Source organism: Acipenser ruthenus, chromosome 3, assembly GCF_902713425.1.
Source record: "Acipenser ruthenus chromosome 3, fAciRut3.2 maternal haplotype, whole genome shotgun sequence".
NCBI classification, from domain to species: domain Eukaryota; kingdom Metazoa; phylum Chordata; class Actinopteri; order Acipenseriformes; family Acipenseridae; genus Acipenser; species Acipenser ruthenus.
In genome coordinates this window covers 43,312,374-43,586,301 of record NC_081191.1, presented here as the reverse complement: position 1 = coordinate 43,586,301, position 273,928 = coordinate 43,312,374, and the positions used below count along the sequence as shown (strand labels likewise).

Here is a 273,928-nt window from a genome sequence, read left to right as displayed (position 1 = left end):
TCTCAAAACTCATTTTTAAAACGAATTCATGTGCGAGTTAATATCCTGATGTTAGCCACCAGGGGGTGCTGTCTCTCTTCAAGTCTCTGTTTCCCTGTTTGATGGAACACAGCAAAGATATTCAGGTTAAATAATATCAAACAACAACGATCTACGAGGCTGTGATGTAAAAAATCTTACATTTGTAATGCTAGAATAACATCGATTTTGAATTAATAAGGGATCAATCAAATGATACTACAGGGCAGATTAATCAAAGGGAAATCAAATTGTTTTAGGTTACAAAACGAGTTACAGATAACTGAGGAGCACTAAAGAGTGAAATCACCTTGGAAGGTTAGAGGAGCAAGCCCCTTGTGTTAAAATCCATACTGGTTTTGTCGAGTCACCTTCAGGCTCAGTCTCTGAATCAGCCGTTTCCCGTCCTCGGTACAGCATCGTGCTGACTCATAACTTCACACTGCCAGCTCCAAGTAGTGCCTGTGTCATCACTGTGTCTCCTGACCCGCAGAAACAATGAGCAGCAGCATTGTGGAGTCGGCAGGACAGTGCTAGGCGTGTGCATTGACGATACAAAATAACCAGATTCTAAGTGTTGCAGTTTATTGGAAACATAAGGTGCAAAAATATTGTTTCCTCAAATATGTTTAAAAAAGAATAGAAGAAAAAAATATCTACAGTATATATTTTTCTAAATCCAATTTATACTGTATTTTATTGAAATAAATGTATTTCCAATATACATATACTTTTATAAATATTTTGTTATGTTTATATCTTAAACATATATATATATATATATATATATATATATATATATATATATATATATATATATATATATATATATACAGCTCTAGAGACCACTGCAAAATTATCAGTTTCTCTGGTTTTACTATTTATAGGTATGTGTTTGGGTAAAATGAACATTTTTGTTTTATTCTATAAACTACTGACAACATTTCTCCCAAATTCCAAATAAAAATATTGTCATTTAGAGCATTTATTTGCAGAAAATGACAACTGGTCAAAATAACAAAAAAGATGCAGTGTTGTCAGACCTCGAATAATGCAAAGAAAATAAGTTTATATTCATTTTTAAACAACACAATACTAATGTTTTAACTTAGGAAGAGTTCAGAAATCAATATTTGGTGGAATAACCCTGATTTTCAAGCACAGCTTTCATTCGTCTTGGCATGCTCTCCACCAGTCTTTCACATTGATGTTGGGTGACTTTATGCCACTCCTGGCGCAAAAATTCAAGCAGCTCCGCTTTGTTTAATGGCTTGTGACCATCCATCTTCCTCTTGATCACATTCCAGAGGTTTTCAATGGGGTTCAGGTCTGGAGATTGGGCTGGCCATGACAGGGTCTTGATGTGGTGGTCCTCCATCCACACCTTGATTGACCTGGCTGTGTGGCATGGAGCATTGTCCTGCTGGAAAAACCAATCCTTAGAGTTGGGGAACATTGTCAGAGCAGAAGGAAGCAAGTTTTCTTCCAGGACAACCTTGTACTTGGCTTGATTCATGCCAAAGCTGCCCGATTCCAGCCTTGCTGAAGCACCCCCAGATCATCACCGATCCTCCACCACATTTCACAGTGGGTGCGAGACACTGTGGCTTGTAGGCCTCTCCAGGTCTCCGTCTAACCATCAGACGACCAGGTGTTGGGCAAAGCTGAAAATTGGACTCATCTGGGGGTGCTTCAGCAAGGCTGGAATCGGGCAGATTTGTCTTTGTGAAGGACGCATGAATCAAGCCAAGTACAAGGTTGTCCTGGAAGAAAACTTCCTTCTGCTCTGACAATGTTCCCCAACTCTGAGGATTGGTTTTTCCAGCAGGACAATGCTCCATGCCACACAGCCAGGTCAATCAAGGTGTGGATGGAGAACCACCAGATCAAGACCCTGTCATGGCCAGCCCAATCTCCAGACCTGAACCCCATTGAAAACCTCTGGAATGTGATCAAGAGGAAGATGGATGATCACATGCCATCAAACAAAGCCGAGCTGCTTGAATTTTTGCGCCAGGAGTGGCATAAAGTCACCCAACATCAATGTGAAAGACTGGTGGAGAGCATGCCAAGACGCATGAAAGCTGTGCTTGAAAATCAGGATTATTCCACCAAATATTGATTTCTGAACTCTTCCTAAGTTAAAACATTAGTATTGTGTTGTTTAAAAATGAATATGAACTTATTTTCTTAGCATTATTCGAGGTCTGACAACACTGCATCTTTTTTGTTATTTTGACCAGTTGTCATTTTCTGCAAATAAATGCTCTAAATGACAATATTTTTATTTGGAATTTGGGAGAAATGTTGTCAGTAGTTTATAGAATAAAACAAAAATGTTCATTTTACCCAAACACATATCTATAAATAGTAAAACCAGAGAAACTGATAATTTTGCAGTGGTCTCTTAATTTTTTCCAGAGCTGTATATATACTGTATCCATCTATCTATCTATCTATCTATATATAAACTCACATTTTAAAATATATTTAATTCCACTAAATATATTTTAAATATATATTATCTGTATGAAAAAGGGGAGAGGTTGGGAATGAACCAGTGACCTTGCACACTGCAAGCTAAAGAGACCCGGTTAATTCAGGTTTTACTGTACAACATTATTATATACAGTATGTATTTACGAGCTTCTGGAAAGAAAGAAAAAGAAAGAAAGCAAGTCACTAGAAGGAAGCAGTGGAGTGAAAGGAATGGAAACCTGCAATGACAGATTTGGGACTGGTACAGTATCTAGACCAGTCATGTCCTTGGGATCCAGTCTTACAGCCTGCCTCAGTGCTGCTGCTGCTTCTGCAAACAGAGCAGACAGTTAAACCACTTCCACTGCAGGGTGAAGAGGAGAATCTGGCTGCGAGGTTGAAGAGACAGGTTTGGAATGCTGTGATGTTACATCTCTTTATTGGGGACATTTTCATGGCATGGTATAGGATTTTGACCTCGTAAATGAGAGAACTGGTTCAGTTGTGAACCAGAGGGAGAAGTGCTTCCTAACCAAGAACAAATCTGAAATGCTGCAACATCAACACATAACTGCTTGCAATAATAATAATAATAATAATAATAATAATAATAATAATAATAATCACTGTAGAAAGAGACGTTTTTTAGAACAGGCAATGAGAGTACAAACTTCTTAAGTTAAATGAGTGCAGGGGCATATAATACAGAGGGTTCTCATAATCACAAAACAACTGCACAATGTAAGAAATATTTGCATAAATGAAGAGTTTATTGGATTACAGCCAGATGCAATCTGACACATATATAGGAGGGTAGGAGTGTATGAGATTTGATGCTCAGCACATTATCGTCCCCCTTTAAAAAGGACCCTAAAAATTACTGGAGAAATGAAAGTAATCAACAAATCAACCTGGTGGTCATTCATATTCAAAAGAAGACTGCAGGTTGAAGTAATACAGATATCAAAGGGGCTAATTCACTAGCTCCTCATGTATTTGTATTTATTTATTTATTTATTTAACCAGGAGATGTACCCATGGAGACCAAGGCCTTGTTTACAAGGCGGTTCTGGAAAACAATAAAAGGACAATTGCAAAGTACAAACACAATAATAAAAAACATGTGTGGTTGTAACAGAGATCGAATGAGTCTTAGTGTTAGATCTCCCTCTCGACCTGTGAGGGCACGGTGCACGAGGGACAGAGTACCCTTAATGAAATGGCACGACAATTTATTCCGTAGGGTAGATGGAAGTCGGTCAGTTCGGAAAGGGGCGGAGCTATGGCACCCGAGCTCAGTGACCCAGACGGTAAGCGGCGTGGCATCCGAGGACTGGAGGAGCGGATGCGCTCGTTAACCTCGGGGTCAGGGGTGAGGGTATAAATAGGGGGCATGGCTTGCGTGATCTGTTCCTTTGCATATGGTTAAATTAAATAACCGAGAAGGAGCCCGTCTTGTGAAAATAAACCGTGAGTGTTTCGTGTCTGTGTCTTAACACTGTGTGTCTTGTGTGTTGTTTCACTAAAGATTACTGAGCACGATCCGGAGCTGCAGCCACAGGCCAGCGAGAAACCCGGACTTCACCACTCACCTTTTTCCACTACAGGAACTGTCTTTTGTTTGCACCATTAGCACTTGAATCACGCACTGTCTTTGTGTTTGTGTTTTGTGTGGGTGTCTGAACGGGACTTTTGGGGGGTTACGGGTCAAACCCGTGGATTACAAATAGAAGTGATACACGCCGCTGTATCACTTCCATCACTATTATTATTTGCAGGTTTGCCTTAAGGCTCTGGACATTTATTAAATTAAATAAACACCCTTGCACCTGTACCAACGTTGTCTGTGTGATTATTCTGCACTGCACTCACCTGCACGTCATTACCACTTTGCCACAGTGGTTCAAACTTAATCAGCAGCATACAGAGATCAAATAATAGAATAAATAATACAAAAATGGAATAAATAAGACCTATCTATTTGTTTATGTAGACTGAATGAGAAGCATTGGCAGGAGTTTCTAAACAATTCACAAATACATCCTTTAAAACCAGAGAAAAAAAGATTTTCAAATTCCATCTTCATACTTTGAAACAGTTCCATGACTTTGGTAGTTGATATACAAAAGATAGCTCTCCCAAACGTATTCAAACCCTTTTATCTGATATCAATATCTGATTGATCTCTGGTTTTAACAGAACCTAATGACATCTGTACAGTAGATTTGTCAAATTCCAAACCAGCGCTAACAAAATGCTTGTTAAAACAATCAGTTATATCTTTACTGTCAGTATAAGTGCAATCATTAACTGTCACCTGTTGGGGCAAAACTGATGAGACATCGGCACCTTGAATGCTTTTCACAAGTTTCCAGGGTGTATGTGGGTCATTCGCATTATTAATTGTAAGCAACAGGTAATTGTCATTCTTCTTTTTATTTATATATATATATGCTCTGAGCACACTCTTAAACTCAGGGGAAACGTTTAAGGAGGACAGAGATGTTTTAAACTCCTGTAGTGGTTTTGTTCGTGCACGGGGCATGCTATATGTCCAGACAACTGTTTAATAATCAAGAAAATCACACAGGCTCATTTAATTTGAAGTTTTAATAAATCAGAGCAGTAGTAGTGCTCTTTCGGTTTATTAAATGCTTATGTTAAAAATTGGATTGGTTGTTTGCGCAGACCACCGTAAATTATTATTATTATTATTATTTGTTTATTTAGCAGACGCCTTTATCCAAGGCGACTTACAGAGACTAGGGTGTGTGAACTATGCATCAACTGCAGAGTCACTTACAATTACGTCTCACCCGAAAGACGGAGCACAAGGAGGTTAAATGACTTGCTCAGGGTCACACAATGAGTCAGTGGCTGAGGTGAGATTTGAACCAGGGACCTCCTGGTTACAAGGCTGTTTCTTTAACCACTGGACCACACTGCCTCCGTAAATCCCAAGTAATAAGCAGTCTGGGCGATCCAGTGCCTTTACAAGTTTAATAGCAGTACTTCAATACAGTAAGACAAATTTGGTTATCATATGCTTAGCCCTTAGGCTAGCCATGCAAAAAGCTAAAGCGCCCACTGCTAAATCCTACAACATACAGTATATCACTCTCCAAAGTGAAAATATAATTCCTATACCTTACAGCAATTCATCAATATAAATGATATATAAATTCAAAATTGTTCTTACCTTCCACTATATGGAAATGTAGTTGTAGAATACAACATAAAAATAAGAGCTGTCTTCAAAGGCAGACTTCTGAATACAACCAAACAGCAATCAGTTTTTCAGAGACCCTCAGAGCATGGACCACGTCAGCTTGCAAGATCAAGTTCAATGGTATCGAATGGGGTCTTACTCTGGGTTTATATAGGATTATCCCTCCATTGAATACATCAAGAGTCCCAATTAAATCTGATCATCAATCTACCTTGACAGTTCTTATCTTTGAGTTAATGATATATTCTAGTATTCTAGAAGAATCCGGTCAACTCCTTTCTAAAACTAATAAAATAGATGCTGTTTGTATATATATATATATATATATATATATATATATATATATATATATATATATATATATATATATATATATATATATATATATCAGAACATCAACTTTTTGTTTGATTATATTAACCTGGGTCTACAATATATGTCCCTCTTAGCAGCATATTATGTTACCTTTTCAGATTAGTTTACTTTCATATACAGGTGTGTGTTAACAGAATATTGGACAAAGACTATAGGGGTTTATCATATGCCTTTGAATAAAACCACTAAACATATAGTGGCAAATCCAGTTATTTTCATTTAAATTCAGGCTATAATGAACATGTTAAATATAGTAGCCTCATTAACTGTACCATGCTTGAACTAAGCCTGACTTCTCTCTGTTTATAAACATTCCTCTGCACAAGCAGGTTTCAGACACCCTCTTTACTTGCCAAGGCTAGTGTTTTAATTAATATGAAACTTTACTGTAAGCACTTTTCCATATTCACCGCACAAAGTAATTTTTGGCTCAAAAACATCATCCCAATTAAAGTCACTACCTTTTGTGATAAGAACTGATACTGTAGACAACTTTTCTAATTTAAATGAAATGCTTGCTTTGGCTGCCAAGTTTTCATTAATTTCTATAAGATAATGAAGAGATCAGACATTACCCCATATACTCCCTTATTTTGGTACCAAAAGGTATTTTGTTCATTAATATTAACGAGATCGCTCATTATAGAAAGGACCTTGGCTTTTAAGTTGCTGATCACCAAAAATTCCCGCTTTGTCTTATATTCAAACTTAACAGTTCCTCTGTTTTTTATTGCAGTAAAACCATTATATAAACTAAACATTTATATTCTTGATATTGTAATGTCTAAAAGACTTTTTGTTTAGTTGAAGACAGAAACTGAACTAATTCTTAAATTGATTAAATTAAATGCTCGCTCCTGCTTTTACAGTCTGTTTGTATTGCAGTAGAGCCTCAAACAAGCAAAAACACTTGTTAGTTTAAATATTCTGTTTCCATTTACTTAAAACATATTATTTCTCTTCAGAGAGTTTTGTCACTCTATTATTAGATCAGAATACTTTTCTTTATTTAAAACCTCTATGCTTAGTAACAACACAATCAAATAAAATCAAATAGGTATAACGTAGCTTTTTTAGTTTTAAACATTTGTTCTGTCTAGAAAGGGTTATTTTTTCTTTTTGTTAAGTTTCAATAACTCACCTCTGTGTTTACTTCCCCCGGATGCCTGCTTCTGCCAAGGTTACAGGCTTCTGCACCAGCAGCTCTTAAATAAGGGAAAGCTTAGATCATTTCACAGGTGTTTCTTGGTCAGCGTGACCTCAAGCCAGTGCGCTCTCTTTACACAGAATTACATAGACTCTATAATACTTATTTTTTACTGTTATACTGGACTTTTCAAAATAATATATATATATATATATATATATATATATATATATATATATATATATATATATATATATATATATATGATTTTATAACATGTATTTCTAATTCAGATACTTCAGTATAGCAGTCTCTCCTAGAAATTGTAATTTTATTTTACTCCTATTGGTATACACAGAAGGCAAGAGGTTCATTTTAATTAGGGAACTGCTTGGCAGCAGATGCAACCCTGAATATTAAAACTTAGGACTGCTCAAACATTTACTTAATGTTATTATATTGGGTTTCTTATTTATTTAAATATTTTTGTTTTTTCTTACTATAATCGAACCACATACCTAGTTCGATTGCTTCTGGCATATTAACTCTGTTCCATAGTGTTTGCCATTCTGCTCTCGCTGGATCAGAATGTTTCAAGGCTCTGAGTCTAATTAAAAAATATGCTTTTGCCTGATAAGGGAGGTTTGGAACTTTCTGCAGGTCGGCCTGACCTTTTGATACCAGGAGCTCTCTTTTTCAGACCTTACACAGACTTATTCAAAAGGATACAAAAAACAGAATCCTACAACATTACTATTAGCAATGTATCTCATTCTATAACATCCAATCCATATCTAATAAGTCAGCATGTTCCCAGTAAGATTCAAATTCTCCTCCTGGCTCAGCTCGAAGTGGCTCTGCAAACACCACAACAGGCCTGTGCATCCAGCGTTTTACATCACAGGTGTGGGTGACCAGGGTCTTTATTTGATACCTGCAAGACACTTGTACACGTTTGGCAGGAACACCCTCCTCACATTCAAGTCCATGGCACTGGATGACCACTGTCACAACCCACACATTCAATTCTCTTTACATCCTGTGACATTCAAGTGTGAAAATGACATCCCTTCAGGAATATTATATTCAAACAGAATGCGGCAGTGTCTGACTAAGTGACTACAGGCTGGGTAGGGTTTGGACCTGGTTGTTATGGTGGCCCATAACAACCTACTATCAGCATGGGTTGTGTATGCAGCAAGTATAAATGCAAACCAATGATTTCATAGCCCTTTGCAAAGTGTTCCTTTAAATGGTATTTTACATATATTGCTACTCCACCAGCCTTGGAAGCTCAAAAAAGCATCAGCCATTTTGAACTTGCAATTCCCAATCTGGGATAGATTTCTTCAACCATTTTTTAGTCACAACTGCAATATCAGGATCAAGATGGTTCAGCCACTATTGAAACAGATCAAATTTGTTTGCACACTTACAGATGTGGCAGAAACAAACAAAGGAAAAAGGTAGTTGAGGCCAGAGGCATCTTGAATTCTATTATAAAACAGGTATTTTAAATACTCTATCCTGATTGGTCAACACAGGTCACATGGAGGTGATGCTGTTACTATATCACAATGGGTCAGCACTTCTTTTCAAAAAGGTGCAAATCACTAATAGATATCCATATGCCACTAGAATTTAGAAAAAGGGAACCATATTCAAATGTATCTCAATAAACATGACTGACCAGATTAATGTGAATTTTGACCTTTTGGGTAATCAGACTCTAGGAGAGATTTTCGACTCGTATGAATCAGACACCAATGACACTAATTCAAGTGTTGAAATACAAAACCTAAAATAACTAGGCATCTTGAACTTACTGAAGTACATCTTCTGGACATCGAAAAAGGAAAAGAAGGAAAAAAATAATCAAAGGAACACTGCCTTAGCATCCGTTGTCATATTTGACTGTTTAAAACAAAAATTGATAGAGTAAGTATTTCCTCTGCCTGACCTAAATAATATGCTATGGGAATTTTATACTAGTATCCATAGCTTAGAGGGACAGGGGTATTCAGTTTCAAGCTAGCCATAGACCGCAAAGTCAGTTTGATAAGTGACCCGGTATTCCAGAGTGCAAACAATGTGTTTATTTCCAATGTAAAGCTGTACTGCAAATCCGGTATGGATACCACCTGCCACTACCCCCGGATCACAGAAGACGATTAAAAAAAAATTGAAAAACATCCCCAGCACTGTCACCCGGCACTGCCGCAGGTATGGCGAGGAAGGTGTGGTTTGACGTGCAGCTGAACATGGCCAGATCTGGCAAACAGGAGCTGCAAGATTTAAAGGCAGAGCTGAACATGGCCAGACCTGTCAAAGAGGCACTGTATGATTTAAAGAGAGCTGAGCAATTTTAAAAAATTGCATCGACTAATGAACAAAGCAACCAGATTTGTATTAGAATCCCACCCTCAAACCTATCACTGCCAGTTACTGGCTTCTTTAAATTGGATGTCACTTAATTTTAGAAGGCAATTACACTTGGTACTATTCAGCTAAACGAAGAACAATGACTATTACATTTATCTTAATGAGGAGATTCCAAGAATTATTGAAGTGTAAATGTTTTTGATTTGATTGGAAAAATGTTTTTTTTTTGTTCCATATTTATTTTAGTTAATTTTTATAATTTTTGCTGACTGTCGACGGGCCACTCGGTTGTCCCTTGCGGGCCGGAAGTTGCCCGCAAGCCTCCTGTTGAAGAGCCCTGTCCTAGACGTTAAGAACAAAATTACTTGGATTCCACCATGATGCCAAAAATAAGTAAACTTGTGTGTTACAGCCTAATGCTCACCTCCATGAATTTTAGCCTAGGCTAATTATCACCTCTAAGCTAATTCTCACTAAGGCACAATAAGGCACTCTAGAGTCTGACTCCAGACGGCTGAAGCCACTCTACTTCACCTCGTAGCATAACGCACTTAGGTTGTGGTGATATTAGAGTACAACACACACCCTGTCGTGCTTCTTTGCTTACTTGATAATCGGTTAATTATGGGTTGGTACTGTTTGAGGACATTCTGTACAATCTTCAACTCTTGACCTTGCATCAGCTGTGCAAACAGTAGAAACAGTAAAATAGGATCTTTAGATCTGCAGCAATGAAGCATCATGGAGCAAATTATGGTCAGAAACTTAAGAAATGACACAGAAAACCATGCTTTCAGAATGAAGAAGACTATTCTTTCACCTGTGCCATCCCGTATTGGATAATATGGTTGGGGGAACTTGATCACCGTTTTTCTGTCTCCAACCTTTAACCATTGAATGCAGTTTGTGCTTTAAATCTAGCAAGCTTCATTTCCTTTCTAGAGACAGGAAATGTATGATGTTGAAGTTGACGTGGATGTGGAATTGAGGCAAGCAAAACGTCTTGTAGAAAGAAAACACGGCCAAACCATTCAAATAAATTCATTTCTGAAATTTGCTAATTTTTTTGGAGCCCTTCAAAGATGTTTTCACTGCAGTGCACCAGCTTGCCCATATTGACTTGCAATACCAGCAACATCAGCATCATTAAAGCATCTGCGAAACTCTATAGGTGATGCAAGACTTGGAGACTTGGGAGTTCTTGGGAAGCAAGCCGTGTGATCAGAAGAGTTGGACATGAATAAAGTAGTGGACATATTTGCTTCTCTACATAGCAGTCACTGTATCACACTATTTTAAGACCCTTTGGAGCAGAAAGCAAGTAGCATAGAGTGAATGTCCCAGTAGCCCTTTTGAACTCTTTCAATCACAGAAAATAGTTTTGTTTATAATAGCCAACTTCTCCAATCACTGTCAGCTTCTCCAATCACTGTCAGCTTCTCCAGTCAGTCAGCTTCTCCAATCACCGTCAGCTTTTCTACAGTCAGTGTCTCCCATCTCTGTAAGTTGCCTTGGATAAAGGCGTCTGCTAAATAAACAAATAATAATAATAATAATAATAATAATAATAATAATAATAATAATAATAATAATAATAATAATAATAATAATAATAATAATAATTACAAGCAGCTCGTGTGAGCATGGATGCCGGGCTTGGAAGTAAGAGCAGTGGTAGGGGTTTTTACTTTGTGTGTAAAACAGGGTGAGCTGTGTGTGAAGTTTTTAAACTGCAGCATATACAGCAATTGTAGCTCATGTGTTGCCACTGCAGTTACATTGTTAGCCCGGCACTGACTGTAGTAAGAGGGGTAGGGGGAGATCTAGAATGGCTCCTATGTGATAGTTTAGCCTGTAAAATATCAAGTTCCTTTCTTTGATAGCTGTGAGAATGGGATTATTTAGCCAATAGAATACGTGCCCGATGCTCAATATCTGAAGTCCATTGGAGATGAGATTGAGGACTCGCTAGGTTTTGTTCCTAGTTTAGTTGGAGCTCCGATTTATTTTGATTTGAATACATTTTGATGATCTCCAATTCACCAGTGTAACTAATTTGGATTGTTTTATTCTGTTTAGGTGCCCTTCAGTGCTTTACAACCTGTGATTCTGATGGTGTCTGTAATTTGTGTATCCGATGTTAACTAACATGCCTCTGTTTTTACGAAGCCCTGGAAAATTATCAATTTGATATAATCTCTGGTTAATGGAAAAAGCATATTTTATCTTATAAATAAAAACATTGAACTCCATTTTGTTTGTCATCTGCTTTCCCAATAAAAGAACCTGTGCTGTTAAACTAGGGGAACATTGGGAAACATTACATTTCAGTTGCTCTCTTTTTTTATAGAGCTGGCGTAGTCGGATTACTGCACGGCGTGGTGGTGGTTTAGCCTGAGCGTAGTTGCCCCCACTGTAGCTGTGCACACCCCTATACTTGTCTGACTCCACTCCCCCCGTTACACAAGATTAAGTTCGAATTTACTTGAATATTACTTGTATCTGTTATTCTGCCATCATCAAACTAATTGGTACTTGAAAAGAAAAGCAAGATGTTACACATCTACTCACATGTCCCGCTGGCGCCATTCTGAGAGTTTTGCACTTATTGAAAAGCAAACTCTAAACATCCACACAATGAGCTATTTCTTGAAAAAAAGGTGTGCTTGTCAAAAAAGCTTGTTTATTATATTCAAAATTGTAAAGCAAACAGTTTCAGACATTCTGAAAAAACAAAATGCCTACTATAGCAAAGTGGGTAAACTGTGAATGCCAGCAGAAAGTGCTTGAATCCCAAATGCAGGTACAATCTTTCTATGGCAATGGTTTAAACACAGTCAGGTCAAATTTTTGTTGAAGCAATGTTGTGTTTTAAAGTTTGCTGAGGCATTATTGTGTTAATTATACTGTGTATGTACAGTTGTTTTTTTTTTAAAAGCGTTTAGATAGTTTTGTAATTTTACCTTTTTTAGGTACAGTATTAGATTTTTTACAGTAACTCTGTAATCCGAAGTGTCGGTGGATTGGACAGGTTTTACTGTAGTAAGCAGAACACACAAGATACTTTTCAATACAGTCCAGTGCACAGAACAGCCAGTGCCCTTATTCTTCTGTCCTTTTTCTGCTGCCACTGAATGAAAACGTAGCCACTCACCAGCTGGCAGGTAGTGTGAGCCAAGTGCACTGGGTAATATAGTGTTGAAATACAAAACTAAAAACCAACAACAATACAACAGTGCAGGGCTTGCCTGCTAGTAAAAAAACAGCCATAAAACAGCCAGTTCTTAGTCCTCTTCTTGCATTTCTCATGCATTTCACCAGACCTTAAATATAACTAAACCGAGCACACACCATAAAACATACCAACATTCGTTTATTTAGCTTAGCCTAGAACAAAGAAGAATTCGGGATAGAATTAGACATAGACCTAGAACAGAGATGAGGAGACACTTAGACATGATGCGTTGGTGTATAATAAATGCTGAACTGCTGAGCCAGGTTGATTATAACAGTGTTTTATTGAGCGGGATAGGGGATGCAAGGTAGCAGCAATACAGTGGGCTCTATAGTGTATATGAGCTGAGGGTCACCGTGCAGGGACAAAAATAGCCTCCTCACCCTCCAGAAAGTCTACATGGTCAGCTCCTGAAAAGAAGGGGGGAGAGAGAGAGTTAGAGGGAACAAGGATTATTGAGAACCTTGACTTTTTTCATAACAAGACGTCCAGTAATTGTGTTGTGCTGCGGGCCAGCTTTGTTTACAGATAACTTTGATTTAAGAAAAGACCACTTATTTTGCTACAGCACTATAAGGTCATTTCTTGTGTCACAGGGCATATACTGTATGAAGGTCCTATTATGTTAAATCTTTGGTAATTACAACAAACATCACATTTCTTAAAAACAAAAAGGACAAGCTCACAAAACACTATGGGCCAGATTAGTCTTGTTATTCACTTTTGCAGTTAGTGCTTGGAGTAAGTAACTTTAAGAATCTAGCCCAATAGAATATTGTTCAGCTCCATTAGTCCATCATTCTGTAAACTGATTAACAGTAGCTGGACCAGTGAAAATAAGATGTTTGAAGCCCAGTTTAAATTTAACACCTTTGTAAAATAAAACTTCCATACTAAAATAAATATTTGGTTATCAAGTCGTACCATAATGGCATTGACGATATCATTTTTGTTGTGTCTCAGCGCTCTGACTGCCTTTGCTCGGGAGACATTAGCCTGAGCCATCACCAGCTCAATATCACGAATCTCCAGACCCGTCTCGTCAACCTGAGAGATAGAAACAGAGGGAGTGAAGGAGCAGGAGAGGAGATAAGAGGAGCGGGACAACGGGAGAAAGAAGGTGAGGGGAGAAGAGAGGGAGAGGGAGGAGGGAGGAGGGATGGAGGGAAGGGAGGGGGAGGGGGGAGAGAGAGAGTGAGAGGGTGAGGGAGAGAGAGGGGGAGAAGGAGGGAGAAGCAGAGAGATTCCAGTTAGAACGCTGTTCTCACACAGAGCTGAGAATCCCACTTTACTGGTTCAGGTGATCTTTGGTTACCTCCTCCTCCTCCTCCTCGCTCTCCTCCTTGATGGTCAGAGTGGGCGTGGTCTCGGTGATTAGGGGCGAGTGCTCCATTGGGACCTTGAACTTCTCAGCAGCTGCCTTGTGCACCTGTTGCGATAGGTCCTCGATCTGCAGAGACACACAGCACAACACACTCAGAAAGACAAAATACACACACACACAAACACATAGGCAGTCTCAAATACCCAGTCACAATGAGACATTCAAACATACAGTCACACCCAAACACACATACAGTCATACCCATGCACACAGACACATTACCATGTATACAGTCACACAAAGACACACATATGTACATACACACAGCTACAACCAAGAACACATAGATAAACACATGCACATAGTCACACACAGACACATGTATACACATACACACACAGTCACATAGGCACAATCAGACACCCACAGGCAGCTGTGAGCGCTCAGGACCCCTCACCTTGGCCTCTCCAAAGACGATGTAGATGTCAGAGGCAGGGCTTTTGAAGACGTCGGGCTTGCTGATGACGAACAGGATGTTTTTGGATTTGCGAATGGTAATGCGGGTCACACCGTGAACCTGCCGCAGGCCTAGCTTGGACATGGCCTGAGGAATAAACAAGAGCAGAGTTGAAACACCGCCTTGAAACCAGCAGTCTGGCACAGCTGTCCTGACACTGCTACTCACTCCTCTGTGCTCACTGGCACAGCTGTCCTGACACTGCTACCCACTCCTCTGTGCCCCCTGGCACAGCTGTCCTGACACTGCTACCCACTCCTCTGTGCCCCCTGGCAGAGCTGTTCTGACACTGCTACTCACTCCTCTGTGCTCACTGTCACAGCTGTCCTGACACTGCTACCCACTCCTCTGTGCCCCCTGGCAGAGCTGTTCTGACACTGCTACCCACTCCTCTCTGCTCACTCTTAGGATCTTTGCTCAGATCACTGTTTTTGATATAGGGCTGCTATACATAAATACATTGGTATTCATTCAGTCATTCAATTCATACAATCAATATTTTGACAAACACACAGTCGGCAGTTTGAATATATGCACAAACTTCCCCATACTCAGCAGCAATTATAAGACAGTAATTTATTCACAGACTTTGCATTATGATATAACACCCTTTGTCTGTATATTTGTGTCTCTAAGTATTTACATCAGCATTCATAAAACTTGTTCTGTATTTCTACTGATGCCTTGAAAGACAATCCCATCTAGAGCTGTTAGAAAAATCTATTGCGCCATGCATGACTGTCACCAGTGCCATTGACACTCAGCATTAACAAGAACTGAATTCACCAAATTGAAATTCATAAAAGAAAACAAATACAAAATGTGCCATGTTCTCTTCATAAGCATTCCCTATAAAAACGGTATCACTGTAAATTTGCACTTGCTTTTCCTCTGGTTATACTAAGCATTTGCCATGTTTTTAAATATGATTTACCATACCTCTATGGCCTTTACAGTGTGTACCTGTGCTTTACCATGCTTTCACTATCCTTTATTGCACTTTGCTATGCTTTTATTAGGGTATAAGGGCTGTGCCGGATATCTGGGTCTGGTGGTAGTCCATGCCTCACCTTGCGCGCCTTCTTCTCACTGCGGCTCTGCTTGGCTTTATTGAAGGACTCGTCTCCTGTCCCCACGGAGTGTGAGAGCTGGGACTGGAAGGAGAGTGGGCACGTCAGGGACTGTCAGGCGACATGCATGCAAAGTCTGGCAACATTGTATAAGGGCATACACATGTGCAACACATGTGAATGCTTCTGCTTGTACTGTCTGACTTGTACAATGGATGGATGGTGTAAGCAATCCACTCCAAACTCCACTCTTTCAGTTCTGGAATTTGAAGGCTGTGCATCTTTTTTAATAATGCCCTCTCTTTGTGTATGCCCTCTTTGTGTATGCCCTCTCTTTGTGTATATAAAAAAGTGATATAACATGATAAAATGTGTAATTTCAAACAAACAATCTAATGAATAAACAAACAATGAATAAACAAATACATCACAGAGAAGGAGACATAGAGTCACATTGAACTAGCAAAACCTCTATTTCGTCCTGTAAGAAATGAATGGTGACAGTGTTGTTTCTGTCTACAAGCAGCAGGCAGGCTACACACAACAACAGCCAGTCAGTGACTGTGTGCTGTCCATGGTGCTGCTAATTCGGTACAGTGCCATTCTGTACCGTTTGCATACAACGTTTCTGTCATTACACTGTTCATGGTACTGAACTATCTGAAAGCTATAACCCTGTGTTGCACTGCATCACATTGTCTGCTCTAGGTGCTCCAGTATTTGTATAGTGTTTATTTTAATAAGATGCAATAACATTGGATGTTTCTATTTCAAGACATTAGCATTTGATGCATTTGTCCAGACACTGAATCTGGATTAATGAAATTATTTTTATATGATTTAATTGTTGTGGTTGGACTACGTTTGATACATTTTAGCCATGTGGTTAAATGACTTGGACCATGCTGTAAAGGGAAGTGTGTGTAGACTATAACACAATGAGTATTCAGTACCCCAGCACTCACCTGGGACTGTGTGGGGTGAGGAGCTTGTATCTCAGGTTCTTCTAGATCAGGCACAGATCCATCACTGTCTGAATCATTGCAGGACCCTGCTGCTGGGTGAAAGAATCAATCCACCACATTTATATGGCATGCCAGTCACAGTTGTCTGCTTAGATAATTCTTTCAATGTAGCTATTCTGTGTAAAGCACATTTGCCTTATTCTCGCATTCATTGTTTCGAATACCCCAGTTGGCTGTGTGTGCTTTTCAAAAATGTATTAAAAAGCTAAAGTTTACCTGCCCAAGGATAAACAAAGCAGCTCAGCAGTACTAAAAAGACATTTAGATGTACAATTAGACCATTTTTTTTTTATAAATGTTTTTTTTATGTTCTGAAATGTTTTTTTTATGCTCTATCCTGTAGACACATTGAGAGAGGATTCACCTTTGTGATTGAAGGTGACCTCACACTGGGCCTGTCTGGCAGAGCCTCTGTCACTCTTGTGCTGTTCCACACTGGCAGGCAGTTTATGCGGCAGGACCTGGGGGCTGTCCCTGCAGGGGAACTGGAGGTCTGCCTCGCTGGACGAGCTCGACTCAGTCTGGGTGGATCCAAGGCGCTTCTCCATGCGGCACTCCAGAGATATCTTCGATTGGGTGAGGCCACATGGCTCCTCTGTGCAATATTCTGTTTGGTCCAAGCTTTCCACCTTTGCGCTGGCTGAGAAGAAACATGTTTACAGGATAGAAACGAGACTCACATATCAGGCTCTGACACTGATGTAGTCAATCACAAACCACAAACCACAAACATTTTACTTCAGAATAAAAATCTAGGTGTAAATTGACTGTGAATTACATTTTGAGTGTGCTGTCATCAAAAATAATAAATGCATTAATTATGACATGAAATAGCATGCTTACATATGCATTTTGTCTTACCTATTCCTATTGAGATTTAATGAAAACATTTGAATATTAGAGAGAAAGATGTACATTTACATTGCTAAAAAAAATCTTAAACAGGAAACTGTTTATATAATGCTCTTAATTATTATTAATTATTACCAGTCTATCAAAAAAATTCCAAGGCTTTGCAAAAGCTAGAGATGTTGATCTGTTTTCATCTAAAATGTGGTCCACTCTAGAATGTGAAAATACTGATTTTATCCATAACTTTACATCCGGTAGATACATTTATGTAAATAATGAATTCATTGTACTACTTTCCTGTCCATCCCCCAATATTACCTCTAATATTTACCCATAAAACAGGGAAATTATTTGCATAAATTTTCACCAAATCGTGTATTTTTATGTATGTAAACACTTTCTAGACACCTTACATTGCATTAATGTAAAAAAACGAATTAATGTAAAAGCACTGTGCGCCAGACAGACAGACAGATACCTTTTGACTTGCTTTGTGAATTCACTGATTCCAGGAGATGATGCGCCAGATCTTCAGCCAGATGTGTCTCTTGGATGGGATCTAAAGAGGACTCCTCTGGTTCTGACCCTGAGTCCACGGATGGATGTGATTGGCTAGGCGAAGCTGGCAGGGTATCAGGAGATGAAGGCGTGTGGGAAGGAGCAGTGTGGGGGAGTGCAGCGGGAGAGCACTGAGATTCCTGTATTGGGATGCAGAGACCTGCTGGGAAATGAGGAGGCGATGCTCTAGGTAATTCGTCTGATCCTTCATCAGCACCTCGGCTCTCCTCTATGCGGCTAACATTGTCCCAGATGCTGTGGATCTGGTGTGCAGAGCTGAAGGTAACCTGCTTCTCTGCTGTTGCAGTGGCACTACCTGCATAGCATGAACTCTGGATCTCTTCCTCTAGATGAGGGATTTCTTGAACATCTCCTTCGTCCAGATTCCACTTTACTTCTCTGTTGCCATGTGCCTGTTTTTTAGAAATGTCAGCTCTGAATAAGCTGTCAGGTTTATCATGCTGACCAAGCTCTGAAGTTCCCTTGTCTGGAGATTCTTCATTGTAAGATGTCTCTTCTAAAGTCTTTGGAATCTTTTGTACCCCACCCTGCTGCTCAGTAACATGCCCCCCATCAACTGGTCCAGCCTCGCCATGTCTCTCACTAGAGAAGTGGTCATTCTGGTCTTCACTGGTTGACAACTGACTAACTACTGAGTGGTTTCTTCCTGCAGATTCAGATGGTTCCCTGTCTAGAGCAACTTTTCTATCTGTTGCTACTTCCTCTGACTCTTGTAGAACCATAGAGTCCTCTTGATCCTGATCTTTTTTCTCCAGATGAGTTTCTGCTTCCAAAATGCTGCTTGAAGTGCTGGAAACGGTGTCCATGGAATCGCTTTGATGACCTGGGTCTTCCTCACTCTGACATTTCATTGCTTCACTTGTGTTTCCATTATCATCTTTCTTGAGGGAAGCATCACTCTTTCCTTGCTCTGTATTAGGCTCCTCTTCAAAGCAAGTTTCACTCTCTGTTTTCTTGAACACAGTGTTATCCTTTGATTGTTCAAAATCTTTGTAAGAAGTTTCACTCTTTCCTTGCTCAATATCTTCATTCTCAAGGGGAGAATCACATTTAGTTTGTTCATTGTCTTGTTTCTCATTGGGAATGTCACTATTAGGTTTTTCATTATTGGCACTCTTTGCTTGGTCTTTTTCCTGCTCCTCAAAACCAGAGTCACTCTTTGCTTGTTTATTGGTTACCGTCTCAAGGTAAGTTTCACTTTTTGCATTTTCTGGATCTTGTTTTGCTAAGGGATTTTCATTCTCTGGTTTCTCTTTTTCCTCTTGTTCAAAGGCAGGACCACTCTTTGTTTCTTTAGTATCTTCTCTCTTCTGATTAGAGTCTCCTTTTGCTGGTCCACAATCTTGTTTATCAAGAGGAGTTTCTTTCTTTGGTTTTTCTGTATCCTTTCTCACAAAGTCAGAACTGCTCTTTGTTTGTTCGATGTCTTGTTCCAGAAGGAGGGCAACACTGTTTACTTGTTTAGTATCCTTTTTCTCAAAGCCAGGGTCACTCTTTTGCTTTTCAGGTACTTTAGGTTGGGAATAATCAGCCTTGCTGCTCTCCCCTGTGCCTCTGCTTTCCGAAACTGGCGTTTTTACAGCAGATTCATCAGTTTTATTATCACATGGGTTTTGCCTGGGTTTGAAGGAGCCAAAAGAACCCCCAACCAAAGTGAAGGATGCTTCTGATTTTTTGTATTTAATGGATTCTTCATTGTTTAGTTCAAGAACTGTTGGATCATCTTTACTGCCATAAGCTTCTATTGGTGCCTCAGTTAGGTCAGGTTGATCAACCACAGCTTCCTTAAGGAAGCTTCTTCCAGCTGATTGCTTGGCAGCTGGTATTTGCTCTTGATGTGCATCTGTTGTGATATTATGTCCAGTTGCTTGTGCGTCGGAAAGGTCCAACTCAAAACAACTTTCCTTTGGAGGGGATTCAGAAGGGTCCGTTTTGTTTTCTTCCAGTTCCTGGGCTGTTTCTAAAGCCTGTGATGGCTGTGTTTCAGGACTAATTTCACCATCCCTGCCTGCAACTTCAAGAGGTTCTTGTACCAGATCAAGAACCTTCAACCCGGGTCCCTCCTGGCTAAGTGGTGGCTGGTTCTCCTGCCCTGAAGTGGGAGATGCTTGGTCTTCAGTTTCTTTGTTTTTATCCCTTGAAAGAATATTGAATCCTGTGCTTTCAGGACCAACTAAAGCTTTGCTCTGTGCACAGCTGTATTCTGAACTGATATCTTTGCATTTCTCCTCTTCAGCCTTCTTAACTTCTGTCTTTTGGAGTCCCTTGTTGCGAGGTATACCTTGAGTGCCCTGAACATGGTCTTCTTCATCCTCTACAAAATGTGAGCTTTCGTCTTCCTCTCCCCCTGCTTCAGATATCTCCTCGATAGGTTTCCAGTTAGACAGAACAGACTGAATGACACCTGTTTCAGAATCTGAGTTATCGGGTACCACCTCTTCTTTATGAAGTTCATTATAATCAACACTACGGTGAATGTTTCCTTCCTGTGTGGCAGCATCAATGGAACCAAAGTTTGCAGACTCTATAGGCTCTGTACATGTCTGATGGGTCATCTCACATGTCAAAAAGCTTTCTGTTTCGTACTCACAACTCTGTTCATCGGGGAGTGGGATTGCAGACTCCCATGAGCCCAGAGAAGCACCCTTTCCTGAGAGATTGGTTTCAGAGTTTTCTTTCTTTGGTGAAATTGCTAACATGCTATAGGCAGCATAGGCGACATAGTGGTGGTCCAAACTTGTTTCATCAGCACAAGGCTGGTTTTCAGCCAGGTTGTCCTGGTTCAGTGAAGCTTCTGGGGTCAGGTTATCGGATGCTATGACAGTCAGGTTATCAGTAATATTTGAAGGGATTTCTGACACTGCAGTGACAGGTATGTTGCTTGGTCTCTGATCATCTTTGGGGTGTGATAACAGAGGTACTCCTTTATTAAGGTCATTTGTAGCAGTTTCATCCAGGCTTATTTTCAATTCAGTGCCCTCTGTGTTGTTGGCATTTTGCTGATCAGGATTTTTGACTTCTACAGTGCTTACGTCCTCAATGGCAATCTCTTCGCAACAGGCTGTAACTTCATTTTCTAACACCTGGCATTCTGTTCCAGAAACAGGAGGTTCCCCGCCTTCCTCTAGAGCTTGGGCCAACTCTTCTGAAGGCAACTTCATTTCACTGTGCTCTGGTAAAATGGATTGATGCATTTCAACCTGAAAAGGGTTTTTGGTCACCTGAACGCAAGCTGCATCTGCTAACCTCTCCGAAGCATCAGTGTTGGAGACTTCTGTACATTTTTCTCCAGTCTCCATCTCCAAAGATGATGCTTGTGCTTCTTCCTGCCTGTCACCTGTGCCATCTTCTTGATCTTCATTGTTCTTGATAGGCTCCACTGTCGCAGAACCAGGCTCTATCTCCTGGCCTGTTTCTTCTATTTTCTTGAGAGCTAAGGCATCATCAGGGACCAAACTAGGAGCTGTGCAGGTCTTTTTCTGTTCATCTCTAGTGTCCGAGAAGCCAGTGGAGATCTCCATCTCACTCTCGCTCTCACTTCCAGCCCTCAAGTTTAAGGAGTCCTCTTTGGGTTCCTTTGAATCTGCAGGGTCGTTGGGGCCGGGGAAATTTTCTGCCATCACTGCATGCCTTTCAGTGCTGTACAGCCTCTCATCCTCTTCCTCATTGTAGGATGCAGAATCTGACGATTCCTCTGTGTCATCCTGGTACACAAAGGACTCGTCCACACCCTCGTTGATGGAGGTCTCAGACAGTGAGTTCATGAATGACGCTGATGTGTCTTCCTCATTGATGTCCTCATTGCATTTCTTCTCATCTTCCCCTTCATCCTCACCCTCATCTACATCACCCTCTTCTTCTCCTGCGGCGTAAGCATCCATGTCATTCCCTGGCTCTCCTGACGTGGGGAACAGTGTGATCTCCATGGAATCTACCTGAAAGACCAAGTTGGCATGGAAGGGCAGCAATGAGGCAGGGATCATATAATCACTTCCAATGATCTCCTCTACACAGGAGCCAGGGAATTCTGAGGCAGAGGACAATGTCTCCCCATAGGGGCTGTTGTTTTCTGTATCAGAAATCTCAGAAGAGCAGGTGGCTGGGGTCAAGCTTCCAGCATCAATGGTGGCTAATCGATGACTGAAGGGGCAAGGTGAGGACAACTCTGGAGAAATGTCTTCTTCTGTACTAAGAGGTGCATTAAGGGCAGCGAAATGCTCAGCAACACAAGCCTCCAAGTCCAGGTCTTGGTCTTCATCCGCAGTGAGTTCCTCTGGCTCCAGTTCCTCTGGAGGCTCTAGAGAATCTTCTGATTCATCTTCAGAGGAACTCTTGCTGCTATTGCTCCTCTGGGGAGAATTGCTGTCTCTTTCTGTCACCCAGCTAGGACGGCAGGTTTCCCTTTTTATTTTGTCCACCTCCTGGCCACTTTTGTGTATGGCCACAACTTCCTTCGTGAAGCCAATGTTCTCCACCAGCTGTGGCTCATCGGGTTTGAAGTGACCAGGGGGCTCCTTGTCCATGTTGGGTCTCTCTTCATCACCAATCTCAGAGAGAGATTCAACGTAACAAGTAGGGGCCTCCTGCAGCTCTCCCTCAGCAATGAGGTTTGGAGAGCTGGAAGGGGAGGTGGAGTTGCAAGATGAAGTCCGGCTGCTGCCCTCGGCTGTGATGTAGGACCCCGAGGGGGAGGTGGGTGGAGAGCAGAGACCCTCGCTTTCAGAGAGGTCTGGGAGCTCCTCTGTAGGGGAGCTGGGGATGGGGGAACAGTAGCTGTGGTTCTTAAGGTGCGAGGAGTAGACCATCTTGATGGGGGTGGACGGGGCGGTGAAGTAGAGGTCAGGCTCTAGGCTTTGGGTAACATCCACCCGCTGTGGTTCAGCTTCCTGGGACCCGCTTGTGCAGCAAGGTTCTGAAAACAACAAGGAAGGCACTTCACCCTGAGTTTGTGGTGATTCTGATCGAGCAGTCTCCCCTTCACCCTCTGGAAGGGAAGCAGTAATGCCCAGGCTATCTATCTCTGCAGAGTCTGGGGCTTTAGATTCCTGAACCAGGCCAGGCAACTCCTGTGGGATCTCCTTTACCAGTCCCCTATCGTGTTCTGGGAGACTCTTCTCTGAAGCATAGTCACGCTCTTGGCCTGTGTCGAGCTGTGTGTCTTCTTCCTCTTCCTCTTTATTTTGGCTCTCACCTGCCTCGTTGCTTGTTGCTGTGGCCCCCAGAGAGCACTCATCGGCTGCAGACCCTTTGTCTTTAGTCGGTTTTGCTTTTTCTCCCAAACCGCCAGTCTGGCCATCCACTTGTGCTTCCACGTTTCTCAGCAGGGCTTCCTGTCCCATCACCACCCTGGTGTCTAGAGTCTCTGGTTCCTTGTAGTCACTTTCCACCTCTGTGCCAATGAGTACTTTGATGCGCTCCATCTTGACCGGCTGGTACCCACGCTTGTAGGGTCCCCGTGTGTACTTGTTCACTGAGCATGCTGCTCCAGGGCTGGGCTTCACATCAGTGCCACAGTCGTTGCTCGCTCCTTCTGGCTGGGGCCGGTCCCCTGACCTACTCTGCTGTCTCTTGGGGAGCCTTGGGCCAAAGGGGGAGCTACATTCAGGGCTGTCTAACGGGGAGAGCTGGGGAGGGGTGAGAGGTGAGGGGATTGAAGCACAATCGCTGGGGGTTGAAGCAGAGGAAACAGAGGTGTGGCGGGACTTGTCTACAAGGATAAAAACAGAGAAAAGTAAAAGAGATATGACAAAAAGAAACACAAGAAAGAAATAGGCTTTAAAACAGTAATTCTCTCTCTGCCAACTATTGGATGATACTGCCACCAGTCTCTAAGTTTTAACTAAATCACACTTTCCCTGTCCCAGTCCATCAGCTCTAATTACAGGTGCATTACTCTGAATCTGAATTACAGATATTGTTTTGTTTCCATCATTATTTTCATAATGAGGGTGTAACAGGGCGAGCAGCCCTGTACGGATTTATTTATTTTTAGAACGGGGTTTCCCCCTCTGCCCCTGTGCAGATTATTGTTTTGTTTTATGATTTATTATTGTGTTATATTTATGACAGTGAGGTGCCGTGTGTTCTGTATTTAGTTATGTATTTATATGACGGCGAAGCGCCATATGTTTTGTTTGTGTTTTGTATTTATTATTGTATTTATGTATTGACGGCATAGCCGAATGTTTGTTTGTTTTGTATTAAGTAGCGTGGATGGGAAGCCCCATCCACACAGTAATTAGAAAACCTGTGCAGAATGTGACCGGGGGATTATTAAATAATTAGGTAGTTAATCCCTCGGTCACTAATATAAAAGCCTGCAGCTCTCGGCACTCGGGGTGGTGGGTGTTCAAGCGGAGGAACGAGAGCGGCGAGAGAGAAAACAAAACGAAACGAAACAAAACAAAATGAAACGAAACGAAATGAAACTTAAAACTCCAGGATCAGTGAAGGCTACTGCCCAGTCTGACCTGAATTATTTATTGTTTATTTTGTGTTCGAGATTTGTTCTGTTTAACCTTTTTATTTCGACTGTGAGCAAGTGTTTTTGTTTAAATATTTATTTTATTTTTGTTGTATAAAAAAATAAAAACGGCACAAGCTCCTTTAACTGCAGTACTCCCTGGTGTCAGTTTCCCCTCCCTGCTTCTGTCTGACATTACTGCCTAGCCACCCTGCCACAGAGGGGAATTACATAACAGAAAGAAAAACAACTCTCTGCGTGTTGGCATCCAGAAACCACTTCTCCCTCTCTCCCTGCTGCGTCATTAACCAATCTGTGTAATAATGTCAAATAAATGTCAGTCCATTACATATTCAAGGACTTGAGACTAGGACTGAGCATCACAGGGAACTGGCAAAAAGAAACAAACTAAAACATTATTTGTATTATTATTATCTTGTCTTGGAGTTCATTATAAGCTGGTAAAAGATACTAAGGAGTTTTGGAAGATGTCTTAAATCATGACACAGGAAGGTCAAGAGATTTAGTGTCCTCCCTAACCCACGAGAGCACCAGAGCCAATGCAATGCTCCCTTTGGAATTTCCCACCCTTCGGAATCACACTTCCAGGGTGAGGACCTACGCTGTATGACTCACCCTGCACACCACGTGGCTGTGCTTTTACCAGGTGAGCCACTTGGGGACCCCCCAGTATTTTTTTTATCATGTATGAGAAATCAAATCAACTACATTTTTGTGATTAATAACAACAACAACAACAACAACAATAATAATAATAGTGTGTTAGAGTAAAATAACTACTTTAAAAAACTATACCAGATGGCTGGGCAAAGTAGCAGGCAATAATTGAAATTGGAGGTTAGTCTGCAGTCCTCAATCTGTCGTTTCACCTCCTGTCCTCTCTCTCGCTCTCAGTTTAGGAGCCCCTTAAGGGGTTACTGCACCAAATTATTTTCAATGAACGATTTGATTCTGTCATTGGCAGTTAATAACTTTGCCTTTAGTAATCAGTCAGAAAAACGGAGTCTGTTATAACCTACCTAAGACCTCATCACATAACTTCATTGATGTGGGTCGGGTATTACTGCTTAATTACTAGTTGCTCCACAGTGGTTCATACAAACCATGCTGTAGGAGGAACCCAGGCCACAGACATGACATTACGACATGGAGCAGTGCTGTGTTTCACTGCACAAACCCATACGTTATTCAGCCTGACAAAATCATGAAGCAAATCCTTAAAACTGTTTTGTAAAATTAATTTTACTGTACATCATCTCATCTCGTAACATTTTGTGCTCAGTAGTTTGCTACTGTGGGAATTAAAAATATCTCACTCAATGTTCTTCCGCATTACAAACTAAAAATAACAACAAAATCAGATTAATTTCTTTATGAACTGAATAAAGCAACAAATGTAGAGCTGTTCTGCTTTCTACTGTCTAAATGACTGTATGGTAAACTTGTATTAGGGTTTCCGCAGTATACTGTACAACCCAGAAAATCTATTTGAATTACATTTGAAGCTACATCTAAAAATGGGAAGGGAGTGAAATGAAAATTATGATGCACCTTCAGGATGGGAGATTAGAGACTTCCACTTAAAAAAACAGTTATTAAATATTCATAATATGTATTCTTACAGAATACATTTCAACTGATGAGTGTGACGAATGATTGTTACTTCTGCTGTATAATTAATCACACCATCACTAATGTAGACACAAATGATTGTTCATATATTCCTTGTTGCATAACAAGCATTATTTGCATTTCATTTTTAAAATGTATTCAGATTCATTAAATATGCTATTAATCTTTTTATTGAATAATACCAAATTTAAAAAAAGAAGAGAAACACAATGTGGCTGATTTTCAGACCTTTTTTAAAAGTAAAAAAAACAACCTTTCAGGTTAAAAAATAAGAAATAAATAAGCAAAGTAAAAGGCTATGGAAATCACCTCCTGTGTCAAAAGGATAGAACAAGAAAAATGTGTAAGAAAAGAGGTAGGTGTTGATGATAAACAAGATAAAATGTATACACATTTTGCAGATTCAGCAAGTAAGGAACTTATCTTTGTTGGTATTTGTGAATTCATAATTTTGCATACAATTAAAAAACAAATACTAAAAATGCTTTGTAATATTGACAGATGATTCCTGTGATATTACCACCGTGCAGTGCATGGCAGGCACCAGGCCTGTAAAGCACAAACCCCCTGTAAGTCCTTGATTTACAATGTTTAGGCATCAGAAAACATTTTATATTGACATATACTATACATCTTGGGGCAGATTTGTCACAGTCTTTACACCAAAGTTCAATCTGCTCAGTTTTAAACTTTACCAAACAAGCCTTGAAAATGGCAAGGAGATTCTCTTTAGTGGTCAATAACACGTCTCCAATGGCCAGTAGCAGGCTTTCGGCTCAGGACAAAGCAGGCCTTGCCAGATGGTGAAGTGCTCTTTCTTTGGGTCCTATTCCTTAAACAACTTGTAAGGTTAATTTAAGTATTCAAGGGTGTGTTGACATTGTTTCTAACTAGTTTTGTAACATAGGGAGTATTTACATCTATCTGATAGAGTTAGAGCAGTTAAATAGACAACACATTCTCTGTTCTTAACAAAATGTACTGTGGTATGCAGTATAGAAAGAGTATTCAAGCAGGCCTGGTAAACAGACAGAGGCATGGTGATGTGCAGAGATGTAAATGCATATTTCAGTCATGCGAAACGCACGGTAAACTGCATGTCCCATGAAAAATACAATCAGACTAGCTACCCCCTGGAAATGTTGAGGTTTTTTTTTCATGAATATTTATGGACAATCCATCAGCATTTCTCAGGGGACAGAATCAGTGATAACCGGCTTGAGATGGAAGCTGGCAGGCAAGCAGACAGGCCCTAAACAAGCAAGTCCCACTCCATCCTCCAGTGCAACACTGTACACTCAACATCATATTTATAAACCCTTTACTACAATGCTCAGTTTGTACCCTTTTTTGTCAAACAAAAAACTGCTAATGCAACAGAGCAAGCAATAACCAAGTAAGGTGGTTAATCCTGGGTTATTTATTTAAAATCAATATTTTGTTTTCTTTATGGAAAAAAAACTGTTGTGAATATGAATTCGTCATGAAAGGGGATAAGGAGAAACTGCAAAACATTTTTTAGGAGAAGAAACACAGTATATTGCTACCTGCCACCTCATTGGAAGTACGGATTAGAGGCCTCAATACATCTGCTAGTACTACTATACTGTTATGTCTGTGCATTTGCTACATTAATGCTTCAATGCTTCTGTGACTTGTCATGCCAAGAAAGACCATTTGAATTTGTATTTTAATGAACACATAGAGTGGTACAGGGAACAAGCCCACAGAAACACTAAGGGGGTGGGGGTGGGGCTAAGCAGAGAGAGCTGCACAATACACTGCCTACTCCAGCCGCTGCAGAGAAAACTGGTTTGTGGCGTGTTCTTATTTCTACAGCTCACTTTTCTGTATTTGAAATTTATCAGGGCGCAGCTACACCGGCACTGATATAGAACGTCCACCCATTTTACCCATACATAGTCCATATTCTCTAAATTCACAGTATTTCCAAATTACATGTACTATATATACTGAGGGGGGAAGGGTGGGTTTGAGGAAAGAGTGGAGAGAAGAGTAAGGAGAGGTGAGAGAGAGCAGACAGAGGAAAGACAAAAGAGATCAGAGGAAAAAGAAGAACAATAGGATAGAGGAGAGACAGGGAGATGAGAGAGGAGAGAAGAGATAGGAGAGTAGATCAGGGTCGGCAGCTTTTAAAGAGAAAGCAGAGAGGAGAGATGGGGAGGAGGGGGCAGGGAGGGAGCAGTGTGCCAGGAACAGTTAGTGGGGGGGTAGGGGCTGGGGGCACATAGAGTAGAGAGTAGAAAGGGAGAGAAGGAGGGAGGGGGGAAGATTTAGAAGACTGAAAACAGAGCAGAGGAGGGAGCGGGTTAGTGAGTGGGGGGGTATAGGAGAAGAGAAGAGGAGAGCGAGAGTGGGGAGGCAGTGAGGGGGTGTCAAGGAGCATAGGGGAGCAGGGGAGGGAAGGTGAGAACGACAGCAATAGGAGGTGGTAGAGTGAAAGAGGAAATGGAAAAGGGGAAGAGAGAGAGAGTGACAAGGAGAGTGACCTAGAAAAAGAGGAGAGAGAGAGGAGAAAATGAGGGATGCATGCCTAACTTCATTAACTTTCTGTTAATGCTGCACTGTGGAAGGTGATGCAGAAGAATTAAACACAGCTCAGGCCTTCTAGCTTGTTAAAGTATTTAGGGATGTAATACAAATTGTGCTTTACACATCACTAACGTAATTCTTTCCTTTGAAATAATGTTGCATGTGTTAGGGAGAATTTCATTGTTCCATTGGTTATCTCCTTGGAGTGGGGGATGGGTAGCTTTAACCGCAGTTGGGGCACGAGGGACCAGTGTTGGAGCTGCCCTCAGCATGATGACAGCAGCTGCCATTAAGCATGGTGCATCACATCACAGAAGACATTGCTTAGCAATTAGCAGTGGGTGCGTGCAATACAAAATGCAACTGCAGAACAAAAACAATACAGCAACAGAATCACAGTACATTGATATTTCATCATTCCTGCTTCACAATTCTGAAATACAGTAACTACCAGCCCCGTTGAGCATAGCTAAGTCTGAGAGCGAATGGGAGTGCAGGGTCTGAGAAAATCTAGCTGCGATTCATGTCCAGTTACTTCCATGCTAATGCAAACTTGTGTTCAAGTTCCAGTTTTAATTTAAAACAATCATCTGACACCTTTGGAAAGTTGTATTGAATGCTGTCTAGGTCTTATATTTTGTTTTGTTTTGGCGTTAACAAATATGGTCAAAAACTCTGTAATTGTTTGAATGTTGCCAAAAAACAGTGAAATAATACAGATGCTGTATTTGTTGATTGAATGCTTGAATGCTTTCTTTCTTCTTCTGTTTTCCTTTCTGAGTGCATGACGCTGTTTGGCAGTCTTTGCTGCTGTTAAGACTGGCCAGTGAAAGGGTCCATTATATTATTCACCCAAGCCAAGATCTATTCAGTGTACACTGCTGCAGCCTGTCAACGTTGCTGTATAAATGTGACTCTTGCCTGGACCAGCTGTTTCAAGTCAAGTCTGTACAAGATGGATACTACCTCGACACCACAATATGGGTTCTCATGCAGTGTCTACAGACACATACATGCACAGTCCATTTTATATAGAAATAAACAAGCTACATTTTAAACTACTGAAACTCAGAAAGTTTTTTTTTTTTTCATAACAATTATAATTCAAAGTGTTTAACACAACACTGGTTTAAATGTCTAAACCAGCACATTTCAAATGTCTGTGATAGGAGGGGTTGTTTTTATTGTAGTGATTATATAATACGTGAAGCCATAGCAGAGAAAGCTGTTTTCTTGCTTCAGGCACCACACATAAACTCTCACTCTCCTCCCTTGTTTGAGGAGTTCATTTTCAAGCAGCAGCAACTGGAATTCAAACTATCGACTGCTCAACAGGCTTGGCTGGTCTGTAAGCTGCCCAGAGTTGTGTTTTTCTCCGACGCTGTAGCTCTGGGTTGGCTGCATGGCGAGCCTGCAGAGTGAAAAGAAGCGGTCGGCTGACGGCACATGCTTTGGAGAACAGCGTGTGTTCGTCTTTGCCTCTCCTGAGTCAGCACAGGGGTGGTAGCAGTGAGCTGAACCTAAAATACAATTGGACTTTTCAAATTGGGAGAAAAACGGGGTAAAAAAAAAAATATATCAAAAGCAACGTCATTGGTACATCCGTCCTCTCAACCAACAGAGAACCCAAAAGGGAGAATTTCAAACATTATTTAGAGAGATACGGGTATGTGACAGTAAGAGATATTTGAGGTGTTTTAGAATGAGAGGTGAAAGGTTGGATGACCTGTTCAGATGCAGTTTGCACGACTCACGTCGCAAGACTGTAGATGATGTAATTCTGACTTGTCGCACAGTCAGTGGCTTTCGACTCCGACCAGAAAGTTTTGATTTCTTGTTTTTTTGCCACACCTCGTCCGTGAAATATACTAACAATTACCGTGCCAAAATCGTAGCCTTAGTTATACATAAATACTTAATTGACTATGAATTACATAACTTTCAATGACAATAAAAACATATCGTTAGTCCAAAGTAAAAATGAACAATTATTTGTTACGTAAAGAAAAGTATTCAGTGTGTCTTTATAAATATATCATGTGACCTTGTTTGGATTTATCACAGCTTCTAGACAACATTCCCTAGCATGTTCAAGCTTTTTGCACAAGTCGATTGGAAATCTTTTGCCACTTCCTCAACACATCAGTACTTGAAAACGGTCTTATTTTCACCAACCAATTCAATTCAGCAAATTGGATTTGAAACTCCTTGAAGTTTCCGGGGGATAATGATATTCAAGGGGGGTAGTACTAGAATTAACAGAGATTGTAAATACTTCTGGTCACCACTGTATGCCAACAAGGGTGCCAATATCCCTAGTTACTGGACTGACAGAACAGCAGAGACCCATACGCACAGCCTCTTCACAGTGTTCACCACCCTGACAGAATAGCAGAGACACATACACACAGCCTCTTCACAGTCTTCACCACCCTGACAGCAGGTCTCAAGAATCCAATAAAGACTCATAAGGAACCATATGGAAAAGAAGTGGAGAAGACATAAAACATAAGAAACATTAGGAGAGGAGGCAATTGGTCCTTTTCCTAGAAGCTGACCTCCATCCACAGTGCATTGCTGAGGGATATGTCTCAGCAGACCTGGCCATGTATTAAATGTGTGACGTGGCACTCACTAAGCCCCTACGTTGAAACACCATGTCTGAATGTTCTAGGCTAGGGGACCCAACAAATACAGTATTTTACATCGTAATGAGGACTCACAATAGGTGGGGATGTTGAAATAATACTCCCAGAATGACTCAAAGCATCACAGATAGAAGAGAGATCTGAACAACAAAGATACATGTCCTCTGTGCACCACTGCACTGGCTGACTCAGCTCTGTGCCCAGTGTGCAATAATATGCTCCTTGTGTGTTTTTGTTTTCCACTGCCTCGTGAAGCAAGCTGATAACAGAAACATTACCACCCTTCCAATGGGCTTTAACTTCCTGTTTCATGGAAGGATGAGGCTGAAGTTCAGGCAGGTTAATGACCGGTAGGAGCGAATAACTTTGCTATAGTTTTTTTTTTATAACTAAATAACCAAGTTAATCTATCAGCAACATGAATGAATTGTGATGCCATTGGTGGGGGTGTAAGAGATTGCTGCTAATGATAAGATGAGATTGCCTGGTCGTTAATACAGCTAAGGGGCTGGGAGGCAGTGTGGTCTACTGCTTTGAGCTGAGGGACTGGGAGGCAGGATGGCCTAGAGGTTCGAATTGAGGCTTTACAAATGTTTGACATTTTAAAACTCTGCGCTCTGTCACTAATGCAATATTTGATCCCTGAGGGGCATGTCAGGCTATTATGGGAATATAGTTTTTTCTTTTGAAATAAATCACTGCAAATAACTGGTTTTACTGGCTTGTGTCACTGAGGAGATTTACCTACAGTACATGAGCTGGTTGGTAATATCTCAGGAACTTCTGACTCACTGTATTGTCCAATGTGGATCATCATATAGGAGATAGCATCATATAGGGGCAGCAGTGTGGAGTAGTGGTTAGGGCTCTGGACTCTTGACCAGAGGGTCGTGGGTTCAATCCCCAGTGGGGGACGCTGCTGTATCCTTGAGCAAGGTACTTTACCTAGATTGCTCCAGTAAAAACCCAACTGTATAAATGGGTAATTGTATGGAAAAATAATGTGATATCTTGTAACAATTGTAAGTCGCCCTGGATAAGGGCATCTGCTAAGAAATAAATAATAATACATACATTCATGATGTACTATTGTTTTTGCACACGTGCCAAGATTTGAAGTGTGAGGGGATTAGACCTGGGCCTCTCCCCATGTAGTCTTGGAGAAGCTGCTTCACAATGTCATTTTTAAAAACAATCAAATATTTACATGTAACATACTACCCTGGCCTGGCCATGCTAAATCAGAGGCATGACTTACAATGACCATTTTACTGCAACACCAGTAAACACGAACCCCTTCCCCAGCCACCACCACCACAACCAGATTGCATGAAGCACTGGTTCTCAACCTCCCAAAAGATAAATAAAACAAACAGCAGAACAATGATACTCAGTATGTTAGAAGGTGACGCACATCAATACAGTTCTGCAGTAAATGCTGTGTCATGCCCCCTGGAACTCACAGACAGCATGTCTACACTTGCTACTCTGGTTTCATATTGCATTTTAAAGGAAAAAAAATCAATAACTGCAGCTCTGTACAGCACATCTATTCATGCTTTCCTGGCCCTCTTCTAGTCCCCCTCCCTTCCAAACCCCCGGACTGCCAGCCCAGACTCTTCCTTACCCTGCCTCCGTCTGAATTCTCTCCCTCTCCCTGGTTCAAGGCACCTCTATGGCCTCTCAGCTTGATAGCCAGGCAGGCAGCAGCCAAGTCTCCACCCCCCTCTCCCCCACTCACCTGGTCCAGGGATGCATCCTGTCTCAGCTTCCTCCTCCTGCTTTGATAGCCCTGGTGTGGGTGCTGTGCTCCGGGCTGCCTCACCTGGCATGGTTCAATGGATGAACAAAAAATAAAAAGAGCTCTATAAAAAATAGAGCCGCAGCAGCAGCACTGGGAACTGGTCCTTCTTCACTGCCTGCTTCCAGACATTTATAATGCCCTCGCCAGGTCTCTGTGTCTGTCTTGCTCTAGCTGCCACTCAGTTGTTGCTGCGTTGCTGTCTGTGTGTGGAATCTGAGAGGGAGCTGCAGTTTTCTTTCTAATTTCAGCACAGCTTAGCTCTCTCTCGCTCACTCTCTCTCTCTGAGCATCTCCCAAGCTGTGCAGGAGAGGCTGGAGGCTGGATCATGATCTATGATGTCAGCAGATTTTTATCTACTGGATGAAGCAGGGTGTATGCTAAGCACTGCAGAGAGAGAGAGAGAGAGAGAGAGAGAGAGAGAGAGAGAGAGATGAGATCAAAATAGAAAGCAAAACAAAACCTAGCTCCAGTGTCTTACATTTCTTGTCTACACTATACTGCAGAGGTCTGCTGTGTCTCCTTTGCCTCTGGTTATCCAGCTCCATTAACCCTTCTCTCTCCTAGCAACCAGGAACCGACGGCCCTCTTAGGAATCAGACGAGCTGCTTGCAGTGCTCTGCCTCAGAAGCTGCCTTGTTTGTAGTTAGAGATTTATTTGCACCCCCCTCCCCCAAGCACATGTCCAAGTTCATCACTCCCTGCCTCCCTGCACTTGAGCAGTGTCCATGAATGGCCCCAGGTTTTTTAACAAATAGGGGCAATTAGAGGAGGAGGGCAATTAGTCAGTCAATGAGCTGAGATGGCCCAAAAAAATATATATAGAAACTGTGATTTTGAATGCTTTTGTGTAAAAAAAGAAATAAAACAACACGTTGTGTGCAATAGCGATCATTTTAGGAGACAAATACATTTCTGAAAAGCTAACTTTTTTCCTTCAGTGGTGGTATCTATTCTCACCAGCCTGAGGGTGTTTTGTTTGCCCATCTGTCAGTCAGCCCCGGGAAAGTGTTCCCAATTCATTCTCCTGATGCAGACTCACTAGTAATCTGCTACTTCTGTGACCCAGACCCAAATCTGCGTTCTTAAGTGCTGTCCTTGCATGTACCACAGCTCTTTGCTTTAAATAGATTGGATTGTATAGTGTATGTAACTCTCATCCCTCACTATCTACAGGGCAGGACTAGAGCACCAGGTTCCCTGATGCTCAAAAGCTATTTTATGTCCTTTAATTAAAGTGGCCTTCGGGTTATACTTCTGTTTAAATGTCACTTACCAGAGGGACACCAGATGGACACTTGCAATGACCAAAGTTAACCTTCTGAAACATATAAGACATTCAATTATAGGACTATATTATATATTTAGAGACCCTGCTACCGACATATAGAAACTCACCACCCAAACAGCAGCTTCCCTGCCACGATCAACTGGCAAACCCGTACAAACTGAAGTAACAAGCATGTTAGTAGATCCTCATGACTTACATCAACTGTAAGTTTGACATACAGACAGACAAACAAGGTTCTTACATATACCCTCAGATTCTGAGACTCTCAATAATGTCCAATAATGTATTGAATATATTTCTCTGGCTATAGTCTATGTAAATATGTGCTTGTACAGACAAAAGGAGAGAGCCTCCATATATATATATTCTGACTAACTCAATGGCTTGTGCTACCAAATAGTGCCCTAGGCAAGTTTCATCAGAATTGGACAAAGGGTTCCCTACAGGTGTGACATACAGCCAGACTGAGACATCTTCCTTAATCCACTGTTTTTGATACACTTTATAAGCGTCTTTCTTATTCTTATAGTTTCTGTTAAGTCCTCCCCCGAAGGATAAGAGTATTGAGCCCCACTGGCTGAGACATGTGTTAATCAAAATCAAACCCCACCCCTTTCTTCTGCTGAGGAAGGATTTCTGAATGATGCCTTCATTGACTCTCAGTGTGAATTCTGGCAGCTCTGTCAGAAATGCCTACTTAGTACACATGGGATTAAACATAATATTACCATCCCAAATAAGTCTATTGTGGTATTTTCAATCACACATAAACTGCCTGGCCACTGACTCCACAAGGTGCTTTAGGGTGTCACAAGGACAGTTAATCCGTTCAGTCAATAATATTTCAGGCAGAGGATCTTGATGACAATGTGTCATACAAGTTCATTCCAAACATGCTCAATTAAATTGAGATCCAGGGATTGTGTGATTCAGTACTAGCAGTATTTTCACACCACCAGGGCAATGACAAATCCAATCAGGGCAGGTCGGGCACTGTATATGCAGCAATGTCTCAATCACTAGAACCAGATTTGCAGTAATGAAGGAGCTGAGTATTGAAGAGCTAGCCCTTATCTCTCAGTCAGCACCTCTCAGTAGTTTTCTTAAATGGCCTGGTTACAGGAAATGTAGCTAATGAAAAAATTCCAGTGAATCATACCTGATGTGTATTGCCATCACTTCATAGTCTCTTTCATTTTCCTATGTGAAAGACAAGTACATTTTGGTAATTGTGTATAACTTTTTTTTAATTGCAAATGAGTGGGGAAAACAAATATTGAACACTCCTTGCATCATTCTCTACTTCTGTGTTCATTTTGTAGTCCAGGCTACTTGATTTCCACCTGAAAATTACCCATTTCAGAGACATTGGAAGCAAGCGAGTCGTAGGAAAAGCAGAAATTGGGTTACTGAAAAAGAGGAGACAAAGTTCAGAGGAGTAGCAATGGCGATTGGGAGACTGAAGATCAATAGGCGACAGGATTCAAGCCTTGAGCACCTGATCACATGACTCACCCTGCACTCCAGTTGATTGTCACTTTACCAGGTTTTTTTAAAATTTAGTCGTCGCCAATTTTTTACCCCGGTTTTCTCCCCAATTTAGCGTGCCCAATCATTATTTGTATCCTCGGCCCACCGCTCGCAACCCCCCCGCCGACTCGGGAAACGGCGGCTGGAGCACGCGTCCTCCGAAACGTGCTCCTGCCAAGCCGTCATTTTTCGCACTGCGGATCCACAGCAATGCTACCAGACCTATAGTGCCGGAGGACAACACAGAACTGGCAGCTCCACTGCAGAACCACAGGCGCCCTATCGGGCGCAGGGGTCGCTGATGCGCGGTGAGCCGTGGATTCCCCTGCCGACCTAAGCCCTCCCTACCCGGGCAGCGCTCGGCCAATTGTGCGCCACCCCCTAGGAACTCCCGATCACGATCAGCTGTGACATAGCCTGGATTCGAACCTGCGATCTCCAGGCTATAGGGCACATCCTGCGCTCCGCGTGGCGCGCCTTTACTGGATGCGCCACTCTGGAGCCCCTCCTTTACCAAGTTTTAACATTTGAAGCGTCACAAAACAGCAGGGTTCTGACTCAGGCACATCTACAGAGAGGTACACATACTCTTGAATTATAGCTATATGTATTACAGGATTAGGGTTAAAACATTTGATTGTGTATCGATGTACAGACAAAAACAGAGGATCTTCAAAAGCTAGTGCATTTGTCTCATTCTTGGTATAACTCTACAAGGTTTACTTTCTGATAAAATAGTCCATCATTGTTTTATTTTATTAAAGCAAACAAAGTTAACCAAACAGTATTTTAGTTTTAATATGGTTAAAATGGAGATGTCTGTGTGCATTAAAAAAAAAAAATTAATTATGCAGTTTTGTTTTTAAATGTTTAAATGGAGAAACTTACCACAAATCAAACCAAATTTATTCAGTTGACATAAACTAGTTTCATCAGTGCAGTGTGTCCTCTCAACAAAAGAGAATAGGTTTTCTAAACTGTGAAAACAATTAGTTAATTGTGTAAATGTGTCATGTCTAAATTGTACATAGCGTTACGGGTAACATCTTAGCTATGAATAATATGCTGCAAACTTAGAGGAACTGCCTGAATACCTTTTGAATCAATCGAGTCAAATCCATGAACTGTATCTATTTGTTAATAATTTAATTATTACACTTTTTACTTGTCTTATTACCTACTGCCCCCCCCCCCCCCCCCCCCGTGCCCAATAATAGCACAGATTAGAACCCAGGCCACAATCTCCTTGGTAACTAGTATTTTTATGAAGATGTCAGCCCCCCATCACATCAACCTGGAACTCCTGCCTAATTAATCTCTATTGTCTTCTGCAGACCACGCCATCGCTGTTGGGCCATCACTCTCCTGCCTAAAACACACTGCCTCTAAAGTCAGTGCACCAGCTCAGGAGCTACTAATGCTACCAGTTAAGCAGCTTTCAAGCAGGAGGGAGGTATATTAAGCCAATGTCTACATAAACAACCACAACAGCAAGGTGTGGCTTAACTCCTTGATGGCTGGAGCAGCACACGACCGCCTAAATTGGGATACACAGAATGCCAATTCTGGCCTGCAGTTAAAAAACAAAGCTGGCAAAAATGTTAATGTTTCTGAAGGGCAGCTTGTCACTCTCACCTATGCTCCATCGCATCACTGATTTAAACATTATCTCTCACATTTTACTATCGCATTTTTTTTAACCACTTGGCCAATGTCAAATCACCATTACAATAAACATTCAATACTGTGGCAGCAGCAGCGGCAGCTTAGGCACACAGACATTTTTTATTTTATTTTTTATTATATGAAACCCACGATCAATCTTGACCGAGAGAATCATAGAATACAGTTTTGTATGATTTCCATTACATGAGAGTAGGTGTTAAAACTTCATGCTGATATTAGACTCAACTCCAACTAAGACATAGCTTCTTTTACTGTAAACTAATGTGATCCATCTGCATTTCCTTCCATCTGATGATGTAGATATCCTTCTGCCTGATGTTGATGGCTGAAGTGTAATGCTGGCTCCAGGGATCCGCCTATTTTGCCTCCCTGACGCATCAGCACACACAATGCCTGCAGTGCTGGCAAAACTACAGTGCAGCCTCCGTATATATGTATATATGTTTTAATAATTCCAAATGATTTATGAGAAATTAGACGTTCAAAGTGCAGTGGTAGGTGGTTTACAAAACACGCAAGCTCGCCTCAATGGGATGCTATATAGATAGCAACATCAAGCAGGATGACCAAAAAAAAAAAAGAACAAACATTTAACAGGATATTTAATTCAGCCAGGAATACATCATTAATGATTATTTTAGCTGTGTTCAATTGAAGCAATGCTGGCACAAATCTTGTAACCTAAGGATGTGCTCAAACACAATTTAAACGAAAGCAGAACTGAGAACTATATGAACATTGCAGCTTGCCTGTAATTTATATCCCAAACATAAACCAGCCTAGTGGTGTACAGGCACATGCCTGATAAATGGTCACTACTGACTCGTGGCAATGCAAACTTAATGCAATTATTAAAATGCCTGCTACAGGTCAGAACCATCACACCATGCGGATTGCTGGCTGCAGGAGTGAGGAAATGGGGGTCCCAAACTCCTCTAAGCCCTACAGAGCTATAGAGAAAAACAGCAACTGTTGTAAGTACTGTATAGCCACTCCAACATACAGGGCCATTGAAAAGTAGTATTCGATATGGGACTAATGGTGAGCTCAAAACATTTTTGATGATATCACAAAACACTTGGGTTTGCCATTAGTCTGATAATGATGACTTGCTATCCCACAGATGGGGGGGGGGGGGGGTGTTGCAAATTAACAACAACATCTATTTGCCAAGTTAGCCATTGGAAGAACTGCATTAAAAAATATATATATAATTTAGGATTCATCAGTAACACACACATCCCTGTCCGAGGATATAAACAGTACTGTAGGTCAGCATCACTTACACAGCACGTACAGAAGTATAATATTATAATAAGATTTTTATATAACACATGTTGAAGGATCTAGTGAAGGATCTTTTGGAATCTATTTGCATCCATCAAGATGTGTTGCCAAGCAGATGCAGAGCTTGATCTAAGGTTTGATCAAATTCAGGTTAAACATTCTGTCTTCTCCTTACATTTAACTTGTTATATAAACAGAATACTGTATGGACGTCCATGGAGGGCTGTGGTTACTTCACTCATGAGGAGGACTGAAAAAAACAACCAACGACCCCTTTGGGAATCGTGTTTCATTCACTGATCCTCATTCATGGAATAACTACACAAGTGCATACATTTTTATGGTGTATTCTCAATGTATACTTCAATAGTTCAACCAATCAGTCGTCAATCAGTACTGTGAAATTATTGTCCATAAACAGCATATGAGATTATCACCTCCATTTGGAGCTTCAGGACTTTACCCCCAAAACAAATAGTCTTCACAATCCTTTATTCCAAGCTTTTCCAGTTGCCAAGGTAACAAAGAAAGCAGGTGGTTGTCTGGGTGACAGGAGAGGATTCTGGAACCTTAACAAGTGAATGCATGGTTACTTGGTGATGTAGTCTATAATTGTGAAACTGGAATATAAAAATACAATTCCTTTCTAGAATTTTTTTTTTTTTTTTTAAATAAGGTTTCAGTATACAGGTATTTTTTATTTATTTTGCCATGTCCTCAGCTACTGCTTTCCCCATCTTGTCCTTTAGGTACGCCACCTTCTGCCAATCGGATTTCAGCTCCAGCCACTCGTAGTACGGTACCTGCAGGGGGACAGGCAGAAAGACAAAATACAATTATTTAAAACATTCCAGCTCATCATTTTCACAGAGAGTATAAAGGGAGCAAAGGGTGGGTATTATTCAAGGGATGTTACACTCCTCAGTCATGTGATCAATTCACAGGAAAATTTGGAAGATTGCAGTTCTGCACTGCAAAGATTCAGAGCATTCAGACTGTGAGGGTGCATAACTTACCCTTGGTAACTTACAGCATATTCAATAACTAACTAACTTTGTTTTGTTAAGCGTTAGGCACTGCACCAGCAAATTGTATGCTTTTTTCTTTTTCTTTTGAAAATGTCAGTGAGTTTCTCTGAAAAACAACAGTTTGTATAGCACTGTATACAGTATTTATGGAGAGCCGTCTCTTAGAATATGCATTCTAGAGAGACCACACCTGTACAGTGTGCAGGCAGTTCTACTGCAGTACCTGCAGTGTGTAGGAATTAAATATTTATACTGGGTAATTAGCCAGATTTGAGACGACAGCATTAAAACTACAAAACAAAAAGAAAAATCGCATTAAGTTCTTTTCTCACATAGCTCCCTGTGGCAGATGTTTTCAGAGCCGCCATTCAAACTCAAAAGGTTTATCAGATAGCAGTGGTGTCACTGTGATCAAATATTATGCATGCCACATATTGTATGCTAATGGATAAACTATTCTTTTTTTATTACAATTTTCTGGTCACTTCGAGGCAATTTCTAATCATGACATTACAGACAAGAGCTAACCTACCCCCTTTTTTTTTTTTTTTAAACAGCGGTTTTCACTGATGCAAACCATTCAATCAGTAATTCACAGTTCTGATTACAACTTTTTTGTTTTGAGTATGGCTCACCGAGGGTATAATACAGTAAAGTATAATACAGTATTAAACCTTTTGCTGTTTTACTTATATTCATGCACTGGCCCCCATTAAAAAGTAACTGATAGTGAAGTGAACCGTTGGGAATTTCAACCCACATTGCTCTTCCAGGATAATAGGCTGCTCTCTGCTTCCCTTACTGCTGTTCGGTCCTACAGCATGACCCATTCTAGATGCCTCTCTCCACACACAGCAAGGTAAATGGATTGACCTAAATAGCACACCCTGATTTAACGGCGCACGTCTTTCATTCGCCTTCTTATTAGAACATTAAGATGCTTTGTGGTTTGCTGCAGAGCTTGTGAATTACTGCTGCACCGGAAGGGAGTATGTGTATGTGAGTTTAAGCTCCTTTGCTGTTTAGATCTCTAAACTCAACAATGTACTGGATTTTAACAGGCGGACCCAGGCTCCAGCTTTTGTCAAAGTTTTTTGTGTTCTTTTCTGTGCTTAACTGTTTTGGCCATTTTGTTTTCTGTGCTACAGTATACATGCACAAGCAAGTAAGCATTTGTTTTATAAAAGGTGGATTTTTGGCATAGCCATAATGTATGTTTATACATTTTCAGTGGCTACCTCTGATCAAGTTGAGAGTATCTTTCTCCCATTCTTTTCTGTGTCAGGTCTGTAATACATGAAGTTAGGCAGCACCAGAGTCACATGCGCCCATCTCCATCCAATTATACAAGTTCTTACAGTGCGTCACTGAACAATACAAGCAGAATGAACACACAGATGGCAGCAGTGGCAAAACAAATTACTCAGCAATCAATTGAAAGCCTTGTTAACAATGTGCAGGGAATTTTATCAGAGGGGAATTTACTGTGTTTTTTTGTTCTTGTTGGATAGACTCCGTGATAAAGCAGGTTGTGCTAGGACTATTACTTATTTCCACTGGATTCAACCAGCTAAAATTATACACAATGCTTAGGAGTTGTGTGCTGCTGCAAAAAAAGATGCATATCTCAACAGCTTCAATAAACAATACAGAATTAAACTAAACTGACAGTATAGAGGACAAGCTGACAGATACTTCTTGCTCAGCTGTTATTACTGAGATAGTGTTATAAAAGTTAGGCAGGATATACCAATGGTGCTGGAATGTTGTTATTCCAGCAGACTGCGGTGTGGGACCCCCGAGGACCCTTGAGATTTACGTCAAGGGAGGGACATGTTTTGTTTTTGTTTTTTAAATTGGTGCCAGGTCAAACATCAGCAATTTGAGAACACTTCAAAATGTATTTCAAAATGTCTAATGAAATACATATTCCTGGAGGGGAAATGAGTAATAAATAAATGTGAGAAAGGTTATTGCATAGAACTAGAGGCAGCCCATTAGTAATATGTTTACTTGAAAAACTGGCTTTTGAAAAAAGGTAAAAAAAAAAAAAAAAAAACAGAACACATCTGTTTTTTTTTGTACCTGTCAATAGAGCATATGCTATTTTGTGAATCTCTAAAAAGTCCTTATTACATTTTATAATACTTTTTATTTATCCTAATGTCTTTCTCTAATAGGGATGGCCATGTGTAATAGTTTATTCAAATAATCTCTTAGTAAATTGTTAATCGTTTAGAAAATGACTAGGTCGTATGATCTACCTTGTATTGCAACAAATGTAAATGGTCTGAACAGACCCATTAACCACACTGAAGACCGAACACACCTACGCGACGTGGTGCGGCACCGCTGGGCATTTTTGCAGTGCGATACCGCTCAAGATACTGATAATCGGGATTGCTGTTTAAATGGGATACAACTCTGGGAGATGGTTCTTCCCAATGCTATTTATGTTGTTTTGGGACGTCACTTCGTTTAATTGGGATACAGTATTTTCAAATGATGAACGGAGATCGCTTTTCAGAGCAAGCCAGGTTTGCATAGCACAGTGCAGTGAGTACGTGATTACACTGTGACTTGTGTACTGCGTAAACCACGTAAAAAGATATGACCTCATTTTTTTTAGCTTTCTGTTTTTTGTATGAAATAAGCAAATCAAAAAAATAAGATGTGTACCATAACATTAAGAGTTTGTACTGCGGTTACCAGACGCCCCAGGAAAAGTGGGATTGACCCAGTTTTCAGCGTTCATTTTTTGTCCCAGACCGAAACAATAACATTGTTAGATCGTCTCGGTTTTGCTATTTTATTCACATTTTTTAGAAGTACAAAACTGTAGCTGTGTGCTCACAAGTTAAGAGCAGAGTAATATAATATATTATGTATTTATAAAATAAACAATCTTGTGGATTACTTGTTTTATAATTCTGATTATGTGTTTAGTAATTCATATTCTATTTAATTTCCTGGACCATGTCAAGTTTTGAAAAAGTCTATCTTGGTTGTGCCTCCATGTTTAAATGGTAAAAGCTGATCTTTTTCAAACGTGGCTTTTTTGTACATTTAACATGTTTTGGTCAGAATTGTTGTGATCTGCAATAAATACACCTTTAACTTTCAAATCATGATTGTGTTATTATATACAGTTATTTTAAATGCTTCAATGGTTTGAAGACCTTCATTTTTTTTGTTGAGTCCAGGACACTCAATGGGAAAACGTTTTTGACAGTTCTTATCTCTTGGGAGACTAATGCAAACCGCGACTCAGAAATCCACATGACACAGTAAGATGGTGATTTTTCAACCACCCTGACATTCCAGAAACTTCCCTTTGTTAAAATAAAATATTAGAACTATGAAAAACCCAACCAGACCTCTGTGCCTGCCCAAGACAGAGAGGTTGGCATACTGCTTGCCATATTTCTCCGATACCTCAGAATAAAAAGTGGCAATGGTTGTGATTGGTTTGGATGCACTACTGCATGCCATTGAGAGCTCTGCACTAAAACCACTCATCTCCTGGCAGCACACTAGAAGCCTCCCTGTGCCTCTGCCTCTAGAGATGATGTGGTGCTGCACCAATAAATCACACTGGCCGGAGGGTCTGTGTGCCAGGGAGCACGGTAGCAGCGGATAAACAAAGTACATTAGCAGCATATCAATCTCCCTGGCATGACTGTAAAAATTAAAATACAGCTACAAGTATCATGAAAAACTAGCTCTCCAAGACCTACATCAGCTGTATGCACATGGGAAAAGGGGCATGTAATATACATAGGTACGTACAGCCCGGCACCTCTGTACAGTACAGTATATCTGATATTCTCAATAACTTGTCCTGTGAAGACTTTGCTGGGGAGATAAATGGCTTTTCTAGTGCTGTAAACCTGAGTTTCAGCTTTATTATATCATTTCTCGGCACTGCAAGCGCCAGGCTGCAAATTAGCTTGCAAGCAGATTAGCATGTTTACAGCTTAATGGATTTGGGAATAATAGCAACTTGCATCAGTCTAGATCAGTGGTCTCCAACCCGTGGGTGATGTTGCCCGCAGCATATACATTATATATACTATATATTTAAAAAGACTTGAATCACTAAAGCACAACCTTCCAGAGAATACAATTTTATTTTGCATGGATGTAAAATCCTTGTACCCAAGTGTCCCTCGTAAAGAAACTTTACAAGCTTGTCAAAAAGCAATAGATAATAGACTAGATAAATCAATACCAACAGCAGAGGTGCTGAACACGATCAACATAGTTTTAGAAAACAGTTATTTTACATTTGCTGATAAGAATCACAAACAAAACAATGGTACTGCAATAGGATCTAAATCAGGAATGCATTTTGCCAGTACATACATGGGAAAATGGGAAGAACAATTACTTAGAAAATCGGAACGAGAACCTTTAGAATACCTTCGGTTTGTAGATTATATTTTTGGGGTTTGGACACATGGAGAAGAATCTTTTCCAGTCTCATAAAAGGGCAAATGAAATACACAGTAATTATTAAAGTGGACCTTCGATGGACAAGAAAAGAAATATAATTTTTTTGATACCATAGTAAAACTTGAAGAAGGTTCAATTGAAACTGACCTCTTCTGTAAACCTACTGACATGCACCAGTATTTACACATGTTCTCTGCACATCCGATACACACTAAAAGGGCAATCCCAAAGGGTCTAGGAATAAGAATACGAAGAATATGCTCAAAAGAAAGTGACTATGTAAAACAAAGAAATGTATTAAAAACAAATCTTAAAAAAAGAGGATACAAAGAAAGAATTATAGAGCCGATGTTAAGAAAAGTGAATAAACTAAAAAGAGATGATCTACTAGATTATAAAAATAGAGATAAAAAGGTCAAAAGAGTCACATTAGTTAGTTTGGTAACACTTGCGGATTCTACATAATTCAGAAAAATTTAAGTATTTAAGGCCCCAGTTGTAGCATTCAAAACAGAAGCTAATTTAGGTGATATTTTAGTTCACAGTATACTTAAATGAATAATTGACAGAATAGGTTCTACAAATACTTGCACTAGTACATTTAAAGTGTGTAAATACATGGACAAATGTAAAAATATAAATTAAACATAAGAACAACACATATCCACTAAAAACTAATACCTACTGTAAAAATAGCAACGTTGTTTATGGAATAGCCTGTGAAATGTGATTAAATAAAATATATCTTGGAGAGACTGGAACAACTTTATATAAAAGAATTCAGAACCACCTTTCATTAATTAGAAATAAGAAAATGAATGTATAGTAGTATGTATAACAGTACAGCACTTCACCAGTCAAGGACATGACATAAATTATGTAAAAAGTTTGTAGTATTAGAACAGCTAAAATTAGACAATGTGACCTATAGAAGAATAAAAGAAAGTAAATGGATAAGTAGACTGAACACAACAAGCTTGAATAGCCAGGGGCCAGTGTACTGAAGGGATCCAATCATGGATCCAGGCTCCAATCTTGCTCCTGTGACGTATGGGTTGTACTAAAAGGATCAGCACTGAGCTCAGGGTTAGTTTGAGCTTGAATTTCAATCTCCCTCTCCTCTGCACTGCTTCCCTCTATCTCTGACTTCTCTTCCCTTCACCCGGACTTAGCCTCTGCCACCCTATCTAGTGCGCTATCCTCTTCCCTCAACTCCCTAGCCCCCTTATGTCCTTATTCTCCTTCACATAGGCCTTCTCAACCATGGCTCACTCTTTCCCTTAAATCAGACCGACGTTCATTGCGCCGGGCTGAGCGACTCTGGAAGTCCTATCCCTCACCTTTGAACCTCCAAACCTATCATTCTCTCCTTTCTAATTTCCTCTCTGCTTTGGAACTAGCCAAACATGACTACTTCCAAACTCTCATCACTGCTTTGGCTCCCCATCCCCGTCAGCTTTTCTTAACCCTCAATAAACGACTCCGTCCCCCTCCTTCACCCCAATCTTCAGTCCTCCCAACCCTCACTGCTAGTGATTTCTCTCACTATTTCACAACCAAAATCAGTACTATTCGTCTACACCTCCGGACTCTCCCCCAGACTAGCCCCCATCCCCAGCTCTCCATTCTACCTCCATCTGCTCCTAATGCCCCCTTTACTGACTTCCCCCCCACATCTTATTCTGAGCTCTCCTCCATCATTTCCAAGGCCCACCCAACCACTTCCCCCCTGCATCCCATCCCTGCTTCCCTCAGATCCCCTTTACTGCCTCTTATCCTCCCCTATCTAGTCTCCCTCTTTAACGCCTCCCTGTCCACCGGTATCTGCCCTGTCGCTTTTAAATCAGCTACCATCATTCCTCTGTTAAAAAAACCCACTCTCGACCCTGCCTGCCCTGCTAACTACCGCCCAATCTCTCTCCTTCCATATTTTTCAAAACTCCCTGAGCGTCTAGTTCACGTACGCCTATCACAATACATATCCGCCAACTCCCTCTACCCCCGATTCCAATCTGGTTTCCGTCCTTCCCATTCCATGGAGACTGCCCTCCTCACTGTCCAGAATCATCTGGCCAACTCTTCCCACGCTGGCCTCTCCAATTCTCATTCTCCTTGATCTTTCTTCTGCCTTTGACACAGCCGATCATCCCATCCTCCTCTCCACCCTCTCCAACCTCTGCATTTCTGGAACACCCCTTAGCTGGCTGCACTCATACCTATCCTCCCGCACCTCTGCTGTTGCTTTCAACAGCCTCACCTCTCCCCCCTCCCCTCTGACTGTTGGTGTTCCCCAGGGCTCTGTCCTCGGACCCTTGTTATTCTCTCTGTACACCTCACCCCTTGAAGCTCTAATCTCTTCATTTAACTTCCCCCACCATTTCTTTGCTGACGACACCCAGATTTTCTTTTCCTTCCCTTCCTTCACCCCTGACCTTTCCACCCATATAACTGCTTGCCCGACTGCTATCCAATCTTGGATAGCACGCCAATACCTCCTCATCAACCCATCAAAAACTGAAATCCTTTTCTTCCCCTCCCACCCCCACCATTTCATTTCCTCCCCTGTCCCTCATTCCGGGTAACTCTGCTCGCAACCTCGGCATCACCTTTGACGCTACCCTTTCCCTTGCTGATCATATCTCGGCCACTACACACACCTGCCGATTCCACCTATTTAACATCCTCAAAATACACCCCTCCACTCTTTCTTTGCCACTAAACTCCTGGTTCATGCTCTCATCTTCACCTGCCTCGATTACTGCAACTCCCTCCTCCTTGGCCTTCCCTCCTCTCCTCCAGCTACACTGGCTCCCTGTTTACTATCGCTGCTTATTTAAATTCCTTACTCTAGTCTATAAATCCCTCCATGGTCTCGCCCCACCCTACCTGGCTGCACTTATCACTTACTATGTTCCCTCCCGTCCCTTACGCTCTCAAACTCTGTTGTCCCTCTCGGTCCCACCCTCGCCCTGTGACCAATCCCGTTTCCGTTCCTTTTCCCTCCTGGCTCCCCTTCATTGGAATAAACTCCCACTCAATATAAAACAGTCACCTACACTACGCAGGTTTCGCTTCTCCCTTAAAACACATCTTTTCACTAAATAAATGAAATATGTATCAAATTTTGTGTTATTTGTTCACTCAGGGTCCCTTTTATCAAATATTAGGTTTTGGTTGAAGATCTGATAACATTCAGTGTCAAGAATATGCAAAAATGCAGAAAATCAGACAGGGGGCAAAAACTTTTTCATGGCACTGTATATATATTAATCTCACATATCACACGGAGCTGTTTTTCATTTGCCATTTTTTAAACTGTCCCACAACTTCTGTTGAGGCAGTAAATAAGTGCAAGATATTTTTAGTGAATACGGACATCTGATTTTTATATCCAAATGCATGCCAAAATATTTGTTCAAATATTCGGATATTTGTCCCAGAACTATATATATAGTGGCAGAGCAGGGGGAGGAAGTGTGACATGAAATGTGTGTTTGTGGCTATCTATGCACACTCGTTATTATTATCATTATTATGATCTAGTCCCCAACTATTACCAGTAAAGACTGAAAATTAGCATTACCCTTCTCTTGGAAGATTACTGAACATATGGCTATAACAAAGCCCTTGTTCCACATGTACAGCTATGTCAACTTCATTAAGAGAAGTGCCCTAATCTAAATACAGCAATACACCATCATATATCAAACATGCCTGATCAACACATAATAAACCACGGCTATCGCCAGTAGAATAACAATCACAATAATAGGCAGGTCAATATTACAGTGAGGGTCTCATCCTCACAGGGAGGTGTATGCTGAACACATCAAGAAAACTGCAGACAACTTTGAGAAACGATTCGAGGCCTTTAGACTCATCGAGCCAATGCCATTTTCCTTCAAAATCCATTCCTGGACACTGATACAAGTGAAACTGCAGCCAAGAAACACTGCAGTGACAAGGCTGCACTAGAGACGGAAATAACCACTCTTCAATGTGGTGGAACACTGCAGTGACAATGGTGCCCAATGATTTGGTATTGAAGGTCTGATCACAAGGCATTTTGGACACTTGCTAAGAAATGGAAGTACCCGCTTTTGAAAGAAGTTGATCTTCGCATGAGTGCTTGTTTTGGATGAACTTACTTGTGCGAGACTTCGTTTTCTGCCATGAAAATCCTCAAGTCAAGGTATAAGTCACGCTTGACTGATTCTCATCTCAACGACTGCATGAAGCTGGCCGTAACACAGTAGAAACCAGACATTGTGAAGCTTGCAGAAGCTATGCAGTGCCAGATATCACATTGAACATATTACTGAACGTGTAAATAACACAAGCTTTATATTTGGATTAAATCTATCGTCTTTTTTTTTGTTCTGTATCAACAGTTTTTCCTGTTTCAAATATAAAAGTTGTACTTTGAGCTGGAGCAAAAGCTTTGTAAACTGGCCTATAATCAAGATTCTAACTACCTTTAGTGTGAGTTACAGAAACTGTTTGATTGTTTTTTGTTTTTTTTGTCATATACAGATGTGCTCAAATTTGTTGGTACCCTTACAGCTCATTGAAATAATGCTTCATTCCTCCTGAAAAGTGATGAAATTAAAAGCTATTTTATCATGTATACTTGCATGCCTTTGGTATGTCATAGAATAAAGCAAAGAAGCTGTGAAAAGAGATGAATTCTTGCTTATTCTACAAAGATATTCTAAAATGGCCTGGACACATTTGTTGGTACCCCTTAGAAAAGATAATAAATAATTGGATTATAGTGATATTTCAAACTAATTTGTTTCTTTAATTAGTATCACACATGTCTCCAATCTTGTAATCAGTCATTCAGCCTATTTAAATGGAGAAAAGTAGTCACTGTGCTGTTTGGTATCATTGTGTGCACCACACTGAACATGGACCAGAGAAAGCAAAGGAGAGAGTTGTCAGAAGAGATCAGAAAGAAAATAATAGACAAGCATGGTAAAGGTAAAGGCTACAAGACCATCTCCAAGCAGCTTGATGTTCCTGTGACAACAGTTGCAAATATTATTAAGAAGTTTAAGGTCCATGGAACTGTAGCCAACCTCCCTGGGCGCAGCCGCAAGAGGAAAATCGACCCCAGAGTGAACAGAAGGATAGTGCAAATGGTAGAAAAAGAACCAAGGATAACTGCCAAAGAGATACAAGCTGAACTCCAAGGTGAAGGTACGTCAGTTTCTGATCGCACCATCCGTCGCTTTTTGAGCGAAAGTGGGCTCCATGGAAGAAGACCCAGGAGGACTCCACTTTTGAAAGAAAAACATAAAAAAGCCAGACTGGAATTTGCTAAAATGCATATTGACAAGCCACAATCCTTCTGGGAGAATGTCCTTTGGACAGATGAGTCAAAACTGGAGCTTTTTGGGAAGTCACATCAGCTCTATGTTCACAGACGAAAAAATGAAGCTTTCAAAGAAAAGAACACCATACCAACAGTGAAACATGGAGGAGGCTCAGTTATGTTTTGGGGCTGCTTTGCTGCGCCTGGCACAGGGTGCCTTGAATCTGTGCAGGGCACAATGAAATCTCAAGACTATCAAGGCATTCTGGAGCGAAATGTACTGCCCACTGTCAGAAAGCTCTGTCTCAGTCGCAGGTCATGGGTCCTCCAACAGGATAATGACCCAAAACACACAGCTAAAATCACCCAAGAATGGATAAGAACAAAACATTGGACTATTCTGAAGTAGAAGTGGCCTTTTATGAGTCCTGATCTGAATCCTATCGAACATCTATGGAAAGAGCTGAAACTTGCAGTCTGGGGAAGGCACCCATCAAACCTGAGACAGCTGGAGCAGTTTGCTCAGGAAGAGTGGGCCAAACTACCTGTTAACAGGTGCAGAAGTCTCAATGAGAGCTACAGAAAACGTTTGATTGCAGTGATTGCCTCTAAAGGTTGTGCAACAAAATATTAGGTTAGCGGTCCCATCATTTTTGTCCATGCCATTTTCATTTGTTTTCTTATTTACAATATTATGTTGAATAAAAAATCCAAAGCAAAGTCTGATTTCTATTAAATATGGAATAAACAATGGTGGATGCCAATTACTTTTGTCAGTTTCAAGTTATTTCAGAGAAAATTGTGCATTCTTTGTTTTTTGTGGAGGGGTACCAACAAATTTGAGCACGTCTGTATATATTATAATCCTGCTTCTAACAATTTGCAAACATTTGGAAAACAGGATATTGGTCAAATGTTTCTTTAGGCTGAGAGACAGCAATTTTGTTACCTATATTGAGCTTGCCACAAATACATATTTATTCAGGCTGAAGTATGAATAAATATAGTTGTTTCACAGAAAAAGAAAACTGTGAATGAAATCAATTTTACTATTTACACATTTCTCAGTTGTGACTGAGATACACAAATGGCTTAACAGGTATCAACTGAATTCTTAAAGGAGAGTAGAAAAAGTCAGGCTAAAACACCGAAAATCATAAGCCCTATCTATATGCAATAAAACACCTGTTTTTATTCATCAGCCAGACAGAGAGAGAGACACACCCTGCCTGGACAGCACTGCAGAACCATGGTTTGTGATGTATCATCAGACACTCACATGACTAGCTGGGATGCTGCTAAATGGAGAAACATATCCCTGACACACCCACGACAAACAAGCAACAGCTAATTTGATATCTAGCTCCTGAGTGCTCAGTGCCACTGCTTTGACATAAAATGTTGAAGATACAAACTCCAGTCGCTAAAAATGCACTTACATCCACAGTGAGAAAGCCGGCCAGCTGTAGGTGACGTCTCTGCATCACAAACCTCCCCAGGAGGTCCTTGCTTCTGGAGTTGTAATGTGGGAACTCACAGGCCAGGAGGGCTATCCTGCAAACAGGAAGGGGAGAGGGAGGGAGACACTTTAGCGGGGCAGAGTGTAGGCATGTATTCAGACTAGGGTATCCCTTATAAAAGATTACTACAGCAATTAAAAAGACCCCAGTGTTGTCTCTCATAAGATACTAAAATCTGAATAGAACAAAAAAACAAAACAAAAAAAAAAAAAACTAATAAATAATTTGTTTTAAAAATATATTTTTATGTTTATTTTATCTTACAACGCTACTGTTCTTTTTGGAGTTCTGTTTTGAACTGTCACAATACAGTCAGATCCCACAAGGAGTCTTTCATTGAGTGCTAACCTCTTGGCCCCTGGGGGCAGTGGTGTGGCGCCCCCTGCCTGTGGGAGGTGTGGAGCAGCCAGATCCTTCAGTGGGACAGGTTTGCTCTCCGAGTTCAGAACCAACTCACCATCTTAAAAGGGAAAAACAGAGCAATTCATTAGGGAGCAGATACGGGCCTGTTCTTGAAAAGAAAGCTACTTTAACTGATAAATGATATAACCCCTTCAACGTAATTTGCAGTGTTGGGAGATGCTCGGTGCTCACCGATGGTCCAGCCATACACTGTGCTGAGAGCCGAGTGGTACAAGCCTTGCTGCTCCCCCACCAGCCCCCTCAGCGCTTCCCTCAGTCCGCTCTGCAGCGCCGAAGCCTTCCTCTCCCCGGGGTACATACAGGCCTCCGCAGGTAGGGCCGGCCCCCTGTACTCAGGGCACTCCAGTGTCGCCGTGGTGTTTATGTGGAGCAGCTTCAGCATGTAGTTCTCATCACGTGACGAGGAGCCACCTGAGCCTGCAACAGCAAGTACAAACAAACAAGCACTCATTTACACATCAGTGATGATAGGAACTTAGTCTTGAGTATTTATTGTACTGCAGGGATGGAAATGAGTTTCACTACGAGCTTGACTAGCCGTAGTGTACAGGTAACAAGCTGAAACTAAAACCAAGAATGGATCAAACTTCTATACAATGGGAGTCTTATTTCTACCCTGTACTTAAAAATAGTTATCTTACTATCAGCGATAGTCGTGTTTTTCATCTAAAGTTAAAAAAGGAGCAGCACCACTTTTACCAAAACGTGTTGTTTCTTTCTCTTCCTGTAGACAACAATGTGTCCATAAATTCTGGGAAGTGTCACGTAACTAAACTGGATATCGGAAAATGAGAGTACCCAGAGCTAGTAGTACTGTATTGTCTGCGTGCCTGTAATTTATATTGCCACGGAGTATGCCCCCCAGTACCTGACAGAGGCCTATGTATATTAAAATGTGTGTCGGCAGTGGTTTATTAGAATATGCAATTCTTCAGTCTGCAGTTGCTAAGTAATCAAGTGTGCCATTTCAATCATGAAATGCATCTTCATAACAAATTCTCAGGCTTTTTAGAAACTGATAATATGCTGCCCCCTACATGCTAAATAGCATACTGCACAGTTGGGGTTTTAGATTATGCCACTACCAGGGTGTTTTATTTAAAAGTTTACCCAATAATAAATTAGAACAATGAAATTAGAAACTTGGACGCTTAAGTATAATTAAGAAATTAAGAAAAATACACCTTTATGTAAATATAAAAACACATCTACAGTAGGTATTGAAAATGGCATTTATACATGGCTGACATTGTTGTATTAAGTTCAAGTACACAGCTCGCAGTTGCTGCTGAGGTTTTGCACAGAACCAGTCTCCCTCCATTTCTGCACTAACTTATGAACGGACGGCTTTGACGGTGGCTCCCCATATTCCTCAACAGGATTGTGGCAGGGCAGTAGCCCTGCTGCTGTAAATAGTGTGTGAGGGAATGTAAGGTTGGCAGGAATGGGGTTCAATCTGTCCCTGCCAGCAATCACAGGTGTGACCATTCCCCAGTTAGGTAATTGGTGCTAATTGGGGAGTGGCCGCGTATAAAAGGAGCCAGAAAGCCTTTTTGTTGAAGGGAGTATTTGAATGTTTCACTGTGTGTGTTGCATTTTGTGTTGGTCAGTGAAGTGAATGCCCAGCCTGACATTAGTGTTTGTGGTCAGTATTGTTTTGTTTAACTTTTTATTTTGGCCCTTGTGCCTGCTTATTTGTTCCAGTGTTTCATTTGTTGATTTAATAAATATGCGCAACAGTGCTTTATGCAGCTTTCCCTGACTCTGTCTCATTCCTGGCGCTATCCTTTCACAAGGATATTTTTCTTTAAATAATTCTCTGCACATTTTGTATGATTTTCAACCAAAAACAAACACTGATGTTTAACACCATACCTATTCACTTATTAAAAAAAATAAAAGTGTTCTTTGAATAAAACCTGTATTCATTCTTCTACAGCTCCCACTCAACTGATGCGATTCACTTTATTAAAGCTCCCACACGACAGCCAAGGTCACAACTAACACTGACTATTGTTAGATTCCCCTCTGTTCATACACATCTTGAAAAGGAAGAGGCAATTGAATATTATTCTATTCTAATTTCATTATTCTAATTTACTACTGGGTAAACTTTTCAATAAAACACCCTGTGTATAATAAATGACTACTGGCTTCACACCAGACTGAATTTACATGTGGACAATGTTCTGTGACACCAGTCAACTGAGTAACTGACTTTATATCAAGCACTAGGAATTGCATAATGGGAAAGATTGACTGAGAATTGCACAAGTTAAATTCCTCAACTCTACTGCAGAAATAATTACAATTTATACCACTTCTCATCTATAAAAAAACAAATAAACATGTGACCTGAAAAATTCAGTTTCAAACTAGACAATTAAAAGACCCAAATGTTTTTCAAACAGTTTCTTTTTGCCTGTGAGAACAAGGCATAAGCATATCAGAATTCCATGTTTAAAAATGACAGAACATGCTTTCAATTAGATAACAAACATGCCACAAATCACCCTATTGGGGCCCTTAAAAAAAGTTTACCACTGTAAATGTGCACAGTAATTTAGCAGTTTTGCATTTTATGACGTTTACCATGGTTTGCGTGGTATGTTTTTAATATGCATACCTCTCTGTGCTTTACAAAGCTTTCACTGTGCTTTATTACACTTGCTATGTACACTTTTCTAAGGGTTCTCACGCACCTGTCAGCTTCTTGTAGAAGTCTGGCTCCAGCACGCTCTGCAGGTAAGAGGGCCTGGCCTGCTGCAGGACACACAGGGACCACACCACGTCTGTGTGCATGTAGGGGTCCAGCTGCCCCAGAGCACTGTCTAGCTTCTCATGGACCTGCAAGGGAACAGAGGAGCAGAGGTCACCCCACGTCAGTGCAGTGTTCCCCCAGCCTTTCGGCACAGAGCATCCCTTATGCCAGGGTAGCGTAATGTCCAAAATCTTCAGGGCACAGACTCCAGCCGTTCCGGAAATATAAAGGGGGAGATGGGGAGGGGGTGCGCAATGATAAAAAAAAAACATGAATGTACTTGCTGTAACTTGAGATGACGAGAATGGAACTATCATGGCTATTTAACCCAACAAAATAATTATACATTTATAATTAAAGTGTATAAGCTAGGTTTAACATTTCTATTTCAATTTGATAAGAGAATCGATTAGGTGTGCAAAAAATAACTAACTGAAAAACTCTGCGGTTTATAGATTTGAAACTTGTTACAATTATACAACAAACATAATTCTTTTAAAACTTATGTGACTGTGCCCCGTAAGCACTTTTACTATTGTCCCTATGCTATTAGTACTGTATGTTTTGTTTTAACATAAACACATTACTCTGAATGCGAACAACCTTTATCTGTTGTCAGGGGGAAATCTAAATATGACGTCAAACAAAGTGCTAGTAACATTATTATTATTTTTTTTTTTTTTTAATAATTTAGTCATTGCCAATTATTTTTTATTATTTTCTCCCCAATTTGAAATGCCCAATTATTTTATTATTATGCTCAGCTCACCGCTACCACCCCTGCGCTGACTCGGGAGGGGCGAAGATGAACACACGCTGTCCTCCGAAGCATGGACCGTCAGCCGCCCGCTTCTTTACACACTGCAAACTCACCGTGCAGCCGCCTCAGAGCTACAGAGTCGGAGGACAACGCAGCTCTGGGCAGCTTACAGGCAAGCCCGCAGGCGCCCGGCCAGACTACAGGGGTCGCTGGTGCGCGGTGAGCCGAGGACACCCTGGCCGACCTAACCCTCCCTCCCCCCGGGCAACGCTCGGCCAATTGAGCGCCGCCCCCTGGAAGCTCCCGTCCACGGTCAGCTGTGGAATAGCCTGGACTCGAATTCGCGACGTCCAGGCTATAGAGCGCATCCTGCACTCTAGCGAGTGCTTTTACTGGATGCGCCACTCGGGAGCCCAACATTATTTTTAAGTTTGAAACGGAGAAGAGGGGTACAAACAGGAGTCTAAGGCCCTGTCCACACTACATAACCGCTCTCGAGAACCGTACTCAAAAATGTTTCAATTAATCCAGCTCAAAGCATCCACACTAAAGTACTGTTTCATGTTTAGTCGGGCTTAATGCGTACAAACATTATTAAAATAGTTCAGTTATAGTTCCTAGCAGCTAGCTGTTAACATTGTGAGAATTATATATTTAAAATGTTGTATTTATCATTGAGCACCTAAATGTTATTGATGGAATGGCTGTATTGAATGCAGTATGTAACGTATTTAATTAAATATGTACATACACCCACCATCTTAATAGTTTTATGAATCTGGGTCAAAGTCCCTTAATGTGCTGAAAACAAATTGCTGTAGCCCCCTTCTCAAGCAGTTTTAAATGCTGCAGCCCCTACCTTGCTGTAGAAGGCATCCCCCTTGATGGGCTGGTAGTTAAGGCGAGCGAAGGCCAGGACCAGGTTGCACATCTGGGGGATGCTGTATTTCTCACTGTGCACAAGGACATGCTGTCAGAGAAAGTGAGAGTGAGTGAGAGAGAGTTTAAGTCAGGAGAGGGGGAACAGAATGAACCAGGGCACCCCAGATCCTCACCTGGGCGAAAGCTTCGAAAAGTGGCAGGTTGAGCCACTTGAGGTAGGCGAAGGACTTGGCGCAGCGTGTGATGTCGCTGGCACCCAGCTCGGGCACACGGGGGAGCAGGTCACTGGCAATGCGCTGGAACACCTGGGTCTGGTGAAAATTCAGCTTGCCTGGGGACAGAGAGAGAGAGAGAGAGAGAGAGAGAGAGAGAGAGAGAGAGAGAAAGAAAGAAAGAAAGAAAGAAAGAAAGAAAGAAAGAAAGAAAGAGAGAGAGAGAGAGAGAGAGAGAGAGAGAGAGAGAGAGAGAGAGAGAAAGAAAGAGAGAGAGAGAGAGAGAGAGAGAGAGAGAGCACAGCATCAGATAATAGTCTGACAACCAACTTAATTAAACCAAGGGTTTGCAATCCCAGGATTTAGGAATTAAAAAAAGCCTGGCAGGTCACTTTTTCATAGGCATCCGGAACTGTGTGTCGGAGGGGAATGTAATGAATTATATATTAGAAAAACAGGTTTTCTGACCATCAACCCGTACAGATGGATCACGCTGATTTTATAGTCTCAAAACAATGTTATATACAATAAAATGATAACCTGGCAGAGGCAGCATGATCAACGTATTTATTTAAAGGGATACTGTAGTTAATAGCATAATATTATGCTATTATAGAGTAGTACTCTTTGAAAAAAAAAAAAAGCATGCTTGTGATGATGACAATGTTACAGACCATGTTGGAACACTATTATCATACATGAAAGGACTTCTCTATTCATTAAAATACATAAAACAGCAGCCGTTTCTATTTCACACAAACTACAGAAAAGTCAAAGATACCCTGTCCTCCCATGTGATGACTCACCGTACGCGAAGGCGAGGTCGACGAGCAGCCCGCTCTGCAGTTCTATCCCATGCTTCTGCACCAGGTGGTAGGACAGCGCCCGCAGCAGGGGCACCGAGCGCCGGCTCTGAGCTGCCAGGGCCAGGGCCACCCGCCGAGTATCCTCCGGAGAGAACCGCTCCGCCAGCTCCAGAGCCTGGAGAGGGGGAGAGAGAGAGAGAGAGAGAGAGAGAGAGAGAGAGAGAGAGATAGAGAGAGAAGGGACAGCGAGAGCAGGAGAGGGAGGCAGTGTGTGAACAGAGAGAGAGGGGAGAGGGGAAAGAAAGGGAGACAGGTTCAGTTTGTGAGCAGGGAGAAAGAGAGAGGGTTAGCAGAAAGAAAGGGGAGAGAGAATAGAAAGACGGAGAGAGGGTCAATGGGTGAGCAGAGAGAGGGGATCTAACAGAGAAAAAAAGTGTAGTCAACAACAGAGGAGGAGTTTGGATTTCTAAGAACTACAGTAATGTTTTCAGTTAATACCGCTATATTGCTCCTGTTTTCACAGTATGCTCAAGCCAGTGTGAAAGCAGAAAGGATAAGCAAGTTAACATGGGACAGCAATAACTATCACATGTAGTTTTGTTTGACACATTAAGTGAATAATGTGCTCCTGTTCCTCTCCCCTTCCTTCATCTATCCTCTACCCAATACCTTAAATCCATCTCCAACATTTCTTACATCCTCCTCTTGCCCCTCTCCTCCTCGCCCCCCTCCCTAATATCACAATCCCTCCCCTCTCCCATTCCTTAACTCACCCTACTCCTCCTATTTTCCCTTCCCTCCGTGTCATTACCTTGTCTTCCAGACGGTCCATGAGTGCCCCAGACAGGTGCCCTAGCTTGCCCATGAGCAGAGCCACGTTGCGGGGCTCGCTGATCTCAGTCCAGCGCAGCTCCAGCTGCTTCACCACGTCACTCAGCAGCACCCTCTGTTGCTCATCGCGGGCCTGGCCGGCACAGGAGTCCGCCAGCGAGACCAGGTGCCGGTAGCTGAGCCGTCGCAGCCGCCAGTGAGCCTCATTCTGGACACAGCGCACGGCTGGCTCCCCTGGGGACACCCCAAGTTGGGACAGGCTCCTCAGTAGATTAACCAGAGTGCCGTTCCACACCAAGGAGATCTGACAGCACAACACGCAGCAGAACAACATTGTCAACCGGCCACAGAGCTTACAATCTCATCAGCTAACAGTGTTTACTGGTAAATGTATTCATCACAAGGGGAACTAACGAAGCACCCAATATCAAGATATGTGTCTTCAGCTTTGAAAGAGTCTAATCTACTGGATATCCACCCCTCCCCTTTTTAATAAATAGGCTACATAAAACAGCAGCAATTGCATTCTAAATATGTACTGTGTTCTTTTCTTTATAGTTAAAGCATGATTTATAATAAGTTAATATGTACAGTTGCCCGTGTCTTGTAGTAAAAGATTGATACTCTGAGTTTCGCTTCACAGTCCTCTTGCCTATCCAAAGTGAAGACATGAGTAAAACCATAAGACAGGGTCAACTGTACAACTATACAGCACAGTATAAAAAAAGACATCCCATGTACCTGCGTGTCGACAGTCTGCAGCAGCTGCTGGAACCTACGATCCTGCAGTATCTCCGCAGTGTTGGTCTTGCTCTCAGGGGTGGTGGAGAGACGTGCAAGCTGTATCAGGACTGTGGCGGCCTGGTTCCCAGTGCCCCCTCTCTCTGCCCACACCTGCAGCAGCTCCTCGACACTGCCAGCCCCATCAATCAAATCGTCTAGCTCTGTGCGCTCGGGCTTCCGCAGGAACCCTTCCTCCTGGGCCTGGGCCTGGATCTGGGCGAGCCTCTGCCCCTCACTACGCCCCCCACTGGTGGAAGTGTGCAGCCGCAGTGTCACGGCAGCCAGAGGAGGGGCAGAAGTGGTAAGGGGGAGCCTGCAGGCGGCAGGAAGGGCAGACACCCCCAGGGAGTTGGACCCCAGGAGACGAATGCAGCGTACCAACAACCGAGTGGACATGAGTATTCAAACTAGTGCTTTCTAAAACAATGCCTCCTCATCTCAGTGTACCTGGCGGGGGAGAGAGGGAGAGCGTTACTAGGAAAAAAGGAAAATACCTCAAATAGCCACAGGTAGCTGTGCAATTTTAGCACCTCACCTTATTGTCAGGTAACACAATATCGCTGAAGGTTGCATGCATGACCAGAATACTAAGATTCATTATTTTGTATAGTTTTTTTTTGTTTTTTTTTTTTCTTTTTAGGGGTATTTTACTACCAGTAAGAAACACCAAAAAAGCCAACAACTACCTTGTCACAATGTTGGAAGTTCACTTCCCTTGCGTTACAGGTAAAAAGCAAATTGCAAACACACAAGGGCAGTCTAGTAAACAGTTTAACCTGTCACAGTTTAAACATTGTGTGAAGATACATATCATTTTTTTTTTATTATTATGTCACAAGCATTGGAGTGGAATGCTCCACTGTGCATTAACTTTATCAATTTCCAGAAGGCTAGAAAATTTAATGGTAGCCTTTTTTATTACCAATAAAACCTCTACTGTCAGTTAGAAATATCCTAAAAGACTACTGCCAGTAGTTTACCATATGGGCTGCAAGAAAATGTATAATTATATTTTATCGGTTTAAGAATTTGTTTTGTGCAGCTACTGGCAGCAGTGGAATTAGCTGCCTTAGTGGGAGTAACAATCTTACTGGGCCACTAACATCTGCCTTATTTAATGAAAGACCTGTACCAGCACATTCATCAGACACACCTTTTAGTAAAGTGTGTAGATTTTCAATTTAGGAAAACAAATAAAATGATGATATGCAGGGGTGGAAATAAGACACATACTGCATAGCAATTTCCCCCAATTCTACACAGAGCTTGATTATCAACAGTGTATAGGTAACAATTTGACGTGTGTCTCATTAAACTGATAGTAAAACGAGGAATGGATCAAACTACTATGCAATGGGGGTTATATTTTCATCCCTGTGATATCACACCCAACCTCTGCCACTTTTAACGTTATGTCCCGAGTGTAAATTAACGGTTCTTACACTGCAGCACGGTCCAGTTAAAGGTGTAATAACAGTATTCTTACTTCTCACAAGTCCTTTATAATTGTACTCGTTTTTGTTTTCCACACTTCATTTGTACTTGACTCGGGTGGATAATTATCCTGCCACAACTCTACAAATCAATTCCCTGTGTGTTACACTAGGGAAGGAGGTAAAAGCATATGGTTTACACACACAGGCAGTCAGTCTACTAGTTGCAGTATTAAAAGTTGTACCTATTAACACAGTGCGAACACACAACATTGCCATGTTATTATGTTTTGAACACAATCACAACTTTCATTTTTATAACTACAAATTAAAACTTTTTGGTGACCTTGATAACCACGCTTAAACGTTAAACAGCATCTAAGCATTAAATTTGACTTTTTGCTTCCTGACTAATGATCTGCACTGACCTTGCCAGTAATAAGCGGTGTATATATCACAACAAAACTGCTAGATAAAAGCGGCTGTAATATAACACAACGTTCTCTTTAATCACCAATGCTGTACTTGTTGTGTGTAGTATTCTGGAACGTGTTTTATGTTTTAATCAACAGAACTCACCTTTTCACACTGTCAAAGATAGACAGACGACACCCACATGAGACCACAGTGTCGCGGGTTGATGACATCTAGCGTGACGGCAACGCCACACAGCCCCAATCACGTGATAGGGGTGTTTGTTACCACGGAAGTACCATTGAAACGAAAAAGAAAGCGAGCAGCTGATTAGCCCCATTTTAGATATATATATATATCCTTTGATGTGAAACTAACAAGAAAGGCATTTGCCATTAAGGGTGGATCATTGTTTTTGTGTTAGAGGTACCAACACATTGTTAAACATATTAAACTAGCTACTTCACAGAGAAACTGGATTGAACCAGATGCTTGGAAGCTAGGGTTAGGACAATGGACAATTAACCAAGTGATAAGAGATTTGTGTCTTTGTCTGATTGGTTTAAAGAAAAATCATGATGTCACTGAAAGACTGCATTTAAACTGAGAATATTGAAATGTTCTTGGTATTGCTCTGATCCGTGCTTGGAGAGAGGATACCTGCAAACTGTTGTCACCATGTAACCTTTAAGATGTCTGGTTGTAACTTTGCAACTCAGAACTTTTACCTTCAATAAACTACACTTATCTGGACTCGAAAAGAAGAAACCCACAACTTCTCTTTCGCTGCTTCTTTTTTTGCTTATCACAACAATTTGAACTAAGAAAACTGAACAAGTGTTAATGTTAGAAAAAAAGCTTGTCTGTGTGCCTTTGTCATTAGTGCACATGCACTCTTGGAAGCCGGTCAGACTATTACGAGTGGAAGTCTGTAACCTTGAAAGAAGCAGGCATCTGGGGGAACTAAACACGGAGGCTAGGTATTGCAAATTAGCAAAAACAAAAAGGGTAACCCTTTTTAGACAGAACGATATTTGAAACTAAAAATAAGCATAGAGGTTTTAAATAAAAAAAGTATTCTGACCTAATAGAGTGATAAAACTCTCTGAAGAGAAATAATATGTTTTAAGTATTTTGATCTAATAAGAAACATAATATTTAAACTAACAAGTGTTTTTGCTTGTTTAAGGCTCTACTGTAATACAAATAGACTGTAAAAGCAGGAGTGAGCATTTCATTTAAGAATTAGTTCAGTTTGTCTTCAATTAAACAAAAAGTATTTAGACATTACAATATCTATTAAATTAAAGAATATAGATGTTTAGTTTAGTTTAGGTTTAGGTTTTACTGCAATAAAAAACAGGAACTGTTAGGTTGGAATATTAGACAAATAAAGTGTAAACTGAATTCAATAATTTTAGTACACAATAAATCTACATAAAAATAGCCTTGCCCTTATTGCAAGCAGAGCGGTGCTAGATATGGAAGGTTCTTTTTGGCAGTCAAAGTGAGATTTACTTGTAGTCCGCAGTTTTGAATCCAAGGTCTTTCTATGATAAGAAAACCTGGCAGTCGTACTGAACATTTCATAAATTAGGGGAGTTGTATCCAGTATCAGTTCTTATCAAATAAGTAGAGACTTTCTTTGGGAGACTTTCATGCAGTGAATTTCAAGAAGTGCTTACAATGGTGTTTCATATTAATCAAAACAATAGTCTTGGCAAGAAAACAGGGTGTCTGAATCCTGCTTGTGCAGGCAGCTTTTAGAAACAGAGAGAGGTCAGGCATGGTCCAAGAATGGCAGTTATAGTTGTTATACTTAACATGTTTATTATAGCTTAAATTTAAATGAAAATAACTGAACTGACCACTGTATGCTTATTCAAAGGCAGTCTTTGTCCCATACTTTGTTAACACAAAAAAAGGTAACATAATATGCGGCTAAGAGGGACATATATATTTGACCCAGCTTAATATAATCAAATAGAGCTGGTGTTACATATTAAAAACATCTCTCATATATACACATATACTTTTATATTGTATTATATTACAGCAAGGATTCTGTGAACTTTGTTCCACCTGACTTTTTAGAAAAAGGAGGAGTTGGAAAAAGAGAGCAATGAAATCATGTTCCAATATTTTTATATTATTGTTATATCCAATCAGTTTTAAAAAGGAGTTGACCAGATCCTTCTAGAATGTATCATTAACTTAAAGATAAAAAATGTCAAGGCCGAGTGATGATTAGATTTACTTGGGACTTCTGATGTATTCAATGGAGGGAAAATCCTATATAAGCCCGGAGCAAGACCCCATTCGATATCGGTCAACTTGCTAACTACAAGTTGTATGGTTCATGCTCTGAGGATCTCTGAAAAACTGATTTTTTGGTCGAAGTCAAGTCTCTGCCTTTTGAAGACAGTTCTCATTTATATCCTACACTACACTAACATATACTGGAAGGTAAGCCTTATATTGATGCATTGCTATAGGGTATATAAATTATGTTTTAGTCTTAAGAGAGTGACATATTCAATGTTCTAGAACGTAGCGGTGGGCGCTTTAGCTTTTTGCATTTTATAGCCTAAGAGCTAAATATATGATAACCATATTTGTATTACTGTATTGAAGTATGAATGCTGTTAAACCTGTAAAGGCACTGGAAACACCCAGGCTACCTGTCAGCTGGGATTGGAAGTAGTCTGTAACTACTCAATCCATTTTTAAGCATTTTAATAAACTGAAGGAGTACTGAGGAGTACTACTCTGGTTCATTAAAACCTCAAATTAAATGAGTCTGTGTGATTTTCTTTATTATTAAAAAGTCATCTGGATATGTTGCAACCCCAGTGCACGAACGATCCACTTACAGGAGTCTGAAACATCTTTATGTCTTCCTGAACGTCTCCCCTGAGTTTAAGTGTGCTTAGAGTATATATATATATATATATATATATATATATATATATATATATATATATATATATATATATATATTGTGAGACAGCAGGGAGGGGGTTAAAACCTCCCTGCACAGAAATCATGTGAAAATGCACACTGGTTTTAGTTTAATTGTATTTGTTTATTGTTTAATTTAAATTGGTTAATTGTTTTATTGTTTAATTATCCCCTGCACCTGGTGGTTGTTATTAAATTGACTGGTGACTGGGCAGGCCACTGCAGTAAGCGGAATTCACTGTCATGTTTGTGGAACCATTCCTGGACAATCCTAGCCTTGTGGCACGGGGCATTGTCCTGCTGAAAAAATCCATTAGCAGATGGATACACTGCCGCCATGAAGGGATACATCTGATTGGCAATGATGCTCAGATATCCTGTGGCATTCAAACATTGCTCCACTTTTATCAAGGGGCCCAATGTGTGCCATGAAAACACACCCCACACCATCACACCACCACCACCAGCCTGCAATGTTGGCACGCGGCATGATGGACGCATGTACTCATGTGGTTTTCTCCATACCCTAGTCCTCCCATCAGTGTGAAACAGCAGGAACCGGGATTCATCAGACCAGGCAATGTTTTTCCAATCCTCCAGTGTCCAGTGTTTTCGTTCCTTAGCCCACTGCAACCGCAGTTTCTTGTGTTTTGCTGAAAGAAGTGGAACTCTGTTAGGTCGTCGGCTGCCATACCCCATACGTGTCAAGGTACAACGAGTTGTGCATTCTTTTATGGGTCTTTCGGCACCAATGTTGTACTTGACTGTCAGTTGACTAACTATTGCCCGTCTGTTGCTCTGCACAATTTGTGTCAGCCTCCTTTGGCCTCTTTCGTCAATGAGCCGTTTTTGACCACTGGCCTGCCATTGGCTGGATGTCCTTTGGGTGGTGGACCATCCTTGATTCACACGGGAATCTGTTGAGTGTGAAAAACCCAGCAGCATTGCAGTTCTTGACACACTCAAATCGGCGTGCCTGGTACCTACTACCATACCCCGTTCAAAGGCACTTACTGTAAATCTTTTGTCTTCCCCATTTACCCTCTGAATGGCACACATACACAATCCATGTCTCCATGAAGGAGGACACAATCCTCCTTCATCTACACTGATTGAAGTGGATTTAACAGGTAACATCAATAAGGGATCATAGCTTTCACCTGGATTCACCTCGTCAGTCTATTTCATGGAAAGAGCAGGTGTTCCTAATATTTTGTACACTCAGTATATATATATATATATATATATATATATATATATATATATATATATATATATATATACAGTGCCTTGCGAAAGTATTCGGCCCCCTTGAACTTTGCGACCTTTTGCCACATTTCAGGCTTCAAACATAAAGATATGAAACTGTAATTTTTTGTGAAGAATCAACAACAAGTGGGACACAATCATGAAGTGGAACGAAATTTATTGGATATTTCAAACTTTTTTAACAAATAAAAAACTGAAAAATTGGGCGTGCAAAATTATTCAGCCCCCTTAAGTTAATACTTTGTAGCGCCACCTTTTGCTGCGATTACAGCTGTAAGTCGCTTGGGGTATGTCTCTATCAGTTTTGCACATCGAGAGACTGACATTTTTGCCCATTCCTCCTTGCAAAACAGCTCGAGCTCAGTGAGGTTGGATGGAGAGCATTTGTGAACAGCAGTTTTCAGTTCTTTCCACAGATTCTCGATTGGATTCAGGTCTGGACTTTGACTTGGCCATTCTAACACCTAGATATGTTTATTTGTGAACCATTCCATTGTAGATTTTGCTTTATGTTTTGGATCATTGTCTTGTTGGAAGACAAATCTCCGTCCCAGTCTCAGGTCTTTTGCAGACTCCATCAGGTTTTCTTCCAGAATGGTCCTGTATTTGGCTCCATCCATCTTCCCATCAATTTTAACCATCTTCCCTGTCCCTGCTGAAGAAAAGCAGGCCCAAACCATGATGCTGCCACCACCATGTTTGACAGTGGGGATGGTGTGTTCAGGGTGATGAGCTGTGTTGCTTTTACGCCAAACATAACGTTTTGCATTGTTGCCAAAAAGTTCGATTTTGGTTTCATCTGACCAGAGCACCTTCTTCCACATGTTTGGTGTGTCTCCCAGGTGGCTTGTGGCAAACTGTAAACGACACTTTTTATGGATATCTTTAAGAAATGGCTTTCTTCTTGCCACTCTTCCATAAAGGCCAGATTTGTGCAGTATACGACTGATTGTTGTCCTATGGAGTCTCCCACCTCAGCTGTAGATCTCTGCAGTTCATCCAGAGTGATCATGGGCCTCTTGGCTGCATCTCTGATCAGTCTTCTCCTTGTATGAGCTGAAAGTTTAGAGGGACGGCCAGGTCTTGGTAGATTTGCAGTGGTCTGATACTCCTTCCATTTCAATATTATCGCTTGCACAGTGCTCCTTGGGATGTTTAAAGCTTGGGAAATCTTTTTGTATCCAAATCCGGCTTTAAACTTCTCCACAACAGTATCTCGGACCTGCCTGGTGTGTTCCTTGTTCTTCATGATGCTCTCTGCGCTTTAAACGGACCTCTGAGACTATCACAGTGCAGGTGCATTTATACGGAGACTTGATTACACACAGGTGGATTCTATTTATCATCATTAGTCATTTAGGTCAACATTGGATCATTCAGAGATCCTCACTGAACTTCTGGAGAGAGTTTGCTGCACTGAAAGTAAAGGGGCTGAATAATTTTGCACGCCCAATTTTTCAGTTTTTTATTTGTTAAAAAAGTTTGAAATATCCAATAAATTTCGTTCCACTTCATGATTGTGTCCCACTTGTTGTTGATTCTTCACAAAAAATTACAGTTTCATATCTTTATGTTTGAAGCCTGAAATGTGGCAAAAGGTCGCAAAGTTCAAGGGGGCCGAATACTTTCGCAAGGCACTGTATATATATATTGTGAAATAGCGGGTTATGAGAAACAGCAGGGAGGGGGTTAAAACCTCCCTGCGCGAGAAACATGTGCGGAATACACATTTTGTTTAATTGTTTTATTATTTTGCTAATTGTTTATTGTTTAATTATCACCCGCACCTGGGTATGATTGTAAATTAAAACCAGGTGCAGGGTATTTAAGAGTGGCAGCTAAACTGCTCTGGGCTGCTGAGTAGAAGGAAGCAGAAGAGAGGTGCTCTGCTTCCGAGCAGTCGGAATTGTAAGTGCTGTGTTAAACCTGTGTGGTTTTGGTTTTTGCTAGCAGGTAAACGGCTTAGCCGTCCTGCAAGGTAGTGAGGGAAAAACCTGTTTAGTTAGCGCTCCAGTGGGAGTTAGGTGTTTATTTTGTGTTTTGTTTATTTTTGTTGTGTTTATTAAAAATTAGCGCGTCAGCGCTTTAAAACTCCATTTCCTGTGTGCTGGGTCGTAATTTTAAAGGGGCAACGAACCCGAGTGAGTGCCGGGCCGTTACATATGGTGTCAGAGTGTGTGGGCGCCCCTACGACCTGAAAAGAAATGGAGAGTATTGAGGAGTTGATTGCGAGAATCAACCGCAATACTGCTGCGCAGATAGAGCAGACAGCGACATGGGAGAGACAGATGAGCGAGATGGGGTTGGCACCGCCGAACAGACAGGAGCGGGAGCCAACCGAGTTGGAGCTGTTGCTCCAGAAATGGGAGCAGGCTAGCGTGGCTCCGCAGTCTCCCGAGCCAGAGAGGGAGGAGCTGCTATCGCCGCTTCCAGAGCCCAGAGGGGAGGAGCCGCCGCTTCCGGAGCCCAAAGGGGAGGCGAAGAGCATATCCCCACCACAGCCCTGACCACCACCCCTACAGTCCAGTCCGGCATCGCTGCGTCCGGTCCCTCGGCCCTTGCTCCTGGACACCCTGTCGGTTAGCCTGGACCTCCCGTCACTAGACCTAGAGCCCAGGAGTCGGCAGAATCGGGCACAGTTCTCCACCTGGTCCCCTGCTCCGCTCCTCCCGGACACTAAGACGTCGCTGCGCCGCTCCCAGATGTCGCTTACGCTCCCCCTGGTCACTACGTCGCTCCCCCTTGCTGACCGGACGTCGCTGCACTGGGTCCCAGCTGCAGACCTCTGCCCGCTGCTGCAGCCTCCAGTGCCTCGGTTGTCTTTCCGGTCGCCCCTGACAAACCGGTGGGGTCCCTCGTCGCCGGTGCGCGGTCCCTACCTGGCTGACCCGGGACATGGACCGATCCACCCTCAAGCCTGCCCGTGGAAGAGGGCAAGAAAGGACATTTATGGACTTGAGGGTGGGTGGTTGTGTTTTAGGGGAGGAGGTGGCCGTCTCGTGGCCTGTGTCTTGTAAAGACAAGGGAGGGGATGTGTGAAATAGCGGGTTATGAGAAACAGCAGGGAGGGGGTTAAAACCTCCCTGCGCGAGAAACATGTGCGGAATACACATTTTGTTTAATTGTTTTATTATTTTGCTAATTGTTTATTGTTTAATTATCACCCGCACCTGGGTACGATTGTAAATTAAAACCAGGTGCAGGGTATTTAAGAGTGGCAGCTAAACTGCTCTGGGCTGCTGAGTAGAAGGAAGCAGAAGAGAGGTGCTCTGCTTCCGAGCAGTCGGAATTGTAAGTGCTGTGTTAAACCTGTGTGGTTTTGGTTTTTGTTAGCAGGTAAACGGCTTAGCCGTCCTGCAAGGTAGTGAGGGAAAAACCTGTTTAGTTAGCGCTCCAGTGGGAGTTAGGTGTTTATTTTATGTTTTGTTTATTTTTGTTGTGTTTATTAAAAATTAGCGCATCAGCGCTTTAAAACTCAATTTCCTGTGTGCTGGGTCGTAATTTTAAAGGGGCAACGAACCCGAGTGAGTGCCGGGCCGTTACAATTATATATATATATATATATATATATATATATATATATATATATATATATATATATATATTATATATATATATATATAGTACTGTGCAAAAGTTTTAGGCAGGTGTGAAAAAATGCTGTAAAGTAAGAATGCTTTCAAAAATAGACATGTTAATAGTTTATATTTATCAATTAACAAAATGCAAAGTGAGTGAACAGAAGAAAAATCTACATCAAATCAATATTTGGTGTGACCACCCTTTGCCTTCAAAACAGCATCAATTCTTCTAGGTACACTTGCACACAGTTTTTGAAGGAACTCGGCAGGTAGGTTGGCCCAAACATCTTGGAGAACTAACCAATACCATAGCTGAGACAGCATCCTATGAAGGACTGAGATACAAAACAGAATGCAGGTGTTTGAAGAGGTATGGAATCCCTTTTTAGTCAGGGTGCACAGGGTACAGAAACCACACCTAGAAGCGGTATAGGTTAGATTACTAGGTACTTATTTTCTTGTACCACTCCAACCAGTTCAACTTCAAGATAGGACTCACTACTGGTAAACTTAAGAGACAGATGTAATGATACCATTGCTGTGGGGGCTGGGAGGCTGAAGGTGTTTTATTTTTTCTTTTATTGCTGTGGGGGGAGCATAAATGTGGAAAATGTACAGTACTGTATGTTTGCAAATGTTTCATTTGATGTATATGTGTACAACAATGAAAAGGATGATTACAAAAAAAAACAACAAATAAGTTACACTCATAATATTAAATCCATAAAGGTAATACAGTATGTTTCTGTAAGTTGTGTCTACATTGAACATCCTCTGTCCCAGCTAGCGTCATGAATGAGGAAAGAGACAGTAATTGGACCAGTTTACGTGCTGGCTTGGTCAACATCGTTCTTATTCTTAAAATAAATTATACAAAATCTGCAATGCAGGTATTTTAAAGCACAACACTGGTTTATAACAAACTCGAAAATGTCGTTCCACTAAGCCTCATTTTATGGTAATAATGTGTGTATGGTTAGGGTCGTCGTTTTCACTGAACATTTGATAAAGTGGGTAGGTGCCTTAACGCTTATCGAATTGTTCTACTGCCAGCTTCCGATATCACAATTAAAGTATCAATATATATATCAATAGAGGTACAACATCGTTTTTTAAAAATCGTTTTAGAGTAGCTGCTAGGGACATTAGACTACTCTTATTTCAGATCATAAAAATACAAAATGAAAAATATGTCATGTATTGTATGGGCTTTACAATAAGAGGTAAGAATGCAGTCTAAAGGCTGCTGCCCACCAGATGCGATGCGGTAAGCGGAACTGTGCAGCAATGTGTCGTAATGAATAGAACCTATACTTTTGATAAGTATCTTTCACACCACAGGCGTAGCGGGAGCGGCGTGTGGAGCGATGCGAAACAAATAGGATTGAATACTATTTTTTGCTATTTGACGCGCTATTAGTCAACTAGGGCATTGAGCAATCAGAGAACAGCTTCAATGCACGTGGTCCAGCAGGGTGAAGCAGTATCCAAAATCACAGAGGGAACAATAATACTTGCCTCGGAAAAATACCCAGAGCTTTATGACAAAGGGCATCACAATTATAAAGATACAGATTATAAAGATAATATATGGGAATCCAATTCGAAGGAACTGGATAAGCCTGGTGTGTATGATTTATTGCCATACACTAATTGAGACACTAATAACACCGTGTAACAATTTTTTTTTTTTTTTTTTTGTTCCTGGGTAGTAAGTGTTATTTCCTAATTGCTTATGCCTCAAAAATATAGAAAATGGCTATTATTCCCCACAAACTTTGCTTTTGTGACCAGGACAGTGATATTTTGAAATTTACCTATTTTCCAGAACATTCCAGATAGATTCAGTGCTGAGTAAACTTGGAGTAACTTCTAGAACTTTCTAGAACTTTCCAGTAATATAAATAGTAGTATAAATACAGGGGCCTTAAGCCCACCAGTTCAGTTTAGTTCCAGCTGCCTAAGTGGATACATATCTGCATTTTTCTGAGATGGCATCAAGAGGCTGCAAGCATCCGGCAGACGCATTTTGCTATGTCTGCAGCCAATTTATCAAGACAAGAGCGAAAAAGTACTCCGTGGAAGCATCTGCTAAGATGTGTGAGGCCTACAAGGCATATTTCGGCATGCCTGTCGGGGATCAAGACAAACCCTGGGCACCTCATTTCACCTGCGAGCACTGCAAAAAAACTCTGGAAGGTAAGATGGACAATTGTTGCTTGGAATTTTATGTTATAAAATTTGTTAAAATTTTTAAAATTGTAAAAGTTTTTAATTTTAAAATGTTTTACAATTTTCAGTGTTATTGAAAAAATATATCATATATGAAAAATGTTGCGAGAATCTCTTACACATTAGTCATGGGTGAAATAAATGTATTTTTGTAGGATGTGTGATAGGGTACACCTCGTCCCTGTATTATTATTTGTATATTTCATATTATTATTATTATATTTGTATTTGACGGTAGGAAAGCCGTGTTTTTTTTATTGTTCGTTTTGTTTATTAATTTAAAAAACCTGTGTGAATGTGGCTGGAGCCTCAATAAGGTAATTGTTTTATTGATAATTAATTAAGGCTCCAGCCACAGCTTAAAAGAACGAGCTCCAGGGTAATGGGGAGAGATTTTCCTTTGAGTTAGAGACGGGAGGACGGTTTAGAACGAGATCATACATCCGAAGCAACTGCTACCGCTGTACCACTCGGTATTTGTTTCTTTATGTATTTTTGGCCATCGAGCCCTTTTGTTTGTTATAGTGTTTTGTTTATTGTTTGATTTATTATTAAAACCCGAGTGCAAACGCGTCTCGTTTCCCCTACCTTTGTTTTTGTATTGCTTCTTCCTGGTCCGGGACGTCAACTGCAACCGCTCTGTCACATATGGTGGCAGCGGTGGGATAAACGCCTCCAGGAGCCGGACCAGGAATACAAAGGGCGTTTTTTTTATTATTTTTTTCGAAATTTTTTTTTTTTGTGGAAAAGTAAATAAAAAAAAAAAAAAAAAAATGGAAGGCTGGAACTGGAGAGACGGCTGCAGTGAGCTGGAGGATCTCCTCGGCAGGTTGGAGGACCAAGGTTGGTGCCTTGCCTGCGGGGTGTATGGGCACACGGTGGCTGTCTGCCCCTTCCAGGAAGAGGAGGAGGAACCGGCCCAAAGGAGGAAGGTGAGCAGAAGGAGGCAGAGAGGGGGAAAAGTAAGGAGGAAGCAGAGGGAGCCAAGGTGGTGCACCATGTGCATTGCTTATGGGCATGAGGACGAGGACTGCCCAGAGCAGGAGCCAGGGGAGGAGGAGCCCGAACGTCCTGCGCCTGAGTGGGAGGAGCCCGAACGTCCTGCGCCTGAGTGGGAGGAGCCCGAACGTCCTGCGCCTGAGTGGGAGGAGCCCGAACGTCCTGCGCCTGAGTGGGAGGAGCCCGAACGTCCACGTCCCAAGAGGGAGGAGTCGGTGCGTCCACGTCCCAAGAGGGAGGAGTCGGTGCGTCCACGGCCCAAAAGGGAGGAGTCGGTGCGTCCACGGCCCGAGAGGGAGGAGTCGGTGCGTCCACGGCCCGAGAGGGAGGAGTCGGTGCGTCCACGGCCCGAGAGGGAGGAGTCGGTGCGTCCTGTGTCCGGAGGGGAGGAGCTGAAGGCCCAAACCCCTATTTTTTTTTGGGAGGGACGAGGGCGTGAAGCTCAGGCTCCACAGCAGCCGCTGTTTTTGCTGCTGAAGGGAGCCCAGCGGAGACGCCCGCCACCAGCCCTAACCCCGCTGGCGAAGGAGCCAGCAGTGCCACCGGAGGGAGAGGAGCAGGAGCTGCCTCTGCCTCCACCACCACCACCACCCGAGGGAGAGGAGCAGGAGCTGCCTCTGCCTCCACCACCCGAGGGAGAGGAGCAGGAGCTGCCTCTGCCTCCACCGCCACCACCGGAGGGAGAGGAGCAGGAGCTGCCTCTGCCTCCACCACCCGAGGGAGAGGAGCAGGAGCTGCCTCTGCCTCCACCGCCACCACCCGAGGGAGAGGAGCAGGAGCTGCCTCTGCCTCCACCGCCACCACCCGAGGGAGAGGAGCAGGAGCTGCCTCTGCCTCCACCACCACCACCCGAGGGAGAGGAGCAGGAGCTGCCTCTGCCTCCACCGCCACCACCTGAGGGAGAGGAGCAGGAGCTGCCTCTGCCTCCACCGTCACCACCCGAGGGAGAGGAGCAGGAGCTGCCTCTGCCTCCACCACCCGAGGGAGAGGAGCAGGAGCTGCCTCTGCCTCCACCACCCGAGGGAGAGGAGCAGGAGCTGCCTCTGCCTCCACCACCACCACCCGAGGGAGAGGAGCAGGAGCTGCCTCTGCCTCCCGAGGGTCCGCTGCTGCTGCCTTCGCCTGGGGTCGCCAGGGATCCTGCTTCGCCGGGGGTCGCCAGGGATCCTGCTTCGCCTGGGGTCGCCAGGGATCCTGCTTCGCCTGGGGTCGTTGAGGGTCCTGCTTCGCCTGGGGTTGCTATACTGTGGCCGGAGCCCCACGGAGGGGAGCTGCCGGCCATGAAGAAGGGGGGGGAGGTCAGGAGACCAGTTCCCCTCGCAGCAGTTTCGCTGCCGGAGATCGTGTGGTCGGAGCCCCACGGAGGGGAAATGCCGGCCATGAAGAAGGGGGGGGAGGTCAGGAGACCAGCTTCCCCAGCCGCACGTTTGCGGCAGGATAGTGTGTGGCGGGAGCCCTGGAAGAGGGAGCTGCCGGCCACGAAGAGTTGGGGGGTGCCGGACCTCCCACCATGGCCACCCCCATGGACACTGTGCTTCCCCCTCTTCCGGGACGTTGAGACTGAGGGGGGAGGTGGCCATTGAGGCCATGTGTGCTACGCACAAGGGGGGGCGTGTGTGATAGGGTACACCTCGTCCCTGTATTATTATTTGTATATTTCATATTATTATTATTATATTTGTATTTGACGGTAGGAAAGCCGTGTTTTTTTTATTGTTCGTTTTGTTTATTAATTTAAAAAACCTGTGTGAATGTGGCTGGAGCCTCAATAAGGTAATTGTTTTATTGATAATTAATTAAGGCTCCAGCCACAGCTTAAAAGAACGAGCTCCAGGGTAATGGGGAGAGATTTTCCTTTGAGTTAGAGACGGGAGGACGGTTTAGAACGAGATCATACATCCGAAGCAACTGCTACCGCTGTACCACTCGGTATTTGTTTCTTTATGTATTTTTGGCCATCGAGCCCTTTTGTTTGTTATAGTGTTTTGTTTATTGTTTGATTTATTATTAAAACCCGAGCGCAAACGCGTCTCGTTTCCCCTACCTTTGTTTTTGTATTGCTTCTTCCTGGTCCGGGACGTCAACTGCAACCGCTCTGTCACAGATGGTACAGAGGGGAAAAGAGAGCCATGAAGTTCGCTATCCCAAGAATTTGGCGGGAACCCACTGACCACTCAAGCAACTGCTACTTCTGCATGGTGGACCCTTCCAAACGTCGGACTGGCAAGAATGCACCTGCTATCACGTATCCGGACCTTCCTTCATCCATCGCCCCGGTGCCACACTGCCATGAGCTCCACGTACCCACTCCTCCGGAGAGAGAGCAGCTGTCTTTAGAAGAGAGCAGCAAGTCAGAGAGCGAGGAAGACGTTGTAGATCCAGATGACAATTTCAGAGGTGGAGCTGAGGAGAGAAACCCATACTACCCCAACCAAAAAGACCTCAACGACTTGATTAGAGATCTTGGTCTCACCAAGTCCAATGCCGAGCTTTTGACGTCTAGGCTCAAGCAGTGGAACTTGTTGGATGAAAGTGTGCAAGTCGCTCACTAGTAAGGAGAAAGCGGCTTGGAACAGCTTTGTCGCAGTGGTTCGGGGCTTCCTGGGCAATCACAAGGCCGAAATCTATGTGGAGCTGGTTGAGACTCTGGTGAAGAACTACGGCACAAAGTCCATATCCTTGATGCTCATCTTGATAAATTCAAGGAGAACATGGGAGCGTAATCGGAGGAGCAAGGCGAGCGCTTCCACCAGGATATACTGGACTTTGAACGCCGCTACCAAGGACAGTATAACGAGAACATGAAGGGAGACTACATTTGGGGGCTGATTCGTGAAAGTGATTTACAGTATAATCGTAAATCTCGAAAAACTACTCACATCTAAATCTTTTGTAGTCATTTTTGTATTACTTTAGTATAAATACATGTTAATTTGGATTCATATGTTGTTTTTTTCTGACTTTATGTGAACAAAAAGACACAAATTCGCCCGTTTTCTCATTGGAAATAGGTAAATTTCAAAATATCACTGTCCTGGTCACAAAAGCAAAGTTTGTGGGGAATAACAGACATTTTCTATACTTTTGAGGCATAAGCAATTAGGAAATAACACTTACTACCCAGGAACAAAAATTGTGTTACATAGTGTAATTTCCACATTATGTTGACGAATATGTACCAGTCTTGATCATAGTTTTGTCAATAGCAATTTTGAACAGTTGTATAGATCTGGCAGTTTTCTAGTTCAGGATTATTTTCAAAACTCTCCTGCTCACCTACAATGCCCTTCATCACACAGGTCCCGAGTACCTCCTCAACCTGCTGACCCGCTATGTCCCTGCTCGCAAGCTGAGGTCCCCCGACTCTGGACTGCTTGTTATCCCCAAGCAAAAGTGCACCACACTTGGAGAACGCTCGTTTAGCTTCATGGCTCTGACTCTTTGGAACTCTCTCCCAGCTTTGGCTCGTGATGCCGAGTCTGTCTGACTTTCAGTTCTGCGTTTTCTTGATTTTATTTGCTTCTTTCTTTGTTCCTTTCTTTCTTTATCTCTCTACCTCTACCTCTTTTCTCCTTGCTATATTATTTCCATCAATTGCAATGTGCATTTAAAGTGTAAGTAGCAGGGCTCCAATAAACATAGCGTTATACATCCCCATGTGTTGCTACAACTGTTTAAATAATGTACCTATAATTTCTTTTCATTGTTAACATCCTGACAATTTTTTACACTTATAACTTTGAAGTCTATTTCAAAGCTTTTTTCAAAATGGTGACTCTAGTACACTGGGGTTTGAGATCTGTCCTCTAAATCACTGCAGGAAGAGAGATAAAATAAAATTAAAAAAACATAACAACAAGTGCTCTGGCTTTTCAGTTCCATACCACATCATGGATCGTTACTGCTGTGTTACCTGTTTGACAATGTGGTCAATAATCCTTACACTATCAGCGCACTAAAGCGGCCATTTTGAAAAGAGCTTTGAAACAGACTTTAAAGTTATAGTGTAAAAAGTTGTCAAGATGTTAATGAAAAGAAAATACGGGTACATTATTTAAACAGTTGTAGCAAAACATGGGGACGTGTAACACTATATTTTTCGAAACTTTTTTAAGCTCTTTTAATTTTACGGATAATTGCTGGATAGTTGCTTGTAATTGTTAGTACCCCCAACCCCCCCAAAAAAACAAAGAATAAATTTATTTATATATATACAGTACTGTGCAAAAGTTTTAGGCAGGTGTGAAAAAATGCTGTAAAGTAAGAATGCTTTAAAAAATAGACATGTTAATAGATTATATTTATCAATTAACTAAATGCAAAGTGAGTGAACAGAAGAAAAATCTAAATCAAATCCATATTTGGTGTGACCACCCTTTGCCTTCAAAACAGCATCAATTCTTCTAGGTACACTTGCATAAAGTCAGGGATTTTGTAGGCATATAGTCAGGTGTATGATTAAACAATTACACCAAACAGGTGCTAATGATCAACAATTCAATATGTAGGTTGAAACACAATCATTAACTGAAACAGAAACAGCTGTGTAGGAGGAATAAAACTGGGTGAGGAACAGCCAAACTCAGCTAACAAGGTGAGGTTGCTGAAGACAGTTTACTGTCAAAAGTCATACACCATGGCAAGACTGAGCACAGCAACAAGACACAAGGTAGTTATACTGCATCAGCAAGGTCTCTCCCAGGCAGAAATTTCAAGGCAGACAGGGGTTTCCAGATGTGCTGTCCGAGCTCTTTTGAAGAAGCACAAAGAAACGGGCAACGTTGAGAACCATAGACGCAGTGGTCGGCCAAGGAAACTTACTGCAGCAGATGAAAGACACATCATGCTTACTTCCCTTCGCAATCGGAAGATGTCCAGCAGTGCCATCAGCTCAGAATTGGCAGAAAACAGTGGGACCCTGGTACACCCATCTACTGTCCGGAGAAGTCTGGTCAGAAGTGGCCTTCATGGAAGACTTGCGGCCAAAAAACCATACCTCCGACGTGGAAACAAGGCCAAGCGACTCAACTATGCACGAAAACACAGGAACTGGGGTGCAGAAAAATGGCAGCAGGTGCTCTGGACTGATGAGTCAAAATTTGAAATATTTGGCTGTAGCAGAAGGCAGTTTGTTCGCCGAAGGGGTGGACAGCGGTACACGAATGAGTGTCTGCAGGCAACAGTGAAGCATGGTGGAGGTTCCTTGCAAGTTTGGGGCTGCATTTCTGCAAATGGAGTTGGGGATTTGGTCAGAATTAATGGTCTCCTCAATGCTGACAGATACAGGCAGATACTTATCCATCATGCAATACCATCAGGGAGGCATCTGATTGGCCCCAAATTTATTCTGCAGCATGACAACGACCCCAAACATACAGCGAAAGTCATTAAGAACTATCTTCAGCGTAAAGAAGAACAAGGAGTCCTGGAAGTGATGGTATGGCCCCCACAGAGCCCTGATCTCAACATCATCGAGTCTGTCTGGGATTACATGAAGAGAGAGAAGCAACTGAGGCTGCCTAAATCCACAGAAGAACTGTGGTTAGTTCTCCAAGATGTTTGGGCCAACCTACCTGCCGAGTTCCTTCAAAAACTGTGTGCAAGTGTACCTAGAAGAATTGATGCTGTTTTGAAGGCAAAGGGTGGTCACACCAAATATTGATTTGATGTAGATTTTTCTTCTGTTCACTCACTTTGCATTTTGTTAATTGATAAATATAAACTATTAACATGTCTATTTTTGAAAGCATTCTTACTTTACAGCATTTTTCACACTTGCCTAAAACTTTTGCACAGTACTGTATATGTTTTTTTTTTGCACAAGATCAGTTTATTAACAGGTACTAAGGTAAAATGAACATCTATCAAGTCATAGTCTACCAAACAGGTCAAAAGTCCCAGTTTCTTGAGAGATTTCCAAACCTATTATGAAAGAAGAAACCCTGTTATTAGACACACAGTCCCATTCTCATACATTTCCTTTATGACTGGCTGTTGTACTGTAATTAGCGCCTGTTTTTAGTAGCAATAAAATGTAATGCTTATATTGTTTATATGTTATAGGGTCATTACTGCATTCTGTGTCGAAAGCAAAGTTTTCAGCTTAAGAGGGCTAAGTGCTGGAGGGCAAAAACAGACAACCTACTGACCCTATAAACATGTTATACATCCTCTATTTGTATTGTTATCGTTTTCTTTTCTTTTATAAAAAATACATACTTAATGTTTAAAAGACATTTGAAAAAACCCTCTATTTAACCTTCTATTAGAGTGTGATCATTTTATCATAAATGTGTCAAATCATTGTGTAAAGTTTGTTTCTATATGATTTGTTATGCTGTTTTTAATATGAATGTCAATCCATTCAAGACAATGCTGAGCCTAAAATAAAGTGCATTTTATATGTTTACATAACATAAAAGCAGACAAACGTTTAATCTTCGGCCTTTATCAGCTTAAGTTTTAACTTCCGACTGAGTTTTTCTGAAGTTGTGGATAAATATTTTTAAATAATAAATATACAAAAAACAAAAAACTAAAATGTACCTGCTGGGGAATTTAGTTCTCTGTTTAATGAGTCCCATTGTTTTTCTCTGTGCCTATTACAAAGACAATAAAAAATATGAATTGATCTGATTATAATGATGTCTCCATAAGGGGTGATTTTGACCCTTCAGATAAAGGAAACATTACCTGTACGCTGTATTGAAAGCATGCGATGGACTGGCGTCCCGTCCAGGGTGTAGTCTCACCTTGCACCCTGTGTATGCCGGGTGAGGCTCCGGCTCACCGCGACCCTGTAAAGGAGTAAGCGGTTAATGATAATGGATGGATGGATGGATGTATTGAAAGCAAGAAATAAAGATTAAACAAAAGATATGTGATTCAGAATTTCTCATGGTGAGAAGTACTGTACATTAAAAGTGTGGCATATACAATACTAAAGAAGAGAGAATCATATTTCTAAAGCTTTTGAAATGATAGTTATTTTAATAAATATTGAAGAGATTTTTTTAGCTTAAGTTAGTAAATGTGCAGTTATTGTGATGTATTTTTTATGTTAGCGGTAGCTATAATATTGAATTTAGAAACAGAGATTTGGATGAATGTCACTGACATTCATGTTTACACATTATTGAGTGTATAATAATTTTAGTTTGGTAAAATTCACAGCATGAGCTAACCAGTGTTTGTAGCTGCAAGTGCACTTTAAACTGCAGTTCTGTGTATGGGTTTGTTATTTCGGCTGCTGACCAGCCTTGACCGGCCGCCACTACGCCACATTCTGCTTTATTCATCCTCTCTACCTTTTTTCTGGTGTTAAGAAGAACCTTATATACAAGGTAATGTTGGATTTACCATCATTCTATTCATTATTGACATTTCTTGTTTTCCTCTAAAACCATCAACAGAGATGGGCCCAGAATCACTTTTCTTTAACAAATACATTTGGAAAATGTTTTAAAAATATAGTAGCTGATATTATATAAAAGTGTATTTTTCCTACCTGGATCTGACTAAAGACAAAAGTATATACATTATATTTTTCCAACCAAATTCTGTAGACCCCCAAAGTGGTGTTTAGACACAATACCAGCTGGAACATTTCAAGTCACTAGGGTTACACTCCTGGTATGTCTCTTAAATTGAAATTGCACAGACTGAGCAGTGAGAGAGACTAGATTGTGTAACTTTAACAAACATGGACAACATTGACTCTACAATGGATTTTTACTTGAAGTAAAAAGAAGATTTACTGTATAAAACACGCAAAGTGTGGTATCATGGTTTTGAGGACTGTAAGCTGCTTGTACTGCAAATGCTGTCATGTATTTAAGCGATAATTTGTTTTTGAATGTAGTGTACGAGGAGGTAAACAGTCCGAATTCTAATTTGGAGTGTTTACCTTCGAGTTCACGGTACTTAAATCATCGCTATTGTACTCCATTACTTTATAAAAAAAGAGACTTTAAAACGTGTTCTGTTTACTTCCTTTTGCTTTTTTCCCCCCAATACCCGAATAAATCAAGACAAGATATTATAACTTACTCTTAATTTGCCGAAATTCATTTACTAGGTCCTCCATGTCAAGAGATGGATTTTCTGAAACAAAAAAAATGTATTATGTTAAATAACATGTGAGCAACTTAATTTGATCCTTATAATTAGTAATCATACTTCAATAACACTGGGTACAGAGCGTGAATGTACCGTCTCTGAACTTCAGTAGTTCTGTAAAGTAGCAAGAAGCACAAATTGGAATGTTTTCTGGCTGTCTCCTCATCACAGCTCCGCTGACCCCTTCCAGCAGCGTCTTCAGGCTATAGGGAATGACCAGCTTTGCGTGACAACTTGACATCTTGAAATACCTTCAGCGTTCAGCTATGTTTAATAAAAAAAAAAGAAAAAAGAAAGTGAATTAAGTGGGATCATCATTACATTAGTTAACTGTGTTATTCACACAAAAAACATAACATAACCATGAAAACGTAACAATACTTTCACAAAAAGGCTTAGTATTCCTAGTGTTTCCGTGTAAAACTCCTATTGTAAAACTGTAGGTCAAATTTTCACAGAATTTCTGGTCTTTAATTAACTACTATTTTCTGAAAGGAGAAAATTCTGTAGTGTTACAAAATATTGAAGTATATTAAAATAGAGACATCTTATTCAGCATTTGTTTTATAACTAAATAATTATTAAGCCTATTACGTGGTTACCTTTCCTAATGTATTTACTTTTTTGCTGCGAGAGGAGCTGTGGCTTTCTCCGGGAAACGAGACGCTCCATCTTCACTTCAGCCCCGCATAAAAACTGCTAATTAAAATGATAGGTGTCAGAATTATTGGTATCCCTAAAGATTCTTATAAATAAAATCAAACAAAATTAAATCTGCATTAACATTCTACTTCTTTAAGTTCATCTCAGTCTTAAGGAACTGTATTGTGGCCTTCCATGACTTCCTGTTTCACTGGGGTATAAAAATGAGGTAACACACATATGAAATCCATTTGTCATCCATCACCATGGGGAAAGGCAAAGAACTCACAATTGAAAAGAGACAAATGGTTGTTAAATCAGGCAATGAGTACAAAACAATAGCTAAAAAACTAAATATACTACTTACCACTATTAGGGCAATAATTAAGAAGTTCAAAACCACTGGAACAGTGGTAAACTTGACTGGTAGAGGATGCAAGTGTATCTTGCCCCCACGCACAGTGAGGCAGATGGTTCGGGAGGCAAAGGGAAATCCAAGGGCCACAGTTGGAGAATTACAGAACTTGGTTGCATCTTGGGGTCACCAAGTCTCCAAATCGACAATTGGACACCACCTCCATGCCAATAGGCTATTTGGAAGGGTTGCCAGAAAAAAAGCCTTTATTGAGAGCAACCAACAAACGTAAGCGCCTGGAGTTTGCTAAACAGCATTGGCACTCTGATTGGAACTGGGTGCTATGGTCAGATGAGACGAAAATAGAGCTCTTTGGCCACGCACACCAGCGGTGGGTTTGGCGTCAAAAGAAGGATGCGTGTACAGAAAAGAACCTCATACCTACTGTAAAATATGGTGGTGGATCTTTGATGTTATGGGGCTGTTTTGCTTCCACTGGTCCTGGGGCCCTTGTTAAGGTCAACGGCATCATGAACTCTACCCAGTACCAGGACATTTTAGCCAAAAACCTGGTTGCCTCTGCCAGGAGGCTGGAACTTGGCCGCAAGTGGATCTTCCAGCAAGACAATGACCCCAAGCACACATCAAAATCCACAAATAAATGGTTAATTGACCACAAAATCAACATTTTGCAATGGCCATCTCAGTCTCCGGACTTGAACCCCATTGAAAACCTGTGGTTTCAATTGAAGAGGGCAGTCCATAAGCGCAGACCAAAGGATATCAAGGATCTGGAAAGATTTTGTATGGAGGAATGGTCTAAGATCCCTCCCAATGTGTTCTCCAATCTCATTAAACATTATAGAAAAAGACTCAGTGCCGTTATCCTTGCAAGGGGAGGGTGCACAAAGTACTGAAAACAAGGGTGCCAATAATTGTGACACTTTATTTTTTTTGGAAATAAATTTATAATTTGAGAAATGTGTAATTTTAGTTGATTCCATTGAATCATTAATAAAGTCAAATATATTCCACATGTTGGAAAATTACAATATAGCTCAGTACTGATATTATTTATTTTATACAGTCTTTTTTGCTCATCTTTATCAAGGATGCCAATAACACACACACACACACACACACACACACACACACACACACACAGTGCCATGAAAAAGTATTTGCCCCGTCTGATTTTCTGAATTTTTGCACATTTTTCACATTGTATTTGGTCAGGTTTTTTTGTGGGTTGTAGTCATATATAGAGGGAGTCCGAGAGAAAAAATGACACCAAAGTTTGGTGCTTCTTTCATTTGTTTGGTGTGCAAGGTAATCAAACATGCAATCTTCAGGTGTGAAAAAGTTATTTCCCCCTCTAGTTAACTCAACCCAATTAAAGGGATAATTAGGGTCCGCTGTTTGAGTAATCTGGTTAACAACCAGGCCTGATTTGGCCAGCCCTGCCCAATATAAATCCGACTAACTTTGGCCCTTACCATCAGAGTGAAGTTGTCAGCACACAGGTTCTAGAGCAGGGGTGCCCAATCCTGGTCCTGGAGGGCCGATGTCCTCCTGGCTTTTGTTCCAACTGCCCCCTAAATTACTTAATTGGACCAATCAAGCACTTATTAGACGCTTAATTGGTCCAATTAAGCAATTTAGTGTACAGAACAAAAACCAGGAGGGACACTGGCCCTCCAGGACCAGGATTGGGCACCCCTGTCCTAGAGGCACATCATGCCACGAACAAAATAAATTCCCGATGCTGATGCCTATCAGTCTGGAAAGGGTTACAAAGTGATTTCTAAGGCTCTGGGGCTCCATTGAACCACAGTCAGAGCCATATTGTCCAAATGGAGAAAGTTTGGGACAGTAGTGAATCTTCCCAGGAGTGGCCGTCCTGCCAAAATCTCTCCAAGAGCAAGGCGTAAAATCGTCCAGGAAGTCACAAAGAACCCTAGAACAACATCCAGGGATCTGCAGGCCTCTCTTGCCTCGGCTAAGGTCAGTGTTCATGACTCCACCATCAGAAAGACGCTGGGCAAAAATGGGATTCATGGCAGAGTAGCAAGGCGGAAACCATTGCTCACTAAGAAGAACATGAATGCTCGTCTCAAGTTTGCTAAAAAGCACCTGGATGATCCTCAAGAGTTCTGGAACAATGTTCTTTGGACAGATGAGTCAAAAGTGGAACTTTTTGGCCGACATGGGCCCCGTTATGTCTGGCGAAAAACAAACACTGCATACCACAGTAAGAACCTCATACCAACGTTCAAGCATGGTGGTGGTAGTGTCATGGTTTGGGGATGCTTTGCTGCATGAGGACCTGGACGCCTTGCCATTATTGAAGAACCATGAACTCTGCTCTGTATCAGAGAATTCTACAGGAGAATGTCAGGCCATCCGTCCGTGAGCTGAAGCTGAAGCGCAGCTGGGTCATGCAGCAAGACAATGATCCGAAACACACAAGCAAGTCTACATCAGAATGGTTGAAGAACAAGAAATTTAAAGTTTTGGAATGGCCTAGTCAAAGTCCAGACCTAAACCCCATTGAGATGTTGTGGCAGGACCTGAAACGAACAATTCATGCTCGAAAACCCACAAATGTCACTGAGTTGAAGCAGTGCTGCATGGAGGAGTGGGCCAAAATTCCTCCATGGCGCTGTGAGAGACTAATCAATAACTACAGGAAGCGTTTGGTTGCAGTTATTGCTGCTAAAGGTGGCGTAAACAGTTATTGAGTCTAAGGGGGCGATTACTTTTTCACACAGGGGCACTGGGTGTTGCATAACTTTCTTTAATAAATAAATTAAATATGTATCAAATTTTTGTGTTATTTGTTCACTCAGGGTCCCTTTTATCTAATATTAGGTTTTGGTTGAAGATCTGATAACATTCAGTGTCAAAAATATGCACAAATGCAGAAAATCAGACAGGGGCAAATACTTTTTCACGGCACTGTATATATATATATATATATATATATATATATATATATATATATATATAAAGTAGTAATGTGATATATCTGTGCATCTATCTACATTTTTGTAATCATTAAAATGTCACAATCAATATTATTATCGGAAACCAAATTTCTAAATATTTTGATGAATATAGGCCATTATACTGTACTTCCAATGGTGCCGTAAACAACAACTCAATACAGTACTAAGAAATATTCTATTTACGTGGAGCCGTTTTTTAAGTACCTTGTACACAAAAACTGTCCTCGTTTGTGAATGGTTTATCTTTAACTACGTTAAAGAATAAAAGTAAATCGGTAACTTTTTAAATAAAATTAGAAATGTGAAACTATGCAACTTACTAAAAAGAACTGTAGCAAGCCTGAGATCCTTAAAGGGTCTTTTTTTTCCTTCGTTGCCCTGCCAGTTAAACTCCAAGGAGCTGCAGAATACATTTTGCATCAACCTGCTCACGGTTGTTTAAATGTGTGTCTTTGCCAACTAAAGACTGCTGTAGAATTTATTACATTATTTACAAATTACATTTTTTTAATTGAACTGCATGTGTTTGAATAAAATGTCAAAACTACACTACCCTTATTTATATGTTAAAGTATAATTAAGAAAAATATTTAAGAACTTTATTATTCTTTGGGTATTGTTGTAGATGGTGTTTACATTCAGTTTATTTTACTCCGACTTTTTACTACCAATGAGTATGATATGTGTATGGCAAGTGCAGCTGCTCGAGCAAATTCTCTTAATTGAAAATGGGGTTATTTTTTAAAATTAATTTAACAGGGCTACTGTTAAATAAATAGCTTTCAATAGGTGTGTAGCCGATTGTGAAAATAGAGAATTCATGGTTGCCAGAAGAGTATTTGTTCATTTTTACAGATCACAAAATATGCACGAAAATAGCTGCAGGTTGCAAAATTGCAAACACATAGCGTCTATTAGAAGAACTCAATGTCCTCTTCAAAGACCTAAACTCTTCCCAATTTCAGAGGGCATGCATCTTGTTTAACAGGTGAGTAATCAAAATACAAAACTCAATATTTAACTGTAATTTGCATCCTATGTTGCATAATTATAGACCACTTCAATTATTTTTAAAACAATATTCTAGATGGGGTTTTAATCATAAAAGTACTCAAATAATTGTGTGTGGGATTTGCTGAATTATATACTTAACCTGAAGTTTATGGATATTGAAAACAATTGGCCACTAGAGTTCTGATCAAAAAACATTTACCAGATTTCTGCAGATGGCCTCCTCCGGCAGTTTCAGCTCCAAAGAGTCAACTACCGCCATTGATGACAATGGGAGTTGCACATCAAATGGCAGCTCCATCTCCTGCTCTAGTACTGCAACAGCTTGGAGCAGTCGGTTGAGGAGTCGCATGTTGTTTGCTACCTGGCGTTTTAATTCCTCCAGGCATAAAAACACTCTTCTCTCAAACCCTAAAAAAAACATGAAATGTAGCTATTCAATAACTTAGGGCAGTGGTTCTCAACTCCGGGACCCACTTTGTCTTCTTGTTTTTTGTTCCAACTGATCTCTCTATTACTTAATTGAACCCTTAATTTAACTAATAATTTGCTTAAACTTATAGTAAACATATTTGCTTTTAAAGAGGAACAGAGCTTGTTTACAATCTGCCCAGCCTTGCTGAAAACCTGCTTGCTAGGGACTAACATTGCTGGGATGCTTAAGATGTTTCTGGCCAAGCGGGCTACTCTGGAGCCCAATTTTGTTGTTTTTCCACTGTTCATTTAAATAAATAAAATGTACCCAAACACATTATATGTACTGGAAAGAACCCAGCTGGTTGGCACCTAAGCACTATTAAACATTCAAGGTGAAGAACATTTGGAGCATTGTATTAGGGATTCAATGAATTAAAAAAACAAAACAAAACATTTTTTTAAAGGTTTTATTGCAAAAGATATATGTACAGCTAGAACAGTCAAAAACTAAACAAAAAAACCCCTGAATACTTTTAAAAACACAAAAGTCAGATGCATCCGTTTGCGCCGCTAGTGTTTTTCTACTGATCTTCCCTGTGTGTTATCAGTTTAATGGGGCTCCAGCTCTCTGTTAATAAGCGGCACATGTAATGACATGATCAGAATCTTCAGTCTGAATCCCCATCATCCTCTCTCACTGCTCCCACTGCTGCAGCCAGGTCGTCCTCGCTGCCCTTCAACCTGTCTCCTGGAAACGAAACAGAAACCAAGCAGACGATGAAAACTCTGCCCACCAGCACCCATTCTGGAGTATAATAAGCCAATGGGGCAGTTCAAAACTACTGGTAACAACGCCCTCCTAAAAACTAAATATCTCATCATTAAAAGGAAGTTATGCACCTTTAAAAGCTTCAAATAAAATGACTATAAAAAGTCCAAGGTGTGAGTTGTCAGAATTTTGGGAATAACTGAAGGGCAAATAGCACAGCAAGTAAGAAAAAGTAGACCACCGTGACCTACATCGACACTGCTCTCAAAAACTTCAATTGAAGAATGCCCTAACCAAGTTTAACAATTGGATAAACAGTGAAGCGGTTCACCAGAGGGGGATAAAAAGTTGGGTCTTTAAAAGCTTGCAGAAGGGTCGTTCCTACAGAGTAAACTCCTAAGATTATAAGTGTTGATTGATTGAATCCTGTCTCTTCTAGTAAAAATCCCACAGTAATGTAAAAATAAAGCCTTGTGGGGCTCCCAAGTGGCGCAACCAGTAAAAGCACTCGCTAGAGTGCAGGATGCGCTCTATAGCCTGGATGTCGCGAGTTCGAGTCCAGGCTATTCCACAGCCGACTGTGGACGGGAGCTTCCAGGGGGCGGCGCTCAATTGGCCGAGCGTCGCCCGGGGGGAGGGAGGGTTAGGTCGGCCAGGGTGTCCTCGGCTCACCGCGCACCAGTGACCCCTGTAGTCTGGCCGGGCGCCTGCGGGCTTGCCTGTAAGCTGCCCAGAGCTGCGTTGTCCTCTGACGCTGTAGCTCTGAGGCGGCTGCACGGCGAGTTTGCAGTGTGTAAAGAAGCGGGCAGCTGACGGCACACGCTTCGGAGGACGGCATGTGTTCATCTTTGCCCCTCCCGAGTCAGCGCAGGGGTGGTAGCGGTGAGCTGAGCCTAAAAAATAATTGGGCATTTCAAATTGGGGAGAAAATAATAAAAAACTAATTGGCAACGACTAAATTACCAGCAAAAAAAAATAAAATAAAAATAAAGCCTTGTAACACTGACTCAAGTGTACTGGGTGAACCAGTGCTTTGTTTTCAAAGTTAGGTGGTCATTACACAGCTCAGCCGACACTGAAAACACATTTAGGAGGCAGACTGAACAGTGCCAGCATGGATACCAATAACAGTGCTTGCGAGGCATGCATGTTAAACTCTACAGTGCTTTGCCGTAAAGAGCAATGTGTAATGTACTAAAATAAAACTAAGTGACAAGAAAGCAAATCAGTAACGTATTGTGGTGGCTAGCGCTGGGTTTAGTTTAAATGTGACTTGCTAAACATTTAGTAGTTGTAAACAACAGTGAAGAGGTTGACAGGACAAAGCTGCTGCCACTCACGGATCAGTTCTGCGATGGCTCTCTGTGTCCTTTTCTCAAGCTTTTCCAGCTTCTTAGCCACGTCTCGCTTCAAATCCCTGAGCAGCAAAAAAGGAAATGTTGGAACACCATACAGGACGGTTGAGGGGAGGGGGTCCTTATATACCACATTCTACTGCTTTACAGAGTATTGCTATTTTATTGGCTTTAACTTTGAAAACCGAGATAGAAATAAATATTAAAAAACTTTCATCCTAGGATTTCTTATATGACAGCAAAGTAATTTCTGATTAAAATACTTCAGATATCCTCCCACTCCCCTGCACATACTGTACAGTGCACATGCACACATGCATGCACACACACACCACAGAGCACAGAAACACATTCAAAACATTTAGTACCGGTACTTACCAGTCAGGCTTCCTGGGTGCAAGGTTAGCCAAGTCCTACGGTAGACAATACAGATTACAGGTTACCTACTACAATTGTAGCCTAAATGAATAGTGCTGCCATACTGAGGCATCCAATCAATGGCTGCTGGTGGCCAAAATTTTTGGGTGTTCACACCTGAGATGCAGGCGAGGGGAAGAGCAGTAGTAGCAGCTGCCACCGCCGCCACGGGAGAAAAAGGGACAGACGGCGCAAAATAAAGTCAGATTAAAACCGAAAAGAACGAAGTTGAACAAATAAGAGTATTCATAAACTTTAATTTAAAGTTAGATGAAGTTAGAGAAAGATAATTAGACTTGTGAATTTTATTTTAATATTTAAACAGTTTAAATGTTTCCTGTCTCCGCAAAGTAACACACCATGCACGACTGAGAAGAGACAAAGTCGTGCTGCTCATATTTATAGCCTTTGTTGTCTTGGTACATGCGCGCTGATCTTCTGATCACCGTGTTCGCTAACCGGCTGCGCTCCATCCAGGCATTTTTAAGCCAATCGTAGCCAGTCCTGGCTGACGGCCGGCTGCTACTGCGCATGTGCACAGTGGATTTGGGTGCTCACATTTCTGAACGAGCACAGCCCGGCTTCAGCCCATTAAACAGATGGGATGAATGGCATTGTTGATGTGCCAGTGTCACATGAGCGGGAAGGGAAATGAAACACACATCACCCAGAAGAAGGAAAGTGCAATTCATTAATAAAAGAGGCTGGGGGTTAGGCAATCAAGCGAACACTGTTATCCGGCCACCCCTGGATCCAATACAAAAACACTATTACAATGAAATGTTATTTGTTTGTTCAATTCCTTTCTTATCTCAGTATGTTATTGTTCTTACACGTGCATATTGTCATATTGTATATAATACATTTGAAATTGAAATTTTGGGAGTTTCTGATGCTCTGCAATTAATTGATTATAATATTCATTAACAGGTTCCTGCTCTGACCAGGTGCCATAAAAAACACTTGGAAGGGTTTGATACCTTCACACTCCGTATGACTTGTACTGAACTAAAGAGGTGGGTGATCAAAATATAAAAGCATAGTATTCGTTTGATGACGATATATATCACAATATTCAAATTTCAAATCAGAAATCAAGACACAGATGGTTAGATGCCATAAACAACTGTGAACGACATGGAATTCTTCTTTAAAAAATTTCACAAATTCACACTTACACCACCACAAAATGCTGTGTAATACTAAAACCAAAAGAGTACAACAGACCCTCAGCCTGTTACAGGTGTGCATTTCAGCAGGTGCACCTACCACTTCCTCGATCAATGGCTCCGGATTGGCTGCTTCCAGTTGGTCCCTCACCTTCTCCTCCACTGGAAAACAAGCACAACGGTTCCTTCAGGACAGTGGTCAGTTAGCAAACTAGCTCGCAAGCTGCACTTTCACAGCTTCCTCGCATCTCTCTAACCAATTTGTTTATCTGCACAGGTTGACAACTGCAGAAACTTTAAGTGTCTTGTAACCATGCTTTGGCTGATGCTGCTCAGTGATTTTGTGACTATAAAAATGCAGAGTAAAATTGACATGTGTAAGAAATTAGCAGTGGTTGTAAGGTGGGTGGTATACAGGGGCAAATCCAGACTTTCATGAAGGGGGTAACATGCCGCTAAAGTAAACAATATTTTGACATTTATTGTATAGATTATTCTTTATTTTGTACAGTTTACGCTGTGGGTGCATTCTGTATATAGCTAGCTGTATATATCATCATGGATTGGTTTTCTCATAAATCGTCAAAGAGCCGTCGAGGACGTTTTCTTATGAATCTTTCAACAACCTCATTAACATCAATATCCATGTGATAATGTGTGTTCATTAGAATTAGAGCAGCCAACCCATCTTCCCCCATCGTAGACCTTAGCACTGTTTTGCTACGTCGAAGTAGAGGTCTGCTCGGGCCTAAATTTAAAACCTGATCCGAACCCGACCAAACAAAATGCGAACCCGAGCCCGAGACCCTTGAAATATTTGCATACCCGACCTGACCATCTCCACAAATATATTCCTAACATACACTATTGCAACTAAGTACCTTCAGTTTAGAGTATTCCTGGTTTCCAGTTAAAACGTAAATAAAGAAAAAATCACTCTCAATTATTCATATCTCATGTTCTTCCTTTCCAAGTAATCCAACACTGCATGATTTGAAAGAAGACAACAACACGCTTCTTCAAAACTTTGTTACCATAAATAGCCACAGAAGATGCTCTTGCAAATTTGCATGCTCATTTTGGACACGACTATATCATATCAAACTGCTAAATTAACATTCCACAACAAATATTACACCACAACTATGGCTTTTAAAACAGGTACAGGACGAATACAAAACTTTTCATTGTACTGCTGCAGAGATGAATTTCCCGTCTTTTTGCTGTCCTAGTTCAGTAATATTTTGCAAGATTTGCATTGCCCAAAGCCACATGGACTTTTATTATTGCAGAATACAACAATATATATATATATTTACTCTATCAGCCTATATACAGGTGAACCCGCTTTATATCATGATTGCTGTGCAGGCATAATTCGTGATATAAAACAGTTCATGATATAAACCGAGTTTCACGTTTGCTTATGACAGCACATTACGAGTGCGAGAAAGAAAGAAAACTAACAGTGAATTAAAGAGCAGTGTTTTAATACTTTAGTAGTTCTTTACATTTAAATAAATGCATATAGTTTAAGACAAAATAAATAAGTTTTGTATCATTAACTCGAACAAAACAGTTATCTAAAAAAGGCATGAATTGGCGACTGATGAGAGCTATCAATTAGGCGTGCACTTGGTGGTTTTTTGTTGGGGTTTTTTTGTACATTTGTAGAAGACTGACTATGTTAATTTGGTGATGTTGGTGCTTTGCAACTGGACTGTCCCGTTAAGGCCGCCCACACAGCATTTGTTGACAAAATGTCAGTTTATCAGCCAAGATGATTATTGATTGTTAGTTGCGTTGGAAATTAATTATATGCTGTGGTTACTTAGTAAAGCCCGGCCACGCAGCATCTGACAGGCTGCACAAAATGAATAAGCAGGTTTGTGAGATGATATTAAGAGAGGTAATTTCTCAAAGGACCTATAGTGCATGGCCAGTGGTTTTTCAAAAATTGTGAAGCAGGAAGTGAGTTTTAGGATACACTAGGAAGAAAAAAATACTCTGAGTAAATACTTTCTGAGAAAAAGAACATTCTGTTTCAGCACTGGTAACTGGGATTATACGGATCTCCAGCATCTTGTACAAGTTTGGAAATAATTCTTTATCACAGTGTCTTAAGGATCAAGCAAACTGCTTGGCATTTGGTGCGACATATCAACATTTCTGATCCACCTGTATCTCCACATTTCTAGCTCTATTGCGAGACTCTCATATCGTGGCATGTCATTGTCATTGGGAGCCTCACCTCTAATGACTCATCCATTCCTCACATAACTAAGAAATACACTGGTCTTTTTTCTGCTATAAATGTTGGAGCACTGTGTATTGTGTCGTCGTTCAATTATTAAGAATAACTCATCCACCAATACGATCTACATTTTAGCAGAATTTGTGTTAGACATGACAAGCCTTGAATTACATTGAAATGTGATTTATGATTGCATATTTAATATTTAATAAATATTAAATTTTATTAGATGTAATAAAAGTACAATGCACATAATGAACTGGAATGAAGCCTACCTTTTTTAAACAAAAGCCGACATCGACCCCTGTCTTTTGCGATCCTTGCTGTAGTCTGTCTGGATCTGAAATTTTATGGCAGTGACCGGGGCAGCATTAGTGGGAAGTCCTTGCGGAGAGATGCTGACACAGAAATAAAACTGTAAAAAAATCACCACTAGATGTCATGATTCCAGTCACTGAAATAACCCTGTTCATAATAATTTTAATTTAGTGGTATAAAAAGTCGGTCCAGTAACTATTTATTTTAATTTTGTCTTATACAAAAGTTTTGTTTTTTAACAAAGGGGGGGACGGGGGACGGGGGTGCCCGGACCCTCAGGGAACCCTCCCTGGATCCGCCCATGAGTATATATGGAGTATATAGTGAGCTACTCATTTCTGAAATACAGCCACAGTTTCAAAAGTTATGTAGAGTTTATACTGTTTAATACTGTGCTATACAAACACAAGTGTTCAAGCCCTCAAAAGCCTCTTCAAGTGTAAGTGGAAATTAAAAGAAATAGCTGTTTACATTTGCACATTAATAAGGTACATTTTGTGTCTCTGGCACATACAGTGGCTTTGAACCCTGAAAACCTAGAGCAAAGGGAATATCAGTTGTGTGCCTCTATCTCTCAAAACAATCTTCCAAAACTATTGATGTGGATTCCACTCCCAACTGATAAAGTGTGAATGATCCCTTGATGGTCTCATTAACAGGAATGTGTGTGTTCACACATTAGACTAACCTTGCAGCTGTGTGAATGGTGCTAGTTACAGTAGGTCACAAAGGCAAAGAACAACTCAAAAGAATCTGAAATTCTAACAAGGCATTCCTCCTGCTGGTTTGATGTGGGGGGACGCAGCACCCACCTGAGGCCAGCTTTGCTTTGGGCACCTGTCTCTCCCAGAGCTCCTCATCCTCTGGGGTGTAGTTCCGCAGCTTCAGCTCCCTGAAAAACAAAGAGATTGTTTGTACAAGACAGCCAACGCACCATTGCTACGAGACTAGAGTCTTTCCAGTCCAGCTCTTTGTTCTAACCATGCCTTTATCAATAAACCGGAGGCCAGTTCTTAAAGTGCTTCGTCATTTAATTTACCTAACAAACCTGTGGTTGACTGGCCCCCCGAAATCTGAGTTACCACTGCAATATCTGGCCAAGAAAATTCTCTTTGGAATTGAGCATGCATTGTCTTTTGCAGGGGCACATACATGCTGCAAGGACACTTTTTATTAAGCCAGATAGTTAAGGTTGCAATACCCCTCAATGGAATCTGCATGACTGAAAAAAACACAACACAGTGCACCCATATATTTGGAAGATAGAACAGATCCAAGTCTACACGCAGAAACCTAGCTGAAAACAAACAAATTAGCTGATCCTTTCCTGCATTGCCCATTTCTGATGTCTGCTAGCATAGTTATCGCTCTTTAAACAAGCCAGGCTCTTGATATAAACACAGCACATCTGGAATGTGTTCCCATGTCACTGTGTACAAAACTGAGAGACTTCAGCTGTGTGCCAGAGTGGCTTGGTGGTTAGAGTACTGGGCTGCAGAGTGGAAGGCAATGGTTACAGTATGCGCCTGTAGACCCCTAGTGTGTAGTTATCATGATGTAACCAAGAGGTACTGAGGCATGGCTTTTTTTTTTTTTATAGCTGTACTTCTTAAAATCACACTCCACCAGCAGAGGGCAGCAGCACATAGACAATAAGAAAAACAAAGACAACCCTGATTCAAGAGAGTCTTTTGTTTGTTTTTGTAAATAAAGGACACCCGTCAATAACGATGAGGATGCATCACACATTATACTACAGGCGCTGCCCATAGATTATATACCTAAAACATATTCCTGCTAATGGACACAATTCTTGTACTTCCAGCAGTTCAATCAGTGGGTGTTTCGGGGAAACTACAATATTTAAGACAGCGTTTCATAATGTTTATTTAAAAAAAAGCATTTGGCTGAAGCTATCAGCTAAACCCATTAAAAAAAATCAAGTAGTGTCAGAAAATAAGCTTTGCATGTTTAGCTAAATGTAAACAATGCATTTAATACTTAATTTATTATAATGGAGAACTCAATTTAACCCTCACCAAATAACATTCAATGTTTTCATACAGTAACTGTACTAATGTGATTCATACAATTTATGCCTGACATAATAAATGTATACTATTCGAAACTTAGGCTACTTGGAGGAATCCTTAAACACATGAAACTGGACATTAGCTGATCCATGATCTCATGTTCTTTTAATAATATTAATCTTAATGCTATCCATTTCTACAGTGCAAAACGGAAACACATTTAATAATAATAATTAATAATAATAACAATAATAACATTGTGTATTGTTACCTCCTTGACTTTTTGCTTTGTGTGCTTGAGATTTCATGTGTTCCAACACTCTGCTTCCGAAGGTAATCAATCGAGTGCTGACAGAACATACAAAGCATATCCCGTCTTCATAGAAATCGGCTGGAAATTGTTGAGCATGATCCTGTGCACTAATTTTGGTTGAATCTTATTTTTTCCTGGCATCATTAGTGCTTTGCTTCATGTTTTTTGTCTGATTTTAGTATTTCAAATCAAAGTACTGCATGCTGATAGTGTGTCCGGAAATGCAACTGTCATTGCAACGAACTCAGCCAATGCCATGGACAGTGTCATACAGCAATATGAATCCGGATGTAGTTCATTTTCATGAATCTTCACTGTTTAAGGTCTATGTAGTGGATGACTATGCTAATACTTTTGTTACTGTTGTAGTGTGACACTAAGCAATACTTTATTTCACGCATCATTTCAATACATTGAAGTAATACTCGACCCGGCGATGTCCAGGCTATAGGGCGCATCCTGCACGCCGCACGGAGCGCCTTTACTGGATGCGCCGCTCGGAAGCCCCCTGATGGGAGTAATATTAATCCTAATATATATATTTTTGAAAGCCGAAGTACATTTCAGTTCAGTTGTAACCATAAATGTGAACTGCTCTTTATTGTATTTTCAGTCAGCACGACACGCCGTCAAACCAAAAACACTATCAGCTGAGCTTACAGCAGTCAAAGACGGAACACACAGAAACCCTGAACATAACAGCTTTAACTGGCTGGAGTACAGAGCAAGCTTAATAAAGTCATAACAGAGATCCCGTCAGGTACATAAACAGCTTCTTCTTCAGTAACCTACGCTCCTTTTGATGTGATACAACAAGGACTATTTAGATTTATATTCAAAATGTTTTAAATAGTTTGACTGAATGTACGCTTTGAAGAACACAGACTGCATGCATATGAAAAATACTGCAGTATAATTGATGCATAGATATATACTATGTATCTACAAAATACATCGGTGTATCTATTACGTTAAGTAATTTATGTAACAATGTTTTATATACATTATAATTTTTTCCAACTACTGGCCATTCTCTTATAAAATGCGTTTATGTTCCTTTTGTTTTTTCACTCCTTATGACTTCTGCAAAGTCGCATGTATTGTAATGATTACAATTTACTATTTGCTATATCCAGTACATTAAGTTATACTACAAACATCTAAAAAGCCTGTTTGACACATTTAATAAATTAATTACCAAGACATATAATTAAACAGTAGTCAAAACAACTGATTTGCAGGACAAGACAAGAGAAATGAATATAACAAGTAATAGAAGGCGCTACTTTTTTTTTTATTAAGTAATAAGTAAGGATATTAGTTTTTTTTTTTCTGAAGAAATGGATAACGAGTAATAAGTAACATGCCTAACACTGGAGACTGTAAATAAACACAGTGTAAACCAATAATAGTGAGAGCAGCCCCCCATTTTGACTAACTGAGTTTATCGGAGACAGAAGCAACTCACCTGTGCTTCACCTCCTCAATCTCTTCTAGAGAACGCTTATTCTCGGGCTCGCCATCCTCTGGGTCTCTGTTCTGTAAAACAACAAGCAGCAGCTTTTAATAAACCTGGAAAATCACTTTAACATAGCTTGAAAGATCAGTTGCCTTCAAAACAAATGCATTAAATTGCATAAATGTTTACAGGTACCTCCAACAGTGGTTATAGAACACGTCTTCGAGTAGAGAATTCTGGACAGTACAAAAAGGCTACCTCGCCCACACACACACACACACACACACACACACACACACACACACACACACACACACACACACACACACACAAAAAACATGCACTTCAAGAATGTCCGACCTCCTGACACGGAGGACTGTGGCTAATGGAGTGTATCTCATTCTAATCTTGCTGTTCGAGGGCCTGAGAAGATCATCCACTCCAAGGCAGGACGCATCTCTTAGGAGACCAGAATCATTAATAAAACCCAGAGAGCAGCCAGGGTCTAAACACACCATCCATCTCTCTATTTTTACACCAGGAATTCAAAACATTTATAGTCAAAACAGATTGTCTCTGTTTTTAATGTTGCTATGCAATAGGAGTCTTAATTATATCCCTAAACATGGTAAGTACTGGACTGCATACTTGTTATTTTCAAAACACCAGCTTACAGTATGTCTGCCGTAAGCTAATGTCAACAAATAAAAAGAAACATAGATCTGTGCATAGTCAGCGGGTGGGTTCTTTGGTATGTTTGAGGGAACAGTTTGTAATACAAATCTCTAAATGTGCCTGTTTTGTTCCCCCACCATTACAAAGGCACATGAATATTTTCAAGCCATTCAGGAGGTGAAAGCCAGTCAGGCTTTCATAGGAACAAACAAAAAACCAAACATATAAAACGAGTAGTTGTGTTTGAAAAGTATTACAATTATTATTTGTATGTATTAAAAGCCTAAAATATTAAAATAAAAAGAAAGGAAACCCTATCCTCCACACAGCACACACTGAACCCGATACCTGCAGAGGAACAATATCTCCATGATCGCTCTCCCTGACAATGGGGCTCGCCAGCCAGTGTCACAGACAAGGCAAGCCAATCCTCACCTTAATCAGGCACTCCCAGTGCTTAACGTGAACCTGTTCACCCCCAGCAGGGAGACATACACTCAGACATTTACTGCCACCGTCTTTCCAGGCAGCAGAGGGCTCTATGCACAAAGTTTGTATGTTTTGAAAGGATGTTTTGTTTTGTCTGTTTTTATGAATAAAATCAAGTTTCTGAAACTATTCTGGACTATTGGCAGTTTCATTAACAGCCCCAAGAACTTTTCAAGCTGTCTTTTATACATAAAAACTGACTTTGAAAAATAATGTAATACATATAATAGAGTTTGATTTTCAAAATATTCTGCTTAAATGCAGAAAAAATAAACCGCTGTGGCGACAACACTCTATTTTCACAGTTAGGCCAATCAATTATACTATTAGGTGGCCATTCTGTAAAACTTTCACTGTGAGAAAGGTGAAGATAAATAACTAAGCCAGAGAAGACACAGCAGGGCTGACAGAGGTGTAGCACCTCCTTGGATTCCTGGCTGACAGTCTTTCTCCGTCACCCTCCTTCTCTGCTCTAATCTACTGTGAGCCCAGGGGAAGGGCATGCCCAGAACAGGCAGATATAAAGAATGTTTTTATAGGGTCAAAGAGAAATTAAAAACAAGCTTGTCTGGTTGTGACTGTGGCTGGGCGCTGCCGCTGCCTGTGTGGAAAGGCTGTGTTAAGCTGCGCTTCCAGCTCTGCACGTCACTCACTAAAAAACAAATCCACTCTGATCAAAGGTCCCGCTGGACAATCATACACGGATACCACAGCTAAACCATTCACTGAAATTAGCAAAGTCCGGACCCATTACTTCACAGTTGCGGTACCATGAATTTAGTAATCCTTTGTGCAGTTAATGGTGCACTTGCCCTTTTATAAAAAAACGTCCCCACCTTTAACAGCTGTGTTCTCACTCCTCACCAAATCAATGTGTAAAGCGGTCTTACTAACCACCCACACATTGCTGTCTTGCATAAAGCAAAGGGTGATATTACCTCTACTCATCTTTTGCTACAGTAGTGCTATGTATGGTTCCAGAATAAACAGGTGTTGTTTGTACACGTTACCTCAATAATCTCTGTGAGATGACAGAGGGACATGTGACACAACACATTTATAATAAAATTAGACCCAGTAAATGGCAGACTTTACTGTACAAGGAAATCAGCTAAAATTGCATATTATGACCACATGACTGATTTGGGCTTATTGTATGTTTTAAAAAAATAAAAATAAATAAATAAATAAATAAATAAATAAATAAAAACTACAGTGAAATTACTTCATACTGTGAGATATGACAGGACAGTTGTGTAAAACACATTTATAATAAAATGAGATCAGGTTAATGGATGCAGGGCTAGTTTGAGTTTCAAGTCATGAACATGAGACCTCTACACACTTAACACCCAGTGCCAGAAACATCTCAGGACTACTCTGAGCTGTGTGTTTCTTATACATTACCCCAAAGATTATAGCCTAGTAAATGTTAAACTCAACAAACCTTCCCTTGCACATTAGCCAGCAGCCTCAGTTTAATCTTATCCCTGGGAAGAATTTAAAGAATACAATCCCCCTTAATGCCCCATCACACTCAATGTAAGAAGAGGTTTTCAGGTTCTATTCTTGTCCAAGGACAAGGTTTGACTTGAATATTTGGACAGAGAACTGCTTCCAACGTACTTGGTGGTCAGTAAGACAGGTGCTTCATAAATATATTTTAGCAACGTCTATAATGAAAGCTGACCCTTCCTGTACACGTGTGCCTCGTGTCCCGCAGGTGACTGTACATCTGAATGGGAGTGTTATTTTGTCAATGTTGGATGAACTGTAAAAGTTCAGCCTGTTTTACATTTTACTAGGCTTTCTTGAAATTCAAGTCAAGTGACATGAATACAAATATTTACTGTACAAGATTTGTTTTTGTTTTTTTTCAAGTGGACAACGTGCAGCGCAAACCCACAGTTAAACCAGGAGATGCACCGATCATCAGACACTGCGTTTCACTGTCATAATCACCTATTATTATTATCTGCTCTTCAAAAGCTCCATCTCAAACCTGTGATGTTATACTTTAAAGTTGAACATGGGGTCAGAGTTTTCAATTCCAACCCACGCTCTATACAAACTGCCATCCCATCAATCAAGCAAATTCGGCATTAGTCAGAGCACACGGTCACGGTTGTTACGGTTCATGGTGAGAAGTGGGAAGTTATTTCTTATTCTTTATTTATGTATTTTTTATTCTTGCAAACTTTTAGTTTTGTTAATGCTGCATAATAATAGATTTTCTGTTTATGCATAACCACCGTTTGTATGCTTGGGTCTTTCCAATTCTTTTTGACCTGTGTTTCAGGTACCGGTGTCACAGTAAATTGCTAGACCATCAAAAATGTATATATAGCCTTTACTGAGCATGCACGAATTTCAGAAATTAAAGGGAGGGTTAGTTGGAAATTCAATTAATGTTACAGGACCTAAAACGCCATTAGTTTTAATCTGTGAACTTTAAATCGCTAAACCTGTATAACGGTCTATGGCTCATCGGCGTCTTTGTTTTAAATTTCTAACCATAAAATTGTAAAATATAGCAAATTGTTTTAAACTTAAAAAATGTTGTCATAGTGTTTATTAAAGTCTACATTTTACGTGACTTTTTTTTGCTTATGTACGCTACATCGTTTTAATAATAACACTTTTTAATAGGACATACGGTTAAATTAATTAATAGATTGTATTTTTTGTTATTATCTATTACCCAAAGATATTTTTGGATAGATGTTGATGAGATCTACAAGAATCAACAAAATATTTTGGTATCCGCGGATGTTGGATTTTTGAAGTTGCATTTGTCATGCATTCGACCATTGCTTATGGCCACTTTGGTGAGGCTAAAGTACCACATAGTCCTAACCGAACTGGCGTTATTATTCAATTTTGCATTGTCTGGGGTTAGATCTAGAGTAAAAAGTGACAGGGTGTGCTTCCAGTGGCACTAGCTTGGAGCTGAGGGGTTATGAACTTGCATGTGGATACGCATGTCTTCTGCCATCTTGACAATGCAGCGTGGTTGCCATGTGGTTTTGAACACTGCTCCGTGCGGAGCTCCAGTGTCCTGGCGCCATGCATACTGGCAACTGGCACATCCTGAAGAAATAGGCCTATTGTGGCAAGGTAGAGATTCCCTGCCACGGAAGACTTAAACTCCAAAGACTTTCAGGTGTGCCTGCCCAGGAGGCTTAATTACCCCCTAGGTAGGCACCACACCCAATAAAGAAGAGTTCTCTTTTGTTGGAGAGAAACCACTAGGAAAGAGAACAAACAGAGAGAGAGAGAGACAGACACACATACTAGACTGGATAGAACGCTGCCAAGTTGCTGCCATTTTTGAGTTGGTTTTTGGCCCTTGAGCCATTGTTTATTTTGTGTTTTGTTGAAATAACAATAATTTAACCGTATTTGATCATTTTGTTTCATATCTTTCGGAATATTAATAGGAATTATAAACAAACCGTTTAAGTCAGTTTAACCCTTAACGATCCATTTATTCAGCGCGTCTCAGGCGTCAGGTCCAATTTATTTTCACACGTGCAGTTTATTTTAGACGCGCTGTTTAAAAGTATTTTTATTTCACAGTAAAACAGGTTTAAAAGGCACTGCATATCAACAGGACACTCAGTACTGTATCTCCAGCCCCGCCCCACCCCTTGTTTGCTGTATTTTTCACATACCTCTTCATAATCGTGCATACTGATAAATCATCTCCTGATCACAAACTCCTCAATAATGCGATCCAAGTCATTATTTTATTACTATAACATCTCAAAAAGCTCTGCAAATGTCTGTGATATTCTTTGAGCACTGGATACAGAAGCAGCTATCTTGTTTGTTTATGGCTGTGTTATCTCTGTGGTGCCGGGGCTATCTGTATTGTTCAGATCTGGCGCTTTTTTTTTCGGTTTCTCTCGGTGCCTATCGGTCTCACTCAGCCATTGAATGGTTTTATCGGCTTTTTCCGGAGAAAAAACGACTAGAGACCTGTGATGTCGGACATAGAACCGCAAAGGTTTAAGGTGACAGATTTCTCTACCAAGTGGTGATAGTGAGCTGAAGATGACCAAAAGCTGCTATGGCTGAGGTTCTCTGGAGAAGGTGATCCAGTGAATATATGCCTGTACCATTGTAAAGCATCTCATAGTTCCAAAGTGGTGTGCTGATCCCACTAAAAGCCACAAGACACAGGGATCGGTTAAAGGCATCAAAGTTATTACTCTGAAAACAGGCGGAAGACCTCCCAATGTTTACACTAATTCCAGGAAACAAGGAAAAGGGTTTGATGGCGAAGCCTGACCCTAAATGTGGTTGGACTTTGACGAAAGACTGTGTACAAGTCTTCTACGAAGAGCAAGAAGTGAGTCGCGTATGTCCAGGGGCAAAACAGGTGGTAACCGTGCATATCAATGGAGAGAAAGTGAAGAAGCCGAAGCACAATGCTTGTCGACCTTCGCCATGCCCATCGTACCTTCTAAGAGCGATACCCCGACAAGAAGATTGGGTTCTTATCATTTACTGCTCTGTGGTCTAAGTGGTGCATACTGCCTACAGCTTCTGGGACTCACTCCATGTGCGTCTGTACATACCATCAGAACATTGATGCTAAAGGCGTGTGGAAAAGTTGATGCTAAAGGCGTGTGGTGCACAGGAGGACTACAAAAGCTCCAGGAAGAAGCTTGTATGACAGGTGCTTGTGAAGCATGTCCTGGTCGTCAACCCCTAGAAGAATACTTTGATGGTCTGGAAAGTCTGGATACAGTTGACAATGTTGTATTCCTTCAGTGGGTGTACATTGATCGCTCCAACCTGCTGACTTTGACAGAGAAGGTCGAGGATTTCAAAAGAATCCTGGTTCAGAAACTTCATCGCCATGAGTGAAAGCAACTGCCTGAGGTGCCTGAAAGAAGATATGAAAGAGGACCATGCCACCTGTCTGCTTGATTTTGCAGAAAATTATGGTTTTGTGATCCAAGACGCTGCCCAAGGATTTCATTGGGACAAAAATTTGCCAAAAACCCCAAATCCGCAGATACCAAAATGTTTTGCTTCTTGTAGATCTCATCAACATACTAACATTTTAGGACCTGCATCCCGTACAGCGTAAAGGGTTGGACTGAAGTTCGAATAAAACTTGTCAATTACCCCTTGTCTGGCAACTTGCCAAAAGTGAGTTAGGTGCTCCTGGTATTTTTTTCTCGAAAGCCCTATTCATTACGAGTCGAACGAGGTGCTACACATAATGGTAGTGTCTAAGTTGAGCCCAGGGTGATTTTTCTTGTAGGGGTCACTTTTTCTCTCTAGGTTGACCTTTGCCAAGTCACAGCTCAAAGTGGAAATAAAAATGATTTGCCTTTCTGAACTCAGCGGGGCCAAAAAACCCAAGGTGAATTTCTCTAGCAAAAGAGACAGCCAGGCAACAAAATGGCCCTTTTCTGGTTGAGTTGGCGTGGAATGACCCAATTGTATTCATGTTAAAATGTGTTACCTTTTTATTAAAATTGAACAGTAATTTGTATGACCCCTTTCTCAATACAGTTGAGTGGAAATTCTCTCTATTTAAAAAAAAAATATAGTTGTAATATAGTCTATAACAGGGGTAGTCAATAGGCGGACCTCGGACCAAATCCAGACCACTAGAACATTTTGAATGGACCGCCAAGTCATATGCCAATCTGTGTTTTTACTTGCATTCACATTGGAAATGCTGTGAATGCTTGAGACAACATAGTTCTTATGAGTGTGGTGCGCTAGGGTACAGTAGGTGTGTTGCTGTGATAATAAGTAGCAGATACAGTGAACGGCATGAATGAAACTAAAATGTACAACAGTATTAGAAGCTAAAATTAAGTGAAACTGCGTGTGTTGGCTGACGTCGCCTGTTTTGCAGCATCAATCTTTCCCATCTCTAAAACTGTAATAATTTATTTTTTATTAATCACACAATTCAGATACAAATGTCATACCTAATGGTTCGAGTTCAGAAGAAAAAGTCGCACTTCACAAAGACCAAGAAAAAAAAATCAATGAGTACGAGTACTACAAAGCCCATTTTCGTGAAGTAGGTTTTCCAAGCCAATTAGAAATATTACCAGTAAAACATAACATAATGTCTTTTAAAAACATGTAAAAGTCAATGTGTATTTGTGTTATTCGAACTGCTGCGGAAAGCACACAGTATTTAAGCGATATGTTTGTGTGTATTCGTTCTCCAAGATGAACATTATTCATATTATTAATATTGGCGTTCTGTTTTGACTGATACATATCTTTGCGTCTCTGTATTGCTCTTACTGAGCTCACCTGTAACTCAAGCCCCTTGAGGACCTACCACTTGTTACTGTATCAGCCGATTACAAATGTACTGAATGTAAAATGTTATACTTTTTATTATTTCTAAGGTTTTTATATTTGTATTTGAATTCACTTGAAAAAGAAAGCAGTCATTTTTCAATTCATTTTTTTTCTCTTGTGCTTCACTTGTGTTTCTTGCTACAATATGCTTTGTTTTTGCAGTGGTGAAACACAATGTTTTGGGTCTGCTAACACAGAACCATATAATAATACAGTAGTTATTAGGGTTGTGTCCGAAGGTTCGTTCGCTAGCCAGGGATTCGAAGATTGTTTTAAACCTCCGAAGGTTTGTCAGACAGGTTCACGCACTGTATTATTATTATTTATTATTTTAATTTTTTTTCCTGTTTACAGAAACTGTGTGACAATGTTTGAATACTATACAAATCACACATTAAATGTCACTCACATGCAAAATTGGATCTTTTTATTTGTATAATGCATATTAAGTAAACAAAAGTTATTAAAATCTGCTACCAATATAGCAATATAGCAACTCTACATGGCGCTGCTGCCGTGTATGGAGCAGGGTATAGTATCCGAAGCAGTGGGCTTGTACCTCTAGTGACTGTATTGCTTCAGTAAAATATGTACTGAATACCTAGTGTACAAGACAGTGTAAGAGAAGTGCTATGGTAGAATTTGTTTGAAACATACAAAATATAAACTAAAACTAATAATTTTAATTTCGAAAACTGAGCATCGTCCGCCCCTCTCCGCTCCAGCTTGTGTTATCCAGAGGCAAACCTTTAATTTCTTCATTTGCCGTCTCGACAGCAAAGCATTTTAGTGTAAGGCGTAAGCTGTATTGAAAGAAATGTCTCGAAACCCCTCTGCTGTTTGGGATTTTTTTGTTAAATGCCCAGACCAAAAAAAATTGAATGCAAACTGTGCAAGTGACTCGTATCATGGAGGCATAACCAATCTGTGGGGTCACTTGACAAGCGTAAGTTCATATTATTATTAGTATTATTAATATTTCTAGTAGTAGTAAAATGTAACTGATAACCTGCTTGTGACTGTTAAATAAAGCTTTGTCCGCAGCAGTTGGTGCAATGCAAGCTTACTGTATATATCGCAAACAGGCTCAATTCCATGTAAATAAACAGTGTATTTATATTTTTATTTAAATTATAAAAACATGATTGCTGTTCTATATAACATTTTTAAACTACATATGCATGTTTTATTCCATTTATATGGATTACCTGTAAAATAGGATTTTCAATCAAATATAAACAAGTAGCTATGGTGACGTCACCAATAAATTATGCAAATGAGTACCATCAAGGTTCGAACCTTCCTTCGGTAATGTGTTCCGAACCTTCGAAGTTCAAAATGTACCCTCCATTGCAGCCCTTGTAGTTATACTTCTATAGTTTTAGCAAGGAAAGAACTCATGCAGAAACAAGTCAGCAAAAAAGACACACTAGTGAAAAAGACGTTTTGGTTTCCAAAAACCTCCTAAAAACCAAATGAAGAACTCGAAAACCAACAACATGTGTAATAACTATATTTGTGTAGTTATGCGTTTGTTTGTGGGTATGGGGATAGGGGTCAGAGTTAAAATGTGCTCCGGACCTTCACCTTGCTGTAACTAAGAATTTTGGACCTTAACATGAAATAATTGACTACCCCTAGTCTATAGCAATACTGAAAGAGTATTAACCCCTTGTCTGCCCTTTTGATGTTCTGTGCTACAAGAATGTTGTGATTTTGGGAGTCAGCTGTTTTACATCAAAATTACCATATGTTCCATTTAAGATACCCCAGGCAAACTAAACTTTTTTTTTTTTTTTTGTCACAGTGTGAACTTTTCATTGGTGACAAGTTTTTGTGGATTTTTAGTAATGTGACCACAAAAATACAGCTATTATTGAATGCAAAATGCAAATTTTTCATAAAATGTATTATACCTACATCATTCTTAGTCCCTAAAATTCTTATCTTTGATGTAAAATTTGAGACTTTTAAGCTGCTTGATTTGCCTCTGTGTAAATTGTTTTATTCGTTTTGGGTATCGGGTATGACTTCCCTGGGTACTAACACAATCCTGGCAGCGTAGACGCATACACCTGATCAGCCTCTGGATAGACTGCTGTGGGATGTTCCGCCGCTCTTCCTGTGAAGCTGCAGCCAGCTGGCGAAGGTTGGCTGATCGTGGTTGTCTCCCATGGATGTCACTGGCGATTTGGTCCCACAGATGTTCTACTGGACTCCGGTCAAGAGAAAATGCTGGCCACGGCAAGACATCGACATTGTTTTCTTGAAGTCGTGCAATTGTAATCCTAGCACTGTTGCCTCAAGGACTTTGTCAATGTATCGCTGAGCAGTAAGGTTGCCCTCAATCTGCATCAAAGGCGTTCTTGTGTTAAAGGAGATTCCTCCCCACATCATCACACTTCCACCGCCCCACCGCTTGGCTTGAACAACGCAACAGTCTCTCTGCCGCCACCTCAGATGTTCTCTGGCCCACAGAAGACTACGATTCTGTATATCAGCTGTCAACATGTTACCCCTGAACGCCCTCCGAGCATGCAAATCATTTTCATGTAGACAGTGGGCTACAGTCATTCTGCTGATGCACAGGTTATTTCTTCCTGGAATTTCTAGTGCTATAACCACTGCAGTCTGAAAATGATTACACAGATGGATCAGGATGGGACGGCCCTTGGGCCACTGTGGTGACCATTTGCCTTCCAGGACGTGGCCTGTCCCTCACAGAGCTGGTTTCCTGGTTTCTCTGGACTAGTCTGCTGATTGTTGAAGCAGAACATCTCATTCTCCGGACAACTTCTCTCACAGACAGGCCGCCTTCAATCATGCCGATAGCAACCAGGCGATCTTCATTACTCAAGCAGGGCACGGTCATATCTTTCACTGTTCTTGCATTAATTAAAATCACGTCTGGCTATTTATACAGATTCTTAATCAACTCAATTACCAAACACTGAGCACCTGCCGTTTTTATGAAATCACGACTTGAGCTCAGTATTTTGTTATCCCAAGGAACAATACTACTCAAACAATCAACAAACCTATCTGCTCACTGTTTAAAATGTAAATAGCATTATGTATGTGCGCAATGAGCTATTGATGTGCATCAGTATATATATTTTCTGAATCTGAACAAAATAAGGATTTCAGAAATGGGTACCATAACATCTCCAGTCAATGGTTTGTTACCAATAATCCTTCTGCAATCTGAGGTAATGTTATTGTATGTAGCGAAAATCACTTGTTTGTCACAATATTTGGACCTCTGAATCCGACAGCTTTAGTTTCACTGCTGAAAAAACAATGTTTCTGAATTTCTTGGTGTCCTGAGTGCACCTTTACACACATTTCCAGACATTTACATGCCCTAGACTGACACCAGGCCACTTTTCTACTTTGAACTATGCAACCTATAGCACCCACCCTGATTTCATGTGCCCAGTACGCCGCCCAGGCAAAAGTATATATTTTATGAATCTGCACAAAATAATGATTTATGAAATAGGTAACATAACATCCTTCTGGAGCCCGAGGTTGCCCAATGTTGCTGCATGAATAAAAACAAGTGTTTTTTTACTAACTTTGGCTACATTGGTTTCTTTTGAAGGTTTATTTAGTCCTTCCAGTACTTATGTACTGTGTGGCACTTTTCAAAACACTCCAAACAGAGGCCTGGCTGAGAGGGACAGCATGGACAGTAGTACCGTGTATCCCTCCGTATGCCCTTGCGGGAACATACCCAGCACCATTTTTAAGGATAGGCTTTTTTCCTGGACTGTGGCAGTGTTTGAATAAAATGCTGTTCACTAAGCTTTGTCACAGTTTCTGATCTTTCAGTCTCTGGTACTCCCTGTGTATTGAACAAAAGGCTAGAGATCACAGAGGTCTGGAATGGAAGAAATGTTAACTGAAGCTCTGGTGCTGTACTTGGGCACACTACGTAGGCATTGCACAATGAGATCTGGACCATGTACATGCCAGGCTTCTTATACCACACCATGGTCTTCCTTGCAGAATTGTACAGCTCCAGCATCTGGTCTGACCTATCCATGCCTCCCATGAATTGTTGTATTATTTATTTATTTTTAAATGGACAAGGACACAATACAATGAAACCAATAATTACAATCAATTATTCTTTTTTTTTTTTTTTTGAAGGGAGAAAAAAAAAGATATCCTGAAAGATTTAGAGGAATGGGGGAGAGGAGAAAAATAAAAATCAGTAATTACTAATCTAAATCGAATTTCTTTTTTTTTTTCAAATGTAGAAAAATCAGATACATTTTGAATATAATTGTCAATTATATGTGAATTATTATAAGCAAAAATACAAATGGGGGATGGTAGACAAATAAAATTAGATCAAATATAAAATTATAAAAAAAATTAAAATAGGTATATAAAAAAAGAAGTATATTTTACATAAGTGGATCAACTGAAAATGAGCTGAACTTGTTTCTCTCCAACTCAACCACAGGAACTGTAACAAAAGAAAACATGTGGTTCCTTTGAGCCTCTGATCGCTGACCTCAAACATCACTGGAGAAAAAAAATAATGGCCCCACATCAGAGAGTATCTTTGCTCACATGTTTCAAGCGCCTCACCACACACACGTGAGAAGTTTCAAGAAGTAGGAGGGTCTTTCTGTATCCTCACATCAACACAAGAGAACGCAGTACAGTGCAGAGAAATGCAGGTGCGTCACTTCAAAGCTAATTCCACAAAACAATCAATCCTCACTGCAGAGAAACATAAATTACATACAGTTTGTTTTTAATGTGCTTTAGATGCATCATAGCGCTGGCCAGCGCTAGCATTCAAGCAAGCTGTAAATTAGGTCTATCAAAGGTATTTTATCACTGTAACATAATGAAATGAATACCACCGACCACATCTTATCTGCAAGAACTTCTAGATGATAGATCCCGAGTGAAAAAACGGCAATCCAGCGTTTCCATTTTTTTTAAAAACGTTTTTAATTAGTACGTTGTTTTTAAAATTGTATATATGTAACTTTTTGCTAAAAACACATTTAATTAAATATTCAAATACAGCCATTTGTTAGAGAATGACAACAAAATGTAAACGGTGCGATTCATCTCCTGACAATAACAAATAAATTAAAACATGAATTTACTTTACACCTAGATAGACAAGATGACATGTCACATTTTTAAACAAACAAAAAACACTGTCTGTACTTTGTTTTTGTATCTGAAAAACAACTAAAGGCATTTAGGTCCTGTAATATTAATTGAATTTCCAACTAACCCTCCCTTTAAATTCAGAACACACACAGTCATTTATTAGGATCAGACAACTGCACACCAGTCACACAACCTCTAAAACCCACTGTATACAGACTTCCAAAAGTCTGTTTAGTCACTGTGCATTGGGAAAGGTGTAGCCAATAAAATTAGCATTACGCCTTATCAGTCACCCACCTATAGCCATACAATACTAGTGGTACTATCAGAAGAGAGAAAGTGTCTCCCATTGTAAAACAAAATAAAAAATACCATTACAACCATTACAAAATACCATTATTGTAGATCTCCACCTGTCAGGCATGGCCCACACCCCTCAGACACAGGAGCAGTAACAGGCTATTCTGTGGGAGCCATTCCACTCCTTGGCACAGTAACCCTAACCAGTAAAGTATAGGCACTGATACCTGGCCGCATCCACCTTTGTGTAAATTTCTGAGCAGTCAATAAGGCCATAATCCCAGATCGCTAACTGACATTAGCTTTCTACCAGAGGAGCTTACCACAGTTCCATGACCATGGTTCAACTATCTCTACCAAGGTTACTTGCAATTTCCTTTATCAGATGATATTCGCAATCTCGCTGCTTTCATCGCTCACGTCGCAGTGTTTATTTTAAGATAATTCCTATTGAACTATCCTCAGCGCCCAGCTGCTTCCATAAAGTGATGGCATCAGCAGGGCTCGAAATTAACGCTGGCCATGCTGCAATTGCAATGGGTGCACTTCTCAATTGTCGCAATGTCCCTCAAAATGTATGTCTACTCACAGCCATTATGGCCGCAGTGCGCTTTCAGCTACAGCAATGAGACTCCTGTATTAGGAAGTGTTTGGATCCAAACAATAACACGATTACGTGATTTGCGTGGTTAAGTTGCATCAACAGGAAAAAACAAAACAAAACAACGAACACTACTCTTCAAGGATGTGGACTTCTACAGTGATAATGACACCTCAAAAAAGTAGAAAGCCTTGCACAATCTACAATGTTAGGATTACTGTCGTAATCATTTTTTATCTCCCTGTTCCCGACCGATAAATGCAACTCTCCCATAATTACATATGCTGTCTGTGCCTGATGCAGAGAGGCTAGTTCATGCCTTTGTTTCTTCCTGGCTTGATTATTGCAACGCGTTGTTTGCAGGTGCTTCCAAGGCAGGCTACAATATATTCAGAACTCCGCTGCTCGCATTTTAACTGGCACTAAACTGGGTGCCCATATTACACCAGTTCTTGCTTCTCTGCATTGTTTGCCGATTGAGAGCAGGATTGATTTTAAAATACTATTGTTAACCTAAAAGGCTTTGAACGGTTTAGCTCCATGTTACATTGCTGAATTGCTTACACGTTACACACCCGTACGTAATCTACATTCTTCATCCTCAGATTTATTGGCACTGCCAGTACCCAAAACTAAGCTTCGCTCCGGGCGATAGTGCTTTTTGCCGCTATGCGCCCAAACTTTGGAACGACCTTCCTCAATCTATCAGGGATGCTAAACCTGTTGATGCGTTTAAAAAACAGTTAGACACACTTTTACGTTCAGGCATTTTTATCATGATTTGTTTTTTGATTTGTGTACGTTTTTATGTTATTTATATTCTTAGTAAGTATGTATATATGGTTCTCTCTTTTTTTTGGTACAGCGCTTTGAGATGCATGCATTTAGGCACTTTATAAAATAAACCTATAAACTTGACAAGTTAGACCAAAAAGACCCTACAATCACAAAATGTTTTATTATCACATCGCCAGACATTTAGTGCTGCAGCTATAGGGCAGATAATGATTGTGTTCATAAAAAAACACTACATTTAGCAAGCTATAAACACAGTGTAACATTACAAACAAAGTGACCGGATTTGCTCTGCAATAGTTATATGTCCTACATTATGAACTGTTTTCAATTATCACAGAACTGTACATTTATTTATTTTAGGAACAAGCCAGTACATCCACGTTATAGGTAAGATGTATGTAGTATTGCGGTAAAGCTTGCGTAATAATTAATACACATGGGCCATTTGACAGTGGTTACAAATAGTAGGTATTTTGCATGCAATGGTTCTGGTGTCCGGGTTTTTTGTACCTCGGAGGTGGCAATCCTAGATACCACTTTTGTGTTAATTCAATGTGTAAAACTGTAGTTATTGTCGTTTGTCTTACACATTAATTTCAGGTAATTTATTTGAAAAACTGCCTGTATTTGCCAATATGTACCCACCCTAGAAGGATGTAGGGCCTAGTCTGTCCCGAAAACACTGACAATGATGTCTACCGTGTGTTGCTCTTTTTCAAAATGTAAAGCTCTTTTTTAAATACCGATGAAAGACCAATAGAAAAGAAATGTAACAACGTGGACGTATTTCTGAATCTGGCGTTTGTTTTTTGTTGTGCTGCGGATCTAGAAGTAGGTCTAATTGAATTCCTAAAAGCGCGAGGCTTGCTTCTTTTCAGAACTCAGGGTATAAAACTACATCGCCAGTAATACAATTTGTATAAGAATGACAAAGTGCTGACCTGTAGCTGCTTACTGCGGAGAGCTTTCAGTCTTTCTTTTGTCTTAAGGTTTCTTGTTGGAGGGACCCCTTGCTCTGCTCCATCTTCCCACAACACACGGCAAACCAAGATAGGCAAGATTGAGAGCATCGGTAGGAGAGAGAATGGAGCACCGAGGTCGTCGATTAATACAGGCGTTCCAGACCCAGCACAAAATCTTTAAAAAATCTCAAAATTGTTTACTCCATAATGTATATGGGTCCAGGGGGTCACGAGCCCCTCACACAAGCCCCAAGGGCCAGAGCAGCACAATTACACGTACTGTTTAACCACTCTGGGGTAACCCCTAAACAGCAAAATTGTTAGCAACACTCCAAGGTTTATAACTAAATCAACAGTTTATTATGTTGGTCAGGATAAATGCGCTACACCGGATTTTACCACAGTGTTCACCACAGCTCTGGTTACAATGCACATAAGTAACTTTGCAGACACATGTTTGGCAATCATTTAAATCAACGTAGATAAACATTCCAGTAGCACACTATCAGCAATCCTTGTACAAAACAAGACAAAAATTATGATTTTTACACAACTTTCACACATTTTTATACGAGCTTAAAACCAGTGTCCTACCACTTTCAAGGAGAGAGAGCGTGCTTCAAATTAGCACTTCCCTAAATACTGTAGCAGCATGCATTTCTCTCTCTACGCAGAATTCACTTTTAATACACAATTTGATTGTAAAAAAAATAAATAATCTGCGATCAACTCTTTAGTTGATTAATCGGTTTGGTTAATCTGTTAATCAGAACAGCCACATATAACTCATTACACATCTGACAGAATAAGCTGAAATGTTTGGTATGTACCTATATATTTTACTTTGGGGTTAAGTGCACAGACATATCTCATCCTCAGACTGACACTCCAGAGATAGAGATATCCATATAACTTTGTCAGTCTGGCTCTGGGAGAACAATGCACACCATAGTCCACGAAGAAGTGAGCAATCTTCCTGCACAGTCAATGCAGTAACTTGAGTCACCAAGTTCTTGATCAGCAAAAGGTCTCTGTGGTTGGCAAACATACAAGGGCACGAGCACTGTTTGGTTGCTGATTGGCACATTTCACCTCCAAGAAGCTCCTTCATTGGAACCAATAGGTGGAAATCCCTGGTGTGAAGGACTGGATGTGGCAGAACTACCCACTTCATGTTCTGAATGGTGAGCACCATCAGCTGGGAAAGACGTAGTTAGCGGTCTAATGAGGATGGGAAAGCCAGCATCCTGGACTAGCTCCAAACACTCCACCAATGGGGCAATTGTAACAGGTGGAATAAGAATAGTACACTGAGTAATACGTCTAATGGCACTTCCACTCTGTGTTACTATCCACCTCCCAGAACAGGTTTCTCCTGAAAGACCCTTGTAATGTCTGTCTCACTGATGATCCCAAAACCACTCTGTGCTTGACCTGGCCTGCTTGAGATTGCTAGGTGACCTTTGCTCAGTGCACGAGGAGCTGAGGCTCAGGGGAGACACGATACTTTACAAGCCAAATACTGTGTTCATATCTCAGTGTCTCTGTTTTTAAATAACACATGCTATTGTATGTTATTGCCACCCCCCCCAAAAAAAAAATAAAATTAAATTAAAATAAAAGCTTAGAAAAGTGTTTCTACATAGTCATGTAATCTTAATGAACTATTTAGCCAAGTAATATGTAAAAAAAAACAACATACCAATCTGTGAAGCCAGGTATATTTGTATACTGAACCAGTCTAACAAAAAACAATCTATAATTGAGTTTGTCAGTTCTTACATATCATAATATTACAAATGGCTGTAGAGACCCCAATCTGGAAACATTGCATTTGTACAGGTACAAACTTCAATAGGCATCTTTAGCAGTAGAATTTGAAATCTTACTGGCTTGGGATCTCTACCTTGATATATACTGTACATTAGATATTAAGTTGAACCGATACAACTTTTAATGTCCTTTGTGATCTCTATAGCATTACAAAAATAAACGTCATAACAATTTAGACAAACACTTTGACATAATGTCTCTATCAATCTCTTTATAAATACATTCAAAACTAAATCCAAGCTGACTTAAAATATTGGAACCACAATCTAACTGAATGAGAAAGGCATGTTTTCCAAGTTTGGCACAGCTCACAAAGGTCTCACTCAAATGGTGGCTGGATTTCAGTCTTTTCAGCAGGGGAAGGGATGCACCATACATTGTGTGTGTGATGTGAAATGTCTATGAATGATTTGGTATAAATTATAATAATCTCAGTGGTTTGGTACAGCAATGGAACTGCTGTCATTTCAGTTCTGCCATACAACCTTTATAGGGATTTTTGAGGCATAGCCTAGCTACTCCCTGAGGATGTTATAATATATATAATTTCAACTGCCTTGACAGGGTTGTTTTTAAAGAGGCACAGTCAGTCAGACTCTACATAGGAACCTGGAATGTACTTCAGTTGTAGAGTCCCTTATAAAAGTATAGCATAGCAAAGTGTAATGAAGCATGAATACCCCACTGTACATTGAGCAAAAAGCACATTCCCTTGCCCCCATTTCCAGATGCCACTGTAAGTCATCTTTGAATACCATATCCATGGGGTACAGAATAGGTTAATCATACAAACTCGCTATTTCTGCTAGGCTACTGAAGCAGGTCTATTGGCTTATTCTTGAAGAACGCTATACACCCAGCTGTAATGGGCAGTGTTGGTTGATGCATCGTCTTTGCAGATTCTGACCTGTGTTGGTTAGATGAAGTCTAAACCACACCTGCAGACGAGTCTGACTTTTTTTGCATAATCAGCTTGTTAGAGATGTGCATGGACACCAGTTACACTGTGGTGTATCTGGAATAGCTGGATTGAGAAAATTCTGAGAGCTCTATTGAGGCCAAGGGGGTGCTTTAAACCACTGAGTTTTAAAGAGTCACCAGGATGTGATGGCTGAAACAGAATACAAAGTGAAAAGATTAGTTAAAATAACTGTGACATGTCATACCCATACACAACTTATTCTTTAATTCCCTCCTACTATGTATACCTACCTAAACCATTTAAGTCTACACTTCATCCAACATGAATGACAGTAAAACATTACAAAATTACAAAATTAAAAGACAACCTATCTTTACATTAGTTCATAATACTGTTTGTGCATGTGTTGCCAAGATAAACAAACAACAATACTAAAAAAAAAAAAAAAAAAAAAAAAAAGTTGACCTTTCTGACTTTTTAACATCCTTTTTAAAAAAATAAATAAATAAATTTGACTCTGTTGGATTTGACATTCCAGCAACGTGTGGCAGTTAGAAAACAAAGTGACTCTTTAACGGGTTACCTGTGCTTGTACGAACTACGAACCCTTCTGGTGGTAGGCTTGGCTTTTTGGAGCGAGTTCCTTCTTGAGTTTAGAGAAAGAGTGAGCGAGCAGGCACACAACACAAACAGCGAGGAGCGACCTGTAGACAACCAACAATGGTGATATACTTGACACTGCACAGCTAGCCAACCATGGCAGACAGAGCGTCAGCGAACTAGCAACACGGCTACAGGCAGCAGTCAAGGAAACTTAAAAAAAAAACCTGTTCCATTGTTATTCGCGTGCGTGGAGGAGGAAGACAAGTGTGCAAGGTTTGCACGCGTCTTTTGTAGCGAATTATCACAATAATTTATACCTGGGAATTGTGAATAATATTTAGACTGTTTTTAATGTGTATTGTTGCTTTTAATTGCAACCGTGCAGAAGAAATGGTAAGGCGTCAGCGTCGGAGGAAATGATAATGCCTCAATAAAGAGGATAATAATACAAATACGCGTATTGCGGAACAAGCACCGGGGTGAAGAACGCCAAGCAAGACACAGATAATGTTGGCTTCGAAGGAAAGATTATACGAACTCTGGATGTTGTACTTTAACAAGGTGAGTTAAGTTACACACCACCTGTGGATTTTATAACCTTTCATTTACATGATGCATACAGCGAACAAGTCGTGCACAGTTGTTCGCAGATGAATCGCACCACAAAAATACTAATAAATAAATAATCATTCCCTCTTTAAAAATAAAAGCAAGGAGTTTGTTTTAAATTCAAGGAAACTGTGCTTGCTGTGTGTGGCCCGGGGGGTCTCAGTATGGCTAGCTCGCGTGGGTGATGTCTGATCTCGGGACCTTAAACCATAGTCAGGTTGTTTTGTAGCATTTTAGTTGTTTTTATTTACAGTGCTAAGTTTGCAGAGTCGAGTTTTAATTGGCTTAAAAAGTGGATTGTTTTCCTTGAAGTAGCTAGTAAATCGTTTGTTCTTTGTTTCTATGTTGTGTATTACAGACTGCACTTCCTGGATATTTTTATTATGGTCTTTGAAGTTACCCAATCGCACTACACGACAGAGAATGTCTGCCCTTACAATATCGATACATCTTAAATAACCCTTTAAAGAAAACGGTAATTGCTATTAATACAAATTGATAATGACAAATTACTGCTGCTTCCTAATAGTGCATACATACAGTTGCAAGTTGAATGATGTGTGGTTATGCGTTGATTGATTGCTTTAAAAAAAAAAGTCCTGTGACAGTATTTATTTATTTATTTTTCAACTGTGATTTGGAGATTTTTTTTTAAAGGTTAAAGAAAATATATGCACGTTGGCCGCCGTCAATGCATTTCGCACCCAATTTCTCCCTCTGTTAGTATAGTGAGACTCTGACATGGATGTTGCAGATTTAACTCGTTTTTGTAATGACTGGTCTCCAAATATAGTCAAAACTTATCCCGCCTACATTTGTTTCGCAATAAATTTGTTTTCGTAATAAATGTGCTTTTACTTTGATAATTTATTCAGCAGTATTGCAAATAAAATGCATAGTTATTGTGATCATACAAAATTCGCAACTCACAAATAAGATTCACAAAAAAGATTAATTAATGATGCTGTAATCAGACTTTAAGGTGTTCATTAGAATTAGACTTTTCGAATAGACAGAAGCAGGTGCATTCTAGGGTACTGATGTACTGTTTTCACACTGGCACTATAGAGCAGTGTTGAGTGAGCACTAAACTTGTTGTGTCCACACTTATTTCAATGCGTCTTTGTCTGATTACTGGACTGTAATACACCACCTGGGGTAGTTTCAAGTCTGCATTTATTACTACCAAAGTATTTCTACTCTGCATTAGTGTGTGTAAATAATAAACTAAGCTACATTAAAAATATAATATAACGTTTTTGATTGAGCATGTTTCATGTACATTAAGTACTTTTATGTATTAATTTATTTTTACTACCCTCTTAGTTAATTTGCTAACTGTTTTTTTTTTTCTCCTTGTCAGAATATGGTTAGCTAGTAGAGTGCAGAGTACCTGCTGGGCATTCCATGATCAGTGTCCCTTTTTACCTCATACCTGTGCTTACGTTTTCCTCTTATTACCCAAAGCTGTGTGTGTATATTAGGCATGCTGTCTTTTGTGCAGGCTGCGCCTCTCCTGCAGTATATATTGACAGTGTTGTTGAGGGTCCTTTGTATTTATTTAGATTCCCTTTGTATCACATTTTAGTCATGGCACCCTGGTAACTTCACTTCTCTACTCTTAAGTAGGCTACACCAGGTACACCAAAGCCATTAACTTGTCTCTGCAGCATTCCTTAGTGGGTGTAAGAAATACCACATTTGCTCTTGAATGTGGTAATTTAAACTTTTGCTTGCTTTTTATATACTCTAGGAAGACCATGAATAGTGTTTAATGTTATGTTTTATTTTACCCCACCTTCTTTATTGACTTTTCACAACAAATTCTTTGGAATGATTGTATTACCAAACCATTTTTTTTTTTGTACATTATCAGAGGCAGAATGTTGCAGGGGTACCAGATGTACTTGGAGGATAGGATACTGAGAGCTTTATTCAGGCCACAGGGGTGCTCAAGTCTCCAGGAAGATGATAGAAATCCAAATCACTTAAAGAATACACTTGTGATATTTCATATCCACACCAAGTTGCTCATTAATAAAACACATGATTTTGTTAGTCTGTCTTGTTAAGTGGGACACAAAATTCTGCATTAAAACTACATCACAGGCACATTCTTTGTGCTGGAGAGGATCCACCCGATGGAACAGATACATTGTCTTAATGTGTCATGACCACAGCATGACATCGTGGAACTGCAAGGTTAGGCTAAACAGTTCCCCTGCAGGACCAGAACTTGTATTTTTTTGTCCTGACTCTTTTCTGTTGTTGGCTGTGCTAGATGGACACTGATGTAAACGGAGCAGGAGCTGCTGGCGTTTCCCTCCGCACGCTGCCTGTAGTTGGTTTAATCCAGGGGTTGTGTTGTATAAAAATCTTCATGTAGTGTACTTGAGAGAGTTGGGTTAGGTCATAGAGGGAGAAGGAGATTCTGTGCTGGGTAATTCAAAGGGCACATGGTTACTTACTGTTTTGAATGGAAACCTCATTACAGAAGGTTCATTGCCATTGCCTTTTATTATCCCTAACAGGGGTGGTACATGTCTAGAGAAGCCTATATTCAATTTTCATTAAACTTGCAAAGGAGACGTTGTTGAGAGTGTCAGAATCTGGGAGTACAGTACATTATTCCTTTGATTAAGATGCACTTTTTAAACCAATTTTTTCTTCTCAAATGAGTATAGTGATGCATGTATTAAAATCCCCAACAGAAGACGTGACTGCCCGAGTACAGTAACGTGACTGACTGCCCAAAAAAAGATGAACAAAAATGTTACTGCCCAATCTCAAATCATCCATGACGTACTGGCAGCCACTTTCAAAGAGCCATCATTAGCTTCTTGAATTATCCAAAGAGAAACCTTTACAATTTCAGCGTTTTGTTATTGGCTCCGTTCTAACAAACAGTACCAGCTTGGACAGATTGGAAATGCTGATCAGACCACCGTATTTTTTGACATGCAATACCACTGTTCACAAAAAGGGAGAAAAACAGGTGCAAGTTATCACGACTGGTAATGAGAAGCAGCACATAACTTTAATGCTCTGTGTGATAGCAGACAGACACGAACTGCCTCCATACAGGTACGTCATTTTCTTATTTAAAAAAAAAAAAAAAAAAATGTATTCATTTCTTAGCAAACGCCCTTATCTAGGGCGACTACAATTGTTCTAGTTTTATCACATTATTTTTACAAACAATTACCCATTTTTACAGTTGGGTTTTTACTGGAGCAATCTAGGTAAAGTACCTTGCTCAAGGGTACAGCAGCAGTGCCCCCCACCTGGGATTGAACCCACGACCCTCCGGTCCAGAGTGCAGAGCCCAGAGCCCTAACCACTCCTCCACACTGCTGCAAATATGCGTAATTGAGGTTGTATCTTTGTAAATGCATCTTTATGTTTAATTTTTTCCTCAAATTGAGTGTGGGAAATATGGGCTGCATCTTTAATTCGAAGGTGTCTTAAATTTGAAGGAATAAGGTATATGAAGGCATCTTCCTTCAAACTTACATTTTTACATACAGTGTAGATCAGTGGTTCTCAAATTTTAGTGTGCCCCCCTACTGCCTCTGTAGTAGTTTACACCCCCCACACAAGTACATTTATCCAGTAAAGAAAATCCAACCAACCACTCTCACTAAATGTAAAAAATGTAATCTTAATGTTTAAGTGAGATACTGCTTACGGTAATTAGTACGATGGGTGTGCCTGTTTTTTGGAGCACAGCAGATCCACCCTGGGCTGGATGTTTGAGAGCTATCCCCTTCTATCTAAAGGTGAGAATTGTTTGCGTTTGATGCAAACTAGTGCAGAAAAGGCTGTTTCGCATAAGTAGGTAGATGCAAAAGGAATTAATTACAGCTTTGGATAGTACTGGATACTCCCCAGCGACTGACAACCAGAATTCACTCAGTGGGGTCTAAGCAAATACCGGTCACTTGACAAGTCTAAGAGGGCTTCATCTGCCTCAGGCAACAGATTGCTAGCAGAGGTGGCAGCAAACGGTTGTCAAATCCAGTCCTTTTTATCAAATCCTTAAAATATTTTTTACAGTGGCTCTCGAGGCCTGTGAGATGATGAGCAATTACTGGTTTCACCGTTTCAAGTTTGAGCTCATTATCCTCAAGAAACTCACTGGAAACATTTCCGCATTACGCTCTTCCTGTCGCTCCTTCCATCGCTCAAGTTTCTTCCAGAAGCCATCAGTTTTGCCATTTAATATTAGAAAGTTGGTGTTGGGACCTTGGAGTTAAACATTCAGCACATTCAATTAAAATGTATAAAAAACTCCAGGGGGGCATTAGGATTGCCAGAATAATGAAAGCTGGGGCTGTACTAAATATTCCTGCTTTTTATGTATTTATTTATTTATTTATTGTATACACGTGTCAGGTTTTCATATCTTGTGGGACCCGTAAGCAATATAAAGAAGACCCCCCTCCCCCCACACATACATACAGTGCCTATAGAAAGTCTACACCCTGTTTCAAAATTTTCACATTTTGTTGCCTTATAGCCTGGAATTAAAATACATTAATTTTTATTTTTTTTCATTTATCTACACATCCTACCCCACAACTTCCAAGTGAAAAAAATATTCTAGAAATTTGAGGAAATTAATTAAAAATAAAAACTGAAATAGCTTGGTTGGATAAGTGTCCACCCCCCTTGTAATAGCAATCCTAAATTAGCTCAGGTGTAACCAATCGCCTTCAAAATCACACACGAAGTTAAGTGGCCTCCACCTGTGTTAAATTGTAGTGATTCACATGATTTCAGGATAAATTCAGCAGTTCCTGTAGGTTCCCTCTGCTGGATAGTGCATTTCAAAGCAAAGACTCAACCATGAGCACCAAGGCGCTTTGAACTCCGGGACAAAGTTGTTGAAAGGCACAGATGAGGGGATGGGTATAAAAAAATATCAAAGGCATTGAATACCCCTTGGAGCACGGTCAAGACGATTATTAAGAAGTGGAAGGTGTATGGCACCACCAAGACCCTGCCTAGATCAGGTCGTCCCTCCAAACTGGATGACCGAGCAAGAAGGAGACTGATCAGAGAGGCTACCAAGAGGCCAATGGCAACTTTGCAGGAGCTACAGGCTTTTATGGCCAAGACTGGTCAAAGTGTGCATGTGACAACAATATCCCAAGCAAATCTGGCCTGTATGGTAGGGTGGCAAGAAGGAAGCCATTACTCAAGAAAGCCCACCTTGAATCCCATTTGAAGTATGCAAAAAAACACTCAGGAGATTCTGTAGCCATGTGGCAAAAAGTTTTGTGGTCTGACGAAACTAAAATGGAACTTTTTGGCCTAAATACAAAGCGTTATGTTTGGTGCAAACCCAACACAGCGCATCACCCAAAGAACACCATCTCTACTTTGAAGCATGGTGGTGGCAGCATCATATTATGGGGATGTTTCTCATCGGCAGGGACTGGGGCACTTGTCAGGATAGAAGGGAAAATGAATGGAGCAAAGTACAGAGAAGTCCTTGAGGAAAACCTGCTGCCCTCTGCAAGAAAGCTGAAACTTGGACGGAAGTTCACCTTTCAGCAAGACAACGACCCAAAGCACACAGCCAAAGCTACAATGGAGTGGCTAAGGAACCAAAAAGTAAATGTCCTTGAGTGGCCCAGTCAGAGCCCCGACCTAAATCCAATCGAAAAAGAACTTAACTGAGCTTGAACAGTTTTGTAAAGAAGAATGGTCAAATATTGCCAAATCTAGGTGTGCAAAGTTGGTAGAGACCTATCCCAACAGACTCACAGCTGTAATTGCTGCCAAAGGTGCTTCCACCAAGTATTAACTCAGTGGGGTGGAGACTTATCTTTCAGTTTTGTATTTTTTATATATAATTTTTCTCGATAAAAACTTTTTCACATATACATGTTTCTGACTTTGTACACTGCTATGTGTAATTAAAAGGAACCAATTAAATGTGCAGCACCATCAAGAGGCTTTGATATGTTTGGAGGCATTATGTTATAGTGCTGTATATAGGTAAAGATGTGTGCGGTAACATTTTTCCTGAACCTTTTCAGACCCCCACCAGGATACATTCCGCGCCCCCCACTTTGAGAACCACTGGTGTAGATGGTGCACATGTTGGATGCACAGAAGCAATCTTGACATACTTGTGGTAATTTCTAAATATGAACACTATTGCAAAGTGTTTTAATATACCCTGTAGAGGTACAGTAGTTGCTGGCTACACTACTTCTAGACACATGTCAACATGCATGTTGTTTGCAGTAAGTACGCACATGCATGCACACACACACACACAACCACAGACATTTATAAAGATACTGTATGTACACAAACTGACAGATTCAGATATGACTTGCTGTACATACACACATGCATACTGTACAGACACAACACACACACATACATATTACACTGGCACAGCTTCTACCTATGGTTGGTGGGGGTGGGGGAGTGACTGAGACAGCTGACAGTATGTGTGTGCGCATGTGTTTTTGTTGCGCACCCCTCCCCTTGTGTCTATGTCTATGTTAGAGGAAAACACAGTAGAGCAACATTGGTGCTGCACTGGGTTGCCTCTTTAGGAATCCTGTCTGTTCAGCAGCTGCTCCTTGGACATGCTCTGACAAGCACAGCCTTACTGCCTCTGAGGGCTTGGCAGATGATTCACACTAAGATCTGTACTGTAGAAAACAGGAGCCAGGCAGTGCTGTCTGTCCACACTGAGATTTGCACTGTACTGTAAAATCTGGCTATTAAATACAGGGAATGATTTAAGCCTCCCGTTGCGTATTAGTTTGAGCCTTTCCAGGTTTTCTGTGAGTCTCAATTACAAGAGCATGTTGTGACCTGTATATCACACTAAAAGCTGGATTGGCTCAAACTGTGTTACAATGGGAGTGTTAAATTACACCCTGAAACACTTTACAGGGACCACCTTTGTTAATGTATAGTCCCACCTCTTGTCTGTAGGACTGCTCCTGTCCAATGTGATTGCCTGTGTGTGTGACCAGGTCAGTTATGTGGGTATCTAACGACCTACTGTTGGAGATGGTCCCAGGTTCTCTTGTTTGCAGTATTGCATGACATTTTTATTATTATTTGGTATTATGACAGAAGCTTTACATATCTGGACATTTCCGTATAGTATTTAGTAGTAGTTTTGCAGTTATTCCATGGGTATACCATGCCTTCACCATAGCTTACCATGGTTTGACGTGTTTTAAATATGCTTTACCTTATCCTGTGGTCTTTACAGTGCTTAGCTGTGCTTTATTACATGTTGCTATGCTTTTACTGTGGTAATGTTTTGTAAGTGTTCATGTTTTGGTTTTTCGTTGAATAGGATCTGGAAGTGAACTTAACTGTTTTGTTTTGAACTCCTGTCTGCAGACTGCCCCCTCTCTTTATTCAATAATGCACACGCCCTCCAACATCTTCTAAGTTTTGTGTCTCGACATGTCCCAAGATGCTATCACTACTTTAAAGTTGCCTGACTGGCTGCTAGCAGTGACCACAAAGGGAGGTCAGTGTCTGGAACTATCACTGTATGTTAAAGAGTAAGTAGCGGGGTTCCGAAAAATATAGCGTTACACGTCCTCACGTGTTGCTACAACTGTTTAAATAACGTACCTGTAGTTTCTTTTCATTGTTAACATACTGATAATGTTTTAGTGCACTGATAGTGTAAGGATTGTTGCCCACATTGTCAAACAGGTAACGCAGCAGTAACTATCTATGCTGTGGTATGGAACAGAAAAGCCAGAGCTCTTGTTTTTTTTTTCTTTTTATTGTTGTTCCTGCTGTGATTTAGAGGACACGTCTCAAACCCCAGTGCACTAGAGCGGCCATTTTGAAAAGTTATGAAACAGACGTAAAATGCAGTTGTAAAATGATTAACCACTTTAATGTATAGTATGTATAGTATGGAGTTTGGCAAACTTTGTTTTCTAGTCAGGAAATTGTTGTACATTGCATAGATCATAGTTCACAGTTTAACATGCTATTTAGACAATTACCAGTGTCTGACACAATGTTTACAGAAACTTGTTTTTTATGTCAAACAGTTTAATGTGGTGCAGTTTTTGCTTTAGGCAGATGGTTTGAGTGCACTCACCAATAGTGCCTTGAGTTGGGACTGAATTCTTGATTAATGACAAGCAGTGTTCCAGATAAGGATTTGGGTCATTGAATAATTTACTTTCCAATTTGACCCCATTCACACTTGTGATTTGAGATGGCCCAGGGCCGCCTCAGGGCTGCCTTTTCTCATGTGAATGTTCCAAAAAAAAAAAATTTTTTTTAAAAGGCCCAGGGCCTGAAATCCGGAACCAAGGCCGGCTTTTACACATATATGAACGCAAAGCAGACTTGGGCCGGCTTTTCGTATCACATGACCAATAGATTTTCTATGATAACACAGAAAAACAGAGATTTTTTTTGTTTTACATTTGGGGAGGGGCAAAAAACATGCACTGCTTTTTTTTTGGTTTGTTTGATAACCAAATCAATATATGTACCATATATAAACATTAACACAGGCAACTTTGCTTTAGATTTACATAAACATACCTGTCTAATAAAACTGCTTCCAGGATTTAAGTTCAGTGTTGAATGAGGCTTCAGTTTACATTGGTAATGTGCTGTTTTGTACTTCATGCAGCAAGGCTGTAGATTACACTCGTAGACAGACAATTGTAGAACACAAGGGAATCGCTAAACATAAATTGAATGAAAGGAAACGTAAACAACAGCAAACCTGGGATTCTTTTCTGTGCTCAACACCAGCGTCTCAGACAATCTGGCTGGAGAATGCTGAAGCTCTATTTTACAATAGCCATCTGGATGACGAAGACTAACTCTGAGTTGAACTAACATGAATATTTTTTATACAACAGGGAACTATTTGTAATATTTGAAGGAAAAAAAAAGTTTTTTTGTTTTATGGATTGACACTGGTAAGCTTGTAACGTGCTTAGAATTTGAAAGTGTAAAAATTTGTACACTGTAATATTTCAATGCCTGTTATTGTGATTATTATTGTTAATGTTATTCTACTGGTGACAGAGCAGTAGTTTATTATGTATTTGATATATGACGGTGTATTGCTGTATTAGATTGGGGCACTTCCCTTAATGAAGTTGCCGTAGCTACACGTGGGACAAGGGTTTTGTTATAGCCATATGTTTGGTAATCTTCCTAATCTTTGGTAACCTGAAGAAGTTGCTGAACCCACTCCATCCATTGAAATCACACTATTGCCCTTAACTTGGAGATGCTGAGTTGGTAGGGTACCATGTGGGGGGGATGGGTTGCGGGAAGCTTTCCAAAATCTTTTGTTGAGCTTTATAGCGTTATTGTATGAATTGCATTTATCATCAATTTAATCTGTATGTTTGTTTTTATAGTATTTATTTGATTATTTTAAACAATCCTTAGAAAATGCAGACACATGATAACAATTGATTGTACAAAATAACGGAATAAGAAAGAACAGAGAACAGAAAAGATAGTGAACCCGTGGGAAAGACAGCAGTTATAAAGATCTTTCCAGTTGGCGACCTCCTTTTAAAGTGAATTTGGTCTGGCGCTAACCCTCTATTTGAAAAAAATACATATTCTGGTAAATTTATATAAATCTATTTTTTTATTATTGTATAGACTGGAGGTGTGTGAATAATAATGCAGAAATACCAATATTCTTAATCTGGTATCGAAACGCAATGAGCTGCATCCTGTATAGCCATTGACTGTAGTACAGTAGGCTTGCTTGTGATGGAGCAGTACCTTGCTTTGATCCCCATTTGACACACATGTTAACCTTTATGTGAGGTTTGGGGAGGGGATGGGAGCTAGGGCTCTTCTAATGTTCTGCTCCTGTCAATCATCATCATCTACAACATAATTAAAGCTTAATCACCCCTATCTCTCCTGTCAAGTATTTTGCACTCCACCCCTCCTCCTCCTTGTGTACCACGTGCCTCTGTCATCAGTCCCCACTGGGGGGGCAAGTGATCTCACTGCCCCGACCTCGGGTCAGGATACGCCACCTCTGCCATCGGATAAGGGGGGTTCTCATCGTACGAGTCAGTGGGGACCACTGGCCACACCTATCCTTTCGCAGCTCATGCGCTATTACTTACCTCAAAATCAGAGGCTCAGTTCTCTCTCTTGGGTCTTAGCCTGCTATGTGTTTAGTGCTCAGTGTCCTAACTAACCACCTACTTTCCACCTGTTTTCAGATTCCCTGAGGGGAGGCTCTCCGCTCCCACAGCGAGCGGCTCTCCAATAGCCAGGGAAACTACTTTTCTACCCTTTCATTTTCAGGTTTGCATCCGCTACCTAGTCCATCCCCGAAGGATTCAAGTTTGCATCGCTACCTAGTCCATCCCCGAAGGATTCAGGTTTGCATCGCTACCTAGTCCATCCCCGAAGGATTCAGGTTTGCATCGCTACCTATTCCATCCCCAAAGGATTCAGGTTTGCATCCGCTACCTGTTCTATCCTCGGGGATGTTGTACACGTTCTTGGAGGCCACGCCTCTCCTCATCAAGCAAGACAACTCTTTTTTATATGTTTTCTCTAGAGGTCTCTTCTCTACCAACCCAATCTACGATCTAACAAGCTATTCTTATAGCCCGGGCTCCCGCCCCGTGAACTAACTGAAGAAATGACACAACCTCCCCAATCCAGTACAGGGTGGGGAGCATTAGCAGATCTTATCTTACCCTGGCACTCCTACCCGGGTCCCAATCCCGCTTAGCGTGAAACCATGTACCTGGGTCGTACCCGGGTTAACCTGGGTCCCAGCGACAACCATCTTGGGATGTGGATCGACGCGCTTTGGCCCGGGTTGAGTGAGACAAAATGCTGACGGCGTTTGGAAGCCGACGAAATAGCAGACAGCCACGCCTATGAGAAAGTTCCAATTCCGCAAGGAACATTTCTGTTTAGCCATATTTGTGTTGTTGAGACACACCATGAGCCAGATTGCAGTGGGGATCTAATCAACATTTGGGCTGACGGTTCAATCCAGAGAAGCTTGGATGGAAGCTTTATCAAAAGCAGTGTGAAATCTCATAGCCGATTCGCATGACACCGGGTCCAGAAAACGTAAACAGCAGTTAAACTTACTACTTCCCAGAACCTGCCATTGAGGTTAGAAGGTGTCGCAGTGACTGGTTTCATGTTTACTCTGAACCCTATCTGACGTTGTAATTCCGTGGTGTCTGCTACAATGTGCTGTGCAGGGTAGTGACACGTTCTTTCAGTAAGTGGGGTCTGCAGGAGGTTCATAATGTGTTTGTGTTTGCAGAATTCTCCTGGCTACACTCTTTGCAGAATGTAAACTGTTCCACACATCACTTCTGACTAATAGCAAGCACTAGATTTGTTTTTATCTTGATGGTGAATTAGTTTGAACATCCAGAAAGCCTAGTGCTTCCCATTAATCTGATGTTGTGATGACATATCCATCATAACACATGTTTAATGGAATGTCTTTTGATGGGAGCCCTGTACAACATTGTTTGCATACTGAATTAAAGTAACTGTACTGTAGCTATTATTCCATAAATGGTGTCTGTTGTGTACCTCCAAATTTTATATACTATATTCTTTGTATAGTAGGTCTCAAATGTACAGTTTTGAAAGAAACGCATGTCAAAGCAAAAATGTACAGTATTTTTGTGCTTTCAGCTAATAACATGCTTTGATCCAGAAGACACTGCTGAGGTGAAATGACCACAGCTTTCCTGAGAATAAGGCATGGAACAGAACTTTCTTTAGCTGAATGTAGTACCAGATATCCTGTTTTAAAATGAAAATACATGGTTGCTTTAATGTTTCAAAACTGAGACACGTTGGGAATGTAAGTGCAAAACCGGTAAGATGTGTGAGTCACTTCAACTGCTGAATGGGACTGCTTCACACAGCCAGTTCCATTCAGCTGGGTTGGGCAGGTCATGGAGTGCAATCAAGTATTTTGGTGTCCATTTCCTATTAAATAATTAATCTGTAATGATTTTTTTTATATATATAACACAGAACTGTTTTCCCAAATCAAATAATGGAATTGTAACACAAAAAAAAGTAATGACAAGGAGCATCCTTTTTTTAATTTATTTATTTATTTTTATTTCAATGTGATGTCATAGTCATGGCGATATCTCAGGAGATTGCCATGGTTCTCATTAAACCTATTTTTGTTAGCTGTTTTCAATATAGCTATTTATTTAATTGTACTGTGTAATCGCAATATGGAACTCCTGGGTGTGGCACCCCCTGTGATGCAATAGTGCGATATAGAATGATTCCAGACGCCCATTTTCTGTTTACTCTAAATGACTTGTTTTTACTTTTCATTGGCTTTCTCTTTATAGTTGTACTGTACACACCCAAACTAGATGATCAACTAAACCAGCCCTCAGTGTGGGATCATGAATGTGAAATAAACACATGACGACAACAACAGGATTTCTCCAGGTCGTAATCTAGGTGTGCATTTAGTTTGACTAGAGAAGCCATGGATCCGAGCTTTACACATACATTTTTTCCCCTCACAGCTCATATTTTCACAGTAGTTGAAAGTAAGAAAATGTCTAATTGAAAGAAGGTCATTCAGCCCATCTGTGCTTGTTCAGTTCTTAGTAGCTGATCTCAGAACTTTGTCATGTGGGGGTCTTAATGAATCCTAATGATTCAGCATTAACAACATAATACTTAACGCTTATTTTGGACCATCTAAGGTAACATCAGGTAGTCCAAGATTAGTGCTGATCAAGATCTGTGAAACCTTTGGTTTATGTATTTAGCATAGATTTACAGCCTTTCTGTAAATTGTGGCTGTAGAGTGATTTAAGTAAAAAACATAAGACAAAAGAAACTGACAAACACGTCACAAACATTTTCTAATGTTACTTCTCAGTTTCATTTTACTGTGTATATCTAATGACCATGTGTTGTTGGTTTAGAAAGGCACTTGTGTTTACCTACAGCACAGTTGAAGACTTCTGTAATGCTGAGCCCTGCAGGTAGATGAGGAAATGGGATCTAATCTCTCGTACTCTCTGAGGGTGTAGTTTGCTAAGGGGCTGTTCAGGCACTGTCAGCTGGTTGAAACACAAGGAGGCGAAGTGGTGGCAGATAGATGGGCTTTTTTTTTTTTTAAGGGAGGGAGACACAAGGAAGATCAATTAAAAAAGCTCAAAGAAAGGACAGTGGGAGTATTTTTGCTGCAGAGTGTTTTCATGAATTGTTTTTAGTAAATTCCAAATTGCCAGGATGACTTGCAATTTAATATTGTATACTTAATGCCAATAAATTATATTCAGGAGATATTTATTATTACAATAGCTTATTTTACTATACACAGCACACACAATATCATGAAAGAAACAGGTGAAAAAAAATGTGGACTTGACAAAGATCTTTCTGTATGATATTTTGCTCTATTACTTACTGTAATGTACACAATAAAATATAATATTAATGTAATAAGATAAACTTTTAAAATAGTTTCAGCTCACAGATGACAGATAGCCAGAACTTCTCCAGATGTACTGCATGGCTGTATTTACAAAATAACAACAAACCAAGAGATCGTCTTCAGGGTGAAAAAAACAGGAGAAATGGACAGAGATTGCACCCAACAATGCAGAATTGCTTACGAGTTTAAATCCAGCAGTCTGCGTGGAACCATATTTATTATCAGTTTAGTTGGAGGGGTGTATTTTTGTTCTCTTTCTCTGATAGTTGTGAACAGCTTGGTTCCAGCATAGTACTATCGATTTTTTATGTATTTATGTATTTATTTATTGCATTTACACTACCGGTCAAAAGTTTTAGAACACCCCAATTTTTCCAGTTTCTATTGAAATTTAAGCAGTTTAAGTCCAGTGAATAACCTGAAATGGTACAAAGGTAAGCAGTAAACGACCAGAGGTTAAAAAAAAAAGTTAAGGTTACCAAAAACTGAAAAATAATGTACATTTCAGAGTTCTACAAAAAGGCCTTTTTCAGGGAACAAGTACTGGGTTAACAACTTACAGCTGTTCTGCAGCAATGGAAGTAAATTAAGCCTTGAAAGTTGATGCTAACAATTCCTACAGGTGTCCCAACTTTTGTTGATTACTTACAAACCCTCTGTCTGTATAAAAGCAGTGTTGGAACAGACTGTGTTACTACACCCTCTTAAGCATTATTTGGACAGTATTGTACTGCAGGAAGTAGTATATTGCTCTCATAATGGCGAGAAAAAGGCAATTACCAAAGGAAGACAGACCGACCATTATAACCCTTAAAAGTGTAGGTCTTTCCTTTAGAGAAATTGCAAAGAAAGCCAAGGTGTCGGTGAGTACAGTTTCCTACACCATCAAAAGGCACTTGGAAACTGGAGGAAACTCTGACAGGAAGAGGTCTGGCAGACCCAAAGCCACAACAGAATCAGAAGAAAAGTTTCTGAGAGTCAACAGCTTGCATGATAGGCGTCTCACAGGACAACAGCTTCAAGCACAGCTTAACACTGGTCGAAGTAAGCAAGTCTCAGTTTCAACTGTGAAGAGAAGACTTCGAGCTGCAGGTTTGACAGGTCGAGTGGCAATAAGAAAGCCATTGCTAAGATGGCAAAATAAGAAAAAGAGGCTTGCCTGGGCCATGAAGCACCGCCAGTAGACTACTGAAGACTGGAAGAAGGTCTTATGGACCGATGAATCAAAATTTGAAATTTTCGGTTCATCACGCAGGGTTTTTGTACGCCGTTGAGTAGGCGAAAGGATGGTTCCTCGGTGTCTGACACCAACTGTCAAACATGGAGGAGGAAGCGTGATGGTCTGGGGCTTGTTTGCTGGATCCAGAGTCGGTGACTTGCACAGAGTGAGTGGCACCCGGAACCAAAACTGCTACCACAGCATTTTGCTGCGCCATGCAATACCCTCTGGTATACGCCTAGTTGGTCAGGGGTTCATCCTACAGCAAGATAATGACCCAAAACATACCTCCAGGCTATGTCAGAACTACCTTAGAAGAAAAGAACAAGACGATAGGCTTCAAATCATGACATGGCCAGCACAGTCTCCAGACTTAAACCCCATCGAGCTGGTTTGGGATGAACTGGACAGAAGGGTGAAAGCAAAGCAACCTACAAGTGCAACACATTTGTGGGAACTTCTGCAACAGTGTTGGGAAGAACTTTCCGAACAATATTTGATTTCCATTGTAGAAAGAATGTCACGAGTGTGTTCGGCTGTTATATCTGCAAAAGGTGGCTACTTTGAGTCAAAAATTTAGATTAAATTTTGTTAATTAAAACAATTCCATGATTTATTTTTTATCTCCAATTGTTTATTTGTTCTATGTTTTAATTTCAGAGTACATTGAGACATTAAACTGCGTAAATTTCAATAAAAACTGGAAAAATGGAGGTGTTCTAAAACTTTTGACCGGTAGTGTATATATAGCGCTTTTTATACAAAAAAACACCAAACCACAATACATTTGTGTAACATGTTACTATAACCTCCTCACTGCAGCGGAAGAGCTTTGGTGACTCACCAAGCAACAGGGAAAGTACCTGAAATCAACACATCATCTGGGTCACAAACAGACTTCATATTATAATACACACGCACCATTGCAACAATGCAAGCATGCAGTATTAAAGCAAATAAAATGCTAGTGTACAATGTCACGTTTACCTACTACAGCAAAAAAACATGTTGTTTATACCTAGGCAGTGAAATGACTTGGGAAGTGAAACTAGCAGAATACTTGAAATACATGCATACAAACTGAGATCTTTCTTTAACCTAGATTTAAAATAAAGTAAATGCATGTTGGTGATGACATGTGCTTCTTTCAAAACTGCACATGTAAGATCTGCATAGCGAATGGAAGGGCACGACTGGTGCCCCTTTTTTCCAGTTCAGCATATTTACCCAAGGAAGCGATAACAATGTCCAGGAAGTGAAGTTTGAGGCGGCTATCTATAAATATACATGTTCATATTTTCCAAAGTATTCAAGATATTCCTAATTGATTTAGCATGTAAAGAATAGAAAGCAAGATCCAAGTGGCTTTTTACTTTTTGCTCTTCCTAACTCTGTCTTGTGTGGACACGTGTAGAATGTGCAATTGAATGACTGAATGTGTATTTCTTCCTGGTCTGATGTCACCACCAAGCTGTCTGTGACAGTGATATATTGATCTGACACGTTGGATGAAGTTCCCTTTTGTTTAGTTTTTTTAGGCAATAGACTGCTGTACAAAATGGGGCTGGTAGTGGAACTTAATATTAAGACCCTTTGGGTAATCTAGCCTGTAACTATATGTGTATTGCAGACAACTTGGGCAGAAGAGCAGCTACGGATGAATCGGCTGTTTCTTTCTGGTACTCCCTGGTAATGTGTTCAGAAATGTAGTCAAGACCCAAACATAACGAGACCGAGACCAAACGTAACGAGACCGAGACTGAGACCAAGACCAGATGGCCAGAGACCAAGATCAAGACCTTAAAATGTGGCCTCGTTCCAGCAAAAGCACTCGCTAGAGTGCAGGATGCGCTCTATAGCCTGGACGTCGCGAGTTCGAGTCCAGGCTATTCCACAGCCAACCGTGGACAGGAGCTTCCAGGGGGCGGCACTCAATTGGCCGAGCGTCGCCCGGGGGGAGGGAGGGTTAGGTCGGCCAGGGTGTCCTCGGCTCACCGCGCACCAGCGACCCCTGTAGTCTGGCCGGGCGCCTGCGGGCTTGTCTGTAAGCTGCCCAGAGCTGCATTGTCCACCGACGCTGTAGCTCTGAGGCGGCTGCACGGTGAGTTTGCAGTGTGTAAAGAAGCGGGCGGCTGACTGCACACGCTTCGGAGGACAGCGTGTGTTCATCTTCGCCCCTCCCGAGTCAGCGCAGGGGTGGTAGCGATGAGCTGAGCCTAAAAAATAATTGGGCATTTCAAATTGGGGAGTAAAATAATAAAAACTAATTGGCAACGACTAAATAAAAAAAAAAAAAAAAATGTGGCCTCGAGACCGAGACCGGGTCTCGGGACTCCATCTCTGAATGTGTTATAGTTCAAAGTCACTCCAGTGGTCTAGTTACAATCATATCATGGCAGCAGTTTATCTATGGAGTTGTATTTGAAATATTTGCATATCCTGGTCAATGTTTGTCAGATTCTCAGCACAATAAAAGATATACCAGTACTAATAGGGAAAGAAAATTGAGTTTAAAACCTTGGTTAACACACATAATAATGTGGAATTGCTTGAACTTTTACATAATCTGATATTTAAAACATTTACTTTTTCAACACATCCTACTGAATATTGGAGAAGGGAAAATGAATGATGTCATACTGAACAGACCACAAAATCAATACATGCTAACCGTGTTGAATCGATTGTTATTCATCATGTGTAGAATGCAGTGTTCTGGGTCGAGAGTGTAAGAGAATGAAGCACTACAAAGAAGATTAGGATTAGAAAAATGGTATTAGTGTTATTAAACTGCTGTAATGATTTGTTGCAAGTGATCTCGGAGGGTGCAGTGAAGCAATAACCAGTCCACGTGAAACCCGATAATTTCCTTCCATAATTAGGCTCTGTTGTTGTTTGTTGTTCTAACCATCTTCATCATGAGCCCCTTGCATTGTGCAGCTTGGCTGCTGAAGACTGGTCTGGGAGATGCAGAGGGTCTCAGCAAAGCCACGTTTCCATCTGCCACTGAGATTAACTGGAAAGAGGTCTGAAATCCGCTGCAGACCGAGATTAAATCGCTTTGAATCCAACCCTGTCAGTCAGCCCCAGTCAAGGGGCTGGCAGAACTTAATCTCTCCATATGAAGGACGCAAGAGGCTGGTTTTAAATTATTTCTTGATTGTTTGCACATTGCCATGAAGCCCTGTTTGCAAAATTAAAAGGCTGAGCTCTGATGCAACCATACAATAACTAATATTTATTAACATTATTAAAATGTATTAGAATTAAAAGTAAAGCATGTACAGTATGGAGTTCAACTGTGAATTTCCAGAATATGGAATCCAAATCTGTCTGACAGTGAGGAGTTGGTGGCTGTATATGAAGAAAGGATAGCTGCCTGTCTGCCTACTGTGTGTACAGTACAGTCCATTTTTTAATCCTGTTCAGAGTGGTTTCTTTTTCACTGTGTGTATGATAGACCCAACTCCCACTCAGTGTGATTAGTGGTAGCCAAGTTACCGTCCCTTAAATGTATTGTAAGTAATTAAATTAAGAAAGTACAGTACAGTTCCACCACCAACATAACTTTTTTTTTTAATCCAGAGGGACTTTAGCACTACCTGCATGGTTCAATTTTGATAACTAGGCCTATGTGTTTCCTTGTAAAACAAGGATTAAAGTAATTTTAAGATTATAACAAATACATTGACTTTCTCAGGAATGAATGAGTAGCTAAGTAGCGTATTTGAGTAGATACTGTAAGTTGAATGTTTTAAGCAGTTTTATATGGAATGTTCAATGTGTTAAACATTTAGAATTTTCTGTCCGTGACAGTAGTTGCTAGCAATAGGTTCTAATAGGGTGATGCTGCACTTGCATGTTGACAAAAATGAAGTCATAATGTTGTAATTTCCCACAAAGGTTCTGTACAGTGATTCATACCTGTTGCTCCAGCAGGGTTGTTTTCAGATCACAGACTTGGTTAACATTGCAATACTCCCACGTGTCAATATGTGGGAAGTAGGGTTACAGGTTCTGCAACTCAGATGTGGCTTGCCTGCTGCCTGGACTCTGCCTGTTTGTACAGGACTGAGATGCACTCTGTAACTCTGTAGCGATTGCTCTATATTTCTTGATGGTGTGAGTCTGCTATTCTGGTCTGCACTGAAATTCAGGCTTTTATCCGAGGGGGTTGACATGATGGTGGATTTTGAAATCGGAGCCCTTTGAACTCTTTGAACCTTTTCACACAGCCTTTTAAATAAAGGCCAATTGATTCCCATTAAATGTAACATCATATTTACTACACAGAGGTTTATTCCAATCGAACTCTATTTGTTGGTTTCACAGAGCCCAATTTAGCAGGGATCTTGGATTGCATAATGGTAGATCTGTGGATTTGTCCTTGGCTCCAGTCATAGATGACCACCCATGCAGAATGCATTTTTTATGACCGTGAAAGCATTGAACTGGAATAATGTAATTGTGGTGAGATTACAGTACGTGATGAACAAACTGTAAAGAACCAGGTTTGCTGCCACACTCGTCGGTATCTCTGTTATGTTAAAAAACATAACATGAGAACAGTAAAAAATGTACAAACTTGAGGACTCCTGTCGGCTTTTCAGTGCTCGTCTGGTTCTGAGTAGCTGATTGATACCAGACTATCTAGTGGGTTCTTAAAGGATCCTATTGATTCAGCACCAACAATGTGCCTAGGTAACCCATTCCAAACCCTCCTCTCCCTCTGTGTAAACAAGTGTCTCATTCCCTCTGTCTTAAGTTAAATTTTTCCACTTAACTTAAGTGTGTCCTCTGGGCCTGGTTTCTGTGCTGAACATAGTATTCCCTATGGTTAATTTTGTCAACTCCTTTTAAGATTTAAAAAAACTTTGAGTCTCCAGTTACCCTTCTTTTTTTAAGGCTAAATAGATTCAGTTCCGTCAACACCCTCTTCATTACTCATTCCTTTAATCCTTGGGATTAAATGAACTTTCTCCAATGCTGCAATTTTCCTTTTAAGAAGCATCTTATTTGGGAGCCACCCAATATTTTTTTAAATTTTTATAAATATTCATGTGAAAAAAAAATCTCAACTAAGTATAATCTTCTTAAATATATATTTATTTTAATCAGGTCTTCAAAGAGTTAATATCAATGGTGCCTGTTTAAATAGGTTGGCTACTGTACCAGTTCCACACTGAGTGCTCTGCAGGAGCTTCACTCTGTGTCTGTCCGCTTTAATTTTCTACATACCTCATGGGTTTGCAGTGTCACTAAATACGACCTGACGTCTGGTGTTCTCAGTGCTAAAGAAACTTAAGTTCAGTGACTAACGTTTAGACTTGACATCTCTTTTAATAAAGTAAAGTTATCATGTCTGCTATTGCCATAGCGACCTGTTTTCACCAGCAGTTGAAGTATTAACCCCTTACTTGGGTCTAGAATCAAAATTCGATACACTCTAGTGGGTGGTTGGAATTTATGACCAAGACATTTCTTTACTAAACAAATTTGTTTTCATTTTATTTGGGGTTTAGGGTAAACCATTAATTGCTACTGAAGTATGTAATTGACAAGCAGTACATTCAGGCAGTTAAATGATTAATGATTATCTTAAATCATAAGTAGGGCATCTGATTTTCGGGTGAAATTTTTTTCCAAATTGAGGTGAATGCTTGCTTTTTAAAAAATCGGGTAGAATTATTTAATGAAAAAAACGGGTGAAATCAGGTGGATTTTTTAATATATAATCAAGAAAAAATAAATATTCGGGTAGAAATCGGGTTTTGGAAATAAACAAATGCTTAAGCACAAAGTGTGTATTTCCACACATCGTAGTATGCAAACTTTTGACGACATCTATCTCTCTCCCCACTCTCTCTCTTTCTCTGTCACACACACACATACATACTTCCAATCAAGTTTTATTTTGTAGCGGAGTTTCAAGTATAATTGCACGCAGAACATAGGGGAAAACTAAACCACTTTACTCCATGCTGTTTTACAAAGAGAAACGATCGAACGATCTAAATGCTCTTGGCCTAAACACACACTCGTAATACAAATAACTGGGAAGAAAAGTGTGCAAAAGAAAGCAAAAACTTTAAAGCTATGTTGCTGTAATTTTGAAAAATCTAAAGATATATATATATATATATATATATATATATATATATATATATATATATATATATATATATATATATATATATATATATATATATATAATTACACTAAGAAGCCACATTTTTGTAATCGGTAAATCAGCTTACCGTCATGCTCTGTTGCGTTTGAATCACAGACAACTGCGCTTGCGTTTATTCATGTACAGTATGTGCCTATTCGGGAAGTTTTTTGGGGTTTAACCCGAATGCAGAAAAAAACGTTCGGGGGGAGAAATCGGGTGAAACCAGGTAAAAATCAGACGCCCTAATCATAAGGGGCTCGATTCTCGAAGCTATTTACTTCAGAACGTCATTAGCATGACATCTTCACAAAGTAATAACACACCCAATAAAGTTACCAAACCAGCTGGGGCTTGTGAGTAGCCATGAGTTGTGTATGATTGTTTTAGAATTGTAAATAGCTTTGAGAATCTAACCCGGTCATTAATTATGGGTACCACTCTATGTCCACTTAAAACAAGGTTAGTTACATATTTGGAACATGTTGTCTGTATTTTAATTCCAGCTGCTTGTAAAAGAAGAACCAAAAGCTTTACAAAAGTTAATATTCTACCTTTTGTAGATTTTGCATTTGATTCCCAGAGGGTGGACTCTGGTGTTCCTACACAATAACCTTCCCAAAGCTGTAATTTGGTATTCACTTCTCAACAATAATACTCAGCTAGTCCAGAACTCTGAAGTAAAAAGACAGCTGTCTTACACATTGACCACTGTAATGGACAGTGCATTCAGTGTTACTAGAAACCAATCTAGATGCTGACAGGTAAGGAACAAACATGTGTAATGCCAGTTTGCGGGGCTGTACTTTTGTTCACACAAACATCCTGAATAGCAACTGTCCACCAGTAACAACCATCTTGTATATTGTATGTGTGTCAAGTAGTTTGAGACTCCAGTTCCACCATCATTATTCGCAGTGTTTACAGTGTAAAGGAGACAAGAATTGTACAGTGTTGGGCCCATGTGTCTGCCATGGCAACTGATTCAGTAAACCATTTTCCCCAAAAATGTTATCTTTTTGGTTTACATAGGGTTACCATATGACTCAATTTCACTGGGTCAGTGCATTCTGGTACGTTTCGTTACGTCTCGGGTATCTATCACTTGTTTCTTTTCTTTAAGAGAAGCAGGACTATACTTGACATACTCATTGGGGAGTGAGTTAAAAAGCCTGAACTGTCCCAGTGAACACAGAGTCATATGGTAACCCTAAATTTACAGAACCTATATTCTCCTTTCCATCACTGTTAAACAGTCCTTCACATGATGCCTATTGTTGAACTGCAGTAATATCGGCTTATAATCATAGTTGACTTATAATCACTTGAAAACCATTTAAAATTCCAAACCACTTCCTAATTGTAGTAATTATCTTCAAGCGTGGCTACAATTTGATAATGCACTCTAATGAGTCTGCAGGCCCATAGATTGCCTTATTCCCCTTATCACCTTAGTCAGCATGTGAGAATGTCCACTTTTTTCTTTATGTAAACATGAATACAAGCTTTTTTTTAGCTGTACATGCTGCAGCTTAGATATGAATAAGTGATCCAAAGGTTAAGTGATATTTAATTATTGAGTGGTGTTTAAATATTAATAATACATAAAGAAACACCAGAATTATTTTAATATTGATGAGAACAGGTTCTCTTTTTATTACATCACTGCTTTTCTACCTTTTAAATCTTGTGATTCTAAATAGATGGCAGTCTTGTAATACTTTAGCCTGCCAGGTCACAATTTCATGCAGTGGTGTCAGTACTTCACCTCACAAAATAGTCTCTGCAAACAAAGAATCTCCAGGAAGCTGCAACTTTGTCATATACTGGTATATCTGCATTCAAAATTGAAGCATAGTCAAAAGGTTTTCAACAGAAGGAAAGGGGGTGGGGTGATATTGCTGCTAATGAAGACATTTTGGGGGTCTCTAGGAGGTCTGCGCTGTGAATATTGAAGTTTCGGATGAAGCGGATGTCCAGGGCGTGTCTTGGCTAAATTTAAAAAACAGTTGAAATAATTATGGCCTAGATAAAATCCCCCTTCCCTGGCCAAAAAAATATATGTATACCGTAATCACTCGTCCAACTTGGCTGCATCTCGGTGGAGCTACCTGACATAAACATCTTCAAAAAAATAACTGTCAACAGAGATTTAGCTTTTATCTACATCTGATTCTATTCAGCTAAATAAAACTGTAGCCACACTAGTAAGACTATATCATGGTACTTTTTTGTATTATTATTGACTACAAGCTTATTGACTGAAAGCTGAGGCTGAACTAAATACTCCTGCTCTTTTTTATTATTTAATTTTTGTATACGTGTGTCAGGTTTTCATATCTTATGGGACTTTCTTGACCCGTAAGCAGTATAAAGAAGACATGTGACAACAATATCCCAAGCACTCCACAAATCTGGCCTGTATGGTAGGGTGGCAAGAAGGAAGCCATTACTCAAGAAAGCCCACCTTGAATCCCGTTTGAAGTATGCAAAAAAACACTTGGGAGATTCTGTAGCCATGTGGCAAAAAGTTTTGTGGTCTGACAAAACTAAAATGGAATTTTTTGGCCGAAATGCAAAGCGTTATGTTTGGTGCAAACCCAACACAGCGCATCACCCAAAGAACACCATCCCTACTGTGAAGCATGGTGGTGGCAGCATCATGTTATGGGGATGTTTCTCATCGGCAGGGACTGGGGCACTTGTCAGGATAGAAGGGAAAATGAATGGAGCAAAGTACAGAGAAGTCTTTGAGGAAAACCTGCTGCCCTCTGCAAGAAAGCTGAAACTGGGACGGAAGTTCACCTTTCAGCATGACAACGACCCAAAGCACACAGCCAAAGCTACACTGCAGTGGCTAAGGAACAAAAAGGTAAATGTCCTTGAGTGGCTCAGTCAGAGCCCTTACCTAAATCCAATCGAAAATTTGTGGCATGACTTGAAGATTGCTGTCCATCAACGCTCCCCAAGGAACTTGACAGAGCTTGAACTGTTTTGTAAAGAAGAATGGTCAAATATTGCCAAATCTAGGTGTGCAAAGTTGGTTGAGACCTATCCCAACAGACTCACAGCTGTAATTGCTGCCAAAGGTGCTTCCACGTATTAACTCAGGGGGGTGGAAACTTATCCAATTATGATCTTTCAGTTTTGTATTTAATTTTTTCTCAATTAAAACTTTTTTCCCCTTAACAGTGTGGAGTAAGGTGTGTAGATAAGTGGAAAAAAATCCTCATTTAAATGCATGAAACTCAACAAAATGTGAAAACAGTTCAAGGGGGTGTAGACTTTTTATAGGCACTGTATACACACACACACACACACACACATATACATATATATATATATATATATCTATATATATATATGGAATTTGTTCATTAAGTGAAAGCATTCTTCTGGAATATGTTGTAGTAGTATATAGCGGGAGTCTGAGAGAAAAAATGACACCAAAGTTTGGTGGTGCTTTCATTTGTTTGGTGTGCAAGGTAATCAAACATGCAATCTTCAGGTGTGAAAAAGTTATTTGCCAAAAAGCACCTGGATGATCCTCAAGAGTTCTGGAACAGTGTTCTATGGACAGATGAGTCAAAAGTGGAACTTTTTGGCCGACATGGGCCCCGTTATGTCTGGCGAAAACCAAACACTGCATTCCACAGTAAGAACCTTATACCAACGGTCAAGCATGGTGGTGGTAGTGTCATGGTTTGGGGATGCTTTGCTGCATGAGGACCTGGACGCCTTGCCATCATTGAAGTAACCATGAATTCTGTTCTGTATCGGAGAATTCTACAGGAGAATGTCAGGCCGTCCGTCCATGAGCTGAAGCTGAAGTGCAGCTGGGTCATGCAGCAAGACAATGATCCGAAACACACAAGCAAGTCTACATCAGAATGGTTGAAGAACAAGAAATTTAAAGTTTTGGAATGGCCTAGTCAAAGTCCAGACCTAAACCCCATTGAGATGTTGTGGCAGGACCTGAAAAGAGCAGTTCATGTTCAAAAACCCCCAAATGTCACTGAGCTGAAGTAGTTGTGCATGGAGGAGTAGGCCAAAATTCCTCCACGGCGCTGTGAAAGACTAATCAATAACTACAGGAAGCGTTCGGTTGCAGTTATTGCTGCTAAAGGTGGCGTAAACAGTTATTCAGTCTAAGGGGGTGATTACTTTTTCACACGGGGGCATTGGGTGTTGCATAACTTTCTTTAATAAATAAATGAAATATTTATCAAATTTGTGTTAATTGTTCACTCAGGGTCCCTTTTATCTAATATTAGGTTTTGGTTGAAGATCTGATAACATTCAGTGTCAGAAATATGCAAAAATTCAGAAAATCAGACGGGGCAAATACTTTTTCACGGCACTGTAAGTTTTATATATGCCTACATTTAAGTAGGCATCTGAAACCTGCAAGCAATGTATAATTTTGCTGTTAATGATATACTATACTCCTTCTTGACATAAGTGATGAAGTACAAGCAAGTCTTGGAAACTTAAGTTACAGTAAATAATGTGCCTGAATTTATTAGTAAAATGGAACATTTTGTAATGCTGTTCCACCACACCCACACAAGACAATGAAGTTCTACTGACATATATACAGTAATTAAATGTGCCCATGCACAAAAGCACACACACACACACACACACACACACACACAAATAAAGGGTTTGAGAAGCGGTTTAGCTGTAAAGGAAGTGTGTTTTGAGTTTTGTTTTCAGTTAAACTGACTTGACACTTCCTTGTTGTGTGGAGTTCAGAGCAGCTATGCCTGGTGGAGTTGCGCAGTTTATGCTGCTTGGAATCAGCTCAGAGCGGACGTGCTGCTAGACAGTGGAGGCACTGCACCATGGAGCTGCCTTCGCTCACACAGCTCGAGGTAAACTGCTGAGAGAGAGAAGGGCAGTGTGAGGGAGGGTAGCCGGGGAGTAGTGAAATGGAGTCGGGGGCACATCTGAGAACGATTCGGACAAACTGCTTCCCTCCAGTGATATAGGCAGTGGGAAAGAATAAAGGAAAGTGGATGGAGAGGGAGAAAGGGCAGTACAGAGGTACTGTAATGGGGAGGTGATAGACGAATAGAGGAGTGTAGAGAGAGAGAAAAGGGACCAAGAGAGACGCAGAGTGACAACTGACAGAAAGAGTGAAGCAGGATGAGTTTTAGCTTGAGGGACAGAAAAGATAAGAACTTGGGGGATAAAAACAACAATTTGCATTTGTATAGTGACAAGCTGTGGTATACCATCCCAAAGTGCTTTACAGTGGAATTAGAACATTGGGCTATATTCACAAAACCTTAGAACTGTTTCAAGACATGCTGTTTTGTTGTTTTATTTATTTATTTATTTTTTTGTATTTAAAAGGCCTTATAAATACTGTATTTGAATAAACAGTGCTTTTAAAAAAATAAAATTCTAACTCCCTCTAAAACAGTTGAAAATGGGTTTCTTGATCTATGAACTAGGTTTATTTTCCTTAAAACAGTCCTTAAAGTTTTGAGACTAGACACACTTGTGCTATAATGGATTTAAAAGCAGTAGTGAGGAACTGTAGTTGTGTAGTTTTGTTTAGTTTGTACTGTATCATAGGACCTCCTCTGTATTGTTATAGAGGTGTTTACCAAAAAGCACTACATACAGGAGCTACACATAGTCCATCAATGGTTCTTGAATGATTAATAAATGTGATGTACAGATGGTGTGGATTCGTGGTCAGTATATCTCTCAAGTAAAAATTGTATTTTGCCAAAGTGCAGTAGCACACCTTATAAATGTAGAATGTGTGTCACTGATGCAATAGCTTCTTTTGCATGGTATCTTTTTAATACAGTCACTTACACAAATGCATTTTAAGCAGTGCTTGTTCAAATATTTCAGTAGTTGTGAAAGTGAGAGTTTGGCGGGAGGGAGAAATGAAAGAGAGGAAGAGAAAGACCTGAGGATGACTCTTGAGGTTTCTATTCACAGTCAGTCCCCCCCCTGTACAGTAACGCTGTTTCACCTGAGGTTTTGTGTTGCAGGGGTCTCTCTCTCTGGTGGTTTCCTGTACAGTTAATGGGATAACAAAGCCACTCTGCCCTGAACTAGGTACTGTAGATTCAGTAACCACTGTGTGATCTTTGCGCATTTACCAGCACACCTACAGTATCTTCAACTGAACCACTGTCTTGTGGAAGAACATGATGGACTGGAGTTAAAACACAGTGTCATATCTGATTACCCATACTTCTGATCATATGATGTCCTCATAAGATAACAGCTGATTGTAAACAAAAAAAAAAAAACAGGTCACGGGGATTGATCCATTGTCTAGTAGTCGTTACAGCAAAGCTGTCTCCTTGTCAGAGTTTAAATTTGTGCTGGTTAGCTGTGCTGCTATGCATTCTGTGTTCAGGTCAGGCACAGGAAATGACTGCAGTGCTTGCCTCACACACAGATACAGCTATTGTTTGCTCATGGCAGTTACCTCTGTAGGGAACCTTTCTACTGTGTTTATCAGCTGAGCAGGAAGGAGTTCGGACTCTATCTTCACTGGTTTTCCTAATTTGTACTGTGTGGAGAGGTTGGTTTTTCTCATGCTGGTTACACGTCCTGGGCCTGTCTGAGTAGCATTCACATTGTCATCGATAATAAGTCACTATGTCTAGTTGACCCTATCTCTTATGGTAGAAGAGTGTCTTCCCTTGAACACTTTGGGTGAGCAAGAGGACCGCAAAACCAAAATGATCACAAGAAGACACACTTATACCATAAGAGACGGGGTCAACTGGACATATGAACTTGTAAATCGTGTTTTAATAAAAAATAAATAAATAAATAAATAACCCAGTACATAGAGGGTGCTTTTATCCATGTCTTTTTGATCAATTGTTAGTCTGCCATGCATGAGACGACACTTGTGTCAAAATAAAATGAACTGGAATATTCTGGAATCTGGCAAATAATCGACGTGTACAGTCAGTTGCTCGCAATATATTATTTCCGTACATAAATAAGGATGGCTGCTCCCTGCTCTCTCCTTTCTAACTGTGGTTTGTTTCTGCTGCTTCTCAGAAGGACCTTGTCTACCTGCAGCAGTGGCTGGAGGCGTTTGTGACCCAGTTTGAGAAAATCATTGATGTCAACTCCTTGGGTCCCAGGCGGTGAGTACAAGAGCTTTTTATTTGGTTTGTTTTTATGTTTAGAACTTTGTCGTTCTGCACAGCCACACAGTTTTAGCTGATGTCATGTCTTTAATACAAATCATTGGCACCCCAGACTAGGCTATACATGGAACACCAGCATCTGTTGTTGAAGTGAAGCTAGCAAAGAGGAATCGGAAAAATTGAGTGGTATATCCTACTGTAGATAACACCAGCTACTGTGCTATTGGACAGCTGTGATATCCAGGATGAAAAGGGTTGATACAGGGAATCATTCAGTTCACTAAGGGGTCCTTTCTAGAAGATTTAAATTATATGTGAGAAACAAGAAAGGTTAATGAAAACAAAGGCATAAATCAAGATCTTTCTGTGGTTCACAAATTGATGACAAGCTTGCTGTATTTTAAAAAGCACACAAAAACAAATCTAGGGAGGTATTGGTGCTGTCTAGATCTTTAACAAGTAGATCGGTGTGGCAGAGCAAGAGCTCTGCCAATAAATAGTGTAGTGTTTTGTGGTGGTTGGCAGGGATGAGGTTAATTCCTGTCCCTGCCAAAAACATGTGAGAATGTGGCTGCTCCTTAATTAAATGATTAAGTGCTAATTGGGAGCAGCCACATCACATAAAATGAGAGCCTAGGGCTCCACTGGGGGAGATGAGTTTGGTGAGTGTACACTGTTTTGTTACTGTGTTTATGCACCTGTTGTTTTTGTAAAGTTGAGTGAAGGCTCTGCCCACCCTGGACAGTTTTTTGTATTTTGTAAGTAGTGAAGGTGAATGCCCAGTTTACGTTTTTGTGTTTGTTTAAACCATTATTTTGGCCCATGTGCCTGTTTATTTGTTACTTTTGTTCCTGTGTTTTTTGTTTGGTTTAAAGTTTTTGTTTATTAAAGTATGCATTTGTGGTTTGTACTGCAGTTTCCTGGCTTCTGAGTCTCTGGCTCGCTGCTATCCTGTCACAATCAGGTTTTCAGGATTGTTTTACCCACCACAAGAAAGCAAGCCGAGTGCATAGAAGGACAAACAGAAGTAAACGGTTTACCTGGAGTCGTATTCACGCAGCGTGACTGGAACTGAACACTGCAGCTTTTCAGTCTCTTACTATTGGAGAATAGAGACCAAATTTGGGTTTGAATTTTTAGATTCGTCATTAAATTGGATTGTGTCCATCTGTCTGCGTGGTGAACACGATAACTGCCTTTAGACACTCCATTAGATGTTTGTGATTGCATTCAGCTGATAACCGAGGACATTCTGTGTGTGCGTGCACTGTGAGTTTGGACTTGCACCTGTTTGACACTGTAGCTGTGCATGGTATTTAAAAGCAGTTGGTTAACGTGGTTTTGTATTGCATAATAATTCTTCTAAGTCTCATTTACATTAACAACTCAGACAAGCTAAAATCCGATGAAAACCAATATTGTAAATGTGCCTCCATTAGGATTTTTTTTGTAAATTCAGATTCCTATTTGCGGATGTCCATGTTGCTGCACTTCAACTACTCACTTGCCCATAACTATAAAACACTCAAAGTTGGTATATGTAGTACTACTGGAAGAAACTTAAAATTCATTGACAAACGTTTCCACGATAAGCCTAACTCAGTGTCCTCCAATGTTTTATATTTTACATTTTTATTGAATTTCCTTAAGTATTGCTCAATATATTTAACTATATTAGTATTTACTGAACATTAACAGTGCAATTGTATCTGTTAAATATGATGAAATATTTGTTTTAATTCATGTTTAACTGTTACAGAAAAAAAGTCTAATGAATAAAGCTGCGTTTGTAGTTTGAAGTTGTGATAATAAAGAAAAGTTAGATATTGGAGAAAAACATTTAAGCTTTCACAGTGGACCATATGTAATGAAATCACACGGGCAAAGATAATCGCTGTGTGATATATAGTAGTAAATCCATTTAGTCAAATCATGGTGTCCAATAAAGGAAAGTGTTTTTCCACTAAAAAGTAAAGACTGTGATCAGTGTCCTGCTTGCAGGTGCCAATCGGTGTATGCAGTTACTATGTTGGCAGCCACTAGTGTAAATATTTTTTGGTGAGCAATCTCACGTTACCAGATCTTTAAAAAAAATTTAGCAAGATGAAGATAGGGGGGATTTAAAAGAACAAAACATAGGCACAGTGATTGTGTTGATTTTCAAAACTACATTTTATATAGGTAACCCTATGTACAATAGATGCATTTTGTGAGACGTAATTTATACACTCCAATATTAATTGAAACAGGCCTGTGGAAATATTATTGTTTCCCAGTGGGGATGCATATACCTGGCAAGGCGAATGTAGTGGAGACGCCTGTCACATGTGGAGAACCTCTCATCCAGAAGACGCAGCTTGGCTAGGGCATTCTTTACCATTGAGAGTATGATAATTTGCATAGGTAAGCAGATGCTTGTCCACCTGTTTTTCTAGATATACAGTATATGTGCCACAGAGAAACCACTTATCCATGTAATTTTGGTCTGTGACATATAATTTAAATTGTGGAGAAAATGTACAGCCTCCTCTTGACATGAAATTCAACACAACTGTCAACATCATATTTTATAATATCCTTGTAAGCAAAGCTTACACCAGCAGAGTGCATTACACCAGCAGTTGTTTCAACACATTTCCTGACGGTTACAGAATGCCTGTGTGTAATTTCCTGCACGTTCATGACCCAGCCCATCTCTCCTGAGTGAAGTCTATCAGAAGTGGTGATGAGCTACTAGGATATGGGTCTTTTAAGGGATGATGATGATGATGATGATGATTATTCCATGTTGCTGCAGCAGAGTTGCTTCTCGGTGGGAGTTGAACCTGTGTGAATGAGTGAATTCAAGATACTCGGTGAATCCCAATCCAGAACACACCATTGTGTGCAAAGCTGAGGAGTGGACTGACCTTCGCCACTTCAGCAACAGGAACTCATTGAATATAATTCAATAATAGCCTAGTCTTTTATGACCCATACTGTTTACTAACCCTTGCATTCTGCCTGCTGTTGCCATGCCATGCAGTGTTTTATGCTATAGGATAACATCACTATGCATCTCTGGAAATGTCGTTGTAGGTCATATTGCCTTCATGAACATACAGACTAAGTAATCTAAGACAGTGATGTGCAAAGTTGGGGGCACACCCCCTGGGGCAGCGCTTAGTCAGTAAGGGGGCCACGACTATGACTAAAGGGGCAGTTCTATAAAAAAATAAAATATATATATATATATATATATATATATATATATATATATATATATATATATATATATATATATAAAATGTGTGTGTGTGTACAGTATGTGCCACAGAGAACACTTATCCATGTCATTTGGGCCTGTGACATACAATTTATATTGTGGAAAAAATGATTATTATTATTGTGATGTGTTTGAAATACTGTGTGGTTTTTGTTTTATTTACATATGTTTTAAATGTTCATTGTAAAGATGGAATTTACCCATCATTCCTTTGGCAATCAGTTATGCCAATAAAGCGTGAGAGAGAGAGAATAGAACATTTTAAATAAGTACAGATAAATAACAGCTGTTTAGTCCAAGTTCTTACTTTTCAAATGAGCCGTTGATGATCACTGTAGAACTGGAGAAATTGTTTGAAGTGGCGAGTGTCAGTGAAACTGCAGTGAACAGAGCCGAAATGGCGGCTTCCATATATGGAGCGACAAGTGCAAAAAACCCCCAAAAAACACTAATGTTTTAACAGGTGTTTTTTCCTGGATTTAATGTAAATTGCATATTTTTTCCAGGATTTAACTATAAAAAGTCCAGATTTAGCAACAAAATCTATGCTGCTAAAAGGTGGCGTCAAATACAAGGTTTACACACCAGTGTTCTAAGTGGCCACTTTAAAAATGCAGAGATACAGTCGCCACCGCTTAGAATGGGCGTGTTTGTGTTAATGTGACACTAATAAAAAAGATGTATTAAAACCAATGAAAGTAATAAAAAGAACAGTAATCCGTTGCATATCCGACTGCGATAGGACCAGAGTAAGGGCGGATTTGTAAAAAAGACAGACAAATGAATCCTGTTTTAAATACCATCATACACAGCTGTAACAATTTGTCAGGATTCTCGCAACATACTCTTTATTTATATACACTCTTATACTCAGGGGAGGACTCAGGACAGAGGACAGTTTTAAACTCCTGTAGTGGTTTTGTTTGTACGCTGGGCTTGCAACGTATCCAGGTGACTTTTTAATAATAAAGAAAATCACACAGACTCATTTAATTTGAAGTTTTAACGAATCAGAGCAGTAGTGGTGCTCTTTTCGGTTTATTAAATGCTTATGTTATATTGGTTAATTGGATATTTAGCTCTTAGGCTATAAAATACAAAAAGCTAAAAAAAACCACCGCTAAATTCTAGAACATTCAATATATATCACTCTCTTAAGACTAAAACATAATTTCTATACTGTATATATAGCAATGCATCAATATAAAAGAGATATTAATTTCAAATATATGCTTACGTTTCAGTATATGGAAGTGTAGTGTAGGATATATTGAAAAATAAGAACTGTCTTCAAAAGGCAGAGACTTGTGAATACGACTAAACAGCAATCAGTTTTTCAGAGATCTTCAGAGCATGGATCACATCAGCTTGTAGTTAGCAAGTCGTGCGATACTTGACTGGGGTTTTAACTTGGTTTTTATAGGATTTTCCCTGCATTGAATACATCACGTCCCAAGTAAATCTAATCATCACTCGGCCTTGACATTTCTTATCTTTAAGTTAATGATACATTCTAGAAGGATCTGTTCAACTCCTTTTTCAAAACTGATTGCATATAACTTCTTCCCAAAAAATATTGGAACATGATTTCATCGCTCTCTTTTTCGAATAATATATATATATATATATATATATATATATATATATATATATATATATATATGACAGATGTTTTTAATATGCAACACTAGCTGTATTTGATTACATTAAGGTGGGTCAAATATATATGTCCTTCCTAGCTGCATATTATGTTACCTTTTTCAGTGTGTTGTGAATGGGTCAGTTCAACTTCATATACAAATGTGTGTTAACAAAGTATTTGACAAAGACTGCCTTTGAATAAGCATACAGTGGTCAGTTCAGTTATTTCCATTTAAATTTAAGCTATAAATATGTTAAGTATAATAGCCTTATTTAACTCTGCCATTCTTGGACTATGCCTGACCTCTCTCTGTTTCTAAAAGTTGCCTGAACAAGCAGGATTCAAACACCCAGTTTTCTTGCCAAGACTATTGTTTTGATTAATATGAAACACCATTGTAAGCACTTCTCCAAATTCATCGCATGAAATCAGTTTTCTCCCAACGAAAGTCGCTACTTATTTGATAAGAACTGTGACTGGACACAACTCCCCTATTTCGTGGAATGCTCCCTTCTACTAGGTTTTCTTATCATAGAAAGACCTTGGATTCAAAACTGCGGACTACAAGTAAATCTCACTTTGACTGCCAAAACTAACCTTCCATATCTAGCACCGCTCTGCTTGCAGGCAGATAAGGGCAAGGCTATTTTTCAGTAGGTTTTTTGTGTACTAAAATTATTGAATACAGTTTACACTTTATTTGTCTAATATTCCAACCTAACAGTTCCTGTTTATTGTAGTAAAACCTTTATATAAACTAAACATTTATATTCTTTAATGATATTGTAATGTCTAAAAGATTTTTTGTTTAGTTGGAGAAAGAAAATGAACTAATTCTTCAATTGATTAAATAAAATGCACGCTCCTGCTTTTACAGTCAATTTGTATTACAGTAGAGCCTTAACCAAACAAAAACACTTTTAAATATTATGTTTCTTATTAGATCAAAATACTTAAAACATTATTTCTCTTCAGAGAGTTTTGTTACTCTTATTAGATCAGAATACTTTTTTTAAAACCTCTATGCTTAGTAACAACACAATCAAATAAAATCAGTCTTTTTAGTTTCAAATATCGTTCTGTCTAAAAAGGGTTACCTTTTTGTTTTTGCTAATTTGCAATACCTAGCCTCCGTGTTTAGTTCCCCCAGATGCCTGCTTCTTTCAAGGTTACAGACTTCCACATGCAATATTCTGACCGGCTTCCAAGAGTGTGTGTGCACTAATGACAAAGACAAATAGACAACCTTTTTTTTCTAACATTAACACTTGTTCAGTTTTCTTAGTTCAAAGCATTGTAACCTGTTCATAATTTGCTGCAATATTATTTATGCTGGTTTTATATTCGTTAAAACACAGTACAATTATTACAATATTCTGACAGTGTCAGTTAGTACTGAACTTCTTTTGTTTTTAACTGTAATATGTTCTTTTAACAATAATAGTTATTTGTATAACAGTTTAACTTCAGTATAACAACTGCTAATATTATTTTACTGAATTAAGTCTGACCCCTTTCTCTGTTCATACAAAATCCAGTTGAAGCAGGTTTTAAGACAAGCCTTTTGCCAGTTTTTTGGTTGATTTAATATGAGACATGAAGTGAAGAAAGTAAAGCATTGAAAGAAGCTACTTTTTCTCATAAAACTGGAATGTGCTAACAAGGCCTTATAAGAGCCTGCCGAGTTTGACTCCTTCTAGCAGGTGCTTTCATAGACTGCACACACCTTCTATCCATTGTTTTCTACTGAGTATGCAGATCTTTTTGAAAGGAACATATACAGTATTATTATAATTATTGACAAAGAGTATATCCTATTATTTCAATGAACACAAGTCAGTTTAAATCATCCAATTCATGTCTAATAACTCAGAGCGTTCCCAACAGGATTCGAACTCTGCGCCAGGCTCAACTCGGACTGGATCTGTGAACACCACGACAGGCCTGTGCACATCTGCTAAAAATATTTTCTAAAACTCATTACAGTCATTACAATATTTGTTGCAGTTTCACAAATGTTCAATTTGTTTCCAAAAGATCGTCCTGCTTCCAGTAGCTGTGACAGTCTTGGGTCAGTTTCTGTACACAGGTGCGAGTGACAGTCTTTAAAAACCTGATACCTGCAAAAACTTAAATCTTGTTAGCTGGGCTCCCATCATTAGTGTATTATTATTATTGTTTTGAGATTCCGATTTTTTTAGGGAGCTCCCCTAAATCCCTTGTTTAGAAAGATACAGGGTATTAATGCTTGTGACAGAGCTGCAGGGTTTTTTTTTTTAGCTTTTAGTAAACAATGGCTCTCATTCCTCTCCTCTCACTCACAATTTCAACATCTCTTAACTCTCTCAATTCTCCCGCCGCTAGATCTGCTTCTCTCTTTCAAACTGTCATCTCCACACACACCCAAGTCCCTCCCCCTTCCTCACTCATTGGTCCAACACTCCCTATCTCTGACTGCTTGTGTCAGATCTGCTCCCACCCCCCTCAGTGACACACTGACACACAATCTTTCAGCTGTAGTACACAAGCACCAAAACACAGAGAATGCTAACAGATCTGAACAAGATTAACACAGTTTACAAACACACATTATTTACAGAGTACCCCCATACCCTTCCCCAGTCCATGATCAGGTCCATTCCCAGCTTCATGAAGCAACGTTGCGTTTGCTGACTGACAGTTCCAAGCATGCTTTAGCAAGCACACAGCATCTAACAGAGATATTTTATTTACACAGAATTTTCGTGCTGATGCTCATCGCTTGCTTGCTGTTTCAGTCTCTGCTGTTTTTTCAAACTGTAAATGAACCTGACACTGCATACAAGAATTAAATAGCCTAGGTACAGTCAGTACAGAGGTGCAAACAGATGATTGACCGATCTGTCAAGCTTTTACTACAGTAAAGTGCTGCCTTTGTATTGAAATCTATGTGAATGGCAAGGTAACAAGGTGAAAACATCTGATTGGTGGATTAGTAAGAGCGATTACTACAGTATAAGCAGTGGGTTTGTTATTGAAATCAATGGGAATGGCAAACACTATTTGTCCGATATAAACGGCTGCCCAAAATATAACCCTGTATGGTGCAAGTGGTGGCGACTGTACTCTGCTTAGTCTTCTGACAAAAGGTATCCTTGATTTATTTTTTCATGTACGAAATGAGAACATCACATAGCAGGGTAAGCCTTAACACCTTTGCTTCAAAGAAAGACCTCTTGCAAACTTGAATGATCAATAGTAAATGGTAGAGATAGTAGGAAAATTCAAAGATTGCAAACAAAACAAGTAATAAGAAAAGATAACACTGAGACTAAATAAACATATCCTGAATCAAACAAATCAGGAATAAATAAGATAACATTAAGAATAACTAAAATGAACTCAATTAAAGCCCTGGTCCACCTGAATTGGACCCCGACATGTTCTATACCAACATAGTTACATAAAGCCTGATATTAACTAGTTCTATTTCCTTAAAGTATAAGCACTGATTTTAAGATAATTCTTAAATTCATACAAACATAAATGGGACAGTGCTTAACACCTTTTACCTCAGGAAGTGTCAACTCTGATATAAACTTGCCAATCATAAACTTTATCCCCCTTTGTTCTAGACCACATAAAAATGGCTTCCAAGCTGTTTAGCTCTAACACTGCGCCGTGTCTTCAAAAACAGCTGTAAAGCATGTTATTGTTGCACCACGGTCTCCAAGCTGCTTCTAACAGGAGGACCCAGTCTTGTCTTATAATAAGTCCTTACTGTTTTACCTAAGAGGATGCGAACTACACAACAAAAACTTGGTACAGGTTTTACATAAGGTTAATGCTTATTAGGTTACCTAAAAGGAGAGGTGAGCCATGATATAGAGCTGAAAACTGTATGTGCATGTGATTAGATAACAAACATCTTAATGTTTAGTTTAAAAGCTGTTCTAGAAATAATTAAGGTATTCATTTTTTTAACCTAATTGCATCCAGTACAGTCGGCACCACTTTATCAGGATGATAAAACCTGAATAAGCAGCTGTCCCAATTAAACGAGAGGCAGTTGAGACGACCTTAGTCACACTTTGTTTCTAAATGAAAAGAAAAAAATCACATCACATTATGACTAAATGTTAAATATATAATTAAAAACAAAATTAATCGCTGTTTTTTATTTCTACATTAAATGAAAAAGAATGAAATCACATCTTCTCACAAGGCGAGGCGCCAGCGATGTTGACATGCCAACATTCTTTGTAACAGCAGCCTGAGAAACCACAGGAGACTCCAGCTCCTTCAAGAGTTCAACCTGGTTTATGCAATTTACACAAGTCACAGTGTAGTCACGTACTCACATACTCACTACACTGTGCTACGCGAAATGTCTAGCTCTGAAAAGCGATCTCCGTTCATCATTTGAAAATGCTGTATCCCAATTAAACAAAGTGACGATTGGGAAGAACTGTCTCCCAGAGTTGTATCTCATTTAAACAGACACCCCGATTTAGGCGGCACCGACTGTATAATTTGATTTGTCCGTAGGAAATTATGAAAGTGAGTTCCTGCTCCTTGTAAACCTACGGTATCCATTGCCAAGTCATTTTTAGAGAATGTCTTGTGTAATATTATCAAAGTTACTTTGTCACATGCTATAGTACTGGAAAATATATTGGATATGGAGTCAGATATTTCACGAGTGAAGCATTGCCTTTTAAGAACCACAACTTAATGTTTGTTTAGTTTATTGGAAAATTTTATTGGAGTCCCCATTGTAATTGCATGTAATTTACAGCATATAAATCCGGTATTATTTTCAGAGGATGACATTACAAAGGATTTGTGTACTGTAATGAATACAAATTGTTAAATTACTCAATAATTAGAATAATACATCTAGCCATATATACCCCTTGCATCATTCATTAATGATTACAGAATGTCCTTTCTCTTGTCATTGGCAAAGTCTTGGAATACCTGATGCCATGTGAATTCACGATTCCCTGACAAGTTAATTAAGCCAATGGTAAGGAACCAATTATTTAAGTTCAGGGATAGCAGTAATGATTACTAATAGGGTTACAGCGTTTGTTAGAAATGTATTTGGGTTCTTGTCAGTAAATCTAATTAAAAGATTTATCTGCTTGTGTTTCTACCTTGTTTCTTCTTCAAGTCTGATGAGGTATCCAGAAGCAGTCATTTTAAACTTTAAATTTAATAATGTTTGTTGAAAATAGCAAAATATAAAGGGAGCCAGTGAAAATATTCTTGTACTCATACATGGGCAGCAGTGTGGAGTAGTGGTTAGGGCTCTGGACTCTTGACCGGAGGGTTGTGGGTTCAATCCCAGGTGGGGACACTGCTGTACCCTTGAGCAAGGTACTTTACCTAGATTGCTCCAGTAAAAACCCAACTGTATAAATGGGTAATTGAATGTAAAAATAATGTGATATCTTGTAACAGTTATAAGTCGCCCTGGATAAGGGCGTCTGCTAAGAAATAAATAATAATAATAATACTAATAATAATACAAGCTAAGAAAAAATAATTTTACAAGCATTCTTTGCAAATGAATGACCTCTTGGAAATGAGATGCAGACCTCATTGGTTTTCACATAGGTTAAATACTAAAGAATTGAATTTGAACTGATCTGACCTGTGTCTCTCCCTCCCCCCAGGCCGGAGGAGTCTGCCTCGGAGATCCCCCTGCTCCCCCAAGACTTGCTGCAAGTCCTGAGCAGCCAGCTTGCCCACAGCACCCAGCGCCTGAGCAGCGAGCAGGAGGAGGAGGACGAGGAGGAGGAGAGTGGAGTGGGACAGACCCTGCTGCTCATCAAGGCCCTTATCATTATCTGCAGGTAGGCACCCCCCTTTGCGCTTCCCCATCACAGAGGCATGATTCAGCAAACACCATGGGAGAGGCTATTGATCAGTTTTCACCTGCTTCTATATTCCAGTTGAATCGTAATTGGTGTGGTGTTTGAATACGACAGGTAGGCTAGCTAAAGCTACAAAATCCTGGCTGTGCCACTGCATCTGCCAAAACACCAGCACAAAAGAAAGCATTACAGTAGCTTACAGATACTTCTGGAAGAAGTAGAAATTAATACGTACCATGTGAGCTGATGCACTCTGCCGCTGTGTGTGTCTCTGCGCATGTCTTTAACACACAGCATGAATTAGAGCAGCCATGTTTCTCAAAGTTCAGTGAGGGAAATGACTGCGATCCATCCACCTGTGGTATTCATAGGGCAGGTAATGTGAGAGGTAAGTAGGTGTTGGTGGAATACGACAGTTAATACGATCAAGCAGTGTGGTCATCTTTATATAGATACACTACTTCTGTTGTATAATGTGTTACTGACCGTACACACTTGATACAACATTGTATTGGTACACAGAAACATGCCCCTGATTCTGTATTTACAGCTAGGATATTAGAGGAATTACTGACATACAGTACTTGTTGTTTCTGTCTGACTTTACCAATGCTATAATTGAGTTGGGTTGATGACGTGTTTAAAAAAATAAATAAATAAAAGCAGGTTCAGTTTAAGAATGAAATCTTGAAAAACTGAACTCTCCCAATATCACTTTGATGAAAGAGCAGGAATGCAGATCTGTGACTGGACTAGCATATTAATAATAATTATTAATGGCACCTGCCTTTTCTCTCTGTAATATAATGTAATTGTCAGCTTTATTGCATTTCTGTCTGTGGCAGGCATCCTATAATTTAGGCTCTTGGAACTTTTTCATTTCCATTGGCTTGATCAATGACATGGTCTTTGTTCTCAATGTTAAAACCCACATTTTATTTCTGAATCTGTAGGTAGTGATCATGTTCTTGGAGGAAATGCAACATTGTGTTATATAGTCAGGACCTGAGAGTGAGGATGCTATGGTTGTATGCAATATATCTAACCAACTCCAGGGCTTGAAACTCGCACTAGCCCTGCACTCAGTCCTGGGTTTAAGAACTTCCCAGGTTTGGGTATATTATTGAAATGACCACGTGCCAAGAGTTTGGACATTCAGACCCCCAGTAATTCTGCTGTGAACTGATTACGCTTCTCTGTAGGGTTATTAATGAGTTGCTCACTCTTGGCTCTTGATCATTCAAGTAATATGTAGTGCTGAACTGAGGGTAGTTCTGAAACCCAGGACTAGGTGCAGGGCTAGTGTGGGTTTCAAGCCCTGCAACTCCCTACACCAGAGGTTTTCAAACTGTGGGGCGTCGCAACGAGGCGCCAATACCTGACTAGAAAGTACATTTTTTTTACTTTTTTTCTGATTTCTGGTGATTGTAAAAGCTCTGTGGTAAAAGGCAGACTCGGTGGGCCTCCAGGATGATTGACTCGATCAACTGCCCAGGCAGGGATCACGTTTAATCTGACCAATCCCTGTCCACAGAGCTTGTGTCGTGTCAGACTTATCGTAGCTCAGCAACTCTATCGCCCAGCCCGCCTTCATTTGAAAATGCAGCGGCAGTGGGTTTTAATATCAAATACATTTTGTTCACAAATAAAATCAAATAATAATAAAAAAATAGATTTAGATACACCTGCAGTTTATAAATGGGGGGGGGGGGGGGGTTAATTTACGGGTTTTCCTGCGTGTTTAATGTAGAAAATGGACAAATGAGGGTTTCATTAAATAAATCTTTTATAACGTAATAAGAGTTATAATAAAAAAATGAAGCTGGAAAAACATTACAATTACTATTCGTAATTGCATTAACATTAACAAAGACTAGTCAGTTATTAAAATGTTGCACCATCATTTTCTTGTTCTTTATTCCACTTTTAAATGTGAAAGTAAGGACTTGGGGGATTTAAAAGCTCATTTAGTTGTTTCACAGCAAAACACATCAATTAAACTGATTGTATTAATATTATTAGTATAGTATTGTTAATACAGTATACCTTTTATTTCACAAACATAAACTAATTGTAATGCGTTTCAATGATCGTAGATTAAAAGCACTGAAGGCGTTACTACTAGTAAAACCAGATTTGTGATAAAAACAAAGGTATATATAAAATCATACATATAATTATTTATTTACGCTCTCTTACACATTGCTTAGCTGCAGTGCATGGGCAAGTGCCTCTGTGATTTTGCATGGCTAGCTATTGCCCTGTATGCTGTAATAACAATACTGTAATAATAATGGTATAAAATAGTTTAATTTTATGGGGCTTTGTGGCAATGTGCCCCGCCCCTGTGTGTATTGTGTTTTATGTTGTATGTTGCGTGTGTTAATGTTGGTGTATTGTGGTTGGTACACGGGATATAATGTGGGTAATGAGCACGAGTGTTTAAAATGTATAATTGTATTTATGCACGAGGTTGCACATAATTAATTCACGTGCTGGGATTCAAGTGAATAATTAATTAGTAATTGAATCCCGGCACAACAGTATATATAGATGCATGTTTTACTCACTCGAGGTTGTGTGTTCGGTGAGTGGAGAACGGGTGTGGAGAGAAAGTAAATTGAAGTAAAGTAAGAAACAATTGCTATTGCATGCTGGTAGGACCAGCACGATACTTGTTTGTTCATATATACTCACCGTGTTTGTGTGTCTGTCCGTGCACCGTTTAAGTGTTAGTACGTTTTGTTTGTCTGTTTTATTTGGCCTCAAGTGCCGTGTCCTGTGTTTTGTTCAACCTTTTATTTATTTGTTTATTAAACACTGAGCGCTGCCGCGTCTCAGTTGCACACAGTACATCTGTCTGTGATTCTTTCTGGTCTGAAGTCCTCCCTGCAGCTAGCCTGTCACACGTGGTGTCAGAGTGGGATGACAGCGCCTCCAGGACTCAGGCCAGAGAGAGTACTGCGGGAGAAAAAAAATAAATGCAAAAATAAACAGGACTGTTTGTTAATAAAAAAATTAAAAAATGGGAAAGAACGGCAGACGGCAGCAGCCACAACACCAGCCAGAGGAACAGCAGCCCGGGTGTTACTGCTGCGCTGAGCCTGGGCATTCCAGCACAAACTGCCCCTAATACTCCCTCGGACAGCTACCCCAACTATGCCCCACCTGCGGAGGTGAGCACTATGTGGCCCGCTGCCCTGTCCATCAGGAGAGGGAGGAGCAGGGGTCGCCTCAGTCACCACCACCAGCAGGGGGAGATAGACTGCTGCTCCCACCGCCCCAACAACAACTGCAACAGCGGCCAGAGGAGCCAGAGAACCTGTTCCCCTGGTGCACCTGGTGCGAAAAGGTGGATCACCGCTGGAGGGACTGCTCCGAGGTGCCTCCGAGCTGGTGCGGGCGATGTGAGGAAGGGGGACACGACTGGTTGGGATGCCCCTATGCCAGCTCGCCAGCGCCCAGACGGGGGGAGCACGAGCTTCCAACGCTGGGAGAGGAGCCATTGCTGGTTTCGCCTTCTGAGCTAGAGGGAGCGCCGCACCAGTCCCCTGCAACGGGGGGAGCGCTGCACCAGTCCCCTGCAACGGGGGGAGCGCCGCACCAGTCCCCTGCAACGGGGGGAGCGCCGCACTGCAATGGGGGGAGCGCCGCACCAGGGGGCTGGTGATGGCGGTCGGGGAAGTGATAGCAGGAGGCATTCACCCTCTGCTGGCGGTCGGGGAAGTGATACCAGCAGGCATTCACCCTCTGCTGGTGGAAGGGGACCCAGCAGGCATTCACCCTCTGCTGGTGGAAGGGGACCCAGCAGGCATTCACCCTCTGCTGGTGGAAGGGGACCCAGCAGGCATTCACCCTCTGCCGGTGGAAGGGGACCCAGCAGGCATTCACCCTCTGCCGGTGAAGGTGGCGGAGGTAGAGGCAGCTCCTGCTACTCTGCTCCTGCCGGTGAAGGTGGCGGAGGCAGAGGCAGCTTCGGCTGCTCTACTCCTGGCATGCGGCTGCAACAGGGGGAGCGCCGCACCAGTCCCCTGCAACAGGGGGAGCGCCGCACCAGTCCCCTGCAACAGGGGGAGACTACATGACTGGTCCTGACTCCGGCACCGCCCAAGGATGCCTGCCTCGCACCGCCCAAGGATGCCTGCCTCGCCGCATCGCCTGGGGCTGCCTGTTGCTCCGCATCGCCTGGGGAGACCAGCTCGCTATTGCCAGGAGATACCTGCCCTGGAGGTAGTTTGCTGCCGGTCTCCAGGGATTTGCTAGGGTTGGAGGAGCCAGCCTTAGAGCTGCCAGCACGTCTGCTGACAGCTTCACTTTTGGCAGCATTTCCGCTGCCAGTGGTGCAACGGGAGGAGCCAGCTTTGGTGCGGTCAGCAAGTCAGTTGACCTCCTCACCATTAGCAGCTGTTCCACTGCCAGGACTGCCCCGGCTGATGGAAGCCTGGGAGCTGTCATCAGGTCCGCTGACAGCATTGCACCTGGCAGTTTTTCCGCTGCCAGAGGTGCTACAGGAGGAAGCAGCCTTTCCACTGCTAGAGTGTGCAACCCTGCTGTCAACAGTTACGCTGACATCATTGCCAGTAGGAGCCTGGCTACTGGCAACATTGCCACCCGTGAACCCCTTGAAGTCCCTTTTCTTGTCCCGGGACTTTGAGCGAGACTTTGGGGATTTTAAGGGGGGAGGTGGCCGTTGAGGCCATGTGTGCTGCGCAGAAGGGGGGGGTATATGTGGCAATGTGCCCCGCCCCTGTGTGTATTCTTGTGTTTTATGTTGTATGTTGCATGTTGCATGTGTTAATGTTGGTGTATTGTAATTGGTACACGGGACATAATGTGGGTAATGAGCACGAGTGTTTAAAATGTATAATTGTATTTAAGCACGAGGTTGCACATAATTAATTCACGTGCTGGGATTCAAGTGAATAATTAATTAGTAATTGAATCCCGGCACAACAGTATATATAGATGCATGTTTTACTCACTCGGGGTTGTGTGTTCGGTGAGTGGAGAACGGGTGTGGAGAGAAAGTAAATTGAAGTAAAGTAAGAAACAATTGCTATTGCGTGCTGGTAGGACCAGCACGATACTTGTTTGTTTATATATACTCACCGTGTTTGTGTGTCTGTCCGTGCACCGTTTAAGTGTTAGTCTGTTTTGTTTGTCTGTTTTATTTGGCCTCAAGTGCCGTATCCTGTGTTTTGTTCAACCTTTTATTTATTTGTTTATTAAACACTGAGCGCTGCTGCGTCTCAGTTGCACACAGTACATCTGTCTCTGTTATTCTTTCTGGTCTGAAGTCCTCCCTGCAGCTAGCCTGTCACAAGGTTGTTTGTGAAACAATCAATTGGCTTTTAAATCCTCCACGTCTTTACTTTCTCATTTAAATGTGGAATGAAGAACGAGAATAAGTGACTATGTATTGGTGTAAATACAATTAAGAAGTGATTGTGTAATAAAGCGTATCCATTTTAAAAACATGTATTATAACTTTATTGAAGATTAGTCGCTTATTTAAATGTTGCACCTTTGCCGTTGTCCCAGCTGCACTGTATCCTGGTAGAACCTACAAGCTCAACGCTACAATATTGTAACGACCTGGTGATTTTCCATCGTTGCAGGACTTATTGACTGTCCCGTTTGTTTGTCTTTTATGTTTCTGTATTAAGTAATGTTTTGCTGTGCCACGGCACTAGCTAGCAGGGGGGGAGAGGGATGGGGTGAGTGTTGGTTGGTCTGTCTGGTTTCACCAATCCTGGACATGCATTTGTACACCTTGGAAGCTGGTGGGAGATTAGAGTCCGAATGGCATGCCTGGGATTGGTGAAGGCGGATGGAGGTCGCGGTTTAATGCAAAGAGATAAATAAGAGCGCAGTTGTGTGACTGAGCGACTGTCTGAGTCTGTCTCAGTAAGAGCGTGACGTAGACTGGAGTGTAGCACAGAGAGATTTTTATTATTTTGTTTTGCTTTGGTGTGGTCCTTAATTATTTATTTGACCTATACTAGTAAACTGCTGAATTTGAGCACGAAGCTAGTGCCTGTGTGGATCCTGCTTTCATTTTACACGCGAAGTTACAATACATTGTTTTAGGAAAATCATATTTAGAAGAGGGGTAGGCGCAGCAAAAGAAAAAAAATTGTAAAGGGGGCGCAGCAAAAAAAGTTTGGGAACCCCTGTCCTGCACAGATTTTCCGTAATCCAGAGACCGGTGACTGTTACAATGTACTGCAGGCAGGTCTTGAAAGGTATTTTTAAAGAGGTAAAGGTATGTATGCACATGTTGTCTAGTTGTTTTTAGTTGTCTAACCATGCTGGTATGTTTTGAAGTTCCTCCCTATCCCCGGATCAAGATGTTATCCTCCCGTTAGGCCCTTCCTGGTTTAGCAGTAAATAAACAAGTGAAGTTTATCTCTGAGCTCAGAGTGCTGCTGTGGAGACATCAGGTCTTGACGATGTCAGTACTGAGACACTACTCGGAGACCGGTAGCCGCAGCGGTTGCAAAGGAAGTCATGAGCAGAGATGATTTTAGCTTGCCTGTTACAGAGATGCTGGAACGCGCACTGCATCTCTGTCGCCTGTCAAACAGGAAGCACGACCAGTAGCTGTGGCAGCATTGCTCACTGCGTCAGACAGCCGCAGACTGTACCCCTGCATTGCTGTACATGTGCTTTGCGCCTGTGTCTCTGTGGCTGTCTGCCTGTGCTTCTCCTGTATGTGTTTAATTTTCTGTGTTACAGTGCTCTATGGGTAGAACAGCGGTACCATTTCTGGGAATTGTTTTAATGAGTTTGTCCAGATACAAAGTCTGTCTATAATAAGATTATCTTTTATACAGCCTTTCCCTTTGTGCCTCCAGGCTTTCACTACAGCACAGGACATTCATTCTTGTCAGACACTTGACTAGGGTTAGACATTTTCAATTATTAATTATCGGCAACAAATTTGAATCATGATTTAACTGCCTCTAACTCTCTCACTCACCCTGCTTTTCTTTTCAAGAGTAGAGACTGAATGAAGGAATTTTCTCTTACCCAATTAAATAGTGAAATATATTTACCCCCCCTTCTCTTTATGAACAAATAGGAAAAGTACATTTCAGTACATTTTAATATCAAGACAAGGAAATATTAGTATTGTGATACATGTTTATTGAACATCGTAATACATAATATAATATAATATAATATAATATTTTAAACAAGCTGCTGTTTGTTTATCCACTGTGTAATCACTGAAAAAGCTGATTTTGCTCATATAAAGAAAGTCTTGGCACATCTTAACAGTTTGAATATTACTGTGATATCAGGCTGTGCTGTTCTGAAAAGCTCCCATTGGTTCAAGATCTGTATTTATAAATAATTTTTTGAAATGTGCTTGTGGTGGTTTCATCTGGTACAGCTTAGTCAATTTAATGAACCCTCTCCCCTTATCTCCCCTCCTCTGCTCACAGGAATCTTGAGAATATTGAAGCTAACCGAACTCCAGGCTTCATCTACGAGACAATGAGACTTCTCTCTTTCTGCATCACTGAGGTAGGACAGCGTGTCCCTGTTCTGTCCTGTACATCCATAAATATAAAACCCTCAGCAGTGGTACATTTAGAAATAATAAAACAATTAGACCTTTTTAATTGTTAAACAATTGCAGAGTTCAAATTACTTCTAAAATGTTATAACTAACTTGAAGTCTGCAACTGTTTAAGATCTTAAAACAATTAAAAAGGTATAAGTAAGCAAATTATCAGTTAAATTAAGGGTCTATTTAAGTAATTGAGAGCTCAGTTGGAATGAAAACCGACAGACATGATCTAAGCATACCTCATCATTGTTAACCAAAGAGCAGCTTGCTCAACCTTAGGGCTTTTCATTTGCGAGCAAACAAGATGAGCAACTCCTACCTAAACCAGATAAGAAAAAGCTGGGTTAGTGCTGTATTCATGACCATTGAAGCAGCACCGTTGCAGCATATTACATAATAACTACATACCGGAGTGCAGTCCCACCTCAGCCACACCATGCCCCTTGCTGACTGCAGAAATGTGTCAGGAATATGTAACTACCTCTTTGAGTTTGCTGCCACAGAAATGGACATGCTTTCTTAAATGCGTATTGCTGACAGTATGATGTTGAGGACTGTCATTCATCCATTTTTACAAAGCTGGTAACCTATTCAAGCCCAGTTTAACTGCATTTATGCAGTAAAGTATTGTAAAAACCCCTGCCACCTCCACCCCTGTATCAGACAGCGTAGTTTAACTCCTGTAAATTCAACTACTCTTAGGTAATGTAGTCTCAACATGCAAAAGCCAATGTAACAGGTAAACTGTCTTTGTAACTTTCATACATTTTATTAGTCTTATAATAGCTGTTGTTTTTCATGTCTGCATGTGTTCTGCCTACTTAACGAGCTGTGGGCTATTCCAGTGGTCACTGACAGTACAGGAAAATGCCAGTGATGTTCACCTCCCTGCTGATAGACAGCCTGCTCTCGCGGGAGCTGCAGGGTGCATGTCTCACTGATTTTTCTCCAGTAAAGAATGTAATAGCAGTTTTGTTATTCTCTCTGAATGCTCTTGAGTTTCAATATCTAACAGTGCTCGGAGTACATAATGACTAAGACTGGGCTTTTGTACCTGCAGATTCCTGAATTTAGTTACAGAATTGAGTTACCCATGTATGCATATTTACATACTCTACAGATCTACTGTGCTTTTTCTTTTTACATGTTGGGGTCTACTCAATTGATCTTAACAGTGGAGGGTCTTGATACCACCATGTGACAGAAAAGACCCTGTGTGCTGAAATCATACTCCAAACAGCAACTGCAGTACTGTACCTTCACCTCTCTCCCTTTACTCAAGTGGAAATCTATTAATATACCTGGTCTAGCCAGGTAGATTCGTTTGTTAATTTCCTGACCAGTCATGGCACAGTGTGAGAGGGGTTAGTTGTCATAAAAGTCCTTTTAGAATGATTTCAGTGATTTTTAAGATCAATTAAATACACCCAAAATGTTTTGATTCTCATTGTTGACAGAAATGCACAACTCTCCAAGCTTGCACACCGACAGGATGTGCTGCATGACAAAGATGTACTGAAACCCTATACCTGCTGTAGCATTCATGCATAATAGATACGCCAGATCTCAAGCCACTAGAAAGCATGTGGGATGGTCTTATTACATTTCAAACAACAGAGAACTTCACAGAGCTATGTCTGTGAACTGTTACAGAAAGAGGCTTAAGCAGATTTCACTCTGTTGGATCTAAACAATATGTTGCTAGTAGCAGGGCAATCATTTTTAAACAGTGTGGAAAACCAAATATTGAATATATTGCTACTGTTTTACTGTATGTGTAAATAAATTCATAAATATGATACCAATGTATGCATTCAATATTCATTTGTTTTGCTAGTATTGAAAAGTGACAGAAAATGAATCACAAAAAAATTTAAACAAGGACATTTCTATGTAGCTCAAATCAAGGGATTACTTCTGCATTATAATACCTGTGTTAATTTTATATATAAATAATGTTAACATAAAGAAAGTTGGCACATCTTAACACATGGTCTGAATACTCTTTTGTTAAAATATTTATAAATACGATTTCTCCATTTATGGCTGCCTGTACTGTATTCTTGTTTTCATAATAACTTTCCCAGTGCACTGCCTCCTTTTCTAAATAAAACTGTCAGCAAACCATGACCCTGGCTTCAGTTTTCAGCAAATCCTTTAGATATGTACTAAGATTACTATTCTGAGAATTTAAATCCTTTTAAAAGGAATGCTGACATTTACAGTGATTTTCTCTCTCGGCACTTGGTGCCAGGGATGGCTCTGTACTTCATTGGGTATAATTACTCTTTTTTGATAGCAGTTGCATTAGTAAAAGCTAAAACACTTTTATGATTAACATGTTATAGTAAGAGTATAATTGCAGTACAGATTTGTTTGATTTAAGTCAAAGTCTGTAGGTCTGACTAATGTATTGTTTGTTTTGTGTTGCAGCTGAAGACTGTTGCAGGGGAGCACAGCCTCCTGGAGTCAGTGGTCCTGTATGGTGTGCACCTTTGTGAGTGTGTGTTTGACCCCTACCAGACGTGGCGGAGGCAGCTGACCGGGTAAGAGATTGGACCGTGAGCCAGCACCAATCTAAGAGGAGAGCTAAACAAGCCTTTAGCTGTCCCATAAAGACAACACTACTTTATCTAATTAAATGTCTTGTATGGAAAATGTTATATAGGGGCATACTCGAGACCAGGACTGCTCAGCAGGGATTAGCAAGGAACTCTCCTGATTCAACACATTGCATCTGATACGTGGGGCCAGAATATTCCAACAGTGACGTGCTTCATGGAGCACAGAGTAACGCTTAGCCTTTGAACTGCTCAAGTCTGGGGAACTGAGAGTGATAAGAAGCGCATACGATACAAAACAGTTCTGAACATCTGTTAGACCACATCACTCATTTGGAGCCTTGTCATTTAGGACTTTAAAAACAAGAGCCATAAATGAATTGACCCCCAGCTGTAGAGGTACCGCCTGTGACTGTAATGTGCTCTGTTGCAGGGAGGTTGTGAGCGTGCAGGAGAGGAACAAGTACAAGTTCTCACCCGTCTCGCTGCCAGAGGAGTTCACAGCCTTCTTCCATGGTAAGGAGCTCTGGGAGAGGGGACAGGAATCATCATTGACCCAAACGCGTGTGTAGGAGGGAATATTGCAAGTAGAAGAGAGCGAATCCCGGCGCTGTATGCGTTGATGTAACTCATACGCAAATGCTCACAGTCCTGTTACTCTGTTATATACTGCCTGGGTGAGTCAGGGGCTGTCTTGGAAGATCCTCTGGAGACAGTCCGAGACATGCAGTGACTTATGAAACAACCTCCTGTTAGGACTTATGAAGCTCTGCAAAATTGTCTGCAAAAACACTCAGTGAGCATTTCCCCAAGTGGAAATGTGTTGACATTTCGTGGCAAGTCTTGACTGCAGGGAGGTGGAGTGTGGCGTGAAAGGTGTGAGATTGAGGAGGGAATACCTGGAAAGGGAAGGGAGAGGCATGTGTGTCTGTGACATAGCGTGTTCTGCCTGAAACATTATCAATTATAATTATCATTGATCACAGAAGCATTGATCAGGGATGGGACTCCATCTATTTGTGATGTTTACATTCTATTTGTGACATTTTTCTCCTCTTCTTAGTCCATTCATTTTTATTTTGACGTACGATAGTTCATGAAAACGATTAAATGGAAACCCATTGTTGAAATGTAAAGCTGTTTCTCATGTGGGTCGACAGTTTGGTCTCCTAGACACGCACTTCTGCAATTCATTGTTGATTTAAATAGTTCTGGGACAAATATTATTATTTGTTTGTTTATTTATTTATTTTTCTCTAATCGGTAATTTGATGGGGTATATTTTACACCTAAGAGATGTAATGTGGTAGTAGTTATACTTTTTTGTTTTCCGGCTAATTCTAAAATCAAAGTCTTAAATGTCTAAAAACATTTTGAAAGAATATTCAAGTGTGAAAAATCCATGTTTGTCCCTGCACAAGCTACCCTTTCCCTAATCTATGCATGCTACCATTTGAAAAGCATATGCAGGGACACTATCAGTTTATCAGGCTGTATCAGGAACTCTTATCTGCACTCTGAAGATGCAGGGAGGTGTGCTGCACTGTTGAAACTAAGCAGGGTGCTCACTCCTGTATCTCTCCGGTGCAGTTCAAGACCATCGAGACTGTGCCAGCAAACCAAAGAGAACAAAGAACCCTATTATCTGCAGCGAGGCGTTTGTGGAAAGAACTAAAAAAGGCCGCCATTTGACTACAGATGTGGTGATTGAGTTTTGGACAGGCTGTGCTAGTGCAATGTGATTGTTTGTCTCTCTGAGTTTTACATCCCAGGCAGCCGGAAGTAAGAGTTTGCCTTTGTCTGCTGTCAGTGTAAATCCTGCACACTGCTGGGTGAGGGTTAGGGTGTGTACAATGTACAGATGTACTGGATGTAAGATCATACAGAATCGTTCTCATTGCTTTCATGCATGGATTGATGTGCTCTCATAGTAAGATATTGCCATTATGATGCGCAAATGGGGAAACGATTTTACCATGCTTTTCCCATGGTATTACTATGTGTTTACCATAGTTTACCATGGTTTGCTATCTGTTTGTTCAATATGATTTACCACACCTCTCTGGGATTTTCACTGTATGCTTTACCATGCTTTCTCTGTGCTTTAATACACTTTGCTGTGCTTTTACTATGTGAAACATTACTAAGGGGCAGTGACAGGGAGACATACCATTTTGTAAAGCTTGGTGTAATCCCTGCCATCAATATGCTTCTGTTGCCACATTCTCTACCAACCACTATTTGAAAAGATAAAAACAGTGTTTGCCAACCCAACACTGGCAGAGAGGCATACAATATGACCCTTACACTTCTAATTGATTGAGAACACATTACTGATCAGGCATTGATGCCCCAATTTAAGCTAGCCATAATCAGTGGCACTGCACTAGGGAAACAATTAGCTTACTGATAGCCACAGTGAACATATCTGTCCGTGCCTTCCAATGGTTTAGACCCACGAACCCACGAGTTCCTCTGACTGCTGTGATTCAGGCTAATCCAGTTTGAAACAGGTGTATGTTGGGCCGAGTCTAAATCCGCATGTCATGGGTTACGAGTGCAGAAAAAAGAAAAGAAAATTGTTTCAGCACAGCCTCCTACTGCGTGTAGTGGCGCCAGAGAGCTTTGTTTAGTATCAGAACCGTCACAACCCGGTCAGGGACTAGAACTGAGAATCGCACTGCAGCCAGTCTGGTTTTTATGAAGTATTGTGCGTCACAGCATTCCTCAGGTTGCCAAGCATTGCTTTTTTTGTTTGATTAACAGTACAGGAAGACAGCAGTAAAATTATATTAATACAGGTGAGGTGCACTCCACTTAAAACGGATCCTGTTAAAACAGAGTTCTGTTTACAATGTATTGAGGAGGCATGCCCCTGCCAAACAACATGGGCGTTAATGGGGAATTTGGTTAAAACTGACTAATTTATAACATATATATATATATATACAGTGCCTTGCAAAAGTATTCAGACCCCTGACCAATTCTTTCATATTACTGAATTACAAATGGTACATTGAAATTTCGTTCTGTTTGATATTTTATTTTAAAACACTGAAACTCAAAATCAGTTATTGTAAGGTGACATTGGTATATATACAGTGCCCATAGAAAGTCTCCTTGAACGTTTTTCACATTTTGTTCTGTCAGTTTTGTTGTGTCATGTATTTAAATGAGGATTTTTTTTCCACTTATCCACCTAGCTACTCACCATACTCCACACTGTTAAGGGGAAAAAAAATGTTATTGAGAAAAAAATTATATATTAAAAATACAAAACGGAAAGATCATAATTGGATAAGTCTCCACCCCCCTGAGTTAATACTTGGTGAAAGCAATTACATCTGAGAGTCTGTTGGGATAGGTCTCTACCAAATTTACACACCTAGATTTGACAATATTTGACCATTCTTCTTTACAAAACTGTTCAAGCTCTGTCAAGTTCCTTGGGGAGCGTTGATGGACAGCAGTCTTCAAGTCATGCCACACATTTTCGATTGGATTTAGGTCGGGGCTCTGACTGGGCCACTCAAGGACATTTACCTTTTTGTTCCTTAGCCACTCCAGTGTATCTTTGGCTGTGTGCTTTGGGTTGTTGTCCATGCTGAAAGGTGAACTTCCGTCCCAGTTTCAGCTTTCTTGCAGAGGGCATCAGGTTTTCCTCAAGGACTTCTCTGTTCTTTGCTCCATTCATTTTCCCTTCTATCCTGACAAGTGCCCCAGTCCCTGCCGATGAGAAACATCCCCATAACATGATGCTGCCACCACCATGCTTCACAGTAGGGAATGTGTTCTTTGGGTGATGCGCTGTGTTGGGTTTGCGCCAAACATAACGCTTTGCATTTAGGCCAGAAAGTTCCATTTTAGTTACATCAGACCACAAAACTTTTTGCCATATGGCTACAGAATCTCCTGAGTGTTTTTTTGCATACTTCAAACGGGATTCAAGGTGGGCTTTCTTGAGTAATGGCTTCCTTCTTGCCACCCTACCATACAGGCCAGATTTGTGGAGTGCTTGGGATATTGTTGTCACATGCACACTTTGACCAGTCTTGGCCATAAAAGCCTGTAGCTCTTGCAAAGTTGCCATTGGCCTCTTGGTAGCCTCTCTGATCAGTCTCCTTCTTGCTCGGTCATCCAGTTTGGAGGGACAGCCTGATCTAGGCAGGGTCATGATGGTGCATACACCTTCCACTTCTTAATAATCGTCTTGACTGTGCTCCAAGGGATATTCAAGGCCTTTGATATTTTTTTATACCCATCCCCTGATCTGTGCCTTTCAACAACTTTGTCCCAGAGTTCTTTTGAAATCATTTTGGTGCTCATGGTTGAGTCTTTACTTTGAAATGCACTACCCAGCAGAGGGAACCTACAGGAACTGCTGAATATATCCTGAAATCATGAGAATCACTACAATTTAACACAGGTGGAGGCCACTTAACTTGGTGTGTGATTTTGAAGGCAATTGGTTACACCTGAGCTAATTCAGGATTGCTATTACAAGGGGGGTGGACACTTATCCAACCAAGCTATTTCAGTTTTTATTTTTAATTAATTTTCTACAAATTTCTAGAATATTTTTTTCACTTGGAAGTTGTGGGGTAGGCTGTGTAGATAAATGGGGAGAAAAAAACAACTATTTTAATGCATTTTAATTCCAGACTATAAGGCAACAAAAGGTGAACATTTTGAAAGGGGGTGTAGACTTTCTATAGGCACTGTGTTGTAGCCAGCTTGCCAGTCCACAACATTTTAAATGTAATGAGTACAGTGCTGCACGGGCTTCACTCCAGATGGAATGGGGTTGTGGTACCTGTGCTGTGCTGGTTTAGACTCCCCTGATATCACTTCCTTCTCTTCTCTGTTGCCCACACCTCCACAGCCAGCACAATGTCTCTCTGGTCTTGCAGGTGACCGTCATGATTTGCTTAGACAAACAACCTGCTGAACAAACAGCTGTCTGAGTGGAAGTCTCCCATTCCGTCACGGTCAGTGCTATACTGTCCTGTGCTGTGCTGTCTGACAGCATACCTACATCCCCTATTGACAGTCAGAGGGCTTCAGTCTCCTGTGCTGTGTCAGTCACTCACTTTCCACAGGCATGAATTTAGTGCTCTATGGTTTAGAGTTTAAGTATTTAAATGTTAGCCTAGTGTTTAACATTTATAATCTTGCCTAAAAATGTAATTGTTAAACTATAAAAGCTAGAATAAAGCGCACAGTGTACGCTAGTTTATTTCATATTCAATATCTTCACATTCTTTTCCATGTACAATTAAATGCTGTAAACATGCAGTCTTATACATGTTGCAGTAATTAATAAAAATTGATTGTCTTACGATAGCTTTTCTGATTAGTTACACACCACTCCAGGTTGTTTAATCAGGTTTAAGAATTAAACATAAACCTAATACACCCTATTTGAATACTCTGCTGTGCCTGCTGTATGAAAGGGTTGTACTTTACTGCTAGTCCACATATTGAAACCACCACTCAGTTCCACACAATTGACAGACAGCACTGAACACCAAGAGCGCAGATGGTAGCTCACATTGCTGTGCTGTTCCTGCTTTGCTGCCTGCGTTGTTGTCCCCGGTTGCAGTGAATCAATATCCCAGGGAAGGTGTGTGGTGGAGATGTCCTCAGGATGCCACACTTCTACTTTTTCAGAACAGTTCATGGCAATGGTGTGTGATCTTGGTACGAACAATCTTTATTTTAAGTATGTCCAAGGCATGCTCCACGCCATTGAGGAGCACACTTTATTTTATGCCTTCTCTAAACTGGGTCCAAAAATCTGAGTTGATAAGAGAAGTCTGTCTTCTTTCCCTTTTTTGCCAGTTGAGAAAGTTGTTAAGTGTCAGTTTCTCGAGAAATCATTTCTAATTAACGCTGCTCCTGCCAGCTGCTCAGAACTAATTTATTACCTCCAGTCCTGGCGGGAGCTCCACGCTCCATGACTGGGAATGTGCTAATGACATGTCTGATCAGTGACATGTGAATTGTATGCCAGGGGACTGCATAGGATGTTTCCTGCTATCTGAGTCATCTTTTGTTTATTAAAACTTTTACCGCTGATTTCACAGGACTACCTTACCGAAGATAACGTTAGGTAACCTAAGATCAGTGATAATAGGGATTTATGATACCAACCAATGTAGAGTTGATTGTATTTCACACAAGTTTGAAAATGGATCTTGTTATCCAGCATAGTGGTCAGAGAATGTTCCTCTCAGCCATGCTTTACAGTGCACCAAGGTCTACATGTTTTCTGCAGTAGACTGGCATTGTGATGTTGAGACTATCACTTTAGTTTAATTCCAACCTGCATAGATGCTTCACTAAACTGTTTTTTTTTTTTTTAAGGGATACACAGTGGACCTTGTTGATCTTAATAACTTCGCAGCATCACCATCAAATTGACATCAGCTGATATAATTTGCTGGCAGTTTGTAGGAAAACAGGCCAAGGTTGGATGAGCCATGGAGACTGAATTGCCCTCTTTGAAGCTAAGGTGGTTGGTCTTACTAGGGCAGGGCTGAGGAAGACTGGCAGTGGGCCAGTGTTTGGGTGTAACTCTGGCATAGAGATTGGCAGTGGCATGCTGTACCTAATCATGTGACACAGCACTAAAATACCCAAGGAAAAAAATATGTATATGAAATTAACATGTGTTTTTAGCTACAGTGTGTGTGATGGGTGCATGCCCACCTGTATCACTAGGGTCAGTACTCTGGGGATCCCTGCTGTGCTGTGTGGTTTTCCCTGGTGACTCAGTTGCTCAATACACTGGGTGTGCAGCAGTAAACACGCAGCCGAAGAGAGCGGCACAGGAACAAGGATCACTCTGCCCTTTAATGAAAAGTATACTTGGAATTGTTTGGAACTGTTTGACCTTTTGAAGGCTCTAAACAGTGATCCAAAGATGTAAGAAGTGAGGATCCTGATCGTGTTCAAGTAAAGATATGCATTTTCCATAGTATTTCATTGCTTGCATGTTAATACATTAGTGTACTGCATGTGTGTTCTGTGAGATTTATTTCTGGTAAGATCCATGATTTGACAGACTTGCTAACTTTACCCGGAGCTTCTGAAAAGCTTCAGTGCACAGCGCAACAATAATGTTCCCTACAATGAATCAACCTTTAGGAACCTTTGCAGAAGGATTTTGTTGGCTAATGATCTATTGTTGAAGTATGTTGTGAATGTTATAAAGGAACAGTCCCCTATTTAAATGGGCTCTGACATGATGCTGCTTTTATTTGTTGTAGGCAAAATGCTTGAATTGATAGATGTAACTGTAGGAAAATCCATGTGATGTTCCATGGGAACTACTTTTGACATGTGGCATTGATTTCAACTGAATCTCATAATGCCTGTTCTTAGAATTACAGCATCCACTGGGGCTTTCAAAAAGCACTTAAACCACTTCAGTCCTGGGAAATATAAATTGATAGTGTTTTAATTTCAGATAAAGTCTTGTTTGCCAGATGACCAGCCACAGCTAATGCTAATGGAGTGTATTGAACACTTTCACCCTGATGCATGTGGTGATAAAAGTTATGATAAAGTAATTGGAACATAAATCCTTAAGCTCAAGACAAGTAAACATGTATTTGGATACCTTCTCAAGACACGCCTTTAGCTATGTATAAACAATGCCGTACTGTAATCTAGGCCAGTGGTTCTCAATCTGTGGTCCGCCAGCTCTCTTCAGATGGTCCATGGAAAGGTTACATAATTACAGAAAGGAAGCAGCGGCATAGTTTATAGATCCCATTGCAAACCCAAAATTTGAGACCTTAAAAACTGAGCTACAGAAGCAGGAAGAAAATGTCTAAACTCTCTGTCATATATAGTTTTGGAGTGGCTAAAGTGTATTCTTTACTGGGGAGTTTTTGTGTATTTTGCTCATGTGCACTCACACAGCAGCTTGTAAATTAAGGGATAACACACAACAGGGCGTGTGTTGTGTTGCATTAACATACGGTTGTTGTTGGGTTGTTCAACCAACGAAGCCGTATGCAACACAACACACAAGCCCTGGAGTGTTATCCCGCTTATAATACTATAAAACTATTTTATTATATATCTTTCCACTTTGGAGAAAAAATAATCCCTCAAACAAGATTATATTTGTTGTAAACAGTAAACTGGAGGTTTTCAATGTTTCCATTTATTGTAATTAATTAAAATGAATGAAGCCTCTGTGCTGGTCTCAATCGCTCTGAAAACAGAGCCGACATAACCTGCAGTGTTTGCCTTGTTAGTGACCAAGCATTTAAAAATGCTGGTCATGTATTTTTGTTGAGAATGAAAAGATACAGAAAAGGAGGCAAAGACAAAGTTCACTATCCATGCATTACTACAGCTGACCTGGAGAAGCCAATACAAAAATACATTATTGGCATTTTTTATGGTCACTAACAGGCTGTTATTGCAGTTTATGTCAGCACTGTTTATGGAGCGATTGAGACCAAAATGGAGGCTAACATAACATAATTGAGTACTCTTAACTTAACCAGACGGATTACGCACTGAATCATAGAATTATCGTAACAGACCAGTTACATTTTCAAGACAAACTGTTTTTAGGTTGATTAGCATTTCTTATGTTTCATCAAATCAATAAAAACACCAGCTGCCCAAGAATTTTTATTTTCTTCAATTTCATTAAGTTGTTGAATTGTTAAATCTTTATCTCCTTGTTTTTTTTTTTTTGTTTGTTTGTTTTTTTCAAACAGAGGTTTGGTTCATGTAATTCTATGCACTTGTCATGCGCTTGTCATGCCTCTGAAAAGATCAAATGTGACAAAAGGAATGACACTCATTTTTTAAAACTGTAAAAGCCCTCTCACAACAATGTGTATATTTATAGAGGGTTTAATATGTTGTGTATTGATAATTTATTAATTGAACTGTGCTTTAGTAAAAAAAAAAAAGTTCTGCCGTGCATTGTACTATTTAACTGTGCAGTAAAAAAATCCTCAAGAGCCAATCAGCATGCAGCATTCAAACATTCTGTTTTATAAATAATTATTATAGCTGGAGATTCGTAGCTCCGACTTTGCTTGTACCTCATTGATTATTAATTCACGTAAATCAATTTCTGCTGTAATTATCAATTTAAAAATAAAACAATCCGATAATATATCTTTTTTTTTTTTCTTTTTTTTTTTTTTTGCAAACTTAAACTGGAAATAGCCAATTTCTCTTAAAGGAAAAAACTATTCACGACGAACAAGACAAAAAATTGCACAAATAAAAAAAGACACAATGTATTGCATATGGTAAATATTTGCATACTATTTTCTTAATTACATTAAAAACGATGCAGTATACAAATGGAAAATATAAATGCAATTAAAAAAGATGTAAAAGATCGAAAACTAGATTTAAATGGTTGTTTCCCCGCTTTCTTTTTCTTTAACCATGCGTGAGCAAGAGCCACCTTACATCCTGTCAAAATGTGCCTTAATGTTGCAGGTGATGAACACAAAGGACATGAGGGATCCTCTCCTACCCAGAGGTTTAGATTCTGTGGTGATGGGAGAACATCATATGTTGACCTGATGAGGAAACTGATCCTGCTCTGTTCCATTGACCATAGGTCTTGCCAGCCAATCTTGCGTTGTTCCACACTCTCCCATCTCATCCATTCTCCCTGCTTGGCCTGGGAAATGGCCTTTATATACCTCAACCTCTCCTTCTGCTTTTGCACCTCGTTGACTACCAGCTTCCGCCATTGAACTGGGGCTGCCTTGTGCCATGTAGGAGGAGCTGAACTGAGACCAAGACCCCCTCTTCCATGCTGAACTTGCCCCATGATATCACCAATTCGAAGGGCAGCCTTTGCATCCTCCACAGCTTTCTTTGCCGCCCACTTTCTTCCAGTTTTCAGCACAGGTGCTGCCTCCCTTACGCATTTGTCGCGTGACTACTAATGTCATTTCCAGTCTGACCTTGGTGCACTTAAACTCCTCGGTTAGAGCGGAGACTGGTAGCTGCAGTATTCCTTTACCATAAAGTCCCACTCTGCTGAGGCAGCGTGGATCTCCCAACCATTTCCTGATGTATGAACTGATTAAAGCTTCCAGCTTCTCTACTGTTGTCAAAGAAGCATCGTACACAGTCAGTGGTCACAGCAACCTCGGCAGTAGACCAAACTGAAAGCACCAGAGTTTTAGTTTGCCTGGTAAAGCGCTGCTGTCTATGCTCTTCAACCCTTCCACTGCTTGTTGTCTAACTTCTCCCACACGAACTGTGACCTTTAGATCCCCGTCGTACCATCTCCCAAGACTCTTCACTGGCTTCTCAGACACTGTTGGTATTGCCTCACCATTAATGAAGAACGTTTTATCTACTACTTTACCGTTAATTATAGAGATGTTCCTTGATTGAGTGGGCTTGAATTGCATTTGTGCCCATTCAATGTTATTGGTTAATTTGCCCAATAACCGATTAGTGCAGGCTACTGTTGTAGTCATGGTTGTCATGTCATCCATGTATGCTCGAATTGGTGGTAGTCGCATTCCAGAAACCAAGCGCTCTCCACCCACTACCCATTTTGATGCCCTAATGATTACTTCCATTGCCATGGTAAAAGCTAGTGGAGAAATGGTGCATCCTGCCATTATTCCAACTTCTAGGCATTGCCATGTAGTGCTGAATTCTGAAGTTGAAAAACTAAATTGCAAATCTCCAAAGTAGGCTTTCACTAAATTTGTTATTGTCATCGGTACACTGAAAAAAATCAAATGCTGCCCAAAGAAGTTCATGTGGCACTGAACCATATGCATTAGCCAAATCCAGGAATGTCACATGGAGCTCCTTCCTCTCCTTTTTAGCTGATTGAATTTTTTGTCAGATCACGTTGATGTGTTCTAAGCATCCTGGGAAACCTGGAATGTCCACTTTTTGTATTGAAGTGTCAATGAAGCAGTTCTTTAATAGGTAAGTTGACAATCTCTGAGCAATAATGCTGAAGAAAATCTTGCCTTCTACATTTAATAGGGAAATAGGTCTAAACTGACTGATGCTTGTAGAATCTTTTTCTTTAGGTATAAAGACTCTTTCATCAATTTCCACAGGATTCGTAGAACTCCTGAAGCACTCTTGTACACTCTGTACGGAACTCCATTAGGCCCTGGAGATGATGAAGCCCTTGCTTTTTTCACAGCTTGCTCTACTTCTTTTCACTTGGGTGCACAGTCCTCCATTTGGTATTTTGGTGGATTGATAGGTGGGATGTCTGACGGAATTGACATAGGCTCCTGCCTTTTTGAATCTATGTGTTTCCTCCAAATATCTCTCCAGCTCAAACTTAGATGCTTTTAGTGTGCCATTCTTCTCACTGGTGAATAACTTCTTTACAAATTTGAATGGGTCTTTATAAAAGTTAGTTCTCGCACGCTCCTTCTTTTTGTAGCGTTTCCGTAGGCGCACTGCTCTGCGCAATGTTGCAAGCTTATCTTTTATGACCCTTTGTAAGAGATTGAGTCCCTTCTGACTTTGTTCTGCTCTTCTCAATTGCTTCCTTGCTTCCTTCATTTAATGTATAATCAAGTATTATACTAAGTATGTTAAAGACAAATTAATATGTTCAGTTGTAGTTAAGATTTTAAATATATTCAACAATGCATTCATATTCTACCATGTAATTCAATATTACGTCATACCCAATTTAAACGGAATTAATCATGCAATCGATTTATGCACCATGGAAATTCATAAGTTATTTAGTTACCAAAAGAAAGATGAATGAGTCTCGCCATGTAGAATTACTGTATATAGCTTTCTCCCCATGGTTAAAGTGTTTCAGTTTAGAAACCTGTCTTCAGTTTGTAATCCTCTTCAGTTAAAGGATTTCTGAAGAAAAACAAGATGGCTTTTTCTTCAGGACTCCATGTCCCACAATGCAACAAAGCCACACTTCCTGTGTGCTTAAAATTGTGCTTGTAGCAAGGAAGCACTAATTCGAGTAGATTTAAAAAGCACTTTAGTATTAATTAACTAAAGTATTCTTCTGTTTACTTCTTCGTTTTTAGTTTAGCATACTTTTAGATTTAGTAGCAACAAATTTGTTTTATTGATTTTTTCAATTAAGATATTTTCTTCAAGAAGTTGTTTTCTTGTTGTACAGCAGCTGTGTTTGTTTTTGTTCCTTAAAGTTAGAATGTTGATTTGTACTTTAGCCTACTGGTAACACAAAATAAATCATGCTGCTGAATGCGAATAAAAGATTATTTTAAATTTAAAAGATTTTAGGGTTTTTTATTTTATTTTAATTATTGTTATTTTTAACTACTTAGTAGTAGTAGCCTAGACAATTAACACACAATAGATAATGGTCCTATATAGATGTTCAGTATGAGCTGGAGGGGTTAGTGGCACATGTGTGCAGTCTATTGCTCCCAACATGCTGGGAAACCCAGAAATGTCATAGAAATTTGTTTTTAAGGCTTGTAAGTATTATTATTATTTATTTCTTAGCAGACGCCCTTATCCAGGGCGACTTACAATCGCAAGCAAATACAAATACATTCAAGTGTTACAATATAAGTCATACAATAAGAACAAGAAATACAATAATTCTCGAGTGTGACAAACCACAATTCAATAATACAGCAGATAATAGTGAAAGTTACATCAGGATATGATTAAATAGTGATAGTTACATCCGGATATGATTAAGTACAAAATACTACAGATTAAACACTTGGCAGATTACAATATTCTGAGGTACAGGATTAAATGCAGTAAAAGTACACCCTGACTTTAGTGAAAATTAGGTACTTGGGTGTTTGCCTCAAAAATACATTGAGCACAACTGGCAACTGGAAGTGCCAGCAACAATTACGACTGTTTAAAACATTCTTACAAAAGTTCTTAACAAATTGATGCAATTGTAAGTGTCGCAATTGCCCACAGCTTTAGTGATATTTTTGATCCCTCATTTGCACTGTCTCCACCCTGTTTTTGCAAATTTAGAACATAAGAACATAAGAAAGTTTACAAATGAGAGGAGGCCATTCGGCCCATCTTGCTCATTTGGTTGTTCGTAGCTTATTGATCCCAGAATCTCATCAAGCAGCTTCTTGAAGGATCCCAGGGTGTCAGCTTCAACATTACTGGGGGGTTGGTTCCAGACCCTCACAATTCTCTGTAAAAAAAAAAAAAGTGCCTCCTATTTTCTGTTCTGAATGCCCCTTTATCTAATCTCCATTTGTGACCCCTGGTCCTGGTTTCTTTTTTCAGGTCGAAAAAGTCCCCTGGGTCGACTGTCAGGAATTATCGCAACGTACTCTTTTTATTTATGTATATGTTCGGAGCACACTCTTTTACTCAGGGGAGACGTTCAGGAGGACATAAAGATGTTTCAAACTCCTGTAGTGGTTTTGTTCGTGCACTGGGCTTGCAACGTATCCAGATGACTTTTTAATAATAAAGAAAATCACACAGACACATTTAATTTGAAGTTTTAACGAATTAGAGCAGTATTAGTGCTCTTTTCGGTTTATTAAATGCTTATGTTGAAAATTGGATTGGTTGGTTGCACAGACCACCGTAAATCCCAAGTAATACGCAGTCCAGGCGATCTGGTGCCTTTACAGGTTTAACAGCATTAATACTTCAATACAGTAATACAAATATGGTCAATTATATGCTTTGCCCTTAGGCAATACATGCATAAAGCTAAAAACTCCCACCACTAAATTCTAGAACATTCAATATATATCACTCTCTTAAGACTAAAACATAATTTCTATACCTTATAGCAATGCATCAATATAAAAGAGAGATTAAATTCAAATATATGCTTACCTTCCAGTATATGGAAGTGTAGTGCAAGATATATTGAAAAATAAGAACTGTCTTCAAAAGGCAGAGACTTGTGAATACGACCAAACAGCAATCAGTTTTTCAGAGATCTTTCAGAGCATGGATCACATCAGCTTGTACTTGGCAAGTTGAGCGCTCACTGGGGTTTTACCTTGGTTTTTATAGGATTTTCCCTCCATTGAATACATCAGGGTCCAAGTAAATCTAATCATCACTTGGCCTTGACATTTCTTATCTTTAAGTTAATGATACATTCTAGAAGGATCTGTTCAACTCCTTTTTCAAAACTGATTGAATGATTGAATATAACACCAGCTCTATTTGATTATATTAAGGTAAAATTATATTATTATTTAGTCAAAAAATATATGACCCTCCTAGCCACATATTATGTTACCTTTTCAGTCTGTTGACAATGGGCCAGTTTAACTTCATATACAATGTGTATTAACAAAGTATGGAACAAAGACTGCCTTTGAATAAGCATACAGTGGTCAGTTCAATTAGTTTCATTTAAATTTAAGCTATAATAAACATGTTATATATAATAGCCTTGTATTAACTGGTACCATGCTTGGACCAAGCCTGACCTCTCTCTCGTTTTCTAAAAATTCCCCTGCACAAGCAGGTTTCCACACACCTTGTTTACTTGCCAAGGCTAGTGTTTTAATTAATATGAAACTCCACTGTAAGCACTTTTCCAAAATCACTGCATAAAGTCATTTTTTGGCCGATTCAAGAGACACCTGGACCGGTATCTTTTCAGATAATACAAAAAACACTTACATCCTAATTTTTATAACTCTGCTCTCATTATTTTCTTATAATATAATGAGATACATACTCCTGTCTTTCTTAAAGCAACTTCCGTTGGTTATCATCCAAGGCTGGCAAATCCCGCTTTTAAGAGTCAACACCAAATCCTGCTTTGAGGTGCCAAAGACTAAGCTTTATTTTTTGAAGGTCTAATGCCCTTCCAGAATTATACTGTGTGTCTGAAACAAACATTTAATTCTTTCACTTTTAAATTCTTCCGTTTCCCTGTAAATAAGTACCTTTATTAATATAACCTGTTTATTACCACAGTAAAATCTTTATATAAGATAAACATGTATATTCTTTGGTTTAATTTATATAGTTATGTCAATACTTTTTGTTTAGTTGGAGAAACTGAACTAATTCATAAATCGATTAAATGAAATGAACAGTATCGCAAATGTGTCAACAGTATGGTTGCAATATTGTCAGTGCCATGCTTCTGTTATAATAAACTTTTACTATGTTCTTTCAACAGTTTATCTTTAAATGGCATTATAAGATGTATTTCTAATTAAGTTACTTCAGTATAACAGTTGCTCCCAGAAATTGTAATATTATTTTACACCATTGATAAATCTTTCAAGATTGTAATAGAAGGTCTAGTTATTTATATCTAAATACAGGCTAGCATTAATATACCAGAGTGCCATAGTGCTACAGTGACTGAACTAAGTCTGACCTTCTTCACTGTTCATACAAAATCCAGTCAAAGCAGGTTTTAAGACAACCTTTGCTTTTTGCCAGTTTTAGAGTTGATTAATATGAAACACTATCATAAGTATTTTTCAATACTCATTATTTCAAACCAATATCTAACTGAACGTATTAACACGTCCTACTCTTTCCATTCCCATCTCTTCCTGCCAGGTTCTAATTCATTTCTGTTTATAGATAGAAAATGATTATTGTAAGATAAACTCCTATCTTCTGTTATCCGAAAGGTATTTCCGTTCTTTAATATTAACGAGATTGGTCATTATAGAGATGATCTTGGCTTTTAAATTGCTGACCATCAGAAAAAATCCCTGCTTCATCAGCCAAAACCAATGAGTCATCTTCAACACTGCTTTTACTACAAGCAGGTGAGAATGAGGTTACAACATTAGTTTTATTCCTTCAGCAAGTTTACTGTTAGAGTTACAGTTTATACTTTAAATTATTTTATAACATGTAGTTCTAATTCAGATATGTCAATATAGCAATCTCTTATAAACTGCAATTCTGTTTTACTTCATTGATACACACCGAAGGCAAGAAGTTTTTATTATTAATATTAATTGAATATTTAAACTTAGGACTGCTCATACATTTACTTAATGTTATTATATTAGGTTTCTTATTTATATTAGGTTATTATATTAGGTTTCTTATACTTCTGTTTTTTCTTACTATAATCAAACCTAGTTCGATTGCTTGTAGCATATTAACTGTGCTCCATAGATTCTACCATTCTGCTTTCGCTGGATCAGAATGTTTTGAGACTCTGAGTCTAATTAAAAAAGATGCTTTTGCCTGATAAGGGAGGTTTGGAACTTTCAGCAGGTCAGTCTGACCTTCAGTGCAATGAACTCCTTCTCACAGGCCTTACAGAGATCTGCTAATAATATTTTTAATGGTTGTATATTCTTTAAAACACATTATAGTCATTACAATACTTGTTGCAGTTTCACAAATGTTCAATTTGTATCCCAAAGATTGTCCTGCTTCCAGTAGCTGTGACAGTCTTGGGTCAGTTTCTGCTCACAGGTGTGGGTGACAGTCTTTAAAAGCCTGATACCTGCAAAAACTTAAATCTTGTTAGCTGGGCTCCCATCTCTACATTTTCATTGTCAGTGGGCAAACACATTTTAAATGAATCTGGGTCCATCAAAGAACCCCACACCCTTGCAACCGAGGCCTTCCATGCAAAAGGATCTAATGACTTATAGCACAAAATGGACGTGCCAGAACCGTCTGTGACACGACATTGTCAATACCTTTTAGAACTTTGAATGCTTGAGTCAGATCACCGCGTTGTCGTCTTTGTTCAAGACTGAATAGATTCAATTATTTTAGCCTGTCTGCATACAACATGCCTTTTAAACCCGGGATAGTTCTGGTCGCTCTTCTTTGCACTCTTTCTTGAGCAGCAATATCCTTTTTGTAACAAGGTGACCAGAACTGAACACAATATTCTAGGTGAGGTCTTACTAATGCATTGTAAAGTTTTAACATTACTTCCCTTGATTTAAATTCAACACTTTTCACAATATATCCGAGCATCTTGTTGGCCTTTTTTATAGCTTTCCCACATTGTCTAGATGAAGACATTTCTGAGTCAACATAAACTCCTAGGTCTTTTTCATAGATTCATTCTTCAGTTTCTGCAGGAACGCACAGAATTACATATTAATTTAAGGCTAAAGCGCAAATAAGAGCTGCAGCTGAAAAGCATTCATTTAAATGATGCTAACGGCGTTGCGTTTGTTTAGTACATTTCACGCTACACTAACGACTGGTTTGCAACGATTGCGATAGACACAATGCTTTAGTATATCTACCCCTTAATCTTCTGCTTGCGCATTTTATTTGACCTTTTTACTTAAGTTATTCAACATTCATTTAAAAAAAAAGGATCTACCACAGTAGTGACTTATAGACAAGTCGTGAAGGATAAGAGTTTCCGTTACCCAGAGTAATTAGAAGCTGCGTTAAGCCAGTCTCTCTAAATTAGATCTTCTTTTGGTTCCACAGAGAGCTTCAAGGACAGTGATAATCTGCCAGAGATCCTGAGGGTGCGATTGGTCCACCTGTACGGCGCCATCATCATCGGCTGTAAGGTAACCCGCTTCTCTTTGTAGAGTTCAGTTTGTAGCAGTCTAAAAGGAGATTTGAAGGGTAAGGCTCCATTGAGCACTGACTGCTGGGCTGTGCTCATCAACACATATGTTGTAATGCACAGAGCAAAGCTCGAGATGAATCTGCTGCCCTGCCCTTCAGTTTTGCCTTACATGGGTGGCTACCCTAAAAAAAAAATACAAGCAGTTTTCTTTAATTCAAAGATTTCTAGGCATGGAGAGTTGAAATATACAGTATTTATTTCATGTCTTGTATTTATGTTTTCTTTTGCAGCAAGACTGCAGTACTTAACAGGATGACATCTGTAGTTGTTGGTTGTTGGTTGTTGTTGTTGAGCTTAAGTGATACAATAGTATTGAGTTTCTTAGGCTTCCTAGTCTAGGGATTGGAATAGCTAATTGAGCGCGAGTCATGTAATTACTGTGTCAGAAAAAACTCAGAACAGACAGTTCATATAGCAGTGGCGTAGGTGGACAGGGTGTAATTAATACCCCATGTAGAGGGAGGAAGGGCATTTCAAGGATGCTCGTCTGGATTTGAGTATCATCTAATTTTGCAAAGGAAGTTAATTTGCATGTGTAAGTTGATAGGAAAATGTGTGCTTGCAGGTTGAACCTTAGACAGAGAAGCATCTGTATTCATTCACATTTCAGAGCTGAGGGTGATCTGAATTCAAACACAAGCAAGCACTCTCACACCAGCTGCTTCATCGGTGCCTCATATTTAAACATCACTTGCCACCTGACTCATGACAGGATTGTTTAAAACCTGAAACAAAATGTCAGGTACTTTCATCAGGTATTGATGGCTGTTTGCTGAAGTGATACCTGTTATGTATTTCCATTTGTTATGTATGTCCAGTGACATTTGTTGGACACAGACAAAAAAAAATTGTTTTATGTGTTTCTCATAGAGGAATGCCCTGCTGGCCATCGTCCCCTCAGCGGTGGGTGACCTCATGGGGGTCCTCAGTTCCTGCTGTAACCAGGAAATGAAGGACCCCCAGCTGTTGCAGCTGACCCTGAAGTGCCTGACCGCCGTGATCCACCTCCTGCACGCCAGCAGCCTGGACCAGCGGCAAGTGGACATCAGGACCGTGCTGGACAGCTACTTCCGGGTCCTCAACTCTGATCACCTTGGCGCGGGAGCTGGGGAGGGGGAGGCAAGAGACTGGGAGGACCGGCTTATCACCCTCCGCATCAACATGCTCAGTGAGTCCCACACAGCTGGCTTTGTGCGCACCCAGTTAGTCCTCTCTGAGGACAAGGGACACAGAGGCACCAAAATCAGTTCCGACCAGCACACATGCAGTATAGTGCAGTGACAATGTGCAAGCATATATATGGTATAAAGGTGTGCAAAATAGCATTTATTTAAAGAATAAAGTACAAAGGTCTATAAGATGGGAATTTTTCCTACAAGTGAAGTAAAAAAAAAAAAAAAAAAAAAAATAATTACTATTGAACTTCACCTTTTAATGGATGTATTTGCAATGGCTCTGTGTAAAGGAGTGGTCTTATTTGTGTATATGCTTGTTTTGTAGGTGCCATCCCAGAGATGTTAAACTGCGCTGATCGGCCTGTCCTTCAGGCCATATTTCTGAATAACAACTGTTTCGAGCACATTCTGAGACTGATACAGAACAGCAAGGTGGGGTGGAGCTGTGTGTGTGTCTGTGTGGACTGTGAGTACAGTCTTATAGAGCCACAAAAACAGTTATGCTATGGCTATATTTTACATTTGTTATACATATTGTACGGTGTTTGTGTTTTAAAATGTTCAACATTTATTACTGGAATAACTATAACCCTTTTTCTTTTGAATTTTAAAGACGTCCCCTAATATGCAGGGGGTTGTATTCAATGGATCTAAACACCACCGTCATTTAAGTCACTGAATAGAACCCTTTTGGGTATTACACATATATTTACAGATTGAAATGCACTAAGGAGACTCACTCGCACTTTTGTACACAGTGTTTAGATTGTCCATTGTCTAGATCATTTGAACAGACAATAGAATTATGAACGGCTCTGGAGGACGAGGCCCCTGCCAGAATTCAAAAGCAATTTCAATGACTGGAAACGACTTGATTTAGAGGTTTCTCTGCTATGATCAGGAAATGAAAACACATCAAAAAACTGATTTATTATTATTATTATTATTATTATTATTATTATTATTATTACTACTACTACTATTTTTATAAAGGGTCCAACTCTTCAGTTCACACACTATTAGGGTTATGCTGGAATTTGTATTAAATGTAGAAAACAGCAATGTTTTAGTGATCTAATGGCAGTGGCAGATCTTCAGTGATATTAATAAGGTTAATAAATCACCCCTGGGTGGGGAGGTGAGTGGGGGGGAATAGGGACACCAGTGGGATACATATAGGGTTATTTCATTGATTTATATTGACCTCTATTTCTCTAAGCAACAGATTAAAGGTTTTTACCAAAACAGAGAAGGATATCGCCTCGTCCTGTGCTCTTTACCTCTTTTCCGCTGGCTATTTGTCGAGCTGAGTGAGAACCAAATTGTGAAACACTGGCCTCACAACACATCTGAATCTAACTTGGAGCCAAGCAGTGCCAGGGACGGAGTTAATGATTTTCATTATTGCGATGGGTCAGTCCGTACATTCGAGGAAGACAAACAACATGGCGTGCAGGGAGTCGGAGGAGAGAAAAGTACACCTTGGGAAGCTGTAGAATTGTATTCATTAATATATGAAGAACAAAAATGAAGAAAAACACAACCGTAACCTCTGGATCCTCCATTCTCAAGTCAAATACAGCACCTCTAATACTGCATCTATATGTGACTCGAGACATTCATTGTGCGTGATGGCTCGGGATCTGCAGTGGAAAAACAACTAGGCTCCTAAGTCTCCTGAGCCAGCCCGACGCGACCCTTGTGCAGCTCAGTTGTACAGTGGAAAAGAGGTATAATGGGCCCAGATTTGAGTGTGAAGACGGGCGTTTTTTTATATGGGGAAAAGTCCACGTACAGAGGCTTGTACACTAAATATTTGCAGAACGTGTTTTTTTCTGTCTCCTTATAACTCCAAAAGAATTTGAGGTGAAAGCGTTTTGCTGATGTTGTCTCTCTCTCTCTCTCTCTCTCTCTCTCTCTCCTATGTCTCTAACACCCCTCTATAACAGCTTTATGTGAGCAGTAGGTGTAAGATGGAGTGCGATGGCGCATGTGATCTCACTACACAGTTACTGACAGAAATTGATATCAACCAGGTATTAATCCCTGCCCCCCTCCCCCCCGTCACAGAACACTGCTGTTAGCAGGAAACTCTGACCTCCTTATGAGTGGGGCTAGTACCAGCATCTTCTGTCTCTCTGCAGACTTCAGTTTCCCCAGGCTCTATGGAATGCAGAGTTTAGAACTGCAGCACTCACAGATTAGAATATGAAAATTGTGCAGTGGTCACAGAACCTCTGGTTTGTGTAAGCCTACAACAGCGCTAGCTAGGAGAAAAGTAATTGGTCAGTTTTATTAAGGTTACTGTATCTATTACTTTGATTAAGTTACATTATACTTGTGTAAAAAAAAAATAAAGAATGCTATAGATTGTTCTTATTTGATTTAAGTGGAATACAAGATAGTTTAATTAAATATTTATGAGAAGTTGGTAATCACATGTCAAAGCTGCAATACCAGAGGGTATTGCAGCTCATGCAGCTGCTCTGTTCAGGTGGTGGTTTGTTCCCTTCTCTCTGTCCCCTCCTCTCCTCTGAAGCTATGTGGGGGAAGACCTTCAGATAGTGCCACTTCCCTGTTGGGAGCTTGTGCTAAATTATTAGTAGTGTTGTTATTTTTTATTTTTTGTTTAAGTTTGTTAATTTTTCAGTTTTGGTATGCTGTTTAGGAATGTGTTTAATTAAACTTGTTTTGAATTGAGTGCTAATGAAAAGCATGCATGTGGTGTTGTGTGGTGGTGTGCTCCTGGGTTTGCTCGGAGGGGTGTAGTCAAACTCAACACAGGCTGGGATTTCCTTTCCGTTTGGGTGCTGCTTTACAGTAGACCTCCAGGTCAGCCATCCTCAAATTAATCAAGTCCAACTTGGAGCCGTGTTTCCCCAAGCCAGGCCGAGTAGACGTGGATAGCAGCCGTCTGCCCTTTAGCCACAGATGTGATGTACATAATGATTGTGGTGCGATTGTGACCCATTTTGGTCATCATTTCCGTATCCCACTGACACAAGAAGTGTGGCAGAAGGTTTGCCTGCTGACGAGCACATGTGGAAACAAGGGTTTTTGTAGCGGGTCTTGTATACTGGGGCATTTCTGTGCGTAAAAGTGATGCACAATACAGCTATGGCCAAAGGTTTTGCATTACCCTTAGAATGATCAAATGTTGCTTCAAAAGTCGAATGAAACCTGCTGACTAATGTTATGCTAGCATATTAAATTACATGTCGTTTTGTAGTTTTCCATATACTTTAAGAAAAATGACAAAAATTGAAAATGTGACATTTCGAAATCTAACTATTATGGCTTCCGATCAGCTTTTGTGATATTTTGTAGTTTCTTTGATTGCATGGTGTTGAATAAAATATCTAAATTATGTTCATTATTTATTTTTATATATAGATAGATAGATAGAGTCAAACCTGCTCATGCGACCACCTTTATTTAGCGACCACCTGGTCTAAGAGAGCACTTTAAAGTCCTCCCAATGGTATTTGTGCTTTTATTGAACTGTAATAAAGCGACCACTATTCTGTTACCCAGCAACGGACTCAAACCTGTATTAAGCACCCTTACACAGGGCTATTGTTATAAGAAAAATATGGTTTTAAATGGAACGTCCTAAATTCAAAGGAATACGGTAACCATTTTAACTTTCTTTTATCAGTAATCAATAAAACTACAGCACTGTCTTGTAAAGGGAGAGAGAAAACGTGGAGAAACAAAAGGACCTCCCTAGATGACAGAATTAAAGTTATTAAACTTGTAAAGACAGTAAGTGCCAGAAAAACTGCTGAAAAATTCGGCACTAGAAAGACGCAGATACAGCATTTTTGTTCACGTGACTTTGTTTTGAGCCGATTCAGTATTTTAATTAAACTGTTAATTACTAAACAAAGTCGCTTCTTTTTACCTTGATGTCCTTGATTGACTTGCTGATTCTGTTTCACCTTCTTCATTATTCGAACACAAGAGCAAGCAATGACATTAATCACTTCCCCCAGATGCTACTTTTAACTTGCATTTCATTCTCGCAGTTGCCTGGGAACTAGGTAGCTTCCAATGTGTCAGTTTCGTGTTGTCTTGTTCTTTCCCGCTAATTAAACAGAATGTTCTCATAATTTAGGATGTAGCGGTTTAAGACTTAAAGGCAAACCGTTAAAAGGAAAATAAACACAGAAAAACTCAAGCCATACTTATAAGAGTATCAAAACAATGAGCGCAGTGATTGAAAAAGATCTTATGCTTATGCTGGTGTTGGTTTCAGGATGCAGTGAATCAACACGTAGGCCTACCTGAAAGGCAGACATAGGCATTGAAATGTGCAAAGGATTTAAAACATTTTGTGTGACCTGAGACAGGCAAGCATTCATTACTCTCACAAAAAAATGTGTTTTGTAAATGCATTATCTAAGTGAATGTTATTAAATTACATACTTCCTTTTGTTCTTATTACATCTTCTGGCTTTTACAGTGTATGTAAGACATACATAATTACAGGAAAGCATGTCAGAGACAAATACAAAATTCATTTCATGGGCCCTCTTTTAAGAGACCACCTGTGTTAAGAGGCCACTATTAGACTGTCCCTTGAGTGGTCCCTTTAATACAGGTTTGGCTGTGTATATATGTATATATATATATATATATATATATATATATATATATATATATATATATATATATATATAATACTGTATATATATACTGTATATATATACTGTATAATGTAAATGAGCCGCACCCACTCGGGTTCGTTGCCCCTTTAAAACACCGACCCAGGACACAGAAATGGAGTTTAAAGCACTGACGCACTATTTTTAATAATCACACAAAAACAAAACTAAACAAAACAAACACCTAGCTCTATTCAAGCAATAACTAAAACACAAAACAGGAACCTAAACTATAACACAGGACAGCTAAGCTGTTTACCTGTAACACAAAAAAGCTTCAACAAAACCACACAGGTTTACACTGCACACACTTATCTCGACTGCTCGGAAGCAGAGCACCTCTTCTGCCTCCTTCTACTCAGCAGCAGTGAGCAGACTGACTGCCTCTCTTAAATACCCTGCACCTGGTTCTGATTTACAATTACTACCAGGTGCAGGGGATAATAAACAATCAAACAATTAACAAAACAATAAAACAAAACAATTAAATTAAACCAAATGTGCATTCTCACATGTTTTTCATGCAGGGAGGATTAACCCCCTCCCTGCTGTGTTACAATCTCTCTCTCTCTCTCTCTCTCTCTCTCTCTCTCTCTCTCTGTCTCTCTCTCTCTATATATATATACACATACAGACGTGCTCAAATTTGTTGGTACCCCTCCACAAAAAACGAAGAATGCACAATTTTCTCTGAAATAACTTGAAACTGACAAAAGTAATTGGCATCCACCATTGTTTATTCCATATTTAATAGAAATCAGACTTTGCTTTTGATTTTTTTATTCAACATAATATTGTAAATAATAAAACAAATGAAAATGGCATGGACAAAAATGATGGGACCGCTAACCTAATATTTTGTTGCACAACCTTTAGAGGCAATCACTGCAATCAAACGTTTTCTGTAGCTCTCAATGAGACTTCTGCACCTGTTAACAGGTAGTTTGGCCCACTCTTCCTGAGCAAACTGCTCCAGCTGTCTCAGGTTTGATGGGTGCCTTCTCCAGACTGCAAGTTTCAGCTCTTTCCATAGATGTTCGATAGGATTCAGATCAGGACTCATAGAAGGCCACTTCAGAATAGTCCAATGTTTTGTTCTTATCCATTCTTGGGTGCTTTTAGCTGTGTGTTTTGGGTCATTATCCTGTTGGAGGACCCTGCGACTGAGACAGAGCTTTCTGACACTGGGCAGTACGTTTCGCTCCAGAATGCCTTGATAGTCTTGAGATTTCATTGTGCCCTGCACAGATTCAAGGCACCCTGTGCCAGGCGCAGCAAAGCAGCCCCAAAACATAACCGAGCCTCCTCCATGTTTCACTGTAGGTATGGTGTTCTTTTCTTTGAAAGCTTCATTTTTTCGTCTGTGAACATAGAGCTGATGTGACTTGCCAAAAAGCTCCAGTTTTGACTCATCTGTCCAAAGGACATTCTCCCAGAAGGATTGTGGCTTGTCAATATGCATTTTAGCAAATTCCAGTCTGGCTTTTTTATGTTTCTTTCAAAAGTGGAGTCCTCCTGGGTCTTCTTCCATGGAGCCCATTTTCGCTCAAAAAGCGACGGATGGTGCGATCAGAAACTGACGTACCTTCACCTTGGAGTTCAGCTTGTATCTCTTTGGCAGTTATCCTTGGTTCTTTTTCTACCATTCGCACTATCCTTCTGTTCACTCTGGGGTCGATTTTCCTCTTGCGGCCGCACCCAGGGAGGTTGGCTACAGTTCCATGGACCTTAAACTTCTTAATAATATTTGCAACTGTTGTCACAGGAACATCAAGCTGCTTGGAGATGGTCTTGTAGCCTTTACCTTTACCATGCTTGTCTATTATTTTCTTTCTGATCTCCTCAGACAACTCTGTCCTTTGCTTTCTCTGGTCCATGTTCAGTGTGGTGCACACAATGATACCAAACAGCACAGTGACTACTTTTCTCCATTTAAATAGGCTGAATGACTGATTACAAGATTGGAGACATGTGTGATACTAATTAAAGAAACTAATTAGTTTGAAATATCACTATAATCCAATTATTTATTATCTTTTCTAAGGGGTACCAACAAATGTGTCCAGGCCATTTTAGAATATCTTTGTAGAATAAGCAATAATTCATCTCTTTTCACAGCTTCTTTGCTTTATTCTATGACATACCAAAGGCATGCAAGTATACATGATAAAATAGCTTTTAATTTCATCACTTTTCAGGAGGAATGAAGCATTATTTCAATGAGCTGTAAGGGTACCAACAAATTTGAGCACGTCTGTGTGTGTGTGTGTGTGTGTATATATATATATATATATATATATATATATATATATATATATATATATATATATATATATATATATATATATAATTTTTTTTTTTTTTTTTTTTTTTTTTAATTGTCACAATCCTAAAATTCTAGGCGATGCAAAACTTTTGGCCATAGCAATTCAGATGCCTGTCCTATACTGCATTACACACACACACTATTGCAGGATTAGTTTCTTTTAACCTCCAAAAGTAATACATTTGTTATCTCAACTACCCCTGGGGGAGGATTTTAGTCAAGTACCTGACTTGATTGAGTCTGTCGCTGTTTCACGCATCTGGTCTGCAACGGGTTGTTGGCACTATAAAGAAGTGATGTTTATTTGTTTGGGTGATGGTGCTCTGGAGATCTACTGTGGTGGGCGGAGGGATCCTGGCCGGGTTGTTTTTGTTTGTGCTGGTTTCAATCAAGGTGTTTGTGGGGTCATTGTTCCTATTGATGGCTGCAGAACTGAAAGGTACATTAGATCATCCTATAATGCAAAATTAATAGCAATAATGGGGCTCTGTGTTATTGTGCAAGTTTCTAAGAAATATATCTAAAATACCTTATCTCAATAGAATATCTAACTTATTAATCTCTCACCTGTAAGTGTTTCTCAAAACCTGTTGGTATTAACAGAATCCTACACTTGAACATTCTTCTCCTTATTGAACTGATGTTAGTCAATTTAAATTCAATAAAATATAAACACTGAAATCGGAGTTAATACATCAACTTGTTCTCAATAAAAGCTTTTATATTCATTGAACTTTTTTTGGAGAACAACATCACAGGTGTAAACAAAGTATTTCAAACTTCAAATCATTTTATTTGGGAAGATTGTGTAAATGTATGTCTTTAAAAGTAAAAGAAATTGCCTACTATTCCCATCAGTTTTTATAATCTGTTTGGGTTACCTAATTCAACGTTCACAATATTTATCTGTATGTTTTGTTGGTACCTATTAGTTCGAAGCCAACTGCCCCTCAGGATCCATTCCAGTTTAGGTCTTTATTCCAGGCAGGTCCTAATTGGTTAAGTGAACCTGCTACTGTATGGGTCAAATAACAAATTTCCAACCAGACTGGATCAAAGACCAGGCAGGAATGGATCTTGAGGGTAGGAGCCGTGCACCACTGTGGTGTTTGATGGAGAGCGGGGTCCACACAGTGAGTCCTGCAGTACCTAACGCCAGCATGTTGTGTTTCTAGGTGTTTGAGAAAGGCTCCGACTCCATCACTGTCCATGCTCTCAGAGTCCTCACTGCCATCATGACCAGCTCTCCGTCCGCAAAGGTAATTCTGGATTCATAGTTATCGTGCACGTTCATCCTCTGACTGGCCCCTGTGGCTCATTATGACCTAAATTATTGTTATTTATTTCTTAGCAGTGCTTTACAGCATTTACGATAGGACTGTTTGCAGACCCTTGTTAACATATGCTGCAGGTTTACTGCTATTGAGTTCAGCATATACAAAAAGATCCAAGGAATGTTGTTTCAACTTTAGATTTTGTGTATATCATTACATAATCGAGAGCTCAATGTAAGGATGCACGTTTGTTAAGTCTGTACAGCCATAAGACTTCAGTATGTATCACTTTAGGACAGTGTAATGTAGTATTACTGCAAAGTTTCACTGAGTTTCGTTGTGTTTCCATTGCATACAACTTCCTTATTAAAAATAAGGTTGTATATTTCCAAGTGATTCTACCAATTTAATTATTTTTTATTGATTTGAGTCTACTTGTTGACAACTCCTGCTTCTCCCTTTGTCCTGCCCAAAGGAGGTTTTCAAGGAGAGGATTGGCTACTCTCACCTGTATGAAGTGCTACAGAGCCAGGGCCAGCCAACCAGGCAACTCCTCCAGGAGCTCATGAATATGGTAACAGTGCTGTCGCCAAGCCATCAGTAACAAAACAATGCACTCTCAAACGTGAGGGGCATATCAGCTATCAGCCTCCTATCTGCTACAGTGTTGGAGTGGGTTGTGGAGTAGGCATTAATTGTATAAACCATTATATAGTAAACTGCTCTTGAGTATGAATCCTAAGATGAATGATCTTTTTCTAAATCCAACAGCTCATTATCACAAGCTTGTAGATTAAAGATGGTTGTATTGCCTTTGATATAATATTGTGCAGTGTAGCGTTCTTTTGATTCAGGGTAGCTTTAGGAATGGGACTGGTATGTATGTGATAGAGAGAGAGGTTTTGAACATTGGTGGAGATCACAGTTTTTTTCCTAATTGAATATATATATATATAGCAAACTACTCCTCGCAGTGGATGTGATGTGCTTTACATTCTCTAATGAGAGCACACTTCAACACACACGTTCCCCAATTTTGCCTTGTATAGGCATGATCTATTTTGCTTCTGCCTGCACTCTACTATCTGTCTTACATTCAGTTATACGGCTAGACATGAGGAGACTTTAAAATTCCTGAGTGGGTATTGAAAATTGGCTCTGACCACTAGACCACACTGCTTCCCAGTCCTTCACTGTAACAACTAGACTGCACTGCCTCCCAGTTTTTCAGCTTTAACGACTTGACCACACTGCTCCTCAGTCCCTCAGCTCTAAACAGTAGGCCACTCTGCATCCCAGTCCCTCAGCTCTAACCATTAGGCCACACTGCCTCCTAGAACTCGGCTCTAACCACTAGACCACACTGCTTCCGAATATTGTAGCTCTATCCACTGGACAGCACTGCCTCCCAGTCCCTGATCTCGACCCACAGAGCTGTGAATATCCTGAATCATGTCCATTAATGTGGTGCTAAGTGCTGTAGCCTGTATTCCTGTTGTGTTCTGTTTGTTGACCAACACTCATGCACTGTTTCTACAGGCTGTGGAAGGAGACCACACTCAGGTTCCGTCTGTGCGGATCAACAATGAACAGCCTCTCCTCTTGCTGGTGCAGTGGATCCCTGAGCTCACCTCCCGTGACCTGCAGGTGCTGCTCTCTGATTGGCTGTGCCGGGCCTGTGGGGGTACGCTGCGCGACCGCACCACCGCAGTGCAGGCGGGGCTCGTGAGTGCTCTCCTGGACGTGCTCTCTGACCACCACCGCCTGGACAGGAAGTGTGCAGACCAGCTGATCGAGCTGCTGCAGTCACTGGGGGCCCTTTCCCTACCCCCCGGGGAGCTGAAGCGCCTGCTCCTGCTTCTGAGGCCAGAGTCGGGGGCCACGCACCCCTACTGCGGCCGCATGGTTCAGGCCCTGTCTGCCATGGCCGGGCGCGAGGGGGTGGACAGCGCCTTGCAGTACTTCGACCTGACACCCAGCATGGCCGGCATCATGGTCCCTGCTATCCAGCGATGGCCCGGCTACGGCTTCTCCTTCCACGCCTGGCTCTGCCTCAACATGCAGCCTCTGCACGGGCCAGCCCTGCAACGCAGACTGGGCAAGGGACCACGCAGGAAACAGCTCTATAGGTAACTGGGAAACAGGGGAGGGGGATTGCAGCTGAAGGCCAAGAAAGAACCAGAGCAGAATTAGCTGTCCTGAGTCGGGTAGTTCCCCCGTTAAAGCTACTTCCATTTGGATTAGTTACTGCTTTATTATTATTAATTTTATTATTTTCTGTGTACTGTAATGGCTGCAGATGCCATACATGATTCACAATTTTTTACGATAATTTAGTGACCATCCAGGACCTCCTTGTAACAAAGCTTTGTTCTCAATGGGTACACAAGCTTAAAATTAAATTCATTGACTAATCAGTAATGGTTAAATAAGCGCTCCCTCACAGAAAGCAGAGGTAGTTGGATACCATGCAAACCCAGTCTTTTGCTACTTTGCAGAATCGTGGTGCATCTGTCATCTGCCATTACTGGTAGATTTTTACAATCATCAGTTTGTAAACCTTGAGGATCATTTTCTAGTTGTTTCTCTCGGTTACAAGTTGAAATAAATTGAATACAAACTACATGACCTAATGATTTAAGTTTCCTAAACAACTTCTGTCTCTCTCTGCTTTTGCTCCTAGTTTCTTCACGGCGAGCGGGACTGGGATCGAGGCTTTCTTCACAGCTGAGGGTACGCTGGTGGTGGCGGTCTGCACCAAGAAAGACTACATGACTGTCGCTTTGCCCGACGTGTCCTTCAGTGACTCGGCCTGGGTGAGAAACTACAGCCCCCTGAATAGAGAGGAGGAGGCCTTGTGCTTAGAGTTCTTGGATAGGTTTTTTGTGGCGTTTGGCCAATTTTGCCTAGGTTGTCTGTTTGTTTCTTTTTAGTTTTGAAGTATGAAACACAGGGTTACAATCAGTCTCAGCAGCTCCGTGAGGTCTGACTAACTCTGTAATTACAAATTTCCATCCTCTGTTTTGTTTTACTATAGCCTTAGCTTTTTTGATGATTGGTTCTCTTTGATATTAATTTTTTTTATCAGTCTTTGTAAGGTGATTTGACTGAGTTCTGGAGTTTCTCTTATGTACGTTACCTGCCATACACATGTAATATGTAGGCTAGATCAGCCAAAGTGTCCTATTTTTTTGTGCCAGCGCACTCTTGTGCTCAGCAGTGTATTACCAATAATTACAAGAAAAAAGATATTAAGACAGTAAAAAAAAAAAAAAAAAAGTGCTAATTTTTAAATGTATTGACATCTCCTCCCCTCTCTCCAGCACTCTGTAGATATTGTGCACATTGCCGGGCGGCGCCCCTTCAGTCAGAACCTGGTGAATATCTTTGTAGATGGAATGCTGTGCAAGTCTGCTCAGCTCAGAGTCCCGTCCCTCAATGAGGTAAGGAAGAGGCACTCTGTGTATAGGCTTCCAATCAATGTGAGGGGCCCTGCAACTGAAGTTAAATTGCCTCCAAGTTTCCAGTGCCTCATACAGATTGTAAAATGTTTCAGCAATTCACAGCGTGTCCTGAAATTCTTTCATTTTACCATTAAAAAAAAAAAAAAAAAAAAAAAAACTTTATAACCCACGAAAATTTCAGGTTTCAGAAAATCGTATAGTTGGTAATAGGAAGGGTATCTTATCTAAAGAAAATAAAATTGTGGGTGTGGCAGGCTGACCAGGGTAAGGAGACTCAGAGTCAGGATATGCAGGGAACATAAAAGACTTTTAATTAAACTAAATACACAAAACAAAAGGCACGATGGCCAACCAAAAAGACAAACACAAAAACAGGCTTTACACATAAACTATACCAAAAAAGAACCACTTACTCTCTCACACAGGTCTTCTCGCTCTCACAAACACTCACCAACTAACATACCCAACCACTCCCTTTTATACAGGTGCCTGGGCTAATTGGGCAATTCGCACCTCATTAGCCCAGGCACATTCCACACATTCCTCACACAAACTCACTCACTGAACCACACCCCAAACTCACTCATATCCACTCTAAACAATACAAAAAACACAAAACCACCACAAAATAGACTGCACCCCATCACAGTGGGTTATTAAGTTTTTCCAGCAACCTCATTATAGAAAAATGTCTGTTCCGTCTTGTGTTTCTTATAAAAACTTATTGGAATATGTAAGGGGACTTTTAAATTGACTGTTTATTACCTTGCACTAGATTAACTACAGGAGCTCTTCAACCAACATCAAGTCTCTTAAACCAGTATGAACAGCTAACTATCACAACTATCCAGGACAGACCAGAACTTCCAGCAGGTTCATTTCTATTCAATTTGAATTCTTATTCTTCTCTATTTTTATCTGCAGGCCTTCACCTCCTGCTGTATCGGTTCAGCCGGGCACCGAACCACCACCACCACCACCACCACCACCACCACAGCGACTGCCACCCTGCCCTCCCCCCCACACCCTCCAGACTCCCCCTTCCTGAGTCAAGCACCAACCTTGAGCCGCTCCCAATCTTTCCCAGCCTCCTTCTATGGCCCCCGCACCCAGGACTGCCTGGTCCACACCATCCCTGCTGGGAACCAGGATGCAGAGTGGGGGACTCCCACCTCCCTGGGGGGCATGCTGGGCACTGCCTTCGTATGCCACGAGGCCCTGCAGCCTGCCCAGGTCAAGGCTCTGCACAACGCAGGTGAGGCAGGCACTGTCAATGCAAGGTATCTGGGCTCCTTAACCCCTGCACAGAACCACAGTACCTTTAGTCTGTTGTCAGTGTTGCTGCACTAAGCATATCATATACAATATATATCATAACTATATATAAACATATATTATTTTCAGATCAGTCCAAAGCATTTCTATTGGATTGATATCTGGTGATTGCAAAGACCATCCCAGAACTTTCATCTTCATTTTGTCTTGAAATCAACCTACAAGCAGATGGTAGAATGTTTTGATACATGGCTGCATTTGTTTGATCTTCAGTCACATGAATGTCTCCATCCCTAAACTGCTAAAACACACCCATATCATGATCGAATAACCTCTGTATTTTACTGTAGGTATAAGGTTTTCTTCATTGAAGGCTTTCCCCTTTTTTTCCTCCAAACATACTGTGGTCCATTTTTTGGGAAAACCGTGTATTTGGCTCATTGGACCAGAGAATATTGCTATTGTCCTTGTTAATATTTCTTGTCAAATTTTAAGCGATTTCATTTAATTTTTCTTTAAAACTGTTTTGCAGTCAGGTCTATGTGTATACAACTCTTGTACAATTATTTGGTGCACTATTACAAATGCTTCTAAGTCTTTCTTTCCTTGGCTGTTAATCTTGGATTATTTTTAGCTGCTCTGATGATTCTCCTACCTGTTGTACCTGTCATTTGTTGTGTTGCTGAAAAGTTCTTCTTTAACAGATGCTGGAAATGACCTCTTTAGCATGCAGCTTAATTACTGTGTAATGGTTTTCAATTAATGAATATATTTTAAAATTAGTTCTATTAAATTTATTGTAAGGTGCCAATACTTTTGTCATGAACAAATATTTGAAAGTGCTTTTGTTTTTTTTTTAAATACTGTTTGTTAAAATACCAAAAATGTTGCATTTTGCGCAACAAGAACAAGGTGGAAAGGAAGCTAGAAAAAACAAAGGCCTGTAGCTATCTGACAATTAAGAGTAAACCGAACTACTCTAATGGCTTGGAATTTAACAGGACTTGAAGCAGCGTTTTAACTCAAATGTGAGATCAGTTTGACTGGTTGTGACTTGCTGTATTTCCCCTTAGACAGATGCTTTGTAGAGTGTCTAACAGGGGAAATATAAGTTATGCCAGGGGTTCTGTAAGATGTTGTTACAATAGCAAAGACTCCATGGGGAGAGGAGAGGGCTTTTGATCTAAAGAAGAGCATGACAATATCTTCTTTTAACTTCTTACTGATGCAAGTATAGCAGACCCATATTGTCCTATGCTTGTTTATAACACACTTGGGAAATACTATTAAATTGGGAAATATGTGTAATTAATGCTTGAACCAGAAAATGAATAATAATAATTTTAAAGATTCCTTGTTTGGTTGTAACCTGTCTCCCTTAGGGAGCTGTAGGAGTGGCAATGAATAAACCATAATAAGAAGCACTCTGTGTCTGCTCTCAGTATCTCTCCCTGTTGTCTCTGCACAGGACCCAACAGCGTGTCCCCCTTCAAGTCAGACGGGGAGCTGTCAGACCTCAACAGCAAACTGCTGCTCTACTACACTCCAAAGGTACAAACTGGATGGAGCGGGAGGCAGGATGTCTGATACAACAGACCCATCATTCAATTCAGTTCAGGGATTCAGTCCAGTGCTTCGGTATTTCATCTATTCTGTACAGGGCAACGCTGTGAAGGGGTAAATTTTATTTACGTATCCAGAAGAATAAGGTGAGGCCTCATCAGTCCAGTTCCAATGTTCAGGGTTAATCGCAACTGGGCAGGCACTGACCAGCTTGACTGCATTGTACTCTGGTGCTCACTGCCATAGCTCGTCTCTTAAAGCTGCTATACAAAACTCTAAATTATGTGGTTAAGTATAGACGCTTCCTGCCATACAGTAGCTGTCCATGTTTAGCAGTATTAGAGGATGTGGTCAGTAGAAACTCTGCTCCCTACACTAGAGTAGAATGGGGTTTTATTAGATTTATGTAACCTTGTTTGTTGTAACCGACCAGCTTGCTCTCACCCTCCTCTTTCCTCCAGGCCTGTAAAAACCACATCTGCCTCGACCTGTCTCCTAACCACCTTTACGATGGCAGACTGACTGGCCACAAAGTGGTCAACTGGGATGTCAAGGTGGGTCTGGTTAATTAACTTAATTGGGTTTGTGTGATTTGAACCGTTTTGTATGATGGGGCTGAACACAGTATTCTGTCTCACCTGTACATTACACAACCTCACCTGTACATTACACAACCTCACCTGTACATTCCTCACCTGTACATTACACAACCTCACCTGTACATTACACAACCTCACCTGTACATTCCTCACCTGTACATTACACAACCTCACCTGTACATTACACAACCTCACCTGTACATTACACAACCTCACCTGTACATTACACAACCTCACCTGTACATCACACAACCTCACCTGTACATTACACAACCTCAGCATAACCTCCTGTGATTTGTACTTTACACTTTTGACTTTAGGACCAGATGTTCTGTTTGCCTTTTTGATTGCTTCTTCACACTGTTTGATTGCTGACAGAAATAAATCTTACACACCAAGGTATTTCTCTTGGTGGGCCTGTTCTAGTTCAATACCACCCAGTTGCATTTGAATCCCAAATTAATTCAATTTAATTTGCCATATTTTCTAACCAGTTATGTATACTGTCTAAATCCTTTTAAATTTCCTGGGTGGCTGAAAACAGACAAGCTTTGTGTCATTCTCAAATTTTACAAGTTTGCTAATCATCCCCCAATCTAGATTAGAAACAGCAGGGGTCCTAGCACTGATCTCTATGGCAGCACAATGATTACATGGCACCAACTTGAAGTTTCTCCCCTTATAAGTATCCTCAGGTGTTTTAAACCAGTTGCTATTTACATAGAAAGAAGGATCAAATAATGAAATTCTTATTTTTAGCAAAATTGCATCGCTGTACTCGCTTGCTTGGGGAGGAGGGGTTGAGTCCAGGAAATGTGTTAATAAAAGCAACTACAGAACCATATAAATAGACTACTAGAGAATGCCAGGTCCCTCAAAGTGCTGCCAAATACAATGTGTTTTACATTCTTTCAGCTTGCTGTTCAGGTTTCCTGTGTATTTTATGTACTGCTGCACATTTCTTAAACACTATTGTGATTGTTTGTTTTTCTCTTTATCCACATGTCCTTTGTTGCTGATATACTGGGACTGTGATTGTAGTCACTCATTCTGTATATGTTCTCAGCTTCTCTTTCTTTAAAGCCTAATTGCTCTGTTTGAATAAATAAATAACCTAACACTTTAGTTGTTGATGATAGAAACATCTAGACATCACTCCAATAGCAAACTGGACACAGCATTACTCCATCAGATTACTGTTTTTTGAATCGATGCATGCATCACAAACCGACTCCCATTACAGAGAAGTTTGAGCCATTCTAGGTTTTACTGGGATCTTAATTAGACAAACCATAGAGAGGAAAAGCGTATAGTAGGTAGCAATTGAGTGGCATAGTGTACATTAGGGAGACACCGACTAGAAGTGCATTAGGATTAAGATAAGGAACAGCACTGGATTGTCATTTGAGGGTTCCCACTTACTTTGAACCAGCTTTTGTTCTGTGGTTTTCTACTGCAGTGGTTCTCAATCCTGGTCCTCAGGGGGACCCCTGTGTCTGCTGGTTTTCATTCCAGCTGAGCTCTCAATTACTTAACAAGACCCTTAATTGAACTGGTCATTTGCTTAATTAGACCTTTTTTAATTGTTTTCAGCTCTTAACATGTCAATCCTAGGTTTGCACATACTGTATTGCTGTAAGAAGTAATATCAATATTCAATACTGAGAAACTTTGGGGAGAACCATCTTTATTATTTATTTGTTTGCATTAATAAACAAAAAATAATTTGATGCCTAAGAAGAAATTGTGGTAAAGCAATAAATATCAATGCTGCCGTTCCGGTTTGGGTACATTTCCAAAAAATTAATTTACAGATAAAAATGTATTTAACAGTCATTTAAACTAAACAGGTAGAGGTGCTTTTGAATGTCATCTACAAACTTTTTTGTGAAGTTCATTGTGAAGCAAAAAACAATTTTTTCCACAAGCTGCTTGTTTTATATACTGATAAAAATGTATACAGTATATCAAATCTAAGTAGCCTAACGGATAGTATTGAGATCTTTTTTACAAACAATAAATATTATATAAAGAGCTGACGAGTATGTTTTCTAGTTAAATGAATCGGTAACTATTTCCAAACGTAAACCTTTTCCACTTATCCTACTGTGTCATACGATTTTAATCATATAGCTCAACAAAGTCGGCTTTCTAATTAAAAATGAAATTTGACTTGAAATCGTGTTACAGGAGATAGGTTGAAGTTGGGGTGTAGCCGTGATCGCGCCACTTCAGGATTTACGCCTAAAGAAAAATAGTATACATTTTTTAGAACACAGTTATTTGTACTGGGCAATGGTTGAGTAGCTTTACAGCACACACATACAGGGAAGCAAGGAGTAAGAACCTTATTAAAACCAAAGGTTTGATCACAAAACAATTTAAAACAAATACCAAACAAATGTTCCCCAAAAAGAAACATTCTTCAATAATTTTATTGTATCAACACAAAAAATGTAAAGTCGCTTTTCAAAGTAATAGCACAAAGGGAGTATTAGTAGGCTTTGTAGATAGCAAATAGACAATAACACTTTTTTAGTGATTGGAAAGCGTTTTTACAGGTAATCTATGCCTCCCCCACACATTCAGGACACAAATCCCGTCTGTGCATGCAACATCATTTTCAATTCTGGAAGTGATTACTGTTCATTATAGGGTTATGCACTCGAAGCTCAACAGGCACGCAGCCGAGGAGCTACCCGCGCACATGATTTCCCATTGGTTTTTGGATCTCGTAATGATAGCTTCAACAGAACACTTCATTGTAACATCTTTAGTAATAATGAAAGACACTAAAAAGTGGGCAGTGCTGTCATAATGTTTTTGTGAAGCCAAACAATTCTCTTAATTACTGAAGATCCGGTGCATTTAGTAGTTTTATACTAATTGTATTATTAACCCCTGCAGCATGTGACACTTCATATCTGTGAAACCGCTTATCCAGTAGTGATGAAATTTCATATTATAATCTGGGATATACTGTATTGGTCCGTCTGTATGTCATATTTACATTTTTGCATATATCTGGAAAAACACATGATACTTGGCAATAATACAATTATTCAACACGTTATTGAGATGTTTTTCTCGGGCCTTTTGTTTTCATGATTACCAGTTACAATTTATTTATTTATTTATTTATTTATTTATTTATTTATTTATGTATGTGTTTTTTTTTTTTCCTTAGCAAACATCCTTATCCAGGGCGACTTACAGTTACTACAAAGTGTCACCTTACAAAATATCACAGTGCAGAAAATCACATTACAAAATATCACATTACAGTTAAGAGCAGTTATAAAGTACAATAAAATCAGTAGAAAATAAATTCAAATCAAATAAGAGCAAAGTAAAGAATACAGTAAATAATTACATTTAAGAGAGAGATCGACTACAAGCAGTTAACTTGTAAAGATATTTGCTTACATGAGTAAAGTCCATTAAGAGCATGTAGTAAGTACGATAAATGGATACAAAACGATTTCAAATAAGAGCAGTTACCAAGAACATGAATATGGATATCGAAGAGTAAAATCAAGTACAAGATACAGTTAATAGTTATAATTAAGAGCATTAGTAGAATAAAGGAGGCAAAGTCGTCAGACGACATGGGGGGGGGGGGGGCTAAGGAGGGAGTAGAAGACTGAATGATCGAGTGGAAGTAGGAGTGTTTGGCAGAGGTGAGTGTAGAAGAGAAGGAAGAGAGGAGCGAGCGATAGAGATCCAAGGAAGCAGGGAGATTGGTTTTCTTCCATATCTTTTCGGCAGAGCGCTGTTCAGTACGAGCCATGTGGAGCACGGAGAAGAGCCAGGGCTGTGGCGGGCAGGTCGAGGGGTGAGGGGGCAAAGGGAGTCGAGGCAGGAGGTGAGGGAGGAGAAGACGGTGGAGGTAGCCGAGTCTACAGAGAGTTGGGAGAAGAAGTTGATAGAGGGGAGGTGTGAGAGAAGGCGAAGGAGTGAAGAAGGGGAAGACATCCAGCAGCATGGTTAAGGTTGGAGAGGTGGATGTTGAAGTCCCCTAATAGAACAACAGGGGTGGAGGGAGAGGGGAGGGAGGAGAGGAGGAAGTCAAGCTCATCAAGAAAGTGAGTAAGGGGTCCAGGAGGGCGGTAGAGAACAAGGAGTCGACAAGGGGAGGTGATTTCAACAGCGTGAAACTCAAAGGTGCTAACAGAGAGAGAGAGGAGAGAGCAGGGGGATAGAAAAGAGCAGGGAGGGAGAGAGCAGAAGTCTTGTTCCCCCACCCCATCCAGTGGGGTGAGGAGAGTGGAATAGGACAGAGAGAGAGAAAAGGGTGGCTGGAGTGGTAGTGTTATCAGGGGAGAGCCAGGTTTCAGTGAGAGCTAGGAAGTCAAGAGAGGTGAGAGGCAAAGGCAGAGATAGTCAGCTTTGTACAAAGCCGAGTGACAATTCCAGAGGGCGCTAGAGAGAGAGAGCAGGGGATGGGGAGACTAGCAGAGGAGAGGGGGAGAGGCAGGGAGATCAGGGTTGATGAGTTTGTAGAGGCAGGGAGGAGTCAGAGGAGAGGATTATGGGTATATTAGTTATAGTCATGGTAGGAAGCAGTAGAGAAGTGGGAGTAGAAATGGCTATGGTAGAGGGTGGTGTCGAGAGGGAGGGGAAAACAGACGGGTACAGGAGGAGCGAGAGCATTAAGTGATAGATAAAAAAGAAAGAAATACACGCAAACCTGGTCTGGTTGTTGGAGCCTTCACATTCGATGCTTGGGTAGAAAAGCTTGCAGATGGTCCAATTCCCTCTTGTCTCTTATGATGCATTTTCAGAGTGGGTGCTCCACAGTGTGTTGACTCTTGTTTCAAGCCTCTTCTCTCTAGTCGCTTTTCTTTTTCCCCCTAGTTTATGGTCTCTTATGATGTGTTTTCAGTTGGTTCTCTGCAGTGTGTTCACCTATCTGAACAGACTATTCTCTCTCTTCTCTCATCTCTTGTCTCTTGTTGTGATGTATTTGCTGAGTAGTTTCTCTAGTCTGAACTGGCTCTGTGTGTGTGTGTGTTCACTTGTCTGAACGGGCTTTTCTCTCTTGTCTCAGGATGTGATAAACTGCGTGGGAGGGATGGGTGTGCTACTGCCCATGCTGGAACAGGTGGGCTGCCAGACGGAGGAGTCCGAGACCCTGCAAGAGACCGCAGACCTGGTGGGACTTGAGCTCACCTCCTCCCACAACACCCCTAGCATGCTGCTGCCGCTGGGCAAGTCCTCAGGTCAGAACCCCCTCCCCTATTCCCCCCCTACCACGCCAGAACCACCCCAGAAGGTGAAAGAGTGATACAGGTGCTCCAGACAATGACAAACACAAAGTTCACAGTTCAAGTTCTTTTATTTTCTTTTACTGGTCTCCTTGACCATTTAAATAATAATGCTGGCTCTACCCAACAATGGATATTGCCAGCATATAAACCAAGGGGTTGCAGTCCCGAAATAATAATACACAAAACACAGACACACAACACAGATACAGACACGTCTCCGGACAGTGCGTGCTCTAGGTGCAGGTGCGGTGCTTGAATCAGTGGTCCTTGCTTGTGTACAGGTGCAGTGAAGTCCTGGTTTGTTACTGGCTTGAAGTGGCAGCTCACAGTATGTATTAGCCATCTGGCAAAGACAAACGTACACAGTTACTTAAAACACTTCACTCTAAATTTCACCATCCTTGTTTCCTCCCATTAACCACAACAAAGGAACCGATTACAGCGTCCCGTCCCCTATAGTACCCTAAAGTACCCTCAGCCCCGCCACCTCCGATAGCTAATTCAATCACGTCTCCTCCAATTCATGACTGAAACTTCGCTCACCGTACTAGGGTGACTACTCCTAGTATTGTGACGCTGCCCCCTTCCTGAGTGTCCGGCTTCCGACTGCCCCTGGAATTAACTACCCAATCATTCAGTACAAGGCACGCAGTTCCTGTTGTAAGGTGCTCTCACAGGTCGAGGGGGAGATTGTTGATTCAGATTCATTCGCTCTCTGTCACAGTAATTAATTAAAATTACATCAGATAACAAGGTGTCCATATAGTTACTGAAATTCTGTTAACACTCAATTAACCAGCCACTAAAGGGGGTACATTTTAGTGCACATTTTTAAAGAGCAGCAGATTTATTTACAGTTGCAGGTGCTTGAAATGATTGTGTGCCTCTGTGCCTCTTCTTTTTTCTCTAGAGGGCAGGCTGGAGTGGAACAGCGTGGCCTCCTTCCTGCTGATGGTGAAGAACTTCCTGCGACAACATCCTGTCAATCAGGAGAGCCTGGTGCAGTGCCAGGGGCCGGCCATCATAGGGGCGCTGTTGCAGAAGGTGAGCCTCATGGAATAAATTCTATAGAAGTGAGTTTGGCTACAATTTGTAAATGAATTCGTCTCGTACTGTTCTCCTTGAATTCGTTATGAATCTATGGCCATTTTATTTTAATGTGTTACAAGCGTTGGCAGGCATACCCAGAGATCAGCTGCAGTTTCCCGTTGCCTAATAACTTGCTGTGCTGCAGGTCACATGGTTTGTTTGCAGTTGGAACATTGGAGAGAGACTTCTCTACAGCACCAGACGTTATGTCCCATGAAGCAGCTACTTAAATTTTAATCTGATCTATAATTTGTATTTGAAAAATCTGCATATTGTGGATTTTGGTGTTGACATTTCCAAAGAGTGGTAGAATTATGCACATGTAAGTATTGTGTTTTGCTCAGTGTAGAACAGTTTGTAGTTGGCCCGCTCCCTCCTGTTCTCTTGTATTTTGGCCATGGCACCACAGGAATGTTTGCCTGGTTGTTTATTAGAATGCGGAAAGGAGAGTCCAGGCTGTTCCAGTGCTCTGCGGGGGCCAGGCTGATCTACAGGAAGCATTTAAGCTGCACAGTGCAGGGTGGTGCATCCTGAGCAAGCCCTACTTGCGCTAACAATCCCTCCCCTGGGGAACATTGTGTCCTGATAATGGCGTGGCTCCAGACAACCCTTGAGAACTCTTCTTGCTTTCTAGCACAGCGCTCAGCAGACCTGGGGTCAAGTATAATTATAATTAGAATGACATTACAGTTACAATTATGCTGCAGTAAGTGAAATTATAATTACAATTACACTAAAAAGTAACAAAATTCAAGTTTACTGTGTTGATTCTACAAAGCAGTAATAACGGGTACACATGCTATATAACGTTTTTTCAAACAAATGGGGTCACTGATTGCAGCAGGCTTGAAGAAAAATGACGCTGAGATCTGTGCACGCTGTCCTTTATACCCTCAGGGGCAGGCATGACTGCGTCACAGGCTCAGCTGAGCAGCTTTGTTATATCTTATTCAGGTTTCAGGTCTTTAGGAGGTAAATACCCGTGAGGTAATGGTTACATATCTATTTCAGGGAACCAAGGTTATGATTCTAACCTAACATTTTATGTTATTTTTTGGTGGCGGTGAAATTAAGATTTTCGATTTTCGCTGCCTCATCCACAATATTATTGCCTTCGAAAGTGTTCATTTATCCATTCTTTAATTATCCAAGTTCTCTGTATATTTCCTGCTTTAAAAGTAATCTGTTTCTCATGCTGAAAAAAACATTATCTGTGCAAAAGTAAAGGCTCTGCACACTGAAAGCCTGTCTGAACTGGGTGACGTAACCCTCTCCCACAAATGAAATAGTGCTGATAACAGATACTGTTCACGACTCTGCTCGGAACAGCTTCTCTGTGCCGGGCTCAAATAATCAAGAAAACTAAACAGAAACTTAAATGAAGATATAAAGTAGATTTTCTAACATTTACAAATCAAAGATAACATCAACTGTAATTACATTACTGCTTGGGCAACACACATTGAAATGGAAGCATCTTTTTACATTTTAAATAAGAACAATAAACAACATTTGTTTGTATTACTTTATTTACAAGGTGGACATAAACTGTGTCAGAAAGTGAGGGGGGCTGGCCCCCTAGCTCAGGTGCCCCTGAACCCAGGTCTGGCACTCAGCCAACAAAGTTTCCTACACTAGTGCGCTGTGTCAGGGAAACCCCTGAGGTTCCCACACAACGAGAAGGAGGGGTTTGAGCTGCAAACCACAGAGATTACGGTACATGGGAGGTTCCAGTTTATCCATTCATAGCTTTACAGAGGAAAGGGAGAAGGGAGACAGGATGGCAGCAGTGTGGAGTAGTGGTTAGGGCTCTGGACTCTAGACCGGAGGGTCGTGGGTTCAGTCCCAGGTGGGGACACTGCTGCTATACCCTTGAGCAAGGTACTTTACCTAGATTGCTCCAGTAAAAACCCAACTGTATAAATGGGTAATTGTATTTAAAAAATAATGTGATATCTTGTAATAATTGTAAGTCGTCCTGGATAAGGGCGTCTGCTAAGAAATAAATAATAATAATAATAATGTACACGAATTACTTGCATGTATTTGGATGTTTTTGTTGTCCTTTTGAAAGAGAAAATGTAAATTTTGGGCCAAAAAAACAACAGCTCTGTGCTGGCGATCTGGGAATGTCAGTCTGTGAGAGAGTGACAGCTGCAACACCAATCAAAGTCTGGCAGGTTCGCAAAGGGCTTGACTGTCTCTCTACGGAGTTTGGTGCAGTTTAATGACACAATGCTGTAGTTACACAGCTAAGAAGGGACGCACAATCCAAAATCAAACATGGCTGATGGTGGCTACCCAAAGACCACTAGGGGAATAGAACAAAGCTGATGGAGGCTGCAAAGGGGTTAATGTGTGTTATTTGTTGTGTTTTTGATTCACTAAAGCCACACTCATGAGTGATTTATAGAGTACTAGCTGTCCCCATTAACAGCACCTTCCTGGCATTGAGAGCTGGTCTCGGTGGAATTTCCTGTGTAAATAGTTGAATAAGTAAACACGTGCGCACATACACACACACACACAAGTCCAACCTGCTCTGCAACTACAGGATCAGACCGGAGGGCAGGAAGCTGGAAACAGGCGACTCCATAAATTACACTGTTGTGTTTGTGGGAAATCTAAAGCAAGAAAACCCAGCTGTGAATTTGGTTGACTTATAATTGGCAAAATGGTGTTCTTTTGTAAAACAAGGATGGCTATCCCCAGTGGAGACTGTATGCTTTTAAATCTAACATTGCTAATTATTGCCCTTAAGTAGGGCCATGTGATGTTTACACACTAAGGAGTGTTTAAGGTTACTTTAGAAAGCCAATTCCATCTCCACTAACATGCAACCAATTCAGTCCTCTATTGGCTTAATAGGAATTTAAGTGGTTTGCAGTGCGCAGGTGTAGTGGTGATGCAATGCGTAAACAGATGACAAACAACAAAGTTCACAGTCCAAACAATTCTTTATTTGTTTTTAATCCCGGTTGTTTTGGCAACCGTAAATAATAATCCCTGTCAATACACAGCAATGTGTATTGCACAGTGAAACCGCAGGGTTCAGTCCCGAAATAATAAACACTGTATAAACACACACGGAACACAAACACGATCACAAGTCCAGAGTGAGTGCTTTGGTGCAAGTGGTGAAATATAATTTATTAGTGAACAGTAGTGCAGTGCTGTCCGGGTTAGTGCTGGCCTTTAGCGACGGCTGCCAGAACGTGTTAGCTGTCTAATAATGACAAACTTGTACAATTAGATTGGCAAACAAACAAACACAAAACACTCATGGTAACTCTACAGTCCTTCAGCGGTTCTCTCGCAACCCTAACAAAGGAGCAGTTCACTCGGCCACATACCCATTTGTACCTTCAGCCACACCCCCTTGGTTAGTGGCAATCCGCGATTGCCATATCGCCTCCCGTCTGGGGCAATGACTTGGTGTACTGTGGCTCCACCCCCTTTCTAGATGGCCGACTTCCACCTTTCTGTTGAATGAATTGCTAGACCATCCAGTCCGGGGCACACTGTTCCCTTTACACAGCGCCCTCACAGGTCAGGAGGGAGATTTATAACCAAGATTCATTCTTTCTCATAAAGCCATTTGGCCATCAGCCTTTGCCCACTTGTTAATGGCTAATTGATCGCAGTGATTAAGCAGCAACCATGTTGCGTGGTAATCATAAATAAATAAATAGATATGAAAGTGGGTTCCTTCCTTCTGTCCTAAGTCTGTCTCCACTCTCCAACTTTGTCCCCTGGTCCTTGTCGCTGTACATAAATTATTGGCTAGGGTTAACTTTGTCATCTCCTTTTAGGGTTACACCCAGTATTTGAGTGTAAATGGGACAGTCTTTAGATGATATCACAAGTTTACATACATATGGAAAGGAACTTCTGGACATCCAGTTAGTGTTTCAGGTGTACTTGACCACAAAGGAAGTCTGCATTGAGGCACTCCTCCCTGACGCCAGGTCAAAAGTCACAGTTGAGGGATGCTGCACATAGCCACTGCTGATCTCATGGTGCATTCTCTGGGAAAGCCATCATCCCTTTGCAGGATCTTTTGCGCACACACACTGCACTCCCCTGGGAGGACTGGAAAGAATGGCTCACATAACAGTGGTGGATTCAACACCTTTTCCTCCTCTACATTGTGCACTTTCTGTTACTCAACAGGTTTTATTCTACTTAACAGGACTTTGGTTTGAGACTGGACTGGGAAAGTTGTGTCACGTGCTGCCTCAAGGCATAAGAGGTATCTCCTCCTATGTGCTGAATGGTGATTCAGACACAGCCATCATCTCTATTTCAACTTCAAATATCCGTTTTACCCTTTGAGATGCCTACTTTATATTTTCCACATAGTGGACATTCTTCAGGAAAAATCTAAAGGCACCCTTCACTTTGTCCTATGATGGCCGCCATATTGGAGTCATGTTACTTTTGCTTTCAGGAAATACACATCGTGCTTTGAGATATTGGCAAAACTGTATTTTATGATTCTGTTGGTCACATTTTAGTTGTGGATATTGTACAAGAAAAATTACCTTTGTGGCAGTAAAATAATTTTGTTTTTAACAAATATTTGTAGTTTCTTAATTTTTCTTTCAGCTTTACATTATTTAATTAAAATGACAATACAGAAATTATGTGCAGTGTTTTTTTTTATTTTAATGCCGTTTCAAAAAACTTAGAGTGTAAAAATGTCATTGTAACCTGTCAAGTTCTCTGTTGGTTTGTGATTCAGAATTATTATGGAGTTTCAAGGGTCTATTTTTAATGATCTTGTTGTTAATGTTCATAATCGTGCTTTGTGACTGGTCTGTTAATGAGACCGCCCCCTCTCTTTCTGCCTTGCCCAGGTGCCAAGCCAGCTGATGGACATGAGTGTGTTGAGGACGTGCCAGGCCCTGACAGAGCAGGCCTGCAGTGAGGGGAACAATGTCCTGCTGCACTACCTCTACCAGCACCTGCTCTTTGACTTTCGCATCTGGAGCCACAGCGACTTCACTGTCCGCCTTGGTATGCAAGGGCAGTAGGGGTGGAGACGGGTGTGATGCCCAGGGGCAGATGGAGGGAAGAGAGGGAAAAGGGGAGAGGACAGTTTGGGAGAGGGAGATAGGTAGGGGATGGAGGTTAGTGATGGTCAAGGAAAGAGGGCAGGAGAGGGGGAAGAACAAGAGGAGGCAGAGGGAGTATTGGGTAAAAGATAAGAGGAATGGCACCAGGTTGCATGCTTCGCTGGCATTCTGCTGGAAGCTTATCCGGTCGGAGCAGCACAAGGACGGACTATTTTAATGTTCAATATGTTGTATTGCTTCTCTGTTCTAGGACACATTCAGTATGTGTCGTCCATCATCAAAGACAACAAGCAGAGGATCCGCAGGAAATACGGAGTGCAGTACATCCTGGACTCCATCAGGACACACTACGGGTGAGTGTGGGGAGAGGGAGGGTTTAATACAGAACTGTTGTCGATTGATCTGAAACTATGCATATGTCATCAGCAACCAAACCCGCTTCAGTTTGCGAAGCAGAAGTTGCTGCGATAAATTTTACTATCAAAATGGCTGCCACCAAATTCGCCAAAACGTGCCCCAAACATCAAAGTGCTTCTGTTTGTAAAGCATTAAACCAACTAACTTAAAAACCTTTTAAAATCTCTGGTCAAATGTAACTCCTTACAAAGTGCAGATAGGTTAATGGTTACTAGGGAACACATATAGGAAACCATATGTGCTCTATCTAGAAATTACCTTGCCTGCAACCTTTGACCTCTCCTTAAGTTAAAATGTAAAACTAGCTTATAACGCCTTACAGTGCACATAGGGTTATGGTTACTATACAACACATTTAGGGACCCATGTATGCTCTATTCAAAAATTACCTTGATCGTGACCTTTGATCTCTCCTTAAGGTTAAATGTAAAATTAGCTTATAACTCCTTACAGTGTGTAGATAGGGTCATTGTTACTATGGTGTTTAAAGTTACAAAGCATCGTGAGATAATGAACTAATGCAGTATTTTGAATTGAAACTGCTCCATAAAACTGATCTGTTGCTAACACTTGTGCTGCAATGCTACAGCTTGCCAACATTTCCAATTGGTACTGAGCTTGGAAGCCGTAAAACTGCCTAGCAGTTCTAGTTAGTAGTAGTAGTAGTCATAGTATATTTTCTGCATGCACAGCAACAGAAAGAATTGGGGTTGCCAAAAGGTTATTGTGATACTGCTAAATCATAAACGCTAAAAAAAAAATGATTGGCTTGAAAGATGTTTAAAGATGAATTAATGCCATAACATACATTTCCTTCATTTGTTTGAGTGCTGTTTTCCTCTGGGGTTATTTGCAAGAAGCATCCTGTTTCATATGGTTATAGCTAGGCTTGCTCCTTTTTAAGGTGTGTTTTTTAGTGGCTAACAAAATACTGCAATAAATCACGAAATAAAATAAAACCATTTAGAGCAGTGTTATTCAATTGGCAGCCCGCGAGAAGCTTCCGTTTGGCCCGTTGAGCGGCAACTGTCCTTCATTATAAAAGCTGAAATTGCAGATACGCAAGATTGAAAGGTCACCACTTTCTACAGGGCATTTGTGTCCCCTAACAATCTTTTTTTTTGGCAACACAGGAACAAGTAATCACTGCACATTATCTGGTAACTTGTTTACAGCTCACTCTGTGTGCAAGCTACTCTCAAATCAACACATTTTTGTTTATATGCACTCTGTATGCACATTCATTTATATTCGTATCAGTACATTCCATAACGCAATGGGGAATACTATTTTACAGTTTACTATTTAACTTCTTAAAATAATTACTCCTGGTCTGTAAAGTTCTATCTATCATTAAGGTCTCTGTCTCCGCTGACTTACTGGGCTAAACACCGTTTGAGGTAAAGAGTGATTCAGCGTCAATAAACATACAGACAAAACAACAAATAGTCAGAGAAAATAAGACAAAAAAGTATTCAAGCACAGTAAATAGCTGAAAAAATGAGCGTGAATGAATCATACAATTAAATATTACTCAGTTAGGAGCTTTCTGTTTTAAGCAACTATTGAAGCCCTTATTTTTTACCCATCATAGCGGCTGCCCCATCAGAACAACATGCAATAAGGTTTTCATATGGCAGGCTGTGCACTGTAAAGTAATGGCCCACTTCATGAAAAAAATATCCTCACCCGTAGTTGTGGTGTTAAGATTTGTAGACATTAAGATATCCTGCTTTAGTTCGGCTTCATCGATGTACCGAGTAGGACCACCTCATCTGCCACTGTGGTTGTTTCATCCAACTGGATAGCAAATTGTGTCGTCTGTAATTTCTGTACAAGTGTTTTCTCGCAGTTTACGGCCATTTTGTTTATCCTGTCTTGTACTGCATTGTCTGATAATGGAATCGTTTTAATCTTTTAATTTGCCATTTGCGGTCCACACATTTTCTCGACCATTTGAATACAGGCTGGTTTGATCAGCTCTTTGCCGATTGTGTGTGTTTTTTTGTTTTTGCAATTAAAAGTGAACAGCAAAACAAAGCTTCTGTTGCCTTCTGTGCATCGCACCCTACTTTTTCAAAAGCAATTGGTTTGTTTGCAATTGCAATGTCTTTCTTTCTTAAAGTAGTCACGATCTTTACTTACAGATTCCGGGTGTTTGGTTTCCTGGTGTCTTTTTAATTTGCTCTACTTCATGCTGTCATTTGCAAGTATTTCACCACAGATAACACACTGAGGCCGTGTTTTGTCAGTAAGGCCTTCCATGAACCCTAATAGATAGCTGTCCAAGCAGGAACATGTTTTGTTTTTTTCTTCTTTCGGTAGCTGTTTGGCTGCACAACGCTTAGACATTTTGTATTTCGGACGTTCAATATCAATATGAAAATTCTAAATACTTCTTCAGAGGCTATAATCTTATCGGCTGTCGCTACTTTCCTCTCCTCTTCAAACGCATCACACACGTTAGGCTCGTGACTGCTCATGAATTATGCATTGCCCCTGTTACCCGTTCCAATAAAGAACATGAGTTGACTTAATAATAAATAAATTTCCCTGAAAGGTGAGTGATTTATTACAGGATTTAGTGAGCCTCTGACATTTTTTTCCCATGTGTTTGTGGTGTAGGGGTGAGAAGGATGGTGCGGTCCCAGCGGATGATGTGCGGACGGTGCAGACTTCTCTCTTCCAGCTGGTCCGAGAGTTCCTATCGCGGGCTGTGGCTCCAGAGGAGCTGCAGAGCATCCTGTCATACGCAGCCGCCGTCCAGGACGAGCAGCAGGTACCCAGGGCCTCAGGCAGCGAGAGGAGGGGGGAGGGGGGAGAGGGCGGGTCATGGTATTGTGGGGTACATCGCTGGGTGTGAGGGGATTAGAGATATGGGTAGTGTAAAAGACTGCAAATAAATTGCGATTAGAGAAGAGGGCAGGAACTGGTTAGGATAAAAAAAAAAAAGTGTGTGAGAGCAGAAGAAATAGTTGTAGGGGCTGGGAGGGATTGTGAGCGATTGTGAGTTGATACCACTGCTTCTCAGCCTGGGCTCAGGGGTGGTGAGAGACATACAGAGAATATACAATAAACATCACTTTCACTTCATTGCAGTATTGTTTTAGCGATTTGACTTTTCCTCAGTTTCCAGTTTGGGTGTCCAAATATATATTTTTTTTAAATGCCCCCCCCCCCCCCCCCCCCCCCAAACATACAAGTTTGAGAACCCTTGGTGGATATGTTGTCAGTCCTGAAGCCCTTATATTTACCCCTCATTCCCCTAGGTGTGTGGAGTTCTGGAGGTGCTCCTCGGGCTGCTGCGCGGAGGCCACACACGGGAGCAGCTGTTCGGACTGCTCTTCGACACGGGCCACATCGAGGTGCTGTACTCCCTCCTGCTGCAGAAGAAATACAGCGACGAGCTGAGGGAGAGGGTCTTCAAGGTGAGGGTGCAGGGAGGAGGGACAAAGTGATGGAAATATTTATAGTTTTATAAACCTCACTCCCTATATTTCACAATCTGACTTTTACCATGAAAAATTGAAAACAGTGAACTAGAGAGACATTTTAGAGTAAAATATACAGCTGGTTTAATGTATCCCAATTAGCACTGATTTTGGAATACCTATTGTTACCTTCCGTGAGGTAGTTCAAGACTTGTGCTAATCAGGGTCTCGGTAATAAGTGAATTAACCAAATTAATGATTTATCTAATCATGAGGAGCAAGGAGCATTGTATATGGGTTATTTTCTGAGAGTGATCATATGTCTGGCCCAAAGTAACACACAAGTAACATACCATGAAAAAACATTTCTTTCAGTTATTGATACATCACACCATAGAACATATATTTGAAAAATAGACAAACACAATATTTCACAATTTTAAAAAATACCAGTTTAAACAATTTATTTTTTATTTAGCTTCATTTCTTCTTTGATTTAAAGATAATGCCATTTTCCAAAGAAAATATGTTATGAATGTAACTTTTTTGGGATCCCATTACAGAGAATAAGCCATATACAGTATGGACTTTGTTTCGTTGATTATATCCCCATTGCATTTGTAATGGTCCATGCAAACTCAGAGGCCCTTTTGATTAACTTCAGAAATGTGACCGTGACCCCTACATCTAAATGTCCCCTTCTCTTCCCTTCCCAGATCCTGTATAAGATCATAAAGTTTGATAAGGTTCCTGAGAGGAGTAAGCACCGTCTGAAGCTGAAGGACATTGGCTACCAGGGCCTGATCAGCTACCTAAACGAGGTCCCAGTCTCCATGTCTCTCATTCGCTGCCTCTCAGAACAGGTCCTCGCCACAGGTAACCAAAATATTGGCATTTTTAACACTTTCAGGCTCTTTCTCGCCATGTGTGTGTTACTGCTCTTCTTTTACATGCACAGACAAAACCTGCCCTGGAACCCCTTTACTCCATCTCATGAGGTTTATGTAGCACTACCCCAGAATTGATACCACCTGAGCTGGAATGACTGTAATGGTTTCATCTGAGAATTGAAATCCCTGTGCTGCTCTTATTAACCTGCTCTCTACACCCTGCCCCCATCCCCAGATGTGAACCCCAACTACCGGGATCTGATCGCAGTGGTGTACCTGTCTCGCAGAGCGGATCTCACTGTTAGACTGGATGTCTGTCGCAAGGTAAGTTAACACATCTTCCTGCTTCCGGATATCGGGTTCATTTCCACTATGTGCTGTACCCTGCTACTTCTACATTTTTATACAGGGTAGCCCTTTCTGAACCCTTTTTATTTTTTTAATTTGCAGATGTATTTGGGTAACCATTTCAGTAAGTAGTTAGATTAATGATTAAGTATTTAGTATATTAACCAGGATATATAACCGTTTTGAGATTTACACCATACAGGGGTGTTCTAATGGAAAGCTAAGCTTTCACACTTCACTCCTCAAACAATTACCAACCTCTTGTCTTGTTTTATTTTCCTCTACCGCAGCTCTTCCATCTCATCTACTCGAACCAGGACAACATGCGTCAGCTGGCGCGGCAGGCTGGCTGGCAGGACACTCTGACTATGCTGTACGTGAAGGAGTCGTACGAGTCTCGGGAAACCAGCCTCTCCAGTTCACCAAACTGTGACACACTAGACCTGCCGCGGCAGGACCCTGCCATGCTGGAGGACCCACAGGGGGCAGGGGCAAGGGCAACGGGAACGGGCGGGGATCTGTCAGACGTCTTCCTGCCCTTCGGCTATGAGACCTCCGACACAGATGTCTCTGAGGGCTTCTCAGACCTCTCTCTGTCTCCAGGCAACAGCAGCTGCCCCCAGAGGATGAAGATGAAGTCCTACGGGAACTCCTTCGACTCCCAGGATGCGACCAGCCGCTCCTCCTCCAACACCATCGATATCCCCGGGGCCCAGGAGGAGGAGTCGTCGCTCTACTCCCCGTTCTCCCCCTTCGGGTCCTCCCCTTTTGAGCTGGGTCTGGAGCTGGCCAGCACGGGCTCGCTGGCCGCCGTGGAGAGCGGCAACCACACCCCTGTCAGCCAGGCCGACACCCCCTCCCCCCTGGAGGCCTTCAAACCCTTCCCAGGCATGAGGGCATGCAAGAGCTCCAGCCTGTCCAACGTGCTGGACGAGAGCAGCTTCCAGGAGCCCCAGCCTGGGGACAACACCTCCAACACCAGCAACCCCCAGGTACTGGGCTGGGCCGCACTTTGTTTGTGTGTTTGACAACACCAGCAACACACATATAACAGTCTGTACAAATATTTATATATTTGTCTATCTGACCGTTCATCCACAACAGTAAAAACGACTACTTGCAGTTAATCACCCTTTAACCTGTCCACAGTCAGTTGTGAATAATTTAATTTGCCCCATCTCACATGTAGCAGAGTCTTGTACCATGCTAAGTGTCTGAATGCTTCCTGTAGGCAACTACACTAGATATTTCATTACCTGACTTGCTTTCTTACCAGTTATTCTCCATGTCCCTGGTCTCCACAGCAAACCCCAGAGGAGGAGCTATGTAACCTGCTCACTAACATAGTGTTCTCTGTGACGTGGCGTGGGGTGGAAGGCAGTGACGACACTGTCTGGAAGGAGCGTGGACAGGTCTTCTCCGTCCTCACGAAGCTGGGCTCGTCCTGCGAGCTCGTCCGGCCCCCCGATGACATCAAGCGCAGGTGGGGGTGAGGGGTGAGGGGTGAGGGGGTGCAAAGAGAGAGCGTGGAGGTTTGCTGGGTTAAAAGTTTTCTCCTGTCACTAAGAACTCTGGCTGCAACACCTGAAGTAAAACTGATTAACACTCAATCATGCGCTACATACTGTAATAGTAAAACAAAACTTGAAAACAGTTTAAATTAAATGTTTCGATCCGAATTAAACTTAGATGCTGGATTTACAGAACTTGATTCATGAAGGGGGGTTAGGTGACACCAAAGATACAGAGATTAAAAAATGTGGTAATCTTTTATAATATTGTTTTTCTTAGGACAGCTAACACATGATAAGAGTTAAACCAGTTGTCTTTTTGAAGCAAATGCAAAGTAAATAAATATAAAAAGCCAGAGCAGCATCTGCACCCACTATAAATTACATATTTTCAAATACACATTTTTAAACATATTAAACATAGATCATCACATAACTTGAAATAGCTCCACTGTGAAACTGCTTCAGAACTAAACTAAATAGTATGTTTATACTTTTCATATCCTTTCAGTAAAACCTTACTTTCCCTTTTAACTAACATTGTAAGTGTACTAGATGAACGAAAAGGAACCAGAATGAAGCCTACCTTTTTGGCACAAAATCCAATATTGATCTTTGCCTTTTGACCGACTGTATTTTCATAGGACACATTGTAACGAATGTGCTTAACATATGCAGTATGACTTCGATTTTCTACACCCTGATTACATAGCAAGATCTGTGCCATTTTAAGACTATATTAACTGTTGTGCTTTCGATTATTGTTGGACTTCAGTGCATTATTAAGTTCAAGTTTTCATTTTTACGTCTTTCATGCATATATTAACAAATACAAAATTTAAAAGGCCTGTATAATAGTTTGACTCAGAGTAGTGAATCATTATAGTTGGAAGTGTACAAGTACTGTACCAGTAGTATAATAAGGACACTGGAGATCATTTCATAGTCATGTTGGAGTGATCATCTCCTGTACCCTTAAAAAGGGCAAGTGTTTTTTGGGGTATTTATACTTGTAAGCACTTTATATAACCTGATATATTGATTTTAGTACAATAACGAACAATCAGTTGCCCTAAGAGAATAACGCCAAACTATGTGCCGTTTCACTGCGCTCTGACAAAATGTCCGCAGCGCTCCCTGCTGTTTTGTTTAATGCATTTTATGCTTTCTTTTGCCACCTGGTGGCAGGACTGATGAAGTGCAACAGTCTCACGATAGGTGAATAAGCTGGACATGGCTACCACTATATTCACAATGTGAAATTTGCTTGGAAATTTCCTCATCATCAAGTTGCTTGAAAAGTTTGCCTGGTGTTGCATGAGCAAATCATGATGTCCTAAAATGTCCCTGACATTGCCGTGGGTTGAGCTGGTGAGTGACCAGCCCTGTTCTCTTCCCAGCCTGTTGGAGATGATGCTGGAGTCTGCCTTTTCAGACATCAAGGACTCCACGGGGGCCACGCTGCCTGGCCACGTCCAGAACGTGGTCAAGCTGCTCCGCCTCCTGCAGGACTTCCTCTTCACCGAGGGCCACGCCAACCAGGCACTCTGGAGTGAGAAGGTAGGAGATGTGGACAGGATATCTGGGTGGGGGGGACATGAAACATAGATGCAGTACGTAGGGATGGCAAGAACATGTGAAAAATGCAGGGGAAAGGGTGGTAAGGGTACCAAACAGGAAGACTGGATGCCGAGGGCTGGGATTTTAAATGTCTGACAAAAGGGGAAACATGCATTAGGGAAACCAGTCCCATTTGAAGAAAATGTCCCTCACACTGTTATTCTCTACAAAGTGATTCCTGCATACCTGCGTCTTCACTTCTCAAGGCGGTCTCTAAAATAACTTTCCCCCCCCCGCTGTCAGATTTTCGAAGGGGTGGTGAATCTGCTGGACAGGCTGCAGGCCTGGTACTACCCTGTGAACGGGGCCACAGACATGAGGGAGATGCCCCAGATTGGCCTGCGCATCATCACTGGCTACATCCATCAGCAGAACGCACAGGTCAGTACCTTGGCCCCATGGTCCTCTGTCTTCCTTACTTCACTTCCTCTGCAGAGGGTTTAGTTTTTCTTTTCTGCATTGTGATTGCGTATCATTTACACTTTATAAATACGCCTCTGGGTGTTCGAAAGCATCTTGGTTTATTTTTCATACTTCAGTGGCCAACTGGTGTTGTCAAGAATTCGGAGCTCCCCACCCTTGTTGATTATAAATTATAACGGCGATGTACCCTCTCTGTACTCACGTGGTCGCCTCTCCCCTGTGCAGGTGTGTGCGATGGCCTGTGTGAAGCTGCACAGCCTCCTGCAGACGGTGCTGTCTCTGCGGAGGGAGGAGGTCTGCTTCCTGCTGGGCAGGCTGGGCGGGCCGCTTTCTCACTCGCTGGCGGCCGGGCGTGCAGACTCCTTCACGTACCTGGTTCCCATAGTGAGAACCCTACTGGACCAGCACTACGAGATGCTGGAGCTGCAGCACCTTCTGCCCAACATGCCCCCCACCAATGGCAGCTCCACCCTGTTCGAGGATCTGCAGAACTACTGCAGCGCCGTGGAGTGGCAGACATTCATCGAGAAGCATGTAAGGCTCCGCTGCTCTCTTTCTACCCAGTCCGCTTCCAACCGTGCAGCCGATTTAAACCATCTTTAAACAATATCATCTTTTAATATTTATCAGGTCTCATAGTGCTTATCAACGTGGCAAAGGCTGAAGTTGTTTAAAGATGGCAAAGTAGGAAAAATGACCTCAAAATAACCACTTACAATGGTATGATTTCTGATTGCCATTTAATAATACAAATACAAAGCAAATATATTTATAATCTTAATTTTATTAAAACTATTAAATTAAAATGGGCATCTAATTTCCTTTCTTTTTGTCTAAAATTGACACCCGCTCGCACCGTCTTTGTTTTCTAAAAATGACTGCGCAACAAGCATGCAAGTGAAGTAATGAAAGCACGTCAATCAATGGTGGTGGCATGGCAACTCTGTGGGGGGCTACACCCCACTTTGTGTGGGCAAGCATAAATCCATTCAAATCATTTTCAATAACAGAAGTGGACCTGCGTGAACAGCAAGCATTTAAACAAACCTTAAGGAAAGATAGAAGTTACAGGAGAGGAGTCATTATTTGAAGAAGTTAAATAATAATAGTAAACTGTAAAAAAAAAGAAAATCACTGTTAGGTTATGGAGTGTACTGACGCAAATGGGAATGAATGTGTATACAGAGTGTGTGACTAAAGTTTATTGATTGAGGGCTGCTTACATACAGAGTGAGTTGTAATCAAGGATGGGAAGGGTTATTACAGGATAAAGTGCAGTGATCATTTGTTCCTGTATTATGGCGTGTTGCCGATAAATATTGCTTGTTAGGGGACGCAAATACCCTGTAGATACCAGCAATGTTCTCTCTAAATTTCTTGTACTGAGTGGACTACAAACTTCTCGGAGTACTACTTTTCTGTCAATGGGCAGCTTAGTTGAATATTAAACAAGTGACGTCATAGATAATATAAACTGCCCTACTAAACAATGATCACCAGCAAATGTGATTGTCAGTAAATGCATCACACACAACAAATAAACTCGAAAATATCAGCAAGAACAAGGCACTATAAATGTTCAAGATTTTAAATAAACTAAGGTTTTAACATCATCCGACCACACTTTCCATCCTTTCAGCGCCTTCCTATTAATTACCAAACCAAATAAATAACATATCGCACAACACTCGCACATCTAGAGGGAACATTGGATAGCGGTGACCTTTCAACCATGCATATCTGCAACTAGCATTTGTAATGAAGGACAGCTGACCAGGGCTGCCAACTGCTTTTACAAAAACCTGCCTACTTCTTCCTGAAAAAACCTTAAAGTTTAAATGAAAAAGCATGGCCCCAGAGTTTAACACTGCTGTGCACTATGTTCTGTGCAGCCTTTGAGATCGGTGCAGTTTGTGTCATTTATATTTTATCTGTGTGTGTTACTCCAATTCTAATTGGATGTGTTATTAATCATGTTGTGTCAATCATGGCAGAGATTACATGTTTAAAAAAACAAACAAAAAAAAAACAGCGTTTTGCTAAAACCACCCACAAACAGACAACACGCTTAACATCATTTTCTCCCGCAAAACATAATTAAACAGCCACATTTTGTGAAAAAAACAAACACCCAGTTGGCAGCACTGCAGCTGATATCCGAAGGGCCAGATGGAAGGCTGGCCAATTGAAGAACGCTGACAACTGCATGCAGCTGAACTTCTAAACAAAAATAATGAAGCTTGCCAACCAGGTGAAACTAAATTGGTCCATAATAAATCATTCATACTAGTCAACTTATTTTATAGCAAAAACATTTCAGCGCTGTTAAGTTCGCAAAATGCAGTCGTTAAGGAGATTTTCTCTATTTCATCGGTAAGGTTCTTTTGAACGTGCAGAACTGCCAAGTGATTCAGTCGTTCTTGGCTCATACATAATGGTTCACAAGTAATTTTTTGTCTTGGTAGGCAGACTAACAACACACCACCATAATACTGAATACAAAAATAAAATACATAAACACAATACTGAATATGGAAATGACAAAAGAAAGTGGACTCTGACACAATGTGATTCTTTCTGGTTTTGTCACTTTGTGCAAGAGCCGGTGGTCTGTGAAAGGCTTACTCCAATGACTAGGGCGCTGAACTTTCACTTCTAACAAAGGAGAAATAACGCTGATTTCCCTGTTAAACTAATCTGATGCCAAATGTTATTTACCATTGAGGTAGAATTTTAAAAACATATCATGCATAAAGATATCGTTCCCATCAAAAGGTATGTACAATTCTTATATATAACCTGATGCCTATGTCCCCCTCTTTTTACTTTATATGTAATTTAACCTGTAAATTTGCTGTTTCTAAGTCTCCTCTCTCTCTCAATTCAATTAAATTCAAATTGGCTTTATTGGCATGACAATAAAAATAATTGTGTTGCCAAAGCACATACATGGCATAACCTCTCTCTCTCTCTCTCTCCTCTCTCTCTCTCACTCTCACTCTCACTCTCACTCTCACTCTCACTCTCTCTCTCTCTCTCTCTCTCTCTCTCTCTCTCTCTCTCTCTCTCTCTCTCCTTGTCTCGCCCACACTCTTCCAGATCCAGCCTGTCATGGCTCAGTATGAAGATGATACATTTGGGAAGAGCCACGACCTGATGTCTAACTTTTGGAACTCTTGTTTTGATGCGCTGATGAGCAGCTCTCTGCGGAGAGAGAAGGAGAAGGCCGATAGCAAGGCCAAGTTCCAGGTACGCTTTCCACAGGGGCAGACACGAACCCCACTGAGCTCATAACATCGCTCATTGGAAATAATGCTTCAGAATTCATCTACAATATTATGACGAAACCGCTGCCCCCTTAGAGTAAGAAGTATCACATGTAATTTGTTCAGTGCTCTACACTTAAGATTCTCCATCCTAGCTCAAAACCATCTAAAGGCAGATTCAGAGAAATATGAGAACACAGGTTTTTTAAAGGGAACTAGAATATGAACGTTTTGAAAGAGAAGTTTAGTGCCAGCTGCTCTGTTACTCTGTGTTGTGCCGTGCCGTGCATGTGTTTCTGTTGTGTCGTAACCCCACTCTGTGTGTACTGTCCAGGAGTTGATCATGGAGCCCTACCTGAAGAGGATGCGCTCTGAGAACCTGCGCTATGCAAATATGCTGAAGCAGATCAACAGCCACCACAGTGCTGTGCTGCGACAGTGGAGATCCCTGAGGAGACTGCTGACCAGCCAGAGAGGGGCCTGGGCAGAGAGGTACATTAACACATGTCTATATATATGTGTGTGTGTGTGTGTGTGTGTGTGTGTGTGTGTATGTACAGTGCCGTGAAAAAGTATTTGCCCCCTGTCTGATTTTCTGCATTTTTGCACATTTTTCACATTACATTTGGTCAGTTTTTTTTGTGGGTTGTAGTAGTATGTCAATGGAGTCTGGGAGAAAAATGACACCAAAGTTTGGTGCTTCTTTCATTTGTTTGGTGTGCAAGGTAATCAAACATGCAATCTTCAGGTGTGAAAGTTATTGCCCCCCCCCCCCCCCCCTAGTTAACTCAACCCAATTAAAGGGATAATTAGGGTCAGCTGTTTGAGTACTTTGGTTAAAAACCAGGCCTGATTTGGGCCAGCCCTGCCCAATATAAATCTGACTAACTTTGGCCCTTACCATCAGAGTGAAGTTGTCAGCACACAGGTTCTAGAGGCACATCATGCCACGAACAAAAGAAATTCCTGAAGCCCTCCGGAAAAAGGTGTTGATGCCTATCAGTCTGGAAAGGGTTACAAAGCCATTTCTAAGGCTCTGGGGCTCCATCGAACCACAGCCATATTGTCCAAATGGAGAAAGTTTGGGACAGTACTGAATCTTCCCAGGAGTGGCCGTCCTGCCAAAATCTCTCCAAGAGCAAGGCGTAAAATCGTCCAGGAAGTCGCAAAGAACCCTAGAACAACATCCAGAGATCTGCAGGCCTCTCTTGCCTCGGCTAAGGTCAGTGTTCATGACTCCACCATCAGAAAGACACTGGGCAAAAATGGGATTCATGGCAGAGTAGCAAGGCAGAAACCATTGCTCACTAAGAAGAACATGAATGCTCGTCTCAAGTTTGCCAAAAAGCACCTGGATGATCCTCAAGAGTTCTGGAACAATGTTCTATGGACATGAGTCAAAAGTGGAACTTTTTGGCCGACATGGGCCCCGTTATGTCTGGCGAAAACCAAACACTGCATTCCACAGTAAGAACCTCATATCATTGGTCAAACATGGTGGGGGTAGTGTCATGGTTTGGGGATGCTTTGCTGCATCAGGACCTGGGCGCCTTGCCATCATTGAAGGAACCATGAATTCTGCTCTGTATCAGAGAATTCTACAGGAGATTGTCAGGCCATCTGTCTGTGAGCTGAAGCGCAGCTGGGTCATGCAGCAAGACAATGATCCAAAACACACAAGCAAGTCTACATCAGAATGGTTGAAATTTAAAATTTTGGAATCGCGTAGTCAAAGTCCAGACCTAAACCCCATTGAGATGTTGTGGCAGGACCTGAAACAAGCAGTTCATGCTCGAAAACCCACAAATGTCACTGAGTTGAAGCAGTTCTGCATGGAGGAGTGGGCCAAAATTCCTCCACGGCGCTGTGAGAGACTAATCAATAACTACAGGAAGCGTTTGGTTGCAGTTATTGTTGCTAAAGTTGGCGTAACCAGTTATTGAGTCTAAGGGGGAGATTACTTTTTCACACGGGGGCATTGGGTGTTGCATAACTTTCTTTAATAAATAAATGAAATATGTATTACATTTTTGTGTTAATTGTTCACTCAGGGTCCCTTTTATCTAATATTAGGTTTTGATTGAAGATCTTATAACATTCAGTGTTAAAAATATGCAAAAATGCAGAAAATCAGACGGGGCAATACTTTTTCACGGCACTGGTGTGTATGTATGTACAGTACTGTGCAAAAGTTTTAGGCAGGTGTGAAAAAATGCTGTAAAGTAAGAATGCTTTCAAAAATAGACATGTTAATAGATTATATTTATCAATTAACTAAATGCAAAGTGAGTGAACAGAAGAAAAATCTAAATCAAATCCATATTTGGTGTGACCACCCTTTGCCTTCAAAACAGCATCAATTCTTCTAGGTACACTTGCACAAAGTCAGGGATTTTGTAGGCATATAGTCAGGTGTATGATTAAACAATTATACCAAACAGGTGCTAATGATCATCAATTCAATATGTAGGTTGAAACACAATCATTAACTGAAACAGAAACAGCTGTGTAGGAGGAATAAAACTGGGTGAGGAACAGCCAAACTCAGCTAACAAGGTGAGGTTGCTGAAGACAGTTTACTGTCAAAAGTCATACACCATGGCAAGACTGAGCACAGCAACAAGACACAAGGTAGTTATACTGCATCAGCAAGGTCTCTCCCAGGCAGAAATTTCAAGGCAGACAGGGGTTTCCAGATGTGCTGTCCAAGCTCTTTTGAAGAAGCACAAAGAAACGGGCAACGTTGAGGACCGTAGACGCAGTGGTCGGCCAAGGAAACTTACTGCAGCAGATGAAAGACACATCATGCTTACTTCCCTTCGCAATCGGAAGATGTCCAGCAGTGCCATCAGCTCAGAATTGGTAGAAAACAGTGGGACCCTGGTACACCCATCTACTGTCTGGAGAAGTCTGGTCAGAAGTGGCCTTCATGGAAGACTTGCGGCCAAAAAGCCATACCTCCGACGTGGAAACAAGGCCAAGCGACTCAACTGTGCACGAAAACACAGGAACTGGGGTGCAGAAAAATGGCAGCAGGTGCTCTGGACTGATGAGTCAAAATTTGAAATATTTGGCTGTAGCAGAAGGCAGTTTGTTCGCCGAAAGGCTGGAGAGCGGTACACGAATGAGTGTCTGCAGGCAACAGTGAAGCATGGTGGAGGTTCCTTGCAAGTTTGGGGCTGCATTTCTGCAAATGGAGTTGGGGATTTGGTCAAAATTAATGGTTTCCTCAATGCTGAGAAGTACAGGCAGATACTTATCCATCATGCAGTACCATCAGGGAGGCATCTGATTGGCCCCAAATTTATTCTGCAGCATGACAACGACCCCAAACATACAGCGAAAGTCATTAAGAACTATCTTCAGCGTAAAGAAGAACAAGGAGTCCTGGAAGTGATGGTATGGCCCCCACAGAGCCCTGATCTCAACATCATCAAGTCTGTCTGGGATTACATGAAGAGAGATAAGCAACTGAGGCTGCCTAAATCCACAGAAGGACTGTGGTTAGTTCTCAAAGATGTTTGGGCCAACCTACCTGCCGAGTTCCTTCAAAAACTGTGTGCAAGTGTACCTGGAAGAATTGATGCTGTTTTGAAGGCAAAGGGTGGTCACACCAAATATTGATTTGATGTAGATTTTTCTTCTGTTCACTCACTTTGCATTTTGTTAATTGATAAATATAAACTATTAACATGTCTATTTTTGAAAGCATTCTTACTTTACAGCATTTTTTCACACCTGCCTAAAACTTTTGCACAGTACTGTATGTATGTATGTATGTGTATATATGTGTATGTATATATGTATGTATTGCTGACTGCTGCATAATACAGTTTAGATCCTGGCCGTCATATTTGCATATATCGTCGAGCTGAAGTTCAGAAAGTCAGAAACAAATGACAGTGACATTTTAATCACCATTTTAGTGTTTGGAGCATCTTTCTTTTGTAGTATGTTTTGTAATTAATTTTCTGTTAACTCACAGAATTGCTGTTTAGCAGTTTTTTCACATTCAGCCATTTTGTCTTGTTGTGAGGAGTGAAGGTGAAGGGTGTTCCTTTGAAAAAGGGCAGGACTGACAATGATGTGAAGCAATCAAACGTCAGAGGGAGACTATTGCCCATTGGTGTAAGGATATTTGGGCAATAGTTCACTCTATTTTTGCTCCTTTGATGAGGTTTTAACTAATATATAATATATGTGTGTGTGTGTGTGTGTGTGTGTGTAGAAAATGAAGAGTCTCTTTACTCATGAAGTTGCCGGCTCTCCCCACAGGAAGGAGGTGGAGGTGAGGTGGAAGCTGTCGAGCGCGGAAACCTACTCCAAAATGAGGCTGAAGCTGGTCCCCAATTACAGCTTTGATTCTCACTCTGAGGCCAGTGCTCTGCGGGACAACATGGGTAAGTGCACAACTGACTTCAATTCACTCTCATCTACCCTGTTCTAATTTCTAATTCATTCGGCCATTCAGAGATCATTCACACTTTATCAACTGCCCAGATTATCCAGTTTATATAAGTATGTGAATCAAAATGTATTTCAACATTGAAGATGCTGAGAAAGACTTCTAGTCAGAACGTTTGCCATTGAATTGATTTAAGTTTCTTTTAGTATCTCTTAATTTCTGATTCAACTTGGGTTTGCAACGTTTTTCGTTCATTTTAGAAACAATTTGTAAAGCCAGGATACATATAAAATCATTTAATTCTGTAGTTTCCCAATGAGGGTCCCGTGTTTGATTGGATCCTAGTAAATGAGGATGTGAAACCCAGTGCTGATGTGATTTCTGGTTTGCCCCATGTGTTCCAGGTGCTGACCACCTGCACAGCCCCACAGAGTCCATCCCACTGGCTGTGGCCAAAGAGGCGAAGGTCAGCGAGATGGAGGACGACCAACTGGGGGATGAGGACCTGGTCTTTCTGAACAATCAGTAAGTCATTGCGCAACTCAGAGAATGTGTTTGCAGTTAGGTTAGTATACACTGCAGATAGCATAGCACCATCAGTGTGGTGGAACAGCACTGATGCGCATGAACCTGGAACCTGAACACCGAACAATGTCTGGGGAATCTGGCTACTTATGCACACGCCTAGTTATAGCACTTCAGTCTCAAGTGGCTGTCCGTACATATGTATCATTTGAACATGTAGATACTGTGGGTGTAGGTCATGATGGAACATTAATTTGTTTCATCACTGCTTGCTTTGTAATGCATGTTATTGATAGATTGCTTAAACTTCAACAGATGCTCATGAATCGAAACGCCCATTGAAACAGGTTACGCTCTACTTGATTGGCTAGTTTTGGTTTATGGAAAATTGATACACTGTGGATCTTCAATACATGAAGGATAAAATACACTGCTGAGAGGCTTAGAAAGCAGACAGTTAACTAATGTAATATGTCTATGACATTTTACTCTTTCTTTCTTTTTCTCCCTCTCACACTTACTCCCTTCCCCAACACTCTCTCTCTCCCTTCCTGCCATCTCTTACCCCCGTCTCTCTCTCTCCCACCTTCTCCTCTTCTCTCCCCCCTTCTCCTCTGGCAGGGTGGACGAGGAGGAGCAGAATCAGAAAGAGAAGCTGGTGATCTCGGAGGACTGTGAGCTCATCACCATCGTTGCCGTGATACAGGGTCGTCTGGAGGTCACCACACAGCACATCTATTTCTACGACGGCAGCACAGAGAAGGAGGAGACTGAGGAAGGTAGGTGTGGCCTGTGCACAACCAACAATATCAGCTTGAAAAGTAAAACCAGTCATTCTTTAAAAAAAGTGCCAATAATAAATTAAATACATATTTAGCATATCTGTGTCTTTTTTATATAAGAACATCTATCAAGTGATGGCAGTGCATATTGTAGATGGCAGTGAACGATGGGTTGTATTGCTGTATTGAAATGAAAGATGGGGTGTATTGCTCTGTTGATTTGAACAATGGGGTGTATTGAGATGAACAATGGGGTGTATTGAGATGAACGATGGGGTGTATTGTTCTGTTGAGATGAGCGATGGGGTGTATTGTTCTGTTGATTTGACCAATGGGGTGTATTAAGATGAACAATGGGGTGTATTGAGATGAACAATGGGGTGTATTGAGATGAACGATGGGGTGTATTGAGATGAGCGATGGGGTGTATTGCTCTGTTGATTTGAACAATGGGGTGTATTGAGATGAAAGATGGGGTGTATTGTTCTGTTGAGATGAGCGATGGGGTGTATTGCTCTGTTGATTTGAACAATGGGGTGTATTGAGATGAAAGATGGGGTGTATTGTTCTGTTGAGATGAGCGATGGGGTGTATTGCTCTGTTGATTTGAACAATGGGGTGTATTGAGATGAAAGATGGGGTGTATTGCTCTGTTGAGATGAAGGATGAGGTGTATTGCTCTGTTGAGATGAAGGATGGGGTGTATTGCTCTGTTGAGATGAACAATGGGGTGTATTGAGATGAAAGATGGGGTGTATTTTTCTGTTGAGATGAACGATGGGGTGTATTGAGATGAAAGATGGGGTATATTTTTCTGTTGCGATAAGCGATGGGGTGTATCGCTCTGTTGAGATGAACGATGGGGTGTATTGAGATGAACATTGGGGTATATTCTGTTGAGATGAATTCTGGGGTGTATTGCTCTATTGAGATGAAAGATGGGGTGTATTGCTCTGTTGAGATGAACGATGGGGTGTTTTGCTCTATTGAGGTGAACAATGGGGTGTATTGCTCTCTTGAGATGAACTCTGGGGTGTATTGAGATGAAAGATGGGGTGTATTTTTCTGTTGAGATGAACGATGGGGTGTATTGAGATGAAAGATGGGGTATATTTTACTGTTGAGATGAGCGATGGGGTGTATTGCTCTGTTGAGATGAACGATGGGGTGTATTGAGATGAAAGATGGGGTGTATTTTTCTGTTGAGATGAACGATGGGGTGTATTGAGATGAAAGATGGGGTATATTTTACTGTTGAGATGAGCGATTGGGTGTATTGCTCTGTTGAGATGAACGATGGGGTGTATTGAGATGAACGTTGGGGTGTATTGTTCTGTTGAGATGAACTCTGGGGTGTATTGCTCTATTGAGATGAACGATGGGGTGTATTGAGATGAAAGATGGGGTGTATTGCTCTGTTGAGATGAACAATGGGGTGTATTGCTCTGTTGAGATGAACAATGGGGTGTATTGTTCTGTTGAGATGAAGGATGGGGTGTATTAATCTGTTGAGATGAACTCTGGGGTGTATTGCTCTATTGAGGTGAACAATGGGGTGTATTGCTCTCTTGAGATGAACGATGCGGTGTATTGCTCTATTGACATGAACGATGGGGTGTATTGAGATGAAAGATGGGGTGTATTGAGATGAAAGATGGGGTGTATTGAGATGAAAGATGGGGTGTATTAATCTGTTGAGATGAACGATACGGTGTATTGCTCTATTGACATGAACGATGGGGTGTATTGAGATGAACGATGTACAAAGTACATTACTTATGCATTAAATTTAAATAAATACAAAAGCTACTTTCACTTTGCTGTTCCAGTCACATGTTGCACAATTCCCAGCTAAATCTAAAAAAAGTGTAATGAATGAAAGCTGGATAGCGGTGCCGATTTAAGGTGAAGGTTGATTAAGGGAGGCCACAGTGGCCCATTTGAGAAATGTTGGCCTATACAGCATGCACGCTGACAGACCAGTTTGAAATAACCCCCATAGAATAGATGGCAAACCTTGACATGCTTCCTGTAACTCAAGGGGTTAAATTAATATGCACACTGTCTGTGGTTTTCTGGTTTATATCACCTGGTACAAAAGCCCCTTGCTTCAGTAGTATATGCTCTCCAAGTTGGATTGATACCACACGTAAGGATTCTAAATCACCTGTCGCCTGGGGAAATGATTTACCCGATGCAGATGTTCTGATATTTCCTGTGACAGTTGTGGTTTAATTCTGGATGATTCTTGAGTAACCCTGAGAGGCTCAGCAGTGCTGTGTTTCTGTCTGCAGGAATCGGGTTGGATTTCAAGCGGCCTCTGTCTCAGCTGAGGGAGGTGCACCTGCGGCGCTACAACCTGCGCAGGTCAGCCCTGGAGCTGTTCTTCATCGACCAGGCACACTACTTCATCAACTTCAAGAAGAAGGTGCCTTTTCATTTATTCATTTATGTATTTATAAACTCACTGCACTCCTTCCTCAGGACTTGAGACTGCGACATTCTGAGTTTCTACAGGACACATATCTGCCCTATTAACACTACACATCTACCCTGGTAACGCTACACATATCTGTCCCATTAATGCTAATATATATATATATATATATATATATATATATATATATATATATATATAATATATCCCTAAACCATAAAAAATAAATCCTAATATTAGTTATGTTCATTAGTATGAACGTGACTAATATTATTTTCGTATAGTATGTCCTCACCTTCTTCAGTGTGCAGCTGCCATATTTATCACTAGGGATCCTAGCTTTCTGCAGTAAAAAAAAAAAGAAATTCTCAGATGAAAAAAGAAAAAATCAGCATTATTCCGCGAGTAAAATAAAAGGGCTAAAAATGAGTTTTCCCTGCCACATGATAACACACGAAAAGTACAATTGGGTAACAGTTAACACTGAATGTATTTAATGTTGTTCTTGTTACACTTGTTGTGTCTCTATGTTGGATTTTAGTTTATAACTTTAATTATTCTTGAATTGTGACCTTGTATTACAGTGTAACATGTGTAAGTCACTTTGGACAAATGTGTCTGATAGATAAATAAATAAATAAATAAATAAATAAATAAATAAATAAAATAAAAATGGTTACACTTTCAAATTTTAAGCAAGTTACAAGCTTACCGGCGCCATTAATCAATAAAACAAACATACTTTTATTTCTTCAAATATTACAAATAGTTCCCTGTTAACAAAAATTCATGTTAGTTCAACTCCGAGTTAGTCTTCCTCATCCGGACAGCTATTGTTAAAATAGAGCTGCAGCATTCCAGCTACAATTGGTCTGACTTTGGAATGGCACCACCTCCCAAATGTGCTTACTGAAAACATCTCAAACTGCCAATTGATCCACTTTGTACAGAGGAATGTCGGCTTTTACACACATTTTGACAAAATCTGAAACAGTTTCACTCTGTTCTTTGGCAGTTGTAAGACGCTGAAATGATCCAAACACAGTGGTCTGTTTCACTGTTTTCGATGGCCCTGCTGTTTCAGCCTCATCTTGTTTACGTTTCCTTTCGTACAATTTAGCACTTCCCTTGTGTTCTACAATGGTCTGCCTATGAGTGTAATCTACAGCCTTGTTGCATGAAGTACAAAACAGCACATTAACATCAACATGAAATTCATCCTTGCCAAACTCGATGACCCAATCTTTAGGGGTGATTTTTGTTGTTTTCGGCATCTTTGAACAGCTCTGAACTTGAATACCATCATCTTCAGCCTTTTTCAATCCACTGCCGGATGAAGGCCTCCCCAAGATTCTTCCACAAAAGCCTGTCTGCTGCGACCCTCACCCACGTTTTTTCGCTCTTATAATAACATTGCATAATTTTGTTTGCGCTGTTATCCATTCTATCTTTTTCTGTCTCTTCCTGTTAATCCCAGCATGCATCTTTCCATACTCCATTGAGTCATTTGGTAATTTGAGTCATTTTTGCATTGAGGGTCCAGACTTCGCATCCGTAAGTTAGCATTACATTTTATTCAACAATACAGTATCTTCTATCCATTTATTCATCTGTAGCAGAAAATCTATTTCGCGCACTGACCAACTCTGATCCACTTTGCAGTCATAGTAAATAACAGATCCAAGATATACCATACAATCGCACAGTGTACGAGAGTTGGTGATATGGCATAGTTTTATAAGCTAATAAGTGTGTGTGTGTGTGTGTGTGTGTGTGTGTGTGTGTGTGTGTGTGTGTGTGTGTGTGTGTGTGTGTGTGTGTGTGTGTGTGTGTGTGTGTGTATGGCTCTCTTTTTGGCCTAATTTCTCTCCCTGTCTGTAACCTGCAGGTTCGAAACAAAGTGTACTCTCGGATCCTGGGTCTCCGCCCTCCGAACCTCTTCTACTTTGGGTCTCGCTCACCCCAGGAGCTGCTCAAGGCGTCTGGGCTCACACAGGTAAGGGCTGCCCCCGCACACACAATTCTGCATAGGCTGAGCTGTGTGGCTCTGCAGACTCTTATAAAAATATCACACAGTACAATATAATCAAGTGTAAAAGAAGCGTAGTTAGACATTGTAAAGCCCAGAGAGGTATTTTAAAGCATTTTAATAAACATGGAAAGCCAGGGTAAACTATCAAAAATTGCATAGTATAACCATGGAAAAAACATGGTAAAACTGCAAAAAATACTGTGGTAAACTTTTTATAACGGGAGAAATGCTTGTTCCTGTTTTTTAGTTGCATATTTTTATTTGACTCGTTTCAGAAATGGGTTTGCAGGGAGATCTCTAACTTCGAGTACCTGATGCAGCTGAACACCATCGCCGGCAGGACCTACAATGACCTCTCCCAATACCCTGTGGTGAGCTGTCTGTCTGGACCCAGTGCTAAGGAAGTCTATGTGTGTGCTGCTGCATGTCTGTAAAGATCTTCTACATACACAAGATAGTCAACTCCGCTGATTTAACATTGGAACTTCCGTCACTGCCAAAGCGGTGCATCATGGGAATTCAAAGAGTTCCGGTGGCGATTTTTTATAATGTAAAGTCTGCTTCATTTCCTATTCAAAGCTTTCTCTTTTGAAAAAGATTGGCCTGTCAAGGGGTCTTTATCGCCTAAATGCTTTCCCGAAATTGCCGGCTATCATGAATATTCATGAGCAGACAAGACAGGGGCATGGTTTGGCTGTCAAGGGGTTGGGATAGCCAGTGATTGAGATTCTATATCCTTGATATCGGGTAGATTGCAATAATGTTTGATGATTTGAATGGGAAGAAATATTATTTAAAAAAAAAAGATTTAATTCTACATTGAGATCCATGGATCAAATATAAAGCTTAAGAGAATAATAAGTAAAAGTGATGTTGTGTGTGACTAACAAAGGGAATTTTCAGCAAGATCAAGGAGAGGTCCACATGCCATGTAATATTTTTATTTTTACATTATATGTACTAGCAGAAATGTAATTATGAACAACGTATAGCAACAGTGTGATTATGGTAATAGGGGAACTGTATTTATTTTGTTATTTATTTGTATATTTTATATACTGTATAAGAGAAGCAGCAATTTAAAACCCATGTTTTACAATAGCGACTATAGTTTTGTTGAAATACTTGTTGAATTTAATCTAAACCGACCATAACGTACGTGGCCTTGGAGCATCCATGGATGCAGATAATGCCTTGGGTCTGTCTGTACCTTTTTGGCGATGCAGTAACGAGCTGGCGATCCACCAGGCTCCATCCTAGGCTCTGAATGTCCTGCCCTGGTTCATCACAATCCGTACAATACATGAATAACTACTATTGCTCTATAATTAAGTGAAATAATGTTTTTCTGTGTACTTTTAAATTATTAGTAATTAGTAATTACTATTACTAATTAATAGTAGGCCTAAGCCTAATAATTGTAGTGATTGAAATAATATTAATGATAATAATCAATTAAAAATATACCTAATTAACCTAATAAATAGACCTAATTAACCCGCTACCAAAAAAGTTGAAGATCGCTGCCTATCCCATCACTGACAACCAAGCCAAAGCTCAAACCACGACCCGTCTTGTCTGCTCATGAATATTCATGAGAGCCGGCAATTTCGGACAGCACTTCGGCGATAAAGAGCCCTTGTCAGGCCAAATGAATAAATAGATCGTAGAAATAATAACACGTATGTCTCTAAACAAATCCAGGTGGATCTTGCTAAAAAAAAGCAATAGTTTTCAGAAGAGAAAGCTTTGAATAGGAAATGAAGATAGAAGATAGGAGAAAAGTCGCCACCGGAACTCTTTGGATTCCCATGATGCACCACAGCGGCAGGGACAGAACAAAAAAAGAGGGGGACTATCTTGTGTATATAGAAGATCTATGTTGTCTGTCAACGGGAGTGTGGCCACCCGATTTAACAGAGCATCCTAGTGGGCACAATATTTGAGTGTAAATGTCGTGTGTGATTTGTCTGTCTGTCAGTCTCCACTGTTGATGAAGTCAGTGGTTTTAGAGAGTGCCTGTGAGTCTGTACACACTGCAATGTTTAGAAATACTACAATAAACTAAATTCAATGACAAATGTTTTCAATTTAAGTTTTTAGTAATACTAAATTTAGCATAAGTGAGTGTTTTATAGTTTTACCGTGATTTTTCCCTGTCTGTGTCTGAACTGGCTGCCTGTGGGTCAATGTGTTCCCTTAGTTCCCCTGGATCCTGTATGACTACAGCTCCGATACTCTCGATTTAGACAACCCTGCCGTCTTCCGCGACCTCTCCAAACCCATCGGCGTGGTCAACAACCGGCACGCCATGGACGTGAAGGAAAAGTGAGAACGCTTTCCGTTACTGACTTATTCCTGCAGCTTGTCTCATAAGTCAGGCTTCACAGGCATACTTGTCAATATCGGTTCTCTTTCTAAATTTCTTTCAGGTGTGGAATGTCTAAGAAAAAAGGAACAAATTCATATCATTTAAGTGATGCCTGACTTATGGGACAGCCTGTGTAACAAATGCTTCCGATTTGTTGTTCCACTCCTGTATATCTCTGCCCAGCTATCTGTATTAATCTGTCATCCTAACTTTTTTCTGCTGCCTGCTAAATTATGATTATTAGGCCATGTGGCTGGCTAGGTCACAGATAATAATAATTAAAAGAAACTGTGTGAAACCATAAAGTTATTTTTGTTTCCTAATGATTCATGGGATATATTTCAGAAGTGCCACTTGCATAAATGTAAATAACAAACCATTTCGCCAGCCCTTAAACCATACTGGCTAGACCATAATAACAATGTGCAGCCATAATGTTCTTTTCGTTCTGTACACCTTTCACAGTGTGTCTCTGGCTCTGTTTTTGTGCGCAGGTACGAGAGTTTTGAGGACTCCACTGGCACCATTGATAAATTCCACTACGGCACACACTACTCCAATGCAGCGGGAGTCATGCACTATATGATCCGGACAGAGCCCTTCACCACCCTGCACATCCAGCTGCAGAGCGGCAGGTAGGGCACAGCACAGCACACGGCTGCATACACAGCAGGGCGCATACAGCAGGCTTCATACAAGGGCTTGGTTGGCTTTGACAACTGCGTCCTGTATTTTTAGATCACTCTTTTGCAGTGTAGACTCAAAAAGTACCCTAATATACTGCTTAAATACAACTGTAGTTAATAACTTGTAGTTCAGTTTAATATGATTATCTTTAAGTTTGACATAAACAAGTGCTGTTTTTTTTTTTTTTAGTGTGTGTTATACAAAGTAAATGTGGTGCTGTGTCTCCCCCTTCTGATGGTGTGCTGCCATTGATCCCCAGGTTTGACTGTGCAGACAGACAGTTCCACTCTGTGCACGCAGCCTGGCAGGCACGTGTGGAGAACCCTGTGGACGTGAAGGAGTTAATTCCGGAGTTCTTCTACTTCCCAGAGTTCCTGGAGAACATGAACGGTAAGTGGAGATGCTGGCTCCCTGCAGTGGAGAGGGACTGGCCGGTACTCCCTGTGCCATTCTCGGCTGTCGCTTTACTGTGATCTGACAAGCTGGAGAGTGCGATCTTAAGCCCTGTGTGAGACAACTGCTCTTCCGAGTTCATACTAATTAACCAATGTCAGACACTTTTAGGAAGTATTTATCACAGGGGTGCACAATTCTAGTCCTCAAGGTCCAGAGCCCTTCTGGTCTTTTTTCTACCTGCACCCTAAGTTACTTTAACTGTACCCATATAAACTCCTTCCAGATCTTAATCAATTATTTAATGACACGTATAAAACCTTGAGGACCAGATTTGTGTGCCACTGGTGTACTGTATGCTTGTTGTGTTAAAAAAAAAACAAAAAAACAAAAAAACACAAAAAAACACTGTAAAATGATTTAACCCTTTGCGGTCCTATGTCGGACCAGGTCCGACATTGCAATTTTCCCTTTCCGGTCCAATGTCGGACCCTGTCCGACATCATCAAAAAGACATAAAAAACAGGTCTCTAGTCGTTTTTTCTCCAGAAAAAGCCTAGAAAACCATTCAATGGCCGAGTGAGACCGATAGGAGCCGAGAGAAGCCGAAAAAAAAAAAAAATGGGCGTATCTCATGAATACTGATAGCCCCGACACAACATAGATAACACGGACATAAACAAACAAGATAGCTGCTTCTGCATCCAGCGCTCAAAGAATATCGCAGACATTTGCAGAGCTTTTTTTAAATGTTATAGTAATGTTATAGTAATAGAATAATGACTTGGATCGCATTATTGAGGAGTTTGGTGACAAAACGAGTGATCAGGAGAATTTATCGGTATGTACTATTATTAAGACGTATGTGAAAAATATAGCGAACAAGGGGTGGGGCGGGGCTGGAGATGCAGTACTGAGTGTCCTGTTGATATGCAGTGCCTTTTAAACCTGTTTTACTGTGAAAAAAAATACTTTTAAACAGCACGTCTAAAATAAACTGCATGTGTGAAAATAAATTTGATCTGATGCGCCTGAGACGTGCTGAATAAATGGACCGCAAAGGGTTAATCTCTTTGCTCAAATTTCTAAATGGTTTGGATAAGGTTAACTTAAATCACAAATTCACCTGGAAGCTGAGTTTCTTACCTAGTCAGATGAACTCAACACACTGAGTGAACTCCCAGTCTCCATGTTGCTTGGGTCAGGAGAACAAACTGATCTCTTCCCTAAAGATCCTTACAGAAGTGTTACACAGGATTTTCCAAAAGTTAGGTCAACCACAGGTAAACCTATTTGCTGCAACAGAGAATGCTCAGTTGGCCCTGTTTAGCTCCTGGTTTCAAGAAAAGGAAGAAATGACAACAGATGGTCTGTCCATTTCATGGTGAACCACACTGATGTATGCATTCCCTCCCATACCTCTAATCCCAGCGGTACTCGGGAAAGTGAAGAGAGACAGGACCATTATTATTCTGGTAGCCCCTTATTGGACCAAGAGGTTTTGGTTCTCAGAGATTCTGGAACTAGCAGAAGCAGGACCTTTGCATCTACCAGTAAAGTGCAATCTGCTGTCTCAGAACAAGGGGAGGATGTTGCACAACAACCCTTCATGATTACAAATAACTGCCTGGAGATTGAATGACAACAAGGATTATCGGAAACAAGTAGTCAGTATCTTACTTAATGGAGAGAAATTGTTCTTTGGTGTAACACCAAATCACTGGATCACTCAGATATCTCTCTAGCTACTTTTTTAACTTGCCTTAGCCACTTATTCCACAAGGGTCTGTCAGTATTTTCTATCAAAGTGCATGTAGCTGCAATATCCAGCATTTTATCCGGATGGGAAAATCAATCTGTGGGCTCCCATCCTGCGGTGTCAAGATTTCTTAAGGGAGTCAACCGCGTAAGACCCCTGAAGAGACATGTCACTCCTCAATGGAGCCTTAGTCTGGTACTGAAAAAGATCATGGGACCACCTTTTGAACCTATGTCTACATGTGAGGAGAAGTTTCTTACACAGAAAACTGTATTTTTAGTGGCTGTTACATCAGCCAGAAGGGTAAGTGAACTTCAAGCATTAGTCATTGATGCACCCTATTTCCAGTCATTTAAGGATCGGATTGTCTGCAGGCCTAATCCCCAATTCTTGCCGAAAGTGGTAACACACAATTTCAGCTGGACCAGGTCATAAATTTCCTGATTTCTGCCCTAAACCCCATAAATGAGAAGAAGAGGCCAGACGACCTAATTGACGTCTGGAGAGCATTTAATTTCTATATTCACAGAACCATAAGAACCAAAAGAAGGCCATCAGGACACAAGATCTCTTCTTGTATAGAGTTTTGTCATAGACTGGACAAGAAACATATTCCAGGATCTATAAGAGCCCATTCAGTAAGAAGAGTGGCTAATACATGGGCAAATTTCAAATCGGTTCCCATTCAGGACATTTGTAAGGCTGCTACATTGTCATCTGTCAACACTTTTGCAAATCATTATAAATTGGATGTGTCATTTTCTCAACCACTGTGTTATCTGCGGCTTCATGCACTAACATCTGACCTTCCACCCTTGTTTTCTATTCCTTTGGTAAGGTTCACTCTGTGTGGAGTTCATATGACTAGGTAAGAAGATGAAGATTACCTGTAATTTTTACCTGCAGTCGATGAACTCCACACACCTATATCCCTCCCTCCTTTTCCCCCTTTCTTTCTATGCTATGTTTTTTTTTTTCAAAAATTGGACAATGTTACTAAATGGGGGCGTGTTTTTATGGAGAAGGGATAATATTCTGGCGCCAGCAAGGATTATTTAAGGATCTCTGAGAAAGAGATTGGTTTGTTCTCCTGACCCAAGCAACATAGAGACTGGGAGTTCACTCGGTGTGTGGAGTTCGTCAACTACGAGGAAACCATATTACAGTTAATCTTCGTCATATACGTTTTAGATTGGCAGGTAGTAAGGATTTTCTTATGCAGAATAGTTTACTAGGTGACTTGTAACAACTAATACACTGGGATCATGTGCTCTAGGTGGAATTCTACCTGCTTTGATGTAACCCTGCTGAACTCACAGAGCTCTGGGCTGGAGTTTGTGTGCAAGTTAATGATCCACTCTCCTCTTACTCTGTTTCTCTTCCTCAGGTTTCGACCTCGGCTCCCTGCAGATGTCTTTAGATAAAGTGCACAACGTCGTTCTACCAAAGTGGGCTGAATCCAAGGAGGACTTCATCCGAAAGCACAGGAAAGCACTGGTATGCCATCCAGTATCTTACCTGTCCGTTGAAGCTTTAATAGGTCAGCTTAGTCCAGAGATGCACTGTCAAGTGTATTCCACAGTCGAGCGCTGAAGCCTGTCTTGTTGTGTAATGTGCTCTGCTCTGCTGCTGACCTAGAAAATGTGCTTTTTCACCCCTCAATATCTGGTGTTTACAGAACAGTTCAGTATTGTATGTTGTACATTTACAGGTAAAGAGGTTGAATTGTATCTTTAAGTGTCTTGATTAGGAAGGTCATCTAAACAATTTCACAGCTCTAATTCAATTCTTCCCCTGGTCCCAGTTAGGTTTTACTGTAATGGTTGTACATTATAATAATAATTAATAGACGTAACATATTCATTATTACTGTAAAGAAATAGACAGATACAAAATTAAACACTGTATAAAATACAACCAAGAAGGCAGTGTAGTGTTAAGGAACGATCAAATGTTTGCAGTATTTCTGAATACTTACTTTCTTTCTAAACTGAACATTACTGAACAACGGAAGAATAGAATCACTTTAAGATAATGATGCTGGCTTTGTTTCCCCTGCAGGAGTGTGAGCATGTGTCTGCTCACCTGCATGAGTGGATTGACCTGATCTTTGGATACAAGCAGAGGGGACCCGCTGCAGTGGAAGCACTCAACGTCTTCTACTACTGCACCTACGAGGGTGAGGGAGAGGAGAGGGAAGAGGGAAGAGGGAAGAGGGAAGGGAGAGGGGAGAGGGGAGAGGGGAGGGAGAGGGGAGAGGGGAGAGGGGAGAGGGGAGAGGGGAAGGGGGAAGGGGGAAGGGAGAGGGGAGAGGGGAGAGGGGAGAGGGGGGGGAAGGGGGGGGGGTCTTGCTGGGGTGAGGCTCCAGCCTAGGGATGATAGATTCTTACCTCGTATGATGAACTCCACACACAAAGTGAACTCCCTGTCATACCTATCAATATTCACTTTAAGCAGCACAGAGTCTTTTCATGAAAATGTGTAAGTGTGACATACTGATAATAATAATTTTAAAAAGTAACAGCACTCTAATGGAGAGTTCTCATGATGGATTTTAATCAGTTACAAAAATTCCCAACATGTTAAAGTTTAAACATTTAAATGTGTTCAGCACTAAAGTTTAAACGATTAGGAAATGAAGATTACCTACAATATGGGTTCGTTTGTTTAAAATTTTTTTTTTTTTAAAGTGTTATTTTTCCTTTTTCCATTTTTTGTCTGTCCAAAGCACAGACTTGGTGTAGGCGTTCGCATTTCTGCGTTTTTGTTTTGTTTTATATATATAATTTTCCTCTCCTTTTTTGTCTTTCAGCTAGTTACTTCTTTCTGGATTTCACTTTTCCTGTTAGTGTCGTTTTCCCCATGCCCTCTGTTTGTACATCGTGTGGTTCCCCACTTTCACTGCCTTGTAGTAGGGATCTGTGTTTAACCTCTTCTTACTGAGGCCCTTGTAACACTATGTGCTACAAGAATTGTGTGATTTTAGGAGTCAGCTGTTTTACACCAAAATTGCCATATGTTCCCTTTCAGATACCCCAGGCAAACATTTTTTTTTTTGGTCTCACACTGAAGTTTTCATTGGTGCCACATTTTTGTGGATTTTTGGACCACAAAATACAGCTATTATTAAGAACAAAATGCTACTTTTTCACAATGTATTTTACCTACATCACATTTAGTCCCTAAAATACTGATGTTTGATGTAAGATTTGCCTATGTTGTGTGTGCATCTTTTCATTGGTTTGGGGGGTTTTACGTGCTTTAAGCTGACACCAGGCCACTTTGACTTTTCCACTTTGAATTATGCAGCCCAAGGTGTATATCACCCACCCTAATTTCATGTGCCCAATACGCCACCAAAAAATGAGATACCCTGGCACAAGTATACGTTTTTAGAATCTGCACAAAATAAGGATTTTGTGCAGATTTTATGCAGTTTCTTACCCATAATCCTTCTGCAACCTGTCACTGTATGTAGTAAAAATCACTTGTTTTTCACAATATGTGGACCTGTAAATCTGACAGCTTTTCCACTGTTGAAAAAATAGTAGATTTGAATTGCTGTGAGTGTGCCGAGTTCAAAAATACCAAATATGCACAGTTTTGCATGTGTTTACATGCCCTAGACTGACACCAGGCCATTTTCACTTTTCTACTTCAAATTATGCAGCCCCGCCCACCCCAATTTCATATGCCCAATATGCCACCAAAGAATGAGGTACCCTGGCATAAGTATACTTTTGAATCTGCACAAAGTAAGGATTTTAGGAATAGGTAACATAACATCTCCTTTCAATGTTTTGTTATCCACAATCCTTCAGAAGCCCGAGGTAATGTTGTCGCATGAGATCAGAGGGGAACAAAAAGCTAAGCTCTGTTTGAGCTGGTACAACTCTAAAAGGATGCTTGCTATTACTTATATATTACTCATCAAAGTAGTCATCACTCTTGCAGTAACAACTGCAAGCAATTAGCATCTGTTTTCTGTTTTAAGTTTGGTTAAAACCTATTTACGAACTTCCATGACCAATCCTCGTCCGAGTGATCTGCTTGTAATGGCAAAAATAATTGGTAAAAAAAATTGAATTTGATGTCTGGTTGATTTCTTTGCAAAAATGAAGCCGAGACGATATCCGCTGCTTCACTAGGTTTATTCATGCAATGCCAGAGCTTTTGTGAAGTGACGCCACTGCTGACAAATTCATTTTATGGTGGGGTAATACATCAGAGGTAATTCGTGTTGGCCACGCCCAGTCCTCCAAGGTTCTGAGTCTGAATGTGTTTACTTTGCATCCAAAAACTAATAAGGGAAAAATAGCACGCAGTGATGGTAAACTTTTTTTTTTTTTTTTTTAATTATCCGACCTGTAAATATTCCCTTTAAGACCACATGGAATTGCACAGCTGTGTGGCAACATGGAGCCTGTTTGGCAGTGAGCCTGCCCTGCCCTGCCCTGCCCTGTGTATAGCTGACTGTTTGTGGTTCTCTATGCAGGCGCTGTGGACCTGGACGCCATTGCAGACGAGACAGAGAGGAAGGCTCTGGAGGGGATCATCAGCAACTTTGGACAAACTCCCTGCCAGCTGCTGAGGGTGAGCCAGCATGTCTGATAGTCCTTTCCATGGAGTGGATTATCACAGCCCGCCCTTTCACTATGCACTTCATCACCTACCTATCTCTGTTAAAGACGCCCAATCAACCCAGAACAAACACTTAACCTGAATGTTATTAGCTGTCAAGGGGATGATTTGTACAGGTGAAAAAAAAGAACATTTTAAAAGTTATGAATGTTGGATTATTATGTTAACTGAGCCAGCAAGTCTTGGGCTTGGCAGCGGTCTAATATTGATGACTTACCCTTTTCCATGGAAGGGCCTTTCAGCGCAGTTCTGTAACCCAGTATGTGTCTATCTGTCTGTCTGTCTGCAGGAGCCCCATCCTCCCCGGCTGTCTGCCGAGAACGCTGTGCGGCGACTGGCTCGCTTTGAGAACAGCCCCCCCAACCTCCTGGATCACCTGTCTCAGCTCAAGGCCTTTGTAGAGGTACTTCCTCCCAGTGTAGGGGGGAGGGGGGGTAAATGTAATATCAACAATGGGGAGGAAGACAAACAAGGTTAAAGATAGGGGAGATAAACTTTTTAATTTCATGTTTTTATTCCATAGGCTTTTTTTTAAAGAATTATTTATATTTAGCATAAAAAGAATTGTGTTGAGTCCTGGAAATGGAGGCAGACCAATTTTAATGTTTTCCATGAGTGTATATATAACTATTAAAAGCTATTCAAATGTAACTGTAAAGCACTTGATAGAGTTGCATTTAGAAATGTAAAAGAGACTAAAATTCAATGATACATTTTTTGACAATGACAAATGTCTTCTATGTATTCCAATGAAAAAACGAATTCTAGTCAAAATGTTTGTCATTTGAATTTTAGTTACTTTTAGTATTTCTAATATCTGATGTAGAAACTGAATTGTTATTAGCTTGCGAGAGTGAGCTGTGAAATTCATATTTATTCAGGGCAGCGCTGGCCGTGCTGATGAGTTTTAATGACATGGTGTTTCTCTTCCAGAGTATCAGTGATAACGTTTCCCTGGTACAGGCTGTGGTTCCCAAAAACCAGGCCCGCTCTTTCATCACCCAGGGCTACCCGGACCTGCTGGTAAAGATGAGACCCCCATAGTGGGAACTTCCTCTCCTGCTTCAGTCTTTTCTCCTCTCTCTCTCTCTCTCTCTCTCTCTCTCTCTCTCTCTCTCTCTCTCATATTCATGATTCAGCTTCATTGTTGTTTAAATCTCTTGGGGTACTCTTTCCCTGCCATGACACAGTATTTTTTATTGTTTTGGTAGTTCTGGCTGAACTGCACAGGAACTCAATTTCCCACAATCCTTTGTTCTCCCCTGTCTCCCAGATCACAGTCAGTGCCAGTGGATTGCTGGGAACTCACAGCTGGCTGCCCTACGATAAAAACATTGCCAACTACTTCAGCTTCAGCAAGGACCCTACTATCTCCAACCCCAAGTAGGAGAAGCCTCTCTCACAGCTCTGCTTTGCTGTCATACTGTAATTTTGTACTAATGCATTCTCTAGACTGCACTGCATTGAAGTTGATAGCTCTGAGATCCCCACTACTGAATTGCCTTTACAATACTGTATTGAATGTACTGGCTGTGATGCCCAGTACAGTACTGAGTTCTCTATACTATACTGTATTGAATGTGCTGGCTCTGATGCCCAGTACAGTACTGAGTTCTCTATACTATACTGTATTGAATGTGCTGGCTCTGATGCCCAGTACAGTACTGAGTTCTCTATACTATACTGTATTGAATGTGCTGGCTCTGATGCCCAGTACAGTACTGAGTTCTCTATACTATACTGTATTGAATGTGCTGGCTCTGATGCCCAGTACAGTACTGAGTTCTCTATACTATACTGTATTGAATGTGCTGGCTCTGATGCCCAGTACAGTACTGAGTTCTCTATACTATACTGTATTGAATGTGCTGGCTCTGATGCCCAGTACAGTACTGAGTTCTCTATACTATACTGTATTGAATGTGCTGGCTCTGATGCCCAGTACAGTACTGAGTTCTCTATACCAGGGGTTACCAAAGTGTGGGACACAGTCCCGGGTGGGCCGCGGGAGCAATGACATTCTATTTATTTTTTTCTATTAATAGCAAAAAGCAGGCGCCGGCAACAGCTGTAACTGTAGAAAAATAAAGTGTAGTAAGGCAGGTATTGGCCATTCGTCGTCTGCTACCTTAATACTGTACTTACACATGTCAGTCGCATCCTGGCTTAAATGTACTTCATCATTATAATAATAATAATAATAATAATAATAATAATAATAATAATAAAATAGATTTGTTTAAACCTTATTAAATTAATATCAGAAGATACGGCTAGTTGATCATTTTGGTTGATCAAATGTAACTTTGTTTCAATACATGTAAGCAGATATATTATGAGCAGATTAAAAGCACTGTTGTTATAAGACGTTAGTGAGACCAGACCGTCATATAAAATGTATATTGTAATAATAGTAAAATCACATTAATTTACGGGGTTTTAATGTGAAACAACCAAATGTGCTTTTAAATCATCCAAGTCTTTACTTTCTCATTAAACGCAGAATGAAGAACGCTAAATGAGAGTGCAACATTTTAACAAGTGACTGGTCTGTATTAATGTTAATACAGTTACAAATAGTGATTGTAATAATGTGTGTCCTGGATTTATTCTTTTTTACATTATAGATTAAATCGCATATTAAAATGTTGCACTCTCGTTTGCATGCAGTTTCTTCGTTCTGCACGCACCAAAACGCGTACATTAAACCAATTTTACTACTAAATGGCTAGCAAGAATCAATTGTACTCTTAAAGGGGAAGAAAACGTTGGGAGAAAAACACAGAAAAACAGCAGCCCTAAATATTATAATAATATTCAAGTTCTATCAACTACCCCTTAAAAAGGGAATATAATATATTAGAAAGCTACTTGTTAAGTCAATAAAAAAATGACTCATTAATGTAGCATGATTAAGAGTAACTCCCTTTATAAATGGCTTATTTTCAAAGAAAAAATACAAAGCCTTTTATTCCTGGTGATATTTTTCAGTTTCCATTGTATTTGAAAATAAGTAATTTTAGAGAGCTCATCTTTAAACAATGAAAGTAAGTAGCTAAGTAAAGTCTTTTTTTAGGGTGGCTAATTGCTGATCCAGAAGACACAGCCAAAGGCTTCTGCAAATACTGTACCAAAAAAAAACGAAACACATTAACAATGCTACTCCACACTCTGCCTTGAATAAAGTAAGCTGTTTCCAAGTAGCATCCATGTTGGAGGTTAAAGATAAAAACAGAAGGGTAGAATTGAAACTAGCGTTTGTAGTGGCAGATCACACCACCATTTCCATTGTGGATTGCTTGTGTGAGATCGTCACACTGTAAATGACACAGACTGCACCAATCTCAAAGACATCCAGCTGCACAAAACATTGAATGTGCAGGTTCTGATCGCCACTACTGAGTTCTCGCTACGATACTGTATTGAAGTTGTGTACCCCTCCTCTCTCTCTCTGCAGGACCCAGCGTTTCCTGTCGGGACCCCTGTCCCCGGGTGTGGAGCTCACCTCAAAGATCCTGGTGGTCTCGCACGATGGGAAGCTGCTATTCAGTGGAGGGCACTGGGACAACAGCCTACGGGTGACGGCGCTGGGCAAGGGGAAGGTGGTTGGGCAGCTCTGCAGGCACATCGGTACGTCAGCCCATGGGCTAGGGCATTGGGGGAGCTCAGGAGAAGAGGCACCTCCTGTTTGCAATGCACCTGACTCCTGTGGTGCTTTCTGGTGATTTAGACCCTTAAACTTGGCCTTGAGGTTTTGGTGATGCATCACCAGTCATGTAACCCCTTAAGGTACATACGGAAATGAGCAGCAGATGTTCAGATGGTTTCTTAAAATACATTTGAGAGTGACTCAAGTATCATGGGAAAACTGACAATTTGGATGATCAGATCCAATCTCTTAGTACATTTTAAAGCCTGTTTTGTGCACCTCATTGCAAAACTAAGAAAGTTAACATAATTATTTGGGAGGACACATATGTCCCTTGTACCTTTTAAAGGGTTAAAAAAGCAACAGCCTTTTGCTGCAGCTCAACACTAGTTTATTTCTCAGTTATCATGATGGAATACTTTAAGAAACTGAGCTAATCCAAAATCCACCACAGTCTCCAGCTGTGAAACCACACTGCTAATCATTTCTGTTTTGTGTTGGTGTTGCATTTCACTCATTAATACTTAACAGTTTTATTAAACATTTTTAAAAGATCATAAGAAGATAACGCATGTACAAGTTTATGAGTGACAGGAGACCATTCAGCCCATCACACCCTTCCAGTTCCTAGTATCTGATTTAATCTAAAAACTTCACCATGGCTAGGTAACCCATTCTATAAACTCGTCTCTTTCTGTGTAAAGATGATGCAGTTGAAAGTCTAATATATATAAGTTATAGCTGATAATACGATTCCCATTAATTTTTCAGTACAATTAGTAAGAGAGTTAGGAGACCTTGCTGCTGCCTGGTTTAATGGTCTTCTCGTCTCTTTTAAGACATCGTGACGTGCCTGGCGCTGGACCTCTGTGGAATCTACCTCATCTCCGGCTCACGGGACACCACCTGCATGGTGTGGCAGGTCCAACAGCAGGTAGACATGTTGGAGGGTTAGGGTTAGGGATGCATACACAGTTTTTTATAAGGTTTTGTATGTAATCAGTCCTAGTAATTAAGTCTGTAAATGTACATTTCATGCTAAACTGTCATACACATTTTCAAAGAAAATCCTACTTAAAAAAGTAAGTTTGATTTAGTGTTTTTTTTGTTTATTTTTACTTTTGTATTTGTTTAAACTTTTACACATACAGAAATTAACTTTCTGAAAACACAGTTTATGCAATTTCCCCATAAAACCGGACGGTCTGAGTTTAATGCTTAGTAAAATATTATGTTGCTTTGGATTTCTGTTTTGTTTAAGCAGTGCAGTGACAGCCAGTTCTCTTCTCCTCACCTCTGCAGGGTGGGTTTTCCTGTGGTCTGGCTCCAAAGCCGGTTCAGGTCCTCTATGGCCACAATGATGAGGTCACCTGTGTGGCCATCAGCACCGAGCTGGACATGGCGGTCTCAGGGTCAAAGGTGAGGGGTCAGGTCCTTCTAAAGAGTTTAACATGAGCCAGTATCTAACTATCATGGGATCAGGATGGAGCAAAAATATGTGTTATTCCTTGCAACCTCTCCCTTCATTTTGCCATTGCTGATACACTGTCTTGGAGCAGCCTACCTACACAACTGTCCTTGCTACTGTGGAACCTGATGGATCTTTGCTTTCATTCATTTCTGGCAGTTTGCAATTGTAAGGCACATTTGTCTTGTAGGTTTTGCTGGAGCTGTCACACTCTGTCTTACTCAGCTGTTTTGTAAACTGAGTGACACCCTCCTCTGCGTGCTCTTAATGTCTAACTCCTCCATCCCTTTCTCTCTCTCCTCTCTGTCTCCATATCTCCCTCTCTTAGGACGGCTCATTGATCGTGCACAGTGTGCGGAGGGGTCAGTTCATGCGGACCTTGCAGCCAGCCTGTGAGCGCTCTCTCCCGGTCACTATCTCTGACCTGGTCGTGGGGCTGGAGGGCCATATCGTCACACAGACCATCCTGCAGGGGAGGAGCACGGTCAAGGTAATGGGAGGGAGGTGTGCTAAACCTTGTATGAAACTTATTGTTTATTTATTTATTTATTTATTTATTATTATAGCTACTAGATAGATACTTTTAGTTACCTCACTTGTAAGCCTGAGTGTGTTCAATGTGAATGTAGAACAAAACATTGTCTTCAGTTTAGATTAAAGTAGTAGAAATACTGTGTCTGTTTCTCAGTGTCTGCTACTGTGTCTGCTGCCTGAGTGACTGCGCCTCTCTCTCTCTCTCTCTCTCTCTCTCTCTCTCTCTCTCTCTCTCTTTCTCTCTCTCTCTCTCTCTCTAGGACAAGTTCTCCCTGCACTTGTACTCTATTAACGGGAAGCTGCTTGCGTCGGTGGTTCTGGAGGAGCAGGTGTCGGCGATATGCCTATCTCAGGAGCACGTCATCCTGGGTACAGTGCAGGGCTCCCTGTGCATCCGAGACCTCTACAGGTAGGAGCAGCAGTAGTACAGCTGCCAATCAGAAGAACTGTTTAGACAAACGTTCCAACCAGAACATATTAAGGACATTTCGATTTAATTGTATAAGAGTTTATTTTTAGTACTGTTATATACACTTTACCATTATCACCGATTTACCATGTTTTATATAGTTCCAAGGGAAAATTCCCATTTCTTAAAGAATAGTGGAAATGTAATTTTTTTAGCACTCAAATGCAGCAAAAATGTGCCTTATTGACTCACTAACTGTTAGACTACAGTTAGGAACTTGGCAGCCGGTTTAGTTTGCTTTTGGTAAATGATTGAACACGCTGCATAGAACTGCACGATTTCTTTAAAATGTCTTACATTTGTCCTCCATTTTAAATGAGACAACACAATTCTTTGCATTCATTAATATTATATATTAATCATGAAAAGCAGTCAAAAGTATTTTTTTTTTTTTTACTGTGAAATAAAATACAGCCCAGCCTATATCTAGGTTGGCTGGGTTGGCCAACTTCATTCCCTGATCAAAGCTTTGACACAATGTGGCATAGTCTCAAAGGATGTTAATTCAGTCATTAGTATTCAGGAATTGGCAAGCCTCTCTAAACTTCTGATGGTGAACACTTTTCATTGCTGCACTCTGAAGAATGATACTATGGAGTGACCCACCCACGACTGTTCTTGTTACTTTGGCACCTGCTCAAGGTGCACCTACTGTCATGACTCTATAGTGCTTTAGGCTTTCACATCACATGATCAATCTCATTTGCATCTCTAATTCAATGCTAAATCCAGTGTCCTGATGAAGTATCCAAGCAGTGTGCATGTGTGGGTGTTCTGAGTGAGTGTTCAGCGCTCTGGCTGTGCTGAGCTGTAACCTTGCTTTGGGTTTGTGTTCCAGTCTGAAGGTGATGATGAGCCCTTTTGCACTGAAGGTCCCGGTCCACAGTGTATCCATCACCAAGGAGAATAGCCACATCCTGGTGGGACTGGGAGATGGCAAGCTCATTGTGGTGGGGGCCGGGCAGCCATCCGAGGTACGAGAGAGAGGGCAGATCAGAGGCCACACACTGGTGCGACTGGGAGAGTGCAGTGGGAGTAAATGATCGGGGCAAGGGGACATGGAGTATGGGAGACTCCTACCTGGACATGCTTGAGAATCCTTTAAAAGAGATCTAACCAAAGCTGTCCAATTTTCTTACATCCCATTAGCTTACTTTATAAACTGTTGTATCAAGCTGCCTTTTTTTTCAGGATATTTAGATCAAATAGAGGCATAGTACCAAATTCCTCCCTTTGCTGTACATGTCGGTCAAGTGGTCCCACTGCAGTTTAGACTGTTGGAGTAAATCTGACACAATCAATTTAAAGTACCAGGAAGCAACAGCAAATTTGATTGTGTTGTAATTTAACAAAGAAAATGATCTTCAATGAACTAGGAGATTGTGTTTACAGGCAGTACAGTGGTTTTATCTTGCTACTTTTTAAGCCTTTAGTTATGATTGTTTTCGTTATTTATGTTCCTAACTAGGGGTGTAACATGTATAGATGAATAGTGGTACTTTCTTTACATGCTATATTGTATCGTAACAGATGTATGTATCGTTTTTATCGACCAAAAGCATAACGTTGTTGTTCACCAAATGGTTCTTGAATGAGGAATAAGTGTGTGTTTACATTTGGTATGAATACTTACTTTCGCTATACATTTCGATTTTTGTCGACAAAATGGTCCATCGTTAAATGATAATTCTTATTATCCTTCAAACAAGTAGCCCATCAGGGCCATCACATTTATTGTGATACAAATCGTATCGCAAACTGCATGTATCATATTGTGACGAGAGAGTATTGTTTCACCCCTCTCCATGTGTTCAGGTGAAGACGGGCCAGTTCACTCGGAAAATGTGGGGCTCGAAGCGCCGCATCTCTCAGATCTCCTCAGGAGAGACGGAGTACAACCCCACAGAGACAGCTAATAAATAGAACTACAGCCACAACGCACCAGACAGAAGGCTGGAGAGGAATCTGAGGAATTCCAGCGCAAGGGGGGCTGAGAGACCCAGGACTAAAACAAAGCACTTGTCAGATTAAAAGGGAATGGAAGCTCCTGCCCAAAGACTCCACCGCTACAGCCAGACGAGAGAACAAGCATGGGTGGGAGAGAGACCTGCAATTCCCAGACTCCTGCTCTCTCACCGGCTGCTTACCACTTCTGCTTTTATATTCTTTTGCAAAAAATGTCACATTCCATTGAAATGTCATGGTTTGTATCACAAAGAAAAGACCTTTTGTATTTTTGTTCATATATATACACATGTATATAATTTTTTTTTCTTTTCATACTGTACTGTATACGTGATATGACCACACAGGGTATATCTACTCCATATATACTGTTGCCCCTAAAAGCATTCAATCTGTATTCAGAGACTTTGAAACACAGATATATCAAGGGAACATGGAGGGGGGAAAAACTAAACGGCTCTGTATTCAGGGAGGAAACCGGATCACATAGGATCAAATCCACACACCATACAAGCTCCGTAATTCCCACTATACTGTATGCATACATGTCTCTGTCTGTCTGTAGAAATGATTGCATTCGGTATCAGGCACACATACGAGTTATAAACGTACTGTATATATTGAATCATTTTATTTCTAAGTGTGTAAAAGATGTAGGAGAATGGTAAGGAATAGCCAAACCTCTGTTTTACCAAACACTGTGCACCGAGTTGCGTGAGCTCACACCTCTAATCCAGGAATAGGAGCTTTGCGTGTTCAGACTATGGGAACTCAAGGGAACTGAATCTGGAGCTGAAGAAGCAGGAAGCCTGGTGCTATGGCAGTGGGTGTGGGGTTAGATAGTAATGGTGTTAAGAAATCAAACTCACGGTTTGGATTCCAAGTGCTGTTGGAACATGAAGTCAAGAAAATTAACCTGCATGACCAATTGCCCTGCACTTCAGAAGAACGGATGTATGGTGCTGGGAGACCTGGGGTGTGTGCCCTGGGGAGGCCTGGTGGGTTTAGGAGGAACCTCTACATGGAAAGTGTGGACAGTCCTGCTGTTTCTTTGTTTTGTTTTTTTTGTCTCTGTTCAGGGTCTAAACCATCCTTGCATTACCCTTTCTTCTTTTTGAATTTGAACAGACATGAGTCTGCGTCAGGGCTGGTTTTTATATGCTGTGAAGAGAATGACAATCAAAGCTACAGACTAAAGGTTAAGTTTGTATAGATGCAAAGTCTGTATTTCTTTGAAACTTTTAGTGGCCTAAATTAGTCCAGGGTCGATTATCACGGCTGGTCAATTAACCCCATCTCAGCCCCTTTTACCCACTGCTGTTTAACGTAATCGCTGTCTTCTACTGTTTCATATTGAATAATGTGCCTTCCACAGACAGGAATGCTTATTCCACAGCGCCCCCTGTGGCAGGTGGTGTTTCCAACATGGGGTCAGAGGTATTTGAAAACTACTGATTATACGATCTTGCCAAAATACTACTAATTTTGTTTTTTTCTTTAAAGATTATTTTGCTAGTTTGATTGCACGTTAACTAAATGCAAGACACTGCTATTGTCAGTAAGGTGAACTACTCTCCCCTTGCTGTCTGTTGGTCTTGTAGTCCTGGTTCTCCAGAGAGCTTCAGGGTGCAGGCTGAGGAAACAGTCACAGACGGTGAATGATAGTGTCCGTGTGTGTTTGTCTTTCTGTCTGTGTCTGTTTGTCTGTGTGTTAGTGTGTTTTGCCTGCCTCGTCTTGTTGCTCAAACTGCAAATAACTCCTTAAAATAGCAAGCCATATGAAACAGAGTTGTAAAATGTATTAAGGCGCTGAATTGACTTTCACATCACAGTATTGACACAGAACGGAAGCTGCTTGTGGTTGTGTATATATCTCTGTATTTCTAAACTACTGTAACAGTTCTAAAATATAATATATTGCCACTGAAGAAATTGTCTTTTCATGGGACATGCTGGTGTCCACGCAATTTCTTGTTCTGTGTTTAACCCGCCTGACCACCGGGTGTCACTGTTGCTCCATGTAAGAATGATTTCTTCTGTTGCAGTGCAAAATTAAGTTTATAGAAGGCCAAAAATACAAAAAGTGCATTTTTTTTTCCTCTAAGGGAAAATTGCATCGAAATTGACCCCTCAATAGTAAAAGTACTACATGTGCGATGTACAGCAGGCAGTGTCTCTTTGGAGAGGAAGCATCGCTTCCTGTTCAACCACTTTGTTTCTAGTGCAATCGGGGGTGGGGGGGTGTTTGTGCAATAATAATAATAATAATAATAATAATAAATCAGCATGTTAAAGGGTAATTTTACATATCTTACTGTAAAAACTGTACTTTGTAGGGACTTACTGCACAGATGGGATTCCGATGTATATCTGAATGTGTTTTGTCTGTTTTCTGTATGTTTTAAAAAAGAAAAACTCTATATATATATATATATATATATATATATATATATATATATATATATATATATATATATATACCTTGATGGTTTTTAAAATACTTTTTCTCACAATGTACTTGAGCACTGCAAGTTTTAATGCAGTAGACACTGGGTAAATGTGGAGCTGTTTTTTAATATATATTGTGAATGCATTCCACTGTGATATTTGGTTTACACTTGGTCTCTTTGGTGTGAGGTCCTTTTCCTGGTTAAATAATTAGCTAAACTCTCTTATCAGGAAGGAAAACTATGTGACTCAGCTCTCCGTGTGCCTCCAGGATGCTAATGCTGTCTGTATGCATTTGTAAAAAAACAAACTGCAGAGCACAATCATTTAAAGGATGCCTTAAACACAGACGAGCTGGCCTTACCTTGAACGATATCACTGTCTTTGTTGAATTACTGTTGTCATGTTTGTGATCATTCCTTTTGAACAAACGGGGAAAAAATGATTTTTTTCGTAAATTGTGCGAGTTTCTTACTTTATTCTTGTGATATAAAATAAATAAATTTGAAAACACTGAGCGAGGGATGTTTTCATTCTTTTTATTCAAATGTAAGATTACAGGTGGGATCTAGTGAACATTAACAATTCCAGCACTACATTGTTTTACCCCTTTCACTGGTGCATTGTTTTAACCGCTGATAGATTTCTTTTCACATATCAATTTTTGTTTACAAACTTTTTGATGGGATCTGTTAAACCCCTTAAATTATGCCCTCATGAATGACTTAGACTTTTTACAGTGCTTGCACTACTTTATTTTCTTGTTGTTTGTGCCTTGTGCCAACAACTTCTATTTTTCTACCTCCCATCTTGCCTTTGCAGTTGCTCTGTGGGTAGTTTGTCATTTAACGTTGCATAATAACGTTTTGTATCGACGTTTGCACAGGCTCATTTTTATATCCTGTCGGTTAATTTGCATAACCCGTGGACTCATTTGCATATTCTGTCAACGTGTTTAAAGTATCTAGATAACTTTGCTGAGTCACCAGCTACTACTTTTTCATTTTCATCAGTATGTACTCTAGCGTCCCTCCTTACTTTAGTAACTATGGCGGCCCCAGCAACTGCTTCCCCTTGGTTCCGTTGTTGACTTTGTGGTGCTAAACTCCCAGCTTAGGACCCACATCAGCGTTGTGTCACTTGCCTGGGCTGGCAGCATGCCTACGATGAGCTGAATACGGATCCTGTGGAATGTCAGTTCTGTGCAGCATTGACGAGTCATTCCCGCTCAGAGAGGCTTGACAAGTTTTCTAAGACTCCTTCCTCTGAGTTATCTCAATCTGGGAAGAAGTCCTCTAATAGGCTTAGCACTCCACCCTCAGGCTCTACCTCCTGTAGGTTTGCGCAGGCTCAGTTTTCAAGATTAGACAACCACATTTTAACATGCCTCTATCTCCTCCGCCTCCATTTGCCTCTCGGCATTCTCCTCCAGCCGAGTGCTACCTCTCTGAGGATTACTCTGGCTTTGAGGGTCAGGAAGAAACTTGGAAGAGCCTCAAGAAGATTTCAAGGACTTTACTTCCCAGCTCATTAGAGCAGCAAAGGCTGTAGATTTTGACCCTCTGCTCTCTGAACCTGAGGTTGATGCCTTTTTCAGGGTTTGTGAACCTCCAAAACTCCCTCTTCTGTGATGCCCTTCTCCAGTCTTGTATTTACAAGGTACATATGTCTGGGGCTCAACATGTCTTTTACTCTGAGATGCCAGTGGTGTCTGACCCTGTTCTTTCCGCATTCGGAACTTAGGCTTCTTGCCAAACACTTCTTAGCAGGCCTGGCATTAGGGGTAAGCGGCGTAGGCATAAAACTGTCCTGTGATAACTGATATATAGCTAAAGTCTAATCAATCAATAAACCCTCTAGTGGGCATTTTGTGTTACTACGGTTTGGATACAATGTTGATGTAATTCAAGCGCTCAAATTTTCTTGTTCACTGTGCGAAGTGAATGCAGTCATTGCTGTTAGAATTCAGGGATGGGCAACTGCCTGCCGGAGGGGCACATCTGGTCTGCCAACAGTTAACAGATTAATTATTTTGCCATGATATATTTTTTATTTTTCAAACTTTATTTATTTTTTTGCTTTGATGCGCATGCTCCAAGTCTAAAGTGCCTTTTTCAATGTGGAAGACCAATGTCCAGGGGGGCAGGGTTGTGTTCTTGTTTGGGTAGTGTGTATACTGTATAATACAGAAGGAAATTCAATGTGTGAAGTGTCAGCTGCAACATGAGTGAGGTGGGAAGCAAAACATTTACAAACCAGTCTGCGATTCTTCTGTTTTTTTTTTGTTTTTTTTTATCATTGACAGATAGAGAAAACTAGGTTTTCCATGCATGGTAGGGAGCATGGTTATCTTTAAAGAAAATGGAGGTAACCCCCAGTGCCATGTATCTACAAGTAGTGGCAGTGCCAATGTAATATAACATTGAACCACAAGTTTAATTCTGACTAGCAAGGTACCAAAATGAGTCTCTCCGACACCCAAGAGGAGCACAGACTTGCAAGCTTGTGTCCCTTCATTCTGCCCGAGACTCAGGAAGTGGGTCAAAGATTTCCAGAGTCTGTTGGGGTAGATGGTCTCAACCGCTGGATCCTTCCGCTGGCCCTGCTCCACCCCCGACCACTACAGAGGTGGTTGAATTTCAAGGTGCAGTTGAACTTGGTTTCCCCCCTGAAGAAGCTCAGTCAACTCTCTTCTACAAAGAGCTTTCTTGGTGGAGAGTTCCTGGGAACCTGACTGGTCATCTGTATGGGGTTACCCTGGAAGGGAGAGATGGTCTTCTCAGTGCTGGGCTGGGATGGAACATGGAACCAATAACCAGCATGGGGGAGCTGGTCTCCTGCAGAACGTCTGCTACAGTGGTGTAATCGAGTGTATACTTAGGTAAACAGCGTTTACCCACTTTTAATTTGGGCAATGTATCGTTTACCCACTTCTCATATAAGGGATACAGAGATTACTCATTTCTACTCTCCTGTGATGTGCAAATCCTGGGTTAAAGACAATATATTTTAACGGCGAGCATCTGTGTTGTGTTCAGAGAATGTGAGCGCAGCGAAGCGGTGACAATTCAGCTCACCGCTCATAATATCCTCCGCTCTTTCTTTTGCTCCTCTCCACTCCTTGTGATTCCCGCTCCGCTCCCCTTCTCCAGACAAAATAGATACGCTCCGCTCACATGGTATGAATATATAATATAATAAGTAAATAAACTAGCTGTTTTTCCCCCCATCGTGTTGCCGATTGCAGATGAAAAGATGTAATGTACATTCAGAAAGGAATACTATTTAATCGTCCTTATTATAATCGCATACCTCAGAGAAGTTATCTATTTCAATTCGAAGACGCTTTCTCATTATTATTGTTTGGTAATAAAAAAATGTGTACATTTCAAACTTTGCATATGATTCGTATCAAATTAGCTTTATACTGGGCTTGTTTGTATCCGAATATCTCATAGGGAGCTCAAAGCAACCCACGAACACATATGAGTGAGTCTCAACGGGGCTGACGGACCACCCTGTACTAGTGTATGAACTATCCTTGAGTGTAGAAAATATAAACCGTATTCACAGCGCTTATTGGTGCATAACCGTAGACAGATGGACACACACACACACACAAATGACGTTTCTCACATTTTTATATGGCACAAATGCAGCTCCACAATCAGGAGAATATATATCATAATGAATTATAAAGTGCCATGTCAATCACATTAAATAATATAAATAAAAGCTTTTTTAAAAAAATGCAATTCTCAAGTCTGCAAAACATAGAGAAGTGCCCAATTGTGGTTTGAAACTGGAAAATGAGTGGTTACCATGCACAGGCATGATGGAAAATACTGTAAAGTGACTGCATCTGTATTTGTCACGTTTTTTATAACTCTTTTGTGCAAACTCCATGGCAGAACATATGTTTAAGAAAAATAAAACCGTGATCAGTTCTTCTCAGTGCTGTAAAGGAGCTGGCCGGAAATGTCCGCTCCAGCAACCACCCTGCTCCGCTCACACTCTGGGTGTTCCTGCACGTGAGACTGACAGCTGAGACCTCAGTCAGAGCTGTGGTGCGAACATGGGGGCGTGGCCACTGGACTGCGTGTCCTTAGTTGTTTATATTCTGTTAATGTTCGTTGTTAGGCACCCTGGACCTGCATGGCGGTGCTAGTAACCTTCATCTTAGCCCGTAAAAGGACACTCACGGAACTGTTCCTGTAAAGCGCACTGTCGGGTCTGTGATTTTTCATGTGAACAGCTACAGGGGGTCTGCTACATAGCTCTTGTCTGGAGATGCAGGGGGTATTCTATACTCTCCAGGCCCCCCAAAAACACCTCTCGTGCAGCCGCGTTCAGGTGCACTCCGACAAGCTCGTTGTGGCTTACATAAATCACCAGAAAGGTGTCAAGAATCTTTCAAACCCCTACATTACTGTGGTGCAGAGAAGACTATCACTTTCAAGGCTTTTTATCCCTGGCTCCCTCAACCAGGCTGTGGACCTGCTCAGTCACCAACACCTAGATCCAGTGGAATGGTCGCTGTCTCAGCAGGTGGTGGACATGCTGTGGGAGAAGTTCGGCACTCCATTTGTCAATCTCTTTGCCTCTCTGGACAACACAAAATGTCTCCTGTGGCTTTCTCGCCATTTGCATCCCTCAGTCCGGCAGGTTCGATGCCTTGTCTACCGTGAGGCCAGATGGCCTGTTCTCCTTTCATCTCTTCAGCCTAGTTCATCCCTTTCTGCTTCAGTGCAGGATAAGGCAGGCTCAGGTCTTACTGGTTGCAGCTTGCTGGTCCAGGAGGATCAGGTTCTCCCAGGTCACAGCCTTTCTCAAGGGAGATCCTTGGCCTCTGCCAGTCCACCGCAATCTGCTTCAGCAGTCCCAAGGCAAGATTTGGCATTGCCATCCAAAGTTCAACCTTTGCTCATGGCCTTTTAACTGTGCCATTTCTCCACTCTAGGCCTTCCAGAGGTCATTAACCAGGAGTTCCCCGGTTCAAATCCCACCTCAGTCACTGACTCATTGTGTGACCCTGAGCAAGTCACTTAACCTCCTTGTGCTCTGTCTTTCAGGTGAGATGTAATTGTAAATGACTGCAGCTGATGCACAGTTCACACACCCTAGTCTCTGTAAGTCGCCTTGGATAAAGGTGTCTGCTAAAAAAACAAAATAATAATAATAATAATCTTTTCTAACTGGTGTTTTGAGAATGGTTTCAACTTCTTGCATTGCCCCATCAGTGCTATATTTTGGTTCCTACAGTACTTGTTGGATCAGGGCAAACAATGGCCACAACCAAGTGTACCTCTATTTCAGCTTTTCAGCTGAAGGTGGGCGGATTTTCACCTGGTGCACATCCGCTCTCTGTTCAATTCATGAGGGGGACTTAGAGACTCTGCCCTCTCCATGAACCCTTCCCCCAATGTAGACTCAATATTGTTCTTAACCAGCTCTCTAGACCACCTTTTGAACCACTGGCATTTACCTGTCATAAGAACCTCACTCTCAAAACTGTTTCTTGTGGCCATTACATCTACTCGTAGGGTAAGTGAACTTCAAGCCCTGTGTTTCTAAGACAGGTATTTTCTTTGCAGAAGGTAGAGATAAGGTTACACTGCGGTTGAATCCAGGATTACAGAATTTCAACTGAATCAGCCTATGTGCTTGAGGCTTTTAAGAGGCACATAAACCCGCTGCTGTGGAAGCTACTCTCTCTCCTTGGGTTGCTGTCTCCTAGCAACATTGCTGTAGGTGCGGGCCTTTCTACAGAGGCTCTGATCAGACTGAAGCTGGGGATCAATTGCTACCAAATAAAGAGCTACATTTCCTTGTGCAATGTGCCTTGGCTTTTCTTTTATAGACCTGGTGGGTAGCGTCTTGAGCTTCTCTGAATGCATGGCAGCCCATATGTTATTCTAAATAAAGTATATTCTTGTATTCTTTTTCAGTTTGCTTTCACTACATACAATGTATGTGTCTGGTTTTATTATGGCTTGTGTATCAACACATTACACTCCTGTCTTGTAATCTCTACAAGGGTTTCTATGTGACAAGATGAAAACAAAGTACAGTACTAGTTCAATGGACTGAGTGCTAATGGCAACGTAGGGGAATATCTGGGTGGATAAGTGTTGAGTCTCTCTCAATACTAAAACATGTGCAACTAAGATGAAAAAGGAATAAACTCAATACTGTGTAATAAACGCATATAAAACTGATTATATATATGAAACACTTTTCTATTTGTTGTGCTTATTTGTTTGTAGGAAACAAAGACTTTTGCTTACACAAAATGGTATTGTATTGCTCAATGTTAAAATCAAGATGTCTTGAGATACCAGTTCCCTAATTCTTACAGATTTACCTGAGAGCAGCATGTCCAGTCAGAAATTGGTCTTACTGTATCAGAAGTCAGCCGGTACCTATCTGTAATAATCCACTTCCCTGGATCTGTGACAAGAGCGCAGTCCAGCTCTAAATGAACTCACTCACTGGACCAGGAAGCAAGGAAGAACTCAAGTGGTAACGGTTCAAATCCCACCTCTGGCACTGACTGACTCACTGTGTGACCATGTGCAAGTCACTTAACCTCCTTGTGCTCCATCCTGCGGTTGAGATGTTAAATCAATGTCCCATTGTAAGTGACTCTGCATATAATGCAGTTCATAGCCTACCTCTGTAAGGCGCTTTGTGATGGTGGTCCACTATGAAAGGCGCTATATAAAAAAATATTATTATTATACAGCATACTGTACAGTGTAGTTTGGTAAAGGAGTTATTTCATATCAAGGCACCCAATAGTCCCCACTTGACCTTCTCAAAATATTCTGTCTTATCCACACACTAAATGCAAAATATTTTTTGTCTACTTTGAATAATTGGGAATAATGGCTACCCAAATGTAAGGGAGGGGGTGTTCCCCCCAAATACATATCCTTAATTTTGTACATTTGCAATAACTTCTTATCTGTGCTTATGCCAGGATTACCCTTAAAAACAAGTGGTTTTGTTATTGCTAAAGAATAATAATTAAAAAAATAAATGCCAGCTCATCCTGCAAAATGTGAGTTGAGCATATTGGAACAGAGTAATCTTGTATGGAACTTTTATACACCACCTGTATTTATCATTAAATTCCACAACAGCTTATTCACCTAGCAGCGTTCTCTTAAATAAATCAATCAATCGCATGTGTGTGTGTGTGTATATATATATAGATAGATAGATATTTTTTTTTTCTTTATTTTCCATTATGACCTGGGCGGTATGTTTGTATATGCAATATTTAGATTCATGTTCTGCAAGCTGGTCCTTGAGTACATAAGTATCTGCATTCCAGGCATTCAAGTTGCAAAAACTGGAAGAACTTTTTTTTATAGCAATTTACTACAGAGATGTATCCTGCTTGAAGTTATACTTGATCAGCATATATTCAAGAAGTTGTTTCTTCATTTGTACTAGGGATGTGTCAGTGTAGTCGAATACGCGATTACACAAATAAAAAACTACTCGAATAGCATATTACGGATTCAAGTACACAAAAAAGACTTATATTATATCTTGACCGGAGGGTCGTGGGTTCAATCCCCGGTGGGGACACTGCTGCTGTACCCTTGAGCAAGGTACTTTACCTAGATTGCTCCAGTAAAAAAAAAACCCAACTGTATAAATGGGTAATTGTATGTAAAAAAAAAAAAAAATGTAATTGTATGTAAAAATAATGTGATATCTTGTAACAATTGTAAGTCGCCCTGGATAAGGGCGTCTGCTAAGAAATAAATAATAATAATAATAATAATATTAGCTACTAGTAGAAGATTTTTTTTTTTTTTTTTAAATGCTGATGCTTGACAAGTGTTAAAAATCAGTGTTAAACCCTGCACGTTCATGTGAATGAGATTGGCATATTAAACATAACAACCCTAATTAATCAAGAAATGCTTGTAAAGGCAAAATTCTACAGTAAATGTATTGTCTTGTAAATTGTTGCCTTGTTTTCAGCTGTTAACAGATCCCCCGTTTGAGTTCCCCTGTAAAGACTGCACACAGCCGGTGTTGCTAGGCAGCCGTGAAAAAGCTTCCGGAAGCACGGCCCCGGCTAACTTTATATTGGTAAACATGGATATAGCAAGTGCTAAAAAGGAAGCCTAACTTTAATAACACTGCAATTAGAACACTAACTTAGCTTTATGTTGAATATAAAGACATACTACATGCTAAACAGAACACTGTAATGACTGAGAAAACAGCGTGGAAATAGTTTTTTAACTTTGTGGACTGCAGTACAATGTAAAACATCTACTGTTTCTGTGACTTTCTGCGAATGGACAGTAAAGTCAACATTTGCACTGACCATTAAAAGCACAACCAGGTATGTTCCTTGTTTTGAATTATCAACAGGTTATTGAATAAACAGTAAGTTGAACAAAGAAATCTTGTCTTGGACATTGTTTGTACACTTCGTGAACCCGGCCGGTTCTTCCGAAGAGTGAACTTAAACTTTATCAGCTTACACTTTTTATGCTGTCTGCTGTAGTACACATACGCATTTGCCTTTTATTCTTTATTTCAGGTAAAATGTTGGCCTCTGTGTATTTGAATAGGAAACTATTCAAAATTCCCATCCCTATTTTGTGCTAACTGTAAAGCCAGTATCTCAGCCTGCATCATTGTTATGAGGTTTAAATGTGGCTGCAAAACAGTTAATTCTTTCCTGGACAACTTCATAGAATGCAGCAGAGTACCACAAATTGAACTCAAAAGTGTTTTGTCTCTATACCCCAGAGACTTAAGTCACATTACCTGAATAAGGCTGCCATAATATGCCCTGCACATGCCCAATTATACGCAGGCACTTTCTAATTTGTAAATCATGTCAAATTATAAATGTTAAATGAAATATTAAGAAAATAAATTATTTGAAAATGTGGAATAAATTCCCTTTTGAGACCCTGTGGACAAGCAAACTTCTAATACATTAGGTAACAGATGAACAGCAAATTATGAACTGTACAAGTTTTTGTTTGTTGATCTGTTATTAGACCATATTTCCATTTATTAAAAACTCAAGTTCCTTTCGTCTTCACTGTCCTTTGGGTAGGAAGTTAAGATTCAAGTGCGCACAGTCTTTCCTCCAAGGTCATCAGAACAGATTTTATCTGCCAAAGTGGAAAAAAATAATTGGTGTATTTCAATTGAGCAAAACATTAGTTGTCTATTTTTATCACAGGGCCTGTCCTAGAGAAAGAAATACAATCCAAATGAAATAAACAGATACAAAGAATCCGAATTACCAGAAAAATATTAGAAATGCTTAGAAAAATCCTCAATATAAAAAATGACAAAGTCTATTGGTTAATTGTAAAAATAAACTTGATCAGATTTACCTTTTGTATATCGGTTTCTACAAACATCCTGGATTCGACAGTGATAGGTTCGTCATCTTCATCTGGTAGGAGTTTATGGGGTGTGGACCCTAGCACATAACTAAACATTGCACATGCCAGGTTAGAAAACATGTTCTTGATTCAAATTGAAAAACACAATTAACGAATTGCCTGTGTGGTCTAATGGATATATTCAAAACTACACAGTATGTATGAACTTGGCTCTAATAATACTATCTGTAACCCAGACTTAGTTAAATGGGTCAGCATATCTTGGGTGCCATATAAGACCATATCACAGTCAGGATGGTATAAAAGGAGCTGCCAATCAATCTGTTGACAGTCTCCATACTGACCCTGCAACATAAGTTTGCCCTAGAGCTGGGGATCACAACTACTTTAATTGGTTAAATTTAACAATTTAAAACAGGGTTGGAACAAGGACCTGGACTGGAAGGGCCAGAGTTTCCTAGCCCTTCCCTGCATTGGTGTCTCGTGAGGAATTTCAAACCAACACCACGGAGTTCAAACATTATTCAAAACATTTGAGCCACATGAGTGACTAAAACAACGTTGGGGGTCACATGGCAATACCTGAATAACTTTTATTCACCAAGCATTTTAAATGTCACAATGTTTTCTAGGCTTGCAACGATAATGATAATAATCAAATTATTTATTGATTGGGACCCCACGATAACAAATCGATTATATTGTAATGAAATGGAATATTCCATGAAATTAAAAATGTGTCTTGTACATATTAACTTACTGTCAAGAACGTAATCTGTGTTGTTGCTTCTAAAAGTTACTGAGAATATGCGTCTGTGAACAAATACAGGATGATGATGCAGAAATCAAGAGTAACCTGCTTTGTTGATGTATTTTATACATATTATTTTATTTTAAATCAGTCCCAACTGTAGCTGTCTGTCTTGAGCAAAACTAATAATATTACTACGTTGTCACGTGCCGCTGTTTCAGCAAAAGTTTTTTTCGTTTTGAAGCAATGCACTATCCACAGCCTGTTCCTTTAAACTGTTCCTGTGAGGGAAGTTTTTTTTTTTTTTTAAGCATTTTAACTCGATAATGATCGATACTGGTCGTTAGAATTTGCACGATAATCGCTGTCAACGTCAGGGTTTGATTTACACTAATGTTTTCCCGTTCCACTGAACAGCAGACTGGTACACTGAACAGCGGGCTTGTTGAAGTGACCTACTGCTCTGGCAACTAGACAGAACAGCAAATGTACAATTTACCTGAAGATAGCAGGGGGGCTGCACACAGGGACCGCAGGGGCCATATAGGGTGCACCTCTGACCTATAGCACACTTCACTTCCCAAGCTGACCCCAACACATCCTGCAAGTTATGCATTTAAATACTCAACACATCTGCTGCTATGCCAAAGCAACCATGTTTTAGCGAATGCAAGCACACTGGACATACATGAACTGCATGTAATAAACATTTACAATATCTGTGCTAGGCGAAAAACACAAGAGCCTTGTTTTATTGACTAATGTGCAGCAGCTACAGTACAAGCTTAAGATTGAAAAGTAAACAGCCCATACCTTGCAACAGACATGACATTTAAACAGAACACATCTCTTTTGTAGTCGAGATTCTTCGGTGTACACGTGTAGATCTTGCCCAATTCACAACAGCAGCCACCACAAGACAATAATGAATATATACTGAAAGGAAATACAGAAATTACAAAACAATAAGACGAAAGCAAAAGGAAAATGTGCAGATGTGCAACAATTCTCTGCAAAACATGGGTGTGAATCTGAAAGACTAGAGAATTACATTATACTACCCTATTCACACGACCTTTAAAAAACCCCAGATCATCATGTTGGAAAAATATGACTGTGAATTAATTAAATAGCAATCACATAATTTAAATGTTCGACACACTTCACTTGGGTAACATGAATAGGGTTAAAGAGGATTAAACTTAGATGTGCCCCAATTGTTTTATTACACCTCCATTTCTCTACAGAACTGCATTGGAGCTTCTGACTGGATGTACAAGAGTAGGACTAGCTTTGTAATGTATGTATACCTACCAGTCACATTCATTCAGTTTTGTAGAAACAAGCTTCTCATTACTGACAATAACATTGTTGGTGGTTGCTGAAAACAAGGAAAAAAAACAATTGAAACTCAAATACATACTGTGGTCAATAAACAAAGTATATGTATTTAACAAGAAGATATGTATCAAGATACAATGTTCCAGTGAATAGTATTCAACTTGTTTATTTTCTTCCAGTAAAACAGCGGCAATTTCCACAATTCATTACATATGTAAGTAAAACATCATTTCTCTGAGGGCATTTTGTTTCTGGGCTTATGTTTCCATGGACACCGTGAATAGCGATGGACCAATCAGTTTCGAGCTTACAAGCGATGTTGGTGATGAAGGCTGAACTGTACAGTCATATACTGTACCTGAGTCAGTAACTGTACAGCAGTTATGAAATTGTATAACTTTTTTTTTTTTTTTTTTTTAAATAAACAACCTACGTTTTCTATGTAAGATGGTCTTTTTTACTCGAAGTGTACGAAAAATACAGTGAGTATATGTTATAGCATTGTAAAATGTCTTATGCATTGAAGATAGATCTGAAACCCAGCATATACAATTAATTCAGGAAACGATATTCGCATTGCGCAATTAATGAATAGGACTGTTGATTATTTTATTTTTATATGCTTTGTTTTGCTGACTCAGTCTTTATTAAATGTAAAATATCACTATATAAGCTACAAGATGTACTGGTTGCTGTAAAACTGTGCTCAAGTAATATTATTGACAGTTGCAGATAACAAAATGCAGATAAAAAATACACCCACACACACAAACACGCACGTACAAATACACATAAGCACATACATAAGAACATAAGAAAGTTTACAAGTGAGAGGAGGCCATTCGGCCCATCTTGCTCGTTTGGTTGTTAGTAGCTTATATAGCGTAAAGCACGGCTTGCACACTAATGAGCCGCTTCACACTGAATAAATCACTACGCACCACTGCATTCTAAATTCCATTTCATTTGTTATTAGTTACAAAACCACAGGCAATATAATTTATATATACTATATATATATATATATATATATATATATATATACACACACACACACACACCTTATTGACAGTTTTTTAAGCTGACTAAATGTTGAGGAAATAAAAAAGGAGATTAAACTGATTCAGTACTTTTGTGTTTAAACACAGAATCATTATGGTCTCATTTTGACTGCACCTTCTACTAAAGGCTGCGTGTAGCAGTATTTTGTCAAATAACAGAGGATCCTGCCATGCCCTGTTAAGGATCCACCAATAGGATTATTGTTTTTTTTCGAGGGAAAATAGACCAACAAAGGTAGATATTTTGAGCGCTTAATAACAGAGACCCCTCAGATCCACCAAGAGAAAGATGCCGAAATCATAGGCTAAATATATGTATAATACAATCATTCTTGCGAATGGTAAGCAGTCTTTTAAGGGTTAGAATGTGTCTACTGTTGACGGACAACCAGACACATTACATCTGACAGTAGCTGGCTGTTATCTGCTACTACCTTAATACAGACAGTGTTTCTGTTAGTAACCCAGTGGCATCCTGGCTTTAATTTATCGTATCATTACAAAACAAAAAAACTGACGTAAAAATTTAACTGCGTTTTTAGGGTGACCATCTTCACTCAGACAGACTGAGACAGTTCAGGTTTTACAGACCCCCATCATTACAATACATTGAGGTATCTAACCTGTACTTTTAAACCCATTGGGATGATAGGAGTCTGTAAAATCTGAAATGTCTCTAACTGTCCCGGTGAACATGGAGCCATCTGGTCATCCTTAACCTACAAGTGCTTTATAAGGCGTTACTAGTGAGACCAGACCAGTGATGTAAAAGGTATACTGAAATAACAATAGCAAAATCTGTTTAATTTTAAAGGGTTTTGATGTGAAACAACCAAATGGGTTTTTAAATCGTCCAAGTCCTTACTTTCTCAGTTAAAAGCAGAATGAAGAATGAGAAAGCAACCTTTTTATGCGTGACTAGTCTTTATTAATGTTAATACAATTATGAATAGTGATTGTAATAAAGTGTGTCTAGTATTTTTTTTTTGTTGACATGTCGGCCCAAATTGCAGCAAATGTTTCTTCATCCCTGCTGCAAAAAAGGCTCATGCTGTGTCTCAATCAACAAAAATATGGCTAAACAGAATAAACAGAAATGTTCCTTGCAGAAGTGAAACTTTCACTAAGGCGTGGCTATTTGTTATTTCGTCGGCTGATAAAAAGTGGTAAGCAGCACACTGCGCTTGCTCACGCATGCCTAAACAACTTCCGCTTAGAAAACACGCAAGTGCCCATTCAAATCTGGTACATTATTGTGTTTTTTCATCTTTTTTAATTGAATTTATCATATTTTTCCACCATTAAGAAAATAGTATGTGAATATTTATCATATGTGATTCATTGGGTCTTGTACATTTTTTTTACTTCTGCAACTTTGCAGTGGACTTCTCATTTTGTCTTGTTCGTCTTGAATTTTTTTCTTTTTAGAGAAATTGATTGTTTACAGTTTACAAAAAAAATATGTATAATTAACTTAACGTTTGTTTTGGGTTTTTACTACAAATCTTATGACTCTATATAGCTTCGTATGGAGGACGACGCTAAAATCAGACTATTTAAACTAATCTTGGGACAGAAATAAAACGTACAGGGCTCCAGACTAACTTTTTACCCAAGGATCCAATGGCTCCTATGCCAAAGATTCTAGGCACCAAATCCAATTGTTGGGTGCCACTTTGAGTGATTTGATTGTTTCCATATTCAACTGCTTGAATTACCAAAAAAGCTTGTTATATATGATACAAAACAGAAACGTAACGTTTGCACTCCCTTGTTTGCTGCCTCACTGTTCATTTATGCTGTCTGACGCTGACTTGCTCTGCCTTGCCTATTCTGCCACTGCAACTGTCCTCAAATAGTGTTGCTGTAACACACTTCCTAATCCTCATGGGGTCATTTTATATCTTTGATGCTTTAAAAGTGAACTCGGTTTACCTTTTGTAGTGTTTTCTTAACTTAGTACTCTGAACTCAAATTTAGCCTTAACTTATGCTAGTGAAGTACATACAACAAGGTGCGCAACCAAACTTATTACAGGCCGCATATACAGAAAACTAGTTTAAAAGGGGACAGGAAACACTTTATGGTTTGTTTGTAAATGATAAAATAGATGGGAAAGCAATGTAATCTCTGGTTTGTTTTGATTGCTATATGTCAAACGTGCTGTTTAAATTCTGCGGTCAATCAAACTGTAATCCGCCATTGCTGGAAATCACTCCTGTGACGTCATTGGTTGGAGAAGGCAGGTGAGGTTTATATAATATTTAGAGAAATTATTATGATTAATACGACAGGTTTCATTGTCTTTTGTGATATGTACTTGACTTTAGAGCTTTGTAAACGTAAAACTAATCGTGTAGTGGACAAAAAGTTGTAAGTTGAAATCTTACATCGATTTCAAAACTGCTGCATTCACGATTCACACAAACTGTCCACAAAGGGGCAGAACCTGATCATGCTCTGTTCGCCCACCCTACTTATAAAAATACCCTGAGAATAAATGTGTATTATGTCATTGCAATCACTCAAGTTAAACAATGTCTTGTAATTTGCCCAAACATCAATATTTTTCAACACAACTTTCAGGAAGTATTGTAATGTGCGTCGGGTCATAGAATAAGTTAAGTCCGATGCGGCTGGTGCATCTTTATTGTCCGACTAGGAGCCACGTTAGAAAGGAGCAATTAAGTCCCTGGTAGAAGTCTGGGACAGCACCCCCAAACCACACAGCAGCCCACAGAGAGGGGCTCCCTCCCGGCTGCCACTTGGAGGAACGCAGCTGGCCCGTACAGAGAACCAGGGTGCATCGTAGACAGAAGCCGCCTGTGTATGATGGTAAGTCCAGCTGGGAAATTTTTCAAGCTCAATTCGAGATTGTTAGCTAGCTTAATATTTGGAGTAATAAAGACAAGGGAGCTTATCTGGCAACAAGTTTAACCGGGGATGCAATGTCAGTTCTGGCTACTTTGTGCGCAAATGCTGCGATTATGAAATCCTAGCTCTCCGATTCGGAGAAGAGAAACAAGTGGAGATCGCTAGAATTCAGTTTAGAGCGAGGAAAAGAGAAAAGGGGGAAACGCTGCCTAAATTTGCCAGGGAATTGGAGAGATTGTTTCGTTTAGCATATTATTATTATTTATTATTATTATTTATTTCTTAGCAGACGCCCTTATCCAGGGCAACTTACAAGATATCACATTATTTTTTACATACAATTACCCATTTATACAGTTGGGTTTTTACTGGCGCAATCTAGGTAAAGTACCTTGCTCAAGGGTACAGCAGCAGTGTCCCCCATCTGGGACTGAACCCACAACCCTCCAGTCAAGAGTCCAGATCCCTAACTCCACACTGCTGCCCTATGCAGATAACACGTTGCAAGAGAGAATTATGGCTGAACAGTCTATGGTGTTTTGGGCTGAGTGAAACAGTTACTGTAATGAAACGTGCATATGTGAAGCTAGTGTGGGTGCCGCCATTACTGGCAGAATGACGCCGCAGACTGACTTTACCGGAAGTGACGTCAGGTAACAGCAGACTTCTCCAGGCACCATCTTAGGAAGGGAAAACCCTATTACAATGAATAGGGCTTCTCAGGATGCTGTTGCAAGACCTGTGAACAGTGATGTAATGAAGCCTGCAGTATTTCTTATGGGAGGCAACACAGTTAACTATATTGGAGAAAACAAGGAAGTTTGGTGCACCGCCTGTTACTGGAAAACCTCAGATTAGTTTAAAGGCAGCATGGGAGAACCCCAACATACCAGAGGGGTACCCTGCAGCCAATATGCAGCAGAGCTCCTATATAGTGGCTCCCTCTGTGCATCCAGGGCAGCATAGCACGCAACATCAGTCAATGGCAAACCAGAGGGGGTGGTGCATGATCTGAGGGGGGACCCCCAGAGCACTCCAGTGGGGCACCACTGCCAGCTGTGCCACCACACACTGGATGGAATGGGGACACAGTGGCTTTATATTGCCGAGACCCAGCACTGTGTGATACAAGGACTGTGACCGAGCTGCCACACCAAACCACCTCTGTTGCAACTGGCTTGACAAGGGGGGAGGATCTTAGTGCTGTGGTGCGCGCTGTGGGAGATCTTCTGGTAGCTGATTGACAGACTCGCATTCCCACTGAAAATCGGAGACCTGTGTGCTGGGTTTGTGGCAGGAAGGATCACTTAGCCAGGAACTGCCGCAACAAGAAGGGTGGGCCACCAGGATCCTGGCCTTCCCAGGGGCCTTTGGAAAACTAAGTGGAGCCAGGCGTAGCGCCTGGCTGAGAGATAGCCCAACGATGCTCCAAAAGTGCAACGCAACTCCTCAAAGAAGTCGCGAGGGCGCTGGCACCCCCCAACACCGCCTACAAGGCTTCCCGAGGGACGGGGCCAGCAACAAACCCAATCTACAGCTTGCACCACCAAAGCTCCACACCGGAGGAAGAAAGGGCCACCAAAGGCCACTCCAGCACCCCATGAGTGCGAGCAGAGGAAGAATGGGGCAGCGTGCACCCTACCAGCCGGCCAAGTCACAGAGAGCTTCAAGCAGCACCGCGGGGGTGCAGCAATCATCTCTACATTGGCTGCTGTGTTGAAGGCATTTACTGTCAGGGTCTTCTGGACACAGGAGCCTCGGTTACAGTTGTTCATGCTGAAGTACCGGACCAGGGAGCATGGCGAAATTGTTTGGAGCTTGCTGGGGGTGTGCTGCGGACCGCAACGGGAGAAGGCGGCCAAGTTGTGGGTGAATTAAACTCCGAATACAGATAGGGGACCTAAGCGTGGACCAAGATACCTGGGTAGTCCCCATACAGGATGATCTGATTCTGGGGCTCGATTTTCTACGTGCATCAAAGAGACAACTAGACCTGGATGAAGACTGACTGATGGTGGGTCCGCATGGTCAATAGTTTCATGTATGCCCTGTATTTCAATGCATTTTTGTATTTCAATGTATTATGCATTGTTCCTCACTATCTTGTAAAGCGCTTTGTGATGGTGGTCCACTATGAAAGGCGCTATATAAAATAAAAATTGACTGATGTTGGGCTAGTGAGGAAGCAGCAAAGAGTAGGGGTTCTCATGTCCCACCCCTCTACCCAAGGATGATTCCCAGGGGAGAGTGGGCAGAATTAGGCTGGGATTTCGTGGAGGTGATACGCTACTAGAGCGGGTCATTACTGTAAAAATAAAGATTTTCATATTTGCAATGTGGTCCCGACCTCGTCATTATCCAGACAACCTGGGTGCTTCAATGGTGTCAGAGTGGGATGCAAGTACCCTGGCATGCACTTGGAAGCCTGTAGCCTGGTGAGCAAGTCCGAGGGTGGACTTGAGGCTGGCAGGGGAGAGTGTAGCGTGCACAGTGGGGTAGGGGTCGGGGCTGGTAGGTGACACAATCTAAAAATAAACACATAAGCCCGATATCTGCTACTGCAAGGGAGCCAGGCTCTTTTGTACAGCGGTATAGGCGCTATGCTTCAAAGCGGCAGGTCCCGGGTTCGCGTCCGACATCTGCCTGTGAGAAGCCACTGCCTGCGGGAACCAAGGTTCGCCACAATACTTTACATTAAAAAAACTACTAAATATTGTGTTGAAAAAAAAGCAAAAACTGTGTATGGTTTCTGAAGTGGTTTATAATGTTCCCCAGTGTTCTGAAGAAAAAGGACACCATTTCCAAGATGCTACTGTAAAAAACTGAATTTTTATAGGAAAAGAGTTAAATACAGCCAAAAATGCATGGTCCTGGGGGAGCAACCCACTGAAAAATGCTTGGTCCTGAAAGGGTTAAAAAGCATGTACTACTAAAGGCTACAATACGCTATGCAATTTCGGTGCAATCCGATCGCATGCAATCCGATTGTGTGACTGCATGCAATCGATCTCATGCAATCGCGGCTGATCGCTCCGGTGCAATGGACTATATATAGAGGGTGTTTGGAAGTGGGAACAAGAGTATTTGTATATGCCTATTTCATACTTTGATGTTGCTATGCGCATAGAACATACAGCATGTGTACTTTTGTGTTTGTAAACATGTCTGAATGTGTTTATTTTACATAATGTATTAAGGATTTATTTTTTGTTTTTAATAAATACATTTAAAAAAAAATCATTCATTGTTATTTTTGCATAAATTTCATCATCCAGAATACTCGTACTTTCAGTTTAGGACTGTTTTGGTATATCCCACAAAAAAAGTAATACAGGCTGCTGCAAATAGTTATGGTCCTATTGGTACAGTAGTACAGTGCCGTGAAAAAGTATTTGCCCCCTGTCTGATTTTCTGCATTTTTGCATATTTTTGACACTGAATGTTATCAGATCTTCAACCAAAACCTAATTAATATTAGATAAAATGGACCCTGAGTGAACAAATAACACAAAAATGTGTTAGATATTTCATTTATTTATTAAAGAAAGTTATGCAACACCCAATGCCCCCGTGTGAAAAAGTAATCACCCCCTTAGACTCAATAACTGGTTACGCCACCTTTAGCAGCAATAACTGCAACCAAACGCTTCCTGTAGTTATTGATTAGTCTCTCACAGCGCCGTGGAGGAATTTTGGCTCACTCCTCCATGCAGAACTGCTTCAACTCAATGACATTTGTGGGTTTTCGAGCATGAACTGCTCGTTTCAGTTCCTGCCACAACATCTCAATGAGGTTTAGGTCTGGACTTTGACTACGCCATTCCAAAACTTTAAATTTCTTGTTCTTCAACCATTCTGATGTAGCCTTGCTTGTGTGTTTCGGATCATTGTCTTGCTGCATGACCCAGCTGCGCTTCAGCTTCATCTCACGGACGGATGGCCTGACATTCTCCTGTAGAATTCTCTGATACAGAGCAGAATTCATGGTTCCTTCAATTAGGACAATTACCGGACATCTTCCAAAAAAAAAAACCGGACAGGGGGTCAAAGTACATAAAAAATACCGGACAGTCCGGTAAAATACCGGCGGGGTGGCAACCCTAGTGGTACTTGTTAATTTATCTATTTACTTATTTATTTAAATAACGACGGTAGAATAGGCCCTTATTAATAATATTACGATGAAATGTATTAATAATGCGGTATGTAACACTTGTGCCAGCAATGCATTAGCATGAAACATAATCCATATACCTTTATTACAAATTGAAGTACCGTTAGCCCACCCAAAAATAAATACTAGTACTGTAGCAGTGTGGAGTAGTGGTTAGGGCTCTGGACTCTTGACCGGAGGGTCGTGGGTTCAATCCCAGGTTGGGGACACTGCTGCTGTACCCTTGAGCAAGGTACTTTACCTAGATTGCTCCAGTAAAAACCCAACTGTATAAATGGGGAATTGTATGTAAAAAAGAATGTCATTGTATGTAAAAATAATGTGATATCTTGTAACAATTGTAAGTCGCCCTGGATAAGGGCGTCTGCTAAGAAATAAATAATAATAATAATAATAATAATAATAATAATAATAATAATAATAATAATAATAATAGATACTAACTTTTCAGCCATATCGTGCCCGTCTCATCTTCGCTCCCGAGCCAAGCCAAGGAGTCCCCGATGGGCAGCTTGCAATGAACGCAGAGAAACACGGCGGGGGGTCCTCCGTCTTCCTCGCAGTCATCGCCCCCCTCTTGAGAGGTCCATGGAAATGTTCCACTTTCATCCTCGATTTCATGTTCAGCATACAGTTTCTTTGGAGAATCCATGGTACTGTACCCCACCCCCCAGCCAAATCTCCCGCCCTGTTTGAAGCTCCAAAACGTAAACATTCACCCGAGGTTTACACCGGAAGCACATACTAGGACGGTAGGTAAAACTAATACACTGACATCTACTGGCTGGAAATTGTCAACATCTGACAATAAGACACAATATTTGAATTCTTGGTTTTAAATCTCTAGTATTGGATTTCATTGTTTTGTATTTTTTGCACTTTTAATTTATCTGAACGAAGTCCTTGTTGACAGTTGCAGCAAAGTGGCATTTTCGCAAGTTCTTATACTCGTTAAGTTAAGGAGCATTTTAACTAGGTTAATATTCGGTATGTGATTATTAATATAGAAGAAAATAACATTGGTATGAATACGCAATTGTTATTGTTTGTCAAAAAATATTTTAACAAACATGATATGTTAATGTTAGTAGTTAATTAAGTGTATTTTTAAAACAATAATAATAAAATACATGTAAAAGGCGTTAATTTGTGTGGTTATATTTATAGTCTTTACTAGCACTCCCAGTAATTGTTTTTGCTCAGTTTTTTCAGTCCAGTGCTTTACTGTATTAAAAATGCTTTTGATAATCACCCCCAGGGGGTGCTGGTGGTCAGTAAATACCTGCCTGCTTGACCTGCTGATTTCCTGCATATACTTACAGATGCATTCCTGGCACATTAGCAGATCAGGATACTGTACATAGAGGTGTGTGTGTTTGTATAAATGTGTCTTAACAAGGGGAGCTTGCTGTAATGTAGTTTTGTTCCCTTGAGATGCTGGTGTTCCAGAAAATGTCTGCAAACAAGCAAGTTGGAAGGACACGGGTCTGTTTGTTAGCTTGGCTGTTTGTCTGGGTTTACAGCTGGTTCTGGTTTAGTTGTGGTTTCGCAGCTCCTCTCCAAATGCTGCAGTCCATCCATCCGTGTGCCAGACACTGCTCTCTGTGCAGACCTCTGTCTATCTTTAATAGACCATTAATAGACTGTATATACAGGTTTACTAAGCTTGCACAACACTGCATTGTTAAAACCTATACTTTTGTTTTAATAATTGTAATTGTACACTTAATCAGAAAGAGAATGCAATTCAAGATGAATATACATTATCTAATTTACATCTAGTTTTCAAGAATGCCCTGGGGATAAAGTTAAAAGCCCCTCTTTGCCTGTTTTATGCTCCTAAGGGTGAATAGTGAATGTGAGGCTTAGCAGGAATTCAATCTTTATCTAAAAACAGACATGTTTAGCTTAGCTAATTCTCAGCATTGGTGCCTGGCTTTCATGTAGGGGGATGTGCCAATCGTACAGAGAGCTATAGACAGCTCGTGTTTCAGATGTCTGCTAGACTGTGCCTTGAGAGAGGGCAGAGGTGCCTCTGTAGTTGTGCCTGTATTGTGCTGTGGTATACTGTCAGCTTACATACCCCCTTTCATAGCTGAGGAAGACAGAAGTCAAGCGGCCTGTTCCTCCATGGTCACCCTGTGATACAGTGGCTTAGCTCAGCCTAGAAATTAAGATCCCAGCCTTGAGCTTTTTGTCTACATATGTGTATGTTTGTTGACTTTACTGGTCCCTCCAGCTCTTCAGTGGCATTAACACAGATAGAAACTGCGCACTGCTGGAGGCACTGGTGTTGTCAACTTGACGTGTTTTCAAAGCGTTTACTCTTATATTAACTCCTATTTTATAAATGATGTATTTTAAATGATAAAACTCCACATTAATGTTAATAAACTGGGAACCAGTTTCACGAGACCTTGTATTGAATTACTTGGCTGTTTGGTTCAGGTTTGGAAATATTACTTGGTGTTTTTCTCCTTCTGAAAATACCTTTTAAATATATCCTTCTAAATATATCTCATGTCCCTATTGTAAACTATTAACAGCAACTACACTTGTAATTTCTATGAGTGTTGGTGTCTATCAATGACAAAGAATTATAAACATTTAAACCACAACAGAATCTACACAGATTAAATGTGTCAATATTAGCTTTTTGTCTGTTTTTTTTTACTTATAATATGTTTAGTGTTCGGTGGCTACCTCTCGTCATGTTGAGAGTGTACTTACTCTTATTCTTTGTATAACAGACACAGCAAAGAGAGCATGAGAAAAACAAGTTGCAAGAAGGAGCTGTTCAGCTGTTGCTCTGAAGAGTGACTTGATTGTTTTTACTGTTTACAATTTGCCTGTTTCTTTGCCATGCAATACAATACAAATGTAT

At 40.6% G+C, this 273,928-nt stretch overlaps 5 protein-coding genes and 1 long non-coding RNA gene across 11 annotated transcripts; 1 reads left to right on the top strand and 5 right to left on the bottom strand.

Annotated features, from left to right (window-relative positions):
* Positions 1–12,985: 12,985 nt before the first annotated feature.
* Positions 12,986–33,812, bottom strand: LOC117394675 (uncharacterized). Of its 3 annotated transcripts, none has more exons than XM_059012965.1 (9): positions 33,290–33,812; positions 18,131–23,938; positions 17,165–17,440; positions 16,741–16,832; positions 15,776–15,859; positions 14,646–14,792; positions 14,185–14,314; positions 13,789–13,913; positions 12,986–13,274 (listed from the first exon to the last, which is right to left on the bottom strand). In XM_059012965.1, exons 1-9 carry the CDS (start codon positions 33,378–33,380, stop codon positions 13,260–13,262), a joined length of 6,768 nt encoding a protein of 2,255 aa, XP_058868948.1. In that variant the 5' UTR covers positions 33,381–33,812; the 3' UTR covers positions 12,986–13,259. The 3 variants fall into 3 exon arrangements, with proteins under 3 accessions (XP_058868948.1, XP_033848992.3, XP_033848993.3); XM_033993101.3 differs by having other exon boundaries at positions 13,789–13,911; positions 14,180–14,314; positions 33,290–33,802; XM_033993102.3 differs by having other exon boundaries at positions 13,789–13,911; positions 14,180–14,314; positions 16,741–16,829; positions 33,290–33,801.
* A 4,630-nt stretch (positions 33,813–38,442) lies between these two features.
* LOC117435462 (FAST kinase domain-containing protein 4-like) lies at positions 38,443–61,086 on the bottom strand. Of its 2 annotated transcripts, none has more exons than XM_034058631.3 (11): positions 60,935–61,086; positions 58,881–59,369; positions 58,120–58,443; positions 57,309–57,483; positions 56,464–56,621; positions 56,268–56,378; positions 54,590–54,734; positions 52,059–52,304; positions 51,813–51,924; positions 51,384–51,498; positions 38,443–39,947 (listed from the first exon to the last, which is right to left on the bottom strand). In XM_034058631.3, exons 2-11 carry the CDS (start codon positions 59,316–59,318, stop codon positions 39,846–39,848), a joined length of 1,926 nt encoding a protein of 641 aa, XP_033914522.3. In that variant the 5' UTR covers positions 59,319–59,369; positions 60,935–61,086; the 3' UTR covers positions 38,443–39,845. The 2 variants fall into 2 exon arrangements, with proteins under 2 accessions (XP_033914522.3, XP_058868947.1); XM_059012964.1 differs by lacking the exon at positions 60,935–61,086 and adding an exon at positions 60,784–60,889.
* A 17,417-nt stretch (positions 61,087–78,503) lies between these two features.
* LOC131719996 (uncharacterized) lies at positions 78,504–80,719 on the bottom strand. The gene is made up of 4 exons (XR_009318899.1): positions 80,532–80,719; positions 80,023–80,193; positions 79,861–79,914; positions 78,504–78,608 (listed from the first exon to the last, which is right to left on the bottom strand). It is a non-coding gene; the product is annotated as an uncharacterized LOC131719996 (long non-coding RNA).
* Positions 80,720–85,824: 5,105 nt separating this feature from the next.
* On the bottom strand, positions 85,825–107,009 carry LOC117394504 (coiled-coil domain-containing protein 12-like). The gene is made up of 9 exons (XM_059020785.1): positions 106,886–107,009; positions 97,624–97,634; positions 96,560–96,592; positions 95,459–95,529; positions 92,457–92,536; positions 89,173–89,234; positions 87,865–87,899; positions 87,472–87,548; positions 85,825–86,110 (listed from the first exon to the last, which is right to left on the bottom strand). The coding sequence occupies exons 1-9, from the start codon at positions 107,007–107,009 to the stop codon at positions 86,031–86,033; spliced, it is 573 nt and encodes a 190-aa protein (XP_058876768.1). The 3' UTR covers positions 85,825–86,030.
* A 7,096-nt stretch (positions 107,010–114,105) lies between these two features.
* Positions 114,106–251,962, top strand: LOC117394352 (neurobeachin-like protein 2). 3 transcript variants are annotated; one of them, XM_033992524.3, is made up of 55 exons: positions 114,106–114,686; positions 142,653–142,741; positions 153,312–153,491; positions 160,964–161,045; positions 163,525–163,637; positions 164,086–164,168; positions 181,047–181,132; positions 182,065–182,362; positions 182,695–182,801; positions 184,319–184,405; positions 190,538–190,621; positions 191,112–191,210; positions 192,176–192,765; positions 193,320–193,452; positions 193,960–194,079; positions 195,025–195,355; positions 196,844–196,926; positions 197,400–197,492; positions 202,588–202,759; positions 203,718–203,851; positions 208,756–208,915; positions 209,225–209,327; positions 212,017–212,170; positions 212,661–212,819; positions 213,539–213,698; positions 213,948–214,036; positions 214,351–215,052; positions 215,365–215,543; positions 216,972–217,131; positions 217,435–217,572; positions 217,840–218,148; positions 220,714–220,863; positions 221,215–221,372; positions 225,156–225,280; positions 225,690–225,810; positions 226,432–226,589; positions 228,887–229,020; positions 230,918–231,025; positions 231,337–231,432; positions 233,265–233,389; positions 233,927–234,067; positions 234,379–234,509; positions 237,659–237,768; positions 238,333–238,450; positions 240,767–240,864; positions 241,202–241,315; positions 241,846–241,935; positions 242,186–242,295; positions 244,370–244,542; positions 245,401–245,495; positions 245,864–245,980; positions 246,358–246,519; positions 246,824–246,972; positions 247,871–248,006; positions 248,848–251,962. In XM_033992524.3, the coding sequence occupies exons 1-55, from the start codon at positions 114,633–114,635 to the stop codon at positions 248,953–248,955; spliced, it is 8,358 nt and encodes a 2,785-aa protein (XP_033848415.3). In that variant the 5' UTR covers positions 114,106–114,632; the 3' UTR covers positions 248,956–251,962. The 3 variants fall into 3 exon arrangements, with proteins under 3 accessions (XP_033848415.3, XP_033848417.3, XP_033848416.3); XM_033992525.3 differs by lacking the exon at positions 114,106–114,686 and adding an exon at positions 140,383–140,479; XM_033992526.3 differs by lacking the exon at positions 184,319–184,405.
* Positions 251,963–260,461: 8,499 nt separating this feature from the next.
* LOC117395043 (protein Mis18-alpha-like) lies at positions 260,462–271,802 on the bottom strand. The gene is made up of 5 exons (XM_033993893.3): positions 271,489–271,802; positions 262,909–262,975; positions 262,408–262,530; positions 260,832–260,931; positions 260,462–260,603 (listed from the first exon to the last, which is right to left on the bottom strand). Exons 1-5 carry the CDS (start codon positions 271,757–271,759, stop codon positions 260,550–260,552), a joined length of 615 nt encoding a protein of 204 aa, XP_033849784.3. The 5' UTR covers positions 271,760–271,802; the 3' UTR covers positions 260,462–260,549.
* Positions 271,803–273,928: the final 2,126 nt, after the last annotated feature.

Excerpts from the sequence above, each read along its gene's own strand:
- LOC117394675 (XM_033993101.3), bottom strand. The coding sequence starts at position 33,380 with ATGCCAGGTGAGGCAGCCCGGAGCACAGCACCCACACCAGGGCTATCA. Across the intron at positions 16,833-17,164 it reads GGTCACCTTCAATCACAAAG|CAGCAGGGTCCTGCAATGAT; the intron begins GTGAATCCTCTC and ends TCTTTCACCCAG. Across the intron at positions 15,860-16,740 it reads CTCACCCCACACAGTCCCAG|TCCCAGCTCTCACACTCCGT; the intron begins GTGAGTGCTGGG and ends CTCTCCTTCCAG.
- LOC117394504 (XM_059020785.1), bottom strand. The coding sequence starts at position 107,009 with ATGGATAGGTCAGACCAGATGCTGGAGCTGTACAATTCTGCAAGGAAG. Across the intron at positions 95,530-96,559 it reads ACTGGGAGTGCCTGATTAAG|AACAGAGACCCAGAGGATGG; the intron begins GTGAGGATTGGC and ends GTTGTTTTACAG. Across the intron at positions 87,549-87,864 it reads GCACCCAGGAAGCCTGACTG|GGATTTGAAGCGAGACGTGG; the intron begins GTAAGTACCGGT and ends TTTGCTGCTCAG.
- LOC117435462 (XM_034058631.3), bottom strand. The coding sequence starts at position 59,318 with ATGTCCACTCGGTTGTTGGTACGCTGCATTCGTCTCCTGGGGTCCAAC. Across the intron at positions 57,484-58,119 it reads TGGACCGTCTGGAAGACAAG|GCTCTGGAGCTGGCGGAGCG; the intron begins GTAATGACACGG and ends CCCCCTCTCCAG. Across the intron at positions 39,948-51,383 it reads CCGGCTTTCTCACTGTGGAT|GTACCGTACTACGAGTGGCT; the intron begins GTAAGTGCATTT and ends GTCCCCCTGCAG.
- LOC117394352 (XM_033992524.3), top strand. The coding sequence starts at position 114,633 with ATGTTGGCTTCGAAGGAAAGATTATACGAACTCTGGATGTTGTACTTT. Across the intron at positions 153,492-160,963 it reads GCCCTTATCATTATCTGCAG|GAATCTTGAGAATATTGAAG; the intron begins GTAGGCACCCCC and ends CTCTGCTCACAG. Across the intron at positions 195,356-196,843 it reads CAAGGCTCTGCACAACGCAG|GACCCAACAGCGTGTCCCCC; the intron begins GTGAGGCAGGCA and ends GTCTCTGCACAG.
- LOC117395043 (XM_033993893.3), bottom strand. The coding sequence starts at position 271,759 with ATGTTTACGTTTTGGAGCTTCAAACAGGGCGGGAGATTTGGCTGGGGG. Across the intron at positions 262,976-271,488 it reads GGGCACGATATGGCTGAAAA|CAACCACCAACAATGTTATT; the intron begins GTTAGTATCTAT and ends CCTTGTTTTCAG. Across the intron at positions 260,932-262,407 it reads AATGTCATGTCTGTTGCAAG|TTATGTGCTAGGGTCCACAC; the intron begins GTATGGGCTGTT and ends TGCAATGTTTAG.